The sequence below is a fragment of the Mchenga conophoros genome, linkage group LG6 (genome assembly GCF_057382185.1).
Source record: "Mchenga conophoros isolate Kocher_MC1m ecotype Shallow Benthic linkage group LG6, M_conophoros_male_GT1.1, whole genome shotgun sequence".
NCBI lineage: Eukaryota > Metazoa > Chordata > Actinopteri > Cichliformes > Cichlidae > Mchenga > Mchenga conophoros.
The window spans coordinates 30120068-30362117 of NC_140531.1; the positions used below are offsets into that span (position 1 = coordinate 30120068).

The 242050-nt window shown below is 39.1% G+C and overlaps 7 protein-coding genes across 10 annotated transcripts; 4 read left to right on the forward strand and 3 right to left on the reverse strand.

Annotated features, from left to right (window-relative positions):
* Positions 1 to 1855: 1855 nt before the first annotated feature.
* On the forward strand, positions 1856 to 21303 carry LOC146572899 (voltage-dependent calcium channel gamma-5 subunit). Of its 2 annotated transcripts, XM_085277352.1 has the most exons (7): positions 1856 to 2045; positions 11653 to 11893; positions 12605 to 12646; positions 15242 to 15328; positions 17600 to 17740; positions 18231 to 18376; positions 18621 to 21303. In XM_085277352.1, exons 2-7 carry the CDS (start codon positions 11698 to 11700, stop codon positions 18882 to 18884), a joined length of 876 nt encoding a protein of 291 aa, XP_085133478.1. In that variant the 5' UTR covers positions 1856 to 2045; positions 11653 to 11697; the 3' UTR covers positions 18885 to 21303. The 2 variants fall into 2 exon arrangements, with proteins under 2 accessions (XP_085133478.1, XP_085133480.1); XM_085277354.1 differs by lacking the exon at positions 12605 to 12646.
* Positions 21304 to 31166: 9863 nt separating this feature from the next.
* On the forward strand, positions 31167 to 45284 carry LOC146572900 (voltage-dependent calcium channel gamma-4 subunit-like). Of its 2 annotated transcripts, none has more exons than XM_085277356.1 (5): positions 31167 to 31246; positions 31329 to 31782; positions 39276 to 39359; positions 42495 to 42635; positions 42908 to 45284. In XM_085277356.1, the coding sequence occupies exons 2-5, from the start codon at positions 31560 to 31562 to the stop codon at positions 43462 to 43464; spliced, it is 1005 nt and encodes a 334-aa protein (XP_085133482.1). In that variant the 5' UTR covers positions 31167 to 31246; positions 31329 to 31559; the 3' UTR covers positions 43465 to 45284. The 2 variants fall into 2 exon arrangements, with proteins under 2 accessions (XP_085133482.1, XP_085133481.1); XM_085277355.1 differs by having other exon boundaries at positions 31180 to 31203.
* Positions 45285 to 53945: 8661 nt separating this feature from the next.
* On the forward strand, positions 53946 to 66594 carry LOC146572901 (voltage-dependent calcium channel gamma-1 subunit-like). Its single transcript, XM_085277359.1, has 4 exons — positions 53946 to 54557; positions 61306 to 61380; positions 64127 to 64273; positions 64411 to 66594. The coding sequence occupies exons 1-4, from the start codon at positions 54320 to 54322 to the stop codon at positions 64641 to 64643; spliced, it is 693 nt and encodes a 230-aa protein (XP_085133485.1). The 5' UTR covers positions 53946 to 54319; the 3' UTR covers positions 64644 to 66594.
* Positions 66588 to 117545, reverse strand: helz (helicase with zinc finger). 2 transcript variants are annotated; one of them, XM_085277357.1, is made up of 33 exons: positions 117397 to 117545; positions 112837 to 113082; positions 112417 to 112453; positions 111789 to 111913; positions 110918 to 110974; positions 110445 to 110493; positions 109809 to 109884; positions 108729 to 108927; positions 107919 to 108026; positions 107427 to 107568; positions 104673 to 104828; positions 104201 to 104471; positions 102602 to 102728; positions 102240 to 102452; positions 100911 to 101041; positions 96407 to 96586; positions 93863 to 93964; positions 92530 to 92708; positions 88268 to 88386; positions 87221 to 87366; positions 85063 to 85210; positions 83177 to 83360; positions 81849 to 82077; positions 80172 to 80451; positions 75989 to 76034; positions 75341 to 75528; positions 74880 to 75081; positions 74667 to 74749; positions 73995 to 74508; positions 73118 to 73376; positions 72264 to 72912; positions 70954 to 71248; positions 66588 to 70809 (listed from the first exon to the last, which is right to left on the reverse strand). In XM_085277357.1, the coding sequence occupies exons 2-33, from the start codon at positions 113062 to 113064 to the stop codon at positions 70466 to 70468; spliced, it is 6066 nt and encodes a 2021-aa protein (XP_085133483.1). In that variant the 5' UTR covers positions 113065 to 113082; positions 117397 to 117545; the 3' UTR covers positions 66588 to 70465. The 2 variants fall into 2 exon arrangements, with proteins under 2 accessions (XP_085133483.1, XP_085133484.1); XM_085277358.1 differs by lacking the exon at positions 117397 to 117545 and adding an exon at positions 115366 to 115387.
* A 2371-nt stretch (positions 117546 to 119916) lies between these two features.
* On the reverse strand, positions 119917 to 126772 carry psmd12 (proteasome 26S subunit, non-ATPase 12). Its single transcript, XM_085277360.1, has 11 exons — positions 126540 to 126772; positions 126091 to 126150; positions 125529 to 125657; positions 124977 to 125084; positions 124504 to 124608; positions 124170 to 124319; positions 123873 to 124007; positions 122811 to 122923; positions 121283 to 121457; positions 120576 to 120653; positions 119917 to 120438 (listed from the first exon to the last, which is right to left on the reverse strand). Exons 1-11 carry the CDS (start codon positions 126645 to 126647, stop codon positions 120229 to 120231), a joined length of 1371 nt encoding a protein of 456 aa, XP_085133486.1. The 5' UTR covers positions 126648 to 126772; the 3' UTR covers positions 119917 to 120228.
* An 8378-nt stretch (positions 126773 to 135150) lies between these two features.
* Positions 135151 to 217823, forward strand: LOC146572904 (cytoplasmic phosphatidylinositol transfer protein 1-like). Its single transcript, XM_085277361.1, has 9 exons — positions 135151 to 135447; positions 194249 to 194397; positions 199526 to 199614; positions 201929 to 201936; positions 203347 to 203418; positions 211363 to 211458; positions 211909 to 212064; positions 212306 to 212369; positions 214035 to 217823. Exons 1-9 carry the CDS (start codon positions 135400 to 135402, stop codon positions 214388 to 214390), a joined length of 1038 nt encoding a protein of 345 aa, XP_085133487.1. The 5' UTR covers positions 135151 to 135399; the 3' UTR covers positions 214391 to 217823.
* A 354-nt stretch (positions 217824 to 218177) lies between these two features.
* LOC146572905 (von Willebrand factor A domain-containing protein 7-like) lies at positions 218178 to 229147 on the reverse strand. The gene is made up of 18 exons (XM_085277362.1): positions 229000 to 229147; positions 228331 to 228553; positions 227611 to 227818; positions 227000 to 227085; positions 226809 to 226902; positions 226560 to 226688; positions 226273 to 226459; positions 224275 to 224444; positions 223923 to 224035; positions 223557 to 223673; positions 223003 to 223206; positions 222783 to 222918; positions 222329 to 222481; positions 222106 to 222198; positions 221543 to 221652; positions 220900 to 221064; positions 220313 to 220636; positions 218178 to 219642 (listed from the first exon to the last, which is right to left on the reverse strand). The coding sequence occupies exons 2-18, from the start codon at positions 228523 to 228525 to the stop codon at positions 219145 to 219147; spliced, it is 2982 nt and encodes a 993-aa protein (XP_085133488.1). The 5' UTR covers positions 228526 to 228553; positions 229000 to 229147; the 3' UTR covers positions 218178 to 219144.
* Between the last annotated feature and the right edge of the window lie 12903 nt (positions 229148 to 242050).

Below are 242050 nucleotides of genomic sequence, written 5' to 3' on the forward strand. Positions count from 1 at the left end.
TGAGACAAGTGAGATGGCCTTATTAAACAAGAAGAAATGGAAAATAGAAAGAGAAGGGGCCTGTCTGGCTTCCAGTAGAGCCAGAGAGTGGTTATGTACAAAGCCGAGTCAGAGCACAGCTGATGACAGCTCATTGTTCACTCCTGTGATCAGTTGTGATCGTTAGTCATCTGGAAGTGATTAGCATGCTTGTATATGACTCTATGAATATCCATGTATAGAAGTGCTAAATTCATTCTTAAAAGAACCCAACAGATTAGTGCTTCGCCACACTATCACATTAAAAATTATTACTGAATAAGCTTCATGAGTACATTGAATAAGTTTCATACTTTTTGAATTCTTTTTTCATCGATTTAAGCAATCACACAAAGCTCCTAATCTCATGTGGAAACACGTGCACAGACTATACAGTGCATCTGTTTCAAGTGCAAGTAGAAACAGAGGTTACATGGATGAATGGAAATGAAAAAGAATTAAAGCCTGTTGAAGGCTCTTTTTTAAGACACAACATGCACAATTTTAAAAAATGTTTGCGTCTTAATGGAAAAGTGAAGGTCAGATATGGGAAAACAACGAGGACACACAAATGTTCCCACTCACTCTCACTCATCTAGTCATTTAGTTCTGAGTACAGCTATTAAAAGCTGGTAGCAAGCTATGCTGAAGGAATATAATTTTGAACTTTGCCTGGTGGTTTGATGAACATGATGGCCATTACAAGCATTGGATATAAACTCAGTTACCCATATGGATGATGTTGTACAGATGTTTTAGTATTCTTCATCAAAATCAAGCAAACATATACACCAAAATATAAATTCTGGTAATATCCTTTGGAAGAGTTTTTTTATATTGTGCAAAAATATAACAAAGTTGGTAAGTTAATATTGTATTGTAAAGACCCTACAGAGAAGTCCCAACAATCAAACGACCCCCTATGAGCAAGCATTTTGGCGAGAGTGGGAAGGAAAAACTCCCGTTTAACAGGAAAAAACCTCCAGTGGGACCAGATTCATCTGCCAGCACTGGTTTGGGTTGACAGGAGGACAAAAGAGGTGCTGTGGATGAGGGTCAGAGATGAATAATAACTCATAATTTAATAATTAAATACAGAGTATTGCACCCTTGATCTCTGGCTCTCTTCCACAGCTTGTCTTTTATCCTGTCTTCCTTGTCTCTCCCAGCCGGTCGCTGCAGATGGCTGCCCTTCCCTGAGCCTGGTTCTGCCGCTCATAGGGGGTTATATGATTGTTGGGTTTTTCTCTGTATGTATTATTGTAAGGTCTACCTTGCAGTATAAAGCGCCTTGAGGCGACTGTTTTTGTGATTTGGCGCTGTATAAATAAAATTGAATTGAATTGAACTAATTTGAACTGAACCCTTATCATTGTTGTAAGTGACTTGTTGGGTGATCCAGAGAGAGCATTCTTCACACGAGGTACAAGCTGTTTGGGGCTTATCCAGATAAAAAAAAAAAAAAGTCTTTTTCAAGAAATGGCCAAGGCGGCAGCAGAATTTGCAACAAATATAACTTAACAGGCTTATAGAGATAGTTTCAGCGGTCAAAGGGGGTTAGATTGATTATAAGGTAGACCACAGAGTCACAAAGATCCTTGCAAAACAGGTCATTTTTTAAATTTTATTTTATGCATAACATTGTGGTAAATCCTATAGCAGAGCTTGATTTTTGTGCTGCTGCTTCATATCAAAACAATATCTGCTGAAATCTTATCGCTGCATGTGGTTTGAACTACAAATTCACTGATCCATATCACGTCACTTCACCTCCCTCCCTCCCGTTCACCTGAAGAGAGGTGGAGTGAGGAGTTGGGGTGCCACGTGCCTCACTCCACGCGGGCAGAAGGTATTGCTGTTTTGGATAGTAGTGGTGCGCGAGCGACGCAGCTGCGGGTCAGGTTCAGTTAACGGGCTTATTTCCAGCCAAAGCCGAGATAACGCGGAGCGACTGAACAGGAAGACAAGAGAGAAGATAACAGAACACCAGGAGAAAGGCGTTTCATCGACGAGTCTTCTTCGCGAAGGTAAATTATTTTTAGCCAACTTTTCCTTGAGTGTAAGCAAGTCGTTACAGAGAATATTTCGAGGAGGAGAAAGCAAAAAAACAACAACAACAAAAAAACCACGGAGTACTTTTCCTGTTGTTGTTTTCTCCCCCATGCTACTAATGTTTTTGCTTAGCTCCAATCAGACTGAGACTTGTTTGAAATATTAACATGTAAAACACATGTTTTCTCTTTGTCTCCATAATTACTGTTGAAGCCTTTACTAAGCTTTGTATGTGACTATCCTTTACTCACATCTGCATGTGAAGACTGGAGTTGCTTTTCTCTGACACATGTTAGCGATATTCAAAAGGATTTGTTGCACGTTGATTAAAACAAAAACTTAGAAGATAAATGTACGCCTTAAGTGGCAGTCGAAGAGAAGCCGATACCTCCCTTATGCCGACTCAAAGTCTGTTCGGTTATTACACCCTTTCAATTGTGTCACAATGCCGCTAATCGACACGTGAAGTGCTGTAACTTGCAGGAAAACTAAAGTATCACATGTGTGACAAAGAATATCGCTCTTAGATTTTTTAGGATTAGAGGGATGGAAACGAATTAAAAAATAGAGTCGTTGAGACTTTTAGGCGAAACCCACGGCTCTAAAACGGAAAACAAGACACATGCAGTATTTACTGTGCGCATTCCAGAGCCTAGGGCGTGTATTAAAAGGACAGTTGAGGTATTCTTGTTTAGCATCAGGTTTGGTTAAGTTTATCACTGATTCAATACGAGAACGTGTGTGAGTGGTTCAGTACCGCGGACAGCGGTTTAAGCCGGAGCCAAAGATTAACTGGTATCAGTAGCCTAACAAACAGCTGGCTGATTGCACTACAAACAACAGTCTCTCTGGCTAAATGACATAATGATTTGTTGAAAACTCCGATCGAGATTGAATATAAGGCTAATATATTTGCTTTATGTCATCTGACATCTAATAATTACTTGATTTGTTGCTTCCATTAATATGATGGTGGCCATTCAGAATGATTATGTGTTATAGTTATGAGGTTTAAAATAGTAGATAGTTTTGTGGTGTTGTGATGGAAAATGATTCTGTAAGATCTGATACATGTGTACATTATAATCTGACCTAATACAAATCATGATTATTCTATAGTAAAGTAATACTAAACTAATCCTTGGCATTTGTATAATTTAAGATTTAAATAGGCAGCTTGTGTCATTGGGTCAGTGTGTCAACCAAACAAACATTGTTAAAACACTCATTCAGTATGGGGATTATTTCTCAACAGTTTCAGACGCATACAGGCTGCATTGTGGATACTTGTGCATTTGCCAGGTGAGAAAGTACTTGTTGCATTGAGGTACATGTAGGTAGTTTACAGTCTATTATTATCTGGACATAACGGTTCAGGGTGTGAATCAAAGACAGAAAATGTGACTTCATGCACTTTCAATTGGGTCTATTAGATTTGCAGAATTAGCCCCTCACATTTTGTAGAGCTTTTAATTTTTCTCCGCTGTAAAAGCCTCTTTAGCCACATAGCTCTTAAAGAAGCTCAAAGATGTAGAGGTTTGGTATTTAATTGAAAGTCAGTCGACCTAAATCTTGGGGTTTTTGTTAAGCACTGATTTTTACTGATCTCATCATTAAACTTCTGCAGGCACTGTTTTCTTTCTGTGCCCATGTCATAAATGCCATAAATTAAATACATGTTTAAACTCTGGCTGGCAGTTTTTATGTTTATCATGGCAGCCTTGTAAAACATTATTATGGGCCACGTTTCAAACATGATAGGATCAGAGACTGTGCTACACAGGGTTATACAGCCCTGTCCCTGTGTCTTGCCATTAAAATAATCAATTCTTTTCTTTTCCCCATCCTTATTTCTTTGTTGTTTACACATAACCAATGCTCACAGTTGTCACTCATGACAAAAGCAAAATGTAGCTCCTTTTTGATAAATGTGAACAATTTCCATGTTCCCCTGTTATCTCTGTGGCAGAAAACATTGCAATCACCTAACACTGACAAAAAATATAAATAACATATCATTAGTAAATAGATCGGTGTAGGTTTAATCCATGATTTAATGAGCATATCTATTCATAAAAGAAACCCACGTACAATATGTCTTTTGTCAGAATTGCAGGATTTATTAAATTAATTCTCTATTCCCAGTGTGGGCACAAAGCACGAGCAATTAAACAAAGTGCATTAAATAAGTGTTCCCCATTGCATCAGTTACTGTCCTGGTAGCAAATCACTTGGGTCAGCGATCGGCCACCCTCTAAAAAGCACCCCGATGGGAATATCCCCAAAATGTAAACACAGTGCTCTCTGCTGATCACAGCTGCCATGTGCCCAGTTTTTTAAACACCTATTCTGAGTAAGACTCTCAAAGTTGCTGTTAAAGTTTTACCGGAGTTTTAAGCATTTCTTTCTGGGTCTGTGGAAAATTAAAGTAAATGTATTGTAGAGTGTAGACAGGATGTACTTTAGGATGCCTGTTCTAGATATATTTTATCTCCAGTTACATTTTGAGATCATTCTGTGCCTATGTGGCTACATGTAGTATGTCTTTTTAATGTTTCCTTCTGTAAACCTTTAAAATGTATTTGCCTCCCCGTGTCTTTCTCCTGTTTCCTTTCTATCCCCTCCCCAGCATGTAAAAGTGCACAGCCAAATAGGAAGCCTTGTTTTGGGACTCACTCATCAGCTCATTCATGCTTAACTAATTTGTGGGCCTCTCTGTATAGCGTTGCCTGGCGACAAGGCCAAGTCAGGCACTTATAAATAAATGGGAGACTTGTTCTTACAACAAACATGAGGAAATGATGTTAGTGCTATTGCTGTGGGTCACTATTTTATTTTGTGCCAGAGTCAATGAAGTGTCTACCCTTTTAGAGATCACAAAAGTGCCATTCACTCGTTTTATTAAATAAAGTGAACCTGTCTGTGCTCTTTTTTATGAATATGTCTAAGAGAAAAAAAGCAGTTCAGATAATTGTCCCGGCTTTACACAAAGTCATGGCAAAGGAAATGGGGTATTTAAATGGTCTTATATATTTAAGGGTATAAGCTATAGCCTTTGTTCAGCCTTTTGCTACTATTTTATATTCTGTTTATTTATTATTCTTAGAAGATATAGAGATCAAGTGGAGAGGCAAGAAATCATGATATTATATGATGGCATCCTCAAGGGCTGATAGTTCAAAGCCAAAATGCTTTGCTAAAAATCATAAGGGAAGCACATTTGGAACAGAATTAAACGCTTGAGCTATATCCAGCTCTGTATCCAGAGCTGCCCTGTCAAATTAAGATGATCTGACATTACAGAAGAGAGATGGACTGCATTTTGATACAGAGTGCTTTAGAGTCCCGAGAGTGGGAGGGAGACACATTAGGTCAGCTGGTTAAACTGCCGTAGCAATATAGTAACACAAATTGGCAAATTTTTTCACCAAACTTTTTTATTTTAAAAATACTAAAACTATCCTCTGTCTTGACAACTTGAACTTGCACCACCATCACCACCTTTCTCTGCTTCGTGCCAGATGAGGCATTGTAAGCTGTCTGGCCTACAGCAGAGATTGGGCTTGGACTATAGTATGAATTTTGTGATTTTAAGTAGGCATGCCTTCAAGCAAGAGTGGAGGCATGTCCAAAATTAGACCACTGAGAAATTATTCCTGCTTGTTAGCTATGTGCTTGAGGCTGGTGTGGATCGAAAATGCTCGCTTATACACAAGAGCATGTAAAGAAATTGTTACAACCTTAACTGTTGTTTATGGTACCTTGCTTAAAAGCCAAGACTATATGCTGATTTGAAGTAGTCTTTAAAATAAGGAAACTAAACTCAGTGACTTATCTAAATGAATCATTTTAATCGAGATAGTAAAGGTAAAATAATTGTGTCATTTATTTGGGTTTGTGTTATTCTATTGTATTTGTATTTCTTAACTCTATCACGGATTGAGGAAACATAGAAAAATAGCACTGCTTGAAACCCCTTTATGACACGTTCCCTCTGTAAGATTTATTATGTGTGAAGTGAGACTAACAGAAACTGGCTGTAGACAACTGGCTCTGCAATGATGTGTTCATTCACAAGTATAATTTGTGAGATATACCGTATGACCCACTTCATGGATATTTGTAGATCTGATGCGTGGCTGAGCTTGTGGATATATACTGTTGACATGTGTTTCCCCTTTAGTATGCCTGCTGAAAATATATAAGCAGTTCCCAGCCACACAGTGATGGGGCTGCCAGCTTCACCCAGCTGTGACTGTGGCTTGATGACATGGCATATCTCCTCTCTGTTGCTTTGGACTGCTATTGTCCTTAGGCTCCCCCAGCCAGCCCTGGCAACATCAGCCAACAGGAACTAACTCACACAGTGTTAGTTGCCTGTCCACATCAGAAGCAACAGAGGGACATGCACTCAGCCACGCTCTTACAGCCACAGTAACTGGGTCAATAAGCATGCCAAAAGAGATCCGCGCTACGACACTGACGAACCCTTGACGCAGAAGAACAAATACACAAATTCAAATGAGGGTGTTCATTGCAAGATTTCATAGATTTCACAACCATTTTGTGGCATTTTGAATTGAATTCCAAATACAACTTCAAACTCAGCTGTGATGGACATCATCTATTCTTCATGGTAACATTGTGACCATTTTAATTTGTGACTGCATATTTTAGTTGACAATCAAAGGTATCAGTCAAAAATCATGAATTTTTTATAGCAATGCTATTTCATGAACCACGAAAGGACTACTGACATATCATAATTATACAGAGATATGTTGATATAAATAATAATTTCATTTGGATAACTTACTACAATTTGTGTTCAAGTTACAATATATTTTTTATTACCAAAAAAATATAGTTCAAAATGTGTTTTCTTGCTTTGCCATCGTTTGATGAAAAACCTCTGGATTTTCAGTTTAGGGAAAATGCTGTATTTCTGGCAGTGAGCCATTTAGATTAGGGTTGACAGGAGGGTCGGTGCATATTAAGGAAGTAGGCAGAAAAGGAATTGCCCTACTTTTGGTGATGATGTGCCCTTTACTCTAGCAGTTGTGTACATTTCCTTTACTTCACCTCTGGGCCCCTAGTGGCCTTGTATCACATTAGTGGCAGAAAATGTGAACATTATTTACTTTCATTCAAATTAATTAGCAAATGTTTTTGCAGTTTGAGCATTCTGACTTCCATTAACTACATAAACATCCCCAATAAAACTCATTACTGACATTTTAACTTGCTTATTTTTTTAGTGCCATTTCTATGTTTTTGCACGAGCACGCAGCTTTTGAGAAGACGGCAACAAATACAAACCTCGCATTTATTGATGGATGGTTTCTAGTCACAGGTTCAGACATTTTCCTCCAAAGGCAGCTCTGATAAGTATGCAGGAGAAGGGTGTTTTGTGTACTCCTTTGATCCCACAACAAGAGCCAAAGCTTTGGTGCCCGTAGCTTTGAACATTTAAAGAGAAAGCTTTCAAAATGAAAACACATTTTTCTCATCTAAGATCAGTCACAATTACTGTCCTTTCAAGAACAGAACAATGAACAGAATTATTAGTATTAATGAATGACTGGTTATGGTAATTGTGTGTGTGTTGACAAGTGTGTTGGATCTCACTGATTATGATGGACTAAGAACCTTTTTTTTTTTGGTGCTGTCTTTTCTACTCCTGGTTCCTGCTTTTCATAATAGTAAGAAACACAAGCTAGGACAAACCTACATGTAGTTTATTTTAACAGATTATAGATGATAGATGAAACTGAGTGCTTAAGTCTAAAGATGACATCTGAAACTAGAATACTTGTTATTTAGTTTTTTTTTTAAGGAATAATGTAAAAGAAAAGAACAAAACATGAAAAATAATACCAGGTCTGTTAGTATGGGACCCCTGAATGAGGGAATTATTATTATTGGTTGCACATTCTATTAACTGGTATATGTTTGCAAATAATTTTATAAAATACTCTTACGGAGTAAAACGTAACACATTTTGCAAACTCTACAAACATTTTTAACACTTGAAGCATAATTCAGCCAGACACTACAGGGACAGTGATGCAGAAGTTCCTCCATTTGCCAGTGCAACAGTTTCCTCATAATAACCATAAACTGTGACAATAGAGACAGGATCATATTATATTTTTATACAATGCAATTTTCACTTCCTGCCTAGCGTAGGGAGAAATGGTTAAAACTGTTTGGAGAGCAGTGGTATTAATTTATGAACTCATCTGTAAAAAACATTGTTAGATTAATACTTAAAACTTGTCTTGTGTTCAGTCCCTATGGCGTGCTAAAATGCTTGCTTAAGCAGCTTCTAAAAATCCCAATTTGTAATTTATGCATTTGTGATGTCACTTAATGTAAACTGACAACAAATGACTTGTGATTTCCCCTTTCACAAATGCACAAATGAAGGCTTTGTTGAGGTTAATTAAGTCAGATGAAACATTATTGAGTATTTGGTGGACTAGACCAAACATGAAAATCAGCACTGCTCATTGGTTTTCATTGTTTTTACTTTGTCAGGTAACACAAAGTCAACCATGGTTATTTCTAGTCCGAGACACTGATTTTTATTGAAAACAGCTTGTGATTTTATACTTCTTTTTTCCAGTAAAAAGGCCCCAGAGCTGTGGCTGGTGAGGGAAATGGCTGGCTGATGGAAGTTTAATGGACAGAGCTAGAAGTGAGACAGGTATACTTTACGAAGGCAGAGTGAAGGTGGTGAACAGGGCAAGGCAATTGGCACAGTGGAAATTGGAGAAACTGATCCTGAGGGACAGGAGATAAAGATTACCACATGCGCAAACACACACACACACACACACACACACACACACACACACACACACACACACACACACACACACACACACACACACACACACAAATAGATCCAACTTGTAGTGTTAGCACCACGTGGAGGTGACTAAAGGTCTTGCAACAATTGATTTAAAGACCAGAACCTTAAATACTGCTGGAATTTGATGACTGGCTGATTATCAGGTGTGCAGGTTGAGTGACCAGAGAGATGGGAACTTGGTGCACACACAGAAAGGCAAGAAACATTTTGGACATCAATGCAATTGTATTTAGTCAGATATTAGCTGAACTATTTTGTTTGAAACAGCTTCAGCTGTTTATTAATAGAGACTTTTTCTACCAAACACTATTACAATTTGATGCCATGCACACCATGCTGAAAAGTTAACAGCCACATTGGATCTGATACAAGCACAAATTTCTACGAATAAATATCTATATCCACACCATGTGCACACCATGTTTGTCTTGAAATGCTCACTAATTATTAGCCAAACAGTAGTAAAGCTTGGAAAAAGTGCAATGCAAACTAGTTTTCTTATTACATCTTGGAGTGTAGCTGGACAGTTGTTGCAGACAAGTCCATCATTTCCATTCAAACCATGACTGTAACAATATGCTACTGACCAAAGCAATGAGTCTTTTGCCAACCAGTTGTGGAATACACATTTTTCTCTAATGATAAGTGGTTTTCAGGGGGTCACTGACTTGGGCCAGCATGACTGGGACTTTAACAATCATTTTCCAACAACTACCATCAACCTCTGGCATCCTGTCACATTGAAACTGGGTGCCAGATGGTCATGAACTATTCTCTTGGCCTGTGTGACTGGGGTCTTAGTTATTTGATTCTACAGTGTCACCATGATTGTCACACCCTTATTTACTGATGGACAGAGGGGGCAGGGGTTGCTCCAGAATTTTTTCATAGGGGCAATATGGGGGCCACTAAAAATAATGGGGTGGCACACCAAAAACAGAATTTCCCAATTTATTTATGCTGTTGTCAAATATAGGTTACTTGAAAAAAAATGGCAAAAAAGAAAGAAAGAAAAAATCATTTGCCTAGTTAATTCCCTGCTATTAGAGTTGACATCTCTGATAACATGTACATATGAAAACCAAATAAGATTTTGAAATTCATAATAATCTGTTTTAACTGATTGACTGATTAATTTACTGGAAATTCTGGGTGGTGTGCAGTGCCCCCCAGCAGCCAATGTCCCAAGAGAATGTCTGAAAGATCATCAGAAAGCCTGGAGAACTGTTGATTAAAAAATATTTTAAAAAATGAAGGGTTGTTCAAGACTGTATATTTAAGCACAGTCACTACTCCAGTGTGTGGGTTTTGTACTGTACAGCTAAAACAGCCCTTCTGGGTAAGTGAAGTACACAAAAAGGGTTACTGAGTGGAATGCATCCATCTACTTACAGCTCAGTAGCAATTGCCTGAATATACAGCCTTTATGGTCATTGTAAATGAATAGCTGCTGATTGCAACAGAGCCAAGAATAGCTTAGGTTTAGTAATAGTCCTTTTCCATTAATGCTGCTCCTGTGCTTGGTGAATTCTGATTACTTACAGTATGTGCATTTCAATTGCTTACAACTGGCATCACTATATGAACTGTGTGGTTTTGATCTAAAGTTACTATCCCCATCAGACTTTGTTTTTTCTCTCACTGTGTGCTTTAACTGGTTGAGATGCCCACCCTCAGATGACTGATACTTCAGTGGTTAACTTCTGTTAAAAGGGAGTTTTTCCTTCACATTGTTACCAAAAGCTTGCTTAAAGGGAGATGATCGTCTTTCTCTCTACTGTATTACATGGACTTTTCCTCACTATGCAAACTTGTTCCTCACTACATGCTGACGGTTGCATGGAGATCTCACTCTTTTCTTCTAACTTGGGCTTTGTATTAAGTCTTCATATAAGGAATTGTTGGAGGAAAGCGATTTCCAAATGCGACGAATTTTCTGAAAAGTTCAAAATCCTTTCACAAATTCTCTCTCCATCTTCTCAAGCTCACAGTGGGTGCTCAAAGTAGCAGCATGCTGAGATCTCATTATGTGAAATCAATTCCTTTCAACATGTATCTCAGCCTCCCAGCGCTTTAGCTTCCGGCAAAAGTGGGCTTCAGCTAAGAACAGAGCCATCGTTTTGTTTGGCAAGCACTCACATTCATATGCCGTGACATACTGTATGCCAGCTGTAGTACATACATAACAGACAGTTATGTATGTACTACATAACTGCTTTAATAATCATAGACATGATTATTAAAGCAGAAACAAATCAAAACAAACTCAGTTTTGTAATTCTCCTTTGTGTGCAATCAGTGCTGTTAGGTACATTGCAGGAGTGTTCTTTCTGCCTGGAAGCAGTCAAGGGTAGTCAAGTGAAAAACTTTCCTCAAACATGCTCTACTAAATCTTTCGTCCTGCACAGTTTGGTTATTTAAAGATTAATGGGAGATTTGAAAGAAAGAGACTCATTCCCAGATTTAAAATTCAGCAGAGATAATACTGTCCTATCTGCAGGTGCGTTTGTTACTTTCTGTTTCTACCTGATCTCCATTTTCAGTCGTAAGCCTCAGTTTGAGTGAAATTAAATATTGCAGAACGTCACACATGACAACACCCAAAGGCCCAACCACCACCTCTGAGCACCGAAAAAAGTGGATTTTACAAAAAAAAAAGGAAAAAAATAAAAGTAAAAATGTTTATCTCTCTCTCCCTTTCATAGCTCCATTTTCCGCCACCGGTGCCCCCCTGCTCTTGAGGCTGTGGTATGAGCCTATGTGGCAGGAAGGCGCTAACGTTGCTGAGCAGCGTGTTCGCCGTCTGCGGCCTCGGCCTGTTGGGGATCGCCGTGAGCACCGACTACTGGCTCTACCTGGAAGAGGGCGTCATCCTTCCTCTCAACCAGAGCACCGAGATGCGCATGTCGCTCCACTCTGGTCTGTGGAGGGTTTGCTTTTTGGCTGGTGAGTTAGTTTGAAGTCAGAATACAGTTTGAACACAGTAGAGTAGATTTCCTGTTAGTCTCAAAAGCAGTAACAAAGTGGAAATAAAATCGTGATGCCATCTTTCAGAACTATTTTTATTATACACAGCTAAGTTTGAAGCACACATTCACCAAAATTTTTTGCATTGTCTCGTTTGCAGTATATTGTGCATTGCATTTTTTCCCTCTCATTTCTTTCCTTTTTTTACTTCTCTTTAACCACTAGACTGCTGCAAGTATAGAAGATGTATTTTTGTTTTTGCTTTGCACTTGAATATTTGAGCATGAACTTTGAAACTTTGCCTTCACCTCTGCATAGCTTTATGATCCATCACCTTACCTGTATACTATCTCCAAACTGTTTTCCAGTCCTATGCTGTATCCTTCAAAATCACTTTTCCTGTTGATAGAGAGCTATTCAAGACTGCTTCTCTCATGATTTAACCGATTGCTGATTTACATTCAGTGGTGCCAGATGAAGTTTTGGTTGGTGCAGACACTCCTCTCTGCTCCTTAACTGGACTTTCCTTTTCCTTCTTTTTGACCTGCATTTTTCACTTTACCATTCCACATTAAAAGCAACTGCAGAAGCACAGCACATTGCATGGATAAACACCATCTTAACGTGTTCCTCCACAGTTCTTGATTGGAAAATATTGGAAATACTAACCGTTTTAAATCTTTTCTTTAGAGAAACAACCGTCCAGACAAGTGTTGTCCCAGAGTAAACCAGGTATCCATTCTTGCTCTTACCCTCTCGATTCCTCCAGTAATCACAACAATTTACTGTACTTGCAGTACTATGTTCTGTTATTTTGCTGGATATCTAGATACCAAAGAAAAAAACTCCTTTATGTTTTGTATTGCATCCAATGATATTTGTGCTTAGGTCTTTAAGATGCTTTTATTAGTTATGCTACAGAAGCCAGACGTATATTAACCAATTAAAATAACATGCTTTTTCCTCTTTTGCTTGGTCATTAAATTGATTTTGTCTGATTTTGCTCACAAGTACAGATCAACACAATGTATTTAACCCACCGTAGGAGACATACCAACAGTTATAATCATACTGACTCTTCTTTTTTATTATTGGTTTAACTTTCTTTGATCAACTGTTTATGCATCAGTCAGGACAAGAAGGACATGTGTCTTTCAGGAGTGTTTGAGCTTAGTCATACTCTAAGTCAGACGAGCTGTCTTTAGATTGTTTCAGAGTTCACTTTACTTGGTTAAGTTCTGGGCGCTGCCTGGGAAAACCGTAAAGCAGGTTTTTCCCAGTATTTCTGTAGATCTAATCTGTTCTGGTTTGCCAGCTGCTGGAGTGTTAAAACAGCTGGAGAACACCAGCTTCTTTCTGTCTAGAGTATGAGATATTGCTCACCACCAACCAGTATTTCTTGTTTTTAACTGAATGTCCACATCTAGGGAGATTAGCCACACTCCATTTTCTTTGTCTAGCTTTGCATTAAATTATAGTTATTTCTAAACTACTAATACTAATTTGTAAGCCTTTCCAGTCTCGTTTTTAAGAACAGCAAACCTAAAAAAGGTGTTTCAGGAAACCTGATTTTATTGATTGAATTCCATCTTTACAAACTTGTACTGTTTAGCTTAACATTTCACTTTAGCCAGCCTACACTGGGAATGTTTCAATTATTTTGATCAGTATGGTCAGGAAGAATATTTGTGTTTTTCTTAAATGGTAACATAACCTTTAACATCAGTCCACTTACTGTTGATTTAATCTATACGACAATTGAGCTGCTTCGTCCTTTTTCAGGGTTAATGGTTAAGTCTTAGTAAATATGTTGGGATTCCAGTTGTGATTATGTAAGAGATGTTCTGCTGCCATGAAGCAGGCCTTTGGTTAAAACAAACTAATGGTTTAGTGTGTTTTTTAGGGGCAATTGAGTGGCCTTATTGCCCACTTAATTTGACCCAGAAACAACCAGTGCTTACCATCACAGTGTGTAGTTACACCAGTAATGTGAATGAGGTTGCACGGTGTTGTGGCAGGTGAAGTATATCACGTTTTACAGTTAGTATTTTATTCCAGAATCAGTTATTATAGAGAATAATAAAAAATAAGAGAAAAATTGAAATAATAACATAAGTCTTCATCATGAAAGTTCTGTAATAGTCGTTATTTTCCTTTGTTGGGAATAAAAAGAAAGTGGTGATTAGTAGTAGTACAGAAATGCTGTTGACTGGAGTACAAAATATTTCATGACCAAAGGGAACCTTGGACTTACTGCATAGTGGCTCAAGCTTTTACTTTATGTTAAAAGAAAAGCTGATACAATGAGCAAGTTTGAGGGAGATCTGCAATGACTTACATATGTATACACAATGTGGACCTGAACTAGTCCAATCAGTCTGCGTTTACAAACTTCTCCTCCATCAGTTTCTCCTGCTGTCTGTCTGTCTTATATTCATATGCAGACATATTAATCCTAATGTCTGTTAAATATAACTATGTCATGATATAGTTAGGTAATTAACTAACAAATTACAGACTGTATTTGCGCATATGTGCAAATGTAGACATACTGTATGTGATATCACTAAGAAGTGGGGGCCCGATATTTGCATACACAAAGAAACCCTAGAAATGCACAATAAAAACTGACTTTTCATTAAAGTGAAAACCAGCAAGACTATAAACATGGGGTCAATAACTGGCTAAATCCTTGGAGAACAGTCTCAAGAATCTCCCAGATTTGTTTGATATATTATATTTTTCTTAAATAGCTATGCAAAAACATAACACATCCTTATATGTGTATTCTGTGGAAGCAGTATGAAGGTAATTACATATGCTGAACCCCAGAATATCACCTAATCCAACACCTCATAGTGTGTGGAGTTAATGAAGTGATGAAAAAAATCAGTTGGTGTGTTTTGCTGCCACATTTTGTACTGTATGTGTCAGCGCGATAAGGAGAAAGGTGTTAAAGTCTAATGTTGGGTGTTCCTCAAACAAATACTGACAGCATAAACTGTGTGGAATCTATAAACTCCCCATTCTCTTTCTAAGTTGACTGATTTTAAGTGATATTTAAATTTAAGAGCCTCACAGAGAAAATAAACTGAGCTTGGTCCTTAGATACCACTTGCAACTCGTCGTTCCAACAACTTGTTTGAAAACATGACATTTGTGACATTTATTCGTTTTTGCCATTATAGGTATTCATCATGTCAAGACATCCATGTATTCTGCATGTGTACTGTATGACCTTCAGGGTTGGATTTAATTAATCGCTTGTGTACAAAAACATATACTGAAATTTCACTTAATATTTTTTTTCCCTGTGTTTCATTCCAGGAGAGGAGAATGGACGGTGTTTTACCATTGAGTATGTGATGCCTACTAATGTGCAGATGACATCTGAGTCCACTGTTAGTGTACTCAGTAAGTAACTGTTCACATGTCATGATTATTTCTGACCATTTTTCAGTCTATTTTCTAAACTGAAAAGATGCCATTTAGTTTAAAATGCTTCACCATAATAGCATCTAGGGGCACAGCGGTTTTAGTCATAGAAAAATGTACCGTACCAAAGCTACTGCACAGAAATGCAGAACCAAGATGATAAAAACATAAATGTTTTATATAGAAGTGTGTGAAAGAACTGTGTTAACTGAAGCCACATACATTTGTCAGAAGTCTTTTTTTTTTTTTTTTACAAGACAATGATTCACCCCAACCGGTCGCAGCAGATGGCCGCCCCTCCCTGAGCCTGGTTCTGCCGGAGGTTTCTTCCTGTTAAAAGGGAGTTTTTCCTTCCCACTGTTGCCAAAGTGCTTGCTCATAGGGGGTCATATGATTGTTGGGTTTTTCTCTGTATCTATGAAGCGCCTTGAGGCGACTTATGTTGTGATTTGGCGCTATATAAATAAAATTGAATTGAATTGAATGATAAGATTATTCTTAACAAACACTCAATTCATATGTAAATCCTGTTTTGATATTGTAAAGTCTAACAGGATAACAGAAAATAACTAAGTTTTACCTGAGTACAACTCACATGAATTAAGTCCACACCTCTTTATTTATTTTATTTATTAACCTTTATTTAACCAGGAAGATCCCATTGAGATTAAAAACCTCTTTTTCAAGGGAGACCTGGCCAAGATAGGCAGCAGCAAGTGTCTCACAGTTACAGAAATTACTCAAACACAGGCAGCAACAACACACATGCAACAATAAGTGAAAGAATACAAATAAAATAAAAAATAAAATTCAATAAAATTCAAATAAAATAAAAAAGTCAGTTAAAATGATAATCAATCTAATTGAAACAGTTGCATGTTATGGACTTGGCCTCAAGGATTCGTAGTTTAGATTTAAAATCACTTAATGAAATGAATTCAGTCATTCATTCATTGCTGTCCTGTCATCTCATACAGTATGTGGGGGTTTTTTTAGGATGGAGTGATATTGCAATTTGTGGAATAATCCCCAAGGCAAATGCATGCAAGACAAATACTGAGTGTTAATGAAAAATTCAGTGATGCTATTTAAATAACTCCCTACATGGTGAAAATGCATGGGCATACATATACGCATTAGCATTTGGCACTTTAAGTTTAAATCTGTGGAGTCTCACCAAGTCAAGCAAGCAAATTGTAGGAAAATAACATTGCCAAGCTATATAAAAGTCAGTTTTTCCAGAGCCTGCAATTATATAGTTATACTGAGTAGGTGCAGTAACTCAAAGATTAGCACACTCTTTTATGCTGTTATGTGGGGGTTGAAAAAAACTGACACAAATGCAGAAAAGTTGAAAAATAAAATGTAAGGGATTGCATTTTCTGGAAGAAGCAAATAACTAAATGAGAGCCACAGGATGAGTTAAACAAAATTCCAGCAAAGTACAAGCTAACAATAATAATACCTAAAGACATGAGGAAGCAAGCAGGAAGCTGTGAAGAGGGACAAATGGCCAAAAGACAAGGGAAACAACAGGAGAGCATAAACTGACCAGCCATTTAATTAATTAGGACTAGAACTAGGTTGGACTTCCTCTTGTTTACTCAACTGGCTGAATTTTTTGTGCCATAAATTAATCGAGATGCTGTGAACAGTCCTCAAGGATTTGGGTCCAGATCTGGTGACAGTGGATGTTTAAAACAACAGTTTAGGATGACATTGAAAGTAAACCACTGTCCAATGTATCCGCTAGCCAAATGTTTATGTTTTCATTCAGAAAAGATTTTTGAATATTTCTTGTAGATTTCAACTGGCAAGATTGCCACTGAATCCAAAGTTTTACCAGCTAATGAACATTAAAGCCAAATTCCATTAAGATTATGGCCTTAGACATCTGGCCCACTTAGCTAAAAGGCTATATTTTGGGGGTAATGAAGAACACAATGGGGGTTCGGGAAAAAGTACCAGAGACTCTAAGAGGTCTTTTGCCATTTTCTCACAGCGAGCAGGCCCTGCTCCGTCTTAACATAAAAGAATCAAAGGTTAGTCAAGGTAATTAAACACTAAATCCATGAAAGTGAGGCATAAGATAGACCGACTGAATATTTCATGCTGCTACTACAGCAAATTTTAATAAGAAAAATAAATAGATACAGATATTGAAATTTTATATTAGCTAAGATAAGGACCCATAAAACACACTCAAACTCATCAGTTTATTTTCTTTTTGCTTCCCTTCTCTCCTTTTAGAGATGATTCGCTCTTCTACACCCTTTCCTCTGGTCAGCCTCTTCTTCATGTTCATTGGTTTTGTACTCAGTAATATCGGCCACATTCGACCACATCGCACCATCTTGGCCTTTGTTTCTGGAATCTTCTTCATCTTGTCAGGTACTTGATTTATACTTACTGTATCTGCACTAGTTGGACAAAGTGGCGCCATGTGTGCATGCACGTGTGCTTGCTTGGTGGGAGGTTGGAGGACAAGGTTCAACTGTGCTACCATCTGTTGCACGTCATTCATCTTGTCACATTATAATCTGTAAAATGAATTACAGTATGCCAGTGTTGCAGCTACCAGACCCCTGCTGCACACAGCAGGAAAGTAAACAAAACTTTCCAATTTTTTCACAAATTTTGCAAACCCTGGTGTTTGATTTCATACATCTGTGGCAATGGACTGAAAACACATGCATTCACAGATTAAGAGAGACTGTGACCCAATATATTTGTGCATGTCCATCACTGTCATATGAAAGAATGATTGTTTTCATTAACTCTGTCTTTGGAAAATATTATGCAAACTTATGCAGCTATCAGTGATGTGTACCTTTGCTATATAAAATAAGTTTTAATCATTTCGTCTCTCTGCCTTCCACAGGTCTGTCTTTGGTTGTTGGTCTGGTGTTGTACATCTCCAATATTAATGATGAAATGTTGAACAGGACCAAAACTAATGAGGCTTACTTCAGCTACAAGTATGGATGGTCATTTGCGTTTGCTGCCATCTCCTTCTTGCTCACTGAGGTAACTTCAGAAAGTCAAATAGTATCTCACATTTTACAAGAATGTTTCAAAGCCACAGTAATATTTAACCATTTTCTGTCTAACTAATGGTTTTATGTACATAAACTTAGCACTGGTCTCAGTTTTGTTTGTATAGATTTAATCTCATCACTTGCCTTGTACTTCAGGCATTTAGCAAATCTTGTCCTTATAGCAGCTGAAGATGTACTGTGTCCCAGCCTTAATCTGTTTATTCCCTCCCCAGACGGCAGGTGTGATGTCAGTGTACCTGTTCATGAAGCGTTACACAGCAGAGGAAATGTACAGGCCCCATCAGGGCTTCTACAGACCTCGTCTCAGCAACTGCTCAGATTACTCCGGTCAGTTCCTCCATCCAGACGCTTGGGCCGGACGTGGTCGCAGTCCCTCCTCCATCTCCTCCGAGGCCTCACTCCAGATGAACTCCTCTAACTACCCCGCCCTTCTCAAGTGTCCAGAGTATGAACAAATGTCCTCCTCACCCTGCTGAGGCAGATGAGGCGCGGTTGTTTCACTGATGGGGTCTGTTTGAGCTGCCTGAATTTTGACATAAAATTATTGAATAATTTAATATTATCCAGCTTGATCTTTCCGCTTCAGCTGTTTGAACTATCTTTACCCTCTCTACCATTAAGTTTTTTAAGCAGTTTTTGATTTTGTAGAGAGCAACAGTAAACTGAAAGTCGCAGGTTCACTTTGTTTCCAGGCTGTACAACAAGTGACAGAGGAAATAGTTTTACCTGGTTTTACTTTTATTAGCTTTTTCTCAAGTTTTTGTGTGAAAGCTGGCTGCCACCCTGCTAGCTTTAGACTCTAGGTAAGAACTGGATCAGTAGGCTCTGTATATGTAATTATTGTAGAATCTGCAGGTTTTTCCTCAAATGCAAACATTTTACATCGATGTAGTTTCACGTAGAAACAAGCAGCTAATCAGAGGAATCACATAGTGTAGCTGGATGTGCTTCAAACATCCCGGGTTCTTGTTCTGAGAAAATGTTTCCTCACTCTGATTCTCTTATCATGTGATAATTGAGCAAATAGCGTGCACTTGCCATTCATAAAGGTTAACAGGGTTCAGAAAATCAGCTAATAGGGTTCAGAAAATTGCTTCTCATTTATTCTATAAACGTGCATGTGCAACAGCGGTGTTAGTGTGCACAGGCATTACATGCTCACATGCTCAGCTGTTTCTAATTAAAGTAGCCTCAACTGCAAAGCGTTGCACATTTTGTTGCCATGTACATCTTTGTATGCACATCACAGTTGTTTCAGACGTGTTCATGTGAAGGCTCTAAAATTCAGCTTTGAACATTTTCATGTTCAAGTGCAGGCTTAAGGTTATGAAACAGCTGTGAATCACAACTGCTCAGATAATTTTACTGATGTTCCATCTTATAAATAAACAGTTAAAAGATGTATTTGTTGGGTCCAATGCAGTTGGTATTTGACATTTTTATATGACTTTTAGTTGATTTTCTCCATGTCTGTACACCGAATAAGAACCGTTTGTTGTTGTGAAGCCATGAGAGTTTTGTAAACTTTTTAAGCACTATCAGGAATATGTCATTATTTTGTATTTACGCATAATATTACTCATTTTCAAGCTTGTTCGCATTGGTCCATCTAAGAAATGTAAATGTTGACATCAAAGGATGGGTTTGCATTATAAGTTGCTTGTTCACACATATGAGCTACATTATTTCAAAGGCCTAAATACAAACACGCTAATGGTTATAGAAACTGAGTGTTTTATTGTACATAGGAAACAAACTAATGCTTTATATGCACTCATATCTCGTCATGAATTACATACAGGACTGCGTCACACCGGCGAATATAACTATCCGTATATAAACAACCCTTTTACTCAAAGAGGACCTATAATTAATTTGTGCACTTATTAGTTTTGAAACAAATAAAACAAGAAGGAAACAAAAATATCAGAAAGGCAACAGTGTTTGAGTGTTGCTGCTAACTTAGAGTTATAAACTATTAGTTTATAAGAGAATGCCAAAGGGGAGAAGTTGAAGTTTGAAGTTTCTACTTGGATGTAGAACGAGTCAGTCAGGTTGTATTAAATACCATTTTCAGATGGGTTTATTGTGAATGTAAGATGTGCAAAGAAGATGCTGTTAAGTGGGATGTTTCTGCATATAGTGAAATACCTCTCCTATAGAGACACTTCAACCAAGTTCTGTAAGCGTATTTTTTTATTTCTCCCTCAAAAAGAAAGAATATTCTTATATGTTAACAAATGCACCGCAGTCCTGAGTGTGCCAAGGAAGACACTGTATCCAGGTTAAGCACCAGTGTATTGAATATACACATTTCATGCAGTATAAGTGTAAAAAAAACATATTACATAGCTGCATTTTGTCTTGTTGCAATAATTTTGTGTTAGTTTGACATATAAATAAAATTTTACTTATTGTCAGTATATGGTGTGAGCTCCACGTGATATTAATGCATGCAACATTTCATCACTGGATCACATTGTTCCACCTGCACAAGTACATAAAACTAACAAACACAAACTGTGCCAAGTTAAACTTTCACTCTTTGAAACTACAGTATACACACCCATTCTATTTTCTTTATTTTAAACACTGTAAATATAAAATCATCTATGTGTATAGATTTTTTTTGTATAGACATCTATTCATGTAAAAACTGGTTGTTTTATTGTTGGGTAGACTTACTTGCAGTATATTTGACAGCTGCTTTGCCTCCTGCTTCACATTGACAGTGTGAGCTTTTTCATATTGTTAAGCTTACATTAATGCAAAGTATCCCAAATGGTGTCATGAAATGTTAATATGTGTATTTTTACATTCAGTCATATTCATGATGTTAGATGTGCAATTGACGGTGTGTTCTCTCAAATAAAATTATTATTTGATAAATACTCACTGCATGAATCTACTAAAGTCTGAGTTTATTGTGCATGCATATCCCTAAAGGGTCCTTCAAAATTCCAAAACTCTGAACCTGAAATCTCTAAAATCCATGACTATTACAGCTAAAAATGACGATAAATCTTAAAAACAGCAAGGCATCCTTAAATTCAATCATGAGTATCATATTCAAGAGGAAACTGTTATTTACATCTGTAATAGCTCGTATAATATTTATCTGTTCTGGGATCACATCAGAGTCTTGTTGCTAAGTATCAGTAGCAACAGACATAATGCTGGATGTGGGTCAAAAAGCGGCTTGCAGATGCTCAGCAGCTGTGGGCAGACTGAGAACTGCTGAGAAGACTGAGAACAGCTGCATCGGGGCTGTGGCGCTTGATTTCATAGCTTGCCTAAACTAATACTCAGTTAACTGCACAAAATGAGTCAGGGAAGGAGACTGTGGCTCGATCAATAACACAAAACAACAAACTAATGCAAGGAGATTGACCCTTGTTACTCTCAGGCAGGTAAAGCCATTTGCTGTGGATGTTTATTGCCATTAAAGAAAATGATCTGCTGGTAAACTACAAAGTATAGTAAATGTGTAGTCAAGTACCACCTTCTGTTGGCACAGAGTGGAAATGCATAACAAATAGAAACTGTAGTTACACACCTGTTGGCCACTTTATTAGCCACACCTGTTCAGCCACTAATGCAAATATTTAATCAGCCAATTGCCTGGCAGCATCTCTTTAGGCATGTTCGAGATGACCTGCTGAAGTTCAAACCGAGCAACAGAATAGAGAAGAAAGGTGATTTCACTGATGCTGAACGTGGAATGGTTGTTGGTGCCAGACGACAGTATTTCAGAGGCTGCTTTTCTGCTGGTAGTTTCCTGCACAACAATCTCTAAGGTTTACAGACAACGAGAAAATATTTAATGAGCTATCAGGGTGAAAATTCTTTGTTGATCCCAGAGGTCAGAGAAGAATGGCTTCAACCTGAAAGGAAGGCAAGAGTAACCCAAATAATCATTTGTTGCAATAAACTTATTGATAAGAGCATCTCTGAAGCTACAAAAGTGAACTTTGAAGCGGCAGAAGGACACACTGGGTACCCCTCCTATCAGCAACAACCTCCATAATCAGCAGATCGCTTCCAATTAGAGCTTCTTTGTGATTTGGTGGAAAAGGACATTCTCATCATGGATGTGAACAACTAAGAAATCTGCAGGAAGTGATGCTCTGAGTAAAACCTCTGAGTAATTTCTCCAGTAGCTTGTTGAATCTATGCTAGGAAGAATTAAGGAAGTTCTGAGGACCAAAGGTGGATAAGCAACTACATGTACCTAATAAACAGAAGAATATCAACCACTGATCATTCAATGTCAAATTCTTTTCCCACTATGTGGCATCTAAATAAATCTGTAAATCAACAGCTAGACTAAGAGAAAATACATTGCAATCAGTAATGTCTTTTATGAACTATACGGCCACAGTGAGTCACTCTCTCTGAACCAGGCCTCCCTGTGCGAGCTGGCACCATCTAGGTGGATGAGATTTAATGAGGTTATCAGCAGGATGGAAACAGGCTAATCTGCACCGTGCACTGATGTGCCCACAAACTGAATGAACCGTTTTATATATTGACCTGATGAGATGGCACATTCCCAGACTGATTACCTCTATAACAATGAAACCATTTGTTGCAAATTTAATTACTGTAATAAGTAATTAACACACATTTTGGGACACACGCTCATTTGAACTCGTCAAAGTTCCCTTTCTAGTTTCTGTATAATTAAAGAAGAACATTTCCAGATGAATCAAGTGAATGTGTGTCTGCACTTCTTCAAAATTCTTCTGTCTTGGCTAGAAGGGGACCCAGTGCCTTTTGACAACACCTCCATCTAGTGTTACTTTTGTGAATGTACAACACTACCAGGTCATTTCTTTTCTTTCTCATTCACTTACATCCACATAATGTACACTGACCATGCAAAGATCTTAAGATTAATAAAAAATGCTACAAACAGAACAGCTTTTTGTTTCATTCCCAACAACACTGGAATCCGGTTTGTTCATTATGCAGTGACATTTATAAGTAACCCAAAACCTATTTTCTCAATTTTTATCTGTGTGAAACTTTACAAAAAAAAACCCCAAACAAAAAACACAGAGGTGGGAAACATACACAGTTTTGTTTCAGGTAAGAAATGCATTTACAGCTTCACACTGAATCACTAATTCAAGGTGTAAATAGGATGACTAAAGTGATATATACAAGCTGCATATGTGTCTCAAGGAACTGGAGCAAACCGAGACTATTCATTATTGGTTCATGAAGAGGAAATAGCTAAAACACCAAAACTACCACAAGGGAAAAACCAAAACCAAAAAAACTTTATAATTCTCTTTAATCTAATGATAATGAGATTTTTTTAAAAGTTGAAGTTAAATAAGCTCTTATCTCGCTTAGTGTAGGAATAGTAATCTGGATAATTTAGATAGTCTAAGGTAGATTACTGAAATAGTATCATTACACCAGTATTGGGATTCCCTTAAAGAGCTATTAGTTTTGCATAACTTGCCATAACTTGGCATGGTGTGCACTGTGTCTTTGAAAACTTTGAGGAAACTAAGCAAGTTATGGAAAAATGAAAAAGCACATAAACAGGTCTCTGAAAGGAATGTCCTTAAAAAATAGGGGGGAATTGCATCAAAGATCTGATGCAGAACCAAAGAGATGCATCTGACCTTTCAGTTGATCCCTGCCTTTCCCTGAAGCCCCATCAGAAATGGTCTCAGTGGAAGGGTGGCTGTCAAGAAGGAAGGGAAACAATGAGAAAGGAAGAAAAGCCTCTGGCATCGCAAATCACACAAGAAATAGACATACAATTTCTGGAGTGATGACTCCAGATTTAAAATTCTGTGGTTCATCAATATCTACAGAGGGGGTCACCAGAGATGAACAATAGTGAGTGCATACAGTGAGGCTGCATGTCAGCCAGGGGGTTTGGGGATCCAAAATTGATGAAGTTATGAACATAAAAATGGGCCATCAGATTTTGATCCACCATTATGTACCATCTGGAAAGCAGTTGACTGGCAACAGCAGTAAACGTTAGCTGGATGGAAAAACACACAATATTTTTTGAGTAACAAAATCACATCCATATTGAAATCCATCCATCCATTCGCTTCCGCTTATCCTTTTCAGGGTCGCGGGGGGCGCTGGAGCCTATCCCAGCTGTCATAGGGCGAGAGGCAGGGTACACCCTGGACAGGTCGCCAGTCTGTCGCAGGGCCAACACACAGGGACAAACAACCATTCGCACTCACATTCATACCTAGTGACAATTTGGGTTATCCAATTAACCTACCCCCACAAGCTGCATGTCTTTGGACGGTGGGAGGAAGCCGGAGTACCCGGAGGGAACCCACGCAGACACGGGGAGAACATGCAAACTCCACACAGAAAGACCCCGGCCTGATGTTGGAATTGAACTCAGGACCTTCTTGCTGTGCGGCAACAGTGCTAACCACCGTGCCACCGTGCTGATTGCATATTGAAATCACATGAGTGAAATTAAAATCACATATTATCCTAAAGCGATGGGAAACTAGACTCAATAAGGAGAGAACAATCGAGTCTCACAGTTTGAGTCTTGTACTTTAATGTGTACAAGGTGTTTGGCGGATATAATGTAGACCTAAATCAGGCAAAATATAATTAAAAAATTAAAAATAACGGGGCATCGCCTTGCATTTTAATATCCGAAATGTTTTACTAAACATGTAGGGTACTCAGGACAATTTGGTGTAGCATTGACATCTATGCAAATCAATGTGTGCATCATCTGTTTTCATTAATGTCATGCAAATCTTTTTTTCTTTTTTTTTTGAACATCAGGATCTGGGTGTAGGAAATGATGCTGAACCCTATGTTAACGCCAATGCACAAACTATTAAGGAAACCTGAAATATTAAAGAAAGTAAAATCAAAATCAAGCTGAAACTTTCATAGGCTCTTCCTTTAGCCACATGCCACCAGATGGATTTTAAAAAAGCTGCATAGATAATATATCCAACCAACTTTTTAAATGAATTACACCATATGCTTCTCAATATTTTCTTATAAAGTCTTTTTGTAAAATACTAAACTGGATAAAATATGAAAGCATGAGAAGGAAAACCTGATTTAAAGGTTAGCGTTAGTTTTTAAAGGTCACGGGCAGGCGTGGTTGGGCTAAATGCTGAGGAAAAGAATGTAAGTCGATGTAATGTCCTCTGACTTGATGAAAACAAGACTGTGGCTGTGTGTGTTTTGCATAAAACTAAAGGAACTGATTAGCTCTTTTTCACTCAGTGGTCGTACAATTAGTTTCACTCCAACTGTGAACCCCCTGCTCTTTAAAAAAAAATCGAGCGAAGTTCTTCTCAGATGTAGCAAAGACAAAAAAGAAAGAGAGTAAGAAAGTTGTTGTATAAAAGAATAAAACAAACTATTAAGCAACATTTTTCTTTGAGCTGAAACAACAGCAGATCCAACAGAGATTAATTCCTCGAGGGATGTCGCTAACAAGCACCAAACACTTGGACCTCTGCACTGCTTCCATTTTTTCAAAAGCTGATTGGAAGTTAAAACACTGGTCCTGAGAATAGGTCAGAATGTGCACGCTGTGGGATAAATCACTGAGGTATGTTTACTCATTAAAACTGGAGACAGAAAAAAAGAGAAAAAATCAAAAAGAGAGGCCTCAGAAACTTCAAATAGAATCACAAAGCTGTTTCTTCTGTGGCTGTGATGAAGGTGTTAGACGACGAGGTGGGGTTTCTTTACATATTGCCATACTTTTGTCTATGTGTAGGCCTGTGTGCACTGTGGGTGCATGTAAAAATAGTTAGCAAGCAAATGATAACAATTATGCTGCGTTGCTGGTTTAAATATTTAGGGTGATGGATTCAAAACTAGAGAATCTCGGTCAAAACATTTTCTTTTTATGGATTTTGATCTATTTATTTTAAACTGCTGGAAACAAAAACAAGATATATGAAATGCAACTAAGGTCGCCAGTCAGTATCAATCAGTGGATGTTGTGGTTCATGGTCGCAGATGTGTCTCACTGTTGCGCTTTAGGCGGTCTAGCCGCACAGAAGTGTGCAAAACAGACTGCTAATAGGAGAGGTAAACCCTTCTGGGTGTTCTTTTTAACAAGCAAAACAAAAATACAACAAAAATAAAGTCTGACTCATCACTTATTAATTAAATGACTCCTTTTAGTTGCTTGTTTTAATACCAAATAACTGTCAAATCAATTAAAGACAAAGCAACTGTTTTTGAAGATGCAACAGCTTTGGCTTCCTGAAATATTCAGAGAGAATGTCACGCCTTTAATCGCAAGTGTCGAAGCCAGATTCAAAGTCTTATTGGAGTCAAGGGAACTGAAAATTAGTCTTTGAAGATCAGACCTCCAGTATGCACCCTCTTCAAAATCCCTAGACCACCCACTGCTTACAGTCTCCAGCCTAAAACATGTAGAGGTTTGAAAAGTCAGCAAGCACAGCGAACACATGTGCACACTGAGGGCCCTTAAAGCTTGGTGCATTGGTGCTGATACAGCAGTTTGCTGAGTGGCTAGCAAAAACAGAGAATGGGGAAAACAATGTCCTTTTATAGCTTGTTTCATATGATGTGACAGTTGAATTCATATCCATCTATTATATGAAAAAGTGATATGTGATTCTAAAAAAATTGCTTTAATTAGATCTGGGTCTTATTTTCATCCTAACATATATTATAATAATAATGTCCAACTGTCCAATTCAGAGGATGAGATTGGGTGGAGCTGTGGTTGGAGTACGAAGTAAGAACAGTACGACTTGGACAAGCTCACAGTCAGCACAGGACTTGATTTTTGCCATAACTGGCTTTATTGTAGCAGGCCTTACATACATAGCAAATGTGTCTAAAACCATTAAGATACAACTTAAGGTGAAATAATCTGTTTTCCTCTTAAGCAAGAGGTAAAAATAGGCAAAAGAGGAAAGATTCCTGGTGTAAAGTACAGCTTGTCACGGCGCAGCCAGCCTCTGGCAGCCTGACGGATAAGTCTGTGTTTGCTTTCTTTTAGCCCAATCTCATATGCTCTTTATCTCTCTCTTCTGCTTCAGGCGCTGTCTGCACACACACAGCTCCTCGTGTGACTGCAGCAGGCGGACTGCATGTGTTTGCTTTGCTTAATGCTAACCATGAACCAATAGACACAGAGCACATTGGTCAGTATCTTTTAACCCTTTTTTGGTGCAGGCTATTTCAGAATAACAGATACTCACGTCCTTTATTTAAGTCACTGGAAATTATAATGTACAGAGATTCTTATATTTAAGACTGTTGGTGTCCTTTGGCAGTTTTTGAGAACTATCAACAACCTGTTATATTTATTGCTGCCTTTTTGAGATTAACCTTAACATAATGTAGCTATTTATTCAGCACACTTCTCCACTGGTAGTTATAGCCTACAATAAATGGGCTTCACAAAATAATAGGAAAAAATGGATTTCATTTTGATAACATGTTAACTTTCTAATAGAAGAGAATATATACGACCAAATTTGAGTAGAGGTCATCCCTGTGCTGTGCTGATTGCTACAGTCTCAGTCTGAGATATAAAACAACTCACTTTAAAACATGCAGGCTGCTCTGTTTGGTCTCAGAAGCCTAAGAAAATGTTTCTTTGAATTTAAGCTGATCTTTTACCACATTTCACAGCTGGTGCATTTCTTCTTTGCATATATAATTTTTTTTCTTGCCTCTGACCTTTTTCCTATCTTACCCAGGCCAACTTTCTCTCATGTGCTTCTAAACATTAAAAAAAATAAACAAATCAGAAGGCTTCTGCCTTCACACTACAGTTTAGCAGAAATCAGTCTAAGATCATTTCTAAGATAATAACAATTTACCTCCTTGATTAGCCTCCACATTCTCTAATTCTGTCCATCAGGCAGCTTCACTGGATCCTCTAATGAAAAGGCCAGCTACTCAACACTACTTGAAAAACAGTCCAATAAAAGCAGTTAAAACACCATACTTCAAAACCTAAATATAGAAGATAATCTCAGAAAGGTCAAAGATAGGTCATAGATGGCAAAGGCCACAATCTGGATGGAAAAATATGAAAAGAAAAAAAGAAAATGAAGGAGGCTGGAAAATGAAAAATCAGTAAAGTGAATAAAATGAAGAGCTGTCCCAGCATCCTCTCAAATAGAGAAAGGAACAAACTGTCAAAATGGAGAGAGGGAAAAGCTCGAGACGTGTTTAATAAAATGGTTAAATTCATTGTCGCTTGCCTTCATCCACTCTTTACTTTGGCCAGGCTGGGCTGAAAAGCTCAAATGTCAGTTGTACTCAGACATCTCTTGTCAGGATGCAAAAATAGCCCGAGGACAATGCGCTTGGAATCCAAACCACAACAAGCATATGCAGGGAAGACTCACACACACCTCCTACAGTACAGTGAGATAGTCTGGCTGGGAAACCAGTCTGCCCCCCCCCCCCCCCCCCCCCCCCCTCCCCGTGTCAAAGTGAAGAAGGTTGCGTCACTGAAAAAGATCTCCACTGGAAACTGCCGAGGGTTTGATAATAAACACTCCTAGTAACAGGAAATTTGAGTTGTTTAGTCGTGACAAAGATTTATGTCTTACTTTTTTATTTTTATGATCTGGGTAATCTTGCAAGCACTCTACTCCAACTTGTACAAGACCTCTAATATAAATTTGACTCATTACACGACTATTTTAAGAGACATGCAGTATTTTACCAGCCTCGTCTCAGCTTACGGTTAATTGGACCAATTTCTCTGACTTGCTTTGAAAGCGACAGCAGACAAGGAAGCATTTGAAACAGTCCAAAATAGATGAAAGGATAGATAGTTGATGATTTTCTATTACATGACGGTACAGAAGATTTCAGAGTCTAGGTTTTCTGTTTAATGATGCAATGTGAAGCATCACATCTCATCTTCTGAACACTCACCTGCTGTGATCGTCTCGTGTTCACCTTTCAGTTCAGTTTCATTTATATAGTTCCAAATCACAACATAAGCTACTTTACACAGTGAGGTCAAGAGCTTGCAATATTATACAATATTACATTCATAATTTTGCATTCTGCTGTTATTTACATAGCATCCTGTGTTTTTGGAAACAAGGCTGTGGGGAGATAGCCTTTCACTGAGCATGCACTTAGGAACTTGGTAAGGGAAAAACTCCCCTTTAACAGGAAAAAGCCTCAGGCAGAACCAGGCTCAGGGAGGAAGACCATCTGCCCTGACCGGTGAAAGTGACGGTAGATTGGAGAGAAAAAAAATGTGCATTCAAAACCAACTGAAAAAAAATCCACTAATCAGTTTGCTTAGCCCAGAAATGTGCAAGTCATGAGCCAGAGATACTTGCCAAAGGTACATCCAAAGTGAAGACACAATAGTATCTTGCAATAGTGGCATAAATGAATTGAAGGTTAAGGAGATGTAAGTATTTCAGAGGTGCTTTGTACATCTCAGGACCTTCCATCTTGGACGTAAGGTCATGGTCACCCAAGTCCACATAAACTTCATTAAAAAGAAACATTTTAAGGATAAAGCCCGACTGAGTAAAGACCAGTGGATGCACTCCAGTCCTATCAGCCATCTGAGGGAGAGCTTAGCCTGTGCTGTGGCATAAGATGCCAAAATGTGGAACAAATACTTCCAACTTGCTTCCCAGTAAATGTATTTATGCAAAATTGTCCTCACATTCTCCGTGTGCTCATTTTTTTTGCCCACCCTCTTTTGCTCTCTAATCCTCGTTTTTCTGTCCTACTTCATATTTCCAGGCTTTCCTATACACACACACACACACACACACACACACACACACACACACACACACACACACACACACACACACACACACACACAATTTTTTTTAACTCACTCTCTCACTCTGCAGGGACCAGGAAGTGAGTCAGAGTCCGGGATCTTAGAGCTGAATCTATACTAAAGGATGGACCCCTCTCTCTTGTTTAGTGTGAAAAAGACCACGGCAGGGGGGCATGGATCACGCTGGCCTTTATTTTAATACATTTGCAAAAAAATCAAATTAAATAAATATTTAATTTATTTAAATACATGAATACACGTTTATGTTTTGATGAAAATGTGCATCACACTGTATCGCATTATGTGTGATGGGAGGGGTCCGGTGGCATTTTTCAAGATAAAATACGAGAGAGAAAAAAGTCTAAAACTGGCAGAATTCTCTGATAATTTTATAGGATTTTTATCAGTTAGCAGAAACGATACGTGGATTTTTCGTTGTGAAAAGATCTGCTCTTGCTTTTCTACTCTTACGAGCTCAGCGATGTTGCACGCTGACTGCTCCGACTTCAAAGTTGTTTTGATGGATGTTTTCAGAAATATTTCATCACTGGTGATCCTTTCAACTCTAAAGTTCCTGCACAGTCACAAAGCAAATCTCTCTCATCTCCCTCTCTCTCCTAGCAGTGGTGGCGTGTTTTTTAAAGACTTTTCCTTGATTTTAAATATGCATTTAAACACTTGAAGCCCAGTTTTCAGTGCGTGTTTTCAGTGCGTGTGTGCGAGTGTTCGTTATTACCGTGTTCGTTTCTGTACACTTGTTGATCATTTCTTCATTTTATGTGCACTCGGTAAAAGCTAGAACCGTTTTCCACCCGCACACGACGACCGCCAGTAGAGTGACGTTTTCTTCATTTAACAGCTGTTACCATCACCGTTTCCAATTGGCTAGATCCGTTATAGGTGTGGTCTGGAAGAGCGATGCTGCGTCCATTGTTAAACCGACCAGTTTTATTTTGAACACTGAGCTGTAAAGAAGCTTGAGCCGTGTGTGATCCGTATGTATGCTGCGGTTATAAACGTCATTTACAAAATGTTGTGGTAAAAAAGAAGTGCACTTGTTCGAGGAATTTTTCTCTTCTTCTTTTTTGTGTGTTTTGAGTTAAATTTCCACCTGTTGCAGGATTGAAGACACCACCAGCTCACTGTAAGGAATTAAACGAAAGCTGTGGTCGATCAATCTCTGCAACTTGGTTTGAAGTCCGATTGAAGTTTGGGAGAAAGTGGAGCATTAATTAAGCAAAACGAGGATCGACACGCAAGTCCTTTCCCCCCCAAGCCATGATCACTGGTACCGTGCGCTCCTCACGGTGTGCGTAAGCTGCTGTGGAGAATCTTCACATTATGAGACGCCATGGCATGGTGTGACCGAGGGGTTCAGACTTTGCTGGCTATTGTGGGGGCCTTCGTCGCCTTTAGCCTCATGACCATCGCCATCGGCACCGACTACTGGCTTTATTCCCGAGCCTATATTTGCAATGCAACTAATGCCACAACCGACGAAACCCAGATGCAAACCAAGAAAGTCAAAGGGGACCTGACGCACTCCGGGCTGTGGAGGATTTGCTGCATCGAAGGTAAACAAAGTCTGGTACCTTATGCAGTGACTGTGTAAGTTTCCAAACTTTTTTTTGTTTTATTTCGACTGCTTATGAACGATTTTCTCACTGTTGCGCCACCTGATTTCTTCCGAATGTTTGCTTTAACGTGGGGGAGGTGACGGTGTGCACAGAGATTAATTAAATAGTCAACGAGTCTGAACACCTGACCAGACCAGAAACGTTGCTAATTTCTAAAAAAGTTCGCATTTGTTTGGAACCTGCGACAGTTTGTGTGATATTATAACAAACCATTTAACACAATTTCCTTAGGGATTAATAAAGTATGCTGATTCTGAACTTTATTATCAGAGTCAATTCTCCCTTTTTTGATGGAATGACATGAAACATAATTTAATAATTTACACAAGTATTATATTTTCTACGAGAATCTGAGTGAAAGAGCTTCGTGTTGCGCACCAAGGAGGAGTTGTGTGTGCGTAACGAATCTTTTACATCTTTTCCCCCCCTTTAAGGTAAATTATACATTCACTGAAAAGGGAAAGAGCGGAGAGATGATGGATTGAACACGAATACGATTTAATGCTGTGAGTTTGCTTCTATGGCAGAGCATGGAAGAATGATCCCAGTTTTCGCATTCAGAGGGGGCGCAGCGCTTTCCGGTGTATTAGACTTTGTTTTAATCTGTTCCGAGGAGCGTCTGACTTGTTGTTTCAGGGAATTTTGTTGTTTCCCTCAGCTGTTCTGCATCTCGCTCCTGATCGCCTTTCCATGTTGTGAGAAAAGGTCGTTAATGTTTAGGCACACCTATCCACCGTCCATCGGACCGCTTCCTTGAAAAGACTTAAAATAAACGCAAACAATCACCTGATCCGCGGAAGTAGTCACCAATGACGTCTTCGATTGTGGCGCTGTCCATTACCATTGGTTCTGAAATTCTCAGTCTTAATGATTTTTTTTTTCTTTTACCTGAAGAACAATTAAATTCTTCACAACAATAGAAGAATGCTCCGTCAAACAAAGCGCCTTTTTTCGTCAATGACGAAGTACCTTACTGCGTTTCATAATTCACATGTATTTACAAAGCTGCAAAGCAGGCTACCACCAGTAACTTGGAGAACAACTTGGGGTACAGTGCCTTTTCCAAAGAGTTGGGGTGAGGGATCTAAGAGACAAGGCATTTTCCCAGAACCCAGGCGTCTGTCTTGTGTGGAGATGAATACAGCCATTATTGAACTCACACTCCAAGCACCAACCATTACCATTACTACTTTTACTGGAATTTCATGTTTTGTTTTGTTTTTTAAAGCCTGGCTATTTATGGATTTCTTGTAATCCTGCTACTCAAAAGACATGTTCCCTCTCTCAATCTTCCTAAGAGATTCAAGCAGACGTGCACGCTGTTCTAAACATCTTCCCTCTGCACCATCTTCTCATTTCCTGCTTAAAATATTAGAAGGGTGTTACAACCTGCATGGACCTGGAACTGAAAGTAACACAACTTATCTTGCTCTTTTCCTTGTTCTCTCTCATGCATAGAGAACATCAGCACTTTTGCTGCAATACTGTGTAAGTCTATCTAGTGGCACACCTCTATATCTGCATACAAACCCAGGCTAAGTCAACATGTCCAGTCAGTTGGGATACAGCCTCTTGAAAACGGTAGTACTAAATGCATTCCTGAAACGTTAAAAAAAAAGTCTCTCAGTTTCTACAACTTAGTGTATAATTCGAAGGAATCTATCCTGTTTTATTAAGTAAATTCAACAGCATAGATGCTGGGTGAGCCTCAGGAGATGTTGGCTAATGTTGCAAAGAGTAGCAAACAGACATCTATGAGTGCCTTGTGTTGTAGAACAAGCTGATGGTTAGATGAAGGTGAGCACTGGTGGATAATGAACTCTAATGGAATACAAGTGGAGTCATGCTGAAATAAGTAAAAAACTCACACTTAGGGACTCACCGCTAGATTCAAGCAAACACTTGGTCTGACTTTAAATTTTCAGTTCATGCAGGTCATGAAAGGTTAGTTAACTGTTATGTGGCTTTGTATGTGGTGATGAGGGTTAGGGTTGTTTTTCTTGTGTGTGTGTGTGTGTGTGTGTGTGTGTGTGTGTGTGCGCGCGCGTGTGTGTTGGCTGATGAATGCATTAGTAAGATGTCAAAGGCGTCCTCTGAGAAGAGCTAGAAATGTGATTCTGGGTTGCTGGGGGGAGGTTGCTATGGTGAAGCTATGCTGAGCAATAAAAGATGGGCCCTGCTCTCTCAGACACAGGGGCTCTTGGGAGATACCTCCCCTAGTGAGCTTCCTTTTCTTTTCTTTTCTTTTCTTTTCTTTTCTTTTCTTTTCTCCTGACATTCCCTTGATCATTTTGTTACTGCTGCTGCATGAAATATTGATATGGTTATTTTACTTTCACAAATGTTTGATTTATATGCATACAATCAACTATACCATAGCAGTGAATGTACCGTTCTGAACTTGTTAAAAGATTTAAAGTTATATCACTTCTTAATTTTTTTTTTAAGTTGACAAGAAGAGTGCTTCCACCTATGAATAGCCAAAAACGTACTTTAGAAAGAATGCACTAAAATAACAACATGAACCAAATACAGCAAAACTGAATCCACCTGTGACTGCTGACAAGTTAAATTCTGTAATCACTGGGGGGGAAAAGAGTACACTTGTGATTTACTATTAACCTGTGAAAGTGTATGAACATATTTAAAATGGACAAAGAATGGACCAGAGAAAGGAAAAATTCAGACTGAGACAGAAGGAAAGGACAGCGCAAGATCTTTAACCAGCTAATAATTTGTTGATTCACAGTGTCAGGAGTAATCGGGACCCACGTAAAAATACCAAAAATCACACCCACAGCAGCTGTCCTCCTAAAATGACATCAAAGACACTGTGATACTTGCACAGTCTCGCTGTGAAAGACAAATGGGCAAATGTGTTATGGTCAAGAAAAAAAAACTTATTTGGTGCTAAAGAACATAGAAAGAAGCTGCTGGGAGCTCTTTGAAACCAAGATAAATTTACTCTGTTGAGATGAGGTCGAGCATATTTGGAGTAAGTCTAACCTAACTGCCACAGTGAATGTATTGTCCCCACAGTGAACATACAGAGGGGGGAGCTCAGGTTGGATATTGGTAAGATTTTATTGAAGGAAATGTCATTATTGATTGTGTCTGTAGGTCCATTTCCCTTATTGATTCCAGATCAATGTTCTGTCTGGGGGAAAAAAGTTAGCGTACACATTTTTGTCAGCTTTAATGCAAGTGTTTTATATCTGAGCCTCAACAGTTTAAAAAACAGGCAGAAATGTATGCTATCGATTTGGAACTCACAACTCTCTTAAAAACATGCCAGGATTGATCACAGGATGGATCAAAGCTATGAATAAGCTTGGATGCATAACGTGCAGAGACTGGACACCTTGGAATTAGCTCTAAACTGCACCTGATTCTTGACTTTTGATTTTATTCATGACACCATGACTGTCTGTGGATAGACCAAAATATCAGGTGAAAAGATGACTTTCATTCTCCCAGATGTTTGGCTGAGGAACAATATTATAAAATATGAATATTACACAAAGCACACTAAAAAAACCATTTCTAATGAAGTTAAAACTATGGCCTGAGAAACACAGCCCCTGTAGCTGAACAAAACAATTCCCAAACTGGCTGAACATTTAATAATAATGTATACTTAATTAATCCCCGTGGGGAAATTCCTCTCTGCATTTAACCCATTCACTCTGTGAAGCAGTGGGCAGCCATTGGGCGCCCGGGGAGCAGTGTGTAGGGACGGCACCTTGCTCAGGGGTACCTCAGGGTAGTCGTTCAGTGGATTCAAACCCCCGACCTTCCGATCATGGGGGCCACCACCCTACCTACTGAGCTATCCCTGCCCCATTTCTCCAAAAATGTGTGTTACACAGATATTCCTAGGGTATTTAAAAGTAGAATGGGAGGCAGAGCCTTTGGTTGAGACCTTTTTCTGTGGAACCAGCTCCCAGCTTGGATTCGGGAGACACACATCTCAACTTTTAAGAATAGGCTTAAAACTTTCCTTTTTGATAAAGCATATAGTTAGGGTTGGATTAGGTGACCCGGAATCCTCTGTGTGTCTAGGCTTTTTTTCCCCTGTCTCCCTCCCCTCACCCCTGACTGGTCGTGGCAAATGACCACCCCTCTCTAAGCCTGGTTCTGCCAAAGGTTTCTTCTTGCTAAAAATTAGTTTTTCCTTCCCACTGTTGCCAAAGCACTTGCTCAGAGGTGGTCATCTGATTGTTGTAGTCTTGACCTTACAGTGTAAAGTGCCTTGAGGAAACTGTTTTGGGGCTATTTAAGTAAAATAGAATGGGGAAATTCCCCATGCAATGGAGGATAGGGTAGGTCATCAATTCTTAATGATTCCTAATGGATTAAGCAACACAGTGGAGTAGATTATTTCATTTTTATTATAATACATTTTAGCTGTCAGCTGTGTTGTTATTTTTTTACTCGTATGTTCAGTCTAGAAGCCATAAAATCATAGTAATGTTATTGATTTTTGAATTTTCTGACACTGATATAACATTCCTGGGCTATACATCCAACTGTAACCCTACATATGTGTACTTTATATATGAAATTTTAATATTCTACACCTGTTGCTCCTTAGACCTTTTGGATTACACACTCAAAAAACTGATCCAGTGTCACTAAAATAGTATGTTTACAAATATAACAAATATACATTAGAGTAACACAGTAATCTTATTTAACAAGTTTTCTTGGTACAAAAAAATTGAAAAGAAAACTGAGTGGATAAAGAGGTTTTAGAAAATGGAAGTGAAGTGGCTTATTCAGACATGATTGTGGCGAGAGAGAAAAAGACAGAATGGGTGTTCAAAGAGACTGAAAGAGTGAATTTAAGAGCGTGGAGCCAACAGACTGAATCTGGGCTGTTAGGGATGTTTCATCACTTTATCACAGCCTGACTTTAATTTTCTTTCCCAGCTGTCTCAGAAATTAACCCTAAGAATCATAAATTTTGCACATCAAAACCGTGCGCTGGTGGCAACACTGACATAAGCTCTAAATGTGAAACGTAGAAGTTTTCTTTGCACTCATAGTGTCACGTTGTCTAAGTGCATGTCCTGCCTCATAAAACATTTCCATCCCAAAAATGTATGAACCATCTGAATGAGCTGTCGATCATAGAAACGTGATCTAGCTTGAGGATGCGTAAAGCCACTTGGGCATAGAAGAAGCAGCCAGTGATTGCAGCTAATCAGCCAGTGTTCGTGCTGATTTTGATTTTTAACCCTCAACTCACTCCTGACCAAACTAATAACAAATGCTCAAACATTAGTGGAAATCCTGTTCCCAGTATTTGCAACAGTGCATTTGAATGCACTGAATAACAGATTGTAGATGCAGAAAACCGGCTTCAAAGCTACCTGGTGGAGATTTCCATACGCTGGTCTATGATATTGTAAGGTTCAGTAACAGTTAATGAGTGCCTGCAAATCAAAGGCACCTCATTCCAGATTCAAGATTCAAGACTCTTCATCGTCATCATGCAAGTGTAATGAAATTAAGACAATACTCCCTCATATGGTACAAGAAAAAAGGCTTAAATAATATCAATACAATACAATATAAAGACAGGATAGGAATACAAAGTACAATATTTAAACACAATTAACTGATTAACTGATGTATTATAGTAAATTATAGTGAGTTTGGCACTTAATAGTGCATTTATTTAGAGGCTATGTGTATGTCTATGTAACGTAACGAAAAGTGCACCTCACATGAGGTATTTTACATATTATAAAATGTACATAATGATTGCACATAAGGTTTGGAGTGTTACAGTTAGAGGTGGATGCAACTTTCTATGATTATTAGTTATTTAGTTGTTAGTGGTGATACAAATACAAAAACAGATGAGGAAATTCATAAGTATTTGAAGAGGTTTAAAGAGTTAAGACTGATTTAAAAAAAACACCTGAAATGCAAAGAGTTGTCAAAGACATTGATGCCTAGCAATGAGGGGAAAAAAACAGCGATGAAGCTGATGAAAACTAATGAGAAGCTCACAGTGAATTACTTCCTGGTGATTCTGGTCTGTCAGTGGATGTCACTGGGTGTATTCTTGAAAGCTTGTTGTCCCTTTAAGCTGATGTGATCAACAGATCTGACTCCTGAAGCCACGCCGACTTCTTTGCTTACAGTATTTTGACTCGGACTTGGCCAGTGTTCAAGGCAGAAAAGAATTCGTTGCTGAATTCTTAACTACACTCCACGGGCCCAGTGGAAGCCCCTATGCCTACTTCCAGTGACTACAGTGCACATTGAATTGTTGTCAAAAGATGAGACATTCTTGCCTGTAAAACTGAAAAACATCTCATTAAACAATTCTGCCATGGATGCTGGAATAAGACTGTCATAACAAATTTGCAACTTGAAGGGAAGAAAGACAATCCTCCATCCTTTACAGAGCTCTTGGGGATGACACCATCGCGATCAGATTCATTGGCTATGACAGCAAGCAACTGGCATAGCTGAAGTTTGGAAAAGTCAATAAGATGTGAGTTAACTCACATCTTATTGACTTTGTCGCCCTGCCAGGCAAAGTGAAGGAGAATTGATGTTGAATAGTGACAGACTTTTTGGATTATAAATAGTGATTAGAAACATCTCCCTCTAAAACAGCTGCTCTTCCTTATGGACTGTTTACATGCACCCATGTTCTACAAGGTAGATGTCACTTGATTGCTTATGCCTGAGTTCAAGAATCTACTGCATGTGAACTAGGATAGAATATCAGTACTTCATCTCTTCCCCTTAATTGTAGTGTAATATTGGCATGTTGGACGACTCTTCCACATTTATTCACATTAGCAATTTGAAATCTACAGAATTAAACGGGACAGGGCTGACAATCGACAGGCATGGTTTGATTTCTTGGATTAAGATACTGTGTGTATTTGATTTAAGTTCTAATAAATTCTAATCTATAAGTTCAGGCAGGAAATTCAAGAGCCAGACTTTAAATTCAAAGTCTAACCTTTCAATATTCATAATGCTCCAATGTTTTATTCTCTTAAAAGTGGAGGGAAGATTTTCTCAGTGAAGAGCTTGGGTGAATAGAAGGTGCCCGAGGGCTTGGGAACTTCAGAATCTCAGATCCACAGTGGTCTGCCCTCAAATGGTTTTTGACATGGTTATGGGTGAAAACAGGACATGTCTGCTCCCGGTTAGATATACTTTGCCGAGAATAGACTTTAGCTTTCTGCAACATATTTGTCTCAGGTTCATAAAAGTTGCATGCTGATCGAGTGAACGGTCGATGTGTGGCTCCTTTTATCTCTGAGCTTCTCGTGTTAACTTTCAACATGAAGACCCAAATTGCTGTTTTAATTTTTGTAGTTTCGAACCTGCACAGACTCTTTCTGCCACAAGTCACATTCACATTCACACTCAGTGTGTTTTTGGCTTTTGCACAGGTATCAACAAAGGAAGCTGTTTTCGGATCAATCATTTTCCAGAGGATAACGACTACGATACAGACAGCTCAGAGTACATCTTACGTAAGTCACTGCAACCGCTTCATCTTCAAACACTCCAACACTTAATCCCTCTCTCCCTGCTCTTTCCTTCTTTTTTTTTCTTGAATGTGATAGAGTTATTACCAGGCTACTTAATGTGTTATGGCATGTCTATCCCTTTCCCATAAAAAGCCTGATGTCATGACAGCAATTGGAGCAATGGAGATAATGAAGTGTGTTGTGTGCCGAGTAATAAGGCCCGTCCAAAACAAGCCAGACTTTGGCCACATGAGAGCAGATTTCATATTTGGCCTTGGCCTTTTGCTTAATACCCTTGTTAAAAATAAATAAACAAACAGATGCACTGAAAATTACAGAGCATTTAATCATTTTACTGAATATTTATTTATGTTTCAGGTTTCAGATCAGCTCTGTGCCTCAAGGCAACTGTTACCATTTCGTGTGTTGTCCACAATATGAATTTCAATAAGCTCAAGAAAAATTTATTCTGGAATCACTTGGTTATGTTTTTTTTTTTTTTAAAGGCAGCTGAATATGCTAGCTGGACTGTGTATCTGTAAAAACCTTTATGCGCTGAACCACTGGACATTATTTCACTTCATTTGTTTCACTCGTGGAAGAGTAATGATGCTTGTTTGGCAGGGCGTGTCACCTACTGCCGTTTATTCAGCTTTTAGGCTGCTCACAAATTCCCTCTAGTGGCATTTAAGTGTTGGACATCAATTCAAGTATTAAACAGTTTTTTATTTTAAACATACCCATCACAATTTTTGCCTATATGCTAACTGAAACCATTTAGAAAGAGAAATTACTATATTTCTATATTTTGCGGGAAAAAGATAAATTGTATCGGTTTAAATTCTGATGATAAAACAAGGCGAATAAACGATTCCAGTTATTTTACTAATGTGTGGTGCTGTACTGCAGTAACTGTAAAAAATAAAAACTTACAGTATAGCTGCCTAGCCTGTGGGTTAGACTTGGATTTGTAGTTTTGGACTAGAAAATGTGTTAAAGGCTTGGGCTTGGGTTGGCAAGTGAGACTGCAATCAACCAAAGGATTGCTGAAGCACAGACAATGTTCTGGTGTTAAGCAGTGAGCATTTAAAGGTAACTTCAGCAGCTACAGTCAGTGGGGCTTTGTTCAGACTCTATGCACCTGTAAGTAATCTTGCACTCACTCAAAGCAGAGAGAGAGAGAGAGAGAGCCTGCAGACTAAAGAAGACAAGACAAAACAGAGGCCTTGGCAACAACCACTGTTACTGTTAGCAGTTCCGCTAAGTCCTCATGTGGTGCTCACTAAAGCAATAATGAAATGGTGAAATGTAAAAAATTAAAAAATGATTCTAACTGATGAGATGGTGATGGATTAGCTGAACTGTTTTAGTAAGGACCTTGGAAATATGAGTGAATTACTTTTTAGTGGAAAACTAAACTTGTCAGCCACATAAGGTCATTGTCAGTCAATCATTCTTTTCATCACTTTTAGCCTGCACACAGGTTGTATGGACCCTAGAAGATTATTGAACATTTGTTGGAAAGCTGAGTTCATTTTCACTAGCCTTCACCAGTGTTTAATCAAAAATCCCTTTCTCAGTTGGAACCTGTCTGACAAAGTGAGGGACGCTAAAAGTTAAAGAAGGTCAACAAAGGATGAGAAACATCGTGATTGACATATTTTAAACAGGAAGTTGTAGAATAGGAGGCAGAGCCTTCGGGCTGCAGGCCCATGTTCTGCACAACCAGCTTCCTGTTTGGATTTGGAAGACAGACACTCTGTACTTTCAAGATTAGGCTTAAAACTTTCCTTTTTCATGAAGTTTATAGTGAGTGCTGTATAACGTGAGCCTTATTTATAGTTGACATTGTGGAGGACTATAAATACCTTGGAGTACACATTGACAATAAACTGGACTGGGCTAAAAACACCACAGCACTTTACAGGAAGGGCCAGAGTCATCTCTATTTTTTGAGGCGACTGAGGTCCTTCAACATCTGCCAGAAAATGCTGAGGATTTTCTATGAGTCTGTGGTGGCCAGTGCGATCCTCTATGCTGTTGCATGCTGGGGGAGCAGGCTGAGGGTCGCAGATGCCAACAGACTTAATAAACTGATCCGTAAGGCCAGCAATGTTGTGGGGATGGAGCTGGAGCTGTCCAAGATAAAGACAATGTTGGATAACACCTCCCACCCACTCCATGACATGTTGGTCAGTCACAGGAGCTCGTTCAGTGAGAGACTGAGATTACCGAAAAGCACCACTGAACGACACAGGAAATCATTCCTGCCTGTGGCCATCTCCCTGTACAACGCATCCACTTAACACACTGTTTGCTGCTACAACTACACATGTTTCTTTTCCAAATATTTATTTATAAGTGACTTATGTATGTATGTATGTATGTGTATATATATGTATATATTGTACTATTCTTAGTTAGCGTATTGTCTGTCTTGTCTTAATGTTGGTTTAAAATGGAGCACTGTAACAAAAAATAATTTCCCCCAGGGATCAATAAAGTATTCTGATTCTGATTCTGATTCTGATTAGTCATGCTGCTTCTATCTAGGCTGCTGGTGGTTCCCATGATGCACTTTCTTTTCCACTCACCTTTTTACTCCCTGTCTTTATGCACCACTCTGCATTTAATCCCTAGTTATTATTCATCTCTGACTCTCTTCCACAAAGTGTTTTTTTTGTCCTGTCTCCCTCTGCCCACCCCTGAATGATCGCGACAAATGGCTGTCCCTCTCTGAGCCTGGTTCTGCCAGAGGTTTCTTCCTGTTAAAAGGGAGTATTTCCTTACCACTGTCGCCAAAGCACTTGCTCAGAGGGGGTCATCTGATTGCTTGGGTTTTCTCTGTTTTCTCTGTATGATAGTTGGGTCTGTAGTATCTGTAGTCTAGGATCAAACACCTGTGAAACTAATGGTATTTCTTTCAGTAGTAGTTGTCCTTTTTTAGTTAGTTCTCTTACCCATTAGACATAATGTCTGTGTGCCAGTATGTAATATAATCTAATATTGGGGGGTATATATTTTTCACCTGTGCTCCACTTTACAGTGGTTATCTTCTCTTTTTGAAGTAGTTTACATTATATTCTCAATTGTGCTGACAAGACATTTTCACACTCTCTGTCTCTCTCGTCTAAACAGGTATAGTTCGTGCATCAAGCCTGTTTCCAATTCTCAGCACCATCCTGCTGATGTTGGGTGGCCTGTGTGTTGGAATTGGACGCATCTACAGCAGCAAGAACAACATCCTGCTCAGTGCAGGCATCCTGTTTGTAGCTGCAGGTAGGACGAGTCAGACAGCGTACCACAGATAAAGAATCAAAACCAGGGTGACAACAAATAGATCGTGTGTAGTGCAAGAGAGTGAAAGAAGGAAAAGGTCAGGTTTTATTCTGAGATACAGTGCACTTCAAAAATGCCTTAAGTCATTAGAGTGCACCTTTCTCACACTCACAAAAGGACAATGGCAAAAACACTGATTTTCTTTACATGTAGAGTCTCAGTTTTGACCTTTCCTACAACAGCATTACTTCTCTCATTTATCCTCTCTTCAGGCCTGAGCAATATCATTGGCATCATCGTCTACATCTCCAGCAATGCCGGCGACCCGAGTGACAAGAAAGACGAGGACAAGAAGAACCAGTACAGCTATGGTTGGTCTTTCTACTTCGGTGCCCTCTCCTTCATTGTAGCAGAGTCAGTGGGCGTTCTTGCAGTCAACATTTATATTGAGAAAAACAAAGAGACGCGCTCCCGATCCAAACGTGACTTCATCAAAAGCACCTCATCCTCTTCGCCGTACTCTCGCATACCAAGTTACCGCTACAGGCGGAGGCGATCGCGTTCCAGTTCCAGGTCAAGTGACCCATCCCGTGAGCCCTCCCCAGTGGGAATGAAGATTGGCGGAGGAATTGGGGGGGGACCAGGGCTGGGGCTGAATTTGCCAGTGGGCGGTATATCCCTTTATTCCCTGAGCAGGGACCCTTTGAAGGGTGGAAGTGGTACTGCAAGGCCCTACAGCCCAGAGCGGGACTCCAGGTTTTTACAAGTCCACAACTGCTTCCAGAAAGATGTCAAGGATGGAGGAAACAGGAGAACCACTCCAGTATGAGGTCAGGAGTGTATCCAACAATAAACTTGATGGTACACATTAGATGTTTACAGTTGATGAGAAAAGGGTATTTTCTCGCCAGGACTGTTTTTGGCAGCGGCAGCAATGAAAGGTCCGAATTTAGAGTTGCTTTTCTTACATCCCTCTGTGATAGAAAAACACCAGTATTTCAATGGGTGAGAGAGAAAAATGACTTTTAATGATTGTGGTTGCCACAATTTTGTAGCAATATTTGAAGAGTTTGGTTTTTGAAAAATATAATGCTTAAAATCTGGAAGGAATATTCTGCTCTTACAGAAAGAAATGTGCCCGTCCTTGTATTCTGTAAAGGTAGTCATTTATTACGTTGCCTTGAACCTTTAGTCTCAGAAAAGGAATTCTTTTGATTAAGATGAAAATAACCTGCCAAACTTGTTTGCAAAAGTGATCTATGTAACCGTTTGTTATCAGAATATAATCGTATTGTATTTGTTTGTACCTTAACACAAATGGTGCTAACTCAATCTGTACATCTTTTATAGTTTTAAGCCTTTCAAAGCCCATTTGAATACTTTTATTGCGTCTTAATAACCTTTACCATGTACATGAGTCATGTCATAAATATGTGTTGCCGTATGTGTGTGTGTGTGTGTGTGTGTTCCTGTCTAGCTATCTTTGTGAGGACCGAAATCTGCATTCTACTATTCTTGTGAGAACCACAGTCACTTGTGAGGACACACAACCCGGTCCACACAAGTTTGAAGGCCTTTTTGAGGCTCAAAATGTTTTAGTGTCAGGGTTACAATTAGGTTATGGTTAGGTTTAGGGTTAGGCATTCATTTTTAATGGTTAGCGTAAGGGGCTGGGGAAAGCATTATGTCAATGAAGGTCCTCACTAAGATCGCTGGACAGGGTTGTGTGTGTGTGTGTGTGTGTGTGTGTGTGTGTGTGTGTGTGTGTGTGTGTGTGTGTGTGTGTGTGTGTGTGTGTGTGTGTGTTATGAATCTCAAACACGCCTACCACACCATGGCGTAATTGTGCTATGAATATGGATCTCTGTATATATACTGTATATTAAAAGTGACAAGGCACATATTAATGTCAGTACATCCAGTATGCTGTGTAATGTGTCAGTGTTTATAGGTACAGACTGCCTGTGTAGTTTGTTCTCCATTCGCTCAGGGACGATGTACAGAACAAATGAGTTCCTTTCCTAAGCCAGACAGACTGTTACAGCTGGCGTGTTTAAAGGCATAGGTTATATCATGCTCTTTGTGTTGCTGTTCTCTAACAGGACTCCTGCTTCTGCCTTTACTTTCTTTGTGTTGGGGAAGGTTTTATGGGAGGGCTGTCTGGTACAGAGTTTTGATCACGCTCCGAAAAATACACTTGCAGACACTTGTAATCTCATATTTAAGTATTTCTGTATTATTACTGATCCATATCAAAATCAGCTGTTGGGGAAGTTATGGTTTTCAAAACAAAAAAACAAAAAACAACAATAAAGATTTTTGTGTGAGGATGTAATAATGTGACTTTGTTTTGTATAGTCTAACTGTATAGATTTGGCATTATTATAGCAATGATGACTACAGTTAACCACAGATCCATTCATGCTCTTAAATGTTTTGGATTAAAGTTATTAATTATGCTCAAAGCAATTTCCCAAAAAAGATTTCTCTTCAAACTAATACCACAATAGACGTTGGTGCTATTGAACTAGCTAGCTAGCGTCTCTCAGTGACTTCCTTATATTTACATGCACTGTGTCTGTGGCATGTCTGATTTGGCAGATTTTTATACCTGATGCAACCAATCCCAGTCTCAATCTGGTGATCTTTCATGTGTTAGGTGAGTGTCTAAACCACTAATGGATAGAGTGGATTACTTTATAACCCACCTGGACCCTAGAGTTTGGGCGTTCTTTGAACCTCTTTCATTGATATCTGTTCCTTCAAAAGCAGCTACAACAATTGTTGTCTGCTAGATTTCACTAGAGTCATTAAAATGTCTGTTTCCACCCAGTTTTTGCTTCTTTTTGGGGTGAAATCCTTTTTTTTATTAGCCATTTAATTAATAATAATAATAATAATAATAATAATAATAATAATAATGGATTGGATTTATATAGCGCTTTTCAAGGCACCCAAAGTGCTTTACAATGCCACTATTCATTCACTCTCGCATTCACACACTGGTGGAGGCAAGCTACGGTTGTAGCCACAGCTGCCCTGGGGCAGACTGACAGAAGCGAGGCTGCCATATCGCTGCCATATAATAAGCAAGTATATGCACATCTGCATTAAACTGGACATGAATACAGCTTGCTAAACAAGCTTGCTAGCATTAGATGGTAACATTAGCTAACACAAATATATGGAGAGTTTTTAACACTGCAATCTCCCATTTAAATTGTGACTTCCTTATGGGATAATTTGACTACTATATATGAGCACATTTTGTATGTGTGTGTGTGTCAACGGGATATAATTAACTTAGTAAGCATGGCCACCCCCATGCAAATTTGTCAAGCTCATCCACCAGGGAGACAAATTCTAAAACTCAACTTTCAGCTGTCTTCACATTTGGTTTAATGCAAAATATGAGCTGAGACTCAGTCTGAAGAGACAGCATGCCGTTATTTTTCATAGCCTTTGCTTTTCCTCGTAGAAGTAGGTAATGACGCAGGGCTGATAGGCCTGTTATGTTCTACTATGAAGCTGCATGAAAGACAGGCGGCCAACCACAGGGTGTTAAAGGAAATCGGCATCAGCCAACTTAATGCTTGACTGAACTAACAGGCTCATAAATGCTCATCCAGACTTTGAAAAGCTTGTCCCCCTGTCTCCAAACAAGAGCTGGAGTAAAGTGGGTGTTTTGTATGTGTGTGTGTGTGTGGGAAGGGCTAGTATAAGTTCAAATTACTCATTCTTGGTATAGTACATCATGCTTGTCAGGCTTCCGTGTCATGGTTTGCTTCCCTGTTGGGTATTTTTAGCAGAAGCTGGAATCGGTTTAATTTGGTTGTTGGTTTTCGGAAATCGGTGTCACAGTGGTTGCACTGTGTGTTTAAGGCTACCGATCCATGAGAGGAGAGCCTGTATAGTCGCTGTAAAGTCCCTGCTCTCCCCGCTATCGTTGTCATTCAAGTCACTGAAGTGGACAAGGGTATGCCTTGAATTACAATAGACTTATTTTCCATCCTGCTTGTGTGTGATGTATCTTTATTATGCTGAACTGCTCTGATGACCCGGTTTCCATCCCAGCCCTGAATTTGAGCAATTCATCTTTCACCCCTCTCTCCAGCCATCACCCAAGCTGTTAAGCCCTATGAATGCCATGAGCCCCCACTGATATTTTCATCCATAAAAAAGCTATGCCCCCCTCTCTCTACCCCCACCCCTTCCTGTTGGGCGCCATCAAATTCTTCTCCAGTAATTGAGAGGAAAATGGCAGGGTCACCTCTCCATGCAGTCGCAGGACTAGCCAACATGCTTGTTAGCAGTAGTATCTTGCTGTTCAGGAAGGATAGAATAAGATTTCAGGATTTAAAGTCTGGTCCTGTCTTTGGACACAGGGGACAACAGCTCATACTTTATCTATCTTTGTATGAAAAAACACGCACACAAATGCCATAGCAAAGGTTTTACAACAGCAACACTTTATTTTACCAGGTAAACAAGTGTGTGAGCTATAATTGTCCTAATTCCAAATCTAAACTGGATATATAAAGTTAATCAACCGACAATATTTATTGCTTTGACTTAAGGGACTGCACAAAGAAAAATCATTTTTGTGCGCTGTAACATGGTACTGCTACAAGGTCAGCCTCATACACCATGTTGTTGGCTTGAAGATATAAATATCATCTCCTGGGTCTAGGTACGGTTTGCCCCTCTGGGGGCAGGTGTACCTGGACCTGGGATATAGAGTATGTTTGGTGAGTGTGAATGTGTGTACAGTGTCTATTTGTGTCTGTCTCCACGTCGGGTGAGTGCCGAGTATTTGTTTGTGTATATGGGGGTGGGAATGCACGTTTGTGTCTGCGTGCGCCTGTTCGTCTGTGTCTATATGTCAGGTTCGGTCTTAGACTCCACCTCTCTGGGAACATCTCAGGCTCTCCGAGGTATGAAGGCCTACCTCCCCTCACCACACTCCCTGCCGGTGGCTGATGCCCTCAGACGTTGGTGTGTTGGTGGTTCCTGGGAGTCTGGGGATGGGCACTCATGTATGTACCAACTCAATCCTGGTGGCCGATTGGCGGGGCCTGGCGCCTGTGGCCCGGCTGGGCCCCTTCCGGGGGGTGGGGTGCCCTCAGGCCTCTTGCCTCTGGGCCTGAGGCTCGGTCCTCTCTGACACAGCTGGCTGCCGGCAGAGCCCGCGGGCACGTCACTGCAACCCCCTCTGGCCTCTGCTCCGTGGCTGCTGGGTGACCTCTCGTTTGGGGCTCTACTCAGCTCTTCCCAGGAGGGTGGCACGGTTGCCCGTGGTCCTCCTTGGGTCCTCGTACTCTGGGGCCTGGATCTCCTCCATACCTGCTTCATCCCCTGGGGGACGGGGCTATGGCTCCCCACACTCCCTAGCAGATCGTTACTTGGAGAAACCTTTTAAATACAAGCGTGTTGATCCACACAGGTTCACAGACACAAACTACACCTTTCTTGGCTGCTACCTCAAAGCACATTGTGTGCTGCCGATCTTGCGTACTGCACAATAACATTTAATATTTAGTATCTACTGTTATCTACTGTTAGCTAGTTTATTGTGATGGTGTTGTATTTATTATGTTGTTCTTTTTGTTTGTTTTCTCTTCTTTCTTTCTTTTTATCTCCATACAGGTGATCCAGGTTTTTTGTTTGTTTTTCTTTTTTTTTCTTTCCCCCTTTCTCACCATCTCTTCTCTCCTCTATTTTTCTTTCTCTCCCTCTCTTTCTTTCATCCTTTCTCCCTGTCCTATCCTCCAGTCTCATCTGTAACAACCAAAAATCAAATCAAATAAATACATAATTATAATAAAGGTCACTCAAATGGACCAATATGGCAAGGCCATGATGATCCACTTGGTAAAGTAAATCCGCTTGGCATCTTTCTTGGATTTCAGACAACAATTCTGATGCCTAAAGATCCAAATGGGACAGGCAAAATAAATAAATAAATAAATAAATAATACAATTTAAAAATGAAGATATAAATACAAATCCAGGATCAGGTAGGTTAGGCAAACAAAATTTAATGGCAATAAAGCTAAAAAGGCCATGGAGCACAGGGAACATCCGTCCATCCATTTGGAGAATAGCCCAGCTGTCATCGGGCCCCACAGGGGGAACAAACAGAGAAGCAGATGATCTGACAGAGCAAAGGGAAAGACAAGGCTACACTGGAAACGAGGCACAGGTGGACACAGTTAGGAAAGTGTAGAGGCAGACATACAGGAACTCAAACTCAGAGGTGGCCTTCACAAGGAAAACCCATTAACAAAGCATAGGATGTGACTAGTTTTGTAATATGTCATCTTCCTATTGTTTATTAGCACAGAATGTGTTGTGAGGCTACAGAACGAATGTGAAACTCAGATATGATTTCCTCTGCTTGATCACATCTCTCTGGTTCCTCCCGATTTCTTTTTGAAAATTTAAAATGGCTGACATTATTCCTAGCAGGGGGCACGATTCCTCACTCCCTGTGCCACACTGTCAATCCAGGAGCCACGGGCAGCCATTAGGACGGCATCTGTCACTGCACTAAGACCGGATTTAGCCAGCAGCAGTTGGAGTTTAACCCCTTTAAGCAGCTATGACACATCAAAAACCAGATCATAATGGTGTAGCGTAACATATCCAATTATATTACAGTCTGCAGAAAAGCAGCTGACAATAAGCAAGCATTAATGCAACGCTGTTGCTAATACCAAAGTAACCTTTTGATTAAGTCAGACTCTGTGGGAAAGCTATTCACAAGGGAACTGTTATTCAGGCACCAGTTTTAGTGCTGACTTTAAAATTAGAGCACCAAGGGACCATCAGTCATCACAGAGGTGAGAATGAAGCTGGCTGAGGTGGCAACTATTTTCTTTTACGTTATTGTCACAGTTAAGTATCTGTTGTCTAAATACAGCTTTGATGTTGTCCCATTTGAGGCCTTTGAATTTTACTAAAATAAAAATAATGATCTATAATGTACGCTACTGCAAAGCATACACATAAAGAGTGCGTTTTATTAAACTCATGTCAGAAGAGAAAATAAAGTAAAATGCATATAATATATGCGTCTTTGCTTTACATCATTTTCTCAGCTGGATTAAGTTCATTACTGGTGACAAAACCTTTCAGTGTGCTTACCCTTTCTTGATTCCATGGCAAGTCGAGCGGGTCTTGGTTGTTTCAGATGCCTTATATCACATGTAACAAGGTAGTCCAGCTCAAGTTTGGTGCAGAAGCCGACAGTGATAGAGCTTCAGGCCTGATTTCATTAACAAAAGAAGATGAGGTTTGATGCATGCAGAGAGAAAAATAAATGGTTTATTGATCCAAGAGTTGCCATAGTGGTAAACCACAAACGGACAGCCCTAACTGCTCCCCAACTGTGTCCCTTCCAGTAAAGAAGAGTTATATTTTTACATATTGTTATAATTATTTTATCATCATTACTTAATAATGTATCTGATTGGTGTAAGCAGTAGTCCCGAGGATCATTTTCTGTGGAAAAAGAGTCACTGATGAGTGAAATATCCATTTATATGTGATTCTGAAAGCAGCAATCCAGGCTTAACACAGAAAATTAATAACTGCTATTGTTATCTTCCACTGGGGTTTTAGGTTTTGTTGAGCCAGCTAAAGCAAAGAAAGTCTGGTCTTGCTGAATTTTCTTTGGTGTATACACAACCACATCAGCGGATTAACAATCTGGCAGCAAGTTGAGGAGACAGCTAGGTTTCAATACAAACTGAAAGACATCTGGTAACTGCAGTTTCTGACTAAATGAGTCTTAGATTTTGGTCTTACAAAATCTTGGCCAGTGTAATTTGCAATGGGTGAAGGAGGGCATTACTAATTATTACAATTTATAACAATAGCCCTCTCACATACAATAATGATTGATAATCATCTTAACCTTTACTCATGATTACACGCTCTGTTCTTTTAATTATGAGATCATCATTTATGCAGTGTTGTTTTTAGTATTATGCCACCAGCTACCCTATCAAATAGTTTAAGCATTCACTTCTTTTTAGACTGGTGGTTGGTCGAAATGAAGAATATAGAAAACCTCCTCAGAAATAAGGTAAGCATGATTTTGTTTCAAATGTGAATGGCTTTTATTTTCTGTTGTCGCTATTCATATTGAGATATAGTCAGGAACTTTATTTTAAAGCCAAGTGAAAAGCCCAACCAGGTGAACTACAACAGGAGAAACCAACAAATGACATGTGAGGAGAGGAACAAAATACATAAGGGAGAGGATTTGAGGTAGCAGGCATTTAGCAAAATGAAGCATCAATCCTTCAAAGCCCTCATTTTAAAAATATGCAAATCAAATATGAATAGCGGTACAGAGATCACAAAAATGGTGGGAGAAAGGTTTGATCATCTGAACTAACTAAAACAACTGAAACAACCAAATCCAAAGGAACACTTATCTTTAGAGTACTTTGCTTGCTATATTCCAGCTGTGTGTCTCGCCTTTGAGTCACAGGGAAAGCACTTCTACAAAAGATATGCCCTTACATCCTTGATTCCAGCTCCTCTGGTGAGCCTCCTTCTCTCTCTCCTCACTCCTCTCTCCTCCAGATGTGTTTTAGAAAGTGATACATCCTGCAAGATGGTGATTTAAGAAGGATTTCCAGGTTTTGTGAAGGACGGTAAAAGATGCACAAAACAGAGAAATAAAAAAGCTGTCTGTTGCACGTGGATCCTCTTCCTCTGAGAATCATTACAGTGCTTCTCAATTACGACACCACCAGATTATGAATTCCTTGTGGTTTTACACTTGGCTTCACACATTTACAGTGTTCACAAATAAGATCCCACTGGTATTGAAATCTAAACATAGACTGGCTCTATCCAGATATCTCTAACTTGTAAAGACAAACGTGACTGATTTTGGTCAGATGAGAGCAAAGATGACCACAGAGTGATTTAAGCTTTTCCTGAAAATGATCAATGTCTCCTCTGTCCATGACGTCGGGGGTTTATCCCTGCAAATGAGAAGCAGTCACAATAAACCACAATCAATGTCACCTTGTGACCTCTGTGATTACAATCAGTGGGATTTGATGGTTCAAGCTCTGTCCAATTAGTCCACAAAATGAGATGATTTCCCTTGGAAGATATTTGAAGAGCCAGAAAAGTTCCCCTGAGGAATTGGATGTACACCTACAACTCCAGTGGGCTCCCTGAGTTCCAGTCAGGTCAAAGGGTGAAGCAACTAATGTCTTTGAGGTCAGCTGTTGTTCTTCTATAAAGAGTCATTATGTCAGTGCCATCAATCAAAACTATATTAAGGTGTGGGAAAGACTGGACTGGACTGGTTAAACGGTCATCCTGGTTTCCTTATATGGTAAGGCATCCAGACATACATACGTACACGTGTTACACAAGCAAATTTTAAATATCCATCCATCCATCCATCCATCCATCCATCCATCCATCCATCCATCCATTTTCTTCAGTTTTTTCAGTTCAGGGTCACGCGGTGTGCTGAAGCCTAACACAGCTGCCACAGAACAAGACGCAGGGCTGCAGGGCTAACACATAAAGATAAACAACCATTCATGTTCACATTCACACCTACAGTGAATTTTTAAATCACCAATTAACCTAATCCCATGCATGTTTGTTAATGGAAATGGAGAGTCGTCTTTACACACTAAGGTTAATTATGGAGCTCTACAGGGTTCTGTGCTAGGACCAGTTTTGTTTGCATTATACTTGCTTCTCTTAAGCTGTATCATTAGAAGGCCTAGTATACATTTTCACTGCTATGCTGATGACACCCAGCTCTATCTATCTATGAAGCCAGATAACACACACCAATAGTTAAACTGCAGGAATGTCTTAAAGACATAAAGACCTAGATGGCCGCTAACTTTCTTCTAAGCTAAATTGCTTCTTAATTCAGATAAAACTGAGGTTATTGTACTCGGTCCTGAAAATCTTAGAAATATGGTATCTAACCAGATTCTTACTCTGGATGGGATTACCTTGTAATGGTGGGAGGAATCTTGGAGTTGTTTTTCACCAGGATGTCCTTGAATGCACATATTAAACAAATATGTAGGGTGGCTTTCTTCCATTTGCACAATACCTCTAAAATTAGAAACGTCCTGTCTTAAAGTGACACTGAAAAACTAGTTAATGCATTTGCTGCTTCTAGGCTGGACTAATGTAATTCATTATAATCAGGATTCCCTAAAACTCCCTGAAAAGCCTTTAGTTGATCCAAAATGTTTCAGTAAGATTATTGACATTGTCATTTTTCTGAAAGTCTTTGGGAAACATGTAAGGGTGTCGCTGGTCACTGATCTGTCAGCTGGAGGCTTCACTCATATTTGTGTGTGTGTGTGTGTGTGTGTGTGTGTGTGTGTGTGTGTGTGTGTGTGGGAAAGTGTTTCTGCGCAGTGTACCAGGGGCATGGAGAAAAGCTGTCGTACCATATGCACGAGGAGTGTGTGTGTTTGTGTGTGTGTGTGTGCTAGCTTGCAGTGATCTCTCACAATTCTATTCTGCTGCTGTGATGACTTTTTGACTTTCACTGGTGTCTCTGCTCACGCCAGGGAAAAAGTGGGCCACAAGTCTTTTAAAGAGACTTGAAGTGGGCCAACTCTTAAAAACCGTGCCAACATGATTTACAGTCAGAGAGGAATCAACGGGATTAGCACACCTTTTGTCTTTTTTTTTCTCCTCAAGTGTGTCCCTTGTCTCTATTCTTTTTTGCTTTTCTTTTTTTGGTTTAGTTTTTTTTGTTTATATCTGGTATGCTGCTAATACTGTAATGATAGAAAATAAGTACATTTTCAGCTATTAAAAGAAAATGAAAAATTATGACAAATTTTATATGAAGTACATAAGACACATTAAGTATCCTTCCTGACAGGAAGACTAAACGTGTTATTGTTCCAGGGGGAAAATGCTTTTCTTGTCAGCTGAAACACAGTTGCTGCTCTTTGTAAACACTTCCACTTTTTCCTTATAAATAGTTTACAGAGACAAATCCACACAGACGCAGTGTTAAGGTGAGGTAGAGTTAAGATACAAACAGTATGATGAATGAAACTGAGAAGCAGGGGAAACTATATTTCCAAGGCTGAGACGTTTACTTTAATAGTTCTTATGTGAATGTGAAGACAAGAGACAAATGTTAGTCCACGTTACACATCTCCGCCCACTGGCGGTGTAACCAGATAAGAAGACAGCCTGACAACTTGACTCACCGATCACATTTATAGCATCCCCCCGCCCCTGAAAAACACTGACCAGCACATGCTGCAACCCCCTCTACGCCCATTACCCACCATGGTAGACACTTTGGTCATCAACTTCCCTGATCTACCTCAACAGCTGTTTATCTAAACTTGCAGCCCCTGAGTTGTGCAGCACCTCACAGTGAGTAGGGGAAAGGAGACTTGAAAGTAGGACAGAGCCGCCTGGCCCCTTTCCTTTCCAACCAGAAGCACAGATTTGTGACTGGAGGAGAGAAGATACTAGTCTTGGGTGGTGAGAGAAAAGGAGAAGAGATTTTTGTGCTGCAGTCACTGAGGAAAGAAGCCCTAAGGACACAGACCAGTGTGTCTACATTGCAGAGCATCCAGTTTTATTAAGGTTTCCTATTTTATCAGGGGAAAAATATTCACTGAACAGAAATCTCACCACCTGCGAACATGCACAAGCGTACAAAGATTAAGATTGCCATCTTTGTGTTGCTGGTGGGCATGGCATGCATGCTCACGGCAGTGGTAACGGACCACTGGGCAGTTCTTAGCCCAAAGGTGGAGAAACTCAATGAGACCTGTGAGGCGGCCCACTTCGGCCTGTGGAGGCTGTGCAAGAAGTACATCTACATCAGCTCAGAACACTACGACGAAGGGCACGGCTGCGGACCCATCAGCCTGCCTGGAGGTAAGAGAAAATCTGAGAGAAAACTTCTTGCAACTGGAGCATGAAAGTGAACCTGAGAGCCAGTTTTTAGTTTTCAGTCTCTGTGGCTGTGCTATCTCTCCAAAGGTTCAGTCTTTTTTGGAAAAATATTGCATGCGAGTAAGATGCTACTTTAAGGTATGAAGCTACTAAGAATAGAGATCCTTTGCAACACAAACACATCCTGTTGTATTCCTCATGTTTTAGTCCTTTCATGCATTCAGCTTGTTTTTTCTTTTTTTTTGTTTTTCCCGTGGATACATATTGTTATGTGCCGACAGCATTTCAGGGCCTGTTTGATTAGACTTCTGAAACATCTTTGAAATGTGTTTTAAAGAAGTAGCCGGTAGTGTAATATAAATATTAGTCGAAGCATTTAGCCTGTGTTTAAACTATCTTGGTGGTCTTGGAATAAACAGCACCCAGAATGACCGACCACTATGACCAACCATAGATGCAAAGTGTTGACATGAGATAACAGTAGATAGATGTGACATCAGCCAGAGAAATCTAAGCATAAGAGTCTCAAGAGACTGGAGACTAACCCTGATGGTTGGCTCCTCTTTTCTGACAGATAATCTTATTAGTAAAGTCAGCTGCCACAGAACCTGCAGACAGCTGATAATAATACCAATATGGATATGGACACTGCATCAGAGCTCCCTGAAATACAGAGAAACTGGATAGAGCAGCCTCCATGAAAAGTGATGAAAAGCCTTTCCTCAAACATCTTACTTGAGGACACTTTTGAGATAGATTTCACACAGTCTAATATTACCACCGCCACAGCCACGGGGAAATTAAAGTTTTTAATTTGGCCATGTTCATTTCAAAAACCCATTCATCTTTTTTTTAACATATTAAGGATCTTTCAGTCTGTACAAGGCAGGTAAGGTGAAAACAGCACAAAATGATCCAATTTAAATGCTGCTTGTGCATCAAATAGAAATAGAAATGTCGGTACATTTAATATAACACGGAGACATCAAATGGAGGCTGGTCTGCTTCTGGATTGTGTTTGCAGTGGTGTATGCTTACACCAGCCTACTCAACATGTCACTTTACACTGGTATTAATACTTTTACTTAACTGAATGGTCTAAATACTTTGCCCACCACAGTTTATAGGTGATGCATTTTCATGCCCTACAAAGGGCTCACCTTGGTGTGCATGTCTTGTCTCCAAATAAACATGATGTGGTACATCGTGCTGTTAAAGGTGCCTGAATAAAATGCAGACTGTAATAAAATTTAAAAAGAAGTGCTGAGCCGTTGTTGGCAAGCAAAGACTCGTGGTGCCAATGATCTGGAGTGAGAGTTACGCTACTGTTGGGGGCAAATGGGTAATTGAACATTATCTGAAAAACTCTGACTGTGTTATCTGAGCCCAAGTTATATGAGATTTTGGAAGCGTGCCCAGACATCATACCAAATTTATACTACTTACAAATAGAACCTGATTGTGGCAGCCTGCAACTTTTAGGAATCCCAGACACTGTCTGCACTGCAGGGCCGTCTCAGGAGCAAGTGAGATGCCTGAGGGGGGCTTGTTGCTGCAGGCATGTGCTGAATATTCCAAATAAGTGTGACCCGCCCAGGCACACAGGGAATTCTTAAGACAGCAACTCCAAGAGACAAATGTTTTTGGGTTGGGTTCTTCATGTGCAGTTTTTGACTTTTAAACAACTACACAGTGAAAGCAGTGATCTGGAATATTTTTGGACAATGCAATATATTACAGTCATTGAAATGAAACAGATCCGTTTCACTTGGCAAATAGCTTTAGAAGAAGTAAATAAAAACAGGCAGAAGTCCCGTGTTTCCAGGGGCTTCCCCAGGCCCACTGTATTTGGACAGGAACAATATTGTTTATCATAACCACTTGTCCTCAGAGAGGTGTCAAACTCTGATCCAACACAGGACTTGAACAGCGTGTGAGATGGTGTTCGCTGAGAGAGACTCAACTGGAAAATATGGGTTGACTTGTTATTTATATCAGCTGTTGATAAAGCACAGACTGTGATATAAAATCAAGTTAAGTGTACAATAAAGATTTACATGTTGTACCAGCTTTGAGAAAAAAGTAACAAATTAACCTAATGAATATTTTAGTTGTTGGCATTATCCTGCTTTATATTTAACTGCATATGTCTTTTGAGTATCGGAGCTGTTAAGTCTTAATGTGCAACATCAGATGTTCTGGCAAGCCGCTTCCAAGTTTTTCACCCTATGTTTAATTTTCAATAGTATTGAAAACAACAATTATGTGACGGCATTTTATTGGCCAAAAGCGTAAGCAATTTTAAAACTGTTCCCAAAAACATGAGATTTAAAAAATATATATATATTACTGTGTAAATTGCTCAGCAAACACCCGCTGTAGGTATAAATATAGGCCACGTAAATACTCAGCTGTGCCGCGTGAGGGTCAAGTGTTCAAGCCAAGTCCTCTGAGTGACGGGGCCGCCTGAAAGAGTCAGGCATAGCTCTAAGGCCTGCTCTCCCACCGGCCTGTTCCCTCAAGACCTTCCTGCAGCTACGCATCTCCGTGCAGCCCACCACTCAAATTACTTCACACTCCCCGAGGATGGGATGTTTTACCAGTCGGTGGTTGCTGGAGTACTTTTCTATGCTGTGGTGTGCTGGGGGAGCAGCACAGCAAAGAAGGACTCATCCAGGCTGGAGAAACTGATCAGGAGGGCTAGCTCTGTGGTCGGCATGAAGCTGGACACTCTGGTGACAGTGGCAGAGAAAAGGACATTAAAGAAACTGATGGACATTATGAACAATGCTGGGCATCCTCTGCACACGGCCATAAACAACCAGAAGAGTCTGTTCAGTGACAGGTTGCTTCTCCCAAAGACAAGAACTAACAGACTTAAAAACTCCTTTGTCCCACACGCCATCAGACTGTTTAACTCCTCTCTGGAGGGGAGAGGGAGGGGAAACAGGAGGACAAAGGAGGGGGGAACAACTAAGCTGTAGTGCCTCTTCACCTCACTGTACAATACCTTGTGCAATACTTTTGTAAATAGTCAACAGTGCAATAGACTCAATACTTGAAATGTGCAATTCACTTGTATTTTTATTTTTTATTCCTATTTATTCTATTTATCCCCTTTGTATATTTTATTTATATTTGTCTCTGTATTTATATATATGTGTGTGTGTGTGTGTGTATATATATATATATATATATATATATATATATATATATATATATATATATATATATATATATATATATATATATAGGGTGCAAGATGCTAGCAGGCAAGGCATACATGGAACGCCATAACCAAGTGGCCGGCATAGTGTACAGGAACATCTGTGCTGAGTATAACCTGGAAGTCCCGAGGTCAAAATGGGAGATGCCCCCAAGGGTGGTGGAGAATGACCGAGCTAAGATCCTGTGGGACTCCCAGATACAGACGGACAAAATGGTGGTGGCTAACCAACCGGACATAGTGGTGGTAGACAAACAGAAGAAGACGGCCGTAGTGATCGATGTAGCGGTTCCGAATGACAGCAATATCAGGAAGAAGGAACACGAGAAGCTGGAGAAATACCAAGGGCTCAGAGAAGAGCTCGAGAGGATGTGGAGGGTGAAGGTAACGGTGGTCCCCGTGGTAATCGGAGCACTAGGTGCGGTGACTCCCAAGCTAGGCGAGTGGCTCCAGCAGATCCCGGGAATAACATCGGAGATCTCTGTCCAGAAGAGCGCAGTCCTGGGAACAGCTAAGATACTGCGCAGGACCCTCAAGCTCCCAGGCCTCTGGTAGAGGACCCGAGCTTGAAGGATAAACCGCCCGCAGGGGCGTGCTGGGTGTTTTTTTTTTTTATAACAATTCTGTAACTGTAACTTCGGTCGTTGCTGTGCTTTTTGGAAGTCGAATTTCCCAGAGGAACCCACCCGAGGGATTAATAAAGTTCTATCTTATCTTATCTTATCTTATCTTATCTTATCTTATCTTATCTTATCTTATCTTATCTTATCTTATCTATATAGGCATGCAACATAGCAACCAAGGGATGGGCATTGTATATGGGGAAAGGGTGCTAGTGATGCCTTTCTGACCTAAATAGGCATGCATCCATGTGGTATTTGAGGTTTGTAGTGGGATCAAAGTTTTATGCATTTGCAAAGAGGGTGCTTAGATTAGCAGAGTATTACAGAGAAGGGAAAAGTGCACCTTTCATCTTTAGGACACATTTCCATGCAAAAGCAGCAAAGTAGTAACAAAAGTTTGAAAGAAGCCACTGATCGACCTTTACTGAAAGTAATTTTGTTGACATGTACATTTTTCTTGACCCTGCAACAACACTCCACTTGTCATAGCTGATAAAGCAAAGAATGAGGAAGGCTTTGACAGCCAAATGTAGCCAAAAATGAACTGACACCACAAATCAATGCGAGGAAAGACGCTGCTCTGACATGACAATGTGCAGAGACGCTGCTAATCCTGCATCCTGGCCTTGTCAGTCGAAAGATGGCGGACAGCCCTATTTGGAAAAAGGGAGGCTTTATAGAGCTCGTCAAAACAGCCTGGCAGGACGAGGACTAACAGTAACCCAAAATTGGATTAGTGTGTGTGTGTCTCTGGGTTTGTTGTAGCATGCTTCCACAGATGATAACATATACGTTTTTATCCAACAGTTCTTCCTCACATTTCTATAAAAACATGCACTCTGAGGTAAGTTTAATTGGGCAGCACACACAGTCACATGTGGGAATAAACCTGCTAAGCTTAAGCTTAATGAACATAATCATGAAACACTTTCGAACATCGAGACCATGTGTTTTTATTTTTTTATTATTATGTTTTGGTGGATGACTGACATTGATCAGCATTATGTATTTAGGCATATGCGTGCGTGTGTGTGTGTGTGTGTGTGTGGGGGGGGGGGGGGGGGGGGTTTCAAAGGCCAGCATCTGTTTTGAATGCAAGGTTTGACTCAATAAATACATGTAGGTGACAAACCTCTATCACATTCTCCAGTGAAAAACAGCAGCGCTTGTTGCTTAGTAACAACCACTGGTTTTTTTTTCTTCCTTTCTTTGATGGCCAGTCCCTGTCCTCATTCATAAAAAAGGTTTTTATGTATTTATTTTTTGCATGTAGGCCCACACAGTATGACACATGGCTTTAAAAGCTTGCCATTTCAAAGGAGCTTTGTGTGAACATTGCACTGTTGACTTGACTTGGAAAAATATGATTCATAAATACTATTTGCGCCTGTTACACCAAATTACCCTGTTATTTCCTTTTAGGGGCACCTGACATCCCATTTAACTCAGTTTCTTGAGAAATAGAAGAATGTCAAAGCTATCAAGCTCTTACCATAAAATCATACCATGCAGTACTTCATATTTTCACATGAAAGCATTTCACTTCCCATGATGAGCGCGTGTGGAAACTGGGATAAGGAATGTGCCTGTGTGTTAAGCCCTCATACCGTCGAGATCATGGACATGCACCTGACTGTGCATGAGAGAACTGATGATCTGGTGCTGCATGCATAAATCTTCTCACTATTTGAGCAAATATGATCATTCAAATGTTTTAAATTATTTGAATGATCGTATTTCCCGATGTTTTGGCCAAATATCCCATTGGCCAAAATGTGGTAGATCATCAAATGTAATCAAGTTTTGTATGTACACCAAGCCTGTTTCTAAAAGGGATAACATTTCTACCTGGCACAGCATCAAAGACTTCTTTTTCTTTCAAACAACTATGTGATCACATAATGCATAACGCCTGGCTTTATATCTGCAAATCCCTAAGGCATAACACCTTGTCTGCATGACAGAAACTGAACTCGATGTCTGCAACCAGAGTCAAACCACACAAAGGAGAAAGTTCTGCAGGGAAGCCACTTTTAATTGTAACATTATCTTGGGATGTAAAATCCCTTTTGGACAAAAAATGGAAGCTATAGCTGAGACCATGTGAAGTGTTTAATACAAGTACCATATTCCAAAGGCGTGTGACAAAAGGTGAATGCAGCTAATGGGGCGAACAAATGTGGAGCAAACCTGAGAAAGAAGAAAAACAAACTGTCTTATTAGAAACAGAAATTTTGTCAAATAAAAATGAATCATAAAACATAAATTAGGCATTGACAAATATGACCTTGATCTGAGAGGAATTTAAAAACAACCAAACAACCCAGTCAATGACAAGCAAACACAAGGTAAAAGCACTTTTATGACAATTTGGTGTATTTGCTGGCAGATTATATGGTCAAAACTGAGCATCTAGATTCAAGTCCGGGAAGGTTTTTGGTCATACATAGCAACATATTGAATACCACACTGACTCATCATAGCTGTGTGCAATTGAAGGCTCCCATCAGAGTCCCAACTGAATTAACTAATCATGTCTGTGCTTCACAACCCTCTTGATGCGTCTCTCGCCTTTTATCAGTAGAGCTTTTATTTACATATGAAGACATTTAAGTTTATTGTAATAAAATTTTGCAAGACGAGGCCAACTTTTTAAAAATCTGTAAAATCAAAAGTTTCCCAATAAGGGCATTAGAACTCCAAAAGCACTAAAAATAATCAATTTTAAACTTACCTTTAACATGTGGATGTAATATCTGTATTTTATTGTTGTGGTTTTATCGTAATGTGCTGGTACAAAGCAGAGTACAAATATTCTGTGCAGATTTGAAGAGAAAATTAAACTAAATATGGTTTTGCTTTGTTTTTTTTCTTTTCACAGACGAAAATTGCACTTACTTCAGGCACTTCACTCCAGGACAGGATGCTGAGATATTTGAATATAAAACACAAAAAGGTATGTTTGTTTGTTTGTTTGTTTTCACTCCCTTTGGCAATTGCTTCGGCCTATTCTGTCTTAAAACACTGAAATAATAAGTTGCTTTCATCTCTGAATTCATGTTCCTTCCTCTGTGTGAAGTGAACATCAGACGAGTCGAAATGTAGCAGTTGCTTCGTGATTTTCCAAATGATCTCACTTGCTGCTGCTTTTCTCTGTGTGGGTTCAAGTTTTCAGTTATGTTTCACATCTGACCACAGCACAGTCGGCAGTGTCACAGCAGGCAGACTCGACCGTCTATCAATGTCAGAACATCTCACGGGAGAAATCCTATCTGAAATCTGACTTGTTTCTTTTTTTCTTTCTTTCTTTCTCCAGCTGACCAATATCTATTTTCAATTTCTCTGTATAACATGCAATAGTCTGCCTCAGTAGTTTTTCAAGTTCTTGTTGTTTCCCCTGATGGTCAGAAGCTGTGGATCATAAGTCCCGAAATTTTGTGCTTTAGCAAAATATATCTTGTACATACATTTGTTCAGCTGTGTATGTTTTCTCCTCCTTGTACATCAGCCCTCCCATGCAGAGGCCGTTAGTGGTCTGAACATACACATGTGGTCAGTGAGCTACTTTAGGGCATGTAGGGATGCTCCCAGTAAAAATGTAAATGAAGTGAAAATTTGAAAAGTTGAGAGTAAAAGAGATGATCAGGTTAATGGGCTCAGACAATTGGAGTTTCTTTCTAAACTGTCTCTTTCAGCAGGGTGGTTATATTGATGCATCCGATACTGTATGTATTAATATGTACTCATACCTAATCTGCTAAATTTGGAGAGTGACATAAAGTGTACGCTCAATAGCAAAAAATAAAAATAAATCCTATTCCAGTACACATTAAAAGAAAGGAACCTTGCCAAAGAGATTAATACATTAGCAACACTGTGAATTTGAACGTGGCTTGACCAGTTCCTCATAATACTGCCCCTTTCTGTGTTGGAGGGTTAAATTTAGCACATGAGAAGTTCATGTTTCTGCAGGCTGAAAAATTTCTGAGCAGTGCAGTGAAGCAAGTGCTGTATGAATAAAATGCAGAAAGCTTTTTGATGTCTATGTTGCTCACGCTATGTGAGAATCCATGGTTTTGCAGACTTGAGTTAGACACCAACCTCTAACACACATGGTTTATGTTAGAGAGCTGTTCAGGGTGCAGCCCATCCTCCCCTGCCAGTAGAAGATGAAGGCTTTTCCCCCCCAAAGGGGTGCCTTTCTCTCCCTAGGGTATGGTTCACAGGCAAACAGGCTACAGATCAAAGGCCTGGGTTCCTATCTACCTGTCTGCTCAGAAACCTAGCCAGCTGCTGTTGTACACTCTAAATGAAAGACCAGAATCCATTTATATTAGTGCACCCAATTTCAAAGACCTTGTATTTATAATAAAAGCAATGGAGAAGTTAGCAGGTGTTTTTCTTTGGGGAACTAATCTAAAGACCCAAAGCATTCATTCATCCATCCACCCCAGGTTGTTAGTCTAGTCACAGGCCCAGATAGCCAAAACCTGACATAGCCTATTTTGCATAGACTTCTATTAGTGTACAAATGGTGAGTTACACAGCATCACCATACAATAATATCACCCTGTTATCATGACCCTGGGCACAATAGTGTACTTTAAATCTGCCCTGCTACTCCTAAAAACTAACCAGAGTACCAAATACCACAAAATAACAATACTTTCAGCTACTAAAGTGTTAATTTCGTTGGCTAAGTAATTTCACCATAGTTTTCATTCACAAAAGTCTTTTTTTGACGAAAACGAGACGATAACTAAATAAAAAACAACCCACAAGGACAAAAAAATATGATGAAATGGGCTCAGACTTATAAGACGAATAAAAACGAGACGGAAATATTCTGGTTACATGAGGAATAAGGTATGTAGAGAGGCGGGACAAGTTTGGAAGCGATCCAATCAGAAATAATCACCTTGTGCAGAGAGGTTAGACATGCAATGTTTGATCTGTTGCCAACAAACAAGGTGGGAAGCACCCACACTCTCTGCTTCTCATGAGAATGCTACAAAATGCGACAAGAGTACACGTATGGGCACATTTCGCATTTGATGTCAAGAAAAACCCTTTGTAAACCCGTGGAGAAAATTTCAGCAGAAAAAACGAGACAGATTTTTACACAGTCAACTTCAAAATTAGTGTACGATAATCTCGTGATATCGTACACTAAACCTAACTAAACTAAACCAACTAAAACTAAAAGACTTTAGATGTAAAAGTAAGCAAAGTTTCGAAAAAAAAAAGATTATTTTGTCTTTTAATTAAAAAAAATGTTTATTTAATTTTTGAGTAAAGTTTAACTTTCTAGTTGCTTTATAATTATAAATAGAAATGAAAGTATATAGTTCGTTTCTTTAAAAAGCATTATTGTCTTCTGCTGGAGCCCAAAAACCTTCATGGACAACAGAGAGACAAGAAAAGCGAGAAAACCTGAAGAGGCGAAGGCATGGATGACAGGTTAATAATAATTTGTCACAGCAGATTTGGAGCTCTGTTGCCTACAAGTAGAAGAAAAAAACACTTCAGTATTAAAGTATCTACATTTTTTGCCTGTCAGGTCATGTCTTTGTCATTCAGCATTAATGAGACTTTCACAGATGCTTTTTGTCCATTTCCACATGCACTAATCCGCCAGTGGCAGATCCAGGAAATTTTACAACATGACTGTAAAATTGACTGACATTTTTTTGTCTTTCCAGAGTACAACATCTCAGCTGCAGCCATCTCCATCTTCAGTCTGGCCTTCATGATCCTTGGCTCTCTTTGTGTGCTGGGCTCATGTACTGGTACAGGCAAAAAAAGAGACTACCTCCTTAAACCTGCTGGCATGTTTTTTGCATTTGCAGGTGTGTTCAGTTTCTGTTTCACAGTCGTTTTGCTTTTATGTTCAGTGTGTGTTTCATATTTGGTGAGCATGGGAATCTGCGGGTGCCACAGGTGTTACTATAAGCCGTGTCTAATGTTTAATCACTCTCTTTCTCAGGTCTCTGTGCATTCATCTCACTGGAGGTGATGCGTCAGTCAGTGAAGCGCATGATCGAGAGCGAGGAGACAATTTGGATCGAATACTACTACAGCTGGTCCTTTGCTTGTGCCTGCACTGGCTTTGTCCTCCTCTTTCTCTGTGGCATTGCACTCTTGTTCCTCTCCATGCCTCAGATGCCCAGGAATCCATGGGAAACCTGCATGGACGCCGAACCGGAACAAGTTGAGTGATAGCAAGACATACGGACAAATGCAGGAAAAGAATGAGTTGTCTTTTATTTTGAATACAGATGTTAGATTCAACGACATCAGCTTGTCATCAGAGAAGAAACCACAGTGTAAAGAGCGGCCCTTTGTAATGCCTGCAATTTTGTGTTGTAGGCCACAGTTGCTTAAAACCTGCTCTACTCGTCACTAAGAGCTGACATTTCCCACATGGGATTTAGTAGTATTTTTTAAGATATTCCTTTCCCCCTCCAACTCATGATTTAGTGCTGGCATGTTTTTACTGGTGAAAAGGTATTGTATTATGACCTTGGTCTTACTAGTTCCCCCATGTGTCACTCCTTAGTTAAAAAGACAAACATTTTGAGCATTAATGGCCTGACATCCAGGTCAGGTGATTTTATGTACTGCATTATGTATGATATCGTGTACATAGCCAATGTGCTTCTGTATTTTTTATGGCATCACTCCAAGAAGCCCTCTTATACTGTCAATTAAGTCATTTTTTAGCCTATAGCTTAAACAGTAAATCTCTAATGATAAATAAAAGAAGAAAAAAAAACATCATTTAAAGTTAAATAATTGCACATTAAGTCCAGAACTTCCTGAGTAAAGGAAAGCTTTGAGCAAACTACTTGCTCAGAGTCTGGGTGTATGTGTCTGTAGCAAGCGGAATGCTAAACACCCAAAGTCTTCAGCACCAGTCATGTTGGAAAAGGTTCAGTTCTAGCAGGTGCACATACAAGGCCTTGACAGCTTCCATGCCAAACTGATACAAAACATGCCTCTGTTCATTTTCATGTGTTGTTATGACCCGTTTGACCCATGTGGCGAATGTCCATTTGCATCTATACACGCTGTTAGCATAGATAACAGAAAAAAAAGCCACAGATTCATGGTCTTTTACTGAATTGTAACCTTACATGCAGAGTTTCAGAGAGATGAGCGCCAATTGAATTTAATTTCGGTTGTAAATGATGTCACGCTGTGCAATCACACAATATGCAAGTGGCAAACTAATAGAGTGATGGAGCTGCACTATATTTTCAGATTATGAGCACGGACTTTAGCTGATGTTTACTTGCAGTTTATAATTCAGTTGTAACAGCGTAACAGTCCACATTAAGGAGTGAAAGTTGGTCAGTGACCATTCTATTTGGTGGGGGATTTGAACTAAATTAGGTCACCTGGGTTTAAAAAGCAAAAATGTACAGGACATTATTAGAATAAACCTTTTCTGTGTAGCCTGTATTGCGCAACACCATATAAAAGAGAACAAGAAGCATGAAGTTCGCAGCCAGACACTTACAGAACTTCTCCTCTACTGGGCTTTTTTTTTTTTTTTTTTTAAATACATTATAAAAAGAAGTCAGGTTATATAGCTGCTGACGTTATGTGACACACCGAAAGGCTCTTAAATATTTGTTTTTACTTTTCTCAAAGTCACTCACGAAATGGCTGCTGTTCTGTGCAAACAGACTCGAGCACCAAGGAGTTCATATTTCAGACCGTTTTGTGCTGACATGTGGTGTATCTGAAGAACCACACTGTCATTGTTGTGTCAGCCTTGCATCCATCTTTGCACGGAGGAGGAAAGAATCCAGTTGTTTATTTACTTTTAAAATAAGTTTTCTTTGACTTGACTTTAAAGTTGTATTGTCACTCAAAAAAAAAAGATCCAGTGGTTTAAAATAGAGGCAGCTGTTGACGTGAACCTCCTGTACTTCTAGTGTTTTTTTCACTGAATGAGGCATGCAGTAACAACGTTTGGAATGCGTTAGATTTTGAGTGTGTTTGTTATATACTGCTTTATAGGTTTGTAATAAAAATTCAATCTTGAAATGCTGTGGAAAACTTATCTGGGACCGCGTTATTTAATGCAGTAAAGGTCCATCTGGACCCAGGTGGCACAACTACACAACAATTCAGAAGACAGAGAAACAGAACTCAAACAGTTTCAATAAAAACACTTTAATAGAGAAACAAATAAAAAGAAAACAAAAGAAAATAAACCTTTAAAACACAGTCAAAAATCCTTGAATCATAACCACCACCAACTGAAATGAAGAAGAGCAAAACAGATCTATCCATTGTTTTGTACCCACGAGTAAGGAACCAATGGGACTGAGAAGCTGGGAGGACCGGTGAGCCATTGATTCACTGCAGAGGAGAGCCAACAGATAACGGGAAAAGATGGCGCTTATAGAAAGCTGAACACAGTGCTCTCTGCTGGCTGGGCAAAAGGTTGCTCCCATTCAGTGTGCCACACACACACACACACACACACACACACACACACACACACACACACACACACACACACACGATGGTTTCACTTTGTCCCCCCCCACTTAAATACACACCTCAGACTGTGATTTCTGGAAGGTGAAATCAAACTGTTAACCACACACACACACAAGACAGTGCTTTTATTGTCTCCTTTCAAAAGAAAGACTCCTGACAGGGAGCTGTGAAAAAAGAAAAAGAAAAAAAAGAAGAAATGAGCATTTCTTTAAAAAAAACAAACAAACAAACAAACAAACAAAAAGGCTTGATCTCCTCTGCTTCAAGACCAAAACTGTATCAATAGAAGTGGTGAAATATTAGTATTGCACAACTTCAGAGACCAGCCAGCGACTATTGTGTGGAAAACAGATCACCTAAACACAGTATTTTAAATTTAATACACACGAGGGAGCAACCTCAGCTTCACATCTGCCAACTAACTGCAGAAAGAAAAAAAACAAACTAAACCAAAAAAACCTAACATGACCATTACATATTTGATTCACACATTAGTAAAATAGTATAATAGATTTGTTGATAATGTCACAAGTTATTGTACACATCAAATAATATACCAAAATCTGACTCTGTAGGTTAAACAAAAAGCTTTTTTTTTTCTCTTCTTTTTTTTCCTCCATCGATAAATCAATACAAACTGGTAAAAACAGGGATAAAAACCAGCCAGATCATCTCAACATGCAAGAAAAGAAAAAGACTTCACATTTAAAAACAAATCCATTTTGATTGTTGTACAGCTTGGGAAGTGGTGAGAAAACAGGGAAGGACTAATCCAGCAACATGTACTTAAAAATACACATTGTACAGTGAAAGAAGTTGTAACAGCTGCAACACAATGTTTCCTCTGCCTAATAAGCCAGACACCATCTTTAAGAGAAAAACAAAAACAAACAAAACAACAACAAAAAAAACCAAACAAACAAAAAAAAAAAGTTCCAAGATGTTGCAACTACCAACCGGGTTGTTGTTGTCCATTTCTAGAATTCTTTGTTTTGTGAATTTGCATAATTAAAAAGGGCATACCTCTTCTTTGAACAGCTTCTACAAAATTGAGGCGTTCCCAAAGTTCTTGTTTGTAAATACCTAGAAAATGCATATTTACAAGTATGTGTTCTCTGCAAAGTCAAAAAATCTGGACCTTTGAGCTAGAATGTGACAAAAATGAAACCATACCGTGTATGAAGCTCTCTGCTGAAAACAAAGTTATTAGCAGTGGGGTTCTGAGGAAGTGACCTTTAGAGAGATTTATGAGGGATTAACTACCATGTGGAAGCCAAGAAACAGCAGAACGATTTATTATTTTTAGCAAATTGCAGATGGGGCAGTGATGTGTTAACAATTCATGAATTACATGACAGGACTGAGCACTGGACCACTGTTGTCACTATTGCTTTGTCGCTTTTTTTTTTTTTTTTTGTTAAATAAAATAGGCAGATACAGTGTGCGAGCATCTTTTTATACTTCATTTCCACATGTCTCAAATCAGCTGGGTTTCAAGTAAAATTCATGTGCACGTACGTGTGTCTTCCTGTTGTGTGTCAACTCCTTTTGAGTAACTCAGCGGCATGATTCATCCTGTAATTTATTAAGGTGTTACAAATATAGAAAAATGTTGTCGTAGTGAAATGCAAAGCACGAGCAGAGCAATTTCAGTTAGATTAAAGAGAATGAAACATGTCTACTGCAGTAGCGTTAATATATCTAATCTGAATAAAAAGGTTCTGTGAACCACGAGGAGCAAACCCAATATTTCCGATTCATTCTTTATATTCACACCCTACAAGCAAAACAGTCAAAGGTTTCTGAACAGCGAGTTCTATGTTACTCTTCATTCAGCAGTTTTAAAAGGTTGATATTACATACTCTGAATTTCCAAAATACCCAGCTCATGGAAAAGCTGCTGACTTTGAGCAGGACTGGAAATGATCAATGACCAATGTTTGCGACAAAACAACAAAAGATGTAAGTAATATTTATTCCTAAGGACTTCAAAACCTTTGGACATTCTGGCCTAAAACTAAGTGGCAAGAAACTGGCAAATCATCTGAGATCAGGTTAACATAACGGGTCTATCATCAACTTTGGGCAATTTTCTATTCATTGTTATTATAAAGAAAATAAAGAAGCATATATATATATATATATTAAAAAAAAGTTGTCACACCTACAACATTTCAGGGTGTTTACTCTTAAGTTCCAACATACGTAAGACCAATAATTTAGTGTGTTCAAAAACATCTGACTGCAATTCTAGATCTTCTCAGTTTGCCTGTTAGACACACTACTCTGACCTCACTGTCCTTTCTTCACTTACACAAGCCTTCAGAGTACTGCAACCTTTTCAAACAAAACAACACAAAAAAAACAGAACTCTGCCCAATAGCAAAACACAAACAAACAAACCATTTCACTCCAGTAATTATACTGAAACAATGTCATACTGTTGGACAAGAGTTGCAAAGTAAGTCCACGATGCAATGACGGTCTTAAACAAAGAATAAAATAAAATAAAACCAACAACAACAAAGAATTCATGTAACTGCGTGTCAGCCACAAGCAAAGCAGTCTAGGATAATCTTATCACTGAAAAGGATGGTGTTCTCTGATCTTTAACGCAAAGAGAGGAGGAATGAAACAGTTGTTGCTGCTTTGATGTTGAAGCTGGTAAAAGCTAAAATATGCAATCGATATTTGTAATTTTTCCCCCATAAATAATCACATTTTCTACTAAAAATGACTGAAGATGATTCCCAGGTAAGGATGTCTAAGAATTAAAGATCAGAAGCTAAAAACAGGAAAAACAAAACTTTAAAACTCATATTGCAAATCTAGCATGATGCAGGAATTTAAGGACATGTCTGTGGCATACGATTCAGTCTTTTATTTTTTCTTTATATGTACATATTAGAGCAAAATTTATCTACTTCTATACACTGTTCCATGTAGTTTCTGTGTCAGTTGACCACTTAGCTTATGTCCATTACATCTACAGTAGTATGAAAATCAATAAGTAATGTCCACTCGAAACTGAGGAATAAAAAATAATAAAAACATACTTATTTCGCAAAACAACTTCAATAAGGAAAAATACAAGCGGGAGCTAAGTGGTCAACCAACAGACACCATTGTTTTTGAGCTTTTTTTGTTTTTTTATGTTTGTTTTTTGCTTTTTTTTTTTTTTTTTTAGCATTACGTACATATACAAGTGTAGATAATATAAGTATATATTCATATATACATAATGAGTATGTATATATACCAGTAATGCATTCATTATATATACTTATTTTCTTCACAGATATGTGAAATAGGAGGGAAAAAATGACTGTTAAAAATAAAAAGTTTAAATGAAACAAAATGCATAAAACCAACCTACTGATAGAAACAACTTGTAAATGCACTTTGCACAATTTTTGTGTTTTTAGAAATGATTTTACCTTTTTTATAATTTTCTTTTTTATTTGTTTTTTTTTTGTTTGTTTTTTTAAATTATTACTTATTCACTTATGTGGGAGAAGTGACACTCATTTAAAATAGGAATAGTACCCATTGCTACCATTTGAACTTCCTATACTCAGCTCTTGTAGGAGGGAGAGGGGGTCGCTATTCTTCTTGACCTGTTCAGGCCGAACTGCCCGGGGCTTAGGTGGAGCGCGAAGAGCGCTCGCGTAGGACATGGTAGGCTGTTTGCCTAAATTTGGAGCCCCCTCGCTGGGCTCGGTGGGAGGCTGAGGCTGCTGCTGCTTGTTGTTGGGCATGAGAGGAGGAAACTGATGCTGAAGGGAGTTGAGGGAGTGTGGATGTGTCTGCTGTGTTCCTGTGGCTTCTGCCTTTGCATGCTCCTCTGCCTGACGAAGGGCCTTGGAAGCTGTCATATGGGAAGGCAGCCAAAGGTTATGAGAGGTGAATGAGACACGGACACAGAATTTAGCATATATAATAAACAACTATCTCAAAACAATCCAAATAATCAAGTGAAGAGGAAATTGGGCTTGAAAACAGAAAGATTTACCTAGAAGGTCCCGATGCTGAGCGAGCGTGCCGGCTCCGTTACATGGAATGTTCTGAAACGGACCCGGACCGCCTCCATTACTTGGCCAGAGGTGGTCATGTGAAGGATAGCTGTAGGGGGCGTGTGGGTGTTGATGATGCTGTATGTGAGGATGAGGGTGGTCCTGGGTATCTGATGCACAAGGCTGGGATTGCTGTGACAGGGTATTGTGGGTGTTGGCTGGAGATGATTCATCTGGGTAGGTGGACGAGATACGGCGCTGATAAAGAGGCCGCCCTGGACCTCTGGGTTCATACTGTAAACACAGATACAAAAACAAGGTCAGAAGGTGATATATAGTGACTACAAAGAGTATTCAATTGGTTTAAATTCCCAGTGACTGACAACAAAGTGAATGTATGCTCTCAGTGTTGTAATAAGAGAGAACAACCTTTTCCAGACCTTGCTTAGTTTAGCTACTTCTTGTAGAACAGCATTACAGTAACACATCTTCCATATTGATTTTTATTTTAATTTGTTTGTAAGTTAAAATTTGGGTGACTTAAAAACAAAACTTTAAGCCCACAATTATCCACCATTGTCTGTTGGTGTATTATAATCCGGGGCTGTTTGAAATCCCTACTTTAAGAAAGCAGCGAGCAGTAAGAGTGAAACAGCGTTTCAGTTAATAACTTGATTTGGCTGAATACTGGCTTACCATTAATATGACCATATGGTTAATTAGCATTACATAATGTTCTTACTAATTAATTTCCCAAATAGTATTATTTATGATATTTACACCAAGCAACAACCTCTGGTACTTCAAGTTTGAGTGTATCCTTAAAGACTCCCATGTTAAAATGCTTAGAGCCTGAGGCAATACAATTTTTTTTCTTCTCTAGGCATTAACTCATTCACTGCCATTGACGTCTATAGCCGTCAATTGCAGTGAATGAGTCAATGGGTTTAACTCATTCACTGCCAATGGCTGGCAGTGAATGAGTTAATTTCCAACATTAAAACAACTGCACAGATTTTCGTTTAATAAGTCATCTATCTGGATACTAGAAGTTGGAGTAGGACTGATCTGATGACAAGTGATCTGACAGAAGCAGCTGTAGCCCCACAGCTGTCTGCTGGGCATCACCGCCCATAATTGGAGTAACTGGATGAACGGGATCTTTGTGCCTTCACTTTTAGCTGTGCCCCCTTAACTTTGTTGCTTTGGACGAATAACCTTAGCATAGAGATGCTACTTCAGGCAGTTCAGACTCATTGCTAATTTCACTGAAATATTATTGAATACCACATTAATGAAGAGCCCTTACCTCATCTACATTGTGATGTGCTGTGGCTGCTGATGTTCTGGGGGATAATGGGTGGTAGGGCTCCTGATCTGGACCTTGATTTTGTTGTTGTTGTTGCTGTTGTTGCTGTTGCTGCTGTTGTTGCTGCTGCTGCTGGTGGTGCTGATGGTGAAGCTGCATCAGGTGAACCTGCTCCTGCCTGCTAGGGTGAGCCATGATGGGCAGTCCATAAGGAAGGCCGTGGCCCTGATTCCCCATCAGAGGGTTCTGCTGTGGTGGGCTCACTGATGTAGCTCCACCATGGGGCCACTGGGCCTCTTGCAGAAGGTATTTGACCTGGGCAGGAGGGGGGCTGGCAGATTGAGCTGGTGGCTGATGTGGAAAGCTACCAGTATTGTACAGGGGATTCCCTGGGTGCTGCTGCAGACCTTGGCTGTTAAGAAGGTTTTCATTCAGTAGATCCCGACCTGTGTCATGGGGGTAGAGTCCTGATGGAAAAGGGCCAGCTTGATTGGAAATGGCACCTAAAGAGGATGAAGGGTCACCCGAGCCACGGGGCTGGGACTGGCGATACTGGAGGAGGCGAGACTGAGGTGGGGGCTGCATCTCAACTGCTTCCCTGGGCTCTGGCTGTTCCTGTGGAGCCATCTCTCTCAAGAGACCTGGATACCTAGAAATGAAAATTGTTTACTTTTTTTTTATTTTTTTGAACTATGTATTTTGTTTTAAAACAAAAGAAAAAAAACAAACTAATTGTGCTTAACATATGATATAAAAAAAAGTACAAGTCCAATATTTAACCTATAATATTTCTATGAGATCAAGTTAGTAGACCATTACAGATGACTATAAAACATACTAGTGCCCAGTCTAACCTGCTGAAAGTTGGCCCGGTCGAGGCAGAAGGAACAGCTTCATCATCCAGATTGGAACTAAGGCCCCAGTTACCTGCCCGAAGCAGCTGATGGGGAAAGCGAGCCATGTTGGATTGAGCAAGGTGGGCAAGCTGTTGGGGCAGAGGAAAGGCAACACTGGCCTGGATGAAAGGGCTTGCTGCCTCCCCCCACTGGCCCAGCCTAGCTGCCTGCTGCTGCTGCTGGCTAAGGGCCTCTAGAGCCAAGGGTCCCTGAAGATCTGAAAGGGCAATGGTCTGGTTAGTTTTTGGAGTCATTCATGTATTCTGCATAATTATATGAGCTGCAGGGTTAGTATACACAGCATGGTTAAGAATACCTTTAAGTAGATTCTCTATGAATAAATATTCAATATATTAAATGTACTGAAAAATCAAATATTTACCCTTTCATATTTTTAAACATATGAAAGCTGCACATTCTAATCCAAAAAATGAATGTGAAATTTGACTATTTGACAAACAATCTCCTAACATCTCAACCATGGAGATTGTTGCTTTAAAAGTTCAGAGACAGTTTTCTTTGAGGAGAACAGAACCAGTCTGATTGAACGTGCAAGCACCTTTCAATCCTGAGCAGGATACTATACAAACTTCAACATCTGCATAAGCAGAACAATCTCTGAATACATGACTACCAAGTTCAGAATCTCTTGAAAAAATGTCTATATGAAAATAAAGAGATGAATTAAATCCCTCAGACTCAAATTAAATGAAAATTCTAAGTAGAAATAATAAGATGCTAATTTTCCATCATCATCAGATTCAGCTCCCTCCTTTGTAACACAATTCATTAGCTAACTAAAATTAAATTACTAGTAAATATAGTGTTTACTCACCCAAACCATCTCCTGGGTTTCCATCCTGTCCCTCATCCCCAAAGCTGCTGACCCTGTTATGCTGTGACAGGCCTGAGTGGTGGCCTCCTGGGTGGCCCATTGGAGTCCTAACAGAGCTACTCATCTCCTCTACTCCTCCAGAGTCTGGCCCATTCAAAGTCGGGGACTGGACAGGTCTGTGAGTTGGTATAGGGCCACTGAAAAAAGACGCATTATGGCTTCCACCAGTGTAGGCAGGACTGAGCTGCTGTTGCTGCTGCTGATTTTGCTGGGCCATCCCTGGGTGTTGAGGCTGGCTAACCCGATAAGGAAGCCTAGTGACTGAATACTGCTGGGGGAAGGTTCTTCCACTGATTGGATTTGAAGGAAAGGGTGTACTAGGTGGCGCAAGTTGGAAATTAAGAGGTCTTTGGGCAGCTGAGGGGTCTTTTCGGTGGAGCAGAGGATTGGGAAATCCAACTAGGCTTTCTGTCTGTGAATCCAGACTTCGACTTTGGCCTGAGTCTAAATCTCCCTAGACAAAAAAAAGGATAAACACTGGTATAAAAACACCATAAGTTGTACAAGGAATTTATCACTGCTTTTGCAAAATATGTTTTGGGTTTGGGTACAAATAAAACGGACAAATTACTTTTAACCCAAAAAAGAAACATTTAAATGTCAACAACTTGCCTGTTTTTCCTTCATGTCTGTGTTTTTTCTTTCTGGTGTCTGAAGATGATTCTGCTCTGACTTTGAACATCCTTCTAATTTACCTAAGACGTCAAAAACAAAACAAATTAAAAAGACTTACACTGCCATTTCCACATTGCTAGATGAAGGCATAAAATTGGATTAGAGTTTTTAACTGATCTCTTGATTTAGAAATAGAAAGTCAAGGCAAACCATTTCTGATGGGGTCAGAAGGCTCTTTGTCTGGGCTCGGCTGGGCTAGTCCTAGAGGAGAGGGGTGTGCTACCCCACTATAAGGAATGGGGGAGCCTCTATTTGGTGGCTGCAGCAGATTAAAGTTGTAAGCCATGGCTGCTGGATGACCCATGATGCGAGGGTCCACAGCAAAGCGATTCTGGTAACCTGGCCAGGGCAACTTAGGGAGAAGAAAAAAAAATACATTTCAATAAAATGTTTTCCTGTGGTACACATAAATCAGGCAGGGGAGCTATTGTTATTTTTAATACTATCATTGTGACCATAATAACTGATCAACTTATTTGAAATAGTAAGGACATACATTTACAGATATCTGCAGTGTGTTTTTTTGACACTTTTCTAAAAGAAGCAAACAGTTTTATAGGTTCCTTTTTAAAATACAATATTACACACACACACCACACCAGTGAACTTACATGCAGGGGCATGGGCATGACCATGTTTCCACCATATACAGCTGGAACGTAGAGGATACTGGCACCTGTATGCGGATCTATCCTCTGCACAGGACTAGGTGACTTGCCCATACCAGCTGGTGTGCCACCCAAAGGTGGTGTGAATGCCCGAATAGGGTTCCCCATCAACACTGCTGGGTTTGGTTGGACTGCAAAGAAGTAAAATTGGTAAATTACTTTACTCTTATGACATTATTGTTGTCAGATTCAAAAGTAAATCTGTAGTAATAATAATAATATTAAGTAAATCTGTGGGAGCATTTCTTAAATAATATTCATTTTCTAGATTCTGGTTCTAAATTATAGCTATTTAGGCTTAAACAAAGACAGTGCTTAACAAGTTTATTATATCACCTGTCACTATAACAGAAAAAATGATTTAGAAAGCTGTCAAATATGGGTTTACAATTCACATTTATATTGTTATTTAGTAGGCAAATAACAAGCATTGTTATACTTAAACTTGTGCCAGCCTTTTTTCTTTTGCGGTCCTTTGTCCCTTCACTAACCACAACTGACACAGTTAGTTTTGTGTTATTGTCTTTCTGTTTCCTTGCTGTTCTGGTAAGATAATATTTAGAAAATCAAGAGCAGAAAGGCTATACTCACCATATCCTTCAGGTGGGAGATGCTCTGTGTGGTTTGCATGTTTACCCTGCAAGACAATCAGTAACAAAGGTTAAGAGTCTGAATGTGCCAAAAGAAAATTATTCTCACATCACATTGGTAGAAAACAAACAGAATGGAGAATGAGAATTATTATTGCTATTAATGTAATCAGTAATGCAACAGAAATAGTAGATGACTGTGGGTTAGCTTACTTGAAGGAGGAAGATGCTAACAGCAATTCAGTGTGATTTGCTATGATGGTCTTAGATAGACATGATATACAAGGGAAATGACTAGTCATCATAATACAAGGAAAACACTAAAGCGAAGCACAAGCAATTTTGACAGTTATAATAAAAATAAATGTATAATTCAGAACATTACAGAAGCTACGCTGAAATAACATTGTGAAAAGAGCAAAAGTGCCAACTGAAATATGGAGTTTAGCGCACACACAGTCTGCCAAAGCCTTTTTCATTCAGTCTTGCTGTGTTAACCACAGCAAAGCCAATGTTTATGGGTATTTATGGATCTCTAAAATATGTCCACACTTGTGTTGTAGCTAGGCTGCCAGCTTGCGCAGAGAAGCAGCTAAACCAAACCATAATAAACTACAGGAGAGATATCTAATATATTTATTCCACTCAAATGGTTTAACGCGGCAATGGAATGTAAAATGCAGACTTGGCAGAACTGAGTCATATTACAACAGCACAGCAAATGTGAAAATTCTGTATAGCGTAAGCAGGATCCCTTTCTTAAAACAGACTAGAGTCTGACATGTGATAGCAAAGCAGCTTCCCCTGTCACGGTTTCATTGTGCAACATCAACTGAGCAATGCCAGACACTGGATTGAAACTGGTGCCTATAGTCTAGCAGGGCAGTTATTTGATCCAATCACAGATTCACTGCTGCAAAATGTTCTCTGGAACTAGGTGTTAAACATGATATCTTGTACAATAATTTTCCCAGATTGCAGGAGTCTGCTGAGAATGAAAAGGGACCACTGATGAACATTTACTGGCTTCATCCAGAAGACTGAAATTAGATCATGTAACCTAATGTTCTCTTAGTTCTGACAAAAGGTAAACAAAAAGTTTGTTAGCTTAAAGCTTCATTAGTGACAATAGCACAATCCATCTGTCAGTACAGGGGCAGTGTGCTGTACTGTGAAATCCTAGGTATACCGGCGGGGCATGCAAGAAAGACTGAAAAGGAGGAATTTTCCAAGAAATGTCCGACATAAACATATTTTTAGTAAGGGAATTAACATGGGGCAAATTTGAGCACAACTATCAGTCTTGCACACTTGCAGAAAAACACCATCTGCATCAGAAAACAGCAATCTGAAGTTCAGTGAAGCATACAGTATGTCTCTGGCAAAATGGATGCCCAACAATGCTTCAGTTTTAAATGATTTTAACCACAATGTACTTTACAGTTTTCTGTGTTCATTGATGCATGCTGATAAACATCAACCAAGAGTGGATTTTTTTCCCCCCACACAATAATCAAACTGTGGAAATGTGCTCTGTAGCTTTCAGACTTGAATCCTAACAACACTACAACAGTCAGGAGGTTAAGTTTTAGAAAAATACTGATCATCAGCAACGGATGTTAAAATGATGCACTGAAGCAGTCGAATACAAGCCAACATCAGAATCCACTGCAGGGCATACTGTCATTATGAAATAAATTAGAACGATATGTGTAGCGTCTACACTGTGTACAAAGACACCAGAAAAAAAGATTTGACCTTTTAATGAAACTCAAACTGTGCATAAATACATATAGAATATTTAGCACATTCTGCATAATGGTGTAATTGCAAATGTTTATCTGCATATTTAGCATAGTTGTAAGTATGACTGTGCAAATAGAAGTGTGCGAGTCTGTAAAGCTGGCTGCTACTGCGGAGCTCCAGCTCATTAGGCCCAGTGGGTGATGGCAGCAGGTTGTCAGCAGTGGTGATTTCGTTAACCTTTACCTCAGTGCAGACACAGAGGCGAGGCAGACATTTCATCCTGACCTAAACAATTAACAGATCTTCTGCCAAACAGGTTATGCTAATATTCTGTTTGGAATAAAAGGACTGGTCATAAAATTATTTCCTGTGGTGAAAATTAAACTGAGTCATCTGTTCAGATATTTGATTTGCATCCACATATGGAAAGCTTTTATAAGTTTTATTCTATAAAAGTAGGTAGCACTCAATTTATTTCTGATAATTTGCTTTCTATTTTGATAAACCAGTGTGTTCTTACCTAACATGAATATTGGATTAGCATTAAAAAAAAAAAATTTCTACACCATTTAAGATTCTTCTTACGCAAATGGGTCCTAAAAACCTGTCAACACCCTAGGCCCTCTGAGACAAACAATAACACATATATAGTATAAACAATTAGCTTTCAAATATCACTATACAGTGTATTATTAATATGACAACAAATAACATAATATAAAAAATATAAATAAATAAATAAATGTGACAAAATAATAATTATTTCTGCATGCATATTAGGTTAAAAAATAGTCAGTGGAAGAAAAATCCAACTGAGCCAATTTTTTTTTTTGTAATTTTGTATTTAATTTTGTATGAGTGTTTAACTGTCTTTGTCAAAGGGTAGCTGCTTGTGGGGTCTCGCTTTAGGGCTTCGTAGGTATTGTTGTCACTGAGGAGAGTAGTGATCTTTGTATGGTAATCTGTAGTGTTTAGGACCACGGTGCATCTTCCCTTATCAGCTGGTAAAACAGTGATGTTGTGGTCTTTGCTCAGGGAAGCGACGGCCTTCTTTTCCTGTATTGTGAGGTTGGATGGAGGGACTTTGGCACTGGAGAGCGTGGCTGAGACTTTCATCCTGATTTGCTCTGCTTCTGTCTGTGATAATTTATTAATCCGTATGGCAGATTCTGTGGCTGTGATGAGGTCCACTATGGGCAACTGTTGTGGAGAAATGGCAAAATTGAGTCCTTTGGCTAATACTCTCTTTTCAGGTTCAGTGAGAATCCTGTCTGAAAAGTTCTTAACCCATTTCTCCTGACTGGCATCAGGTGTGTTTTCTTCTCTGGGTTGTGTAGGTTCGGGATGAGGAGTGTGTATTTTTGAAAGCAAGGTGTGAAATTTCCTGCGTTGTCTTTCTTTTCCTTTAGAGTGTTGGGCCCGCTGAGCCTTGTCCACAAACTTGTAAACCTCTTCTAAGATTGGAGAGGGTAGAAGGATTTCCAGTTCCTGCAGGGTCTGGCTGATCTTGATCTGGAGGGCATCTATAGTGAAATGGACTTGTCTTATCCTTTCACTTAAAAGGTGATTTTGTGCTCTCTGTAGAATCAAGTCTGCTCTGTAACAACTCTGCTTTGTCTACATCTTAGGTTGAAACGGAGATGGTTCCTATAATCCGCTAGTTTCCTTGATTCCCTTTCATACTCCCGCACCAGTTGAAGGGTGTTCCTCCCAAAATGTATGGCAATATGTCTGTGAAGGTTCTCAGTCAATGACTACGATGACCTGGATGACTGAGAACCTTCACAGACATATTTAACTGTCTTTATTGCATTTTTTTTTTTTAAATCATCTTGAAGCCTACTTATGTTAAAGGTAGAGAGCCATAAATATGACAATGGGAATACACAGCAATATGCAGACAGTGATGGATGTCAATTTTCCACAAGCAAGGAAAAAAAACAAACAAAAAAACCCAAACAAACAAATTATGCTTCTCAGCTCAAATTCAGTCCTCTTAGACTTTGCTCTGTTTACCATGTCAAATGGTCACTGTGTTTCCAATGGTTGAGTTCAAAATCACTTCCAAGCAGGGAAGCGGGTTGTGTTACTATGACAATCAGCAGCTGCAGCACAAAAGTTTTATATCTCACCTCTCATCCAATGAGAGGATGACAGCAGAAACATCTTCAGGAAACTTCACAGACTACCACAGGTTTAGTTAATGTGAATTCTGACTATTTCTTTATTGATAAAGTAACTAAATTATGAACTTATTTAATTGACATGACACATTGGTGAAATTTGATAGGTGTCTGCATTTTCCTAAAGTGTTACCATTTCAGCTTTGTTTATAACAACCATCAGCATTATCATTATTATTCAAACTACTTATGAAAAAAATAGAAATGCAGTATTTTTTCTTTCCATTTTGCCCTCCACACTGAAAAACACCTTACCTTAGGAGGTGACTGTTGCTGCTGCTGGGGGCCCTGCTTGTTGGAGGCTGGCTGTGCATGCTGAGAATGTGGATGATGGTGGGGATGGAGGGCCTGTGAAGACGAATGGTGTCCTTGCATGGGCCTAAGGGCACGAGGGATGAACTCTGGAGCCAATGGGTTGAGGACATAGGTCTTTTTGAGCTCCAGGGCCTCCAGCTGAGCCTTAATCTGCTCGAAGGTGATGCCATGTAGGCTCGAGTTTTCATGGCAAATGGAAATAAAGTGCTCCCAGAATTTTCTGGAAGTGGGCAAAAACAAAAACAAAAAAATGTTGAAGATTTTCTTCTAGTCTCTGGTATTGTTTCTTATTTGAATTGAGTGTTTAATGGATTATCATTTGAATTTTTTTGCCTGCCAGTGTTACAAATGACTTGGGGGATAAACATAAAATATCACAACTATTTATAGCAAAGAGGCATGTGCACAGTGCAGAAAAACTAGAGGGAAGAAGGAAAACGAGGAAAAGGAAAAATCTTTCTAAAGCATTGTGTACTTTATTTAGAACACAATGCTTTCCATTGGTATGATTAAAACAAACAACAGCTGTCTATAAAAGATGGCTAACAAACTAATAGAAAAACCCTAAACCCTTGAACTGTGAGGAACCTGGTGGCGCTGTTATACTGTCGTTGGCATTTTGCTGGCACGGCTTGAGGCAACTTCTCACTTAATGTTAAGAGTCATTGTAAACCCCCTAAAAACCTACTAAAAGCATTTTGACCCGTTTTCTCCTTTAATTTGTCATCTGACTTTAGTTCTCTTCTGTCCTGAAATGTGCAGTCAAAAGAATGTGGCGATATAAGACATTTACATTTCAAAAACAAACTTTTGTGCTGTAGGAGTAGCTGTATCATTAGCAGTCAAGTAGGTGTCAACATTAGGATAAAATGGGAACTGCTATGAGGGAAATGTTGGGCAGGCTATCGATTGTGTCCTAATCTGATTAAATGATGAGTAAGTAACCCTTTAAAAGAAAAAATAGAAAAGGAAAATGGTACTTATTCTGCCAACTGTGCAGACTGTATTTTTTCAGCTCTCATTAGGAAGAAAGAAGTGCAGAGTTTTTGTTCCCGTTTGTGAACTGAGTGGCAATCAGAAAATATTTTTAAAACTACAACACCTTGCAGGTAGAGGCAATCATTTAACCTGTTCAGTTAATAAAAATATATAAATATTGAATAACAGCTTGGCTGGCTACTACACTGACTTAGACATTTTGTTTGCATAATAGCATAAACAAAACATAAGCAAAGACAAACTACAGCTGCTATGGAGACAGCTGCGGAGGTGGGTTAAAAAGATTCAAATAGTACAGAGAGGATCTGGCAGCTAGTAGTGACCCAATTATGGTTTATCAGAGTACGCCATTGCTCTCTCTGTGGTGAAAAATAAGCAGATATTCAAACGTGAACAAACTCGACACTTAACAACTTTTATGCACTTAATTTATCTGACTATCAAACTATCTACCAAATGATCAACTCCTAAACCATTAATATAGTAGTTTTAATTAAACCTGAAACTTTGCATTTCAATCAAACCTTGGCAGTCTGATTTAAAATGCACTGTGCTGGTGTATAGAGACAAAATTATTAGTAACCAACAATATGAAAATATTAATTAGGCTATATTTACCTGCAACGCCCAACAGAACATAGCGCGATGGGATCTCCCACAACTGCAACCAAGGACTGGGCTCTGGTGATGGCTGTATTCAACAGCTTGTAGTTGGACAGGAAACCATAGTCAAGGTCCTCTGTTGAGTCCTCAACCAGCTGCTCTTTGCGCTTGATGGCCGTTTGCTTGTGCTTGCAGGTATGCCGTGTACGCACCGTACTAAGGAACAGCACCCGGAACTGTTTGCCTGCAAATATTTTTTTAAATAAAACATTTTTAAGCCCTCTTAAAAAAAAAAAAAATGCTAAACTCAGAAATCTTAAGAACAGAGATCTTTGGAAAATTCTAAAAAGATTTATTTAAAAAGATATGTTAGCAAGACATAACAGTATGACAACAGAAAATATTACAAACAAAAAAAGTAACCCATTTGAAATCAAAATAATTATTAGAAGAAGATTTTAGGAACTTGCTATTCTCCATTTCAATTTAACTTTTCTCTTTCACTATCAAAAAACAAAACAAAAAACCCCAACAAAACACAGAAAAGGAGAAAAAAGGCAAAACTTTATAGCTTACAAGACCTTGCCGAAGACAACCAACTATCAACAATCAACTAAAGTTGTGGCCGAATAAATTTCTCCAGTAGCTTATGTGACATTTATTATATTACTGGAACCTGAATGAATGGTAATTACCGTGTTTATAAATGTTTATTAATAAGTATACCTGTATTGCCTGTTGAAAGAAACTATTGAAAAACATTACGTAAATCTGTTAAATTCAACTACTAACCACTAACTCGAGTTTTTTTCCGTGTCCATGTGTTTCATGTATGATTAATGAGGGAGCTAATGACCTGTGGAAAGCAGCTGAATGTGATACAAATGAAAGCTGCGTGAGACCGACACAGAAAAGAGACTTGGGGAAAAAAAAGACTTATTGTACAAATCATATTATGAAATCTTCTTGATTTCATAATGTGAGACACAATATGAATACATTCGAGCTACACCCAAGATTGAAGGCATTTGTTTAGTTTGTCTCCTTCATTTTAAGCAACATTTCAAAGAGAAAAATAGGAGACAACCTTCACAGAATCAAGCATTTCTGCTTAGGGATTTATGCTCTGAACTTGTTTATATTGTTTGTCTTTTCGAATGCCTTACCATAGATATCTTTAATTACGATGATGTTTTAACACTTGCTAACATAGAATACTACCAAAGCCATCCTAAAATATCAGCTCATTAATTTAAGATATTTTCTTTTTACTCATAGAGATGTATCACCTTAACACATGACACACAAAGCACAGGATGTGCTAGTAAATATTTGTTCCTCACCTTGGACATTGAGCACTCTTTCCACGCTGACCTCAGGCATTCTCTTCTTCCGTAGCTCAGCACGAATGCGGAACACCTGGTCAGCATATGGTGACACCACCCCAATGCTGCCTTCATCCAGCTTCCCCCAGGCCACTGGCCACTTTTTGCGCAACTCCTCCACCCGTTCCACGATCTCAAATACCTTTGGAGAGACAATCAAGACATTTGGATTTAGGGTCTTCTTTAAACAACTTTTTAAATAAAAATGTATCCCACTTACAAAATAAACATACATAAGTGTTATAACATAGCTGTAACTGTAAAAACTAAACACAGGCTTGCAAAACAATTAATATTCATTTAAAAATACAATTTTAACATGAAGCATCAGTCCTGACAAATAAATAAATAATAAAAAGTAAAATGTTAAATAACTGGACTGAGCTATATTCTCCAACACCTTCACGACTGATCTTTTCTACAACCACTCTAAGGTGATGCTACCTGACAATACTGATCTGGACTCATGCCTAATGAAATGCTTAAAAATCTCCTTTTTTAAGTTAGCCCAACTACCATGGCTGAGGTGTGCCTTCTTGGTAAAACTGTGATTCAGTTATATACAATCCAAACTTAAATTTTAAGGAAATGAGACTCCAAAGCAACAGAAAAGAAACCAAACATTCACGATAAAACCATAACTGTGACAGTTTGCTGTGTCTGCAGCATTTTGAAGACCCCATGAAATGTGTATTTAAAAATGTTGTTTAAAAAAAATAAACTATTGGATAGATATTGCCACATCTTTAAGTTTAAAAATTCCTACAACTGGCAAACTTTGATGGAAATAATTTTCAAGTTACAATTTTAGAATTAAGAATTCTGTTATTAAAGTTGAAGTGGTTGATTTTTCAATTTTCACTGAGCTTAGCCCTAAGGGTAGAGGCTTTGAACAGACTCTTGCACAACAGACATAAGATGTATGAGCGTGTTTTACTCAATGTATACTATTTCACCATGGGTACTATATCAAACAAACAGGAGGTAATTAATGTGGCATTGAGAACAAGAACGATCATTGCTTTAATTGCTTGGAGCATGACAATAAAGGCTTAGGGTCCACTGAAAACCTAAATAAGAACCCATCCAAAATTCGGACTCAGTAATTTATGCTTCATGTGTTTTAATGTAGGTCTAAGTTGGTATCACATTTGAGTTTATGGGTTTCATCTCAGGAATAAAAGGCAATGTGCGTGACAAATTGCAATGATTTGCCAAGGCAAAGACTGGTAACAACTTTAATTTCTATGTAATTCAAATACAGAATGTTGAGTGTATAGGTCCACATCTAACAATCATGCATAATTATGTCTCTGTAAAAATCAGACACTAGGCTGAAGTGCATTTTTTACTGCCAAAGATTACTCGACTTTTAGTTATTTTTGTATTGTATTATATTACTCTAACCAGCTAATGTGTGAAGTTGGCAACTATACTGGTAAGAAACCATTTCTTGATCTTTTATTTTAACTAATTTTTTTTTAATCTCTGAATCTTAGAGTTTTTACAAAGCATCCTTTTTTGTAAACATGCTTTTGCACAAAGCTCAGTTACGGCACTCTGAGTTTAAATAGGTGGAGTTCAGGGGCCATAGTGAGTAGCAGTTTATATGTTTTAGAAGTGCATAGAGGCCAATACACAGCGAGTATAATTATACACATAAAACACAGGAAACTGGTTTAAATATGCTTTGGGTTGCATTTAGTACCAGTCCAGAGGGGGTCATTATGCCACTTATTTAACACCTTGAATTATTTAAACTGAACCACATTATTTCCATAAGATGTTAATAAGACCAAAAATATTTCTTGAAGGCTTTAGATGTACAAGTGCCCCGGCCATACCTCAGCATTGTTGTAGTAGGCAGTGCTATTCTTCTCCTGGACATCTTCTCCTCTTGCTGTGAAGAAGGTCAGAGGGTAGAAGTCCTTATGGGAGGGCTGCTTCCCACTTGCCATTAGCTTCCCATCATAGAACAATTCTGAAGTGTAGCTTTACGAAGGGAAGAAGAAAAGGAAAAATAAAAGAGTGACATGAATTTGGAGGACAATTGCTTGATCTTGGTAATTGTTTTTAATTTTTCAAATATATGTTCACAAAAACTGATATTAACGTGAACCACATGTCCCGCATATATGATTCATGCATTCCTTGAAATTAAGCTTTACTATAAGGATGGGTATTTGTTCACTTTTGTCATGATCGTCAAAACGTGTTTGGATCAAAATGGAGCAGTATTGAAACTCTACTGTGCCCAATGACAATACAAACTTGCCTTATGTACAGAGTATGCATGTTCATGGGTACAATGTGTATACTACCAGTACTAGTGACAACGTAAAGTATAAGTACCCTGAGGTACCCCTGAGCAAGGTACCGTCCCTACACACTGCTCCCCGGGCGCCTGCTTAGTGGGCTGCCCACTGCTTCACTGAGTGAATGGGTCAAATGCAGAGAAAAACAAGTAATTTCCCCATGGGGATCAATAAAGTATCCATTATTATTATTATTATTATTATTATTATTATAAAAATTAAACAAACATTTTGATGAGAGGTGATCCTTTAAGCTTCAAAGATGTACAATGAAGACAACTTTGTACTTGCTCTCTAATTGTCTGCCACTAGTATTGATTTCTAAAGTGATCCAGGGAGCATGAAGTTGGCATGAGGCTGTTTGTGATTTTATAGCAGCAACAGAGTTAAGCCCAATAGAAAGATGCCACTGCAGTGGAAACCCAAGCTCTCTATGATCAAAGAAGGATCACTGGCAGGCAAACCATGGTTAAACCAAGATTAAATTTATGTAAATGTGATCATCTACACATGTAGCTGTTTATGAGGTCCAATTTGAACAGTGAAGGAAAGCCATAATGGATGAAGACTGCTAGACCAAAGATCTGTAACTGAAAAAGGGTGGTAAAATGGACCAGGCCCAGAACATGGGAACGTGTAACTATGCTGCCCAAAATTGAGTCTCAAAAAGTGCAGGTGCAGTCTCTGTCAGTAGTTATGACTGTGTTGTAGAGCAGAAACTGACCAGTAGATCAGCTAACATAAATCTTAAGTTAAACTATTTTGGGATAATAAACAAGTACAACAAGAAGAAGTAAAGAGCTAAGTGGTCTGAAACCCAGATACACATATGTGGGCACAAGTTGGTCCTAGAATTCTTTCTACTGAATCGCTTTCAGATAAATGACGCTACCCCACTGTGCACCTGTGGAGTGATGTGACTGTGTATAGACACAGCCAAAGGGCATGGCTTAGACAGTTATTCCTTTTTTCCTTCAAACTATAATATCATGGATATCATGCTGTATTATGCTTAATAAGATGAATGAGGCACTATTCTGGCAACATACAACACTAAGCAGCAGACTTACCAATGGTAGCAAATGGTAGCAGAGCAGGTTTATTTTTCTGTAATGATGTCAGGCAGCAAGCCAATAATAAATAAATAACTGTGTACCTGTGTTGAGATGGGGGGTAGCAGTTCATTTTTAAGGTGTTACAGTAACACAACAGCAAGAAAAGACTGCAAGAATTTTGGTTATGGAGTTCCAGAAATGAGTTATTTTTCCATTTTGATGGCAGCCAAGAGTAATTAAAGTTGCAAAGGACAAATCCTTTTTACTGCAAGATGGAGCCACAGCAGGAGGACACAGCAATGGAGACAGATCACCAGCATGGCTGTGGAGAGCTTAACACTGAGCCAGCTAGCAGGTGAGTTGGTTCCCTGAGCAGCAACACAGTTAACTGTCTAGTTATCCACCTGCTGTCTAACATGGTCCCTTTGGATTGAGGAACAAACTTTTCGACTGGCCAAAGCCTTAATGTCTCAGTAATTAGCAAAAATCACCAGGTCAGTTTAACTGAGAAATTGCAGCACAAGTCAGCTTTTGTCTGACATATATTCACTCAGTAAAGCTTAAGACCCCATCCCTCTCAGCCTCTTCAGACAGTACTCAAGACAAGGTAGCAAGGGAAAGCAGGCACTTACTTGATGATAGCTTCATGGGAGCGGTAGTTCTCACAAAGGAGAATACGACAGGGGAATTCAGGGGGGTAGTGCTCATACAGTCGATCCAGCAGGGACACGTGCAGGTTGCGCTCCCGTGCAAACTCGCTGTACACAAATGGACTGAGCTGGAAATTGAAGGAGAGGACAAAAAGGAAAAAAAAAAAGATGTAGTAGTAGTGAAGGAAAGCTATGGTAGTTATAAAATTACACCCAAGATATTTCACACTTCCCCTTCATTATTTTTCCTCTTTAATGAAGTCCATCAAAGCTTTTCCGTGTTGACCAAATATCTAAATAAATCTTTTGTTATTGGCAAGTGACATTTTACTGCTGACAGTCAGTGAAATTGTATACAGTGTTTGATTGTAATGTAAATTAATGATGATGATAACTTTCTGTAGTGATCTATACAGGACAGGAAAGTCGACAGAAGAAAGCTGAGTGTGACTGGGAAAGAAACATATGGATGCATTGGTGGACACTGCGTCTTAATACTGTTTTTCTTTCCTCCAAGAAATAGAGAGATCAAGTAATTTAAGCACAACTCATGCTGCATCTTCATCCACTTCACTACCGGTAATCCTGTGCACCGTCTTAAAACCAGCAGACGAGGAAATTAGGTTTTAATTCCTTGTGTTGGCTTAGAAAGCTTGACTGACATGAGTTTATATTTTGTTTTTTGTGGTTGAAGTGGTCTCTAAAACCACAGAGCCACAGTAGCTGCTGCCTGTTCCTTTGTTTTCTGAAGTAGGTCAGATAAGAACCTAATAATAAGCAAAGTGCAAAATGGTATTACTATTCCTTGATGTCCCAGCTACCATCTGTAGTTTGTTCCATCTCCTTAAGTGTTTTGACTTTGGGCTAAAGAAAAACCTCTTCAAGCATTTGAGACCCCAAGACACTATAATGTAGTTGTTGTTATTATATAGCAATTCACAAAGCAGTATAGATACAGCTAGTCTTTAAAAAGGGCCACTTTTGAGGCTTCTACAAGCTCAAAGTTGAATTCTTACTGTCTTTGTTTACCTGCATGTGGTCTCCGGCCAGCACGATGCGGGTTGTCTTGCTAGCTAGAGCAAAAGGCATGATGGTTTCACACTCCATGGCCTGGGCCGCTTCATCCAATAGGATATGAGTGAACAAACCTATCAAAACAGACAAGACACAAATATCTATTCACCTGTACATATATTACAATTTCACTGCTTCAAAATTGCTCTTTATTCCCACTTATTACGATATACTTTTCTAATAAGAGCATAAAGGTGAAGAACTTGCAGCATTGACCTTTCTCGTTGAGTGGAAAAGTGGACACACATCAAGTCAACACTGTCAACAGTTCTAGGCTAATGTTGATCTTAAATAAAATGTTTATCTTTGGTTTTCTGTTGTTTGTAATGTTGACTCCATTACTTATTAATTTAAAAAAATCTTACATCAATAAAATCTTAAATGGTAAATGGCCTGTATTTATATAGCGCTTTTACTAGTCTCTAAGAACCCCAAAGCGCTTTACATATCCAGTCATCCACCCATTCACGCACACATTCACACACTGGTGATGGCAAGCTACATTGTAGCCACAGCCACCCTGGGGCGCACTGACAGAGGCGAGGCTGCCGGACACTGGCGCCACCGGGCCCTCTGACCACCACCAGTAGGCAAGGGGTGAAGTGTCTTGCCCATGGACACAACGACCGAGACTGTTCAAGCCGGGGCTCGAACCGGCAACCTTCCGATTACAAGGCAAACGCCCAACTCTTGAGCCACGATCGCCCCTTCAATAAAATCTTACAAATTTGTCACACAGAAACAACAAACATTCATGCTCTACGACCAAACAGTTTTTTTGTTTGTTTGTTTTTTAAATCTCTCTCACACACTCTTCATTGGTGTCCTTTATATTTTTTTTCTCCCATTGTTTTAACCAGTCTTACAACTTAAAGGCAGGGTTCCGTGCACATACAAATGACTGAACTTTTAGTCTAACCCTGCCTTAAAAAGCTCTAACAGAGGTCGGCAGAATGAGGGGAGAGGGATAAAACAGCATGGCAAATGAGTGCTAGAACAAGGAGCAAGGAAGAGAGGCTGAAAAACAACCAGCAAACATCCTCTAAAGCTACACTATTTCCACAGAAAAGGACATGCAGATATGAAATTTGACAGTGGGAAATAAAAAAAACTGACAAAAAAGTAAACAAACAACAACAAAGAAAAAGGGCCTGGCAAGAAAAGAGGTGGAGCAGTTTAATTTGAAGCAACATTCAATCCTTAGTATCAGCCTTTGAAAATGCAAAAAGCCTGCAAAATATTTTTTGCAGGCTCCCCCCCCCCCCCCCAACTACAAAGCCTGAAACCAGTGTTATCGCCTTTAACGCTGTATGCACTTCACTGAAGCATAGGCTGGCACTGTTCCCTGCAGTGATCCTGATAAAATGGTAAACATTTTGATACAACAGTCCATGCACTGCACACAGAATGTGAATAAGTAGGTTTATACAAAGTATAACTGAGAAATGTCCCATCAGAATTATAAAGTCTATATCTTGTAATGTTTCCCTTATTTTCAGTTAATAAAGGGAAAAATGCTTGTTGCAGAGGTTACAAATATTCTAAATAACTACATGTAACTGTGCGTTAAACAATACACATAAATAGTCTCTGGCTTGGCTTTTCAATAATTAATTTAAAATATGAATTTGGATGCATGATAGCAAAGTTTCAGTGTTTCACTATGCAGAGAGCAAAATGTTAGTGAAAACAACTTTAGAAAGTGTTGCTAAATTTTCATTTTTCCTTGAAATTTTCCTCTTATTTGCTATAAACTGACCGTGCGAGTCCTACAACATCATCTGTACATGCACTTAGAGTTTATTAAGCAGTGGAGGGAAATTTAATTATCATGGAGTGCTGATTACCATAACATGTGAAATTAAAAGCATGTATAAGACAAAAAACATTGGCTGTTTGTCCCGTTATAAAACCAAAAAAGGGACGAAAAGGCCTTAAGATGAATAATTTCCTTATTATACACTCAATATTTTGCTATGCAAAGAGCAAACATGTTAGAATAACAAATATAAAGTTATGTGCATGTCAATTGACTTATAATACTCAAAAATGAGAACATTTTCTCAGGCAGATGAGTAGAGATTAGTTGCGGTGTGAGAGGGAAGAAAAGATAGTCTTTATGAGCATCAGATGGTCAGAAGCACAAATGAATTTATATGGTGCTTACCACTGCACTTTGGAAATGCCTCAGAGAAATTATTCACAAATTCATTTGTTGCAGCCATCAGTCTCTGGGCTAATAATTGAAGTTTTTGAATTTGCACAAAACCGTAGTAAGGGAAAGAAGGAGAGTAGGGTAATAAGGAGAGGTGAAAGAGATCAGAGGCACAGAACTGCAGAAATTATTTGGTAGAGAGATTACTCTTCAATAATAAATGACAATTTCTTCTACTCACACGCCCAGTCTCGCACATTCTCCCTTTTAGTCTTTTTTTTTTTTTTTGGCTCTTTTCACACTGTAAAAGTGATTTGAAAAGTGTGCAAGTGTGAAAGGGTCTTGGAGTGCGTAACTAAACCTACAACACAAGCTTTGTAACGAAGCTCTGAAAGCTGTGTGGAACTCCCCCATCAGAAGGACAGTTTCTGATCATCTACTTGAATGTGTTGTGGCATAGTGTGATCTCAAGGAAGGGGAAACAGCATTTCCTGACATCCATGAACTTCAGTCAGTCATTGACTGCAAAGGCTTTTGCCACCAATTACTAAAATACCCCCTATATTTAAAATTATGCTAGATTGTCCATCGTTTCTTTGCATCTGAAACTTGAGGAATGTGTATAAATAATAGTTGTAATTGCTGAATGGTTAATGCAATACTTTTGTTGAATGTCTGCCCTTCAAGCACATCAGTGGTTTGATTTACAATCCACTTGGGTGGTGGATTTTAAATCACAGAAGGAAAGTTGCAAGAAAAAGAAATACAAATCCAACTTCAGTTAGTTATGGGCCTAACTGTATATAGAACTTTGCACAGTAGAGAAAAGTAATGCATCCAGGCAAAAACATGCTGTGAGGGCTGCACAAATTAGTAGAAGCAAAGAATGTCTGTTTTTGCTGGGAATGGGATTTTTGCATATCATAATAACAAAAATTTGTTAAGATATATAAAGGCATGCTAAACAATACATGCACAATGTCTACATGCCAAATCCCATACCTAGACCATGAAAAAAAAAAGCAAAGTCATCAAGCCAAACATAAAAGCCTAAACATCATCTTTCGGGGGACCTGTGTTTTGGGTGCGAGATTTGTTATCGCTACTTAGAAGACTTGCTGGCTCCCAAGTGTCTCGTTTCCTGGAGATTTTCATCACCATCAACCAACAGGAGAACAGGACAGATGAAACGTGGGGAGGAGGGCTAATGATGTAAAGTACATTAGAAACAGGCAGATGGTGTTTCCAAGCAACCGACAAAGCCCCCTCCGCTGACACATTAGTGTCGGTTATTAGCCTGCACTGACAAATTGGTTTGTTTTCCATGTCTTTTACATAACTTAAATGAGTTCCAACCCTCTATAAATGGTGGGCCCCTACCAGCAATGGTTGTCAGAGTCAGTGGGGATGACCAAAGAACAGGAAATGAGAGTGACTGTGTTCTGTTTGCATACATTTACAAGCCTTTAAAAAAGTGTGCACACGCATGCTCACGTGCTGCAAGACATTTTAGAACATACTAGAAAACTCATTTATTAAATTGCTGAAATTATGGTTTAACCATTCTGGGAATTCGAGCAATTTTTTGTTGTTGTCGTTTTTTACCGTTTCTCAATGATGGGTTTGTATCTTGAACCCATCCGCTGGAACGTTAAGACAATATAATTACACTGCAAGCAAGACGCAAGTAGGCAAACTTCTTCATGGTACTCGTGCACGGGAGAGAACCGGACAAACGCCGTTCCTTCGCTTGGCCCCAGTTGCTCTCGTCCGTTCTCCCGATACAAATCTAACACTCAGCCTCAATTATTTAATCAGCAATGCAAAAAACAAGAACAATCCTGAGTTAAATTAAGCCCCATCTCACACACAAACCACACTTCAGCATTCATTCAGCATGTATGTCTGATATATAATGTGTCAGCTACTCTGGCTGGCAAGTTTAATCCAAGTGCAAATACTGGTATGCCAAATAAAAGCTGCTGAGAACAATGGCTGCCTCAACCAATAGGTCAGCGTGACTTAATGGTTTTTTTTGTTTGTTTGTTTTCATACGACTTACCAGGCTCCAAGTCAAGCTGGCAGAGGTACTGGGAGGTGCTGAGGGTGACCACCACCACGCGGTGCCTGAGGATGTCCTCCCTTGTGGGCATCTGGAAAGTGATGTGTGTGCTGGAGATGAGACAGTACTGCTGGACCACTGGGTGGACCGTCTTCACCCAGCGGTTCCTGAAGTATACCCTGGAGTGAGCAAAGAAAGCAGAAAGATCAAGAGTTACAATCACAAAAAGCAAATACTCAAGTCTCAGTGTGAATGAAACTGTTAATTTTCATTTAATTTTATATGTTTTGTCTCACTTAAAAGCAGATAGACTGGAAATGCTTGTAAAAATGCATGACTGCACATGATATCTGATGTGCACCTCAGACTGAGCGCAATCTTATCCACACAGAAGGCTGCCAAGAGCAGACCCTTTGGACATACTTTCTGCAGTGGTGCACTTTCAACTCTGCCCCTAAATATTCAAATAACTTCTGTATTGACTGAGTTCACTCAAAGCAGACAAGTGGACCCAAGAGGAGGAGGCTCCAATGCTTATGGAGGACTGCTCATGTGAAACAAGTCATTTGATTGCCCATATGGTCTCCAGGCTTGTGTGTGAAAACACAAACACACAGCCTAACCCCAGCCTGGTCAAGGAACACACTGATTCCATGTCTTTGGTGACTTCTGGCACTGCTGAAATGTGATTAGAAGTCAATGATGCAGTATAAGGAAGCTGTCAGTATCTTTGAGTGTATATCTGCTGTCTTAAGGAGTAGTTCGAAAAGCCGGAATGTTCATGAGGTCAAATCCCTCAAGTCAACAAACGTCTGCTTGTTACCACTGCAGGGCAGAAAAAAACAAAACAACCCACGTACATGGATGTATAACTCTGACTATGTGCCCAATAACATTCATCTAGTTAATGTCTAGTTGAGTTTTTATTGATGCTATCCAGCTAGAATGGTCTTTGCTGACATATAGGGCAAAAGGTAGAAATACCAGTCATTTTAGAAACACTTATCACTTCTGTAAAAAACACCCAACCCAAAGTATGTAAACTACAGAGATGTGTAATACATTACTAAAACTGTTTTTATTTATTTACCAAGAAGATGAACACCTGTACCTGACAGGTTTTTCTCAGCATCTACAAACACTAGCTTATGTGGTATTATTTTACAACATAAAATTGCAAAGAGACTTAAACACTTTAAAATCCAATATATAATGCTCCCCCCGGGGCACTACAGCACGTTTTATCTACTGTACATACTACATGCTACAAAACAAAACGAGAAGCTTGTTTTGCCCCTCAGCCATCTCTTGTTCCGTAGGCGTGTTTCTTTACCTGAGAGGTCTGGCATGCTGATTGCCTGCTTCAAAATAAGGATGAAGGTAGTCCTTAATGTAAAGGTCAGCCGCACTGTTGGAGTGGGTGCAGATCAGGACCCTGTAGAGACAAAAGACAAACAACTGTAGGCATGAATCATCATACGCAGTTGCTGAAACACTGTATCGATATCTTCCAAAACCAGCAGCAAGAATAAATTATTACCAGGGTACAGTGGCACATAAACTACCTTAAGAAATGGTTTCACTTCATAAGTTTTTTAATAAAAAGTTTATAATGAAGTTGCATGGGTTTTTTTTTTTTTTAAATAACAAAACAGTGGTTGTGAATCCTATCAGTTCATTTTGATTAATAGCACTTGGCTTTCCCAAAAACATAGTATAACATTATTTTTGTATATCTATACCTTATCTATAATATTTCATGATTAAACTGCATTCACTAATGCTATACAAATACAGAAATATAAGGAATAAAGAAAAGGGATTTATTTCATCTCTATACCATTCTATTTTCAGTAGAAACCTTAAAAAGTAAACTGATATTAGTATCCGGGACAGCAAACCCAGAGCTGTTCACCCTGACAGCAGTAACAACTCCTGTTCATAATTACACTTTTAAACATTCATGCAGCATCACAGCTAAAGATGTACAGAGAAAGCTTCCAATATTAAATACGGTAATTCACATCTTGAGCACACCTGACCAGGGTCGATATACGGTCTTGTTAACGTTTTTAAAAATATGGTGAGCCAGAAGCACTAATCCATGGGCTCACCTCCCCTTGTCATAGCTTTTAAAATATCTATAATTCATCTTAACCACAGAATATTAAATGTATTCAGAGTGAATTGAGGAATGAATATTATATTGCTACACATTTTCCAAGGCTGTTTTCTCTCTTGCATTACACATACACATCCTGGTCTTTCTTATTAAAAACCAAAATGGTAACTTTTGTTAGGGGACACTGTCCGAGATATTACATTCATTTTTTATAAAGACCAGGGAACCATTTATGTGCTTGTGCTACATCGGTTTGCTTCTAACACGGGAAATTGCAAAGTTTCCTGTGGGTATTTACACAGGGAGGGAGCTTACTAATGATGAAAAATGCCAATGGAAGAAAATCATACACTGTTTTGTTGTTATACAACACTGTGTGGGCCACTGAAGTGACATAGCTTGATTGATCACAATATAGTTGGCACGCACTTCCATTCTGGCCCTGAAAATGTGTTGCAATCAGACTAACCATGTGCATCAACCACACATTGACACAAATTTGTCCAAATGACCAGCAGAGTTTGTCTTCAAGTGATATGGCCTAGACAATACAAACCATAGACAACTACACAGCACAACACAGGCTCCAACACACGCACAGACACACACCACAGTTTGACACTTTATAGCACTGTGATTTCTCAACTTTAAAAAGGTCAAACCCAAGGCAGTGACTGCCACTGAAACGAAAACGGCGGCCACTGCACAGCCCAGCCCCAGGATACATCTGTCATTTCTTTTGACTGAGCTCCCCTACTGCATTTATAAGTGATATTAACTTGATTCACATCCACATTTCCCTTTCAAATTTCCCTACAAATACCCCATTGACACTTTATGATACATAGCAGGGAGTATCAGTAATCTGCAAAAACGATTGCTTGTGAGATCAAGGTTGCTGACTATATTTATATGATGGTGATTGAAACCATTTATTTGTAATATTTCACTAATGTTTATCAAGTTTGTCTTTTAACCAGTGATGAAGCAGAGGAAACTTACTCAATGACAAAAAAACAAAACAAAGATTAAACGTAGGGAAAAAAAGTTCTCATATTTCATTGTTAAAACATCATTTAGTTTGCAATTTTGTAAATTACACCAGTGCCTGCTTTTATAAATTGCTCTGCTGTACCGAATACAAAAAAAGATATTTTATTCATTTGTATATTCATTTAGCTGTGCCTTTAATTATGCACCATTCGTCTTAGGTTAATTTTACTGACAGATGTGATAGTATTTCTATAATTTCACAGTGAAAGTGGAGTAAAAATACAGTCCTGCTGTGTTATTCAAATTATAGCCTCCTTATCTTAGCTTTAAGTATTACAAAACTTGACTTTATATGTAAAATGCAGTACTTGGGCTTTTTACAGTTTACTACTCAATCATCAGGCGGTTACTGCTGGTATGGCAACCAATGTAATACCTTATGTTATTAGTTATGAATCATTTAGTTAATGTAAGTCAAATGTTATTGAAAACTAGCGACTATCTACTTGGCACTTCACAACTACAGTTTGAAACAAAAAAAAGTGCTCCATCTATCATTGTAAACATTACATTTAGAACTTCATAAACATTCATTCACAAATACAAAAGAAGCTGAGAGTATATCAGGGATCTGGGGTGGGCGGAATCCTATCTGTTAAAAATAATTCAATGTATCTTAAAAAATTAACATGCAAACAAACAGAGAAGAAGATCAAACGATCACAAACCACAAACAGAAAAGAAAAGAAAATGATCGCAAACCTGCTGTGGTCTTGGCGGAGGATGTGCTTTACAGCCTGTGCCAGGGTGAAGGTCTTGCCGGTACCATAGGGCCCAATGATAAGAATGGGGGGCAAAGGGATAGAGATGGGTGTGGTGATGGCCAGGATGGCCTCTTTCTGTTTGGCATTCAGACGAGGATCCAACTGCTCATCCCACTGCCTGAGGGCGGAAAGAGGATGGAGGCATTTTTTGATGACCAAATCAACTGTTATTATAAAACATTTCAAACTCAAGCATTCAAGTAAAATACTGCACTATAAACAAAGATTACTTTTGAATATAAAAAGGCAGTATGCCCATGTAATTATTTTGTCTATGTCCCACTAAAAATAATATAAAAAGATCGAATGGAAGATGAGGGGCAGATGAGAAAGGGGGTAAGAAATGTGGGTTTAAATGTTTTCAGTCTCACTGCTACAGCTGTGTCAAAACAAAAAATGAAACACCAGGCCTGCCTTTACAAACATTTGGGAAAGTATGGGTCATTCCAAAGAGCACAATGAATTTTGAGTGTGGTATTGTAATTGGATACCAGAACCTTCATGATATTTTCATGGACAAGCAGCTGCATTCAAGTCTTACATCACCAAGAACAATACAAAGCACCAAAAAGTGTAAAGCACTCCATCGCAACTTCAGCTAGCAGTCTGGGACTGTTATCTCCACATCACCTTCACCAAACTATAAAGTTTGGCAGAGAGGGGATAATTCTATGTGGTTATGTTTTGTTGGGGGGGGGGGGGGGGGGGGGGGGGTGGCTGGCCTGGGCCCATCAGTTCCATTGAAGGGAATTGATAATGATTCATTTTATTGAAGGGTCTTTTACGTTTCATCATGACTGTGCCCTAGTGCACAAATTAAGGTCCATAAGGCACGGCTAGACCAGTCTGGTGTGAAGGAGCTTGACTGACTTGTGCAAAAAGTGCAGAACTCAACCCTACCAAACACTGTTAGGGTAAACTAGGAACAAAATTGTGAGCCTGGGCTTCTTGTCAAGCATTAGTGTCTGACTTCACAAAGGGGTTTCTGGATGAATGGTCAATAATTCACACAGACAAATTCCAAAATTTTGAGAGCCAACTCAGAAGCAGTTATTGCTGCAAATGGAGATAAATTCCATGCTAATATCTATGGATTAAGAATGGGATATCATAAAACCTCATCTAGTTGTTATGTGCAGGTGACCCAATGTTTGCCCATATCCTACTGAGAATGGAGGGAGAAAAAAAAAAGTAGTATCTTTCAGTTTAACTGTTTTTGTCCACTACAGACGACATAATGAATAGGCTGGGTCTCAGGAGGACAGTTACAAGTTTAAAAAGGAAAAACTAAACACCCTGCACATTTCTCTTTTTGATCAATTTGTGTTGTGTTATGAAGTTGACTCATTAGACAAACTAAGACATGCCAATGTGTCTGATGGCCAGGTCAAATTAAGTCATATATCATGCAAGTTTCACAACTGCATGAAACTAGCTCTCCAGAGGAAACATGGTACGGAACGTGTCTGAATGCATTTCTATGAATGTGCAACAAACATAACTTTTAGGATGACCAGTAAATATTCACAACTAAGCAGTTGTAATTTGTGTGCTAAACAAGACAGAAAGGTAGGAGAAAATGATTCACATCTGATTTGATACTTGTGAATTACTGTAAATGTAGCATGCGTGCATGTCTCCATGCATCACTATCATCATTATGGTGACTGCATCGTCAAAAGCTGTGAATCCCCCAGAGTCAATTGATTGAACTCCAGCTGAGAGATGCTGTAATTGGGGGAATGAGAGAAATCTCAGCATTTGCACAAGTGTGTGTGCGTAACAAAAAGGGATGCATAACATTAAGGAATATTCTACAAGTTACAAACAGCTTCAACTCTTGAATCCCAACAAGACTTTCTATACAAGCATTTTGTTTTGTTTCCTTCATACCTTACCTTGATATAAATAATTAGGACATGCCAATCGCTGACAGTCAAAGCAGACCATTTATTATAAACCAAAACATCTGACTTATTAAAGGTAAGCAATTTGTAATGGAAAGAAATTTTAAGACCAAGTCAAGGCTCTTTCACTGAAATTCTTTGATTTGGTTCTTAAGCTCAACTGTGCAGAGAGCTTCATGGAATGGCTGATGAGCAGCGACCCTAAAATAATCAAGCACAAAGCAAAGTTTTGATGTGGTTTTATAAAACACAGCGCCATTGGACTCTAGAGAAGTGAAGACATTTTCTGGAGTGAAGAATCACACTCAACGTCTGGTAATCTAGTAAACGGGTCTGGGTTTGGCGGTTGCCAGAAGAACAGTACTTGTCTGATCGCACTTTGCCAAGTGTAAAATATGGTGTAGGGCGGTTTATGGTGTGGAGTTGTTATCAGGAATCGGGCTTAACCCCAATAGTTCCAGTAAAAGAAAGTCCTTATGCTTCAAGAATACAAAGACATTTTGGATAATTTCATGCTTCCAACTTTGTGGGATTAGTTCTAGGATGGCCCTTTCCTAGGGCTGTGCGATATGACCAAAATCTCATATCCCGATATAAGACATCTATCGTCCCGATAACGATATAAATCACAAAAATTTAACATTTTCTGTAAATTCTGTGACTCTCGGGCAGCTCGACTTGCGTGAAGTGTTTCCAGCTGGGCGTCATGTACCTGGAGTCGAATGTTTTAACCGATGCATGACACTATACATTTTTAGACATAAGTTGTAGCGTTTTCTTTGAGTATTTATTACACGGCGTGCTGCGGGGAAAAGCCTGTCCTAACGTTTTAGTCTAAGGTTTAATTTTAGCTCCTGACGGCTCTTTTTGCTTCACATCCGTAAACTTATTGCCTATCATCATTTATTGGACTGATGAATGTCGGTTGGAAAAATTTTAGATATCACCCAACCTTTACTACACACCAAAGTCTGCATTTAGTCCTATAAACTCTTACCAAAACTAACTAAAGTTAGCAAGAGGTTAGGGTAAGATGCACAAACAAAAAACAAACAAACAAACAAAAAAACAACAACAAAAAAATCAGGTTTAAATGCACCACTAATACACTATTATGGGTTTATTGACACTTTGAGTTAAAAGATAAGAATCAGAACCACTTTACTTGAATGAATTTCTGAACAGATTATGCATAAAATGTCTAAGTTTCTATGAATTAAAAAAAAAAAAAAACCCCAAAAAACCAATTTGTCTAAACTGATAATACACAGTTGTATGTATCAAAATCTAAAATGAATACACCAAGTAATCCCTGTAAGTAACTGACTGAGTGAAGCCTTAAACTATCCGACTTGCAGAACCTTCTCTAGCACCTCCATTAGATGTTTTTAATAACTACTCAGAAATAAACTGTTATAGTTTCATCTTGATTGAACAGTTTGATCATGCTATAGCATCCTGTGAAGTTTCTTTGAAAGTTGTTTTTCTTGAAGGCATGGCTCACACCAATAAATCTTTTTGAATATAGTAGACTTCACCAAAATTCATACGATGCCTTCCTTAAATAAGGAAAGAGCTGCCACATCAACGTCTAATATGAGCTCGTTAACTTAAATGCCTGGCTGCAAGTAGTGCTTAATGAACTCATTAGTACAGAGACTTCTAAATTCTAAATTACTGTTAGTTATTAGTTAAGCCAGATTGTGACTGTCTATAACGGGACTCACATAAACGTCAGGCCATACGTTTGAGTAATCAATGCAAAAATCCCGGTAATTCCACAGTTTAGGCAAATGTTTAAAACACAAATACCTACCATAAAGAAAGTGTGCTTTTAAACTAAAGCCAAATTCACCTCTTGCTCCTTCTTTAATCAAAAACCCACGTTTATCCAAATTCCAATTAAAACAAAAATCCACACGAATCCTATTATGGAGCTCAGATAAAGCAGCAGCTATGACAACCACAGGGATTATATTTGACTTTTGCTCTTGTCAATAAAGATTACTGTCTCACTTCCCTCACCTGTCACCAGAGAAATTTAAAGCTTAGGCAGCTGTGAGCATTTCCAAATTGCTAAAAGTAGGAGAAGTCTTCATTTAACTTTTGATTTGGTGTGGTGACCCCTCTGTGAGAGTATCTGTCAAACTATAAGGATGTGGACGTATTAAAAGAGTTATAATAAATGTGTTTAGGATTAGTTGCATCTGAAAGCAAAAGCTGCATACAAATATCTTCCCTCACTTTTAAACGTAAACGTTTAAACATCTACTTTTAAAAGTAGATGCAGCCTTTACTATATCAAATATCTGCCAGTCATATCCTCAGTATAAAAGCAACATAAAGCAGCATGCCATGTGTACAAAGTAAAATTTCCTTTGATCCCAATTATTTATTATTTATATGTAACTTTTGTGTCTCTGAGTTCCCACTGATTTAATTTTAGTGCCCTAACAATCAATGCATTATCATAAAAATGAATGCATCAAGTGTGTTCTTATGTGTGTGACATTGTGTACATGGTGGAGTACACACCTGTTGGGACTCCAGGGGATAGTAGGGACAAGGCTAACATCAGGGAAAAGGATAGTATTATCTTTGATGCGATCCAGGGCATAATGCATCTCACAGAGTGGCAGTCTGTTCAGCTGGAACTGGAGCTCCACCTGGCAGACACAACACAGAGAGCTTGTTTATCAACACAATTGTCTATATCCATCCATGCCAAGAAATCATACAAAATTTTAAAACAAAAATAAAGATAATTCCATTCAATTCATTCATTCATTAAGGTATTTGTGTGCATCTTTTGGTTTAAAGCTTGTGCTCATGATTCTCTTTCATGATGTGAATTTACTTTTTTTTTTACTAAAATAATTTATTTTATGCAAGCAATGAATTGCATCACATTGCAAAGTCTGCATCTGTGAGAACATTTTAAATATTAATATACACAAGTGCTCAGATAAAATGACCATCTAAACCAACAAATCAAGCCCACAAGCTGTGCAGTTGCTATGGAGCTGGATATTCTTGTCCATTCAAAACTAAGATTTAACTAAAATTCGCTGTATCCCATTCTCTTAATCCTCTCAAAAATTGCTAAACCTTGGAAGAAAGCCACCTGCAACACTTATGACTGAGCAAGTCTAATTAACAGTCTGAAAAGACATGCTTGCGCTGCACTATATATCCACTTTTTATTAGCCAAATGAAAACATCTAAAACCATTTACAAAAAAAACAACAACCAAAAAACCCCCCAAAAAACCCCAAAAAAACATGAAAGCTTAAGCATGAAATAAACAATGAGTACAAGAGTACAGAAAGTCAGAGACATTCAAGAGCTCAAAGGCTGTGTGGAATAAGAACCCACAGAGGAGACAGGGTAATAGAATTGTAGCACATAAGAAGGCAGGAGAAGCATATGCAGAAGAAAAGAAGATTATGCTCCCACAGTGATAGAATGAGGAGTTGTTTTGATAACCATTAACACAGTGTCTTGTTTCCCCTGACTACATTCAGGCTTGGGGGGAACAAGCAAAATAACAAGCTGAGGCTGGTGAAGATAGCATTACTGCAAAAATAAATTTCCAAAACAATTCCATCAGTGTTGACATGGATGCACAACACAGACACATTTTTCCTTGAAACCTCTGCAATCATTTGCAAAAACTATAATTAAGCAGTGAACCTTTCATTCAAATTTTCAAGGTTAGAAAATCCACATGACAAGAATGATGTTCTCAGGCTGCATGTGGGAAAAAAGTATGCTTTATAAGAGAGCATTTACCAGCCCTCACCAAACCTTATTTAATGTAGGTGATGCCACATGTCTAAGCACATGAAGTGTGGTTCACCATACCTGTAGTTCTCTGTCAGGCTGCAGCCCGAGTTCCTCACAGCAGTGCTTGCAGATCCTTAGGAAGATGTAATCCTTAGTCTTCTCCTCAATCACAGCCTCATAAACACGCTCTTTAACTCCAGGAGGCGGCTGGCTGTTGATCGCTTCACGGCCCAAAGGTAGCAGCAGAACTGAATTTACCTTGGTCATCACTAGCCGCCCAGCCAGTGTGTCCTGGTGTTCAAAACAGAAATCACTGTTCAAGATAGCTAGCTTACAGATGTTCTTGGTATATAGTGCCACTAAGTAGTACTCTGAGTGAAACGGCAAAAAAACAAGGTGGAAAGCAGTATGGTAGCTGAAATTAGAGTTAGACAACTTACCTCAGAAAGTGTTTCGTTGAGTTTGAAACGTGCAAAAAGCTGTCCATTCTGAGCATACTTTGCTCCAACAGAAATGCCAGTCAGCATAAAGCTAGTGACGAGCTGCAGGTTCACCTTGATGTTAAACCTGTGGGACAAACATAGACATGGGTTGCACACTTTTATCCTGAATAGTCCATTTAAAAAGCAAAAACAAAATAAACCCCCCCAAAATGACAAAAACCATTATACTGAAAAACATATTAATCAAATATATCATTGTCATAATGAATGCTGTGGTGAATTTAACATTTAGAGAAAACAAAACTGGAACTGTTTTGTTTCACCCGTTTTGTTTTATGAATATACAATTTTGCAATATATTCACATAATTATGTGATGTTTAAAACCATCTAAACATCAGAGTACAAGGCCAACTAAATACATCACCAAAAAACATTCAAGAAGGTTCTTGAACGAAAAACATTGGCACAAAATGTATCCATGCACATGTTTATTGAAATTCAAGGTCTTTTGGGGAAAAGGAAAAGGAAAAGAAAAAAAGTTCAGTTCTGGATTGTTTACGAGTGACTCTGACATGATGAAACAAGAACTAATATTATGTGATGAACTTGTGACAGATAATTGACACATAGTGTATTAGCAAAACAGTGATGTTACACAACCAAACGGAGTCTTAGAAGGTTATTTTTATGATTTTACATTAGTTATTTTGCTGGATAATCAAACAGGGCAAAAACTCTGCACTGGTTCTATTTGCTCAATTTTTATTTCTAGATAATCAGCTGATGTCTTTTGCCTCCCAGGTACAAGGAATGTGCCTCTCTCAAAACTGAAGAAATGTCTCCAGATAAAACTGAATGACCCAAGCATGTGAACATGGCAAAAAAACCCAGATTACTTCAAAGAGATTATTCATATGGAGTTTGAAAATACTGGAGATTAAAAGCCCTTTGAATATGAGCCATAACAACAGAAAGGCACCCACTATTCAAACGACACAGTCTTGAAACTCAGTGTTTTAAATGGCTATTATGTCCTGTGTGCTATGGATGGTCTACTGTACTTGTTTCACTGAATGAGGGTTTACACTGCGTTTCAACTTACCAGCAGTGTGCTTATTTCAGCTGGCAAACAAAGGGTAAACCAGTTTCTTTTCAGCTACCTCAAAGCCGTTATTAAACGGCACTAGCACTTTTAGTAAAGCTGTCTGTGAGAAACACACCCTCCCTCTCACACATGCATAGAGCAAGCATATAGTAAAGGTTAAGTCTGACACCTTGTGGTGGTTTGCCATTTAATAGCAAAAGACTTGATAGTGCCCAGAATTTAGAAAAAAGAATCTATATTGGTATATACATTTCTTTTTAATATATTTTGTACATTTAGGCAGTGCATGTGTAATATATATGGGAACATTAGTGCATAATATGGTATAAAACTTGCTGTTCTGTACTTTTAGATACTGTGTCGCATTTGATTTTATTCATGTGTAAAATAAACTTTCCAATCAAAGTTTTATGTTCAAATTTCATATAAATGTTTTTTTATTTGCACTGTACAGCAGAATTAAGAAACCTTCAATATGTATGTACTCACTTGCTAACTTCTTTGTACTGTGCAATCTCTTCTATGTAGAGCAGATCGTGCAGTCGGGCCTGGTAGTTGTCTTTGGTCAGAGTCTTGTCAAGGACTGACTGGGTGAAGAGCTGGTCAGCTGATAGAGGTATCTGATAGCGGGAAAGGAGGCTGCGCTCCAGTTCAGCCATCGTCTCATTGGGACTGAATTCAACAATGGTTTTACAGGATGAGTCCCAGCGTTTCGCAGTCATCAAGAGTTGCTGTCTGGCTGCCAACAGGTGCTCCAAGTCTAGAGAACAAAGAACAGCAAAATGGGTCAAAGCATTAATTGCTACTTTTTTGCGACTTAAAAAAAAAAAAAAAATCTGGAAATTTTTATCCAGGTATCATCTTTAAACACAAAACTATCTGAAGTAAAACTTTATCAGATATACACACTAATAAGAGGCAACAGACTTTTCTATGCATTGATGCTCGTTTTAAAGCATACCTTCAATAGAGGCAGCATCCACCATGATCCGCTGCATTAGCACAGGTTCTGAACCAAAGTCAAAAACAATGGTCTGTCGGAAGGTACCAAAGATCTCTGTGCTGAAACCCACTGCAACCTTGTAGACACAGTGGTCCAGGCCATTGTCTGCTGCCACTGTGAGAAGAGGAAACGTTTAAGTACATTTGAACTAGCACTCCACTGTGCTGTAAAAAGAAAGAGCTAACCACATAAATTTAATATATACATTTAACACGAGGAATACATATTATGCACCACTGATATACAGTCTCTACCAATGTTTTAAAATATAGATATTTTTGGAGGTCAAAGCCCCCACAACAACTACATAAGTAGAACAGCATGGTAAAAGTTGCCTAAGGAGGCAGACTGAGAATCCAAGGAGTACACAAACACAGCAAAGTGATCACGCTAACAAGAACAACCAGACTTTTTGAATATTTGAATCTTCACTGTCAGAGATATCCCCCACACAATACACACAATTTTACCCGAGGTTGTCAGCTAGCAAGCCTCTGGTCTATGAAAAAAAACAACAACAAGCAAACACAAAAAACAACTCAGAGCCATACAGACCTAGGGGTGCAACCTGGCTAGTCAGCTAATGGAATTTAGCAATGCTGGGAACTTTGTTTACAATTTCTTGTACATGTACTCTTCTGATTAAGAACTTCACTATTTGTCCATTTGCACTGTTACTAAACCACAATAATTAAAAGAACAGACAGTTTGGCATATTCAAGTTTAGAAGTCAATAAAAATAAACAAAGATAAATGAAATGATTTTTGCTTGTTAATTTAGAAGTTTTGAAATATTAGAAAATCTAAATGAAACTTTTTGGACTTCTCCATGTTTAAGCTTGTCAATACCTATAAAAGGACTAATAGTTTATATAATATGGAAATCTTGTGGTAGCTCTGTCACACAAGGCATTGACTAATGTATGTACAGTGCTAGTATTTGCCCCCTTCCTTATCCTTCTATTTTTGCATATTTGTCAGAGGTTTCAGACTAAACAAATTTTGTATTGCATCCAAAAAAACAAAAAAAAACAAACAAAAAAAAAATGCAATTAATGACTATGTGGAAAAGTAATTGGGATCTAAAGCTAATAACTGGCTGTTGGCAATCAAGCTCTTGCGGTAACTGCAAATGAGTCTTTTATATCACACTGGAGGAATTCTGGCCCACTCAAAGATCCTTCATTAATCCTTTACAAGAAATTACATTGCCATGGCAGCTTCAACACAGCCATAAGACCACAAATCACAAACAGCAAAACAATAGTAATAATTCCTATAAGTTGACATTATACAAATAAATAAAACAGCCAATAAGTAATGTGCAAATATGCAAACGTGGATAAAAATCATATCATCATTATGCATCAAACTGCTTCATAGCAGCTGGTATAAAGGACCTCCTGAGGTGCTCAGACTTGCACTTAGGTGCAGTCAGTTTTTGAAGGTTCTACTATTGATAACCTGCAGGGCATGGAGTAAGTATGCAGGCTTGATCTTAACTGATTCCAACTTCAAAAGTCTTTTTCTCTCCACCACCTGCTGGACTGCCTAAAGTTTACACCCAACTATAGAGTCACCCTTCTTTACAGGTTTGTCAACTCTGCTCCCCAGCAGACCGCATCAAAAAAAACAGAGCACTGGCCACCACTGTAGAGTAGACACGGCGCAAGAAGGGCTGGCAGATGTTGAATGCCCTTAGCATCTTTAGGGAATAAAGCCATCTTTGTCCCTGATTACTGTACACTGCCTCCATGTAGCTCTTCCAGTCCAACTTACTGTTGAGCTGCACACCACGGTATCTGTAGCTGCACACCACTGGAGACACTGTTCTGCAGACGCATAAATTATAGTCTTCAAGACAGATAGTCCAATCACCATAAAACCACTAAGGGATTCCCCTGCACTACCTTCTCCTTCTCACCTAATAGCCAAGATTGGATTTATCCAAGACAATCCAAAAATGTGATGTCAAAAGTCTGCATGCCACTGAATGGCTGGTCAGTGTTGTCACTTGGCGATTCATGAGACTGCATCGTTCACGAAAATTACAAGCAGCATTTTTGAAACATGTCAATGAGGAAAATATATTTTTTTTAAAACAACAACAACAGGAAAAAAAACCCCAAAAAACCCACAACATCGTTTTTTGGTTTTTTTTTGCCCTTTTCCCTGGATTCAGTCGACATGACTCGAGACTGTTGGAAAGTCATAGATGGAGCAACTGGTAGAAGAGGAGGGGGAAGAGGCAACTGAGGAAATTATATTGGTGGTTTGGTGAGAGGAGGGAGTGGGGGGGAAAAAAACAAAAACAAAAAAAAACACGCAACGGGGGGGTTTGGTCAGCAGTGATTTTCGCCTTGGAACTTTTCCACACAGGACCAGGTGAGTTTGGTTGGCCATTTTTACCTTAATAATTGAAACCATCATTTAAAATAATTAAAATCATCATTTAAAAAGAAAAGAGAAAAAAAAAAAAAATCAGCATTTTGTATTTACTTGGGTTATCCTTGTCTAACATTAACATTTTTTGATTATATGAAACATACAAGTTTGACACATATAATTTATACAGACAAAATGGAATCAGAAACCTTATGAAGCTGGAAAAATACATTTGAAAATAAAAATCCCCTGATAGCTCATGTTTGACCATAACACAACACAACACAACACAACATAACATAACATAACATAAAATTTATGACCCACCTGCTGTCTCCTCCCCTGGAGTCCACTCTTGGCAGCCTTTGGGAACACCTTGGAGCCGCTCTCCAGCTGACACGCCTGTGATGAAGAAGTGTGGTCGGTGGGCATCATAGAGGAGAGCAATCCGGTACAGCTTTCTAGGCGGCTGTACAGAGCAATGGGAAGATAATCAGGACTTTCACAAAATTAACAGATGGTTAATATACCAAGTATCCAAGGAGCACAGACTATGGGTTTTGGGATAATTGTAACAACACAATGTGATTCTTTTGTCCTTTTAAACACACACAGAGTGAAAAAAAGAGCAGAGAGTAACCAGTGCAACTGTTAATGACATCAAATGGTGGAAGAACTGTCACATTCAACTGAAAATGAATTAATGTTGATAAATAAACAAAATGTAACTTAACATTGTGCTTAACACATCACCACATACGGCCCTCATGTTCCTCCTCCACAATGACAAATGATCAAACACTCAATGCTTCATCCTACCTTGCACAACAAGGAGAAGACCCAGGAGTGGGAGGATTTTTTGGTGGTGACGGTGACAGACAGGCTAGAGGTGGTCTCTACATTCACTCCTTCTAAACAGTCACTTAGCTAGAAGAAATAAAATACCATGGTTAGTTACATACCATCACAGCTTATTTATTCATAAACCATTTACAGGTCAACGGTTAGCCAATATTTTTGCAAGCCAAGTTAATTTACGCATCAAATATTAATGAAAGCAAAAGTTAGGTATCCCTGACTGTAAGCACACATTAATTAAGAGCTAGATACAGAGTGCCAAATAATATTAAAGGCTTGTGAGTATGTGCTCAACACTGACACTCCTAAAGAAAACATAATCTTTGATGCATTGTTCTTCTAAAATATCTTAAATGTAGTGGAGGTATTTGAGTGTTTTCCGTAATAAAACAGACTTAAGAAGTGAACTAGAGGGTCACATATCTGTTAATAGCTGTGTTTATACCCAATGGGGGCAAAAAAAAACCAAAAAAAAAAAAAAACCAAACAAACAAAAAAAAAAACAACCCTCCATTAGGATATTCAAAGCTTTTGTATGGATGCATATGTAAATAAGGACCTATGCTGGAAATGTGTAGTAAATTTGAGAGATTTATATTTATATTTGAGAGATTTATATAGTAGATATATATAGAAATTGCAGAGGCTTTTAATCAGAACACATGTTAGAATGGTTTCAAATAGCAGTGAACACATTCATGTTCGCACAGTGTTTTCACTTTTATCTCACTGTGCCACTTTTGAGTTTGCATGAACTACAATGTCACTTACCACTTTCTCTGGAGAAAGGGAGTTCATCCACTTCTCTATTAAGGTCTCCATGTAGTTTTCGGTGAAGTGTTTACTCTCCTGCTGTTGTTTGAGGCGGATGAGGCGTGAAGCATAGCGCTTCTGCCACTCCATAAGCTCCTCCTGCGAATGAGCTGATGTACACTGGGCCCCATACCGACACAGGCCCTGCTCCAAGTACCTAAAGGGAAATAAAAAGTATGCTCAGGTGGGTCCATGTTAGTTCAAGCAACTGTTTTACTTCATAAAATGTTTCAGAATACTCAACGGTTCTTGTTCCCAATTTATATTATGCTTTCTCGGTGTGTTTTGTGATGCTGGTTGTTTAAAAGTATAACATTTAAAAATAGTTGGTACATTGACTGTGACACAATGTAGTTAAAAATTTCATGTGCCCATCTCCTCTACCTTTTAAGTTGTGCAGACTCAAAAAGGCACATCCCATCTCATCCCACCCCTCCTGTACTTCAATGTACAATTTTGGTTAATTTTATACAAACCATTATCAACCACAAAAATCTAAAATATATTATTGTTTGTAAAGGAGACCCCTTTGGTGTAAAGAGTTCAAAAATGAAAATTCACAGAACTAACTACAATCACAAATTCTGAAGTCTCAGTGTGATGACAGCAAATGCCCGTTAGTTGCATAAACATAAGCGTAAGTCATGGCATATTTTTCCTTGCAACATTTAGTGTGAGATACATTTGTATTTGTACTGTATCTTTATTTTGAACATGTTAAAATAGTATAACACTAAAGAGAAAAAAGAAAGCAAAATAAAATTAGAACAAAACAGTAATAATTATAAATAACTTACAACTGACGCTCAAAAAGGAGTAGGAAGAAGCATATATAATCTTATATAATCCCACCTCATTTCCACTATTTAGTAACTAATAGTCAGTACTTTTTCTTCCCATTTATGCCCTACCAATCATAAATTCTTCCTTACAATTTGTTACATGCATTTGCTTTTATAACCCCAGTAACACATCAAAAGATATACAAATTTACAGATATTCCTCACTTCTTACAAATAACCATACAATTTGCATTACCTTTTACAAAGGGTGTACTCCTCACTGCTCGTGACTCCTCTTGGAGGTGGTCGGAACCGCCAGCCATCTTGGACCTCTGTCAATATATGAGCAGGGTGGTCAATGTAAGACTGAGAAAAGTGTAACCATTAATGCTAACTAGATTATACAATTTCTAGAGAAATGATGCTGGGATTGTTGCTACTGCTGGATGTCGCCTTGTTGGCTGTTGCAGTTTAGCTTTTAAAATTTTCAATTTTTAAAAACAAGCTGGTCTTCTATTAAGAGACATTTATGTTTAATTTTAAACACTGCCAGTTCTTTTTATTTTTAAGTTTGTCTGTTGTCCTTCAGTATGTATGAGAGAGACAGACAGCTACAAATCACAGCCTACATACTTAAAACTGTGAAGAAGATCTGCCTTTAAACTCAAGCATAATCGGAGCTGGAATTTCATAATCTAAATGAAGATGTGCGTTCATATTTTCCATACAGTATTTTCATCCTTAAAAACACACTCAGGCATTTACAGTGCCACACAGGTCCATTTCAGCCAGAAGCTTATAATCATATTGCACCACCAGTCAAGATAAGCAGAGGGGAAAAAACAAAACAACATTAATGTGATTTTTTTTGTCATGGTACACATTTGCTTACCTTCATCCTGGTCATCTGTGTATTCTGGTGCCATCTCTCCTTTTACAGCCTGACAGAGAGGGGGGCAGAATGAGGAGCTTGGAGGTGGTGCGTAGATTATTTCTAATATGTCAACTAGTAACTTGAGATACATGCATGCCCTTAACTTTTCCAGGCATTACCCAATGGAGGTGCACATTTGCATGCAAATGTCACAGATTGTTGGATCCATCATTAAATGTGAGAAAGGGCAACTTTGGACAATGTTCCGATCTGACTTTCCTGAGGTTATCCTCTGTTCATGTGTAAAAACAGCTCGAGCTCCATGCAATCAGCTTAGGCATTAAACATATTGCACGGGAACAAATAAACAACAGATACTTTGGCTATAACCAAATCTTAATTATTTCCATCTACAAGCATTGAAGAATTCCCTGTAAAACCAAACACCACATGACTGGAACAAAGGAGCATGACGAACAATAGGCACGTACCTCTATTTCAGAGAAGAGCATTTTTAATCTGCTCAGGTCTTTTGCAACAATACCATTCTGTTGAGAAAGAAAACAACTACTTTAGTCCTTTTTATTAGTAGTCATTTTTTAACAATAACATGCAAAATTGATCTTCATCATCATTACAGTATGCACTACAAAGGTTTCCATATTAGATCAGTGGAATGTGAAATGTATGTGCGATGTAACCTGGAGTTTGCTGGCAACAAGTCACAAATTATAGTATCGAAAAGCGCAAATAAGCCTTTGGCTCATGCATTTATGGCTTCCTTACAGCTAGGGTACTTAGCAATTCACTTTCTTAGTGAATTATTTGCCAAATAAAACTCTTGTTTGATTCATCGCTTATTTGCACTTCCTGGTAGTGACTTTATCCACCGCTATATGAAGATTTTCCTGAATGTTTAAGGTCTCAGAAAATTTTACAGTTTAACTGCCTTTCTGCTTAACACTGCTCTATATAGACCATGAACCCCTCACAATTTCATTACACATAGAAAGTGCCTATTACATTCCTAATCCAAAATATACGGTAACATTTAAAATCCCACATCATATCTAAATGAATATTCAAGTTTAAAATCTGTACTAACGTACATGTAATTTGTTGAGAAAAAAAAATTAAACAATGTATGATCTAACAATGGCCAGTGGAAACCAAAACCATCTAACTTTTGACAGCTGCTTCAAAAACCACAATAAAAACATTGCCTGTATTATTATTATTATTATTATTCTAAAACTGTAGAACATTGGCAATGTTAGACACTGCACTTTAAATACCCTTCTAGCTACCAATGTGTAGTCTGACAGTACTTTTGAATGCGATTTATAGATACATTAATCATACCATTGGCTCTCCATACAAGGCTTTAGACAGGATGCTGGCCACCTCCTGCAGGCTGCCATCCAACAGCATGGAGCGCAAGTTCACCTGTAGTGAACCATCTCCCCTGGCAATTTCTTCTGCCAGGACTATCACAAGATGAAGAGGAAAGAGGAGTGGGTATGGAAAGAATAAATTCAGTTCAGTCAGTTAGATATTTTTCAATGTTCTGTATGTGATAAGTCTGCATGCCTGCTCTCTAGAAAAAGAGTGAAAGGGACTGATTTGATTTTCTGAAAAGTTCAATGAAAACATGACATTTTAGGATTATCAGGGCTTGTATTTTCATACAGGCTGAAAGAGGCTACATTGTACCATATACTTTTCTATGCCGCAAGCTTCAGCAATGCCCCAGGTTTACTGCAGTAAACGACTCACTTGACAACACTGGGACACTATCTTTGACCCCAGGCATCACCTGAGTGCAGACCTAAACATTTATTTTCTTCTGTTTTTCAGCTATAACACTTACAGTAGATGCTAAATTAACATGTCAGGACATGGTGAAACTTCTACCACAGGTACAAAATTACCTATTACACTACACGAACTTACAGTATCAGTACTGTTTACAATTTGAGTTGCCACTCACCATGTTTGCAGTCTTCATCTGCTTCATCATAATTTTTCTGTTGGCAGAAATGGGGGAGAAAATTTATGACCTTTACAAATGAGAATACTTGGTGATACTTCCTCACATTATCAGACTTATAAGACTTAAGTAGTTTCCATAATCTTCAGCCTCAAGCAACAGGTCTAATTTTAGTCTTCAGCAAAGATGACCTAACAGTACCCTGGAAGAAACTTCTGTTTCCTCATTTTTAATCTTCTCTTCATTTCACAAAGGTTGATTCAAAGGACAATGGTCAGTTATTTCAATGTAATGTAATAATTTCAAGATGAGTATTAGATGATAATTTTATATTTCACATTATTATTGTTAATGAGTTCTGTCTCTACATTGTGATTTTGGGGGATGTTAAATAGTTGTAAAAATCAGCCGTGTCCTCACCAGCTGCAAGAAGGCAGCAATTCGGTAGAGCAGGGCACGGCTGCGGAGGGGTCCGGCGGCGGCGACAAGAGATGGAGGGCTCAGCGGGATGGGGTTGCTGGAGGATGGGGGTTGGGGTGCAAGGACCACCAGGGCATCCGTGCTATGGCTGACTGCCGCCTCGTACTCCCGCCTGGCTAACGATCTACTGGCTTCTTCACATGACTTCTCCGCTCTCCTGTCCGCCATGACTTAGGGACAAACCGTCTACAAATAAAACACAAACGGCACAAAAATAAGAACACTTAAAAAAAAGAAAAAAGAAAAAAAAAAAAAAAAACAGGGCTAGACAAAAGATAACAATTTTCTTTTTCTCCAACCTCTCGGAAATTGTCATCCTGATTATTGTCAAACAATATGTAAAACGCAGCCAACATCAGCTGCCTAACTTTCCACTGAAAACTGAATTCAGCTATTTGGGTAAGATATAGTCTGTTGCTTCCAATGAACTCCCGATTTGATAGGTCATTTTTATTTGCTTTTACTTGTACATGTAGTTGACACAGAACATTATTTTTAAATAAAGTAAATGTTTTTTTTCCCCTCCACATAACGTCACAGTCATAAATTATTAAATTATGTTCACTTTAATAATAAATTATATATTGTGGCTTTTGATTTGGAACAAGTTTGTTTTTGTTTTGTTTTTTAAAAAGGTTTTCTACAGTAAAATGTAATTTTACAGTGGCAACAAGCAAGAGTCAAGTTCTCATGTAACTGATGTTTGCCATAAATCAACAAGAACAGAGGATAAGACTCCTTGGAGTGTTTCTAACATACCTCAACCTCTGCCTGTGCTTACACAGTGTAAATTGAAATACATGTGCAAAGAGCAGAGAAAGATGTAGTCATGTGAGATGTCTTAAGCAATATAAGAGACATTCTTCTTTATGATCAAGCTCTGAAGTCAGTAGTAGAGTCAGCTGTCTGGTGTCAACTGACTCATAATGGGCATAACTGATCATCCAGAATAAAGGGGCATTGCTGAGACAAGATAGTGGACATGCTGGACAGTATGCAGAGGAAAAGTCAATATAACCTTTATGTTGAATTTCTAGCAGTACTTTTATTTTTACAATGTTTCAGATAAAACCTCATCACAATCTGTCCTGATGAGACTTGCGTATTTTGGGACTAGGAGTGTAATGGTACTTGCCCTCAACCCATCAGTACACAGCGTTCAGTTCGATATTGCCCCGTGACAAAAAAACAGTACTGTGAGAAGTTTGCACTTATGTCTACACACTTGGATTCCCGGAACAAAAATTCCAGGCTGGGAGCCACTGGGAAAAGCACAGCAGTGCACCTTGAAAGCAGGTAAGGCATTATACGTGTACTTTATCTGACAACTCATACAATCTGCTGAGTTTTTAAATTTAACTTACTCTACCGCTGGAATCTACAACTTCCCTGCTCACATTGTGGGGTTCACTAAGGATGGATCTTGATAAAATTACAATATCACTGCCAATACAGGTTCTGGTTAGGGGTACGATCATTTCACTTTGTATATTCCTAATCAACTTTTGGAGAGAAAAAAAAAAATAGGAATAGGAAGTTTTCTACATTTTCTAAATCAATGTGGATTTATTATCAATAAATATAAACATAGTATAGAATAAGGAGTTCAAAAAGCCTCATATGTGATTCCGAAGTACAAAGGCCCCTGTGTTAACTGTGAGAAAACATAATAGCACAGATAACGGAAATTCATAGGTTCAGAGACACATGATTCAAATGATCTAGACAATTTGGTAACCATCCAAAACCAATTATCAATTCCAAATCCTAAAGGTCACACTGAATGTAAAGACCAACATTGCTTTTATCTAGTGGTAATCACTGTTTCCTCAGTGTGGACAAAAAGACCAACTGTGCTTTGTACAAATATTCAAACTCAAGTGGCACCACTAGCGTTTAATTTTTAACACGATATTTTTACAAACATACATAAAAATATGTTGCAATCATATTAGCTTCATTTACTAAACCTTTTTTCACAGTATGCAAAACTTGAACAAAAGGTTAAAGTTTCAAAGTATATCTTTTGTTTAGTTTCATCTGCTGTAATGAAAATGTACTGAGCCATGAATGTACTCGTGTTCTGGGTGTTGTTTTTTTTTTTGTCTTTTGGAGTGGGGGGGGGGGCTGTTACCAGTAGCTTTTCTAGCAACTTCTAATTAATATCTTATACAACAACATGTAAGAAACAAGAAAGTGGCTTTTTTTTTCCAGGATAGGGAGGGTACACTGTGAACTCCTGTCAAACGCCAAAACCTCAAATGCTTAGCCTTGGATAACAGCCTAGCAACTTCTGGCCCGGTTTCCAACCACGCTGGTTTCAACACCAGAACTGCAACTTATCTCAGGAAGGCAGATAAAGAGCTTTTGTCACAAAAATACTACACTAAAAGCCCCTATTATAGCTATGTGCAAAGCAAACGGAGTTTCAACAGTTAGCTGATGCTCAATTTCAATCCAAGCACTCACCACAGTATGGAATTTAGATTTTGATTCTGACTACCTCAGAGGAACAGGGAAGCTGTCACCTACAGCACAGTAATTTTAGGCATATTTGGAACAGGGTGTCCTTGAAAGAGAGAGAGGAGGCACCAAATTACTATATGCTAGCTGTGAAATTGCAATTTATACCTGCATCACATGATGAAGACATTAAACAAAAGGATTTGACATTTCACACATTGTTAAAAAAATATTTTCAAAATCAAAATCAATCATGCAAGAGGTGGTGGGTGCAGTGGGGGAGTCTGTTAACCCTGTAACAGTGTTTGAGACACTTCTTCAACATCTACTAACATACAGCTACGTTAGTAATAGCTGCTCTGGCTCAACATGTCTCTTAGGACCATAGAGAGACAAGTCTTTCAGCTTATGTGCAGTACATGGTAATACACATGACACACAATAATGTATTTGAAGGATTTTTTTCACTGTCGCAAAAAGCACATGTGAAGCAAATAATGCAGTCATTGCACTTATATTAATTTTAACGCTAAAAATACCACAATCGTCACCATTGGCCTGGACAGATATTCCATGAGTCAGAAAAAAATAAGCTAACCAAGCAGGGAGGGGACCATAAGCAGCTAATTCTTTGCCTTTTCATTTAGGAATATGACACATTATAGGTCTGCTGATCTTCAAAAAGTGAACTCGTGGTGTGAACGCTTCCTTTAAAAATAAAATAAAATAAAAAAATACAGATGCATTTTTGATTAGTATAACTAGTTTTTTGTCATCATGCAGACATGAAACTAACCAATTTTGCCACACCTCGTCATCACACATTGTCTGGAGCATTTTGCATAAAAATGGTTCATCCACAATGTCAGAAAATCTTAAAATAACTTCTAGGATTTGAATTTAAAGTAGCTGTTTGTATTTGTAAAACAACTTTCTGCAAATATAATAATTAAAATAGTCTTAAGACTAAGGAAAAAACATGTAATCATCCAAAAGTAGTTGAGAGTTAAAAGTTGCTTGACCAGAGAATGATGGCTTATGGGAAGATGAACAACAGAATTGTAGACAAAAAAACAAAAGAGATGCACGACTGATATTAACACAGTGCTTGCTACGATCAAGTAGGGTTAGTTTAAAACCAATGTAGCGATTCACAGCCCTATTTGTTACTGTGGGGATAGCCGTTACCTAATATTAGTGCTTGGCACTTCACTGGTGCAACGAAAAATAGTTTGGCGGGATGCAGCGGGTGGGCAGCTGTCTTATTTTTCGTGTTCAGTCGTGGGACTCCACGATTACAATATACAGTGGAAGAAAACGCTAATATTTATAACGGAAAATAGTTGTAGAGCAACCGCGACTGTCTCCGTTGTCCTCAGATAACGTTATTTGGCTTGACAGTATCGTCAGCAGCAACGTGTGCAAAATACGGCTGTAAAAACTTATTTCCCTGAGCTTAACTGGCAGGAGGCAGCAAGAGTGCATACACTAAATACCAAATACACTGGAGTGGACATGATCTGCCTTTCAGTAGTTAGTTATAGCTATTGTTTGTCCAGCAAACTTGTCATGACTGCTGCAAGTAAGAGCGATGACGGCAGCGTCACAAAGCCTTGCAAAAAAACAAAAAAACAAAAAAAAATGTCCCCACTCAAAGTGTTGGTCAACTTATCGCTCGCCTTTGCACAGGGCACACAGTGTTGCCACTAAATAGAGTATGCGTAGCTAGCAGTTAGCCTGCTAGCCAAAACACGGCCTTTCTTGGAACCAAACTGGGAAGCTCACAACAAGAATGGCTGTCTGGTTTGTTAATGTTAGCGGGCTAGCTAGCTAGGTTCGCCGAAACAAAACGGGTTCGGGCCTGTGATTTTGCCACGGTGTTTGGACGCATATAACTGGTATGACATCGTGTTGTTATTCGTGCATAAACTCAAAGCATTCGCCATTATCCTAATGATTTATGGTGGGGTTTCGTGGCAGTGCCTTTGAGATGAAAAAGACAACTGAAAGGGCTGAAAATGGGAAGTCAACACTTACCTAGCTTTACTTTCTACGCCATCTTGGATCCACTTGTCAGACCGTCATCGCAAAGCATAGTGGGATGTACAGATCTGAAGGTTGAGGGGACCGAAACGTGTGTTTGCGTGCGCGTCTATATGGCCCGTGATGACAAGCATCCTTTTTGTCATAGTAGTTCGTTTTATTCCTTGTAAGCACACACGTGGGACTAAAATTCAAGTAAAGTTAGTCTACGGGTCATTCTGCAGTTAGAGCACAATTTAGGAATCGTTTTTTAAAACTGGTCTTTTATTTCATAATTCTCTGTTATGTTTCTAAGAAAAACACATTAAAAAAAAACATCAAAAATATAGATTTGTCCACCTCAGGTATCAAAAGTACACTTTTATGTGACATTTAAGTTGCTGTGTGCTATGCTTGGTACAGCCCACACCAATAATCTGGAATATGAAAAAGCATATTTTATAGCATATAATATACATTCTTAAGACTTCATTTATATTCATTTAAGCAACTTTTGAAATCTACGTTCCCCAACGTTTTCATTTAATTTCAGTATTTATCTCAAATACACTGTTCACACATTTAATAATAATAATAATAATGAGAATATTTTATATACTTTTAATATATTTAGAAAGTTTATTACACACACACACACACACACACACACACACATATAGATATATATCTATATATATATATATTGAGTATATATTGAATTGAGTAACATAATGGACTGCAACAGTCATGAATGATTGTGAATATATATATTTAAAAAAGGAAGGAAACACCAAAATTAATTTATCTTCTTTTTGTAATACAGGTAACAGTGCTGCATTGGTTAGAGTGACACAGTCTAGTCAGAAAAGATTGGAAAAATACAAAATTTGCCAAAGAGAACTGACCTTTGGACTATCCATAATATTATCACAGGACTTGTTCATATTACTTTATTACTTCTTTTTTGTTGCCTTCTAACTACTTTATCTTTTCCTTTTCCAGGCTAAATGGGCATAGTTGAACAAATGACCTGGGATACAATCACTCTTCTTTAAAGTATGTTGGTGTTTTAAAAAGTTGTTTAACAATTGTAACACACATGCCAACAAAATGAAAACAAAAAAGTGCGTTTATAACATTTTAATTGTTGTATTTGACATGCAATTCGGTTATTAAGAAGTTGTGATAAGAGAAAAATGCCATTTTCTTTTGGGGGAGGGGTTTCTCAAGAGTTATTTTATATTTTAAATAATAATTTTGGAACCACTTTATCAACAACTAGGTTTACATTTTGTCCCAGGACAGATATAATTAACCCCCAAATGCATGTTTTAATATCTTATAGATATTTTCAAATTCATGAGTGGGACAGACAATGTTCTACAACTGTAGGATTGACTCCTATATGTCTGAAAATAGCTGGGATAGGCTCCAGCGCCCCCCGCGACCCTGAAAAGGATAAGCGGAAGCGAATGGATGGATGGATGGATGTCTGAAAATATAAAATCTGAAATGTAGCATTACGGTTTAAAAAAGAAATCTGCATCAAATTATGTTTATTAAACTAAAAAATTTAGTATAAAACTAAAAAGCATTTTGAGTTTATGACATTTTAGGAACGTCACTTATCTTCCCTTAACCTAAAGGTATTTTTCCTCATCCATCCAGTCAAGCCTTTTATAACTCTCAGGGATGTACAATGATATGAGCCGATTTTGTGACACAGATGAGGTGTTTCTAATAAATCCAATCAAGTCCTCGAGGTGACCAAAATTAATCCATTTGCTTCATAGAACATATTTAAAAAACCCGAAATGACCACACACACAACAATAAGTGGTGTGTGTAAGATTAAACTGTGATGTATTGAAAATATCCACAATAATAACATTTGAATCTTTATGTTGACTTGCCACATTACATTGTGGACATAAAAAAAGAGGGAAAATATAATTGAGCTAGTTAAAATTGTATTTTCCGCACTCATAAGCCAAGAAATGAGGGCACATACACATAGTAAGTAAAGCACAGAGGTAATTGCTATGATTAAAAGCAGTTTTCCATTCAAATAAGAAGTTCCAGTATTCTGCTATTATGCATGCTAGCTCATTGTTATGGCACCCCTGACATTTTATTATCCCGAGCCACATTTAATGTCATTAGTTCTACCTGTGCTTTTGTGCTATTACCACTCAAAATGCCTACTGTGGTGTTTACTGGTGCACAACTGGATGCCAACAATTTCTTTGTCAATATATCTGCTGGTGGAAAAAATCTTTTTATGTGGTGTATGAATGTGTCAAACATTTCATTTTGGGCCCCGTGGAGATTAAAATCAAAGTGAAGAGAGGGATCTGCAATCTGGATAACCCATTGTAATTAAAGCATCGGCACATATTATTCATTGAACTTTGTGCGCTGTACGCCCTTGGTGTTTTTCACATTAATCCTTTTATCACCTACTATGCACTCATGTTTTCATGGTTTGTCATAATAGAATCAATGTAAGTCAGGCTACAATAACACCTACATATATAACTGTTAACCAAATGTCAGAAGTTTATTGTTTACATTGCTAGATGTACATTGAAAACCAGGTTTTTATAAAGAAACAGAGGCTAAACTACTGTATATATTACATCAAATGGCAATGTGTAACACTTTGAATATCCAGTCCAGAGTGAGATGCAAAGGATAAGTGTTTGCATGTTCATGTGTGTTGAAGACTTTTTTTTGCTAATTCTATCACATTGGAATTAGATTGCTTTCACAGGCTGCCATTATACTGTGTAGTCAAAAACATTTCCACAGAGGGAAAAACAAAATATGAATCAAAACATAAACATTTCACTGCAGATTATGAATCATTTCCTCCTTGGCAATGAGATGTGTGGTCTTGTTGACCAGAGACATAAGTGAGTTGAGTTTGTGTGACCAGTCGTTGAGCAGGTCATTGGGGTCTTTGGGCCGCTGAAAGTTGATGATGCCAGCCAGCCGGTCAACCTTGGCGTAGATGGTCTTGTTTACAACTAGGCTGGAGAGGAACTCCTCCGACTCCTGATAAAGTATTTAACGAGAGAGAGAGACCTGGGTTAGTGCCTCTTATTTATAGTTTTTGAGTGTAACTCGGCAGTTCCGAGTTACACTCAAAAACTACATTTAAATGAGTTATTTAGCTATATTGTTTTACTTACATCAACAGAGAGGTCAAGAAGGTTAGCCATCCTTTTCATTGTGATTCTCGTGTAATATTTGGCCATTATTCGGATGTTCTGGGGACAGCAGAAAACACGTGAAAATCATATCACGGTTATCAGTGCACATACAATGTACCTAAATATAAGAGCCAGACAGTTTATCCACTCAATCTGCATAAAGCTTCAGAGTCATCTTTATCTCAGTTGCCTCCATCGTATTTCTATTGTATGTCCAATTGTGTTCCATTTAGTCCTATTACATATTAATGATCAAGGAACTGACCTCACAGCCCATTGTTCATTCAGTGGGTTAAATTCAGTCATTGTGCAAATGTAGTGTTTATAAGGCTGGGGAAACCTGCAGTCAGCTGAGACTGAAGAAGTCACTTGGATGACTGACAAAATGTTTCTCCCACTGAAAACGCTACGTCCAGATGAAGAGAATCAACCTTCTGGGATTAGTCCTTGTATCTATTTAAATTGAACTCAGTCTCTTGCTCATTATAAGAAAAAAAGGTTTTGAATGGTCCTGCCAACTACTTTACTTTAGTAAAAAACGAGGGGAAAACATGTCACCCACTGACAAGTTTAAAACTAAGAAAGCACTCAGAAAACCGTCAAAACTAAAACAAGTCTAACAAAGTGTCACAGTTGTGTGTTCAAACTCCAAGTGAGAAGCCCCTGCTCTCGACAATAGGACTTACATGCTCGACCACTCTATTCTTCAGGTCCTTCCACCTTTTCTCCCCTTCCTCTGTATAAGAGAAGACATCTGTTGCAGGGCTGTTGGGTGATCCGTCTCTCAGCTCTTTCCCATAATCCTCCACCAAGGAGGCCCAGCGCATTAACTCCATGGTAGTGAACTGTTTCAGAAGGTCCCTGGGACAAGAAGAATATTTATTAACAACCCCTCCCAATAAAACTTGTATCTACACCTTGCTACGGAGAGTACACACCCAGTATCAACATATGTGAACATTGCTGTGGTTAGCTCTCCCAAGTAGCTTAGGAAAAAGTACTGCCTTGAATTGTTTTGTTGATTTGTTTGGATTGTTTGATTACGTAATTATGTAGGAAAACAACGGCAAAAGAAGAAAAATGAAGCAAAACACAGTACAATACTGCTCCTCTTTTTTTGACTCAGTTTACTTATCTGAAATAAGTGGGAAGAAGTGCACACTTATTTAATCACATTCTTCCTTCATAAGATACTATTTAACCAACTTAATTATTGTTATAAACCTCAACAACAACAACAACAACAACAACATTATAAACACTTCCAATAACACAGAATATAAACAAAATGAAATACACAAAATAATAATCTGATCATCTTATATTTACAACTCCATAAGTTCACATCTGCACATGAAAGCCAAGTAACTCCACTTAGGGAATGTTAATTACAAAATCCAAATAAGCACAAAATAACAACCAGAGACATTCACTGAAATTCAACATTGTCCCCTTCTTTACATCTCTTGAGGACCATATCCATACCATACCTCTCTTTTTGACCTGCTTCATGTTTGGACACTGATTCAACCTTTAACTGTCTGACTCCACACACTCAAACTAGAACTTTTCCTGGTAGTATACACCTTCCGTTTTGAAGTTGCAAAAACCCCTTAAATTATAACTTCATTCTCTCAGAAAAAAATGCTTTGAATATTTCCTGGTAGCTGATTATGTTTTGCTCTTAAAAAAAAAAAAGAAAAGTGCTGTCCAGAATTTCACAAGATCTACAAATTTTAATCATTTAATCTTTAAAAATAGTCAATTTATAAAGTCCTTGTAACCTGAATTGTAAATGATCATTACTGCCTTTAAAATAAATAAATAAATAAATAAACAATAACAGTGGATGTGATGTACTTTTGTAGTTATTGCCCCAGACCTCTGCACAATAGCTTAAATAAGGTGAAGCCAGCAAATCATCACCAGAGCAGAAAATATTACCATCATCAGCAAACAGCAACATTTTTAAATAGTTTTTAGCATTTTCTTGAGATAAAAACATTTAGCAACTTCGCTAAAATAGCAAATACCCACTGTGTGTGGGACTGTCCACAAAGATTCATATAGTAATTGAGAAAAGGTAGCAAGCTACATTATACTGTAACATATATTGTGTTTTCTTTGTATTTTTCTATTATCTAGCCACAACACATCTGTAGCTTACTTTTTTAGAGTACAGCAGCACCAAAAGAAGCAAAAATTATTTCTCACTTGTATTTCGGGATTTCTTCCAGTTTCTTGTCTCCACTGATTCTGTGCACAAGGTCTGACTGCTCGTTCTCATAGGGTGAAAGAATCACATAGAGCACCACACTCTTCAGGGCCTGAAAGACAAAAAAGTAGCTGCAGCACTCAACAAGCAACGAGCAAACTAGACATACAGGAAGAAAAAAAAAAAAAAAAAAAAAAAAAAGGAAAAACAAAAAAGACCTAATTAACTGTTACACATAAATACAGATTTCAGTAACAGGACTAAGAGAACGTCTCCCTCCAATACTTTAGGACACATTTAGTCAGGTTAATCAAATACACTTGATTAACTGATCATCAGCAAGCACGATCACCTCTTTAATGGTGGATGGTTTGCTGGACAATGATTCCAAGGACACCAGCAAATCTATAACAGATTGACGCTTTTTTTTTTCAGCCAAAGTGTTGCAATGGCCCAGTCAAAGTCCAGTCCAGATTAAAATGCTGCAGGGTGACCTTAAGAGAGCTGTGTATAAACAAATGCCCACAAAGCTTAGTGATCTGAAGCAGTTTTGAGGGCTGAGATTCCTCCACAACACTGTGAGAGACTGAGTTATACAGAAACTATTACTTCAAGTTATTCCTGTCAAAAGTAGTTCTACTACCCATTGAATCTTAGGGCGTACTGGGGTGCGTGTACTGGGTTTTGTGCCCCCTCCCCAGACACACACACACTAACTTTTGTTAAATAATTACATGATGCAATACGTCATCTGTTATTGCTCATCTGAGGTTGTATTTATCTCACTTTAAGACCTGCAAATATTACAAAAAACAACAAAACCACAAAAAAACCCAGTATCATTTTCTACAGGAAACCCCTGTCATTATTTGTAAACAAGTCAGCAAGCTGAATTTGCTAATCACAAAGTTAAACATCCGTTAAAACAACCTTTATACTCTTGACAGTAAAAAAAAAAAAAAAAAAAATATATATATATATATATATATATATATATATATATATACACATATATATATATATATATATATATATACACACACACACACACACACACACACCTGTTGCCACTTGCTGCTGTCCTCCAAGATGCAAGGGGTATCATAAATGGCCCTGTAGTGTTTGCAGATGGACAGGTAGGAGCCCTCATGCTGGTCCACCTGAATCATCAGGTTGTAGTACTTCAACTTCTGCTCCTGAGTTGTTCATGAGAAAAAAGTTTGATTAGGTCAGCCCTTGAAGCTAAAACCTACCAAACTGATACAAGAGGGTACAGATGCCACCCATGAAAATACATTAAAATATATTTCATTGCCATCTTTAATTAATTAATTCCCAGTTCCTGGTCTGTTTCATACCTCTGTGCCCTCCTCTTGGAAAAACTTGGTGTTTATCTTCTTGCTGATGATCTGGGTACGAATGTAATCCTTGACAGCAATGCAAAGCCTCATCTGTTCCAATATAAACTCCACCTTCTCCTTTTTCTCCATTGAGCCATATGTCTCCACCTGATCAGAACATGCGTGAGTAATGAATGGGAATATTTATTTAATCTTAATCTATGTATTTTTAAACTATAGTCATACAAATTATAAAATCTCCCCCATACACCCAACAGCAATAAGGAAACAACAACTGCTGCACAGACCTCGTCATCTTGAAGGTATAAAATTGAAACCATCTGTTCCTTACCTGTAATTCTTGAAGAATGGCAGCTGCCTCTTTGACCTCTCCATTTTGCTCCTTGATATTAGCTAAGGTCTTTGTTAGCCTGGCACGCTCGATCTCCACATAGATCTGTGACGTGGACAAATTTAGAGTGTTAGTTAAGCAAATAGTTACTATGACCTGCCTTCAACAGACAATAGACATTTGCAAAATAGTTGTGTGTAAACCAGACCACATTAATTTGTGATTGGAAGTTTAGGCATGTGAGAAAAAAAAAAAAGAATTTTTCATTCCGTTTTTCACTGAACTGAATTTTTCAAGAATTTCATTGATTACAAAAAAAATTCACCTTTCAGATTTTAGGTAACTGTGACCGTATTCAACCTGCAATGCTTAAGCTAGCCTAATCTCTCATTATTTAGCTGTAACTTCTTTGATAGCTTTCCAAATCTATACAAATTTTCAGATATCAACATTAAATCACATATATTCCAGACCTTTCCAGCTGTCACAGTGCGAAGTGTGTCGATTAGCCTCAGCTTGATGGTGAGATCAGTCACAGCATCCACATACTTGTAGCATTCTTGGACCATTTTGGCAACAGCCTAATAGAGGAAAAACAAACAAATAAACAAAAACAACTAACAGATTCAGGTTGTATTAACTTTCAAAGAATGGTTGTGGGTTATTAAGTTAAGCTTATTAAAAGAGCTCTGAATTTAAGGACTTGTCATGACTAAATTTTGTCGGAGTGGTACTTTCCAAAAAAGTGTATTTAGCATTTTACCCCTCAGAGGAAATCATTTCAAAACAGATCCTGATCTTACACTATAGATAACATTGCAGCATGTTTTCATTAAAAACAGTTACATGACCAGTAATTATGATTGCTCATGTAACTGAGCAATATATTTATACATTGTAATACAATTTGAAAAAAGGCTTTAGAAGCATGATAAAATGTTTCTGTATTAAGACTGTAGATTCAGAAGAATGTTTTAGGACAGAATTGATACAAAACAGGAATCAAGACAAAAGAGGTATGTAACCTGTTTGAGCTGACTCCTCCGTTTGGTGAGTAGCATGATGTTTTCATTGAGTGCATCCCAGTCCTTGGCTTCATAACACATCTGAACCACAGCCACAAGGATTCTGGAGGTTGATACCATGTCTGATGCCTGCACAAAGGTTAAAGGCAGATTAAAAAACAAACAAACAAGCAAACAAACCAAAAACAACAACAATAAAAAAAATACATGTTAACCAATATACATTGCAATCATGAAAAATTAATTTCTTATTTCATCAACACATCTTTCAGTTTTACTGTTTTACAAAAAAGACTTTGCAAAGAGAATTATGCGACACTGTTCTCTGGTTAACCGTGTCCATTCGTTTACACTCCTATGATCAGCTGCACCTATTAAAGACTGGGTCTGAATCTGACATCTACAAATAGTTTGAGAATGGAAAAACAACTTTAACTTAAGAATGTGTTTTAATCTCAATTTATATTATTTATGTTACTGTCACATCGGACCCGAGTTCTTAGATGTATTTCTGCAGCTAAATGGTCAAGAACACAAATTGCAACAGTGTACATCGACTTACTGTTCTGGTTTGCTTCTCCAATGATAACAAGCTCTCGATAGCTTCCTGCAACTTGCCCTCCTGCGACAGAAGAATGCACAAATACAGTGTCAGATATATTTATTGCTGTAAGCTGACAACAGGTAAGTCCTGCTTTTGTACCAGCAAAATGTTTAAGTCACTTTTCCAGGTTGGCAAACTAGCTAAAGGTTTAGCTAACACTAAGAATACTAGCATGCTAGCGAGTATAATAACAAATAAATACCTGCGTGTGTGTGTAAACAGAGTACACTGGAAGTTTATGGAAGTAAAAAAATCCTCAAATTACAAAGTAAAGTATATTTACTGTATATTTGGTCATAAGAGCTATCCAGACAAAGCCAGTAACGCTAGATGCTAGTCTGAATGCTAACACTGATCTCGCTGCACCATGACTCAGCCGGCGCTGGCCTCTTTTACAACCCGCTTACTTTAGCCATTTTTTCACATTCCGGGAGACGCTGGTCTACAGTTGAACTGTAGTCGATCTCCATCTTGACAATCCTCCCATCGGATCTTTCAGATCGCTCCTCAGACATCTTTGCAGTGTACAAATGAAGATAGCGCACGGAGCTTTCTTTTCCTGCGGACCACTGTTTTACTTGTCAAACGAACGATGCTGCGAAAGCGACCAATCAAAGTCGAGAACTAAACTTCTGTCCGAGGCGCCTGAAGGACCGACTATGGACCCCGGTATTTGTCAGGCAGACCTGGTAAAATCCTGATTTTCCCTGATCGTTGGTCAGTAAGTTTATAGTTAAATAATTTAAAGAGTCTGACGTTGAGTGGAATCTTTTAGTCTTTGACTAAAGTTCAGAAGAATGGATACGAATCTATTTATGTTAGTTACAGAGACAGAATACAATAAATAAATGAATAAAAGTTTCCTTAATAATAGATTTTAGGGACTCGTGGACAGGTGACCAGTCTGCCCCAGTGTTAATATTATATATAGAGCCAGACATTAACACCTATGGTCAAATTAGAGTCAACAATTAGCTTAAACCCATGCCTGAAGGAGGAGGACAGAGTACCCAGAAAAAACATGTAAACACTACACAGAAAGGCACCAGATTAGATTTAGACCAACGACCTTCTCGGAATAATATTAATAATACAATTTAAATTCAAATACGTTTACTCAGACGGTCATTTTAATCTGTCTAAGCTGTTCTTTTGACATTAAAAAAGACGATATAACCATGCATCACCAGCAGGATGTGCTGATTCACCATTTTATAGCTCAATTCATTACTCAAAGCAAACCGCAAAATAACATCTTGAGTGAGTTCGAGTTTATTACATTAATGATGAAGCCAAACGTGCTTAAATTGGGACATAAGTGTTTGTATGGTGTAGTTGGGTGTAGGCGACCTGTCGCTGCACTAATTACTTATTCCGGACACTCCATTAAAACCTTATTGTTACCGTTTAAATATTTGGCTTCATGTGATTGAATAGTTCCTTATGATGAGCTGCTTGCTGTTGCTTTAACTGAAGAACATACTCACATATTGGCATACATACTAGTAAAACTAATCAGTCTTTATTTCATAGATATTGCAAAAAGCCTGCTCATATATGTTTGACATGCTCAGTATATTTGTTATGTGGCCGACTGAAAGAGACTGCCATATCTGTCCGCCGCTGGCATCAAGTGAAAAAAGTATAGTGGATATGAACTGCCTGGTATGGCTTTCCCTCCACAGTAAAAACAAAACAAAACAATCAATCAAACAAAAAAACAAACAAAAAAACACTCCTGTGGCAGTAAGACTATGCTGTTTTACATTGCTGTTCATATATTTTACTTAATTTGCTCTTAGACACGAGGACTATAATGGTGACAAGGCTAAGAGTAATGGTTGAGCGTTTTGGTGGAATCACCACTGACCACATAGCTTAGAGGAAATAAGAAGCCATACTTTAAAGAATAATAGTGGAAATCATGTCGGTGGTGAAGACTGAAATGGAACAGACACATTATTTTACCATTCACAGAATAAACGTGCCTCACGTGCTTGGCAATCATCAATCAAATGGTCAAGGTGAGTGAAGAACTTTGTGAATGGACAGGATTTGATTGAATGAACACATCGTGTAATTGCAGCAGTCCACCAGGAGGTGTCCTTTTAATGTGTGCGTTGATGTGTGCTTTGAAAGGCTCCCAGTAAATAGAGCCAATGTGGGTCAGTGATTTTCTTCCTCCTGGCAGAGAAAGCCCCTAAGCCCTGAACTAGAATCAGTTTGATCCCAGGGCAGGCTCAGTCAGCATAGACCTCGGAGGCCTGGTAAACTGAACATGACTCGGCTCTGTTGAGAGAAAGATCAAATATGGAACAAGAACTCTGATTGCGAAGGCATAAAAACAATCTCAGCATACTTTCCAGACTTCAAAACCATCAGGAAGAGCTCAGCGTGAGATTGAGCTTCAGATGGTCTCATCATTATTGTGATCATCAGTACAGTCAGCAACAAAAATGTCGTAAATGTCATTATTTTAGCCAGACATTTGACGATTTTAACATTTCATACTGTTGTACAAGTGCAAAATATTTTTGTGGATCAGAGTTCATCGTTATCTACCGAGAAGGATTTTAGATCCAACAGTGTGGGTCAAATCAAGGAAAATTGTATTTTTAAGGAATCTTGAAACTGTGAAACTTTAGACGGTATGCCTGTGTATAATTTTTATAGGACAGTGATTACAGAGTTCAGTGGGTACCTTGACACTGTAATGAGAACTGTATTCCCACCATACTTGCCCACGATCCCACAGAGACAGGCATCTGCTGGTCTTTAAAGGATCGTGGGAGATTCTCTAAACACTGTAACAGTAAAACAGCAGAAGTGATCATATGTGGTGCACATGAAGAACAGAGCCCATACAGAGGCCAGAGGGTGCATTGACAAAGGTACTGAAAGGCTCTGAAATGGGGTGGCATGCTCCAGTGTACTTCAAGTGGGTGTCCTGTGGTTACTCTGGCTTCCTACTAAAGACCAAAGACATACACGTAAGGCTAATTGGTGATTCTAAACTGGCTGTGGATGTGAGGTTCTTGAATTGTGTAATTAAAGTGTAACTTGCAGTCGGAAGCCTTTTAAGTGGTCAGTAAAACTATTCTGTTGTTGTGAACCTGCAGGCACAAATACCCACAATATAAGAAAACCTGTAAAAGTAAGCAAATTCAAAACAACCTGAACTGAGATTAAAACAGAGATCAAAAGAGAGTTTTAGAGGGATCATAAGATTATAAAAGCACCTTTTCTGCCATTTAAATGTCTTGGAAACGTCCAAATCCCACACACGCCACTGCTTTGAATGCACAGACTAGTTTGCAGTGAGTAAAATTTGTGCTTTTTTCCAAGCTCACATTTTTATTTATTTATTTTTGTGTTAATAATGCAGCGCCTGATGTCATCTGTAGATCAGATGACATCGGGCGCTAATCTCTTTTCTAATCAACACAGACGTTATTGAAATTTTTGGGCCGTCTTTAGGTCAAGTAGTTACGCGAAAGACCATCACTGTTCGACAGCCGGGGGGGTTTAAGATAAACACAGACTGTCAGAAATTAAATACAGGCTTTGGATTTTAAGAAGCTCTTCCTTGTTTTATGTGTCACTGACTAATGAATTAAACCTTTGTGTGACTGTGCTTCATGCAAGGAATGAGTTTTGTGATATCTTAGGACCTGTCTTAAGACATGTCTTATCATATGGTTTTGAGGCATTTAAAAGAATGTCATATTTACCCAGGACATGGCTATAAAACAGTTACACAGTTGTATCTTAGGCTTCTTTTTAATGGAGGCATGAAGCACATTTTTGGTATTCCCCTTTGAAATCCATTAAAAAAAAAAAACAATACCACCCATGCATCTCTGGAGTGGTAACAGAATTCGAATACAGCAATGATTAAATTCAATTTAGTGTACTATAGTACTGTGGACCGTGGTTCAGGGGGTTGGGAAGCTCATCTTGTAACTGGAAGGTTGCCGGTTCGATCCCCAGCACTGTTTGTCTTGGTCATTGTGTCCTCGGGCAAGACACTTCACCTACCACCTACTAGTGATGGCCAGAGGGGCCGATGGCGTGACATAGCAGCCTCGCTTCTGTCAGTCTGCCCCAGGCCAGCTATGCCTACCATCAGTGTGTGAGAGTGAATGAATAGTGGAGTTGTAAAGCGCTTTGAGGGTCTCGAAATACACTATGTCAATGCAATCCATTATTAATATAGCAGCCGTGGATGTGTTTCTGTGCTTTGGGTTTAATAATCCTTTACCTTACTGGGCTGTTTGAAAGCCAAATATGTGAATCACGGTGTATTTTATAAGACGTTCTTTTCAGTGCAAGCTCAGGTAAATTTAGCACTTAAATTAATATTTGCAGCTTCCCGAGGTTCACAAAGAAGTGGCACATGCTTTATTGCTGTGCCAGCGGGGTTAATTTTCTTGAGTGCTGTATTATGCAAGTTCTTTCTTTGAAAATGTGACTCATTTTGTTCATAAGGCCCAAGTAAAATGGTGCTACTTAATGTTAGACCATTAACTAGAACACAACAAGGAAAACTGTAAACATTTCTCTCAAAAAAGTGTTTTGAATCAATGTTAATCACTTGAATCTTCATTCAGTTAAGTTTATTAAGAAAGATGAGTTGAGTTGATGAGGAGCTCAAGCTTTGTGTTAAAGTTATCTTTTGTTATTCCCAATATATGGTGTAAAAACTTACATTGCTGTGAGGAAACTCACATTACATGATGCTTGTTTTCATATAGCTCTTCTGTAGCAACTGTGCCACCAGATATTTTGAGTTAATGTTAACTGATCACTTAATAATGTATCCCTGTAAGGCAAGGCAAGGCAAGTTTATTTGTATAGCACAATTCAACAACAAGGTGATTCAAAGTGCTTTACAGAGACATTAGAAACAAGAACAAATAAAAAGCATGATTTAAAATTGAATAAAACAAGCAAATAAACTAACTAACTAATTAACAAACAAACAAACAAACAAACAAACAACAGTATATAAAATCAAAACAGATAAAATCAGAACAGTAGATAAAATCAGTAGTTAAATGTAAGTTTTGAAATTTAAGCTTAAAGTGTGGATTTGGTGCTTTATTCAAATGCAGCTGAGAACAGGTGAGTCTTCAACCTGGATTTAAATAAACTGAGTGTTTCAGCTGATCTGAGGCTTTCTGGGAGTTTGTTCCAGATATAAGGAGCATAAAAGCTGAATGCAGCTTCTCCGTGTCTGGTTCTGACTCTGGGAACTGATAAAAGACCGGATCCAGATGACCTGAGGGATCTGGATGGTTCATACTGGGTCAGGAGGTCATTGATGTATTTTGGTCCTAAACCATTCAGAGCTCTTAAAGCAATGCCTTTAAGAGCATTAAATGTTTTAGCTATTAGGTGTGTGATCTGTACTTTAACATTAACGAGGCCACAGTCATGCACAAACTGGTCACATTTGCAATTTTTTTATATTCTTACAATGCTGTAACATTTTTTTAAAATAATGTACGACATCTATTTGAATTTATTCTCTGTGTTAAAGTATGGCGGATTCTAGCAGGCGTAGCTGACACTAATGGACAGCAGCATTACTGTCACTGACAAAATGTCTTGTTTTCAAAAGGAACTCACAAACTACAGAAATCCAATTACAAATACAGAGTGTTATACAAGTACCAGAAGGTACTTACTGAACTCTACTGGAGTCAGAAATATTAGCACCAATATTCTGAAGGTCTTGCAAAGTTTTTCCCTTCAACCCTTACTTAGGATGAGACAAAGATCTGTGCGTGTGTTAAAAGAGGGCACTGGCTGTCAATGTTAAAATAATAAATGAAGGTTATGGAACAGTATAATAATAGTTCCCAGATCCTTTAGGCCAAATGTTTGGTCAAGTGAGTTAACAATCCTGACTTCCTCTCTTCAGATATGTTGTGAAACCTGTGTGTTTTTAATGGGTGAATTGTGCAAACTGTACAGTTCGTTTACATCCCACTGAAAGGCCAACATTAGTAGCTGCAGTTTATAGGACACATGTTTGCTGTCTTGGCTCTCAGGTATCGTGATGGTCCTACTGAAAACAACAAATGAACCATAACCCTTGTATTTAGCTTCTCCTTAGTTCCTCTCCAGCTATCACATTCAGAAGTTTGCAGACGACACAGCCATCATGGGGTGTATCTGGGATGATCAGGAAGAGGAGTACAGAAGTCTGGTGAGGAACTTTGTCGCATGGAGTCACACAAACCACCTGCAACTCAACACCTCAAAGACTAAGGAACTGGTTGTGGACTTCGGGAGGTCTAGAGCAGGTCCACTGCCGGTTCAGATAGAGGGGGAGGAGGTGGAGGTGGTCAACAAGTACCTCGGGCTGTGGGTGGACAATAAACTGGACTGGTCATGCAACACAGAGCACCTGTATAAAAAAGCCCAAAGCCGACTGTACTTCCTCAGGAGGCTGAGGTCTTTTAACATCTGCAGGAAGCTCCTGAGGATGTTTTACCAGTCGGTGGTTGCTGGAGTACTTTTCTATGCTGTGGTGTGCTGGGGGAGCAGCACAGCAAAGAGGGACTCATCCAGGCTGGAGAAACTGATCAGGAGGGCTAGCTCTGTGGTCGGCATGAAGCTGGACACTCTGGTGACAGTGGCAGAGAAAAGGACATTAAAGAAACTGATGGACATTATGGATAATGCCAGGCATCCTCTGCACACGGCCATTAACAACCAGAAGAGTCTGTTCAGTGACAGGTTGCTTCTCCCAAAGACAAGAACTAACAGACTTAAAAACTCCTTTGTCCCACACGCCATCAGACTGTTTAACTCCTCTCTGGAGGGGAGAGGGAGGGGGAACAGGAGGACAAAGGAGGGAACAACTAAGCTGTAGTGCCTCTTCACCTCACTGTGCAATACCTTTTGTGCAATACTTTTGTAAATAGTCAACGGTGCAATAGACTCAATACTTGAAATGTGCAATTCACTTGTATTTTTATTTTTATTCCTATTTATTCTATTTATCCCCTTCGTATATTTTATTTATATTGTCTCTGTATTTATATATATGTGTGTGTGTATAACTCTGTAACTTCTGTCGGTGCTGTGCTTTTTTGGAAATCGAATTTCCCAGAGGAACCCACCCGAGGGATTAATAAAGTTCTATCTTATCTTATCTTATCTTATCTGAAGCCATCTGGACTAAGAACGCAGTACACAGCATAACCCCTAACTCATTTTAAAATGCTGTAGTGTCTGATCCTCTCAAAATGTTCCCATCATACTCACCCTGCTGAAACTATCTAAAACTCTTTATAGCTCACTCTCAGTGGTCTGTGTGCATATGTGCTAAATGCGTCTTTGATCGAGAAGCAAAAGCACTATGTAGACGTGTGAGAGGAGGTTGGGGGGAGTGCAGCAGTGAGCTGATGTTTCCTGTGCTGTGGTTGAGCAGACCGATGTTTCCAGCAAGCCGCTTCGTATTTCAACCGGCCAAGCAGAGGAAAGAAGGGGGGCCTAGACTGCTGCTAAGTGCTTACATTTTCCGATACCCCTGCGAGCTGTTTTTACAAGTGTGAGTGTTTGTGTCCGGGGGGCGGAGGGGGTTGCAGAGGGCCTCGTTCTCATCTGACTGAAGGACTCGTTTAAACCGCAGTTTTACTGCCTACAAGCTGAAGGCTGCTTAACAAACGCTGCTTTAAGAAGCCTTCAGCTTTACTCGTCAGCAGTTTAGCTTTTTACTTCTTGTGGCATCCCCAACAGAAAGCTGTGCAGCCAGCATGCAAAAGGCAATGCCACATCCGGTGAATTAGCTTTTTCAAAATAATAGCTTAAATAATCGCACCCTAAACTTTAAAGCAGGTTTTTATTTAATGGAAATAAAATGTAATCCACTAAATCTTGAATAATCACTTTTTTCTTTTTCTTTAAAAATATAAATTAAAGATCTTTTGTTTTTAGTGCAAATAAGAAATTTGCTTTTGCATCTTTGTACTTAGTCATTTACAAATTAACTGAAAGTTAAGTTCGACCAGTGTTTGATGCCCACAGATATAATTAGTTTTGGCAGTTTGATGATGAACAGAATTATTAAACAACTCGCATAATATAAACACATTCAGACTAAAAATTAAAGGCATTAAGGAGGAAGGAGTTGCACTATGTCTTAATGGATCTAGAAAAAAAAGCACGATAGGGTGCAAGGAGAGGAACTGTGGTACTGTATGAGGAAGCCGGGAGTGGCAGAGAAAGATGTAAGGGTTGGTGAAGCATACATATGAGCACGGTGAGACAGTGGTGAGTGTGCAGTAGGAGTGACAGTGGGGGTGGCATTACATCAGGCATCAGATACAGAATACATGTGTGTGATTGAGAGGAAGACGGGTGAAACAGTGAAGATGCAAGGAGCAGAGGTAGTGAAGGTAGATGCTAGTGACAGGGTGAGATGGAGGCAGATGGTCTACTGTGGTGAGTGGTGACCCATAAAAGGAGCAGCCTGAAGAAGAAGAAGAAGAAGAAGAAGCCACACACAGGGCAACATTTTCATGTAACACCATAGTGATGCAAGTTCTTAAAAAATTGTTATTCTTAATAAAATATCCTCCTCTGTGAAACCAACATCAACTCTTCACTACTTTCATCTTCTCTGTGGACTTCCCCCCCCTCTCCTGCCTGACAGCCCCATGGTTAACATCCGTGGTCCAGTATATCCACGGTCCCTCCTCTGCACATGCCCAAACCACCTTTCCTAATGTTGTCCTCAAACTCACTTCCAATTGAAACTTGCAAAAAAAGTAACCTGTGCCTTTTGACCCTTTGGAATATGGCGTTCCACTTTCTGGCAATACAAAATAGAATAAAGTATAAATAGTTAAGTGAAAAATATGTCGCCAAACAACAACAACGATGTGTATGTGTAGAAAACGGGATCAATTCAAATTGCAGTCGCACACTTCTGCTCTTATTTTAATGGTCCATATGCTCACTTCCGGTTGTGTCCAGCGTCATTTGCTTCAACTTGACGCGTCATCAGTGTGTTGGGAGGGAACAACCCAGAACCGAGTTCACTTCTCTCACGTTCAGCGCCTAAGACTGCGTCCTCTGGTTCTGATGAAAGTAGTGAGCCGGAACTCCGGGAGCGTTTTATAACTCGGGCTACGCGTCCCCTCACATGCTCTGACACGTCTCCAGACTGTACACACATCCCGTCGGTCGGCGGAGGGAACCTTTACTCGGCTGGTTTGACACATTGTGAATAAACAGAAAAGAGGGGGGAAGATGCTGATGAAGGAGTACAGGATATGCATGCCCCTCACAGTAGAGGAGGTAAGTTCTCCACCACTTGTTTCTTTTGTTATTTTTTAAATCACGAGCGGGGTTCAGTGCTGTTCGGACGACCTTAGCGGCTAACGCCATGGGTTTGCTTGTCCCAGACATGTGGCAGGAGGTCATATGAAGTGAGAAATGCGTTCAGGTTAACTTCACTGGAGACTAATCTATTATCTGCGCTTTATGCACACTTCTCCGCCTTTATCGGCACTTTTCTACTCGCACTTTAAATCACTACTTTTTGTCTGATAACGCATAGCAACACAAAGAACTCCCAATACAAGCAGGTGCCTTTGCACAGCTCGTAAAACGCTTCCATCAAATATAAAACCAATCATAGATCCGATTGTTTGATCAGCTGGTGGTAGAATTGCGTACAGTGGCAGTGTGCTCTCACTCTTCTTCTTACGGCCGCACACTCTAACTTGCTCACATGCAGGCAATTACATGCATATTACATTGCATTGATGTAATGCTGCACACGATGACACTAACACAATGCAGAGCAGGGGTCGGCACACTGATACCTGCATGCACTTGTGCCGCACGCGGCGATGTCAGAAAGAATTGTCCATTGTCTGTATTCAACCTATTTGTCTGTTTGGTCCCGTGACACAGTCTAAAATTAGAAGGTGAAGACGATCGCTGCTCTCTTGTCCTGGCATGCTTGCTGTACAGCACAACAGCATGTTTATCAATTGTCACCCAGGCCTTTGTTTTTCTCATTCATCTCCATCCCTCTTGTCGTTGTGATGTGTGGGTATAGGGGGTGGTGTTCTTATGGCTGGGGGCTGGTATAGTCACGTGGAACAATGCTTTCCAGTGGCATCTCCTCAACCCCAGACTTTAAGAGTAAAATCCACATGAGACTTGGTCATCTCTGAGGAAAGAAACAAGTATTGTAAAGCGTGAGCAGATAATGAGACCATTTTTTTGTCAGGCCTTTTACGGGGAACTTATTCATTCATATTTTCCTCATTTTTGCTCTCTGATTCATACATGAATGTGGTGATTGAGTTCTCCAACAGAAAATGTGTGTAAGCCTCATTATATTCTTGTTTTCTGACACCTTCAGGATTTGAGGAAATCATGATTAGAGATGCAGGAAGAGAGGATTTTTGCACTGAAGTGCAGTTACACGCATCTCCCGTTTACATGTACAGCCTTACACAGTAATTTTAGATTCACTGGGAAAATCTTGCCGCATGTAATAAGTTCACTTTTCTTGCCATGGTCAGCAGCAGTTTTCTCAACACAGAGACTACGCAAAGTTTCACACCAACAATTCATGTAGAGACCTGCGGTTAAAAGGGAGAAGTCATTTTCTTGCACAAGGGTGTTACAGGGACAGTGTGCTCATGCCTGTGTTCTTAAACACCTTTGTGGTGGTGTGTGTGTGTGCGGTGATAATGCGTCTTAGCGTTCACACATGCTTTTTTTTCCATTCAGTAAAGCAGCCTTTCCTGTGAACATTTTATAAGCTTAGAGGAATAGCGAGCACTTTCTTGTCACGTCGGTTTAACTTGTGAACAGATGGTAGTTATGAGAAGCAAGAACAGTGTAATCAAAGGCTCAATCTGCAATCGCGTTTTCAACAAGAGGGTCACCCTAGCACGAAAAATTCAAAGCACCACATTGGATGCTGCTGTTTTTTCCTTTATTTACAAGTCTGCTGATACGTGGGAGCACCTGACAACCGCTTATGTGTATATTTATGAGAATATGCTGAGCCAATGACACTTTAATTTACCAGTTCGTACTTTCAAAAATGCTGTTACAGTGAGGCTTGACTTTTTGGCACCTGCTGTTTTAACTTCCTGTTGCTATTTTTTCCTTCCTCTGCAGTCGGGCTAGACCCAAACTATGAAAAGCACACGTAAACTCAGAGTGAACTTAAAAAACCCCAAACCCTGCTATTTATGGTTATTGTCAAGCTTTAAAACCCTTATTGAGGTTTGTATGATGAGGTGCAATGAAGCTAAACAAAATACTTAAATATACTCTTAGAAATACAGTAAAATTGGAAGTATAAGGAGTGTAGCGTGTATGTAGTTAAAGGTGAAGAAAAAAATAATATGGACCAAAATGCTCAAAAACACTGATGCTTTTGTACTGTACTCAGAATCTGATAGTTAAAAAGAAAACAGGGATGGAGACATTACTCTTACTTTTCAGCAAACAAGGAGGAGAGTGGTCATCCACTACTGCTCACACAGGCCCCGCGCTTTGCTTCTTTTTTTATTTGTGAAGATAAATCCATGTTTGGATGAAACACAGGAAGCAGGGCACCATTGTTTGCTGACAGTCCTGTTACAGAAAGGAACCTCCTTAATGATCTGGGGGAAAAACATATTAGGCTGTAGTTTGGCCTGTTTGTTCTTACTATTCTTATCAAGCCTGCACACATTGAGCTGAGTGTCGTCCCCTCGCTCCTGAAAATCCAGTTTCCTGCCAGTCCAAAGGGATAGGAAGGATGGATTAAGATAATGAAAGACGGAAGGGTAGAGTAGACAGATGAGGCATAAGGACAAACCGCGTTGTGCTGCCGGTTGATGTGCTGAGCAGAAGGGAAAGGATGGCAGAGAGGACAAGAAGAGTGGAGTGGAGTGGAGTGGGGGTAATGGGGGAAGTTCTGGGAGATCTTTTTTCCCCTTATAAGCTCCCTTGTGTCATAAACCGATACTGCGTACGTACGTGCACTTAGATTCTTAGAGTCGTGGGGACATGTAAGGTCACATCTTTCTGTGTGTCGTCTCTGGGAAGAGATCACTGTCTGCTGCTTGCTGTGTTGCGTCATTCGAGCCCTACTACTGAGGTTGGACTGGTTATCCGTGCTGTGTTTATACAAGTTTAACAAACATCATGCGCACTGAAGGAATCATTTAGCAATACCAGAGTGTATGAGCTGCTCTGTGAGGCTCAGTTCTCTTTCCTCTTAATCATCTCTGGGTGATGATTAAGATGCCTGCGGGATGTGTTCCTGACGTATTACTGCTGCAGCATTTTTCCATCCATATTCTGCCTTTCTCATTCTTTTTTCCAACTTTAAACAGAGGAAAGTGGTCTTCCCAATTTCTTTGGACACGAAACTAGAAAAAAAGAAACCACACAGAGAACACCTTATTATGTTCACGCGAACATTTTCCTGTGCTTAGCTTAAAGATTAGAGAGAAAGGAAAGAAATCCAGTTTGCACAGAACCTTTAAAGCTCACTAATTTCCAATCTTTACCATTTTTTAAAATCTCAAATATGAAGTGTAAACACAGCACATCGTGGTCTTATAGGAGATTATTTTCTCTGTTCAAATCTAATCTTTTGACCACACATTTGAGTGGCAGGCAGCAGATGATGTCACAACTCTCAGCCAAGAAATAGACATTACCAGACGGCGGGTTGGCTATACTAGCTGAACTTTAACTAGACATTTCAGTATTTATGATCAGTCACACTAGCTGCTGCTTCTCATCTAGATGTTAACACCCAAGGCCTGTACTATGAAGCTTTGTTAGTGGAAGGTTTTTGCACGGGGTTTTCAGTCTTGGTGAGGTAACTTAGTTTATTTGGTTACATGCCCATAGTAACTTATTCTGTAAACCTAAACTTCTTTGGTGCAGGTTATTTTCGAGGTAAGAAAATGACACATAAAAATACATGTTGTCCAGTCAGTTCTCTTGAAAGCAGTATCTTATTTCCTGAAAAAGGATATCTTGATATCCAGGTTCTTGTTACTGCTTTGTGTTATGTAGCTAAGTGAAGTCAGTCTACATACATTTATAGTACAGACCAATCCCTTGTATAATTTTATGATAAATTACGGTTTTTGTCAGCAATAGCCATAGACAGAAAGAGGGTCTTTTTGGAAGACAAGAGCGTCGTGATGTTAGAGGAGATTAAAGTCAGGCACCATGTATTAGTCAGTGGACTGAATAGCCGATGGACAAACAAAGTGAAACATGTGGCGTGGACAAGTCAGGGCAGAAAGAGAGAACTGTGTTTATCACAGGCTTGGATTTATACACATTCCAAGTGGTAATATTGTTAGATTTGCTTCAGAGATGAGCTCATTTTAGCCTCAAACTTAGATTTTATAAGTAAGTATTCATAAGTCTTGAAATTGCAGTGGCAAAAGTTTCCACCTAAATGCTCACAAGCCTTGTTGTAGATTGGACTCACCTAGCAAATGAAAAGATTTGCTCATATTAACTAGAGATGGACCGATCCGATATTACGTATCGGTATCGGTCCGATACTGACCTAAATTACTGGATCGGATATCGGAGAAAAATAAAAAATGTAATCCGATCCATTAAATATCACGAAAGCACCTCACAAAACTTGCAACACGCCGTAACTCACCTCAGAACGTTAGCACGTCGGAGCAGTATGCATCACGTGATAGAGCGGCTGTGGCATGCGGGACCTGTCGATGGTCTGGATAGCATTTGGAGCTTCGCTAGCAACCCGGCATTTCATCTCCGACAAAGTTATCCCGAGAGAAGTAAAGCAAGTGTGTAAGTCCATCTCTGAATGTTTGTAAAGCATTCCTGCGTTAAGCTTAACAAACGATATATGGAGCGACTGCCTCTTCTTGCTGCTACTTCAATCATGAAACTGCTTAATGATCAGCTGATCGGCTTTTCTGTCGCGAGTGTCTCTAGTTTGTTTTTGGCCCACTTTGCACCAGAAAGAGGAAACCAGCGGCTGAACAACAGCAGCACGTTTAAGCTTGATCAGCTGTTGTTAGAATGTATTTAATATTACTTTCTACTCGAGGATCTTTTTCTACAGCTGACGCTGGTAACTGTGCAGGGGCGGATCTAGCAAAGTTTAGCCAGGGGGGCTGATAGGGCATTAACTGGGAAAAGGGGGCACAAAGACATACTTTTCTTTCTTATTCTCATTTAAAATGTCTAGCTTTTAATAAATAATTATCTGACACCCAAAGTTTTAATTTGATGTAAAATGAATAGAAGTCAATTACTGTATATAGTAACTATTAAGTCTAATATATATACCCTAGTAAGCTATAGTACTTTTTCCTTTGGGAAGGTACCATCTGTGCAGTCTGCAATTTTGTTGAAGAAAGATGTTGAATCTATTTAATATTTCTTGAAAAATAATTGATTTCTGTGCATTTTTTTTCACACTGCATCAAATTAAGGTTGATTACGTCGATTAAGCATCATGAGGCGGAGCGTGAGGGGTGGTTCCCTATTTTTTATTTATTTATTTTTGTTGTTGCTGGGAGTTGGAACCCTATTAGTTAGGTTGCTTAATATTTACGCTAAGTACTCTTTAAAATACCAGAATAGGGAGGATGGTGTAGGTCTAAGTTTATTAGATTGATCAGTATTGCTGAACTATGAAATATTTTTTTTTGCATACAGGTATAACAGAATAGCTTTAGTGTAGTTGTTGTTTTAAACTTGAGTATGAACTTATACAAAATGCAGCGAGATATTTAAAAAACAGTTTTGTTGATTAAAAAACACTATATCGGATTCATATCGGTATTGGCAGATATCCAAATTTATGATATCGGTATCGGTATCGGACATAAAAAAGTGGTATCGTGCCATCTCTAATATTAACTTTAATTTTGTCAGTGTAATAATAACGGCCAGGATGACTCGGTGTAACTCAAGCCTTTGAAGCAGTTCACTCATAGCGTAGCTTCTCTGTTTTGGTTTAAAGTTCCATCTCAGAAGATTTACATGTAATACTAACCAGAACCACTTAGCCAAGAAATAATCATTTTCCCTTTTAAGTGCCTTGGGAATAAATCTGCTCTCTTCTCCTACGAGCTGAGCCATTCATCAGCCACCGTGGCGCTCGACAATTCATCAGCCACCTCTCTATCCTTTCCAGTAAAGGATAGGACACAGATGGATGTATTCCTCCTTCTCCTCTTTCTGTCTGTCTGTCATTATATATTTTTCCTTCTGCAGCAGCTCTCACTTGTGCCTCAGTGTCTTTGTTTGATATGTATTTTTGGTCAACCTTTGGCTAACCCGAGTCTCTATGTGGCACCATCGGCACAGTTGTTTGAGATCGTAGCCCTGGTGGATGAATTTTAAGTTTTCATTGCGAGTACAATTTCACACTGTAATAGCTTTATCTGTGTCATGAAAAGGGAACCGGAGAATCTCTTTGAATTGTGCTCAGATGTAGACCTAGACCGTATCATTTGAATAAGGTTGTCACAAGAGCGCACGATGTTTTCAAGGGAAAAGACAAAATGATGCAGGGCCTCATTGCCTCTTTTTTCCTTATTAACTGTAGTGACTCAGAGGATAATGACATTCAGCAGAGGATAGTGAAAAACACACCCTCTCAAAACTGAATTAACTGAATATCCATGAGTTTTTAGTCTGTTTGGTGTAGTCGACAGACAGTAGTAGCCTTTGGCTGAATGCCTGTTTGATGCGGTGTTAGCGCTGGCAGTAACTGAAGGATTATGACAGCATCTGATTGTGAAATGCTGTAATCTCCTGAAAGACTTGAGCTGGGATAACAGCTTTTTTGGGAAAAGAATGACACATTTAGAGGAAACCCAGAGGTATATCCATTATTGACCGCCATGTTTATCATTTGGAGGGAGTAGTAAAGCCAGATTTTGCAGAAACTGCTTTTTTTTTTTAGGTGCTAGAGAGAATGGATGGCTTGATATATAGAAGGGTGACTTAATAAATGAGAAGACTTAGGGTTGGCTGACTGCTTGAAGGGATGTCTGGATGGTAGGTTCAAAGGAAACCTAGGTGGTTTTCTAACTCGACATTTTTTCGTGGTATTCATATGTTTGCAATTACCAGTTTTGTATAAATTCATTACAGAATGCATATCCTGATGTAGCATGCCCACATACTTGCCAAAGGAAACCTGCATACCTTACTGTAGTGTAATTTATGTTTGCATAGCTTAATTTCAGCTGAACACCTGCTCTGCTTCGACACAGCTGAGATTACCATTGATGTTGCTGACTAAAAGCAACTTGGACACAGAAGTGCAGTTAGCATCTGTTAGCTGTAATGTAGCGGATATTTACAAAGCACCATGATAGGATTTTGAATTGCTGAGTCATTTTGTGACTGATGAATATCAGTTGTAAATGCACATGGAAGCATTCATATTGTTCTGACATTGTATGAGCCCTCGAGCTTGGCAGTTTGAACAATTTCACGCAACACTGGCTTCCATCGCTTGATGTACTAATTTTATCTCAGTAAAACTGTTCTATAGACAGTAAAGGGTTACATGTGTTGGAAATATTGTCTGTTTCCCCAGGATATCTAATTTGTGTTGGAGGAACAGAAAAAGATCAGTCTCTTTAACTTGATTGGCTGCCATTGTCAAGTGATACTTTGGCCCAGAGCAAATTTTTATGACACTAGCAGTTATTTTCCATGTGTCCACAGGATGAAAGGCAGAAAATATGTAAGAACAAATCTGTTATGGCTGAATGAAAACAGCAATGCTTCTTTGGTGTTCCTGTGGTTTGAATGGATAATGTAATAAAGTTGCAAAGTGAGATATTGGTGATTGCTGTAGGGAACTTCTCTTTTTGCGCTTGTTAGATGAGTGAGGTGGAAGTTTGAGTTTTCGATTCATTACCTGCCTTCCGTAGTATATTAACGTAACCTCAAGATGACCCCAAAGCTCCATGATATCCCTGTATCAAAACACCAGTATTTAATTCAAAAGCAGAGCTGCACATTTACTCAGTATATTGTTTTCGCACTTCATTGTTAGATCCCTCCAGACCACCCCAGAGTTTGTTTGGGAAACAGGGCCCATTACATGCTGTTTATTTAGTTGGTTTCGTGGTAAGGTGCAAGACCTTTTTGCCATCTGGTATACATGACAATGCTATGATTCAATCAGCGTCTCATTTACTGCCATTTACTCTTCTAGAGGAAACCATCATGGGTTGTGACGGACCATTATCCTCGGATGAAGACTATTCTCATTTCCTAAATGGCTGTGTGTGTGTGTGTTTGTGTGCCGGTGTGGTAGTGTATCTGGATTGTATTGAGACAAAGGTCTTTTCATAACATAAGAGCTCCATGATGTCGTCATGCAACACTGACAGCCTCGTCTGGACCGATCCTCTCCTTTATGTTCCATACTTTTAGTTGGAACGAGTGTATTTGTGCCTCTTTTTTGTTTTCAACAGTAAGGCACATGATCATTGCAAGCTCTTCAGTGATCTGTGCTCTATAGCAGCATCAAGCACTCGAAGCCTGAGACGCTTATGCGAGACTGATAATGAGCTCAAAATGATGGACAGCAGTTCCCAACGTTTTGAGAGAGAGTGAAAACCCAGTGATCACTTATTGGAAATTTGCACGACACACAAAAACCCCACTCGGATATCATTAGGAGTATTGCTTAATCATTTTCTGTTTTCCCATAAAGTCACATAAAAATAAGTAATGGAGTTAAATGAGAGCAGCGCAGGCTCTTTTTGATCAAGCCTTGGCATAAAACAACCTCGTGTCACCATGGAGAAAAAAAGGATTTCTTCCAACGCGCTAGCAAATCACACAGGAGGGATAAGAGACGTTTTCTACTTGCAGCCACAGTTAGAAGGCGGCTGCTAAATCTGTAAAATGTGGCTATAAATAGAGACAAAGCAGCTGATTCTTTACACCAAAGCAACTTTCTTGCTGTGTTCAATTTGGGAAATGTCACTGAAAATGCTTACTGTTTGCTACTTTGGGTGCATATGCTAATGCCGTGTCTCGGAGATGCTTTATAAAAAGAAAAAAAAAACATGCTGAGATTAGAATAAAATGTAAACTTCCTTTTTATTGTTTGCTCTACATCCTGCTACAAGAGTTGAAAGGGTTGCTCTTCTCTTTGGCCCTCAGTGTAATTGCGAATGATGCCTTGTATAAAATCACCAAAATATGCACAAATGTGATACAAGGATGAGAGGCTAGAGTCTAGATAGAAGATGAGTGTAAATTAATATACACAGACTCTTTACAGCACTTGACATTACAGGCATTCATTTGCTGCTCTCAAGTGGGTTTGCGCAGATTTTCGTTGTTGTTTATCGAGAGAGCTTTCGCAGGGGTGTGGTTGAAGAGATTTTGCAGGAAAGATGACAGGAATTACATGGAATGGTCTGCGTGAATGAATTAGTCAGTGCCAGTAGCAGACAGCAAGGGCATCAGAGAAGTAATGTATGACAAATTAAGGATGAGAGGCGAGCTGATGATGATGTAGTGTTGATATGCATGATGTGTACTACTAATAACGCATGGAGACATGGGGAACGCAAATGTAGTCGCGTGGAGTGTGTGCATTCATCGTCGTGAAGTGATATGCATACACATAGAAGCACTATAGCAGCAGCTGACGTATGTGAAGATCTCCTTTTTAGTTTCTCTTTATTGGGAGTGGACAATGTAGCCTCAAAACTATACCACAACATTTCAGAAAGAATTTGTGATAGCGATATTTAATGTAGTACAGAAACCCCCCAAAACTGAACAGCATTTTGTTGATGCTTGCAGCTTGCACATAGCAGCATCGATAAGTAAATAAAGGGCATTTAAATTGTCCTTTTCCAATAAGCTGCCATCAGTGTCAATTACAGTGCAAAAGCAGTGACACAGCACAAGTCAGATGTAAGAGCAAAAGTAGCCCTGATAGTGTTCTGGCTGCAAATTTTAAATAAAAGTATGACATAATTGCCTAACGCAGCTTATTTTAACAATAGCTTGAGCAACTTAACTTTGTAAGTCTTGAGGAGCTGCATGTCACAAACTGAAAACTGAAAAAACTAAAGAATCGTTTTGGGATGTTGCATTTGGGTCGAGTTTTTAAACAGCTGCTTAGAATCCTGTTTTTCCAACACGTCAGTAATTTCCATCCACCGTTTGCTCTTCCTGTCATGTGGGATGAAGCTAGCGATTCTTGGTTGAGCCATTTGTTTGCACATCACCAGCTGCTAATATCTTCTTCTTCGTAGCCTGGTTTTACTCGGAGGTTGTTGCCCCAGTGGTTAAACTAATTTGAAATTGAAACCTTTAAGGGGAACAGTTTATGGTCGCCCGCTCACCCCAAGAGCTAAACTGGTGCCCAAATTGGCTCCTTTCTTTGGTAGTAAATTGTCGTCGAAGCACGAGATGTGGCTCTTGCTTCCAGACGTGCCTGGGCTTATCTCATTATTGCATGCACTGCAGGAAGTAAATGCATCACATTGCTATAGCAACAATATCACAGTATGACATTTTTTATATCACGTAAAAATGTATACCTACATTATTAAAGACGATATGATGTAGCTCAGCTCTGTTTTTTTTTTGTTATATCTTAGGTGTAGCAGAGAACTTTGTGGAGCCTCTAGAGTGTCCCGAGAGACTACTCAAAACACACAATATGTGGTATTTATTGTGTGGATGCTTTAAGCATCCACACTATTGAGTTCCTGTTTCTCTTTATTCTTTATACTTTATTCTAGTTGCTTCCGTACACTTTTCGCCGTTAAACTACTTCCACAATTTTCAGCCGATTTTCACCGTTCAAATTTTAAACTATTCTGCTATTTTTGCTAATTCCTGCTACGATTTTTGCTATTTTTAACTATTATACTTTTTAAAATATTAAGCTTTTTTCCTTTAATTTGTCCCATTGAAATGAATGGGAAACTTCTGCAATTCTGCTAAATTTTGCTTGTTTTTGAAACTTAACTACTTCCTCATATTTTCACCTAGAACAACCATTCAAATTTTAAAATGTTCACAAATTATTGGGCTATTCAGGTATGATTCAGCTTTTTCAAATCTTCTACTGTTTTACTTTTATGCCTCTTAAAGTTTTGAGTTGCAAAATTGTGATTTTTCACAAAATACATGCGTTGTTATGGTTGCTATGCTCTTGGCTTCCAGTGTGTCACTGAAGGTTTTGCAGTCTTCTCTTCATGTCCGAACAACTGTTTGCTACTTGCTCAATTTTCACTCAACTTCCACAAATTATACATCAAAACGTAGGTATTTTTGCTGGCTTTCAGGAAATGTCACTATCATTGTTGTGGGATTTATAGAATTTTCGCAAATCTCCTCAGACCAACACAATGTCAGAAAACTCTCCATATAAAGTGAATGGAGAGCTTGTTCAAAATCACCGCTGCATTTCTGTAATGAGAGGCATATTCGAATCGTCATATCTCCTTAACGAAGCAAAGTTAAGACATGAGGCTTGTCCCCGAATATCTTCAGACACCCCTGACGCTCACAATTCAAGAATTTCTTTCTCACCTATTACCGTTCTGAAATGAGTTGGACTTGTTTGAGGGTAGGAAATTCGTCCTTCGCTCAGATTTCTTCAGATTTCAAACTGTGGAAATGAACCACTTTTTTCTCTCGTCATAACTTTTTGTTGGATTTCCACAGAGACCTGAAAATTTCCATGATTGTTCACCAAAGCCTGCTGTCTCTTACGGTGAAAGAATGATATCGATACTCCAAATAGATTTCAAGTCACAAAGCGTTGTTTGAGGGCAAGTCAAGGCAGTTTTTGCTTCGCTCTACTCAGTTATGGTGCATTACAAGTCAAATATCTTTAATAATTCATATTTTAATGATAAATTGTAAACACTGGAAGATTCCCCCATCTCTTCTGAACAAAACGGTGTAAGAATGACCGCTCTAGCCCCTACGGTTTGGAAATTATGGTCATTTGTTTGAGGGGAGTCCTCACTATGAGAAATAGGCTGCAATAATCCTGTGCCTCTCTGTGCTGCGTGTGTAAAAAGAGGCACATGTTTTGGCGGGAAAAAGTACACAGGCTCTCTGATTGGTGGATTCAAATTCAGCAGCTCCCAGGCTGACCTAGAAACTTACTTCTCTCTCCCTGTGCATTTTTTTGCTGATTTTTTTCATTTAACAAGTATATTTGAGGGACCCTCAGCATGTTCAGCATTTTTTCAGCTGTCCATTTTGCTTTTCCAATTTTTCTGTTTAACTTATTACTATTGTGCTAAATAATACTATTTCTGCTATTTTATAAGATTTGTGCCTAATATAGTATTTCTGCTAAATTACAATATTTCTGCTTTTTATACTATTTGTGCTAAAACATAGTATTTCTACTAAATGTAGTATTTATGCTTAATCATACTATTTCTGCTTTTTATGGGATTTGTGCCTAATATAGTATTTCTGCTTTTTATAGGATTTTTGCTCAAACATAGTATTTCTACTAAATGTAGTGTTTATGCTTAATCATCCTATTTCTGCTTTTTATAGGATTTGTGCTTAATATAGTATTTCTGCTAAATTATAGTATTTCTGCTTTTTATAGTATTTGTGCTAAAACATAGTATTTCTACTAAATGTAGTATTTATGCTTAATCATAGTATTTCTATATATTTCTGCCTGGTCCCCAGGCAGCCAATCCTCTGTGAGGACTGAGAAATTCAAATTTTCAAATCAGGGCCTGCACGGCTTCCCAGCCAATCATATATGTGTCCTGAGGCATTCAAATTTGCATATTGGGGCCTTCATGGCTTCTAAGCCAGCCAATCATATCTGAGGGCTGAGGAATTCAAATCCACAAATCAGGGCCTGCACAGCTTCCCAGCCAGCCAATCATGTATGTGGGCTCCAGGTATTCAAATTTGCATATTGGGGAATTCGTGGCTTCTAAGTCAACAAGTCATCCATGTCATATATCTCTAAAAATTCATATTTTAATGATAAATTGTCAACACTTGAAGATTCCCCCATCTCTTCTGAACAAAACGGTGTAAGAATGACCGCTCTAGCCCCTATGGTTAGGAAATTATGGTCATTTGTTTGAGGGGAATCCTCACTATGTGAAATAAACTGAAAGAAGCAGGTCTATGTCTCTGTGCTGCGTGTGTAAAAAGATGCACCTGTTTTGGCGGGAAAACGTAAACAGCCTCTCTGATTGGTGGATTCAAATTCAGCAGCTCCCAGGCTGACCTAGAAACTTAGTCCTCTCTCCCTGTGTGTGTGTGTGTGTGTGTGTGTGTGTGTGTGTGTGTGTTTAGTGGGAGAGAGAGGACCCTGCCCTTATTTGACAGCATGTCATTGTAGGATTTAAATTGAACATAGTTAGACTGGTTGACTGGATTAGAGCCTGTGTTTGTGTGTCCCTCTGTGCATTTGTGTTTCAATAAGTTATTACTATTCTGCTAAATCATAGTATTTCTGGTACTTTTCGGTACTTGTGCTAAACACAGTATTTCTGCTAAATCATAATATTTCTGCTTTTCATAGGATTTATGCCTAATATAGTATTTCTGCTAAATTATAGTATTTCTGCTTTTTATAGGATTTGTGCCTAACATAGTATTTCTGCTAAATTATAGTATTTCTGCTTTTTATAGGATTTGTGCCTAACATAGTATTTCTGCTAAATTATAGTATTTCTGCTTTTTATACTATTTGTTCTAAATTATAGTATTTCTGCTTTTTATAGGATTTGTGCTTAATATAGTATTTCTGCTAAATTATAGTTTTTCTTCTTTTTATAATTTTTGTGCTAAAACATAGTATTTCTACTAAATGTAGTATTTATGCTTAATAATAGTATTTCTATATATTTCTGCCAGGTCCCCAGGCAGCCAATCCTCTGTGAGGACTGAGACATTCAAATTTTCAAATCAGGGCCTGCACAGTTTCCCAGCCAATCAAATAAGTGTCCTGAGGCATTCAAATTTGCATATTGGGGCCTTCGTGGCTTCTAAGCCAGCCAATCATATCTGAGGGCTGAGGAATTCAAATCCACAAATCAGGGCCTGCACGGCTTCCCAGCCAGCCAATCACATATGTGGTCTCAGGCATTCAAATTTGCATATTGGGGAATTCGTGGCTTCTAAGTCAACAAGTCATCCATGTCATATATCTCTAAAAATTCATATTTTAATATTAAATTGTCAACACTTGAAGATTCCCCCATCTCTTCTGAACAAAACGGTGTAAGAATGACCGTTCTAGCCCCTACGGTTAGGAAATTACGGTCATTTGTTTGAGGGGAGTCGTCACTATGAGAAATAGACTGCAAAAATCCTGTGTCTCTCTGTGCTGCTGCGTGTGTAAACAGATGCACCTGTTTTGGTGGGGAAAAGTGCACAGCCTCTCTGATTGGTGGATTCAAATTCACCAGCTCCCAGGCTGACCTAGAAACTTACTTCTCTCTCCCTGTGTGTGTGTGTGTGTGTGTGTGTGTGTGTGTGTGTGTGTGACAGAGAGAGAGAGAGAGAGAGAGAGAAAGGCTTTTAATGGGATGATCTCATTCTAAGATTTAAATTCAATATATTTAGACTGGTTGACTGAATTGGATCTTGTGTGTGTGTCTCTCTGTGCATGTGTGTTTCCTCATGTGTACATATTTGTGATTGTGTGGCTGTAATAAATTTTTTTGCAGATTTTTGTCATTTAACAAGTATATTTGAGGGACCCTCAGCATGTTCAGCATTTTTTCAGCTGTCCATTTTGCTTTTCCAATTTTTCTGTTTAACTTATTACTATTGTGCTAAATCATACTATTTCTGCTTTTATAGGATTTGTGCTTAATATAGTATTTCTGCTAAATGTAGTATTTATGCTTAATCATACTATTTCTGCTTTTCATAGTATTTGTGCTTAATATAGTATTTCTGCTAAATTTAGTATTTCTGATTAATTATAGTTTTTCTACTAAATCATAGTACAGTATTTCTGCTTTTTATGGGATTTGTGCTAAAACAAAGTATTTCTACTAAATGTAGTATTTGTGCTTAATCATACCATTTCTGCTTTTTATAGGATTTGTGCTTAATATAGTATTTCTGCTAAATTATAGTATTTCTGCCAAATTATAATATTTGTGCTAAAACATAGTCTCAATTTAAAATTACAATATTCATAGTTCATCACAGTGTCTCTGGTAAATCACAATATTTCTGCTCTGTTGTACTATTTTTCTAAATCATAGTGTTTCTGTAATGTTTAAGTATTTTTGGCTAAATATATTCTTTCTGTTATCTTATACTATTTCTCCTAAATTCTTGTATTTTTGAGAAGTTATCATGTTTCTGGTAAGTTACAATATTTCTGCTAAATTCTGCTATGCTATTGTATTTCTGCCAAGTATTATGTTTCCTCTAAGATATTGCAGTTCTGCTAAGTTATTCCATTTTAGCAAACTTCTTTTGCTTCTGCAAAGTTTTTACAATTTCTGCAACTTTTCAGCTTTTTCAGCTAGTTTTTGCATACAGCTTCAGCTTTAAGCATCCACACTGCATTTTCGCAGGAAATGCAAATTTTTCTAGTTAATAATAGATTTTAGGGCAGACACTCAATATTATTTCATTAGTAAATCTGTCCATTTTTCCAAATCATTTGTGCGAACAGTGGAAAATTCCCATTAATTTTTTTCCTGCACTCGAGTTGGCGCCATTTAATGTCCCCCCCTGTCTTACCATCGGTGCCAAAAACATCCCCATTCATTCAAAAGACATCAACTTTGTCGCTCTCGCTTCGATGTTAAGGCGATATGAGGGAATGGGTGATTAAAACTGATTGATTGTACGGCAGTGTCAGAGTCATATCGCGCACATGCGCTTATGTCTGAGCTGTCAGTGGGGTTCTGCTCTCCACAGCAACCCCTGCATTTCCCAATGATCACTTTAACCAAGCTCGTGCACGCTCTATTATTTATCTTGCCACAACCGAATTTCCACACCCCCTTTTTGTGTTTTATGAATTATTGAGTAGATTCCTGCCAAAAGCAGAGGGGTGTGTGTGGGTGTGCAGGGTGGGGGATAGAGGGGTTGAGTGGTTGGGGGGGTTAATGTGATAAACAGAGTAAACACATCACTTCTGTCTGAGTAAAGTGTTGGAAATTATGATCCTACAAACGCACACAGGAAACTAGATTCTGGCTGTGACGCTGAAAGTGATTCTGAGAGGACAATTATTAGCACTGTTAAATTTCAAGGGTGATTTGATTTCCCTTTTAGGAAGCTCCTTAATGTGTTTTGTAGTGCTACATGGTGCTAAATCCAGTTGTGATGCTGATCTAACATTATACTATTAACAGACTTGCTGTCCCATCTTTTGAGAGTAAAATTATCCGAGTGAACAATCTGTTTTGAATTTCAAGATCACGCAATGTCTTCAAATCAGTTATATTCCACAAGTGCTTATTTATACAAGAATTATAACATGCCAGCATTAACTTTATACAAATGTAACTGTCTGTTTACATGAAGTAAACTGCTATCTGGGAAGGTTACCTCTATTGACTTGTGGCCTCTGCTGTCAGATTTGAATTTGTTCACGGTCCACTGAATATGTACAAACACACTTTAGCAACTCAAATATAGACTTTGCACTTGTACTGTGATATTGTGGATAATGAGTCTAAATTCACATGACCATAGACTAGCGTTGGTTGCTGTCGACAGCTAAGACCTGTTACAGCACAGACTGGTGTTTTGCTGCAGAAGAGCGCAAAATAAAAATGACGGCATCACATAACATGTTAAACGATGTTTTTAATCACTTCCTTTTGAACTGTAGTGCTCTGGTTTTGAGAGGCAAGAGGGAAAGTTCTATCACAAGTTCCAAATAAATACAACAAGGTGCTTAAAGCTTGATTTAGGCTTATATCTTCAATACTTAAGCAAATGCCAAACTGATAACGCTATCACCTTTAGTATGAAAGTGGCTTTAAAGTGGCCTCGTGCTTGTTCGGCTACACTGTTTGTGGCTGGCTATTTACTGTGTTCTGTGTGTTCTGCCCTGATTAGGTCTTTGGCCTTTCTTTCTTGAATAGCCTTTAGCTCTATAATCTATGAAGAGTGAGTTGCCATCTGATTCAATTTAATGTTCCGGTGGTCCTCTTTCACCGTCTGTAGTTTCACATGTTGTGCGTGTGTATTTTGTATTTGTGTATGTGTATACAGGCATAGAGCTGAACCTGTATTTGTACAGTAGCTGCTGGTCCCTGCTGTCTCTCCACAGAGATACTTAGACAGAAAGTGCAACAGAGGATTACAGAGAAATGGAAAATATAAATCCACAACCCCTCCCCGCTCCCTCTTTTTTTTTCTGCCTTTTTTTTCTCCATTAGTGCATGAAGAGGCGAGAAGGAAAGATTTACCAAGATGGGGTTAGGGTATTAAGATGGAGATGGAAAGTGGAGGTTCACCAGAGGCTTTCATTCAGTAAAATACATGCAAATAAGAGGAAGAAGGGGGAGAACAAAGATAGACTGAGATGGTGTACTTGCATGAAATATGGAGAAGGAAGGATACGTTTAAAAAGTCATCTTTGGTTTAGTGCTGCTTGCTGCTACATTAGGATGATTTCACTGCCTGACACTGAAATTATAGCAGCTTTAAGAGTGTTTTACCAATATAATGTGCTTTGTTTTTTTGTTTTTTTGCACTTTGCAAACTTCCGTCAGTTACTTTGCCGTCTTCTGAAATAAGTAAGGCTTAATTTCTCAGGTGCGTCATTGTCCATGTGTGTGCAAAAACGCATTTGGCATTAATGAGGCTATGAGTGAATCTATTTCTATCGCTTTTAGAAAAGTTTCAGCTTGCTCCCGCCATGTGTAACTGAGCTGCTTTTACACTCGGGATAAGAATACACTTGCGCACACTGGTCATCATGCTGTGCTGCTACGCCTGCAGCCCACACACAGGTGCAACGCATCTTTGGAAGAACTATCATCTCAGCCTACACACGCACATACATACACACACGCACACAAATTAGACAGGCTATAGATAGCTATATGCTGACACGCTTCATTATCGTCTCTGGTTTCTATGGTAACCAGCACCATCCTTCCCTACCATTACCCTGATCGCGGACTGGATTATAGTGATTATGGTGTAAGGCTATCCCTAGGATAACTGTCAAATAATGAGGCAGTTGAATGAGTCTTACTTTACCCCAAACCTGGGATTTAGCACCAATCACTTGCTTGCAGTGTGGATAATTTCAGCTTAGACACATTGATGCCAAGGTTAATAGGCTCTGCTATTTTTTTTAAGCATTTGTTTATGTTATGTTTCAGCAGGGTGTATATTCAATCCAGCACATACCTCTAAACGCAGCAAAATTTAAATGAACCATGAAATGTCATAAGCTTCTTTCTCTTTTCTGACAACAAAAAGACAACGCATGACGGAGCCCCAGTGAGGAAAGAAATGAGACGTTCAAGTGGTTGTTAATGTGCATGAAAACTGTTAATGAGAACAGTGGGCTAAGATACATGAACGAATCAATATTTTTGTGCTAAAAGGCTTTTGGGCTTGCTGGGGGTCCTCCCGCTTGTGATTAAACTGGTAGAAATCCTAGATGCATCCAAAGTGTTGGACTGATTGAATGACATTGCAATACTCCGACACTAGATTTTACTTGCAAGAGATGATTCTTTATTTAACCAGCTGACAAGAAATGCCACAGGAGTAAAACAAGCTTTCAGATGGTAAGAGCTTTTATCTGGATGTGAAATAAAAGCTTACATAGCCTTTAAGTGATTATAATGAAGGCTTGATATTTACCATCATCTCTGCATCGAACAACTTCTGCAGTTTGTTTTATAATTGATTGAATATTTCAGCACAATAACTGCTATTCAGGTGCACATTTTGAACTTCTCAACTTGAAAATGAGCCTTGTCCAAGTACGCTGAGCTCTCCTTGGGTACAAGATTTTTAAGGGAGTGCTGTCTTGTACTAACCTGGGCTAGATGTAAGGCCAGTATTTCCCCTGCCGCCTCTGCATGAAGGAATTCTGATGAAGGAACACAGAGATCACTTGCTGAATGAAGCTAATAAACTTCATGTCTTATCTTAATGGGCTCACAATGACGCTCAGGCAATCTCTGCAAGGGACTGCCTGAGTGTGAGAGAGAGGGCAAATTATTTTCCACACCGAGTTACAATTCCCCACGTAATTGTAAAGGTAGGTCATGTTTTGAACTCCTCCTTTGAAAAAGAAGAGTAGGTATTGATTTCTTCCCTCACTGGTGCAGGTGCGTGTGTGTGTGTAAATTTTCCCCTGTTTTAGTGTCCTCTTCCACCGAGTCAGCTCTGACCACGGTTGATTTGCTGTGTGATTTGCAGGATTAAGCAGCGAAAATGCCAGCTAAGATGCATTGACCGTGTGTGTGTGTGTGTGTGTGTGTGTGTGTGTGTGTGTGTGTGTGTGTGTGCGTGCATACATGGAAGCTACATGGTTGAGAGTAGGGGGATGAAGGGGATAATGTTTGGAGGAGCAAGTAGAGAGATGTGCTTGTCTAATCATTTAGATAACAGAATGGTTGATCACATTGATAGTTGGCAGTCAGCTTGTAGGAAAGTACAAAAGGAAATCGATGTTTTTAATTAGAAACTGAGCACATGTGCTTCTCTGTGCAGTTTTATAAAAAGATGTGGGTAAAGAACAGATAATAAGAATAATGATTTTTATTTTTATTTATATATTTGCATTTAATATTTGAAAGCATGGCTCTTCTGTAAAGCTGGCAATTGTTGGTTTAAGAAGTTGTTTTCTCTTTTTTGTCATTCTGATTGTGTTTTAAACACTTAGTATTCATTTTGTTTTAGTTTTTTTTATGTGTGAAGGTCACGCTCCTGGTTAAATAAATATTTCTATGTTTTTTTCTCCTTTCTGACAACAAACAGAAAAAAAATGATAATGGAATCCCAGTAAGGAAAGAAATTAGACTTTTGAACTGTTTTTTTTTTTTTTAATTATATGTGTAAAAACAGTTAATGGCAACGGTGGGCTAATAAGATACATTAGCTAATCTAACAGTTGTAGCTTTTATCCTAAAAAGGGGTCATCTTGCCTGTTGGAAACCCTATAAGTGGCTTGTTTTGTAACATTTTAAAGAGACTGTAGTCTGTAGCAAATCAGAACCATGTTAGTGGTTCTGTGAAACTGTACATGGGTATAGCAGTGGTTTGGAGCTACTTGCTAACATTAGCCTGCTAATGCTCGCTAACTGGCGCTAACCAGCTGAGCTTGTTGAAGTAGTGCAATTTCCCCAGGTGGGTCCTTTGAGGTCATACCAGTTTTTGTGCCAACTCATCCAGTATGTTTTATAATTGGCAGGATTAGGAATTTAATATTTTACCTGCTGGTGGCCCCCGTGGAGGCCCTGCATGGGTGAAAGTGCTACGACAGGGTTGTAAAGTTCTGCAATGGTAAAATCACCAGACTCGGCCCAGCTAGGATAATCAGCGATGAGGACTGTACATGGCAGCTGAAGCTAAATGACCCAAAGAGACCCTACCCCCACCCCTAGGAATGCAATTATAGCAATACTGTGTAACATTTCTCAAGGGATTACTAAGGAACGCGGACAAGATTTATTTTTGTATATGTAGGAAAGTTAAGTAGGGTTCAAGAAGACTGTTGTCTGTTTGTTTCAAGCTTTAAAAAACGTGTTATTTTTTATTGTTGTTTAATTTCTACATTACACTACAAATGGACGTAGCCACAGAGTAATTCTCACAGACTTTTATGTTCCCTTTTAGACTTTTCTGTTTGCAACAACATTGATATACGGTTAAATCATGTTTTAAAAACTCATATTTTTTGAGCATTCTCATAGACAATGATTCTAAGGATTTTTTTTTTTGTCTCTGCTAAACTTCAGATTTTAAAAAAAGAAAAATCCTAGAAGTAGTTGTTCAACAATTATATGGCATGATAGATGGCAACAAGAATTTTAATTGCCCATGCAAAGAGAAATTCTTACGGTTGAATTATAAAGCTGTGTCCACACTGCAAGAGATTTGCAGCAATGTGGTGACCAGAGACATTTGACCTCAAGGGGCGGGACCTGAAATAATCTTTTCTCAGCTTCCAGACGAGCGTTTGCAATAATCACCAGTGAGAGCACAGTGTCCTGTTAATTGACACATGACCTGGTAGTAAATACATTAGTTGGTTTGGCAACCCGATCCTAGAATGTTGACAAGTAACCAGCTGTCAGCTTCAAAGCAATGCACAATGAATTAACTGCTTTCAATCTAAAGTTGCGTCCACACTGGAAGTGATTCAAAGCAATGTGGCGACCAAAGACCAAGACAAGCGACAGACGTACGGTGACTAAAAGTGATTCCAGGGAAAATAACTGCTGGCATGGACATGTGGCCACAACTTGAAATGAACGTTTCTCACCTTGAAGGTGAGCAATCGAAGCAGCTACCAGCACAGGATACCGCTGATTGACATATGACCTGATAGTATATGCACGACAGGGTTACCTAGGAAACTAAAGCCTGGAACGTCTGCAAACGACTGGGCATCAGCTTCAAAGCTTCCAGTCTGGATGTAGCTTGATAGAACCTAAACCAAACACCACCACCCTAGACACAGAGAACATCTATACGTCGAGGTTTTAATTTGAAATTTGAATTTTTGCTGAAAAATATAGCAAACATCATGACCAGCAATGTTACCATACACCTATACACAGAATCAGAATTACTGATAAGAAATGGAAGTGATACAGTAAACACCACTGTACAGTGTACATGTTGGTGGTTTCGGTTCATTTTGGAGACTGGTATAGGTCACTATGAACATCCAATGGAGGGGAAGCTGTTCAGTATAAAGAAAAAAAACCCAAACAAACCAAAACAAAAACCAGAACCAAAAAAATCTCGACATTAAATATCATTTTCTTAAATAAATGATTCCATAATGGTTTAAAAAGGGGTAACTACCAGCTTTGTTTGCAGAGATGTCCTCCTGTTTCAAACAGCTGCTGTTTGGGATCACTAACATATAAAAATTACATAATGCTGCTTTAAGTTGTCTACTGTGTGCTTTTCATTTTCGTTCTTATTTGAATTTCCATAACAACACTGCAGTTTTTCTGTTCAGCCTCCTTCAGTGTAGCACCTGGTGAAAATGAAAAAAATAAAAAATACTGGGGAAGTTTGATTTGTATGCCCAAGTCACTCTGTTCATTTGATGTTGTTGGTTCAAGCCATCCAAGTGTGCATCTCATAAAGACTATCTCCCTTCTCTTCTATCACCATTTACTCTCCTTTCTTTTTCCAGGCTTTACAGCCCCAGAAAGGCAAACAGGGGGCAGATGTGCAGGCTCTTTAAATAGACCTAAAGAGGCCTTAAAAAGCAGGCTACTTAGCTCTGGCTCTTGTTAAAGTCTGGTTGCCCCTTATGGCCCCTCAGAAATTCCACAAACCCCTCAGTTGCTGTAATTTATTCTCTGTTTACTTTATTTTCCCTTTTTAATACCATAACTTCTAGTACACCTGTTATCTGTCTGCTGTAGAGCAGCTGGTGCCATTTCTAAGGAAATATAATTGTTGCTACAAGCAGAGAAGTGATTGATTTGGTGTAAATACAAAAACCAGCATGTACGTAATGCCCACAAAGTCCAAACACTGAAGCGCAAGTGTGAACTTCTAATACTGATTGAACAAGCCAGCAGTGTGGGAAGGGCAGGTCTACTACAAAGTAGATTCAGCCTGCTAGGTAAAGGTTTATATGGCATATGTCACATCCTTGATCTATTTTTACACAGCGTTTCCAGTTCTTGCTGCTTTAAGTCTCCGTGGTTTCAGTCCTGAGTCTTTTTTGAGGACTTATAGAGGTTACATGGACTCACCGGCTCCTGGGATGATTCATCTCATATTGATCAACCTGTGCTAATTTTTGACTCTCTCGCTTGTTGCGTTCTGGCCCCCAAAGTGTAGCGTTTGTTTGGTGCTAACACATCTGCTGATCACTTCCCACACATTTCTTTTCTCGGTGTGCGCGCTCGTATGTGTTTGTATGTGCATGACTCACTCTCATCCCACATCCTTCTCCTCAAAGGACAACCCCTTTTCAAAGTCCACTACCACAATCCCAGAATTCAACAGGGAAGGGAAAGAAAGGCAAGTTTAGATTTTTTTCTGGTGTTTGAAAGTACAGAAAACATAAAATACTATATAGAGAAACCCACACGGTAGTATGCATGAATACTGGTATATTTAAATCTCCATGCTGACAGGTGTATAAATTCCATATATACAAACACAGAGAAGATGTACAGCAGGTTATAAACAGGTCATAAGGATGTGCATTAAGGGTGATTGAAGACAGAATATGGAAATGTGCTAACCAGTGAAGAGAGTGTGCTGAGAAGATGTAAGGATTACTTTAAGAAGCTGATGAATGCAGAAAATGAGAGAGAAAAGAGGATGGATGGAGGATAGTTAGTGAATCAGGAAATGCAGAGGATTAGTAAGGAGGAAGTGAGGGCAGCTGTGAAGAGGACGAACTGGGAAGGCAGTTGATCCAGATGACTAGGAGAGAGGGCAGTGGACATGTTAACATGATTTTGAGGAGTGAAGGGATGAAGAGGAATGGAGAAGAAGTGTACTGGTATTGGTGATGTGCAGAGCTGCAGTATCCACAGAGGGATAAAGCTGATGAGCCATACCATGAAGAAATGGGAAGGAGTTGCAGAAACTAGGTTAGGAAGAGAGGTGACAATCAGTGAGCAGCAGTAAGACTTTATCCAGAGGAAGCACACTAGTGATATGATGTTTAGTTTGAGAGTGTTGAGGGTGAAGTTTAGAAAAGGTCAGAGGCTTCACTATCTTTGTGGATTTAGAGACAGCATATGGTAGGGTGGCAAGAGAGGAGCTCTTGTACTGTAGGTGGGAGTCAGGAGTGGCAGAGGAGTATGTGACGGTGGTGCAGGACATGCAAAGGACAGAGAGACAGTGATGAGGTGTGCGGCAGGAGTGACAGATGCGTTCAATGCGGGGGTGGGATTACATTAGGGATCTACTTTGAGCCCTGTCTTGTTTGCCATGGTGATGGACAGGTTGACAGATGAGTCAGGCAGGAGGCTCTTATTTGCAGATGACATTGTGATCTGTTGTGAGAGTAGAGAGCAGGTGGAAGAGAGCCTGGAGAGGTGGAGGTATGCACTGGAGTGGAAAAGTGAGATGATTTTGACATGTGCAGAGGAGGGATAGTGGATATATTGGACAAAGGATGTTGACTATCGAGCTGCCAGTTCATCTTCTACATGCTTAATAATGATCACAAAGGCTTTCCTCTGTGTTTCTGTGGGAATGTGTGTGGGCATTCCTTCTAATGATACAAATAAAGGACTACATCTAAGAGATACCAGTGAGCCTAACTCAGAATGGTCTTCATTTCTTCAGTTTGTATTGAGCTAAATCTCTAAAAACACTACATAACAGCAAATGTCCTTTGTGTTTTGCTTCACAGTGTTCACACAGTGTTTGGGCTGTGTTTTGCACTATCAGGTTAGAAAGGTAGCTGAAAACAGAGGTGATACACATGCAGACACTGTTAGGCACTAATCAAATGTTGTTTTAGTTACATGAGAATATAAGTTGGTGTGTTGCTTCTTTTGGAAATGTGGGAGTTCTGTCGAAAAGCAGGATCAGTGTTATAAATATTGATCACAAATTAACTGCTACTGTTGCAATTAGTCAGAAGAAGTTGCTGAAGAAATATAAGACTGTGGCGTTGAGATCTTTCTTATCAGCCTGTTTTTTTAAACAAAATAACAGTAACCTATTACTGAGGTCATGTTCCTGACAATGCTACCCATGCATTATTCATGGAGAATCCAGAATTGGTTTCTATTTGTGGTCCTTTCTTAAAAGGGTGAATAAATAATACAGGTGGGCCCATGTTGTTAAAACTAAACAACAGAGCAATAATGAGCTGTCTCTCCATGAGGACGGCAACTGAACAGTCTTGGAGAGCAGTTAACGACGGCAGTCTTTGTTATGCCCTGCAGCCTCGGTGAGCTCAGTGTAGCAGCATATGAGCTAGTTCTCTGCTTCCTGCAGATTTTGGTTAAACTGAACCTTTACATCTGAGGACAAATGCTGTTCTTGCCAGCTGTAGTCCTACATGATGGACGTCAAGTCGAAGTCTGCTCCGTTTTGGGAGGAGAGACACAACAGTGATTTTATCAGCTCGAAAGTAGGGAAACACAAGAGGGGAACGTCTGAGACTAATTGATGAGGTTTTGTTTTTGCTCGAGAAATCATTTTTAACCATGCTTTTTTTGGAGTTTACTTTGTGGTGTGGTAATACAGTCAAGTTCCTGCTGAACCTGATCTTCTTAACATAAATTGTAGTATGATGTATTGCATAACACAGTAATGTCTTCCAAGATATTAGTATTAATAATTCGGTACTGGTTCTAGCACCAGTTTGAGATATGCAGAGGCAATAAAACTGAGTCAAGCCATCATTTAAGCTCACTCTGAGACTGTTGCTCTGTGATTACAAAGATCGGCTCTGTCTTTTCTCCAACTCCAAACATTTTCTAACTTCCTTCCCCTTTGCACCCCCATTGATGTCACTGCAAAGAGCCACACGCAGCTAAACACACACATCCAAACTCACATGCTCACACATGCTGGCCAAGGATCAACAGTGCAGATACTTTGGAAAAAGCTGAGTAATTTCCTCGAAATACAGAAGGGAAGAGAAGCATTGCTGCTGGGCTGTTTTGGCCTTAGCAGGGACTTGACGTCAGTGGGAGGTGAAATTGGACTCCGATACGCATTTCTGAAAACTGGACCCAGAGGCCTCAGTGGATGATCCATTGGATTCTCTTTTTTTCCTGTTACTGTTTCCAGTATTTTTGTCAAGCACTTGATAAGCGTTGTTATGAATGGATTGTACAGAATTCCAAAAGTGTAAAAACAGCACTTGAAATTAAGCACTTGAACTGCAAACGTAAAGTTCACGATGTGAGGTAACAGTTTCATTATAACTTAATAAACCTGTAGTTAAAGTGACATTTGTTTGTCTTTTGAACACATTGCAGTAGCCATCAAGTTTAATTTAGTCAGTTATTAACTTCACACTGATATGAAGTTTTAACTGATAAAAGTAGATTTGGTCAAGGATCCTGCATCCAGAATTTTGTCTGACTGTCTTGTGTACCTAAATAACATTACATACAAAAGTAGATGGATTTATATTAACTTTGAGGTCGTCATTTCACAGACTGTGTTGTGGTACAAAGCACAGTCGCATTGCATTTGCGGAGGATGACGCAAGCAGTTGGTTATGGAAGTGTGCCAGAGTGCTTACTCTGAATGTCAAGCTCCCTTTTCTGTTTTTTTGTTTTTTGGGGTTTGTTTTCTTGCTGGTCAGTGTGAAGTTATGGGGGGGGGGGGGGGGGGGGGGGGGAATTTGTGAAGAGAAAGAAAGCAAAAAAGGAAACTGTTTTTTGAAGGGTTTTGTAGGAGGTTGTTAGTGTTTCACTTAAATGATTACCCTGAGTTTCTACTTTGGGCTTGATTACTTGGAAAATGATCAACCCCACTTTAAGGTCTTAAAGCATGCTTTCTTTCTTTACTGACAGTTCTCTTCTTGTGACATGATTTGTTTTTTGCATTTGCCCATGATTTCCTCAAGTTTGGGGTTAGTTTAAGTTTGTGGGCTCTGGGTTTTGAGAAGAAGGAAGTGATGCTTGGATTTGTGACTGCCAGAAGATTATTTTCGCCACCTTCATGACGCCAATACTTAATGGAGAGATGAGATACGTGCATTGAGCAATAATTGTTTATGTGTGTGGTTTGTGGTTATTGGCCTGTCGTCACACAGCGAAAGCTGAAGCAATGGCCACAAGGCCTCGATGATCTGTGTGAAATAACAATCCAATTTATGAAGCCACTAATTCAGCATCATGGAAAATCATTTAGGGGAGCACACGAGGGTGGGCATATTCAGGAATTGCCTTTAGGGATGTAAAGCTGTCATGTAATTTTGAGAGAGTGAGCTGGTGACTCGCACGTTATCAACTATTAATGCGACTTGGATAAACGAGATGCGATTAATGGCAAGGAACTTTTGTAAACCTGTTTAAACACGACAATGTTTAAACACATTGTTGCCCTGTAGCAGTTTCATAGTCACATAAGAATGAACTCTGTCTCAGAATTATTAATGTGGTCTAAGATTGAAGACCTCTCTGCTTGTTCTAAACGTTATATAAACATCATTCTTGCATAGCCTGCTGTAAACACATTTCCTTAAACCACAAGAAACACACTGTAGACACTGGAATCTTGGTCTCTATTTTAGTCCTACTGGTAGGGAAATGAATGTTGGTTTGTGGTAAAAATTATTTTCTTAGGATTTCCTTTTATTTCGAGCAAACAAAGATCACAGCCTAAGCCAGTGTTTTGCTGAAACACAGTTTGTTGCTTTGAACGATGAACACAGGCTTTAGTTTACGTTTAATCACATATTTTGACAAACTATATATTACCACAAAAGTGTGCAGGCCCGAGGGTGTAGACATTGCACACGGTCAACCTGCTCTATTTCTTTTCTAAAAATATTTTTGGACTTCTTAACTGCCTGTTTCTTACGCTCTTCCTCCTTAGTGTTTTTGACCTTGGAACAATGGCCCTGGTTAGCAACACTGTTATGGAAACATGGTTAGCTTGACAGATAAAAAATCAACAGACAGAAGGTCGAGGCCAGTGGACAGAAAGCTTTTAAGTCAGTCACCACACTTTACCAGCAGCTGTTTGTCAGACATTTTTGCTGCTGAAGAATCAAATATCTTCATGAGGCAGCTTCTTTCTGCTTGCTGACCAAACAAAGCAGGGAGTCTTATAAAAATTCAAAAAATAATCACTGATGCTGGTTAGTAGTTCTTGCTATAATAGATACAGTAGTGCTGGAGATATATTGATTTCTGTACATGGCTTCCTGCTGATGTAGTAGAATCAGTAGCCAAAGTTTCTGCAATTAGCTTTGTGTGTGTGTGTGTGTGTGTGCAAAACCCCCCAAAAACCAAATGTGTTGCATTTCACTTTCGGGGGGAAACATGAGACTCCATTGCGTTTGCTTTTATGCTATCCGGTCGTTAAGTCTGACGTCACTAGCCGTGTCTGGGCCTAAACTCCGCTGCAGGTCCATATATCAAACGATCACTATGGCATTACTGAGAGTTGAAAAAATGTCTAAAGTCTTTCATCTTTAATAAAATGATCAGCGTTCTGCTCTACCAGGTGTAACAACTGAGTTTAACATCCAGGCATCCATGAAAACGGAATTTATGACATTTAACAGAGTTAGAAGTTAGCAGGAAGTTAGCTCGCTAGCTTCTATCTAAATACAATATAGCATGTCCTGACTGTGGGGTTTTGGAAGCAAATTAAAACGTACAGCTCTTTTATCACTTCCAACATAAATGAAGACAGAAAACTAAACAGCAGTGACGTTTGTAGGGTTACTGAAGTTGGGCTAGCTGGTATATAATGATGTGCTACGTGACCGCTAGCGACACAGCTATGTTAGCATAATATAAACAAGCTAACTTTTTTCCCACTCGATAAAAGTTAACGTGAGCGCTCTCGGTGGTCAGGAACAAATGTGGTTGGCACATGGCAGGATGCTGTAAAAGCACCAAACTTCAGCCAGGAGAACAACTGAGATAATCCATTCACAATACGAGGTTAGTCATTCATATACTGCTGCATGGGATGGGCTGTAGTTACATCCTAAGGTTTTAAAAACTGAGCTTAAATAAATGATTAGTGGTAATAAAAGCTGAGGGAGGTCAACAGTGATCACTGACTGTTTTAGGAGCTTTTTGATTTTAATAGAAGAAAATACAAAACATTAAACATGTTAACAACACAAAAGCCATATTAAACGCAGACTACTTTAGGCCTGGAAGTAGGATTCGTCACGTCATCACTTAACGACCGGATATTGACTCTCTGAAAGCACCTGTATGCTGCAACTGAAGTACCTCTCCCGTGGTCTAGTGCTGTCAACATCTTCCAAACATTTCTTTGGTGTTACTGTACTTTACATTCACCTACATCCAGAAGTAAATGTGGAGGTGAATAAGCTTTTTTAGTGAGTAAGTTAGTTTTTTTAGTGCTTGCATGACTTTTTGTACGTTCAACCAAATGTACAGCATAGTGTAGTTACATATGTTTATGTAATGCAAATGAAATGACCTAATTATTCTCCGTATATAGTAATTTGTTTAACTACTCTTCAGATTACTTTTGCATCTCTCTGCAACATGGTTTGAGATTCATTTCTTATAATTACCAGTTGTGGCCCAGTGAGGATGCACGGGTTCTTTTGTTTCGTTCTTAAGTCTTAACACTAAATTGACAGCGAAGTTGAAAGCAAGACGAAAGAGCAGTCCACAGAAAAAAGTGTTGTGGCCATAGAGATAAAACTCTAGAAACAGAAATGGAGGCTACACTGCTACAAGTCTGGCTGCTTTTGTTTCGTGTTAAAAATGTTGGCAGCTTTGTCTGCTTGGCTTGAGTCGACATTTGGGATTCTTTCCTACTAGCTCTGTGTTATCACTGTCTTTCCAGATGCTTTCAAAGAGTTGCCACGTTAGCAGTAACGCACACTTGTTTCTGGCTTGGGTGCAGTTTGCACTTAACCACTTAACCGTCACATTCTTGTGCTTTGTGTAAAAAGACAAATTAAAAGTAGCGTCTGCCACTCTGCCATCTTTTTCCTCCTCCACACAAACTGAAATCATCTGACTGTAGTGCTAGGTGCATGGGAAAAATCAGCTACTTTTTTTTCTGTGTACCCAGCTTGCAGATGATTAAGGAACTTATGTAACCCAAGTAACAGGATAACTTTGTGATTAAGAATTGTAATGGGATTACTGAATTTAGTTGCATTATGACATTACAGAAAAATGTAATGTGATTATAGTAAAGCGTAACACTCAGCACTGTTCCCCATGTAACTGGCTACAGACGCTGTAATGGGGAACTGGGCCTGTCACTTCCTGTTTATAACATTAACAATAAACCCTTTTGTTCAGGATTTAGTTGGTAAAGTATTCCAGCCTCTCTTCTCACACAAGATTACTGAAGTCTTTACTCCTTTTGTGATTCCAGGCTATTACTGTCTTTGATGACACAATCAGCAATTAACAGCTGATGGCCTTTCTGATCACATGACCTCATGCCTTTCATGCCACTATAACTTTCAATTTTGTCCTCTCAGACAGACACGCATGCACACAAACACACACACACATGTATACTTCCTATTTGAATTATTAATTGATGCATTTATTTAATTCATTTTGGTTCATAGATAGAGTCCATTACACTCGTAATTCTTGGATTCCAACAGTCTGCTTATGCCCATGTCGCATTTCTCTCCCTCTCCAGCTCTCACTGTTTCGTTCTGCTCCATATATAGACTAAATCACAGCAGGACTGTTATTAATGTTATTGTATGAAATGTCACTCTTTGTGGAAGGTTAACATGGAGAAGCCCTCTGCTCTTTGGAAGGCAGCAAAGTTGTCGGCATTAATGATTTTTCAGTCAGTACCTGTAGTTGGCAGCAGAATCTCAATACAAGTTGAAAGATGTTCATTTTATGGAAAATGCTGATAGAATATTCACAAACAGCAGATATGAAAATGTACATTATTTGTCCTGTTTTTGGTTTCAGTTCTGATCTGATGTGCATATTCAAACTTCTTCTAAAATTTCATGTAATAACGATCCCATAAGTTTGAAGCAGTTATTTAAATGCACGCAAGTATTGCTGTGGACCTTAAATAGTTAAATTCCATTCATAAAAACCTAACGGGTGTCTCGTGAGTGGAAAACGGCAGTGTCAAATGATAAAAATGCAGCATCAGTGGCTTACCCACTGTGAGTCACTGGGGAATCACTGGTCAGCTTGGAATGGAGACAGATTTGCAAATTATATTTTTCTGTTACTCAGCATAATGTCAGAGGCACTTTATGCTCTTTCTAGTCCATTACAGAAATATCTGTTGCTCTTGTTGCATCAGTTTAGACTCTAAAATAGAGAGATGTGTGGACTCGTATCCCAGAAACGCACAAAGATTCTGCCTTTCTTATCCTCCCTCACACGTGATCACTGCCCCTCAGGGAGCCACTACAGTGGACACTCAATGAGGAGAGCTCTACTGATCTACCTGCTGGTGGGGAGGTAAAAGAGACCCCATTACTGCTTTAATAACAAAGTCTCACTTTGTGTCGGCCTGTCGTACACACTCTGTAGCACTTAGCCGGTCCTGTCACTCAGCCTGAGCCGTGTACAGCATCATCTAGTGACTGACACTGAGGCTGTTGTCATGGTGCATTGACTGACTGACTGAAATCATGTGCTGCTACTATTCATTACATTCTGCTATGTTCCAAGACAGTCTCCAGCCAATTGTAATTTTGTTTTTCTCTTAATTAAAGTTTCATTTAAGAAAAACATGTCTTGATTTAAATCGAGAAATCTTTAAAACAGGGAAGGGAGAGGAGGAGTGCATGTCTCAAAATGATCTTGTTTTCCAAGATTCCCAGCATACCTTAACCCTGCTGACTGGCATTACTGAATGGGCTTTGTGCCTATATAGGCTTTGATTGGCGTGCATACTTTAGTTTTTTTCTGTTATTCTTATATAGAGTTATATCCTGTAAAGCTACTGTCCCATTTTTCTGCATCCTCACTTTGATTTCACTCATACATTGTGGCATCTTTCCTCACCTCTGACCTTCACCCATTACCATGGCAATCGGCATAAACCTCCAATTAGCAGTTCTGGGAAAATCAGGTCATTCATTGCTTCCCAGAAAGCTCTGTAGTGCTCCAAGGGAAAGAAAGAAGGGCGATTTGGAAACGCTCTGGTTCCCATGTTGATACACCGCCAGCTGAGCTCATTTCTGTGCTTTCACTGTTCCTCGGTTTTCAGGGCTGGTTATTCGTCTTTCATTGGCGGGGATTTTTGTGCTCTCTTTTTTTTGTAGCTCAGTTACCCAGGCAGTGGGTCCTGTGAAGCTCAAAAAGTTTGGAGTTTAGTTGGTTGTCAGTGGAAATGTGTCATGAATCGCTGTGTGGCAGGCAGGAGTTGGACCCAAGATGCAGGCACTCAGACTCGAGGGATGAACTCAAAAAACTCAGCTTTATTTGCTGACAGGGGAAAAGCATACAAAACTAAACTAAACTGGGAAAATATAAACTCACACTTTACAGCGAGGCACACAAGGAAACACACAGCTTGAGGGACAACGTGACACTGACTCAGAGAAAAACAGGGTTTAAATACACTGGGAAGTAACGAGGGGAATGAGACACAGAAGGAGGGCACAGCTGGGAGAAATCAGAACTGACGAGACAAGGAAGCAAAGCAGGACACATTCACATAAGACACGGACCTTCAAAGTAAAACAGGAAGTATAACACAGAGACGTGAACTTGACATGGTGGAGACAGCAACTAAGAAACACAGACATAAACCATAAGGCAGAGGACTCTGAGAACCAAAATACACAGAGGGAAATACTAAGCTTGGAACACAAGAAACTAGACTAGAGGGAGTAACAAAAGACCAGCATGAGAACATAATTCACAATAGAAAACAAGAAGCTCAAACATGCAAAGACACAGACGTACACAGAACAGAGGGGGCACAGAGAAACATGAAGGGCAAGGGATCAAAACAAGAAACCATAGAATAAATCACACAAATACAAGAATCACAAAGAACTAAAAACGCTGGGTCAGGAGACCCAGGATCCTGACAAAATGTAGGCGTTAAAAGAACTATTTCTGAAAAGACTTTGGCTGGCTTGGTCTCTGCCTCCTTTTCCTGCTGCATTATGTGCGGTGTTGGTGAGTCAGAAGAAATACAAAACAGCTGGTACCACTAATATAGGAAAACCTAAACCTAATTCTGAAAAAGTTAGGACACAGTGTGAAATATACATTAAAAAAATGATTTGAACACAGAATGTTTGAACTGTTTTAAGAAAAATATTAGCTTATTTTCAAGTTCATGGCAGCAACACGTCTGAGAAAAGTTGGTACGGGGGAAACAAAAGACTGGATTAGCAGCGGGTCAGTGACATGATTAGGTATTAAAAGAGCATCTTAGAGAGGCAGATTTTCTTAGAATTAAAGATAAGCAGAAGTTCACCAAAACTGCCTGCAAATAGTGGAACAATTCAGAATAATGTTCTCCAACTTAAAATTCCAAAGACTTTGAATGTCTCATCTAAAAGTGGGAAATCTGTTCTGTGGTCTGGTGAATTGAAATTTGAAATTCTTTTTATAAAACAATGAACATTGTAGTCTCTGTGCTAAAGAGGAGCGAGACCATGTAGCTTGTTAGCAGCACTCAGTTCAAAAGCCTACATCTCTGATGGTATGGAGGAGCATTAGTGCCTATGGAAGTGGCACCTTGCACATCTGGAAAATATCATCCATGTAGTAAGATGTATACAGGTTTTAAAGCAACATATGATTCCATCCAGATGACTTTTTTTTTTTAGTGAAGGACTTGCATATTTCTGCAAGAAAATGATAAACTGCATACTGAATCTGTTCCATAGTAAAGGAGTCTAGATGCTGAACCCTCCTGCCTGCAGTCCCGATCCTTAACAAAAAACGTGCGGTACGTCATGAAAGGAAAATGCCACAAAGAAGACAGCTAGAATCCTACATCGGACAACATCCATCTCCCAAAAGTCCAGTGCTGTGAATTTCATGAGTGTGATAAGACAGTACTTTAAAGAAAATATATTTTTTCCATCCCTCAGGTAAAGTTTACAGACATATCAAAAATCAAAGAAATTGAAGCTGCTCTGGCACCACATGGCTGCTCACAATCATTAGCTGTGCATAAATTCACCTAAATACAAATCCTTTAACTTCCAATCAAAGCTAATGGCCAAAATTACGGATCTCTGCAAAGCCGGTGTCACTTTGATGCTTTAAGAAGACACTGGTATGCTCACCACTTTCTTCATCCACCATGCATGTGCATGAGGACAATTCACAGTGACACTACAGGGAAAAAAGTAAACTAGGGCAGCTCTAAATGACATCAGTATGCAGTAGCCTAATGACTCACTCAGCTAAAATGACCTTCAATAATAATTATGTTTGTTGTGTAAAATACCCTTTTCACTTAATGTATGCATTAAGGTTGATTCATTTGCTACTTTAAAAATAAGCTTGAGTCAGTTGTTGCCTTATACATTTAAGAATGATCCACACTTTCTTATTATTTCTTTTTATTTTAATATTGGCACTGGATCAGTTCATGGTATTTTTGCTAGGGCTGTGCCATATCCTACTGTCCACAGTAATTTTGATGTGATGTAAAAGTGTAATATTGCATTATCAGTGATATAGTGTCATCCATTCCCTATGGTGCTCTACAATAACATAAGCTCAGACATGTCTGAGACCAAGAGCAGCATTGCAACGTCTCAGCCTCCGATGATGATTTAGTACCTTAAAGGCGAGCTACTTCCACAGTAACCTCCAACTAAGCACACAGCTTTACAAAGGATGCAAGAAACTGCTCCTGCTTAAGGTGGAAATATAGTGGCTGGAAGTAACTGATGTAGTTACACGGTGCCAAAAGAGGGCTTTCAGTAGCTTGTTTAAAAACCCAGCCCAAAACAACAGAAAATATTTTTCAATTACAAATTTATTATATGACAATATTGTGCAGCAAGTTACTTCTCACTAAAGAGATACTTCAGTGATTATTATTGTTAAAATAGGGTGTTAAGCAGTAGCTGTGTCACTATGCTGTATCACTGTATGCTGTGTCACTATAGCATTTCTGCTGCTACTCCCGTGTGGCAATAGATTCTCACTTTGAATTAGGTTAATTCAAAGTGGGAATTAGGTGTAATCAAAGACAGTGGGTTATTGGAAAGGAATGGGAAATTACGTTCATTTTGTTTGTGCTAATAAAAGCTGCTGCCAGCAAACTACAACCTCCAATGAAACCTCGTTAATGAAAAAAAATATTGTTATAAATATGGTTATTACAAATGTCCTTCTAATCTAATTTTGAAGATATAATGGCACACCCCAACTCTAGAAGGTACAGCTTTTTATTTATTTGATAAGGTCAGCACCAGTGCATGCTGGGACTGTTTGCGATGAAGCATTTTAAAATATTTATCTGTAAGGTCCCAGTGAATGTTTTCTTTTATTACTTTTACTTCATTAATTAGCTTATTATTATTATTATTTTTGTTGAAATGTAAAACATAAAACTGAGAAGAGCTGTGAGTTTTCATACTTGAGAGGCTAAAGTTGAATTTCTTACCAACCCGACTGAAACAGGTAACAGATTGTTAATTAAGTTTCCTGAGAAATGAATAAACTCTCTCAGTACTGTTATATTAATACGTGTGTTATGGGGGTTACATATCTGCTGTTTTGTCAAACCCACTGGCATCCCACAGCATACTGAAGGTGTCCTACAGTGTTCGCTCTGTGATACACTGAGTTAATAGTGAGACAGATCTCACACTTACACTTTTAAACACAGGGTAACCTAAATTATTGGGACTGATTAATGTCCCAGTGCACTTTTCAGAAGTAGTTTTTCATTCCTTAATCTAAACAAGTACCCTTTGATACATAAACTTAACCAGTGAGTAAAGTACTTGAAAACTAAGCTAATAAAATAGCGAATGCAAAGCTAAGCAAAGTAGTGGGAGCATTCCTCTTAGGGCTACATTACGCTGAGTAGTGTAGCCCTAAGAGGAATGAAAGATTATGAACGTCAATAAATGAAATAGAGAATATAACATAACCATTCATTTCTTATGTTCAGACTCTATATATGGACTTATCAAAGTGCTGTTTGGCTGCACTTCCATGAGGAGACTCTCATCCGTGAGTCCAATTTAAACAGGGTTAGATTCACCATAGTGGGCTCAGTAATTTTAATTATTATTAATCCATCCACAGCTGTAATCCACTAGGCATCTGCCATATCAAATCTAAACAAATTACCTAATGGTTTTCGGTCCACTTAGAATTTTTATAATTCCCATAATAGCAGTGCGCTCAAATAGACACAAAAAGGCAGAAGTGTGCCTTTTTAAGGCTGAGCAACATATTGTGCCATCACTGTGCGTATATGTGTAAATGCATCCCTGTACCATTTTGAGCTTTGAGCAGTGGCTGGAATACTGAAACTCTGGCTCCCCTAAGTAGTAGATCACACTTTGCATCTGTATCTGGCAAGGCAATGGATTTATTTAAAAGTTAAAAAACAAGTTTGAATTCTGCGCAGATGCCAGTTTATATAAAGCGAAGAGGTTTTTGTTGAAGATGGCTATGGATGACTGCACCCACTTTTCCACCAGAAGATAATGGTAGCTGTCCAAGGTACTGAACTGTGTTTACAGCCCAAGGGGTTGGTACGCACGCACGCACGCACACAAACACAAACACAGGCACACTCAGATCCTTGTAGTATAAACTGAGAACCTCCAGCCAATCAACAGTGTTATGTGATGATCGTTGTTATGTTTTTATTTTGTTTTAAATTTAAATTTAAAAACTATTGTACTTTTTTTTGACTGCACCATTATCTATCTATCTATCTATCTATCTATCTATCTATCTGTCTGTCTGTCTGTCTGTCTGTCTAAAAAAAATGTGTATGTGTATCTATCTCTGCATGGACTAGCCTTTCACATTCCTTCCCGCAGTCCTTATTTTCTATTTAGTGAAAAGCATACCTCAGCCATATGAGACCAACTGAGACATAGGACAACCAGCATACACTCTGGCTTAGGGTGAAAAAGTTGCACACTGGGTATGTAATGAAATGTGAAAAGGGGATGTTTTGTGGCATAATGCAGCTCTTTCAGAAAACAAAGATTAAAAAAGAGGAAAAGCACAAGAAGAAGCAATGAAAATAAAATGAAAAGTTTAAAAAAAAATAATTAAAAATTGATACTTTTGAAATGTTCACCAGATGCTCAACTTTAAGAATTCAAGCTTTAAAATCTATCAAAAGAACCTAGATCAAAGTATTTCACTGTTCCAGTTTCCATGCTGACAGAACTTAAGCTCTGCTGTTATGCAGCAAGATGGGGAAGTGTTTACTAGATGTGCAGTTTTCAGAGATAAAATGTTGGCCATGTGGTTTGTCTTGAGCTACTGCTGATTACAGAGGTTGGATAACAGTGAGCAGAAATAGGCTGGTCAGAGGAAATAGCCTTATTTCTTGCCTTGGGTCCAAACTGATTTAGCGTAACTCTTATGCCAGCTCTCTTTTTCTCTTTGTGGGTTGATCACACCTCTTACAGTGTTACGTCCAGCTGCTCTGGCTGGTTGGAGGATATTAAAGGCAGAAAGGGTCTGAAGGTCTGCTGTGCTTAATCCAATCCCTGCACTTCCTTTTTCAACATTGATTAGTGTATTTCTGTCAGCAGTAACCACGGGTAATGTGTGCTTCAGCAGAAAATAAGAAGTAGAGAAATTTTAGAAATCTTCCAGCTGCTTTATTTATTTTAATACTTACTTTGTGGATTTAATATTTACTTTCTTCTTGGGGTGCCAATGTAGGTTAAACAGGCGATCCATGTGCCATAAGGTAGAGGCCCATTGCAGTAAAGACTAAAAATGTGATATTTAAATGTAATAAACATGTATTATGTATGTTGAGCACCCAAAAGAATATTTCCTGAAATTTACAAGCAGAAGTTGGATGATTGGAATATTTTTGTGGCTGCTGTGAAATGCTGATTGTTTATGTAGTTCAGGGGTAGGCAACTCCACGCCTCGAGGGCCAGTGTCCTGCAGGTTTTAGATATCACCCTGGGTCAACACACCTGAATCACATGATTAGTTTAGTTCATTACCAGGCCTCTGGAGAACTTCAAGACATGTTGAGGCGGTCATTTAGCCATTTGAATCAGCTGTGTTGGATCAAGGACACATCAAAAACCTGCAGGACACCGGCCCTGGAGGCCTGGAGTTGCCCACCCCGATGTAGTTTAACGCACCTCCGGCATATTTTGTCAGAAATCTGCATTTAAGTATTTTTACATTATTGAATCTTTTAATAATGTCATAATAATAATAATGGATTGGATTTATATAGCGCTTTTCAAGGCACCCAAAGCGCTTTACAATGCCACTATTCATTCACACACTGGTGGAGGCAAGCTACGGTTGTAGCCACAGCTGCCCTGGGGCAGACTGACAGAAGCGAGGCTGCCATATTGCGCCATCGGCCCCTCTGGCCAACACTAGTAGGCGGTAGGTGAAGTGTCTTGCCCAAGGACACAACGACCAGGACAACGACCGGGGATCGAACCGGCGACCTTCCGGTTACGGATACGCTTCCCAACCCCCTGAGCCACGGTCGCCCCATTAGCTGAAAGTAACTATAAAGAAAAGCCCAGCCTTAATAGTTTTTTGAAAGGGCAATAAAAAAACTCAATTACACACTCTGATTCATCAGAGTCACTTATTGTGAAACTATTTGGCTATATACTTGGGATGGGATTGATATTGTTGCCACATTCTAGTACTGAGGCTGCAGTATATACAAAAAACGTCCATAGTTTAAACATATGGAACTGTTTTGTGTTTTTTTTCCAGTCCTTCTGGACCCTGTCTTACATGTCTTCGTATTTCTTTGTATTTTGATGCTATTTATATCCATTTCCATCTATGAAATGCCTTCAGTACAGCTCAGCGAGGATACGTGACTTATTTTTTAGTGACTTGTTCCTTAAGCTGTTCATGTAGAAGAAATATAGGATGCTCATTAGCATATTATCAGAGAATTTAACAGTTACATGCGCTTGGATTGCCACAGATGGCTCCTAATTACCAAAAATACCACATTACACAGTACAGCTCATTTATTAGATATATAAATGAGCTGTATATATACAGCTCATATATATATATATATATATATATATATATATATATATATATATACAGCTCATTATACAAAAGGAATATTCAGATGTGTGCTTGTGTTCTAGGAGAAACTTCTGCAAGTAAAATAAAATACTTTGAGAATATGTTGAAAGCATTGTACATGTGTACTTGCAATCATTAAAATCGTCTGTACACATGTATATGTGACTCGTTATAGTATGAGGTTGAGCAGCTGTGTTCATTTTCACATAAGCACTATGCCTGTTGACTTAAAACCTGTAAGGACTGGGATGTATTGACAGCTGGTTTGTGTGCTTGTCCGTGTAAGTGTGCCTGAGTTTTATCCCAGAGTCTATAGCTGTAACTATAATTAGCTCTTGTGTTTTGGTTGCCTTGGTAACGCCACAAAGTCCTTGTGACTGTGGCTGTGTGTGAATGTGTGAGCGGATTTGCCTTAACAAGTGCGCTGTGGCATTTTCCCCTTATTGTTCAGCAGCGTGCTTACATATATATGTGGCATGAGGGACTAAGCCAAGCAAGCCTGTAATGCACAGAGGGCTGCTCTCGGGGTAGCACGTGATGCTCATGTTAACAACAGCAGAAAGATGAAACTGGATTGATTAATTAAGGAAATGTTTTTTCTGGGAGTTGTTTGAGCAATTTCAGCAATTGGAGTAGATACAGAGTGAATTCACATCAGTAATATTTGTAGCAGTTTATTTGCACTTTCACAACCTTCCAAGGTTATTGGGAGTAGTGCCAGTTAAACTCTGGTGTCACTTTACTCAAATAAAGCACCTGAAAGGATCTGGTCCTCATCCAAGAGAGCCACAGTGCATTCATTAAGAAAAAAACTCTTATCCAATCTGACATGCAGGGTTTTGTAGGTGTCTCGAGACTAGTATTAAAGCATGCTAGCAGTTTCTTAGGCTTGGAAAAATGAGCACAATACAAAAAAAAAGGCAAACTGCACAGAGCCTCTGCTATGTTCCTTCCTGGGATTAACACGGACATAATATTAACGACAGTGTACAGGCGAGACAAGTCAGTGTGTTTAGTTTAAGTTACAGTAACTGGAGTCAGATTTGTTTTGACGTTCCCTTCTGATGCCAGGACGACCGGTTGCCAGATTACTCTCCTATAATTTTGCTACTTGTGGGAATGGAAACTGTTTATAAATGCTGGTTTGCACTAACACACCAGTGTGACTGGAGACTGAACCATGTACAGAATGTTTTATGTGAGCACAAAATTATATCCATCGATAGATTTGGACATAATTTGGAATGGTGTAGTTGTTAACACTCATTCTCTCACCTGGTCACATTGCTGGTTTAAAGTGGTTAGGATGGAAAGTGCACAATTAAAAATGGAGACGGAAGTCCTGACTGGCCTTTCACAGCTAAAAGATCTTATTGTGTGGTAGATTTGGCATGGCATCAAACAGATATGAAGCATTATGAACTCTTCCATTACAGTTGAGTTAATATTTTGAGGTGGTGAGAATTAAAATACCAAAATCTTCTACATTTGCACTGAAAATAAATCTGAAGTACAGGTAGTTAATGTGGTTTATAAATAAATAAAGCATTGGTAGAAAGTACATTAATGAAAGGCAATTTCTTTTCCCTTTCTCTTTTTGAAAACAATGTCTTTGATGACCGAGGAGTAAGTGAACATGGGTGGCGAGAAATCCACCTCGGCTTACTTGCTATGCCGTCATGCTGCATTGGGAATCATTAACGTGTGTAGAATTACACCACCATGGACAGTAATGCTATCTGAACCATCATTATGCAATAGCCCAGCATGCCACTCACAAGTACACTGAATCAGTAATGCGCGGGTCACGTGAGGTGCCATATGCATTAATGCATGATGAAAGTATGAGGCATGGAGATGGTAGGGGGTGGAATATAGCAATATAAATGGGGGGGGTGGGGGTGGTGGTGGTGGTGGGGGGGGGGGGGGGGGGTTATTGTTATTGCAATATCACATTAAACAGATAAGAGGTGACGTTAAAGTCAGGAGAGAAGTTGGTAAAAGTGTTTTCACATGGCTGTATCCGCACTATATGGAAGCAGGGTTTATCGTTTCCTAAATCCTATTCTGTGGTAAAATGCCAAAAGCTGTGTGCTAAATGTCTAAAAGTCTTAAATACTTAAGTCTTAAAGAATTAAATGTTACCATTAATAGTTTTGTTTCATCCTGTTTTAATCACACCCTGCTAAATCTGTCATAAGCTCATCAGCAAAGTCAGTGTGTAAAATGAATAATAAATATTGAGCAACATTTGAGAGTCATCAGTGTTGAGCAGTCTGTTGGCATGAATGAGGCAGTGAATGTGAATCTTTACTCTTGAAAAGGATTTGAATGCAGCAGTTTGTTTCCAAAGACATGGACTGTCTGTTTTTCATTAGATTTGACCTGAAAGCCTCCTTCAGCCAGTGCAGTGGTCTCTTAAGTAAATCTGTCTCTCCAGTGTAATTTGTCTGCTTATTGTAGAAACGGAAGACCGGGATTTTTATTTGATGGGCATACTTTGATTTGATTTTTGGTGAACAAACATCGGCAACAGAAATAAGATTTGTAGCAAAGTTTCACTGCGTTACTCTCCCTGCACTGGTGGATAATGCAGTGCAGCACAGTTTGTGAACTAGTGTAAACTTTCAGGATGTTACAAAGCAACTGGAAAGATCAGTTTCATGATGAATGAGAGTGACACAGATGAGAAACAGTTCACAGAAGCTTTACACAATTTTCTTCTTTCAGAATAAACCCTTTCATTCACTCATTTATACAGCAGCCACTACAGTTGGATGATGTGTCAGAAATTTCAGTTGCAATCAATCCCAACTAAAAAGCTTATCGTCTGATCATGAATACATTTTACTCGATCTTATTTGTAGCAGATGGCTTGGTTGTTTTCGATGGATCCGAATAGCAATTTCATGCAATTAGGCTGTTCGATATAACGATATATATCGGATGACGATATAAAAACGTCTATTGTTTCATTTTACGCTATCGTTTATTTCGTGGTGTCGCAAAATAAACTGTTTACGGCAATATTTTTTTCATCGTTCTGATGGTCACTGTAGTGGCTATATTAATTTCTTAAAGTTCTCTCTTTCTCTTATATGTAATATAACCACACTACTGACGGACAAGCGCCTGTTTTTATGCGTTGTCGTTAGCAACAACGACGGTAACACCTTCGCATGTCCGCTTGTTTATGTTCCACATAAACCTTTCACAATAAAGCTCAAGATTCTGTTGAGACTTTTCAAAATAAACTGAATCACGTGAAAGAGCAAATTGTTTACGGATGAGAAGTAAAAAAGCCGCCAGGTGCTAAAAATAAACCTTAGACTCAAACGTTAGAACAGGCTTTTCCCTGCAGCACAAATAAAAAGGCGGCCGTTACAACTTATGTCTAAAAATGTATGTGCAACCTCTGTATGGCAAGCTGCTTGCAACTGGTTGCCAAATGCTAAAGAAATTCTTTGCAATCATTGGGCAACCACCAAATTTAGTGGGAAGGAGGTTGCTGTGCTATTTTTGCTCTGTGACTAACCCACAAGTGGAAAGAAACAATATCCATAAAGACCTATTCTTACCTTTAAAGGGATAAATGCCTTTGCTAAAGTGCCAATAAATTTCCTGATTTCATTCATAGAAATCAATAAGCTCATCCTGGCAAAGGACTGTTATTTAGATTTTATTCGCTGTCAGATTTTCAGAGCATCTCATTCAGACTTAATCAGACATTTAACAGCTTAATTAATCTAATCAGCTGTTAGTTGAGATGTTATCAGCTTAATAGTCATTTTTTGTTTTCCTTTCTTAAGCTAGAGAAACTGGCTCTAATGTTAAGACTTCTTTTTTTTTACATATACTTAACAGTTTTTTAACAGGGTTAAGATTACTTTTTTTAAGTCTTAGAGATGGAGGTAAATATGGAGAAAAATTGTGAGATGAAGAATAGAGGAAGACGAAGGAAAAGGAAAGTGGAGGAGGCTGAAATTGATTGTCTTTAGTCCCCAATGATGAAGTAAAACCTCAACAAGCAAGGTTAAAAATAGTACAGTGAGTGGCCCTGCTGATATCACACACACACACACACACACACACACACACACACACACACACACACACACACACACACACACCCCAGTGGGGATTCCCATCAAAGCTGCTATCTGCCATCCTGACCTTTTCATTTAAGTTATGTTTGTTCACTCTCTCAATCCACCATTCATATTTACAACCTCCCCGTGCAATACAAACCATTCACCTGCACTCCTACACCCAGCCACTACATTCATAAACACTAACGGATTCAGACACAAAAGCAATCACACACAGGCTTCTTGCTATTCTTTTATTCATACCCTGCCTATATGCCGGAGGCCTGTGATTTACTGTTTTCCACAGCGGACTTGTTCTTTGAAAATACAGTTGAGTTGCTTTTATATTAGTTCCCTCAACATGTAGTAAACTGCAATGACAATGCTTAAATAAAGAGAAAGCAAAGTGGCAAATTATCTTAAATGAGCACACAGCCCACTCTGCAATGTATAGCCAAGGAAATGGGAGAGAACAGTGAAGCCCCAGGGGATTCTTTGTTGCTTCAAGTTGATAATTCATTTTGAAAAATTTAACGTTTCAGCCATCGCCATCACTTTAGGGCTATTATAGAAACTCTGTGTGTGTGTGTGTGTGTGTGTGTGTGTGTGTGTGTGTTTATGTGTCTATATCTAGGCTCAGTTTTACACATTGTTTCTACTCTGCATGATTTCTGTTAGAACAGTTATTCGAGGCCCAGCATAGGATATAAAAAAAATCACTCAATTGAACTGTGACTCATGCAAAGACGCTAGTCCAAGAACACAAGTATGAAGTTGAAAATAAACATAATATGGGCCCTTTTGGACATCTGCAAATGCTCGAAATATAATGCTTATTTCGTAAGCTGTTGAACTTCTCGTCTTGTCTGGCAGTAAAAATATTACTTCACAGTGACTTTAATTTACATACACACATTTTGCACTCCAAAGGAAAAAGTCTCTCTTTAAAGAAGTTCTATTGCACTTGGGGAAATAATAAAATATACATGTTATCTTTCTTGGAGATAGATGTTATGATTAACACCACTGTCAGCAATGAAGGATTGTCTTTAGTATGATGTTTCTGGATTTACAGGTGCTGATTGGCAGAAATGATTCCCTTTGAAAAGTGCCCAGCTGGCAGATTTTCTCTGCTTACTGTCTTTACATTTTAATTTCAGTTTCAGTTTTATCTATATAACGCCAAATCACATCAACAGTCGCCTTACGGCACTTAATATTTTAAGGTAAAGACCCTACAATAATACAGACAGACCCCAACAATCAGACGAGTATGCACTTTGGCAACAGCCAGAAGGAAAAACTCTCTTTTAACAGGAAGAAACCTCCAGCAGAACCAGGTAGAACAAGGCTATATCAGTATGCGATGACACTTTCACTCTCAGCTTCTTTCTGTCTTGGGTGCTTGCACTCACACTCTGTCTAACTCTATTTATGTTTGTTGTATCGCTTCAAAATCTGCTTTGGATTGTTACGGTAACAATATTACAGTCACAATTCACTTATTATTTTTCACTTGTCGTTACTAATTCTAAGGTGCACTCAGTGAGACTTAGTGCATAGAGGGTTGAAACACCAGCGGTAAGTTGTAAATCAGAAGTAAATCTCAGGTAAAACTATGGCATTTTACAAGGTTAATTACATAAAGATAATTATATGTAAGAAGTATTGTTATAAGTGGAAAAAAGACATTACAAGCAGGTAACCCTCTAAACCTTTGTTCTGCAGTGAGCTGTCACTTTGTAGCTTTGTCTAGCTGCTGTCGTCAGTCTGCAGTAGTACCTCTTTGGCTACTGTGTGCAATGTCTCTGAGCAGTGAAGAGGAAGTACTTTCACACATGCATACATTTATGTGTTTTTGCAGCTCATACATTACGTTTAGCTCTTTTAGTCTGGAGAGTAAAAATAAACATGTCAAGATGAACTATTATTCTCCATGTTCAGGAAGTTCTCACAACTCCAAGAACTCTTGACCATCTGCACAGTGACAGTGTGAAGAGCAAAGCACCGATTTGTGAAAATGAAAAACAGATTCAGAGTTTCACTGACATGGAAGTGAATCGAATTAGATTATAGGGCAGTGGTGAAAAGACATATTAGTGGAGTGAATGAAGTGACAGAAGACCGATGATATGATTATAGTAAGTTATAGAGATAGACTATATAAACTATATATAGTTTTAGTTTTAGCTTATAGTTACTGACAAGCTCAGATGACACCAAGGGTGTCCTGGTCAGCACCTCATCTACTCCCACACAGGCTTCATGCCCCCTAAAATTGGATTCGATGCCCTCTCATGGCAACTGTCCGTGACGTCGTTAGAATCACAGCTTTTTGTTCTTGTCCAAGAAATGCGTTTGTAGTTGGAATAATGATAAAATACTGCACATTTCAAGAAGTTAGATGCTTTCTAATGTAATTTCTACAACATAATATCATTTCTTAAATTGTTTATAGAGAACAAATGCCTTTAGGGTAGGGAAGCATTTGTATACATTCTCCTAATATATTTAACCCTAAAAATTTGTATTTCGCCAGAAGTGCTGTACTGGTTAAAGCCAAGTTCAGTGTTGAAGCCAATCCACTTTTTTTTTTTGCTATTCTCATGGTATAAAGTCCTCTGGCGCTGTTGGTAATCTTACTTACGAGTGGTATATGTATATCAGGAGCTGTACTGCTTTATTTAAAACTGTGGGATGGATTGCTTCTGAACTTGAGATATTTATGGTTAAAACAACATCAATCTTAGTAACTCTGATGAATCGTGTAGATTCTACAAAGCTCTTTTGCAAGATTCTGGATATATACAATTGAGAATTTGATTTGGTTGATAATCATCCATCTTACCACTTGTCCAATGGGGAGGGATCTAGAGCGCTTTGCACAGTTCGTAAGTCTGTCACACGGCTAACACAGAGAGGCAGACACATTTACACCTACAACCAATTTGGACTCACCAATTAAGCTAACATAAACTTGTTGTGAGGTGACAGTGTCTCCCAGCAAAAGCACAGGTTTGAAACAGAGCTATGGGTTTGTTTACATCCTCTCAAGTTTCGGGGGGGGATTTACAGTCCCTATGTTGGCCAGAAAGGACAAGGAGGGAGGATCCATTGAATCAAGAACAGTTTTCCTTATCTGCATCCTCTTCCTCCATCGTGATTTATGCTTCTCCTCAGTTCCCCCCTCTCTCTCCACATGAGATGAGGCTTTTTCCTGCCTTTTTTGAAGAATCTGTTATTGAGACTCTGATTAAATATCTCAACAGAGTTGAAAGCCGTGCAAAGGGGTAAGGTCCTCCTTTTTTTCTTATTATTTTTTGGCTTATTGCCTTTATTGCACAGTAAGTGAAGATAGACAGGATAGAGAGGAGTCGGTCGGACTTCAATCTGCAGCCCTTTGCTGCGTGTCGCCCCATCTCCCTTCCTGCTTTCCTGCCATGCAGCATGTGGTGGTCTCCTTACCCACTGAGCTAAACCGGCACCCAGTGTAACCTTTAACATCAATTGAGTCTACTTACTTTTGTCATTCTAATCTGTTATTGGCTAAGACACAAAACATTATGCTCCAAAGAGTTGGCCAATCAGCAACCACAATACAATATTGACATTGTGTTGCTCCAGTGATAATCTTCAATTCTCTACCCCAGTATTTACAGGAGTGCGATTAACGTGCAGTAAAGGGATAGAGTACCGTATTATGACATGCAAATTGCAAGCTAATATTAAATGTATTTTATTTAGGCCAGTTCAGAATAGTCAGTAATTACATTTTTGCAATTAAGAATGACAGACATCTCTGTGGGACCGAAAACAGCACAGAAGAAGTTTATTTTGATGTTTTGCTGATGTCTTCTGGTCTTAGAACAGGCACAGACAACGGCCAACCTTTTTCTGGTATAAATCACCCGTAGACAGAATGACTGATAACGCATTTAATTTAGAATTTCTGCTAATAATTTTAAGTAATATACACTCTCGCTTAACTTACTAGGTTCTGCTGTTTTATCATCCCTTTTATCACGACATTCGACATTTTTGTTATGTTACCCACAGGCAGGTCACAGATATAAATTTGCAGTGTTGCTAAATATCTCTATCGTATTTTTATATTGATATTTAGCAACATGCACTGTCCTGATTAACCCCCCCCCGAATCAAATCACCAAGAAAATAAATCTCCTATGCATGTGGTAATGCTTTGTAAGGGTGAATTTTTAACTAAAACCTAAAAAAGTAGTTCCTAAGTTTTGCCTTAACCCAACCGAACAGTGAGTCGAGTACACTTAAACACAGCGAAAATATTTTGCCCTAATCTGCCAAAATATGACGTTCCTACCACACATACACACACAGATACAGACACACAGTCAAATGAACAGCAGTGTTCAAAGCAGTGACCTTAGAGACTGCAGTGCACTATTTTCATGTGACAGGAAAATAGTGCAGTTCATGGCACACTACCATGACCTTCACCCTGCCCATCTCGAGATTCGACTCAACTTTCCTTAATATATTGAACTTTTTTCTGTCCAGCTGTAATATTATCTAGGAAATCCAGCATTTGAATTAGGGACATTTTAATGTGGAAATATCAGCCAAAATATCCGGCATCTCTTTAATGCTTCAGGCTCTGTTTCTGGAAAAAACAATTATCTAAAAATACTAGTTGACAACATTTCCTGGTCCTGCACTTTCCATGACTCTTCATTTTCTTTATTGTGTCAGAGCCATCATCTAAGCCACAGCAAAAGCAGCCATCTAACTGTCTCTGGCATTGGATTTGTGTGTATAAATGTTACAGTGCATCATGTGGGTGCTAAGGCCTGTCTGCTTAGGTGATGATATGATGAATAATAATAGGTTGGGTGATTAATCATACTGTCTGCAGCAAGACGTGCATCCTGTTCCTTTGCCTCAGCTGGACAGCACTTTATCCCACATTAGCGGGAACTTGGAGCTGACAGGTATCAGGTTAAGTCACAGGTGGACACCTCAGCTCAGTTTGTTTTACTTAAAGGTCAAGGCAGTAGCCTTCGAAAGCAATGCACAACAACTGAAACATTTTTAAATAATTACTTTTTAAATGCTAATGATAATTCAGGAGGGTTTAATGGAATTGGCATTTGTTCCGTTCTTCCTGTTTTCTATAGTTTAATATTCCATCTGTGCACTTCAGCCAATGTGAAAAATGTCAACATTTTCACATAGATGGATGTTGCGCCTTGTTTATGGCATTAAATTGATTGTGACTCATTCTGTTTTGACTGATGACTGAGGTTGTCAGGCAAACAGCGTATAGTCTGAAAACGAAATAAGAACACCGCTGTTCTAACTTCGGCACACATCGAGAACATTTACCAACTGCCTCCAAATAACAGGAAACTTCGAACTCAAAACAAACGGATTCGAAAATTCATTTCATACTTTTGATCAATTTTGCGAGTTAACCCCTTTGTTAAACCCTTTTTGTAAACAAGTGCAAGTGCAGAAAAAAATGACTTCTTACCAACAAAGACACACAGTACACATTCTCCGTGTGCCCACTTAACAGGGAGCAGAGAAGGTAGGAGAAGCAGAAGCATAGATGGCACTGCAGATGTGTTTGCATCCTTCACATTGATTTCTCATGTTTATAGTGCTCTGCTGGGCAACACTGATAACTTGTCTTTGTGCTTTTCTCTCTTATTCACTCAATTTCTATCTTTACCATCTTTATCTGTGTTGTTCATTTACCCTCTCTCCCTTGGCCTAATACACATACACACACACAAACACTAATTATGCCCCTTGTCTAACCTATTGACTGTCAGGCCTACAGCTAAAGGATAATCTTATCTGGAGAGTGCAGCTCAGAGCAGTGCACACTGCCACCCAGTTGATTAAATGCGCACAGAACAGGGCAAGAAGGGCTGCATGTGTCTGTCGCTCAATGTGAGTTTGTTTGTGTATATTTGCCATGATAGGTAATGAAACGGCCCTGTGGGTGTGGCATCAGTATAGGATTGTGGATGTATGTATTTCTATGTGTGTGTACCAGATGTATGTGTCGTCTTAGTGATTTTTCTGTACAATGACATTTTCTCTTACGGGTTAAGAAAACTGGAAAACTAAATTAAACTATTTTGAAGCCCAGAGCAGAATTATCTAAATGTGCTGAATTGCAAAGCTGAAAAACAGAAGGAAGAAAAAAACCTTTTTTTTGTTTATTGTGTAAAAATGGAGCAATGAAATACCGGACAAATGTGAATGACTTCTGTGGATTCCAGCATATTTAAAAAAAATGTTGGGATTATGAGCAATTGAATAGTTGATTTTTGTTTGCACGTACTTTTGAAAATTAGAATCGGGAAAAATAAACGTCTGCAGCTCATGCTTACGAAAAAATTGGAAAACAGCCAAGAAAGCTGCAGCCAGTGCATCACTAATTACGGGACTTACACTAAACTCTTAGTTTTTGTCGAGATCCCAATAGTATTCACAAAGTGAGTAACCCACATTGAAGCCTACATAATCACAGGTCTTTAATATGCAGTCACTATTTTACACGTACACTTCTCCTCACAGGCTCTTTCACCCTGCAGCTAAGAGAAACACACTGAGCGAATCAGCTCACAACCCTACTTTTAAAGTTGCTCGTACAAGTTGTCAGTGTTGTAGTACCTGCCAAGCACAAAATGGTCTCTCAGTTTTGGCTACCACAGTACTCCCAGAGGGCATTAACGTGGCCCTGTGCAAGTGGAGCACAGTGATTATCAGAGCTTTTAGTGTAGACTGTTACCTCACATTGACATTCAAATTGAGAGGTTTGCTGACAAGGCTGCCGAGGAGCAGCCTTGTTAAACTGCAGGTTAATTATGTGCTCACTGATTCCATGCTCATTTAGAAGAGTATTTGGCTAATGTCAGAAGCTCTCTGTGGAAGGTCATTTATTTTACTTGCTCTGGGAAAAAAAAACATCTAAAAGATTTATAGATTTCTAAATGTAACAAAAAGTCGTCTCATTTTAACGAGTGCGACCTTGTGTTATTAATGAGAAGTTTCTCGAGTTATTGTTGTCTCAATCTGATGGGAGTCTGGTGTTTGGAAAGGCTACATATTTCCATCTTACATCTTTCTATCTTACTCAGCTAATGATAAATCACCGTGTGTCTCATAAGTGAAGGCAAATTTCATTTTCTCTGCAAAACATAATTTGCACTACATCAGATTAACCAGTAATCTGCGCTTGGAAAGCAAAGTATAATTCAAACTAGCGTATTATGTGGTTCAATTGAATAATGGGATTCATCTTAATTACGCAACGATGGTAAAGTGTGCTGTAGATTTAAACTTGTCTCATTTGTCAGGCTCTTTAAGCCAACTCAATAGAGCAAGCTTGATACTGAGCTTGATACTGTAGCGTGTGCCTAGTTTTATTACAGTTAAACGAATCATGGAATAAATGAAATCCTGTCTGGGTAAGTAAACTGCTTGATAATAGCATTTTGTAAGCTTCATCATACAAAATCAGGTTTGCAAAGGTGGACTGAGTATTTATTACATAGTAAGGGATATTGATACTTTAATTACATTATATGTAATGTAATATTAGTATATTAAGTTAATTGTCTTTTTTTTATTTTAAGCACACCTTTAAATGAATTGTCAACTTTATTAATCACATATTTGGAAATTTGATATGTGTGGTATGAATGAATCAGGGTTTATACTGTAACATTATTTTGTGCCAATGGTGATGTTGACTGGACATCAAAATCATAATATCAAGCTATTTATTTATTTCTGCTATATCTGCAAGAGCTTTGAAGATACTCGAAATCCAACTGTTGACCTTTTGCTGAACATTTGTTTTCAAAAGGCCAAAGAAAATGACAAACAATTTTCTGTGATGTTTTTGCTACTCTTACACTTAGTCTTTTTTTTTTTTTTTTAGCACAATTAAAACTAATTCTTAACAGCAACATTAGACTTAACTTTCATGCTAAATTGAATCAGTGGGTCTTTTGTTTAAGTGCTACAGCCTAAGTCTTATCTTTAATTAAAAGCTAAGTTCAAGATCTTTCATCACTGTGTCGTTCTGAGGGTGCAAGCGGAGCCAAAGTACTCAAGACCTCCACGTCTTTGATGAGAGATGTTGTCACACAGGAGGGGGATAATCTCTCAGACAGTTAATAATTCTATATTTTCCCCAATCCATTCTGGTCGGCCTTTATTTATTGCTCTCGTTCATTTCAGTTCCCTCTACTCTGTATGCAGAGGCCTGGAAACAGAGTGACATACACTGCTAATCATACCCCCTCTCTCCTTTTCTGCTGTCTCCCTATCCCTTCCCTGTCCCTTACTTCAATAATCCCTCCCCTTTTTCCCCTCTTCTTCTCTTTTATCTTTCTCCCTCATTATCCGATGTCCACTCCCAATCGCTCTCAGCAACAGACGATACAAGGATCAACCATTTTATCAGTATTGCCACTGCAGAAGCATGTCTGAGTCTAGACACTAAGCCGTTAGGACTGGTAGCAGTAGTACTCCTTTTTTGGTTAATGAGGGATTTCTGTTTATGGTGACTTTAGATATTGCAACTTTGGACAAAGCTTTTGTTATTTCTTTAAGGCAATAGGTTGGCAGAAGAAAAGTGAAGCATAAGTAAGATGGGGGGGAAAGGGAGGAAAAAAGAAGAAGAATGCATATTTGAAATTATGTGATAATCAAGTGATAATAGTATTTTTCTGAGGGTGAGCTCAGACATGCTGAATGCAAATTAGCGCTAGATGTTTTAGGGCTAAATGACTCCTCATATTTTATAATTAAGAACTTCATATCAATGACAGTGATTTTATTATTTCACAGCAATGATTCCCCTCTAGATATTTGTGTTATTATTCTTTTACATTAGATGAAAGAACCAGCAAAATAATGTCTGTCACTCCATTCTTTGTAGCTTATGGATGTAAATAAAACTCATAGCAAAGTATTCAATGGCTGTATATACTTGTATATGTCTCCTACTATGTTCAGTGCAGATATCACTACTTTTCAAAAGTTATAATATATCCATTAAGATATAACATAACTTTTGCCCATTTTGTTGACTATTTTTCCTTCATTGGTCACTATATGGAATGCAGTTGCATCGGTGACTTCAGTGCGTCTTGATGGATACGCTGACGTGCTCTACAGGCTTGCTTTTATGGACACTTGAGCTGATGTTGGATTGATTCATGTTAGCAGCCTTTGTATTGTTTGTTTTGGCCTTCATTATAGTGCCATTTTGTGGTCTGTTTACAGGTAGTTGAATGAGTTAGTTGTGTTGCTTTGTGGTGCAAACACAACTAACTTTCCAGTAACGTCGATCAAGTTCAAGGGACAAAGTCTCCGCTATCTGCTATGCCAGACATTTGGTTTTCGTGTCGATGGTACGTTATTCAATTTCAATTCAATTCAGTTTTATTTATATAGCGCCAAATCACAACAACAGTTACCTTGAGGCCCGTAACCCTTGTGGTGTCCTCGGATCAAAGATGGTCCCTAGGTGAATGGCAAACAAGCATATGGGAATCCCGAGGACACTGTAAGGTAATAACCCTACAATAATACAGTGAAACCCAACAATCAGACAACCACCATTTGAGTGAGCACTTTTGCAACAGTGGGAAGGAAAAACTCCCTTTTAACAGGACGAAATATGCTACAACTGGTTGGGTTGAGTGGAGGGAGAAAGGACAAAAGACATTAATTAATAATGATTCATAATTAAGTGGTATCATTTGTTGACTATCCGTTTTTGTGATGTAGTGTTCATACGACATTCAGGAAACTTCAAGGGGACATTTGTAAATAGCACATGCAGGCACTTCTTCAGGTAGTGATTTTTTATTGGCAGATTTCCAATATTGGTCGATCATGTTCATTTAATTGTAGAATGCTAAATAATTGAGATTAAATTAGATTATTTGCCTTACATGGAAATTTAGGGATGATTATGCAGTTTGCACATACAGGCACTCAAGCAAGATGCCGTAGTTGGCTCATCTCACGTCCGTAAGAATGTAGTCATCTTAGTTTGTGAGTTTGGGTTTCAGTGAACTAGCCCAGGACCTCGTAATTGGGGGCGATGATGACAACACACTCTAGTTTATTATTATTGATTAATGAGCAACAACAAACCAGAGTGCCTTGTTATCAGAAAAATCAAATAAAGGCAAGGCAAGCACTGGCCAGCTGTGTCATAAAGCTAAATGATTGATCACGCTGTGAAGATTTCCAGAAAAGGGAAAGAATGAGTGTAACTCAACAGAACAGCTTTCACAGAAGTGATTACTCCAAAGGGAGAAAATAGCAGGTTACTGAACTAATCAGTACAAGACTTTTTTATTCTGTTTTTGTTGTTGTTGCTGTTCAAACCTTTCGGTGTACTGGGTAGCCTCTTTTTGGCTTCTTCGTGATTGAGGATATTAATGGTGGGGTGTTTTTTTAATATTTTAAAATCATCACACTGACCCACAAAAGAGGGCAAGATGACGTATGCTAGTCCTTGATATTTTTAAAGGCCACTACAACTCATCAATGTCAAAATGAATGGACGAGGACACGTCTTGTCTAAATGAATAGTGAATTAAGATGATGTCACACTTGTGTTCAAAGCTTTTATTTCAAGGTGACAGTACCTCACTTGCATTTACTTTAATTTGTCATTACTCACAAAACTCCAGATATCTTTGTGACGCTCCCCTTACTTTGTCCTCTGCCACTGCAGTGTCTTTCAGTTGACACTACTCACCTCACTGGTTTTTGTGTGGCGCACAGGAAAGCAATGGAGTGCATATGCATTATTTACAGTAGCTCTTAGCTTATCAGGCTGGATCTCTTCCACAGCCCAGAGCTGTTTTTAGAAGCTTTTGAGACTTCATTGAAGAGGTGAGCTTTTATTAATAAAGCAGGCCATGACTCAGATTAGGAGAGACAAAACTGATATGATGCAAAAATAACATGCATTTTGCCCTGGATGTTACTGTAATGGCTTCTTGACAGTGATGTAAGAACTTAATGTAATTAATAACTTTAGATGATTCAGCTTTGGGTATATGCTGTAATAATAAGTTAACACAAACCTTTTTATTTTTGTAAAAAGTATTCTATAGCCCAAAAACTCATATAGTGTCCATTGTCACTGCTGATCTCATGGACATTCCATCTAGTCAGCTGTTTTCTCATTGCTTAACCAATTCAGGGTTGCTGGAGTCTTTCCCAGATGTCATAGAGTAAGAGCCAGGGTACAGCCTGGACAGGTAGCTAGTCTATCACGGTGTATACACATGGTCCATGACAGATTTATTGTCTGTGATTGAGCTATCTGAAAGTCAACATATTACAAGCAGAGTAAATGAAACCATTGACTCGTTTAAGTGTTATAACCAAGGAAATAAATGCCTAAGTACTGTTTACATAAGATTGAATAGGCCTGCCCTTGCATAACACTTGAAGGTTGGCTATGCATTTCAGGACTTCAGAGGTTGTGCAGTACAGAGCACTACACTGTACACGGGTTATTTCAGGACTAAGCCTGATGTCAAAATGTCCTGAAGGTATGCTGTGAGTGCAGAAAATGTCCTATGCCTGATGAATTTCATAATCTTGCAACATGACAGCCCTGTGCTAGACTGAACTCACTGAACTTCATTGAACTTCACTGAACTTTTTAGTGGGTTCTGCACTGCTGCTGCTAAAGTGGGCTTAGCAGCAGTGGTGCTTTTTAGACGTAAGTGGCTGTTAAAATGGCTACGTGTTGTGATTATTATCAGCTTAGTTTTTGTTTGTTTCATTACATTACACTCACTATATGTATACTGTTGTCAGTTGAAAGCAACTTTGGCTATTTGATGGACATCGTGCAGCTGTTAGTGCTGAGCTGCATGAACAGTTAGAATCATATATTTCCAGAGCTAAAAAGAGATTTAATATTGGCTGTAACTTTCAGTAGGTAACCAGAAACCCAACTCCAAATGAGCGACGGTGACTCGGGAGGTAAGAGCAGATAGCCTACTAATCAGAATGTTGGAATGTTGGCGGTTCAATCCCACCAACCTCAACATATCTGCTGTTCTTCAGCAAGTGTTGAACCAGTTTTTTATGACTTAAAAATGTCATAAAATGCAATCCTGTGTTAATGTGTATGAAAAGGACTTGTAGTGTAAAAGAGTTCTGAGTGGTCAGCAAGACTAGAAATGTGCTATCTAAATGCCAGTCCATTTAACACTAATTACGTGAGCTGTATCTGAGGCATTGACCATAGTATGTTATGTAATGAATTAAATGTCACATGGTGTTTGGTTCACTGCTTGGCCTGTCTCTCCTCATGGCTCACTGAAATTCAAAAACTGTGCAGTACCAGTACAGCGAATTGAAATGTGAAATGTGGTATTATTGTAAATTGAGATGTTGGAGAGGAAGGTTTTTTTTTGTGAAACTATGATTTATACACAATTATTACTGTTTTGGCTTTAATGTGAGAGCAACGCAGTACAAGGCATTTTTTTTCTTACTGTTTATCAGTGCTGCAGTAGTAGTGGTTGGAATACTTTTTTAAACTTAGCTTCATCTCGTTTCAAGTTTTTATGAGGAATCTTAAACTGTAGTCTAGGTTAGAGTGTTTAACCAAAACCATCCGTCTGAGCCAGTGTGTGTTATGTTGAATACAGAGGTTTGGGTTTTTTGTTTTTTGTTTTTTTGCTAAAATAAAATTCACTTCATTTTGGCTTTTATTTGACCAGTGGAAGGAGGGAGAATGCCCGTACGTCTTAATTTTTCACTGTAGCCTGCTTCTGCTTCCAGATCTCCACTCTGCTAGTGTTGTGCTTAGACAACTATCTTTATGGTTAGTGGGTATGTGTGCATGGTGTGTGTGTGTTCACGGATGTAATGTACGTGTATGCATGCATGTTTCTATCTGTGTGAAACAACGAATACATATCATTGCCCAGAGCAGTGTGTGGGCCAAACAGCCACAAAGGATTTGAGTCATTGTGTTACTTTCACAGTGAAACTAGTCCACCACAGAGGATGCAGAGCCAAGGTGATGCAGCTGTGCCTGTGACCTTTAATGCATAGATTGCATGAATGCATGGGGGGGAAAAGTGATATAGCTAAGGAATGTAAGCACGGGAAACACATTATGTCAGGTTTCATTCAACAAAAGCACTCTATTTAATTGTTGCTTTGGTGTCATAACAGAAAATGTATGTAAAGTAGGCTTATTGTGTGCCTTACCTATGTGCCTACATGTTTTGCGTATATTTATGTGGCTTTCTGCCCCTGTTGACGACATCATGTATCATGATCTTAGACAGAGTCTTCTTTTCATTAAATCGATAGCATTACATGAGGGTTTCAAGTGTTTAAAATTCAAAAGGGAGGATTTTTTCTTTCCTCGTGGCCCATGCTTAATCAGAACTAATCAAAAGCTATACTAATTCATCATCTGTGTCCTACTCTGTGTATGTGTCCTGCTCTGGTGGGAGTGTCTATTTTTCAAATGATTACACTCTTGTCCCTGAGGCTCTGTTGGCCACTGAAAGCTCTGTTAAGCATAACAATCACCATCACCTCTCCTCAGCAGGACACTTAGACTTATTAGTTTCAGGGAATTAACATGTTTGTAAAGCGATAATAACACGGTGTTGTATTTTATGTTTTCACCAGACTATTAGTTAATTGGGCTAATTAAGTCAGAAATATACACTCACACTAACATAATAGGTTGTATGTATATTATTTGACCCCCATGCAGCTACTTTGAGGTATTGTGTGCAAGTACATATGTACTGTATTTGACTAAATATGGCGGCCTGGAAATAACAAACTAGAAAATCTTCCGTGTTAAATATTCATCACGCGAGTGATAAAGTTAACTTTCTAAAAACCACACACGCAAAGCCTCCATGATGAAATCTCTGCTTTAACCGTTTCATGTCGTTTTATTTTATGCCTGTTTATTAAAAAAACAGAAAGAAAGAAAATTTAGAGGCCTGCTGGGAGTTTGTTTGGGCGACTATCTGAGCACCTCTCATTTTCCCTCGACAGGACATCACAGCTTAGCTAACAGCTGAGGCTGGAAAAGGTCAGCTGAATCCACAGAAATATGGTTAATTTGATTTACCAGGGCAAACTTTCCTGGTTTTTGAATCTTTTGTGAAGCTAGTATCTCTTAGTGAAGAGCTCAGACTGTTTATGCCTCACCTTTATGTTTCCTTATTCATTTAATTATAATCACTCTAGAATTTACAGTTGTCTGTATCCTCTGTATCTCTTTGATTTGCCATCCTTTGATCCTCTTCAGTCTTTCTCTCACACTCAGCTCTTGACCTCCTCTTTAAAAATCAGTCTTTCTCCTTTTTTGTCTTTTTACACAGAACAATGCTTTGGATTTATGCATAGCTACACTTATTTGGTTAATTGAAAACGTTCCAGTGTGCTGCAGAGACATGTTCTATAGCAGCGGTCCCCAACCCCCGGGTCTCGGACCGGTACCGGTCCGTGAGTCGTTTGGTACCGGGTCGCGAGAGTTGAGGCTCAGGTGTGAAATGTATAGTTTTCAGGGTTTTTATCGGTTTTCAGCGTTATTTTGTTATCGTTTACTCGGTTTTCCTTGGTCTTTTCACGCGTGTTATGAATAAATTTTCTTTTTTTCGGTACTGGTACTAGTTTTATTTTGTTGTATTTATCCGTGACACATTAAAGGCCGGTCCATGAAAATATTGTCGGGCATAAACCGGTCCGCGGTGCAAAAATGGTTGGAGACCGCTGTTCTATAGAACAGAAGTTCCTTTGCCATACAACAGCAATTTTTACCTTTGTACAGAGATCCATTATTGCAGAAGAAGCATCTGAGACTTCATTTTGTTTTCTATGTTTGCTTTCAGTGAAATCAGGAGTAACATTAAATGCAGTAAATACACAATGATTGTTGACTGCAAGATAAGCAGGTGGAATTCATTGTTGCATAAACATATAATTTTTACTTCGTGATTGACTAAAGTGTCTCTTCAGTCACAGTTTAATTACTCTTTTATAATTTTAGCTTTGTAGAAATTCTTGACGTCATCTTACTAGAACACAGTCCCTGTCTGGTTGTTTGCCCAGAAAGTCCCACATGAGCAGGAGTTGAGCAACCCAAATTGGTACGTAGCTACATCTTAGGCCCTGAAGGTTCTTATCTAGATCAGATATTAGGATGTCCTCATGTTGCCTATCAGCCACCTGGCAACGGACTGAAATCACAGACCACACAATACTATAGCATGTGCTATTAATTAGTTATAAAATTAAAAATTCAAATGTTAAGGCTAATGGATTAAGAGAATGTATTTATCTGCTTCATCTTGTAACATTTCTCTGAGGTGATCTACAGTGCTAAACTCCACAGGAAAAAAAGTACCATGCACGTATTACTGAGGTAACTTGTGCATCAAAAGGTGTAGAAGTGTATAAGCCAAATTTGCTGTTAGCATGGGTGCTTTGATGCCCTGCTGAGTTCCCTTTGATTCTATTTCTCTTAAGCTCTACATATGTAATCGCTGACTAAAAGGAAGGTGACCATAACTGCTTTTGGCATATGCTTCTCTGTGGCTGCAGTGATAACAGCAAATTAGACTGAGTCAAGGGTGCAGTTAGTGAAGCACAGTTCGAGGCTCTTTTTTAGGTGTCATTAGTGAATCACAAACTGTGGATTTTTTTTCCTTGTACTTTTTGTTAGTGTTATTAGATTCTGGTAATGGTGTTATGACATTATCAACTGGATATTTGCTTTTAGAAATAAAAAATAAAGTACGACTGGCTGTGGATGAACTTTTTCGGTGAAATCTTTTGTTATCAGTGTTTCTTTCTGATTCTGTCACAGTTTTGGTTGCTTCGGAGTGTGAACTCACCCTGTCTGTGCGTTTTGTCTTTTAGTACCGGATTGGGCAGCTGTACATGATCAGTAAACACAGCCATGAGCAGAGCGATCGAGGGGAAGGGGTGGAGGTTGTCCAGAACGAACCGTATGAAGACCCGGCACATGGCCAAGGACAGTACACAGAGAAACGAGTCTACCTCAACAGGTCAGTGGAATATTCTCCTGCTAGTTGAATGCCCGACATGTGATTAATTAGTAGTGTGTGGGCTACTTTTATATGCTGGCCACCATTAATCTAATCTAATTTTCATTTGGTCTCCAACCAGTTCCTGAACATTTCTGTTTGCTGTCTTTCTCTGGCAGAATCTTCTTGCCCACAGAACATATTTTGTTTGTTTGTTTCAGAAATGGAACGAACAAATTCAATCCCTATGGTTGAATATTTACAGAAAAGACTACTCAGTGAATGCAATGAATCAAAATGAATCAAAAACTTCCCACACTGACTGGCAGAACTAAACTCTGTAGAAGTTTACCAGAAAGCCAAATGCTTGTGGGATTGTTGTTTTAAAGGCTATTCTCGCCACCTGGGACCTAATTCCCTGTTCCTAAATGCAGTCAATCCAAAAAAAAGCAATGCAGGGGTTAAAATCGTGATATAGTTTAACAAGAAATACTTCAAATTGCCTAAACACCGCTTGCAGTGTTTCCTGGTGATGAACTATTTGCTTATATTTACAGCATTTCTTCCCGATGACACGAGTGCTTGCAGGATGTGGTAATTTCAGGTAATTCGGTAAAAAATGATTAGACCTAAAATTGTTCTTGTTTGTCTGAGGCAAAGATGTACAATCTAATCACAATGGCCTCTGCATCGAGAAGCATCGAGAAGCATCAAGTCCATTCATTGTATCTTTGGTTGTTTAATGACAAGACTGGCAGTATTGTTGTTAATTTTTTTATTTTAATGAATGATTAATTACTTATTTGTTATAATGAATTGTCATTTAAATATATATAATTATTATTACGAATTAAAATGAAAGTTAGCAAGAAATACATTATTAAAAAATGAAAAGGTGGAAATTTTTTTGCGGAAAAAAATATGACAGAGCCTAAACGAGGTCAAGAGAGAGAAAATGGAAGAAGGCAGAGATGCTGTAGGCCATTTGTCTGAGCACAAATACCCGTGTCAGCATTCGCTATGCCAGGGAACTAATTATGTTGAGTCAGCACACCTCTGCTCTGCAGAGGAAATGAAGAAGGCAAAGGCAGCATACAGAGATCGTCTGGATCTCCATTCAGATATTTTCAGTCGGTTTGCTTTGTATTGAACTAGAAATTTATATAGATAAATTGAGTATTTTGAGCAACAGTGTTCAGGAAGACACTTGCTTGGAGCTTTGTTTAAACAGAAATGAAAGGCAACAGTTGCTTTGTACAAAAAAAAAGACCTTAGGCTATAATCTTCATTCACACTGTAAGGTGGAGCAGTTCTGTGAAATTTTTGTGAAATTTTGCCAATATCTAAGGAGCGATATTTACTCATTTCAGAGCAGTTCATTCATGCGCACCAACAAAATTGTCATTCAGGCAAGGAGAAAAAAGAGGGACAGAATTGTATTCTAAACACTTAAACTCTCAGCTTTGATGGATGTTTGCATTTGCAGTTAGATGGAGATCTAGAAAACACTAACCTTTCCACAGCAGCTGACATTTTGATGGAGTGAAATGTATGAGTGCGTAAATGTGTGTCTGTGTTTGGCAGAATTCAAAAGCTCCACATATTGATGATGAACATCCCTGTGGTTTAATTCGAAACCCTCACTTCTCAATGGAAATAACAGCTGCGTTCCTCTGTCAACCACTCAAGCTGCCTTTTATATCTCTGTCTTACAATATTTGTAGTGAAAAAATGATCAAGGAATTCTTACTAGATGGTGCATAATCATGGAAAACAACTGATGTGCTTTCACATGAAGTGAAATGGCATTCTTAATTTATTGCCTTAAAACAAACAAACACACAAACCTGGGTAATATCAGCAGAACCCAACAGTGTAAACATGTAAATAAATAAGTAAACAAAACCATTGTTGGGGAAGTCTGTTTGTGTTTTGGTTTGGCTCTACTACCAAATGCAATAAAATTCCCTTCAGGCGTTCTTGAGATATCAAATTCATTCATTCATTCATTCATTCATTCATTTATTTATTCATTTTCAGGCACAACAAATACCTATATTGAACATAAAATACACAAAACAAAAAACAAAACTTGCCTGAAAAAGGAGTGGGACGAAGAAAACTTATTAAATCCCACCCCTATACTCACTCATCAACAAAAAAAAACAATAAACTTCCCGCAGCTACGCCCATCATTGCATACAGACCCATCAACAGCCCCGGGCAGATACAAGCATCTAAGCGGCAGCTCGCAACCAACAATTAGAGCCTTCATAACTGAATACAGAATATATAAATTATAAATTGCATTACCACAGGTAACAGGCAGTAATAACTACAAGTAACAGACACACATACATATACATACATATATATCTACACACACAAGTACATATATGTACATACATACGCACACTTTATTTTTTATTTTTTATTTTGGAATCCATACCAGCAATGGTAAGAGGACAGACATTACAGAGCACACTAAAACCCATCATTGAGTATACTGTGACCAGACCAACTGTTTGTAGAGAAATTTAAATCTATGAATATTTTTGCATTGTTTCAATTGTAAACTCAGACTGTTCCAGATTTTCACACCACATACAGACACACAAAAGCCTTTACGGGTTGTTCGAGTTCTGGGTAATTTGAATTCTCCAAAGCCTCTCACATTATAAACCTTTTCTCGAATTTCAAATCTAGTTTGTAAATTTGCCGGTAAAAGTTTAGTAAAAGCTTTATACAAAATTATGGATGTATTGTAATTAACCAGATCCTGGAATTTAAGTAACTTTGCCTGAAGAAAGAATTTGTGAGTATGATCTAGATAACCAGCCTTGTGAATAATACGCAGTGCTCGTTTCTGTACTGTGACTAATGGATTAGTTGTATTTTTATATGTATTTCCCCACACTTCCACACAATATGTAAGATATGGAAGAACCAGGGTACAGTACAGAGTACGAAGTGCATCTTTATCAAGGAATTGTTTCACTTTGTTCAAAACTGCGAGGCTTCTGGAAATTTTGGTTTTTATGTGTCTGACGTGGGGTTTCCATGAAATTTTGTTATCAATTATAACTCCCAAAAATTTGTTTTCACTCACATTATCAATTGGTACACCTTCAATGATAATTGGTAATTCTATATTATATTTTAAATTACCAAAAAACATTGCTTTAGTTTTATTTATATTTAATGATAATTTATTTATGTCCATCCATTTTTTTATTAATTTTAGCTCCCTGTTTACAGTCATTACAAGATCAGTATAATCATCGCTACTGAAAAATATGTTGGTGTCATCTGCGAACAGTATGAGTTTAAGTACTTGAGAAACATCAAAAATATCATTTATGTATACATTGAAAAGTTTTGGTCCCAACACTGACCCTTGGGGAACACCACATGTAATACCAAGTTTCTCTGAATGGTAATGCCCTATGCTAACATATTGTTCCCGACCAGAAGACATAAAAAAAACTAATCCACAAGTAATATTGTTATATTTTAATGATGTTCTTTGTATAAACGTGGTAAGCGTGGCAAGAAGAAACTGCATGGATGGAAGTTAGGCTTGTATAGAATCAACAACATAACTTTACTATAGTTAACTACTGTTCTGTTTACCTTAACTGGTCATCCATCTGGAGCTGCAACAAGTAAACATTAACTTTAAGTCACCAGCAGGGAATCAAGCTGCCAATCTGTCACACTTTAACCGCCTCATTAGCCCTCACAATCTGCTTCACACAGTACTTTACTATTTGGCCTGATCTCATCTCATGAATACTGTTTTCCTTGTTTATTATCATTATTATTATTGTTATTACTATTACTATTGTTAAAGTTGATTGATTATGAACAATTGTTACCATTCCTCAGATGCGTTCAGATAAACCGGGATGCTTTTTTAAAAAAATAAATAAAATAAAGCAGACATCCATTACGCTCGCACGTTTGGCAACATGGGCTGGCAAAGATCTTTACAAGAAGAAGAAGGAGGGAATAGGAGAACTCAACAGATGGAGGTGTAGGAGGGGTGTCAGTCTCTTTGTTGGAAGAGAGAGAGAATATCTGGCAGCATTCACAAATTTTTATTCACAGCAGTCACGTATTTCACGGAGTGCCATTTTTGTCCTGTTTTGGAGAGTATGTCAGTCAAAGTATGTGGCGGCTTTCCAAAGTACATAATCGAAGAAAAGTGAATGTCAAGCACAGACATGCATTAATAAGTCTCCCGAATACACATATTGGTAGAGTACTGAAACGGTGACCTCATGCTGGATGATACCGAGATTAAAAGTTTCAACAAAGTGCTTTCAGGCTCAGAAAACTCATATGTCTGCCGCTACAACTGATAAATAGTGCGATATTTAATAAATTTTTGAGAGTTTATATGACTATTTTGTTTGTGGGATAAGTATGACACTACCTTGACATAATTTAACCTGCATTAGAAGCATCCTGCTGATTCCTTGTGAAAAAGGGGGGAAAGCCAGAAGTAGCTTTATTAACTCAGATTAATACATTAGTGAAACAAAGCTGTGAGATGTTTCAAGTCGGAATAAGTTATCCGTCAGTGTCGAGGATTTGAATTGTTGAAATGTCATGAAATAAAATTATTATGTTGTAAAATTATGTTGCTGCACAGCTCACGAGAAAAAGGGAAGGCACCACTTGTTTTTTCCTCATTGCTGCCATTAATGTGTCTTTTGGTCCCTTTAGGTCCTTAAAGCCCAACTGCTTCAGCCATCCTTGGAATGAATGTGTTTAACTGTGTGTATATATATAAAAAAAGAGAGAGCGCTCCTTTATAGACCACATTTATATCAGCAGCATAAATTGTTATAACTTTTTTTTTTGTCCGTATGTTCTTTTGTTGGTCTTTTGGTTTCATTTATTACATTAGAGTGGCTGAAAATCCTAAGCTGCCATTTGTACTCCCCTCAATCAAAGCTTTACAGAAGCACTCTTTTATTCAACTGTTTTATTCTGCGAGTCCATTTTCCTTTCATGCGTAAAACAAGTTTTTGATGATTGCTGTGCCAAAGGAAGCAGTTTCAATCTTTCAACCTCCTTCACTAACACAAGCTCACAGTTGCGCTCCACATCTGTCTTTGTCTCTCTCAATGCCTCTCTGCAGTAAATTACCCAGCTGGGCTCGAGCAGTGGTTCCTAAAATCTTCTATGTAACAGAGAAGGCATGGAACTACTACCCTTACACCATAACCGGTAAGTAAACCGTCTAAAAGTATTTCTCAGGATGTCATGCTGTTCACAGCTCATGCTATATCAAGAATTGAGTTAGCTGTTGTAACTGAAGGAGGCCTACTTTTGCCTTCTTAATACTCTGTGTTTAAAGCCTAGAACTACAGTCAGATTGTAAGCACAATATTTCTTTTAAAGGTCAGCTTCTCAGGACTCGCCAGCTACTATAAACACTTGGCTGCATGTTTTAAGTGAACTGGAGGAGTGTGAAAAGAAGATATAAAGGTTTAAGAAGCTTGGAGATAAAATCTGGTCCCAGATTGTGAATCTTTAATGGACAGTTTTAATAGATTGTGCAAAAGCATATATCCTTTTTTTTAATGTAGGTAAAAGTCACTGAGAGCCCAAAGAAAGCTGAAATTACAGCAAAAGTAACATAAGTAAAGAAACAAATACAACCGATGTTCAGTGCAGGTGAACACAAACATCCAATTCATTTGCATTAACACATTATTTAAATAATTTCTTGCCTTAAATTTTTATTGGACTCAAACTTATCCGTCATAACCAACTCTAACAGTTTCAGGTCCGTCTGCGGATTATTCCAGAAAAAGGGAGCAGCATATTTAAAAGCCTTCTTTTTCCATTCTGACTGACACAATTTCCAGAAAGACCAATAAAGACATGTTCATGCAGCGTATAAGTTTAAAGCAGCAATTTTTCTGAGTATTCGAGATTTGGATGACTTGATCTGTTAATTAGTTGTGAAAGATTATATGAACCCCTGTAGATGTAACACAGTCTGAGGCAGCAGTGCCAGTTAAAATCTGCAGCCAGGAGACTTTCATTAAAATCGCAGGTTAGTGGTTTGTTACAGATTCATAAAAAGTCCCCTGAAAAGTTGAAGTTTGAGGCAAAGAAATTAGCCTGGACCTCAACATTATTGAAGCAGTGTGGGATCAGCTTAACAGAAAACAGAACTAAAGGCAGAAACATCCAAAGGAGAGATTTGAATGGCTGTCAAGAAGCCAGGAGGACTTTTTTTGAAGACTACTTAAAGAAATTACAAGAAAACCTACCTAAGAGAGTTCAGGCTGTGCTGTGGTTATACCAAATATCGCATTTCAAGCTAATTAGAATTGTAGAAACTCTCTTTTTACCTTCCATTCATCAGGTGCTGGCATATCCCAGCTGCCATATGGTGAGAGGTGGGGCACACTGTGGCTCTATCGCAGGGCAATCATTCACACTCATTGCCAATTTAGAATACCTACGTAACCTAATCCCATGCATGTGTGGTTGTGTGGATTTTCTCTTTGAACTCTGGCAACTGTACCCATTTCCCATTTTCCTTACAATATATAAAGAAATGAGAGTTGGATCAAGACTTTTGCACAGCACTGTAAGAAAAAGCGAATAAGTGGTCAGAGCCATCAAAGTTACTATGCAACCTAACTCGTAATTTATGGTCAGATTCCAGCAGCTCCATGTGTAATCTCTGAAGGACATTTGGAGGTTTCACCACATTAAGGCTTATAGCAGATTTGGGCACAGTGATCATGAGCTGGATGCAGTGACTTTGGAAATAAGCGCTTTTATAGCAACTTGAGCAAAATGCTAATTCAGTGTTAAAGGTCGGTGACTGCCATAGATGAAAGATGAGGGAGGATTTTCAGTGTTGATCAATAAAGTGCAATCTTAAACTCTATAAAAGGTGAAGGCATTTACATGGGACAGCATCTTCAGTCAAAAAGCAAACTGCAGACATTGTAAGTTCCTGAGTGCCCTTAATGCCTCCACGCAACATTCAAGGTCAACCAGAATGGGATGTTACATCAGTGACAGCGTTGCAGCTTTCTGGTTGCCAGTGTTTCAGTTTGGTAGCAAAACACAAAACTATGTAAAAAAGTATGAACGTGTCACTCATTCACGCGTGACCACGTTTAAATCTGCATATAGTTACATGCTTACAGCCGCCAGTGCTTTTTATGCGCATTGAGCACAGCGGTGGAATAAGCCAATATTACCAATATTACGAGCAAGCAGTAATCAGGAGTCCAAAGATCAGAGGCACAGTGGCCAGAACAGAACATTTCTGTGATGCTTTAATGATTCTGATCATTAAAAAGCGGTGTTACAAGATGATGAGGACAGATTAAAGGGAATGAAAACACACACTCTAGTGAGGAGGGATGATTTGGGTTTTCAGATATTTGACAGACATTTTTTATATGTTGTAGCCTTCACTTATATTCTTTGATGTTGTGTAACTGATTTTGCTTTCTTTTGTGTTCTCCCATGGCTTTGACCCGATGTCACCTCATGCATTGTTCTGAAGAATACACTGTAAGTATCCTCAATCATTGTGGAATATTATTGTGGAAATATTAGGAGCTAATTGAATATCATAGAAGGGGCAAACATTTATGTTTACCTCACCGGTAGATTTCAAACAAAGATCTTTTTTCTCCATTTCTTTTAATTAATAGCACATAGAAAAATTGATTATTAAGTATTGTGTACTTAATAATAGGCCCAGCAGAGACTCAACTCTGGCCCTTTGAGCTTTAGAAATTGTGAAGAATTGCATAGATTTTTCCCTTTTCCTATTGATTTAGACCTCTCCCTGCCACTGAAATTCATACTAGACCAAAGTAAATAAGTAATACATAAACAATGACAATAATTTGATTGTTTGTTTGTATTTTACAGTGAGTTCACAGGGGGAAGCATTTTCCCGGAGTTAACAAAAATTTCAGCACTTTTTTTAGTAGCTTTAGCAATTTATTACATAGTTTTACTCGTGAAGTCTGGTCCACTCAAGATCAAAGTGAGCTGTATGCGGCCCACAGTGTGAAATGACTTTGACATCCCTTCTCTAAATTGTGTCTGCTCGTCTTTCATTTCAAACATCTGACTGCTTGTAACATGTCAAATTGTAGAAAAATGCCAGAATTGACATATTAAAGAATTTTCCGATTACTGATTATGCAGTCTTCTGCTGTATGCAGCGTAGCCGCAGTACAGTGGTGGCAGCTGAGTTCTGTCAGAAGGGTTTGTTAGTCTCTGCAATGATCAAAACAACTTACATAGCAACCACACACACAAACACACACACACGCACTAAGTTTTCCCCAATAATCAGAACGGCCTCTGTGACCCATGATTAACCTTGATACATAATTTAAAACATATGAATGTGATTAGGCTTAGCTATAGGGCTTCTGTTATGCAGAGGGAGAAATGTCAGTAGCGTGAGTCACGACACTTTTGGGTGTGGGGATAAACGGGGAAAGAGGACAATGTTGTGACAGCGAAGGAATGCTCGATATTGTCTATGTGCATGTGTGGGAGCGTACTGTGCTTATGTATGAGTCAGTGCAAATACACCCATGCAAAATGAGTTTTTAAGCAGGCTAGCAAAATTGTCTTGGTTTTTTTCACTTTTGACAGGGAGATTTAAGTACTGCACTGCTACAGCTCATTTTAAACTATACAGTGATAAACATACAAATGGAGAAAAAACCTTCCCAACTCAGACACGGTGCTCATAAAAGCACTTGAGGTGTTACAGCAAGGCACGTATGAATATGTTAGCCTCATGAAGAACAGACTTCATAAGCTCGTTGCTTCTATTTTTGCTCAGCTTTGGAATGCAGAAGAATAATAAAAGCAACACCGCTTCTGTTAAGGACATTAGTTGATGAATTTGTCTTTACAAGTGATTAAGCATCTTTTTTCTTTCTTAATCCACAGTGCTCGTTCCTGCCCAAGTTTTCCATCCACATAGAGACAAAATATGAGGACAACAAAGGATGCAATGACAATGTAAGTACATGGTGTGCAGGTGTGATAGGAGCTTTGAACTGTGGTTTGGGTGTTTCCTTTTAGTCACATGCTGAGTGGAACACAGTATAGTATGACTGCTCTGTACATCTGCAGTCTGTTGCATGAATGTCTCTGCAAGCAGATGGACGCCTCCTGTGTTCCTCCTCCAGATGGTCTAAAGGCAAATAGTTTTCCATGCTGCAGAGATTTTAAAGTGTTTTTGAGGCAAACTTGTGATTTTGGGCTATACAAGTTATATTGATTTGACCTCATGATGTGTTATTAGTAATGGCCTTGTGTTCCGTTACTTCTGGGCTTTCTGTTCTGATATAAATACTGTAGCATATGCACTTTGGTGACCCATAAGCAGCGCAATGGAACAAAGTAGAAAATGAAACTTTTAGTTTTATCTTTATCGTGAAATGCACTGTTTGTGGTTTCCCAGCGAACACCCATACTGCTGTCAGCCCATATGCCCAGTCAGTTAATCAGGCAGGCTCTCACTCCCACGCAAATCTTTCAGCTTAATGTAACACTGCTGACTGTTTGCTCTCTTTCTCATAGAGAAATATGTAAAGCAAGATAACCCTGTCTAAGATAAAATAGCACATAAAAAACAAGATCTCTACAAAGGCTATATGAGTAAAATTATCCAGGCAGATCTGGCAGCAAAGACTCTTTCTGTGCAATCCCATCATGTAATAATGCCAACAGTGCATGAGCCTCAAGAGTCTGCCAAAAAACGGCTCCACTTGTTGGACACCTAATTTCATTTGGGTTGTTGGAATTGCTAACTCTCTGTATTCCCATTTATATGGGTATTAATCATCAAATGAAAGGCTGCCAGTGCTCAGACATTAGGAAAAAGAAATCGTGGAGTGGTGTGCTACATACAGATAGTTTTAAATGTATTGTGGTTACTGGTAAGCAGGTTAAGATCACTCGAGTTTTAAAATGATGTGTGGTTTTTGCGATGTATACGTAGAAGATGGTTCCTAGTGCTTCAAGTGCTTTGTTTGTGTCTGAGACAAACCACACTTGTACCCTTAAAGCAGGAAGACGGAAATGACCAGACTGTCAGTGCTCATTGATGCATGCATGAAACGTTAGACTGATGCTTGCTTCATCTGACAAGACAAAGTGATAGACCAAAGAGTTTTTAAATGAAATCTAAAGAGCAGAAATCGCCTTCAGCAAGTGCACTTTGTGGATGAAAACTAAGAGAAATCACAGTTGTGTCGGATAAATATCTGGTTTCAATTTGAAATGCCTGTGGACACACACGGACACACACGCAGATTTAGCACTTAGATTTAGTAATGGAATAAAACAGCTTTGCTACTTTGTATAACGTCTTTAAGGCAAGTAAACAAGGGGCTTTGCATTTTTTATGACAAACAGTAACCAGTCTGAGTTATGTATGTTTCTATAAAGGATGCTGTGAAATGATAAGAATGCAGCTGCTTTGGTGTTTGTGTGTGTGTGTGTGTGTGTGTGTGTGTGTGTGTGTGTGTGTGTGTGTGTGTGTGTGTGTGTGTTTTTTTAAGACTTCAACAAACCTTCCCCCACCCATAGTCCAGGGGTGGGGGAACTCCAGGCCTCCAGGGCCGGTGTCCTGCAGGTTTTAGATGTGTCCTTGATCCAACACAGCTGATTTAAATGGCTAAATTACTTCCTCAACATGTCTTGAAGTTCCCCAGAGGTCTGGTAATGAACTAATCATTTGATTCAGGTGTGTTGACCCAGGGTGAGATCTAAAACCTGCAGGACACTGGCCGTCGAGGCCTGGAGTTGCCCACCTCTGCCCTAGTCCAATCTTACGACATAACTTGCATTTGTCCACTCAGCTTGTTGTTTATAAACTAAGCTGAAAACATAGTGAAAGAGAGGAAGGCCAACTGCATGAATATGGAGGAAGCATGAATGGAAACAAAAAAGGAAAAGCAAGGAATCTTGAAAGTTAGAAGGACAGGAAATGAGTAGATGTGCCTGGACAGAATGCACTCGTTGAATTGAGGGTGTGGTAAAAGAAAATGCATGAGAGGTTTCACACAGGGAAACTGTAACCATAATAAGATCATGCAACAAAAAGAAAGAAAGAAAAAAGATACAGATATGATTGAATCAGGGCTGAGCTCAAGGAATGTAGACTTTGGGATTGCCCAAGTTACAACACATCTTATAACAAATGAAACATGCTCATGTCTCATAAAGTCTCATGAAAAATAGAATACAGCTGGTTAATGTTAAGCAGAAATAAGCAGTGTCTTCGCCATTGGACAGAATGACAGAGAAAGTGTAAGGCCATAAGTAGAGCTATGGCTTTGCAATACACTTAAATCTTGGGCAGTGATATATTTACTGTTTGTTGTCATCTCTTACCCCCTCTTTCTGTACTAAATATACATTCAGTAATTATGCTAATTATTTTTATCCACTGAAAATGGGAGACTATACATTTAAAAAGGTTGTACTTCCCAAACAGTTAATGTAATGTGTTTGTAAAATCCAGGGAATTAAACTTGAGAGCCTGAGCTTCAATCACATCTTAATGATTTGAATTGAAAATCCAGCCTTATTCTTGATGGATAAGGCTTGTGCTATTATCATTATTAATATTATCAAAACAATCCCATAAAAATAGGTCTGTAGGTTCCCAGTCATTCAGGTCACAGGAGTCTTAAGTCATTGAACTGAATTCATTTGGACTTCTTTATATGTTTGTGAAGTTGTTTTTTTATCCAAGTCATTGATGACTCTCAGGACCACGTCCGAGTTGATACATGAGACTCTTCATCAGCTTGTAGAACTAAAGAAGGGTCTCAGATGAGAGGTAAAAAGTCTTCATTCAATACCATTTGTTAGTGTATCTAGAAAAAAAGATTAAATGTTATTTTCTCATAGCTAAAGACGTACCCTAAGTTTATTAGAGTATTTTGAGTATTTTCCTTGCTTATGTTTATATTGAAATGGTCTCTTAAGAGTTTTAGGTGCTGGTGCTGCATCAGTATCTTTAAAAATATTCAGCATCGAGTGAAAAAAAAAAAAACCCCAAAACATTTCACTCATTCATTACTGCAGATGTTTGTTTATATTTTGCAGAGTGACAAAGTGCAGCTATTTTTCCTTCTTCTCATCTGTTGACACAAATCAATTTCCTGTCACTTCTTTTATTGCTTTCCCTGTCTGTCATTATCAGAACAGTTTCAGAATGTAATTGTAACCTTGGAATTATTTAAGTGCCACAGTGTCTAGTTTGTGATGTATCACAGTGTTGCTGTTGTAGTAGAAAGGACTATTTCTAGAGGTCAACTCATTATTTATCAAGCTTTTGATTTTGTTTCACACAAATTTTGCAGCAAGATGCTCACAAGCTCTGACTGTAGAAGAACTGATAAATCGACAAGTAGATGCATGCATAAATTGCAGTGTATTATAAACTAACTGCAACATCCCTTTATTCAACATGAGAAATAATGACCGACAGCAATAAGAAAGCAACAGAAAGAATGAAGGAGGGCCGATGACTTCTCAACATTTGATGCAGTTATTGGAGTCAGCACTGGCAGTGCTGCAAAACATGGGAGAGAGCGCCCCCTACTGGTTATTTAGACAATAACATGTGGTTCAAGTGATGAGGCTTTAGAGCAGGGGTGGGCAACTCCAGGCCTCGAGGGCCGGCGTCCTGCAGGTTTTAGATGTGTCCTTGATCCAACACAGCTGATTTAAATGGCTAAATTACTTCCTCAACATGTCTTGAAGTTCTCCAGAGGTCTGGTAACGAACTAATCATTTGATTCAGGTGTGTTGACCCAGGGTGAGATCTAAAACCTGCAGGACACCGGCCGTCGAGGCCTGGAGTTGCCCACCTCTGCCCTAGTCCAATCTTACGACATAACTTGCATTTGTCCACTCAGCTTGTTGTTTATAAACTAAGCTGTAAAACATAGTGAAAGAGAGGAAGGCCAACTGCATGAATATGGAGGAAGCATGAATGGAAACAAAAAAGGAAAAGCAAGGAATCTTGAAAGTTAGAAGGACAGGAAATGAGTAGATGTGCCTGGACAGAATGCACTCGTTGAATTGAGGGTGTGGTAAAAGAAAATGCATGAGAGGTTTCACACAGGGAAACTGTAACCATAATAAGATCATGCAACAAAAAGAAAGAAAGAAAAAAGATACAGATATGATTGAATCAGGGCTGAGCTCAAGGAATGTAGACTTTGGGATTGCCCAAGTTACAACACATCTTATAACAAATGAAACATGCTCATGTCTCATAAAGTCTCATGAAAAATAGAATACAGCTGGTTAATGTTAAGCAGAAATAAGCAGTGTCTTCGCCATTGGACAGAATGACAGAGAAAGTGTAAGGCCATAAGTAGAGCTATGGCTTTGCAATACACTTAAATCTTGGGCAGTGATATATTTACTGTTTGTTGTCATCTCTTACCCCCTCTTTCTGTACTAAATATACATTCAGTAATTATGCTAATTATTTTTATCCACTGAAAATGGGAGACTATACATTTAAAAAGGTTGTACTTCCCAAACAGTTAATGTAATGTGTTTGTAAAATCCAGGGAATTAAACTTGAGAGCCTGAGCTTCAATCACATCTTAATGATTTGAATTGAAAATCCAGCCTTATTCTTGATGGATAAGGCTTGTGCTATTATCATTATTAATATTATCAAAACAATCCCATAAAAATAGGTCTGTAGGTTCCCAGTCATTCAGGTCACAGGAGTCTTAAGTCATTGAACTGAATTCATTTGGACTTCTTTATATGTTTGTGAAGTTGTTTTTTTATCCAAGTCATTGATGACTCTCAGGACCACGTCCGAGTTGATACATGAGACTCTTCATCAGCTTGTAGAACTAAAGAAGGGTCTCAGATGAGAGGTAAAAAGTCTTCATTCAATACCATTTGTTAGTGTATCTAGAAAAAAAGATTAAATGTTATTTTCTCATAGCTAAAGACGTACCCTAAGTTTATTAGAGTATTTTGAGTATTTTCCTTGCTTATGTTTATATTGAAATGGTCTCTTAAGAGTTTTAGGTGCTGGTGCTGCATCAGTATCTTTAAAAATATTCAGCATCGAGTGAAAAAAAAAAAAACCCCAAAACATTTCACTCATTCATTACTGCAGATGTTTGTTTATATTTTGCAGAGTGACAAAGTGCAGCTATTTTTCCTTCTTCTCATCTGTTGACACAAATCAATTTCCTGTCACTTCTTTTATTGCTTTCCCTGTCTGTCATTATCAGAACAGTTTCAGAATGTAATTGTAACCTTGGAATTATTTAAGTGCCACAGTGTCTAGTTTGTGATGTATCACAGTGTTGCTGTTGTAGTAGAAAGGACTATTTCTAGAGGTCAACTCATTATTTATCAAGCTTTTGATTTTGTTTCACACAAATTTTGCAGCAAGATGCTCACAAGCTCTGACTGTAGAAGAACTGATAAATCGACAAGTAGATGCATGCATAAATTGCAGTGTATTATAAACTAACTGCAACATCCCTTTATTCAACATGAGAAATAATGACCGACAGCAATAAGAAAGCAACAGAAAGAATGAAGGAGGGCCGATGACTTCTCAACATTTGATGCAGTTATTGGAGTCAGCACTGGCAGTGCTGCAAAACATGGGAGAGAGCGCCCCCTACTGGTTATTTAGACAATAACATGTGGTTCAAGTGATGAGGCTTTAGAGCAGGGGTGGGCAACTCCAGGCCTCGAGGGCCGGCGTCCTGCAGGTTTTAGATGTGTCCTTGATCCAACACAGCTGATTTAAATGGCTAAATTACTTCCTCAACATGTCTTGAAGTTCTCCAGAGGTCTGGTAACGAACTAATCATTTGATTCAGGTGTGTTGACCCAGGGTGAGATCTAAAACCTGCAGGACACCGGCCGTCGAGGCCTGGAGTTGCCCACCTCTGCCCTAGTCCAATCTTACGACATAACTTGCATTTGTCCACTCAGCTTGTTGTTTATAAACTAAGCTGTAAAACATAGTGAAAGAGAGGAAGGCCAACTGCATGAATATGGAGGAAGCATGAATGGAAACAAAAAAGGAAAAGCAAGGAATCTTGAAAGTTAGAAGGACAGGAAATGAGTAGATGTGCCTGGACAGAATGCACTCGTTGAATTGAGGGTGTGGTAAAAGAAAATGCATGAGAGGTTTCACACAGGGAAACTGTAACCATAATAAGATCATGCAACAAAAAGAAAGAAAGAAAAAAGATACAGATATGATTGAATCAGGGCTGAGCTCAAGGAATGTAGACTTTGGGATTGCCCAAGTTACAACACATCTTATAACAAATGAAACATGCTCATGTCTCATAAAGTCTCATGAAAAATAGAATACAGCTGGTTAGGGCTGCTCAATTAATCGAATTTTAATCACGATTACGATCTGGGCTTTCAACGATCATTAAAAATGACTGAGCCGATTATTAGCCCCTCCCTCATTTATCCGCGACACCTTAAAGGCCGGTCCGTGAAAATATTGTCGGGCATAAACCGGTCCGTGGCGCAAAAAAGGTTGGAGACCGCTGATTAAGAGGACCCGAGGGAAGCCCGGAAAGCTAAGCAGAAGTTATTTGGAGAGGAGAGTGACTGCCGCTGGTTGAAAAGAGAGGTAAAAAAAAACTTCAGTGGTGTTGCACACTATTTTATATTATTTTTTAAAGTCATTGTTAACCCTTTAAAGCCGGTCAGAGCAGCACGCTCCGTTTTGCGTAACTATTTTTAAATCCCTGTAGAACCGGAACCCTGTAAGCTAGCGCAATAATTTGTTTTGCATATGAAACCGGAGGAGTTGTACTTACATCTGATGCCATCAGCTTGTCCTCGGTCACAGTTTCCTTCCACATAAAGCTTTGCAAAAACTGCATAAAAAGCTCTTGCAGGAACAAAAACACAATATTCCAGAAACACGCTTTGCCGTCCTATCAGCTGTTCGTAACACTTCCCACAGTGAAACAGAGTCAGCGCGAACTGTATGTCCGCCATTTCCTGGCCGAAACCGGAAGTGACGTCATTTTCGCGGAAATTGTAGTTTTTTACTTGTAGGCCTTAAAAGCCTATACTGGTCATGTTTGACCTTTCTGAATAGTTGCTGGGATGCTTAGAACTCAAATTGCACTGCTGGAAATAGTTTATTTTGATGCACATGCTGTTTTCTTTGCAAATTTGCATCATAGGATTGTTTTTTCGTTTTTCCTGCAGTATATAAAAATTGGTGTATCTCCAAAATAAAACTATGAAGACACTCAAAATAAATTTCCTGTTGTTGTAAACTATTTTTTGCAACTTTTTTGTATTTAAAGTTTTGAGGGATAAACCTCTTAAATTTCTCCAAGTAGAAATATATGTAAACAAAACAAAAACGATTTTCAATTTTTTTGTAGTTTATTGCACTTTTTTGCAATTAATGTAGTTACTATGGACTTAATGCATACATATTATTAAAATATGGGCTATAACAGTTGCATAGCAAATTGAAATGCTCCCACAAACGGCACTACAACATGTAAAAAAAATAATATGAGCTCTGGCGGACTTGGTTCTATAGTAGGTCTTAAAGGGTTAAATAAATATCGTCAAATAATCGCGATCTCAATTTCAGTGAAAATAATCGTGATTATCATTTTTGCCATAATCGAGCAGCCCTACAGCTGGTTAATGTTAAGCAGAAATAAGCAGTGTCTTCGCCATTGGACAGAATGACAGAGAAAGTGTAAGACCATAAGTAGAGCTATGGCTTTGCAATACACTTTGCGATACACTGGAGTTGCCCACCTCTGCTTTTAGAGTGACAAGGTACAAGTCAAGCAGTGTTAAGATTCTATTCCAACTCTTGCAGTGACCAGTAAGTACCTTTCTGAGATGTATTTATGTGACGACGGGCAAATCTACCTCGTCTGTTTTCAGATCTTTGACACTGAGCTGAAGGACCAGGAGAGGGAAGTTTGCTTCATCGACATCGCCTACGATGAAATCCCGGAGCGCTACTATAAAGAGTCTGAGGTGAGTTTGTGTAGGTGTGTGTGTGTGTTTGAAGGCTGTTAGCTAATAGGAGTAAACGCCCCTGGAGAGGTGTAAACACACTGGTGGAAACAGTAGTAAAAACTGTGTCATTTATTAAATCACTTCTAATGGAAAGGTTCTTCTGTTTCTAGATGGAAAATAGGAATACATTTTATTTTATTTTTATCTGTTCAGTTGTGTAAATTATGTGGACTTCAGAGCTGCACTTACCTCAAATGACTCTTCCATCTCACACATTTTTATCTGGCATCTATCTTTTTTCATAGCTGTTTAATAAAAGCTTGAGATTTTCTCAAGGACGAGGGTTAATGTGAAAAGGTGTTATTTACTGTCATTCAGTTCAAAGTTTTGATTATTTCCCAAGTCTGTTGCAGACACGATGCCAGTTTGGGTTACAGTGTCACATGTGTGATCACTCTACAATTGCAGGACTTACGATATTTCAAGTCTGAGAAGACGTCACGAGGGATTCTTCAGGAGGGCTGGAGGGACACGCAGGATCCCATCATGTGCTCATACAAACTTGTCTCAGTAAAGTTTGAGGTGTGGGGTCTGCAGACACGAGTTGAGCAGTTTGTCCACAAGGTGAGACGTCAGACGCAAGTCTTAATAAAATACATATTTCAAATTCTAGTACTGGATGAAGTAAATTTCCATAGTTACAACTGAAACGTGAATGTTTCCAACTTATCACAGCACATGTTCATCTTATGGTTGGTAAATGGGTTGAATATTAACAAACTGTAAGGCGTGGCTATTTATATTATTTGTGTGTTAGTTTATAAAGTTTTTCTGGACTTCAGACCGTCTTTGTATTTTTTTACAGGTGGTTCGGGATGTGCTGCTGCTGGGACACAGGCAGGCTTTTGCCTGGGTGGATGAGTGGATAGGTAGGTCACTGCTGAACTTATGTCATTAAAGTATTTAGTTTTCTTGTCTAAGTAATAGTACACAGTGCTACATGCAGTGGTAGCACGTCCATAGTTTAACAAATGTTTGAATTTGACATGTTCTTGTACTTTGCATTGTAGATCACTGTAGTTTACTTCCTGCCTCATTCATTGCCATGCATGAACAGTCATTCGGCCTCCAGCTAAACCCGGCCACTGCTAGTCCTGTTTATTCTCTTACAGCATGGAACCTCTTCTCACAACTAACCCACTAATAATAAACGCTTTTTGAGCATGGTCAAAGTTTGTTTCAACTGAGACCTGCACAATAGAAATATATTTCAACCACATTCTTTCATGTTTCATAATGGAGACATTCATATGTACCAGTTGATGCAACAAAAAAAATAAAAAAATGTAAAGAGTAGAAACAGTATTCTAAAACTGAAACAAAGTATCAGCAAAATAAAATGCGTGCAGCGCATCTGACTGGCTGGTTGTGGTTAAATTTCCACTTATTCCTTTATTCCTTGGTGATGAGTGTGGTCCTTACTGAAACATGAAAGCTACCTTTGTCTGTTTCTGTGAATTTTGTGGTTGTGCAAGAAGCAGCTCTGTTTGCTCGTATAAGTGGCTGCAGCACATTAACTGTAGGGTGCATAGATGAGCCCATTGTCTTTGCCCTGAAATGTTCCCCTTCTCTATAACCACTAACCATTGCAGCCTGCACTTTTTTAATACTCCTAAAATCTTTTCACTGTGGAATGATTTTTTTTTTTTTTTTTTTTTTTTTTTTGCCTGTGGAATCGGTTTTGCAGGTGTTTCTTTTATGCTTGCAATGATCCAGCCTCTCCATGCTTTTCCTTTGTCTTGAAACATCCTTGACCTTATCAGTCCTTTCCTCTTTGTGTGCCTCGGATTTGTTTGGTTTTATCCCACAAACTCTTTGGGTCTTGGGAAGCTGGCAGCTTAACCTCTAAAGCTTTAACTTCAAAAAAAGCCTGCCTTTGCCACCTAACGCTCTCGCTCCCCCACCTGTCTCTCAATTGGAGAACGTTGTAGGAGAGTTACCAACATTTCGACCCCCGTTCCACCCCTCCCCCCTTCTTCCAGATATGACTTTGGATGATGTGCGGGATTACGAGAGAAAAATGCATGAGAAAACCAACATTAAAGTTTGCCATGAACAGCAAGAGCATTCCACAACAAACGCATCTTCACTGGATGACATAGAGATCCATGACAAAGCAAGCGTATGTGTCTTTTTCATTGTTTTTTTTTACTCCATTGCCCCTCTTTTCTTATATTTAAACTGATGATGACTCTCCTCTGAAGCGTTCACAGCTGACTTTACATGTTCTCATGGATCGACTTATTCTGAGTCAAACTACTCACACACAAAGCCAAAAAACGAAATTTAATTTGAACTAACAGTTATGATGATTCTAAAAAAAATGGTTCTTAAAAAATTCACGTTATCCACGTTTTTTTTTTGTAAATATGTGGTTTGTTTTGTTTTTTAGTCTTTTACTGACCATGTACCATTTTCTAGGTGTGGCTGTGTTAACACATTCCAGCTTAACGTTTCTACATTCATACAAAGGCTTAAAAAGTTGTGTCCACCTTTCTGTCACTGGTCTTAATAAAATAAAATTTCTGATCCAGACATGACGATGGATGAGGTGAGAGAGTTTGAGCGCGCCATCCAGGAGGCCACGAACCAGAAGATTGGGATGTTTCCCCCGTCGATCTCTATCAGTGAGACACCCCTGTCCTCCTGTGCCCTCACTGGCCCTGCCAGCGCCCCCTCCACACCCATGTGCACCGATGCGCCTGAGTCACTCTCTGTCCCCAAGGACCGACCCCGCAAAAAGTCTGCCCCAGAAACCCTGACCCTTCCTGACCCAGCTCCAAGTGACGTCCCCCAGGGCTCAACCGTAAGCCCATTACCCACTTCAAACCACCTCCAACCATCCACACCGCCCTCTAATTCTGAGCTTGCTGAAGTGGAGGACCAGTAGAAGAACTTGGAATCTCTTTCCCTACCCCTTATTTTACTTATTCCCAGTACCTGTTGTCTTATGTGCCCAAATGAGACTAGCCTAACCTCCAAACACCAGTGCCCAAGACAGTCAAGTTCCTTAGCCATATCCAATGAATTGCCATAATCCTGAAAAAAACAACAATCACTCTACAACAATCACTCTAGAAGCCTCATCAGTGTCACTGATACCATCCAGGGCAGCTGTAGGCTAAGCCACTGTGACGTGGCAGGCTTCTTCTTCCTGTGACTCTAACCAGCCACATTTAATCTAACAACCACCCACGGTCTTTAATTAAAGCAAAGCTTGTCAAATTGTATTTTATTTTTTTGACCAGCAGTTCTTTAACTCATCGGAATAAATTCCTGGCATTGTTTCCTTAGTTGTTATCGTCAACCATAAAGGCTGGCTATGAACTATCGAACTTTGAATAGTTGCCTTAACACCACAGAGCCATTGGTGTTTAATAGTTTTGACGACATGTGCAAATGAATGAATTTGTAAAATGGCTGTCGTGTATTCAATTAGAAATGTAATCATTGAAATGCACTAGAGTAGCACTGTAGATGTAATTTGTTAAAAAATCATACATTGAAATGAAAAGACAGCCAAGAACCCTCATAAAAGATGCTCCCGTTTCTTGAGCCGTCCAAACTAGTCGTTGGATCAGACTCTGCCCATTCCTTTGTTTTCCGAACTCCATTAATATAAGTGATGCAAGAGCAGTACAATCATAGAGTAAACACCTCAGGTCTCCCCCAACTCTATCTGGCACGCACTCCAAATACAGGGATTGTACTGTGTGTTTCTCTCCCTGGTTATTGCCAAACACGTGCATTTTGTACCTCCGCTGACATAATACAGTAACTATTGTACTATACTAGTCTGCCTAACCCTTGGAAATGTTTACACATCAGAAACCTTGGAGCATTTGCATATTAGCAGTCATGTTCAGAATAAGCTGTTGTTATTACTGCATTTGTCGTTTTAACGTGACAGTTGCAGTGTTGAAAGGTACTGCATATATCTTACTGAAGTTGACTGAGAGGTCAGTACAACAAAAGTACTTCATTACAACCAAGTCAAGTGTTGCCTGAAACTAATGCTGGACATCACATGTGACATAAATGTGATCCTTTTTGATCAAATCAGCGAGTCACTTTTACGTCACATGCAGGAACAAGGCCATTTTTGAGGAGGTTTTTCTTTTTGTTTTGTGCATAGTGGAGGTAGCAGCAACTCAGTGTTTGATTGGAGGAGAAGGGCACGTGCGTCAAGCTGACTTGAGTATGTGCCTCATTAGGTGCAAAGTATTTGCAGAAGTGCTTACTTTTTTGTCTCACCAGTGTTGGCAGAAAACAGTTTTAAAACAGAAGTGTCATTTGTAGTGAGCTATTATCATCCAAAACCGCCAGGATGACAATTTGTCCTGTGAAGGAATAAAAAAATGGTATTAATCAAAGACAGGTTTTTATATATGCTGCATGGATTTTTCACACCACATATTATATGAAGTAGATGGATATAATGTAAATGGATGATTTGATATATTTGGTGATTGAACCGCGTAAGAATAACGAATGCTTACATTTGAAGTCTGTAGTCATTTTGTAAAATATAACATCCAAATTTGAAGTGAAATGAAAGCATGTCCAGAGAATATACTCTGTAGGCCTATAAACTCTTTGAACTCAGTGCCTCTGCATGCAGAATTATATAATTACCGACATGTGTGTAAACCAAACTCTTATATTTAAGCAACAGACACACAAAATGCTGTTGCATTCTTCTTTCCCGGCTTTTTCCTGGCTCAAATGCTGCATTTAAGAATAAAAATGGGATAAAACGTCACATAAAGTAGCTGAATTGCAACATAATCAGATCAAGTCCATCATATCAAATGACACCACCAGATTTTCAAGTAACAGGGCTAACTTGTTATGTTTTAGTAAAGAAATTATTTGTTCGCTTCCCCCCCTCCTTATGCGATTACCAACCTACAGCGCAATGCATTTTGCACTTTCCAGTCTTTGACACCTTATTTGACAATGAAGGAATGTGTTACATTACTGTCTTGTTGGGTTTGTTGGACCAAAGTCCCATATTACAGCATATTAACTTCAGAGAGAGAAGGTCAAAGAGAAGATCCTCGATGGTCTTCTCCTACAATATTGTTACTATTTTGTACAGTTTCTCACTTGCTTTTGTTAAAAAACAGAAAAAAAAACTGTAGCCATTTATCTGTAACTGTAGCTTTTGTCTTTGCCTTCTGAGGATACAAATGCTATATTCTGGTTATTGGCCCTTTGTTGATCTGTTATGTATAAGCTTATACATACTTACAACTCTGGTATTGACCACCTCTCTTGTCAGGAACAAAGAGATCCAGGGACATGTTCGATCTACCATGGGCTATTAATAAAATGCAAAATATCCAACTGTGTAACATTAAGCTCTGCTCTGTTTAAAAGAGTAACACATTAGGTATTGTAAATACTGTTGTTAATGATTAATATAGTAGATTTCTTATATTGAACCTGTTCAAAGTTTCATTACTGATGTGACATGAATGTGCTTAAAGCAGACAAAGAAGGTTACTCTTTTGTGTTTGTGTGATTAGGATGGCATTTTCACAGACATGGATTCAAATGTCTGTTTTATTCTAGATCTAGGCTTGATATGTGTCTAATCAATGAAGCTGTCATCTATTGAGCATACTGAATTTGGTTATGTTTACTTTTCTCAGTTAAGTATCAAAGTTCCTCATCGTAGTGGTGCACTTTTGACTCCGGTTGCTTTTGATGACCCTGCGGGGCAATATTATTTTCCAAGTCGTACAACAAAATGAAGCGTTTCTTTTTAGTGGTGTGGCTGCTTTGATGTTTACTCGCCATGTTTATTGAGGGTTGATTGGCTCTTCTGTTTTCCTTTATGTAGTAAACCTGCTGTACTTTGATTTAGTGATGATGTATTGTTCAGAGAAAAATGGTTTTAAAAATGAGTTTATCACCATTTCTTTTGTCAAGAGGACCAAACATTTCACTCCTCCTCCCCTCTTCCTGATGCAGTTTGCATTCGGCCAGGCTGTCGTGCTGTCTCCTGATATTTGGGGCCTGTGTCACAAAGCAGAGTCATGGAGTTATTTGGGATCTGTCACTGAGTAAAAGCACAGCTCAGTGTACTGCAGCATGTGTACGTTTCTGGCTCATCAAACTTTCTTCGTTAATTGTGCTTTGTGACACAGGCCCCAGAAGTGCCATTCTTGTTTAGCTGCTGGAAGTTGCTCTTAGTTCTTCCACTTATACTATTATTGCATTTGCTATATTTTTATTGCAGTTCAAGGTTAATTTGGTTCTTTGTTGTAATTATGGTTTTACTTTTTTCTGAAATAAACTTTATTAGCTATTACAAATGTGTATCTATTCTTTTTTTTTTTTAATTCTAAGGCCCAAATCATCAGCCCTACACCACCGTGCTTGACATTTTGTCTGAAGTGTTTGTCCTGACATGTTGGTGTGGTGTGCATGATGCGTAGCGGCAGTTAACACACACCTGTATGCTCCAGATGTGTAAACTACCAAAACATCTGCTCTTCATTTAGGTGCTCACACTCGCTGATGAGCATTTAATCAAATGCATTTGATTGACATTACAATTGAAAGTTGAGCACTTTCTTTTTCACATGACTCCATTTATGTAATGGAATTACAATTACTCAGCAATATGTTAGCGTAAGATTGTTGTTAGTGTAATCATACTGTTCAACTTTATTGGTGCATTGTTGAATAACCAAAACATTGCAGAGTACTTTCAAAAGAAAGAAACTGTCATTGTAAAATGACCTTCCAGTCTCCAGCTGAGTAATAATAACTACATTATTAATATGCTTTGGAATCCAAATATAAAGGCAAAGTTAAACCACTCAAGAATAATTTAGCACACTTCTAACATATTAAATGGTGTTTTTTCTTGGTGCTACAGTGAGAATCCAGATGCTTTCTCTGGTTTGTCACTGGAACAATAATATAAAATAATTCTCCATTAATGACCGCAGGAACACCATTATAATCTGTAACCTCTTTAATAATGAGACAATTAAGTGATACTTGTAAATTGATTAAAATCACATTTATTTACGTTTTAATTAAAGTCAACATTTTTTTATATGTATGTGTTCTTATATATATAATGTTGTATTTCAGTAGGTTGTTACAAATCTTCAGTGGTAACACACAAAGAAAGAGATGTCTGGATTGGTGACTTCTCAGAGATAAGAAAGAGATACCAGGAGCAGGTAAGAAAAGGAAGTAATGGCTGTTTACATGATACTGTGGAATGAAAAAGCAGCTTTCAAAACTAGGAAATTGCTCCGTTAAGTGGACAGGTTGAAAAGAATTTGATACTGTATTTCCACCTATGCAAAGACTGACTGTAGAAATATAAGAGAGAACATTAATGCTGATTTTATGTAGTGGAATCACTTTATAATCTTGTTTACTACATAATAATTTATTCTAGGAAATTACAGAAATTAACAGGCCAAAAAGTTGATGTATTTAAAGTGTTTACAATTTAAACACAAAAACATGCCTGGGTAATAGAAGGTGTTAGTATTTAAAGATACTTTTCTCAGTGTGTTGCTTCATAGCCATTTCAGCTCAGCAATCAAAGATGGGTCACTTGGCTCATATGTCACAAATTACAAATACAGTGCAATTTCCATTTGTTCTCTTTTACTTCCAAAGTACAGAGAACACAACAGTGAGCCAAACAATGGTTGATATGTTCAAAGTGTACCCTCCGGTGGATGTTGTTTGAACTGCAGATGTAGTTGCAGGGGTCGTTGTAGTTGCAGGGGTCGTTGTATTTGCAGGGGTCGTTGTAGTTGCAGGGGTCATTGTCATTGGAGGAGGTGTGGTAAGCACTCTAGCCTGTCCCACACATGTCCCCACATTTCCTACACTATCTACAGCAGTCAGCTCCACAATCTGTGAGCAGCAGGAGGCAGTGTAGGTAACCAGGGTAATATTCTCACCCCCTGCTTCAACCACTGTGCTCATATTCAGAGTACCATTCCCTTGGCTAATGGTTACACTCTCAATGCCAGTTCCATTGATGCCATCAGTGAAATTGGCAATGAACTCCCACTGGGAGGAAGCACAAAGCAATGAAGTGGAATCACAGGTTGATGTGTTGACTACCTGGCAAACTGGGCGGTTAACATCTGTCACCTGGAGACAGAAATATGAAAAGAATGAAAAGTACTGGGTGGTTGGGTATGTGTCACACCAGTTATTAAAGATAAAAAGAAAAGAACACTAATTAGATCTTTGCGTGTCAGTTAGATTCAGTTTATCCCGCCTCCCATGTCTTTCTTGTTGGGTATTTGCCTTTGTGCTGATTGCTCTCACATTTCTGTCTTATTTTAATACTATTTTTGTCTTGCATTTAGTTTTACTTTCTTTATCTCGTCCTTGATTGTTTGCACTTGTTTGTTTACCCACTTGTTCCACATTCACCTAATCATCATTTGAGTATTAATATCCTCAGTTCTCCCTTTTTCATTTTTGTGATGTGCTTCTCGTGTCTTTCTTATACATAAAGGTGTGTTTTATTTTTTTTCAGCCAGTCTGGCATTTGTGTCCTTGTCTAGCAACCCATGACAAACAATTTAACATATTCAGTTTCAATTAATGTATAATGATTCACAAGAGAAGTATGACACATAAAGCCTAACTGTAACTGCAAGGCAACAATATTAAAACGAATTGCGTGTGAAATTTAATCTTTCATTTGAAATAAAAATAACAAAAATTTCTTTTTGATATATTATGTACGTGATCATTAATTATTACAGAATTAAGAATAATGTTGAAAAATATTCTAACCATTATCACTCACCTTAGCAGTCACAGAAAACCTGAGAACTACATAGTTGATGTCGGTGGCAGCGGCGTTTTCTGCCTCAATGGTGAGGGTCACGTCTGATCCTGATGCAGCACTGGATGGAGCCGTTAGGGTCACGGTGCCATTGGTTTTACCACCACTGCCTGCTACAGTAGTAACACTGCTGGGTGAAGTGGAAGTATAACTGCGGTCATTGCTGACTCGCACTGTAAATGTCTCAGTTGCAGAGTCAGTTATAACTCCATCAGCAGTTGTGGCGACTGTGAAGGGGATGGAGATAGTGGTGCCCGGCTCGATGTTGGTATTATTGGCTTCAGCCTGGACAAGAAGAGAGAGGGAGAGAGGAGCAGGGGAATTTTTTTTTTTTTAAAGATTGTAGATAATAATATGTTGATGCATAATGACATGACTTCACACTGAAAGAAGCACAGTAGGAATGGCTGTTGTTTATGATTGTAGACTTATTTACATAGATGGCTATTACAAATTATATAAAGTTAAAAAAATCAATGTAAAAATGTTTCAGTTTACTTATGGTGAGGTTAAGGATTCTTCAGAAAGCACACATTAACTGTTCTCACAGTGACAGAGATGCTGGAGGTCTTGATCTGTGTGGACGCTTGTCTCTGGAAGCTGCTTGAAGTGGACCTGGAAGTGGAGCTGCTGTCCTCTCCTTTCAGGATAAGCACAAACTCACCTGCTGGGATTCCACTAAATGTCACCAGGAAATCATTGTTTCCTAATGACTGCATGAGAGAAAAAGCAGCAACATGCATTGTCAACAGATTAACAGTAACCAAACCAAACAATATATGACTACATCCTTATGGCAGGGTAGGGCGAGTGCGAGGAGTATTTGTGGATGTTGCAGGACATTCATGTATTTAAGGCTTGAAAATTGGCTGCTAGTAAATAGTGTGGCAAAAAATAGCGGCCTTCATTTAATTAAAATGAAAACTTCTGCCTTGTAAATTCACACAATATTAATTAAGCTCTGAAATGCCAACAATATCTCTGTAGTATGTAGTAATATTATCATTTCAAAGAAATGCTTATTCAGTTCACTGAGGTTTATTCACAGCTCGTGATTTCTACTGGACCAATGAACACTATGGGTTTATTTCTTTTTCAGTCACTGTGTTGTAGATTTGCTGGTGACACTTGGGATTGATGCATGACTCCAACTTCAACTAAGCCTTATCTGTCAGATAGACGGCCTCACACCTGCAATGATCCTTTGACCTCTGTCGGACCTGAGCTGTCAAACAGTGTGACTTCTGTGACCTTTACTGTTTCACTTTCTGTCACAGTGACCAAGAAGCTGGTATTACCACCTGAAAGACAGGTGAAGAAAAAAAGGTAACTAAATGAGTATCAGTATGACATGCCCTTAAAGTGAAACACAACCTGCAAAAATAAAAAAGGTAAGCTGTAGGACAGAATAGTTAAGTTTGAACTGTACTAACTGTAACATGATGTAGCAATAACCTTTTGGGCACAGAGCAACTTTTTCAAGACAGATGATTGTTGATTAAAATGGTAAATGGCCTGTATTTATATAGCGCCTTACTAGTCCCTAAGGACCCCAAAGCGCTTTACATATCCAGTCATCCACCCATTCACACACTGATGATGGCAAGCTACATTGTAGCCACAGCCACCCTGGGGCACACTGAATTAAAAGATGATTAAAAGATGACTCTTTGGACAATGTAGAAAATTGTCTACCACAACAGAACTTTACAACTGTAAAAATGAACAAACAGTCACAATAAAAGTAGCCTGACCTGAGAGAGGACGTCCTTCTTTTACACTGAAGTCCCCATGGGCTCCCTCATGCTCTTCGACAAGGTTATAAATGAAGTCCACTGAACTCTGACCTGATACAGAAAATAGATCAGAAGGGATGGAATACGTATGTTCAGTAGTAGAAACAGACCTTGTAAATACAGTTTTTCTAAAACATTTCATGTAACTCAGAGCCTAAAAATCAGCTTCCATAATACTGACCTGTAACCTTAACTAGGTAAGGGTTACTTGAGCTAACACTGAGTTGCCATAGACCTGTTTCATTATCAGTGTTGAGGCTTAAACGACGCAAGTTTCCTGCTGTGGTGACAAATGCCAAAGGCCCACTGGACTGACTGGAAGTCTGAGATACACCTGGGGGAGAGGGACAAACTATTATAAAGGTGTTTTCAACATGACAGTGTAAGAAGTAGAAGTTTAATAAAACAAATGCATCAAATAGAGCCTTAGAATTAAAAGCCTGAACCATGAAATACTCGGCAGAAAATGTGTTTCGTGAACCTTCTCATTACATTAAAAATAAATAATATGTATATATATACTATAAATATTCAATATAGTATAATAATATACTATATGCATTCAATTTGCATACATGAGCTTAAATTTCTATCATATTTGCTACAGGGTAAACAGACATTCATGATGACAAAACCTGTGGAGCTGGTGAGGCTGAAGGTGAGAGCTGAGTCTCCTGTGATGTAAGCTGTTATGTTCTGTAATGAACCATCAACAGTAAAATTAAAACTGTCAGGCCTTCCAGGATTCCTTGATGCCTGAAAAACTGTCACCTAAGAGAAAAAGGAGAGAAACATCACATTTCCTCACACAGTGTGATCTTCAGTCAGATATGATTCTCTTGATTGATGTCTTACCACAGCGCTGGCTGATGAGTCTACTATAACACTGGTAGCCAGAGAGAGTTCTGACTTAGTGACCTGAATGGCCTGACCTCCAGAAGCTTCAGCTAGGTCTTGGTATAATTGGACAGCAGATCGACCCATTACACGTGGAGCCACACCCTGAGAGGTTCTGCGGCGCCGTCGACCTGCTGCAAAGCCTGTGAGCATGAAAGTAACCTGCAAGCATGAGGAAAAAAATCTTAAAAGTTAGGACCACAAGCCTAAGTGGAAAACATTTATTGATAATGAAGATGAAAGATGAATGGTAATCAATGAGCTAGGCCAGAGGCAGCAGCTTTCGGGCCTGGCAGCCTTGACAGACGATGAAAAACATGCAAAGGAAAGGAGGTTGGAGCACAGAAAAAAAACACACATACAGATGTGTGGGGAACCTGTTTAAAAAGTTTGGTCCCTCCAAACTTCAGATAATGTTCTTCATTTCAAGACAAATGTTATACAAATTATCAGATGTTACATGCCAAAAATGACATTTTTAAGAGCAAGGATGATACAAAGTTTACTCTTACCTGAGATTTGGTGCTCTCTATAAGAGCAATAATGGTGTTTTTAAGGTGGGCGTCTTTAGCTGGAGCATCAGTGAAGAGAAAAATCTCAGAGAAGGGTGGAGCTGCTGTCAGTGCAAGCTTCAATATTATTTGTATGAAAGACAGGACAAAGTATCAACAATTAATAATTAATAATAATAATAAAAAATACAGTCTGAGTGAAAAGTGGCATTTCTGGCCACCTCAACTACACGTGTTTAATAACAAAAGGTCATTCTGAGAACACTGTGTCTATACTTTTTCTATACCATTTTTTTCTCCCAAATCAAATATGATGTTTTTAAACTTTTGTCTAAAGTAGAAAACAGTTTGTTATGTTGTTAGCACCTGCAGTCCAGACAAGGCCATTTCTGGGGCATCTCCTCCTCCATCCGCAGTCAAACTGTTGATCTTTCCTTTGAAGATGTCTGCATTAGATGTCATAACTATCGGTCCAAAATCTGCACATAGAATACATAAAATAAAATAAAAAATGTTCAAAGTGACACATTTGCTCTTTTAAAGATTTGCTACAAACACAGCTGCTATTATATTCTCATTCATATGGAAGACTAAATAACAAAAGAAATTGACTCCCAAATTAAGTCTATAATAATGTATTAATTATTATTACAATATTCTTTTCAAACAACATCTTTTCTACATAACAAAGCACAAATTCACCCTGTAAATGATCTACCTGGGTCATTGAAAGGTACCAATATATAACCAGAGGGTTCCTCTCCTGTTCCCCTTTTTCTGTCAATGATCTCAAAAGAAACCCTCTTTGCTTCATCAATGTCATCACTCATACTTCCTGTTGTGTCTATGACAAAACACAACACAGGAGACTGGGAGAGGCCCATCAGTCTGTAGAAACAAACATGAGAAAAAAAACAACAAATTACATATTTTCATATTATTAATCTGATTTCTTTGAAACTATGGTTTCATCCATCCATCCATCTTTATCTGCTTTATCCGAGGCCGGGTCGCGGGGCCAGCAGCCTAAGCAGAGAGGCCCAGACCTCCCTCTCCCCAGCCACCTCCTCCAGCCTATCCGGGGGAATACCAAGGCGTTCCCAGGCCAGCCGAGAGATATAATCTCTCCAGCGTGTCCTGGGTCTGCCCTGGGGCCTCCTCCCGGTGGGACATGCCCGGAACACCTCACCTAGGAGGCGCCCAGGAGGCATCCTTGTCAGATGCCCGAACCACCTCAGCTGGCTCCTTTCGATGTGGAGCAGCAGCTGCTCTACTCTGAGCCCCTCCCGGATGGCCGAACTTCTCACCCTATCTCTAAGGGAGAGGCCAGCCACCCTTCGGAGGAAGCTCATTTCTGCCGCTTGTATCCGTGATCTCGTTCTTTCGGTCACTACCCACAGCTCGTGGCCATAGGTGAGGGTAGGGACGTAGATCGACCGGTAAATTGAGAGCTTCGCTTTTACACTCAGCTCCCTCTTCACCACGACGGACCGGTGCAGCGTCCGCATTACTGCAGCTGCAGCCCCAATCTGTCTGTCGATCTCCGGCTCCCTTCTCCCATCACTCGCGAACAAGACCCGAGATACTTGAACTCCTCCACTTGGGGAAGGAACTCATCCCCGAACCGGAGTGGGCGCTCCACACTTTTCCGGCTGAGAACCATGGCCTCAGATTTGGAGGGGCTGATCCTCATTCCCGCTGCTTCACACTCGGCTGCGAACCGTTCCAGTGCGAGCTGGAGGTCCCCACCCGAAGAAGCCAACAGAACCACATCATCCGCAAAAAATCAGAGATGAGAACACAGACTGGAGTGGTGCTAACAGCAGCTACGCATGATGACGCAGTAGTCTTTAAGAGTATGATGATTGTCAAAGCCTATGCATTTTCTTTTTTCACAAGCATTAATGAAACTATGGTTTCATTGATGCTTAATTCATTAGCAGGGAAAAATACACTTATTAGGAACACCTGTTTAACTCCTCGTTAACACAACTATCTAACTATCAGGTCACATTGCATGAACCCCATGTATTTAGGCATGTGAACATGTCCAAGATGATCTGAAGTTTTAACTGAGCATCAGAAAAGGAGAGGAAGATTTAAGTGACTTAGAACGTGGCTTAGTTGTTGCTGCCAGACAAGTTGGTCTGAGTGCTGCAGAAAACTGCTGTTCGACTTTGATTTTGCCACATAGCCATCTCCAGTGTTTACGGAGATGGTAATATCCAGTGAGCTGCAGTTCTCTGGGTGAAAATGTCTTGTTGATGTCAGAGGTTACAAGAGACCGGTGACCAGAGTGCTTTAGGTGAATAAGAAAGAAATAACCACTCACTATGTAGAAGACCATCTCTGAATGCACAACACCTTTAACCTTGAAGTAGGCTATCTACAGCAACAGAAGACCACAGCACTGACACTTCTCTGTCAGCTAAGATTGAAGCTAATAAAAAGGCCACTAGAAACTGAAACAGAAATAGTGGCAGTCTACAACATCTGTATTTGAGATGCAGAAAAATATAGCTCCATGCACAGAAATACCTCAGACAAACCATTTTTTTTTTATCCCGCACATCTAAATCTAATCTAAAAATGATGATCAATTCAATAAAAAGCAAGAGGCGCAGGAATGTTTAAATGTTTATTTTTTATCATGTGCTTCAGCTCCATTTTCCCCACATTTGTTTCCTCTTGTGTGAGACTTGAGAGCTAGCTTTACCTCGTGAAGTTTGTGTCTCCAGATGCTAATCTGATGTCCTCCAGAAGCTCCATGGTGGCACGAATAGCCAGATTAGCTGCTTCATTGTGACGGAAGCCATGACTGGAATTAAGTGTATCCTTATTGATCCCGCCCACTGGATCCCTCCTGCTTGTGCTATCAGCAGATCCACCGTGACTGCATTTACCTTTGAACAGGGATAACATTTTATCATTTTGTCAAGAGATATTGAAAACATACAAAGACTTTATCATAACACATCAAAAGAGATGATTGCTCCAAGTTACCTGTAGGTTTTGATGAGGAGATTAGGCTAAAGTAGCCTGAAGTCAGAAGTCCCTGGTTCAGCACATCAGGCAGAATGTTGTTGGTACAGTTCTCTCCTACGCAACTTCTGCAAGTTGGAGTATTTTGTCCTGCAGAAATATCAAATAACAAAGAAAAAAATATTGATTTATATTTTGAAAGTAAACCTTACAAATACTACTACAAATTTAATCTAGATCATATTTAAACTGGAAATTCTCAACTCCTACCTGCCAAGTTCTTAAGAGGTTGGTCAGGTCTGATCAGAGCACTGTATGGAGCTTTATTTCCCAGCTCCACCCAGTTACTGTGGCTGTAGAAGTCCTTCATATACAGAAAATGAAAACAAATTTAGAATATCACCTTGCAATGCTGTCATCTAGCAGTCTTAACAAATTAGCAGTAAATTAAGTATCAGTACCTGTAGAGTGTGACAGATTTGCCCTAGAGACAACCTCCCTTGGATATAGTTTTCTTTCTTAGCATGCGCCTTCACCACAGATGCACCTTATTATTAAAATACAACAGATTAGACACAAGCTGCAATAGTGTAGCCTGCACTGCAAAACCTGAATTACAGCATTACATCACCAGTCTTTATCCACTCAAAGCAGTGTTACAGTGTGTGTGTGTGTGTGTGTGTGTGTGTGTGTGTGTGTGTGAATGTTGAAGATGTTATTCTGCAAGATTTCTGATTGAAGTTGGCAGTTCCAACTGACAAACAAGTCTTGCTTGTTGAGTACTGAAGTAATCTGTAACATCACTTTCCTTCCCTAGATATAGAACTTTCAAGTATGTAAGACTTTTGTGGGAATTGCTACAAACCTTGTTGAAATGAGAAATGTTACAAAAATTCTTTCTAGATTTCAGTTTTTGTTTTTTGATTTTCTGTTATTTACCAAACCCTAATTCTAAACACCTTTCTTCATTAGGCCGTTGAATTCTATAGATCTGTATTCACATGAGTTAGTTATACATAGTATAACATTATTATTTTCATTATAAAACTATTATTGACAAGCTTTGAGGTACCTTCAGTGATGATATCCCGTCCTTCCTGGAAGGTCTCATCGTCAAAATGGCGCGCTGCACTCAGGAAAAAAACTCCATCCACCTCTGCATTGCTGAGGTACATAGAAGCAATGGCAGTTTCAAACTTGATGGTGGAAACGAAAGATGTGAAGGTATCCATAGACGAACAGGCCCTTTGCACCTCGCCAGCTGACAAGTTGTTATCAATCTGGAGACAATAAATTTGTATATTACAACTCCTTAAATATGTTATTCGCATGTTAACCAAAATTGGTACTAAATATTGCGCTAAAGGTAAGAGTAGTCTTATCTCATCATCAGCAATTATGACCAGCAAAGTAGTTTGTGTGTAATATAGTACATAGTAATAAAGTGCAGGTCCCACTGGTGACACCACTAATTTTGATAAGAGGCCACTGGCAGCAGTGTGGCCTCTGTTGACTGGGCTTGCTTGAGCACAATCCAACAGAATCTTTGTCATTATGTATGCAGATGGATGTATCAAAGTGACACCAACATGAATAGTAGGACACGAGGTTTTATAGCACAACACTGAACTGTACGAAGAAAAATGTAATTCATGTTGTGGCTGACTGATATATTTCTCCACTCAACAACATTAGAATGAGAATAACATATATTCTTTCGTTAGTGTTAAACACTAAGCGAAGCACAGATGTATCACTGTTCTTGCTGTGTTTCTTTGTAAGTCTAACTCACAATCAGATTGAAGTCCAGTCCTTTAGAAGCAGCGATATCTCGGCAGACCTCTGCTGTCTTTCGAAGGACTGCTGTTCGTGTGATTTCACGGTGGGTGAATGAATTCGAATTGAAGAGTGGTTTAAAGCTATGAATAAGACCTGGGAGGGAGAGGACCAGCACCACCAGAAGCATCACTGACTGCCTGGTAGTCATAGTCGAGCAGGTAGGCCGGATGGTAATGCTGAAAGAAAAAGAAATCCTGATGGAAACTCCCCATGAATGTTTATTCTCATCAATGGTCATGACAATTTGAACAGAATCAACCTTTTGGGACAAAAAGGATGTGATCAAGCACAGAGACTGCCTTTGCAGTTAATGTAAAGCAGTGCAACTATTACACATTGAAAGTAAGTGGAAATGATCATGTTTGATATTTTATTAAACAGATTAACGCTATTAACATCAGCACTACATCATATGATAATTTTATACTGGACCTCACATTTTACTTAGATGTAAAAACGATTGATACAAATGCATTGGTCATTTACTTCCATTCATTAATATTGAAAATAATATAGAAAAAACAAATGGGATACTAGGAAAAAAACAGATGGTACAACATATGTTTAAGATGCCAAAATAATTCTATGATACACTATAAAAAGGTTTCACTGTCCATCTTACCTGTGTGAACCGTTCTTAGGTCGTTCTTAGGTAGTTTTGTAGGATTCAGTCTTTAGAACTTCTTCAGTGTGAGACTTTGTTTACTCAAGTAGATTATAGTCTATAGTCAGATGTGTGTTTTCTGCTTCAATTCTAGGCTGCATCTGAGTGTGCTTTGGGTGTGTGTGTGTGTGCTCTGAATCATTCCTCTTATATTTGTGCCTCCCTTAAGCTGATGAATTCCAAAGAACACCCACACAAACTGCTTTTGTTTTATCATCTGTGCATCTTAGTGTGACATCAAGAGTATGAGTAAATGTATAACAAAATGACACATATTGTACTGGTTGCTAATCTGTCACTTATCTATGAATACTAATTTCAGTTAAAGGAATATTCCAGCGTATAAGTTGTTTGAGTATGGAGTTGAATGTAGTAATCTAACTCTCATTTCATTGTTACCTTGTTACTACGTGGAGTGGTATATTCTGATTGTAAATTTGTTGTTTGGTTTGGGTTAGGACCGGAGATAAATGTTAATGTTAGTTTGTTCCTTGATTTTTGGTGCCAACTTGTAATATAAATTGGATTGTAGATAGGGGGCAGGGTTTAATAAGAATATTTTCTTCTTCCTGCTCCTTTTCACACATGGTTGTAGTGCTTTTTGATAGAAAGTGTGGTTGGTTTGTTTGAATTGTTGTACCAAGTGTGAAATAAACGAATAAATAAATGAAATGAAATGAAATTTCTGAACACAGAAAGTGGGGCGAGTAAATACTACTACTATGAAGCTTTATTCCACAGCCCCACCCACTTACTGTGGCCGTAGAAGTCTGTGACACACAGAATATGAAACTGACCTTTGCATTTTGTTTTAATCACACTCCGCTGTCATCTATCACTAAAAAAAATCCTTCAAGGGTACGATGGGTACTGTTAACTTTCGCTTAACTGGGTGAAAGGACACTCTCTCATGCTGAACATAGAACACACATACACATGCATGTACACTGAAACAGATACGCACTCACCCACCCCAAATGCCTCCGATGCATGTCACGTGCTTTACATGGTGTAAATGTGAATATTCGTGTGCTTTTTTGTGCTGAGGTGTATTTTTTTTACTGACCTCAAGCTGGTTTCCCAGTTAGGCGCACAGTTCGAGTAGAGTTCTTTTTTTCTCTTCTTGTCCCTGATGTGTGTACTTTCACTGTTTTTCTTTTTGGCACGGCTACATCTGTGATGGTGCGGCTGTTTTGTGATGGTAATGAAGTCTAAGCTTTGAGTTGATCAGATACAGAATAGAATAAAATAGCCCTTGATTTTCATTGTACATGCACAACGAAACTATGATGAATCTCTAAGTGAATAAACTGTAACCCGATGTACTTGGAATCTCAACTTTTAGTCATTTACAAATAATTGCACAAGAACCCTTCAGACGGGTTTTCAGTAAGAATTTTATCTGCACTGTGCAATTTCAGCCTCACAGTCTTGCACAATGTCATATTTTGTCTTGAATCTTTGTTTCATGTATTAACTGTGGTCTGAATCATTGAGTACAAACTAAAACGAGATAGCCAAGATAATCTCTCTTTATTTGCAACAGTAGCCTATAGTGTACTGGCTGACCTGTTTTTACTTCTCTGGTCTGACAGAAGGGCCTAATACTCAAAGAATGCTCTAGAACTTTATCAATAGAAAATCACAAAAAGAGCAACGTGTGAATTGTGACAATTTACAGAGTAACATTTTTCAGCTCGACAGGCATATTTGTTATAGTCATATTTCTGCACACTGCCACAGTGTCTTTTAAACCAAACAATCAGCATTGAAGTGCAGCCTTTTAGCTATGATTTTACATCAGCTTTCATTCAGTGCATTTTTTCAATGATTTTTACATCGACATCAGCATTTGGTGATGTCTTCTGTTCCTGTTAGAACTAGAATTATATTCTTCTTTGAAAGGAAAGAAACACATGGTTTTATGTTTCTCTTCTCTTCTCTTTCTTTCTTTTTTTGGGGCAATTTCCCCTCATGAACAAGTTCATTTTTATGTTGTTGTCAGTCAGAGAAGATTTTAAATTAACTTCTAGTTTAAGCTAATTCACATAAAACAATAACTGATATTACCTAAAGTTATTAGAAGATATCAGTTAAGAAGTAGACACTGCCTGAACCCAAATGTAAGATTTAGTCCTAACAGTTTCTTTACACTTACTGTTAACTTTCTGAGGTTGTATTAAACCACACACTAACAGCAGAACATGCAGAATGTTAACTTTAAATGCAAGTTTTAGACAACATGTTCTTTACTTTGGACCATAAAACCTAATAACCCCCCCCCCCCCCCCCCAAAACAAAACAAAGAATACTGTGTGAGAGTTAAAACCTGTTATGAATAGAGGTATAAAAGGTTCTTAAGCAGAGGGGAAAAAACAGAACGACAAAGAGACATAAAATACTTCCCAAATACTAAAAGACAGTGAGCTACATCGTGCAGAGACTTTGTGCTAATGGCCACACAGCTCTTGCCCCACACATAGTAATACCACTGTCCACTTTCAAGACAAATACATTTATCAGCACTTCAAATGGGTGTGTCACAACAGTTGACATGATGGAAGCTTTCACAGTCTCACTAGTTTAATAATAAACAAAAGACCTGCTAACCCACACAAAGGCATTCATGAGCTTCCCTTCTGTTGATTGAGCAAAGTCATATTTTGTCTTGAATGTCTTGAATCTCGATAACCTATGTTTATAGTGACAGTAGTGCACTAACTGACATATTTTTGCATTTGCTTTTACTTCTTTGCTCTGACAATAGATGCTGACGCTGAAAGAATGCTATTAACAGAAAATGGCAAAAGAACAAGGATATGATAGTGACCACTTGTAGAGTAACATTTCTCGTAGTTTAGTTTCTGCACACAACCACAGTGCCTTTTAAATCAAACAATCAATCACGCTTTCAGCCTTGATTCTCCATACTTTAACGCAGTGGGATTTTACAAAGATTTTTACATTAACCCATGGACATCAACATTTGGTGATGTCCATACCACATTTTCTTTTTCTTGGAAATCTCTGCTAACCCTTTTCTGTGGTTCAAGGTTCAAGGTTCTTTATTTGTCACATGCATCGTTATACAAGTATAACACACAGTGAAATGTAGCCTGACACACTCCTTGACATGTGCAAAAATTGGGGGGGGGGGGGCTGTAGAGGAAGAACATTTTATTTATATATATATATATATATATATAGCAGCTGGATAGCGTAGTGGTTAGACTACACGCCTTTGGAACAGAGGATCGCAAGTTCGATTCCTGCCTGGGGCGTCTGTATCCAGTAAGGGTCCTAAGGCTAGACCCCCTATGCTAAGCAAGCCTACCGCAGACATGAGCGAGACAGATAAATATGAAGGCATGCCGGCTCGGACGTCGCCCGGATCAACAAGGTCCGCGTCAGGTGTTGAGGAACCAGGGCACCCTGACGAAAAGTGGGCTACTGGAACAAGAAGGCATCGGTGGGCAAGGGATGAAAACAGGGCGTTGTTGGAATGCTACTACGCAAGTAACCCCGGCGGAAGGGGCTACATGAATAGGATGAGGGACCTATGGATTCTTCGATACCCAACATCCACAATGACGGCGAAACAACTAGTAGCTCAGTGTTCCAACATTCGACAACAGCTAGAGATTGACGAGGTACAACACAAATGCTACGGCAAGGAGGAGTCAGGACGCCAGGTCAGGGGGGAGATATCATCACCCCCACCCAAGATTGGGTACATAGCCCCAAGTGTGATAGGAGAAGGATCGTTGAGTGCGAGAGGAACTGACCTGAAAAATAGGATCATGGCCAAGCTTGAAACCTGGATCCCCCGTAGCCGGTTACCAAGATTACGTGAAGTACCCTCAGAAGGTCTGCTAGATGATGTTAATGCAGCACTACGGGCAATACCTACAACCACGATTACCGACACTAACAAGCTGATCTACAATACGGCAGCAGTGATCAGTGAGATGCTTGGCTACAAGTTGAACAGCCACAAGGGGCAGTACCCTCCATGGAGAAGGAGGCTAGAGGGCAAGATCAAAGTAGCACGGTGCGACGAATAAGGTGCCTAAGAAATACAGCAAGCTGTCCATACCTGAGGCCTTGGAAACTGCCAAGCAAAGACTCACAGCCTTGGCCAGCCGCTTGAGGAGGTACACCAGAGAGATAGAAGGCAGGAGAATAAACCAGCTGTTCTCCACAGAACCAGCAAAGGTGTACTCTCAGTGGCAAGGGAACAATAAGAGAACAGCACCACCAAGGCTGGAGACGGAGCAATACTGGAAGAGCATATGGGAGAAGGATGCAACCCATAACGGCAATGCTCAGTGGCTAGAGGATCTGAGGGCAGACCACAGCGACCTCCCTGAACAGGGTCCAGTAACCATCACAGTGGCAGATATCCAAGAAAGGGTCTCCAGTATGAAGAGTTGGACAGCACCAGGGCCCGACATGGTTCACGCCTACTGGCTGAAGAAGCTAACTGCACTCCACGAGCGTCTGGCAGCACAAATGAACCAGCTGCTAGTTAACGAGAGACACCCGGAATGGCTAACTGAAGGCCGGACGGTGCTGATCCCCAAGGACCCCAAGAAGGGACCGGTCCCCTCCAACTACCGACCAATAACCTGCCTCAGTACTACATGGAAGCTCCTGTCAGGCATCATATCGGCTAAGATGAACAGGCACATGGGTCAATACATGAGCGGGACACAGAAAGGAATTGGCAAGAATACCAGAGGCGCAAAACACCAGCTACTGGTAGACAGAACAATCAGCCGAGACTGCAAGACCAGACTGACCAACCTGTGCACTGCCTGGATTGATTACAAGAAGGCCTATGACTCAATGCCCCACAGCTGGATACTGGAATGCCTAGAATTGTACAAGATCAATGGGACCCTAAGAGCCTTCATCAGGAACTCAATGGGGATGTGGCGTACAACACTAGAGGCCAACTCCAAGCCCATAGCACAAGTTACCATCAAGTGCGGGATCTACCAAGGAGATGCTCTGTCCCCACTGCTGTTCTGCATAGGCCTGAACCCCCTCAGTGAGATCATTAACAAGACTGGCTACGGATACCGACTACGGAACGGAGCAGTTGTCAGCCACCTCCTGTACATGGATGACATCAAGCTGTATGCCAAGAGTGAACGAGACATCGATTCACTGATCCACACTACCAGGCTATACAGCAATGACATTGGAATGTCGTTCGGACTGGAGAAGTGTAGTCGGATGATAACAAAGAGAGGGAAGGTAGTCAGAACTGAGGGGATTGAACTACCAGAAGGCAACATTGCAGACATAGAGGACAGTTACAAGTACTTGGGGATCCCGCAGGCGAATGGGAACCATGAAGAGGCCGCTAGAAAAGCTGCAACCACCAAGTACCTGCAGAGGGTCAGGCAAGTCCTGAGGAGTCAGCTGAATGGTAAGAACAAGATCCGGGCCATCAACACGTACGCCCTGCCTGTGATCAGGTACCCTGCTGGGGTAATAGGCTGGCCAAAGGAGGAGATAGAAGCCACTGACATAAAGACAAGAAAGCTCCTTACCATGCATGGAGGGTTTCACCCCAAGTCCAGCACCCTGAGGCTGTACGCTAAGCGGAAGGAAGGGGGCCGGGGACTGGTGAGTGTCAGCACCACAGTCCAGGATGAGACAAGGAACATCCAAGAATACATTGGGAAGATGGCCCCAACTGACCGAGTGCTCAGTGAATACCTCAGGCAGCAGAAACCCAAGAAAGAGGAGGGAGACGAGGAACCATCATGGAAGGACAGGCCCCTGCACGGTATGTACCACCGGCAGATAGAGGAGGTGGCTGATATCCAGAAATCCTACCAGTGGCTGGACAAAGCTGGACTGAAAGACAGCACAGAGGCACTAATCATGGCAGCACAAGAACAAGCTCTGAGCACAAGATCCATAGAGGCTGGGGTCTATCACACCAGGCAAGACCCCAGGTGCAGGCTGTGTAAAGATGCCCCAGAGACAATCCAGCACATAACAGCAGGGTGCAAGATGCTAGCAGGCAAGGCATACATGGAACGCCATAACCAAGTGGCCGGCATAGTGTACAGGAACATCTGTGCGGAGTATAACCTGGAAGTCCCGAGGTCAAAATGGGAGATGCCCCCAAGGGTGGTGGAGAATGACCGAGCTAAGATCCTGTGGGACTTCCAGATACAGACGGACAAAATGGTGGTGGCTAACCAACCGGACATAGTGGTGGTAGACAAACAGAAGAAGACGGCCGTAGTGATCGATGTAGCGGTTCCGAATGACAGCAATATCAGGAAGAAGGAACACGAGAAGCTGGAGAAATACCAAGGGCTCAGAGAAGAGCTCGAGAGGATGTGGAGGGTGAAGGTAACGGTGGTCCCCGTGGTAATCGGAGCACTAGGTGCGGTGACTCCCAAGATAGGCGAGTGGCTCCAGCAGATCCCGGGAACAACATCGGAGATCTCTGTCCAGAAGAGCGCAGTCCTGGGAACAGCTAAGATACTGCGCAGGACCCTCAAGCTCCCAGGCCTCTGGTAGAGGACCCGAGCTTGAAGGATAAACCGCCCGCAGGGGCGTGCTGGGTGTTTTTTTTTATATATATACATACATACACACAGTGGGACAAAAAAGTATTTAGTCAGCCACCGATTGTGCAAGTTCCCCCACTTAAAATGATGACAGAGGTCAGTAATTTGCACCAGAGGTACACTTCAACTGTGAGAGACAGAATGTGAAAAAAAAATCCATGAATTCACATGGTAGGATTTGTAAAGAATTTATTCGTAAATCAGGGTGGAAAATAAGTATTTGGTCACCTCAAACAAGGAAAATCTCTGGCTCTCACAGACCTGTAACGTCTTCTGTAAGAAGCTTTTCTGTCCCCCACTCGTTACCTGTATGAATGGCACCTGTTTGAACTCATCATCTGTATAAAAGACACCTGTCCACAGCCTCAAACAGTCAGACTCCAAACTCCGCCATGGCCAACACCAAAGAGCTTTTTCTAAGGACACCAGGAAAAGTATTGTAGACCTGCACCAGACTGGGAAGAGTGAATCTACAATAGGCAAGCAGCTTGGTGTGAAGAAATCAACTGTGGGAGCAATCATCAGAAAATGGAAGACATACAAGACCACTGATAATCTCCCTCGATCTGGGGCTCCACGCAAGATCTCATCCCGTGGGGTCAAAATGATCATGAGAACGGTGAGCAAAGATCCCAGAACCACACGGGGGGACCTGGTGAATGACCTGCAGAGAGCTGGGACCAAAGTAACAAAGGTCACCATCAGTAACACACTACAACGGCAGGGAATCAAATCCCGCAGTGCCAGACGTGTTCCGCTGCTGAAGCCAGTGCATGTCCAGGCCCGTCTGAAGTTTGCCAGAGAGCACATGGATGATACAGCAGAGGATTGGGAGAATGTCATGTGGTCAGATGAAACCAAAGTAGAACTTTTTGGTATAAACTCAACTCGTCGTGTTTGGAGGAAGAAGAATACTGAGTTGCATCCCAAGAACACCATACCTACTGTGAAGCATGGGGGTGGAAACATCATGCTATGGGGCTTTTTTTCTGCCAAGGGGACAGGACGACTGATCCGTGTTAAGGACAGAATGAATGGGGCCATGTATCGTGAGATTTTGAGCCAAAACCTCCTTCCATCAGTGAGAACTTTGAAGATGAAACGAGGCTGGGTCTTCCAATATGACAATGATCCAAAACACACCACCCGGGCAACAAAGGAGTGGCTCCGTAAGAAGCATTTGAAGGTCCTGGAGTGGCCTAGCCAGTCTCCAGACCTCAACCCCATAGAAAATCTGTGGCGGGAGTTGAAAGTTCGTGTTGCTCGGCGACAGCCCCAAAACATCACTGCTCTCGAGAAGATCTGCATGGAGGAATGGGCCAAAATACCAGCTACTGTGTGTGCAAACCTGGTAAAGACCTATAGTAAACGTTTGACCTCTGTTATTTCCAACAAAGGTTATGTTACAAAGTATTGAGTTGTATTTTTGTTATTGACCAAATACTTATTTTCCACCCTGATTTACGAATAAATTCTTTACAAATCCTACCATGTGGATTCATGGATTTTTTTTTTTCACATTCTGTCTCTCACAGTTGAAGTGTATCTCTGGTGCAAATTACTGACCTCTGTCATCATTTTAGGTGGGGGAACTTGCACAATCGGTGGCTGACTAAATACTTTTTTGCCCCACTGTATATAGTATATACATTGGGTGAATGTGCAGTAGTAGCAGCAAGCAGGTGAATTCTGTACATTAATATGAATAGACGTCTGACTATTTTACAGGATAGACAATATAAACATGTTTAAAATTAAAGGAATTTGAAATGTACATTGTTCCTTGGTTTAGTGTCTGGAAGAGAGTCCTGTCTCAGTCAATTATAGATGATGTGAGAGGGCGGGTGTGTGTGTTTAGGGCACGGATGGCTTGGGGATAGAAGCTCCTCTTGAGTCTCTCTGTCCTTGCCCGGAAGATGCGGAACCTTCTACCAGATTGCAGAAGTTGGAACAGTTTGTTGCCAGGATGGGACGGGTCCTTCAGTATCTGCGCTGCTCTAGTCCGGCATCTCCTGGTGTAGGTGTCCTGAAGCGGGGGGAGAGCAATCCTGCAGCAGCGTTCTGCTGTATGGATCACTCTCTGGAGAGCTTTTTGGTCCTTCACACAGCTGTTCCCAAACCACGATGTCATGTTCTGTGTGAGGATGCTCTCCACAGCGCCTGTATAGAAAATCCTGAGGATCTCTGGAGACACCCTGAACTTCCTCAGTTGTCGTAGGTGATACAGGCGCTGCCTAGCCTTTTTGGTCTGGACCTGAATGTGGGCAGCCCATGTCAGGTCTGAGGAGATGTGAACACCAAGATACTTGAAGGACTGCACCCTCTCCACTGGAGCTCCATTGATGATAATGGGCTTGTAGTCTCTGTGCTGACCCCTTCTGAAGTCCACCACCAGCTCCTTGGTCTTGCCGACGTTCAGCTGGAGGTGGTTGTCCTGGCACCATGATGCCAGATTCTTCACTTCATCCATGTAGGCCGCCTCATCGTTGTTGGAGATGGCACCCAACACCACTGTGTCGTCAGCAAACTTCACAATGGTATTGGAGCCATGGGTGGCCACACAGTCTGAAGTGTAGAGGGAGTAGAGCAGTGGCGAGAGGACACATCCCTGAGGTGCTCCTGTGTTGATGGTGATGCTGTTGGAGAAGCACCTGCCCACCCTCACCACCTGAGTTCTGCCAGTGAGGAAGTCCAACACCCATGCACACAGACGGCTGTTAAGTCCCAGATCCCTGAGCTTTGTGAACAGTCTGCAGGGCACTATTGTGTTAAACGCTGTCTGTGATCATCTTCAGTTCTTGCTTGTTTGCTTGAAATGCTTTCCTGCCTGTAGTTTTGTGTTTAAGAACTAAAAAACATTCAGGCAGCTTTTTAGTTCTATTGTGTTGAGATTGGGTAACTGACTTGGCAATTGAGGTATACTACATTCCTTTGCCTTGAGAAACTATTGGATTGCTTTGCTTATACTTCACAATTCATCCTGCTACTTATATCAGCAGTCATAGCTTCAATAAATACTAATGACCTGATTCCACTGTCAAACAGTCATGCTTTACCATAACATAACCTCCACTGTTTTTGATAGATAATGAAGTATGCTTGAAAACCCAGAGGCCTCGTCCACCTAGCACTGTCTAAATGAGGGACTTAATATCTAGCCCCAAGATAGTTGATAAAGTACAGCATTCCAAAATATGTACACATGAAATTACAGTACCGGTGATTTTAAAAAATGCAGTATTTAGGATTAACAGATGCAATAAAATGATTAAAAATAATGATTCTGTAATTTGTCTAAATGAGAGAAATGCAGTAATGCTGTAAACAGGAAGTCAGCAGGGTCATCATATATGGCACAACAGGAGACATGTACCATCAAGAATGATCTTAGCAGGAGGGGAAATAGGTGCAGTAGAATTTTTGAATGACAATAAAAATGGGTGATTTTGTATTAATGGACTGTTGCAAAAAATTAAAGGAACATTCTCAAAACATATCAGATCTCAATGGGATCTAATGGACTGCGATTCACCTTTCCAGCACCCTGACATAGACTTTGATGGGGAGGCTGAGGAGTGTGATCTCCTTATAGTTGGAGCACACCTAATGGTTCCCCTTATTAAAGATGGGAACCATCACCCGAGTCCACCAGTTCTCAGGTACTGCCACCTGACATTGTAGACCTGTGCCAATCAAGACAAACCTACAACATCCAGAGCCTTAAGGAACTCAGAGCGAACCTCATCCACCCCAGGGGCCATGCCACCAAGGAATTGTTTAACTGCCTCAGTGACCTGACCTCCAGTGATGTATAACTCCCTTCACAAAGCTGAACTCCCCTACTGTACTTCAGAGAAGGAGTGCCTTTCTGTGATATGGGCCCTTGAACACTTTCACCCATATGTTGAAGGCATTCATGTTACTATGTTCACTGACCACAACAGTCTCAGGTGGCTCATGTCTCATCAAAACCCAACACTCCGACTCGCCCGCTGGTCACTTCACCTGCAGGCCTTTGATTTCACACTAGTGCACAAACTTGGCGCACATAACAAAGTTCCAGATGCGCTGTTTACCTCTGACTTGTGAGAGGCCGACAGAACACGCTGTCATAGGCAGCCTGGACCTTTGGACTCTTAGCTCTCTGAACAGCTAAGACAGTGCTACCTTGTTACAGTATGTTGTGTATTGTAACAGTTGCTGTTGTAATGCATTGTATCACCACATGGTGGCGCCTCCTGGCTCATGACTGGTGTGTCACCCCCTTTTTGTTCTTCTTCGCACTGTCCCTGTAATGGATGCTCTTGTGTGTATGCGGACTAGTGTGCCCTTGAGTAATGTGTGGTAGAGGTAGCACTTTTATTTTTGATATTTTAAATAAATGACTACTTGTGGAGAGGCAGAAGCTGTTGCTCATTCGCTATCCACCTGCACACCTCCGCGGCTGACTTCATCTCCACCGCACGTTACAGTATGACTCTCTTTTGTATCACAGAGACCCCAAGTCTACATGTGCTTTGCACCCTTTGAAAGAGCTGATACTGTTTGCCCCTGTTTCCATGAGAGGCGCCTTGCTAGTCTATTACCATGATCACCCCACAGCAGTTCACCTGGGTGTTTCTAGGACACTGGCTGGACTGTGCTTTAGGTTTTTCTGGCCCAAAATGGCAGCTGATGTGAAGCACCGTGTGACTTTATTACTGATGTGAAGCACCATGTGACTTTATGCTCAGTGTGCCAACTCACCATACCAAATCAGAAAAAAAGCAGCAGGTCTTATGGTTCCCATTGTCCCCCAGAAACCCTGAGAGTAGGCTATGTGGATTTTGTTGGGCCAGTGCCCTGCACCCCCGCTGGTAATGCATATTTGATTGTGTTTGTTGACTATTTAAATAAGTGGGTTGAAGCCAGTGCTGTCAAAGAAGCTACATCTCAGGTAGCAGCTGGTAAATTTGTTACTGACATTTTTGCTAGACACGGTACACCCACTTACCTGATTTCTGACAGACGGTCTCCTTTTGTGAGTGAGCTTTTTGAACAGGTTGTTTCTGCTTTAGACTCGGTGCACAGACTCACTACAGCATATCTCCCTCAGACAAATGCTACTGAACGCTTCTACTGGACTCTGAAGACTGCAATCTGCTCTTATGTAGGTGATAAGCACACATCATGGGACAAGTTTCTCCTTCAGATTTGTCGTGAGTTGGACACCCCACTTGACCTTATCACTCAGCCTTTTACAGCAGGTGTTGATGAACCGGGTGTACTTTACCCTGAGACTCTTAAAGCCTCCCCACAGGGAACTCACAACCAAACCAGAGCGGATCTTGACTATAGCCATGGCAGACAAAAACATTACTATGACTTGAGACGTCAACATGCCACATTTCGTTTTGGTGACCTTGTTAGAGTTAGGACACAAGCAAGGTCAGACGCTCAGTCTAACTTTACTGTTAAACTTGCACCATTGTTTGAGGGACCATTGTGTGTATCTCAGAGACCCAGTTATGTTAACTACAGGCTCACTTGGGTGGACTCCGGTGTGGATGCAGGTGTTTATCATGTTGTGAACATGCAACTGTTCCATACCTGGGACTCTCTCACTTCCAAGGAACATTCTGTTTCATCTCATGCTGTCAGAGAGACCACAAAGGATCTGGACACTGACCCTCAGGCCCACCCTGCCCCCAAAAGATGGACAAATGATTTTCACATGACTGGGCTTGATCTGAAGTGAAATGTTTTGATTAAACCTATTTCATGTTGTCTTGGTGCACTGCAATTTTGAGTCATGAAGGTGTAGACTTTTCTGTTCACTCTTCTTAATCCAGTTGTATGGCTCTTTAGTGTGTTATGGTTCACGTTCTTTGAAAAACAAAGAAAACAGATTTTGCACTGTACATATTCATTTCATTTTATTTTTGCCAAATTCGTTTTTAAATGGTCTTTTGCCCTGTGTGTGTTGTGATCTTAGCTGTAACCTCTATGTACAGGGTACTGTTAGGTGTGGTGTGTGCTTCTTTAGCTGTGGGGACTATGTAACAGTTGCTGTTGTAGTACAGTGTATTGCTGCATGGTGGTGCCTCCTGTCTCATGACTGGTGGGTCACCCCCCTTTTGTTCTTTTTTGTAATGGATTCTTCCATGTGTACGCGGACAAGTGCGTTCAAGTAATGTGTGGTAGAGGTAGCACTTTTATTTTTGATATTTGAAATAAATGAGTACTTGTGGAAAGTTAGAAGTTGTTGCTTATTCTCTATCCACGAAAGTTAAACCACTTAAAAATAACTGAGCACACGCTTCTAACAAAGGTTAAATTATGTTTTTCTTTGTTGCATGTTTTTTCTTTGTTGTATAATCTCGGTGCCTTCAGTTGCCAAGTAGTTCCTGGAAAGCCAAACTGCAGAAGCA

What these genes read in the sequence shown, in the direction of transcription:
- LOC146572904 (XM_085277361.1), top strand. Translation starts at nt 135,400, where the DNA reads ATGCTGATGAAGGAGTACAGGATATGCATGCCCCTCACAGTAGAGGAG. An exon ending in TGCCCCTCACAGTAGAGGAG is followed by an intron (nt 135,448 to 194,248) that starts GTAAGTTCTCCA and finishes TTTGTCTTTTAG; the next exon opens with TACCGGATTGGGCAGCTGTA. An exon ending in AAACGAGTCTACCTCAACAG is followed by an intron (nt 194,398 to 199,525) that starts GTCAGTGGAATA and finishes GCCTCTCTGCAG; the next exon opens with TAAATTACCCAGCTGGGCTC.
- helz (XM_085277357.1), bottom strand. Translation starts at nt 113,064, where the DNA reads ATGGCGGACAGGAGAGCGGAGAAGTCATGTGAAGAAGCCAGTAGATCG. An exon ending in TCCAGGGGAGGAGACAGCAG is followed by an intron (nt 104,829 to 107,426) that starts GTGGGTCATAAA and finishes CTCTTCTCACAG; the next exon opens with TGGCAGCAGACAATGGCCTG. An exon ending in TGGCCGGAGACCACATGCAG is followed by an intron (nt 87,367 to 88,267) that starts GTAAACAAAGAC and finishes TTCAATTTCCAG; the next exon opens with CTCAGTCCATTTGTGTACAG.
- LOC146572900 (XM_085277356.1), top strand. Translation starts at nt 31,560, where the DNA reads ATGGCATGGTGTGACCGAGGGGTTCAGACTTTGCTGGCTATTGTGGGG. An exon ending in CAGCTCAGAGTACATCTTAC is followed by an intron (nt 39,360 to 42,494) that starts GTAAGTCACTGC and finishes TCGTCTAAACAG; the next exon opens with GTATAGTTCGTGCATCAAGC. An exon ending in CATCCTGTTTGTAGCTGCAG is followed by an intron (nt 42,636 to 42,907) that starts GTAGGACGAGTC and finishes TCCTCTCTTCAG; the next exon opens with GCCTGAGCAATATCATTGGC.
- psmd12 (XM_085277360.1), bottom strand. Translation starts at nt 126,647, where the DNA reads ATGTCTGAGGAGCGATCTGAAAGATCCGATGGGAGGATTGTCAAGATG. An exon ending in GCACTGTGACAGCTGGAAAG is followed by an intron (nt 124,609 to 124,976) that starts GTCTGGAATATA and finishes TCCACGTCACAG; the next exon opens with ATCTATGTGGAGATCGAGCG. An exon ending in TTCTTGACCTCTCTGTTGAT is followed by an intron (nt 120,439 to 120,575) that starts GTAAGTAAAACA and finishes ATACTTTATCAG; the next exon opens with GAGTCGGAGGAGTTCCTCTC.
- LOC146572905 (XM_085277362.1), bottom strand. Translation starts at nt 228,525, where the DNA reads ATGACTACCAGGCAGTCAGTGATGCTTCTGGTGGTGCTGGTCCTCTCC. An exon ending in ACGGGATATCATCACTGAAG is followed by an intron (nt 227,086 to 227,610) that starts GTACCTCAAAGC and finishes TTTAATAATAAG; the next exon opens with GTGCATCTGTGGTGAAGGCG. An exon ending in GGAGACACAAACTTCACGAG is followed by an intron (nt 224,445 to 226,272) that starts GTAAAGCTAGCT and finishes TTGTTTCTACAG; the next exon opens with ACTGATGGGCCTCTCCCAGT.
- LOC146572901 (XM_085277359.1), top strand. Translation starts at nt 54,320, where the DNA reads ATGCACAAGCGTACAAAGATTAAGATTGCCATCTTTGTGTTGCTGGTG. An exon ending in TGAATATAAAACACAAAAAG is followed by an intron (nt 61,381 to 64,126) that starts GTATGTTTGTTT and finishes TTGTCTTTCCAG; the next exon opens with AGTACAACATCTCAGCTGCA. An exon ending in CATGTTTTTTGCATTTGCAG is followed by an intron (nt 64,274 to 64,410) that starts GTGTGTTCAGTT and finishes TCTCTTTCTCAG; the next exon opens with GTCTCTGTGCATTCATCTCA.
- LOC146572899 (XM_085277352.1), top strand. Translation starts at nt 11,698, where the DNA reads ATGAGCCTATGTGGCAGGAAGGCGCTAACGTTGCTGAGCAGCGTGTTC. An exon ending in GAGGGTTTGCTTTTTGGCTG is followed by an intron (nt 11,894 to 12,604) that starts GTGAGTTAGTTT and finishes TCTTTTCTTTAG; the next exon opens with AGAAACAACCGTCCAGACAA. An exon ending in AATCTTCTTCATCTTGTCAG is followed by an intron (nt 17,741 to 18,230) that starts GTACTTGATTTA and finishes TGCCTTCCACAG; the next exon opens with GTCTGTCTTTGGTTGTTGGT.